The following is a 288358-nucleotide window of genomic DNA, read 5'->3' on the forward strand; positions in this document are numbered from 1 at the left end:
CCCCCCGCGATCGGACCCCCACCCGGGGCTGCTGATCTCTTCCCAGGCCTACGATCACCCCCCACCGTCCCCTTTCTGAGGCCTCTGATCTCCACCCTCTCTTCCCCGCCCCCCCGCCTTCCCTCGAGGCCTCCGATCGCCTTCCCAGACTTCCGCTCCCGATGCTCTTCCGGCCCCTGACATCCCCCCCACATGATCCCTCCATACCTCCTCACTGCGGCCTAGTGCTACAGGCCTACCTGCCCGCAGCCAGCCAGCCTCTCCATCTAGCTGGCTGCGGGCAGGAAACAGAGCTATGAAATGCTTATCAGGCCCTGCCGTTAAATTCAGCAGAGCCTGCTGAAACCTGTTCTCGTGGGTGCCCCGACCGCTTTCTCGTCTCACCACTCCCGACCATCTCCAGATTAAAATTCCAGGCACAAGGCTGGTACTACAGTCTTGTGCAGCTATGGAGAGTTTAGATATTATACACCTAGTTTTTTAGTCATGATCAGACCTCCATGCAAGGGAACACATGGGAAACAGTGACCATAATATTACAAGACTTAACTTGAAGCTTTTGAGGGAGTGAGTTCCAGATTTCCACTACACTTTGTGTGTTAGAACCACTGCACCAAATAATTTTTTTTCAAATTTACTGTCAAGAATGACAACTGACTTGGATGTGCCTTTAGTGAAGGCATGTGAATGGGACATACATGCAGGTGGGGCAGTGTGTGTATGGGACCTGCATATGGGCAAGATATTGACCCACAAATTGGAACTGAATGAGAAGATTCCTGGGCCCCATGAATGAGTCTGGCTGGGTGGTAAATCATCAACTGCTCTTCAAACCCTCTTCCACCCCTATGACCCCTCCAGGCTTGAATCCTCCAACTCATTGAAACCTGTGAGATTTCTAAATCTCTGGCATTAAAGTGACAGCGAGACTGATTATTTTAAAACAATTCGGAATAGTTTATTAAACACACACGCACATCTTATCAGAGAAACAGCAGTCGTCAGCTATCCTACAGATCGACTTAGTTACAACAGATACAATGTTACAATATGATTTATAAAAAGGTATACATCACTTCCCTCCGGCAAAGCACATGGCCCGCTCCTTTGTCCGTAGAGAGGGGTCCTGCCTATTTCTGTATGCTTAAGAAAGAGAGAGAGCGATCTTTGGCTTGAGTTTTTATCCCTCTCAGGAAGCCTTAGGATTGGATCTTGGTTCCAGGGCAGTTCTTTATTGGCTCTCCTCACACAGGTGTCTGTCTGGAGGACCCGGTGCCATCCTTTGATTAGGTTAATGGCTTTCTAATTAAGACAATATACAAACAAAATGCTGGAAGTCTGTGAGCTTCCATTTTGGTCTCTTTCAAAACTGTCTTTTCGTATAAAATCATTTTTTAACCTTTATACATACATAGAATCAATTTTATCATTAATAAACACTTTTATTCTTACAAACTCCCCCACCTTGAGGGGGAAATATCCTTATTGACTCCTCATATGGTTTATCTCCTCAGGGCTCACATATCATAAACATGAGAGGGTTCTGATAACTCTGCTCTTTATGTTTTTGTGAGGTGGATGACCATTGTATAATGGGTTGTAAACTTAGAGAGAGAGAAAAGTGCATGGCCTGACTCAGTCCCCACCTCAAGGTGTATGACTGGGTGTGGGCATCTGTTCATGCGGGTGTATGTCATCACCCTGCAGTTTTATTAAATCATACAGGGGGCCTGGGATAACGTTCCTTTGGTACCCCACCAAACCCAAGAATGATCGTAGGGCTGTTTTGGAAGTGGGTAATGGCAGTCGCTGTATATCTCCATCTTGTGAGAGTTGGAGGATGATCCCTCTGGAGAAATGGGCACTCCTAGAAAGGTGACCCGTTCTTTTACTAATTGAGCCTTTACTAATTCATCTTTAGTCCCACCTGAGCCAACAATGTCAAAAGTTCGTACAAAAGGGACAGATGCTCCTCCATGCTGTCGGTTGCCAGCAGTAGTTCGTCTACGTACTGCAGTAAGCAGGTAGGGCGGGAAAAGTCTTTTAAAATTGCAGCCATTCTTTTGTGGAATATCGTGGGGACATTGTGGAACCCCTGAGGCAGGCATGTCCATGTATAGCTCTGGTTCTCAAATGTGAACGCAAATTTGTACTGGTCTTCTCTCTTAACAGGGATACTCCAGAATACATTGGCAATGTCGAGGGTCGAGAAGTACTTGGAACCAGCAGGAATTTGAGATAATATGGTGGGAGTTTCTCTTACTACCGGTGAGCAGGCTGGTGTTACAGAACTTAACTTTCTGTAATCAATAGTCAGTCACCAGCTGCTATCAGGCTTTTAAACTGGCCATGTGGGTGAATTGGTTGTGAAAGTGCCTATCCTAAGAACACCCTGCTCGACTAGGGATTTTATGGTGTCTCGGATGGAAGGGTGACTCTCCCTTGGGATGAGGTACTGTTTAATGAATGAGTGGGGGGATACCTCAATTGATTCCTTGCCTGCCATTTTTCCACAGTCATGCTTGCATGAGGCAAACACCGCTAGGTGTTCCTGAATTAGTTTTGTCACAGCTTCATTTTCACTCCCCGCAGGGTCATACTCAGATGACTTTTTAATAGCAAAAACCGACTGAGCATCTGAAATTTCTATCATTCCTGCCTTATCTCTCAATTCCATCCAAACACAGTCCTGATTATAATCTATCACCACACCATACTGATCCAACACATCAGTCACTACAATTCCCCTTCCGTCGGGGGTGGTCATCAGCATTGGCGCTGGGACTTTACAGGTGAGGCCTCCCAACTGAAGTTCAGTGGCCTTCCCTGTATACGTGGTGGTTGTATCACCATCGAACCCTTTAAGGGCCATACAACCCTTGCCCGCCACTGCATGGCGTTCAGGGTATGGGGTGTGGATGATGGTAACGGCTGAGCCAGTATCGATAAGCAGAATCTACTGCCTGCCCCCTTTTAAGACAACAAGGACTACTGGTCTCCCGCTACCATCATGTCGGAACACCACTTCCGACCAATCTTTGAGGCCGAACCCTGTCATAGGATCAATCCTTAAATGGGTCTCTCTAATGAGTGTGCATCGGCGATTGGGTGCACCGGTAAATGATTTTGTATCCTCCCCATGGCAATTTGGGTTTGTATGAGGGTTATCAACAGGTCCAATCATTGATCTGTCCCAGAGGGCTTGGATTCATACTTCTTTAGAAGGGTTACTAACTGAGCCAATTGCTGTTCCATCCCAGAGGGTTTGGGTTCGTCCCTCGGGAGGTATCTATGCGTTGCATCATGGTTCAGTGCCAGTCTGGGTCTGCTGCAATCTTTTGCTAGGTGGCCTACCTTTTTACAATTAAAGTACTGTCCCTTAAAGGGGTAGTTTTGAGATCCCTCCACCATTGACACTGGTTTATTTGCAGTGGGTGGTGACTTCACCTTTAACTGGTCTTTTACCACCTCCCAGGCTCTTTGAGCGCTGGTCTCTATCTGTCCACTGATTGGTGGGCCTCATGGCTATGCCCAGGGTGGTTATAACTAAAGGGTGGAGTTGGGTCAGGAACATTGATTTAAATTGTTCCTGATTCTTTCCTACTGTAGCAGTTGTGGGTGTCTGGTTCTGCGTACGTTGATAGATATCGTACAGGCGATTACTGAAGGCTCTAGGGGTCTCTTCTTGGCGTTGCTTGGTCTGATTAAGCAGAGCCACTAAGTTCAGGTTTTGGATTCCTAAATGGTTTAGGATCTCGGTCATGAGTGCATCGGCCGCTGCGCCAGGCTGGAGGACTGCTTCTGGCAGATTATCTTTTAGGGAAGTGGAACAAGCCAAGAGAAGGACTCGTGTTAAGTCTCTCTCTTCCAACTCGGGATGACCCCTCCTGAAATTTGCCCATCTCCTATTAACTTCCAGTGGGTCGTCCCCATCATTAATGGGCCCCAACTCATGGCTACACGCCATGGCGTCAGCACCAGATATGGGCCGTGAGTCGGTATGGTTACTGGTGATGTGACCATGCATGTTACGTCGTAAAGAAGTGGTTACTATGGCTATGATTAGCTCTTGTGTCTCCAAGGTATCCCATCCTATACCACCACCCTGGGGATTATACTGACTGCCTTCCTCTTCCCAATCTGTCTCCCCCTCGTCCCCTTCTGCTGTCTCTGTTATGGCTTCCCGTGTTACTGCGGATACCAGGGCCCGCTGCTCCCCTAACTTACTTTTTAGCCTTGCTATTTCTAGTTGACACTGGGAGTGATCTGCCTCCCTATGTGGCTTCTTAATTACTTCCCTTAATGCTCCCCTAGCATCTTCTATCTCTTGCTGGAGCCCCAAATTTTCCAATTTATATTTTAACTCTAATTTATTTTCATTTGCTTCAACGATGGCTGCTGTGTCATTTAAATTTGAGAGGCTTTGTTGTTGTAGCAATGAAGCTGCCTGTTCAGCTTCTCTTTCTAATTGCCTAATACTGTGGTTTAATTGACCAATTTCTTGTCTTAAATGTTGTATTTCTCCCTCTTTTAACTGCTTCACAAGTTGAAGGCCTTCTTCCTTTTGTTGTTTTATACCTTCATTCTCTCTTTCTTTGAGTTGAATCTCTTTTACTTGCAATTCTTTTAAATCCTGTATCTCTTTTGCCTTTTGTTCTTTTAAATCTTGGATCACTTTGGCATCCTGCCTCATTAATCCCTCATCTCTCCAGGCACATAAAGATGCGCTGAATGCCAAGAGACCATTTGCCCGTTTTGGCCTTAGCTCTCCTTGGCCTACTTTCTCCTGGATAAATGCCATGAGCTCCCCAAAGGACGCATGTTGACCGTTATGGAAGTACGGTCCCCGTGCCTGTAACTCTTCTATGTCCGTTACAGATACCGTTTTGGATAACTTCTCCTGATAAACTATCTGAACATTTATTTTTGTTGGCTTTCTGTTCATGACCCATCCCTTCATCCTGTGTCATTTGAATTTAACTACTGGTGGGTCCCACTTAAACAGTTACAACTATCGAGACGACTACTCCTGAAGACGCAACTCACCCGATCCATTTAACCGTTTATAATTTATACTTCGCAACATAGGTTAGAATTGCAACTCCCAAAATTTCCAATTGTTCAAAAGAATCATCAACGGCTGTCTCACCAGATCCCGGACCAGCCCCAATTTGTAAGGTTTCTAAATCTCGGGCATTAAATTGACAGCGAGGCTGATTCTTTTAAAACAATTGGGAATAGTTTATTAAACACACACACACACATGCACATCTATCAGCAGTCGTCAGCTATCCTATGGATCGACTTACTTACAACAGATACAATGTTACAATAATGATTTATAAAACGGTATACATCACTTCCCTTTGGCAAAGCACACGACCCGCTCCTTTGTCCGTAGAGAGAGGTCCTGCCTTTTGACGTGTGCTTAAGAAAGAGAGAGAGCGATCTTTGGCTTGAGTTTTTATACCTCTTACGGCCATGTTTCTCAAGAAGCCTCAGGATTGGATCTTGTTTCCAGGGCAGTTCCTTATTGGCGCTCCTCTAACAAGTGTGTGTCTGGAGGACCCGGTGCCATCCCTTGATTAGGTTAATGGCTTTCCAAATAAGACAATATACAAACATGCTGGAAGTCTGTGAGCTTCCATTTTGTCTCTTTCAAAACTGTCTTTTCATATAATCTCTTTTTAACATTTATACATACACAGAATCAATTTTATCATTAATAAACACTTTTATTCTTACAAACCACCCCCCCCACCCATGTGCATTCTAACCTGTACTAGTTCCCAATTGTCCTCGCCAACCTTCATTGGCTCTTCATCACCAGCATATTATTTCAAAATCATTGTTCTAATCTACAAATTTCTCAATGGCTTCACTCCACCCTATCTCTGCAACCTTCTCCAGTCCAATAACTCCGCTTGCACCCTCTGCTATTCGCAGTCTCGGCTGCCATATATCTCCCAACTCACCATTGGTGACGTAGCTTTCAGCCATCTAGCCAATGCACACTGGAATTCTCTTCCAAACCCCTCCGCCTTTCTAAATCTCTCTCTTTCAAAAGCCGCCTTAAAGCCGACCATTTTGCCTGCACTACCATTCCCTGCTTCAATGAGTCTGACCCTCACTTTATGAAGTGTTACACTACACTAAAGGTGCTACATGGGTGCAAGTTTTTGTTCTTGAATAGTGTGGACATGCCTGGCTCCACAATCGGGCTACATTTTTAAATCTTTATTAGATCACTTCATTTATCAGAAAATCAGCTCAGTTCCAACCAGCCGTAACGAGGCACATCACCTTGGAGCTGCACCGATTCAAAGGAGACCTGATTTATCTGCCCCTAAGAAGGATAGTTGTTAGCTGGAAGTATTTGGCTTTGCCTCAGCAATGAGGCTGACATTGGTAACTCAGTAAATGGGAGGTTGTGGGAATAAGCCCAATTTTTTTTTAACCACTGCATAGCTTTGTCTAGTGCCACACCAAAGCACTGCTGTTAATGTGTCACCTGATATTTTTATGCACAGATCATGGACTTTGACTTTTTAAAAAAGCATTTAGACTTTGCTAAAAGAAAATTGGCCATCCCTGAAATACCATAACTAGAAAAATGTTTTAAAACATTATCTAGAGTTTATATATCAAATATTTAAAGTTTTAGTGATTTTAATTAAAGTCCATGCATAGTCCTTTTAAAATTAAAAACAATTCTTTCTTGCTTTGACAGACTGAATCCCTTTGATCTGTTACTGCATCATTAAACAGAATAATAGACTATTCCAACCTTGAGTTGTGACTAAAGTCTGAGAAATTTAAAACGTGACTTTTATACTATCATGAAAAAGGCATTTTAACATATTTATTAGATGAACTATGAATGTTGGCAGTCTACCATCCAACAAACAGCAAGTTGAATGTGCAGAAGCTGAAGTGTTGAGGAGCTAAAACTTTTCAATAGTTGTGGAATGTGTAGAGAAGTATGCAGAAGGGAGAAGGGCACAATGGAAGAACAGTACTGAATAGGATTTGGCAGCAAGAAGCACTGACATAGCAGCTGAACTTACAACGTGCACAAGAATAGAGTTTGCCTACAGAGCCTCCCTCACAGGGTGGGAGCAATGACAGAGAAAGAGAGAGAGGAGGAGAGAAGAGAGAATCATTTACTTAAAGCAGCCGCTCATTTTCCAATTACAAATACTGTGCTGTGAATCATTCCGTTTTCTGCATTTAAAAAAAGAAAATTATAACAATGAATGGGTGAAAAACATATAAAGTATAAACAGAGAAAGCCACTTTTAATAGTCATTTCAGATAAAAACCTTACATCTTATTTATCTTCTCAGAATCCAAGGTTTGGAGTAATAGTGGCTGGACAGTGATGGATGCAGTTTCATTTGTGTTCATAATACAATAATTCCATGCTTTTTATTCATTTATGTTCTACTGGAAGTCCACTTTTCAGTTTGGAGCTTCACTGCCAATCTTTAATGAATAGTCCTCATGAAAATTTAAAATGGCAAATCATCTTGGGATGCCTGGAAGCTAAGGATAAAAGTCTGTCAGCCAAAAATCTTCACTACAGCTTGTTTTAATAATTGCAATAAATAAAAATAACAAGGTTCTGTACAGAAAAAAAGTGCTCGATAATCATTTCAAGAGGGCAGATTTGTAGAGACAGGATCTGTCATGCAAATCTTTTAGTTGTGGTTTATTTAGCATATTGATACTTTTTTTTCCAACAGGGAGGCAACCAAACCACTAGCATTTACAATTAAAGGCTTAGGGAAGAGATATTTGACATTTGTTTTCCGACAAGTGCTACTTTTCTAAAATGAAATGATAGAATGTGTGTAATCTGCTGAATAATTAATGAAATGTTCAAATGACCATTAATCCACAAGATTATATCCAACACTGAAGAGAAATTTCAGGAGTGTGGAATACTTAAGCAAGTGGCTTGTCTTGTCTGGAAATACTGTTTGAGGTTTCAACATATTAATTCCTTGGCTGTTGAGGAACTTTCAAGGAGAAACTGAAAACAGAAGTGAGTTGAACAGTGCCATCTAATGATAGCATATCTGCTTCTGAAATGAGCTGGCACAGGCACAACTTTGTTAATAAGGTCTTTTAACACCTGATGCAGTTATATTTCAAAGCTACTCATTTTTGAACCAGTGCAACTTGTGAATTTTATGTAGAAATTTCTTCAAACATTGTACTTGTGCTGGTCCTAATTTTCAACACACTTTTTCTGTGTTTCTTAATTTGACAATAATGGAAATTAATAAGTTATTTATATTACCTGAATAATATATACAGTAATATACTGGCATTGACTGTGGTCAATATTTTATAAGTAACAGACTTATGATAATGAAATTTCTGTTTACAAGGCCTAAGATGACAGAAATGTTTTAGAAATAAAGAATATGTTTGGTGGTAAAAACAGAGAGACAGACTATTATCTGCACGGTGACAGACTAGAAAAAGGGGAGGTGCAACGAGACCTGGGTGTCATGGTACATCAGTCATTGAAGGTTGGCATGCAGGTACAGCAGGCAGTTAAGAAAGCAAATGGCATGTTGGCCTTCATAGCAAGGAGATTTGAGTACAGGGGCAGGGAGGTGTTACTACAGTTGTACAGGGCCTTGGTGAGGCCACACCTGGAGTATTGTGTACAGTTTTGGTCTCCCAACCTGAGGAAGGACATTCTTGCTATTGAGGGAGTGCAGCGAAGGTTCACCAGACTGATTCCCGGGATGGCGGGACTGACATATCAAGAAAGACTGGATCAACTGTGCTTGTATTCACTGGAGTTCAGAAGAATGAGAGGGGATCTCATAGAAACGTTTAAAATTCTGATGGGTTTAGACAGGTTAGATGCAGGAAGAATGTTCCCAATGTTGGGGAAGTCCAGAACCAGGGGCCACAGTCTAAGGATAAAGGGTAAGCCATTTAGGACCGAGATGAGGAGAAACTTCTTCACCCAGAGAGTGGTGAACCTGTGGAATTCTCTACCACAGTAAGTTGTTGAGGCCAATTCACTAAATATATTCAAAAAGGAGTTAGATGTAGTCCTTACTACTAGGGGGATCAAGGGGTATGGTGAGAAAGCAGGAATGGGATACTGAAATTGCATGTTCAGCCATGAACTCATTGAATGGCGGTGCAGGCTCGAAGGGCAGAATGGCCTACTCCTGCACCTATTTTCTATGTTTCTATGTTACTTTAATCAATTACAATAGTCTGTCAATTACAATAGCCTCAATAAGTAGTTCGCCCATTTTAAGAAAATGAATATCTGGCAGAAGCCCTAAGATAAGTCATGGGACGGGGGCGATTGGGGGTGGGGGTGAGAGAGAGACCAATCAGGATGCTGTGGATTGGAGGAGAAGTCCCTTTCCGTCTGGCTGCATAGTAATGAATTTTACTTTTTTTTGAAAAAAAGCTTTGTTATGTATGAATGAAGAATCTGACTGGATACTGTGAGATCAAAGTAAAGTGTGACCGTAGTCTTTTTTTGCAGGTCTCCAGAGTGCCTCTCCAGCCTGTGAGGCCTCCTTAAGTACCTGTGCTCCCAAGGGATTATGGGATCCCCCTCCCCCTCCCCCTCCCCCTCCCCCTCCCCCTCCCCCTCCCCCTCCCCCTCCCCCTCCCCCTCCCCCTCCCCCTCCCCCTCCCCCTCCCCCTCCCCTCCCCCTCCCCCTCTGCCCCAACCCCCTCTCCCTCTCCCCTCCCTTCCCTCCCTTCCTCCCCCCCACTTCCTGCCCCCTCTCTCCCCTCTCCCTCCTCGCCCCAACCCTCCCACGTCCCTCTCTCTTCCCCCCCTCCCTTTCCCCTCCCTTCCTCCCCCACTTCCTGTCTCCCCTCTCCCCCTTCCTCCCCCTCCCTTCTTCCCCTTCCTTCTTCCCCTTCCTCCCCTCCCCTTACCCCCTCCCTTCTCCCCCTTCTCCCTCCCACTTTCTCCCCCCCCTCCCTCCCACTTTCTCCCCCCCTCCCTCCCTCTCCTCCTCCCCTCCTCCCCTTCCCTCTCCCCACTCCCACTCCCCCGCCCCACTCCCTCTTCCCACTCGCCCTCCTCCCCCTCCCTCGCCCTTGTCCCTCTCCCTGCCCTCCTCCCCATCCCCTCCTCCCCATCCCCTCCTCCCCCCTCCCTGCCCTCCTCCCCTCTCCCTGCCCTCCTCCCCATCCCCTCCTCCTCCTCCTCCTCTCCTCCCCTGCCCCTCCTCCCACTCCCCTTCTCCCCCTCCTCTCCTCCCCCCTCCTCCCTTCCCACCCCCTCCTCCTCCTCCTCCTCCTCCTCCCTCCTGCCCCCCTCGCCCCTTCACTCTCCCCTCCCCCTCCTTCACTCTCCCCTCGTCCCCTTCACCCTTCACCCTCCCCCCTCTCCTTCCCTCCCCCCCCTCTCCTTCCCTCCCCCCCCTCCTTCACCCTCCCCCCTCCTTCACCCTCCCCCCTCCCTCACCCTCCCCCTCCCCCCACTCCCTTCCCCTCCCCTCCCCTCTCCCTCCCCTCCCCCTCCCTCTCCCTCCCCTCTCCCCCCTCCCCCTCCCCTTCCCTCTCCCCCCCCTCCCCTCCCCCTCCCCTTCCCTCCCTCCCCTCTCCCCCTCCCCTTCCTCCTCCCCTCTCCCCCTCCCCTTCCTCCCCCTCCTCCCCCCCTTCCACCCCCACTCCCCCCGCCAAGTCAACAGTGTAACTGTTTACAAGGTGTGACGATCTGGGGCCCTTCTTGCCTTGGTTGATCGCAGATGCTGGTATTGATGAACCGTCTGTTGGATCCTCGCTGGGCTGCTGTGCAGCTGGCCTTGCTGGGCTGCCTGGTGTGGTGAGTCCTGCTGGGCTGCTGTGGATGGTGGGTTCTGCTTCATGGCCAACCACGGTGTCGGTAGCCACTGGTATGTGTGTGTTGGGGGTCAAAGAAGCTAGGGTCCAAAGTGGGTTGCTCAGGATAGTCTGTGAATCTGAGTTTGATTTGGTCCAAGTGTTTCCGGTGAATGAGTCCATTTGAAAGTTTGACCCGAAACACCCTGCTCCCCTCTTTGGCCACGACAATACCAGGAAGCCACTTGGGACTTTGTCCATAATTCAATACAAATACAGGATCATTGATTTCAATTTCGCGTGACACATTTGCGCTATCATGATATCTGTTTGTGTAGATCAGGGTGAACTAACGAGAGCCTAGTCTTAAGTGCCCTTTTCATGAGCAGTTCAGCACGTGGAATCCCAGTGAGCGAGTGGGGTCTCATGCGGTAAATAAGCAGGACTCGGGATAGGCGAGTCTGTAGTGAGCCTTCAGTTACCCTCTTCAAGCCCTGCTTGATAGTTTGCACTGCTTTTTCTGCCTGACCATTGGATGCTGGTTTGAACAGGGCAGATGTGACATGTTTGATCCCGTTGCGGGTCATGAATTCTTTGAACTCGGCACTGGTAAAACATGGCCCGTTGTCGCTCACAAGTGTAGTGTATGTAGGCACCTTTAGTAATGACTCCACGAGGCAGGGTATGATACTTAAACTGTGTAGACCTGCAGTCCTTTATTTTGAAGCTCCTGAGTGACGACAACAAGCTGTGAGTTCCCTTTTATACTGGGTTACCTGCAGTATGCAGGCAACCCCTAGGTCTCCAGCAGCAGCACCCTCTGGTGTACCGGTGAGGTGTGTACAGTATAAAGGTACATTCAATGTGGCATAACAGTGTTACAGATATCTCACAGTAAACAGGCAGTAAACAACAACAAGGACATTGGGTAGTCCGTGCGTGGCAAACATGGCCCGCAGACTTTCAGTGGTGTGCTTGCCAACATTATCTCACATTTAATCCATTTGGAGTACGCATCTACAACCACAAGGAACATTTTACCCAAGAACGGGCCTGCATAGTCGACATGGACCCTAGACCACAGTTTGGAGGGCCAAGACCATAAACTTAGTGGCACCTCCCTGGGTGCATTAATTAATTGCGAGCATGTGTTACATCTGTGCATGCAGGACTCTAAGTCCACATCGATACCGGCCACCACACGTGGGATCTGGCTAACACTTTCATCATTACGATGCCTGGGTGGGTAGTGTGGAGGTCCTTGCTGAAGGTGTCTTTATCCTTCTTGGGAACCACTACCCGATTACCCCACAAAAGGCAGTCTGCCTGTATAGACATTGCATCTTTGCGCCGCTGGAACGGCTTTATCTCTTCCTGCATTTCCACTGGGACACTGGACCAGCTCCCGTGAAGCACACAATTTTTAACTAGGGACAGTAAGGGGTCCTGGCTCATCCAGGTTCTAATCTGTCGGGCTGTGATAGGTGATTGCTCACTCTCAAATGCTTCCATAACCATGACTAAATCTGCGGGCTGCGCCATTTCCACTCCCGTGGTGGGCAATGGTAGCCTACTGAGAGCATAGGCACAGTTTTTTGGCGTAGTTGTATGCGGACAACATGAGCACCCATCTCTGGATATGGGCTGATGCATTAGTATTTATCCCCTTACTCTTGGAAAACAGGGATATCAGTGGCTTATGGTCAGTTTCCAATTCAAATTTTAGCCCAACCAGATATTGAGGCATTTTCTTTACCCCATAGACACACGCTAACGCTTCCTTTTCAATCATGTTGTAGGCTCTCAGCCTTAGACAGACTCCTGCATGCATAATCAACCAGTTACAATTTCCCCAAATCATTAGCTTGTTGCAATACACACCCGACACCATACAACGACGCATCACATGCTAGTACCAAACGTTTACATAGATCATACAACACAAGCAGTTTGTTTGAGCATAACAATTTTCTAGCTTTTACAAAGGCATTTTCTTGGCTTTTGCCCCATACCCATTTGTCTCCTTTACGCAGTAAGGCGTGCATTGGTTTTAACAGTGTACTGAGACCCGGGAAGAAGTGTCATGTATTTTATATTATATATAACTGTATCCTAACATGCTATACATGACTGTAATAAGATATGACCTGTAACCACCAGCATACCTTACCACCAGGGGTGCACTTGCAAGAGACAGGTATATAAGGACAGGTCTCAGGCAAGTGCAGCATTCGAGAGCTGTGAAATAAAGGTGCAGGTCCAGAGTGACCTTGACTTCACTACATGCCTCGTGTGAATCTGTACTGAGGGGACAGGACTTTACAAGAAGTTACCAAAATAGTTCAGGAGTCCTAGAAACGACCGCAGCTCCATCACGTTCTGTGGCCTCGGTGCATTCTCGGTTACCTCCGTCTTCTAATCAGTGGGCCCGATGCCGTCCGCTGCGATTCTTCTCCCTAGGAACTCCACTTCAGGAGCCAGGAAAACGCACTTCGAACGTTTTAACCTAAGCCCCACGCGGTTGAGTCGACTAAGAACCTCCTCCAGGTTCTGCAGATGCTCACATGTGTCCCGACCTGTAACCAAGATGTCGTCCTGGAAGACCACAGTGCGCGGGACTGACTTCAGTAAGTTTTCCATGTTTCTCTGGAATATCGGCGCCGCTGATCGAATCCCCAACGGGCGTCTGTTATAAATGAAGAGACCTTTGTGCGTGTTGATGCAGGTGAGGCCCTGCGATGATTCCTCCAGCTCCTGCGCCATGTAGGCCGAGGTCAAGTCCAGCTTCGTGAAAGTCTTTCCTCCCGCCAGCGTAGCAAAAAGGTCGTCGAGCTTTGGTAGTGGCTATTGGTCCTGCAGGGAGAAACGATTGATAGTTACTTTGTAATCACCACAGATTCTGACAGTGCCGTCTCCCTTGAGGACAGGAACGATCGGACTGGCCCACTTGATCAGCGAGATGATGCCCTCCCTTTGCAGCTGGTCTAGCTCAATCTCTACCCTTTCCCTCATCATGTAAGGTACTGCTCTTGCCTTGTGATGGATGGGTCGCATCCCCGGAATTAGGTGGATCTGTACTTTTGCTCCTTGGAACTTCCCGATGCCTGGTTCGAACAGCGAAGGGAACTTGTTTAAGTCCTCGGAAGTGTTGTCAGCGGATGAAAGCGCTCGGATGTCGTCCCAGTTCCAGTGTATCTTTCCCAGCCAGCTCCTGCCGAGCGTGGGACCATCGCCCGGTATCACCCAGAGTGGTAGCTTGTGCACCACTCCATCATAGGAGACTTTTGCAGTAGCACTGCCAATTACGGGAATCAGTTCCTTTGTGTAAGTTCTCAGTTTTATGCGAATTGGAGTCAAGACTGGCCTTGAGGCCTTGCTGCACCACAATTTTTCGAAAGACTTTTGGCTCATGATGGACTGGCTCGCGCCCGTGTCCAGCTCCATTGACACTGGGAGTCCATTTAGTTCAACCTTCAGCATTATCGGGAGACACTTTGTGGTGAATGTGTGCACCCCATATACCTCTGCCTCCTTGGTCTGAGGCTCTGGTTCATCGTGATCCGCCGTGGATCTGACCTCCTCTGCAACATGATGGTTTGCAGGACTAACATGATATGCAGCTCGCCTGCGCATACGTTGGAGATGTCTCATTGTTCCACAGCCCTTGCAAACATACCCTTTGAAGCGGCATAAATGGAAACGATGATCACCCCCGCAGCGCCAACAAGGTGTTAATGGCCTTGCATTCATTACCCTTGATGGTGGACTCAGACCTCTGCGGACGTGTAGCTGCAGGCATGTGGGGCCTGCCCTGTACGTTGTGATTTGAAAACAACACCACTTTGTTCACAGTACTTGTAGCAGCACTCACATACTGAGAGATTTGCTTAGTACTGGTGGCAATGAACGCCTTGGATATTGCTACGGCCTTACTCAAGGTTGGGGTCTCTACAGTCAACAGTTTGCGAAGTATCATTTCATGACCAATGCCAAGTACGAAAAAGTCTCTGAGCATGTGCTCCAAATGTCCTTCAAATTCGCAATGTCCTGCAAGGCGTCTTAGCTCGGCGACATAATTCGCCACTTCCTGGCCTTCAGACCTTTTGTAGGTGTAGAACCAGTACCTCACCATCAGAACGCTTTCCTTCAGGTTCAGATGCTCCTGGACCAGTGTGCACAAATCATTGTACAATTTCTCTGTGGGTTTCGCTGGAGCAAGCAGGTTTTTCATGAGGCCATACGTTGATGCCCCGCAGACGGTGAGGAGAATCGCTCTTCGTTTGGCAGCGTCGCTTCTCCTTCCAGCTCGTTGGCCACGAAGTATTGGTCGAGTCGCTCCACGAAGGTTTCCCAATCATCTCCCTCCGAGAATTTCTCCAGGATGCCCACTGTTCTCTGCATCATTGGTTTCGTCATTTGTATCTCGTCGCCAGTTGTTATGTATGAATGAAGAGTCTGACTAGATACTGTAAGCTCAAAGTAAAGTGTGACCGTAGTCTTTTATTGCAGGTCTCCAGAGTGCCTCTCCAGCCTGTGAGGCCTTCTTAAGTACCTGTGCTCCCAAGTGATTATGGGATCCCTTGGGACTCCAGGGGATGAGCCCTCTGGTGGCTGTACAAAGTATATCCAAGTTTACATATATAACTGGCTTACTACCGCGTAAGAAACCTGAGCAAGTCCGGCTATGGTGAGGCATTGAATGTTGGGCAGATCTGCTTATGCAGACTGATTCAGTGGAGATTAGATGCTTACTGTTAGGAACACTGGCTTGAAAAGTTTTATTTAAAAATACATTTTATGTTCCAGACTCTATTTTGAGGTTAAAAGACAAAGTTTGCAGAATTTGTTGAAACTGCTGATACTTGGAGAATGTCTCTCAAGTTACTCAACTGGAGTATTGTGTCCAATTTTGGGCACCACACTTTAGGAAGGATGTGAAGGCCTTGGAGAGGGTGCAGAAAAGATTTACGAGAATGATTCCAGGAAGGAGGAACTTCAATTATGTTGATAGACTGGAGAAGCTGGGGTTGATCTCCTTGGAGCAGAGAAGATTGAGAGGAGATTTGATCGAGGCGTTCAAAATCATGAGGGGTCTAGACAGAGTAGATAGAGAGAAACAGTTCCCATTGGCAGTAGGGTCGAAAACCAGATTTAAGGTGATTGGCAAAAGAACCAAAGGCGACATGAGGAAAAACATTTTTACGCAGCGAGCAGTTAGAAGCTGGAATGCACTGTCTGACAGGGTGGTGGAGGCAGACTCATAAGAACATAAGGAATAGGAGCAGGAGTAGGCCATATGGCCCCTCGAGCCTGCTCCGCTATTCAATAAGATCATGGCTGGTCTGATCATGGACTCAGCTCCATTTCCCCGCCCGCTCCCCATAACCCCTTATCGCTCAAGAAACTGTCTATTTCTGTCTTAAATTTATTCAATGTCCCAGCTTCCTCAGCTCTCTGAGGCAGTGAATTCCACAGATTTACAACCCTCAGAGAAAAAATTTCTCCTCATCACTGTTTTAAATGGGTGGCCCCTTATTCTAAGATCATGCCCTCTCGTTCTAGTCTCCCTGTCATGTATTCAACTATCATTGTAACCCATGTATAAGCTGATTTAAGTTGTACATCTTGAGAACATTGACCACAAGGGGGTAAACTTGTGGGAGACACTCCTAACCTGGACTTTTAGGTATAAAAGGGGAAGCTCCACCCACCTTCATCACTTGAGGTCTTGGTAATAAAGGTAACTGGTCACAGAGTGACCTTCTCTCAAGTATGGGCCTCGTGTGCATTTATACTGTATAGTAAGGACATATCTTCCCCCAGCAGTGGAAACATCCTCTCTGCATCCACCTTGTCAAGCCCCCTCATAATCTTATACATTTCGAAAGGATCACCTCTCATTCTTCTGAATTCCAATGAGTAGAGGCCCAACCTACTCAACCTTTCCTCATAAGTCAACCCCCTCATCCCCAGAATCAACCTAGTGAACCTTCTCTGAACTGCCTCCAAAGCAAGTATATCCTTTCGTAAATATGGAAACCAAAACTGCACGCAGTATTCCAGGTGTGGCCTCACCAATCCCTTGTATAGCTGTAGCAAGACTTCCCTGCTTTTATACTCCATCCCCTTTGCAATAAAGACCAAGATACCATTGGCCTTTTTGATCACTTGCTTGTACCTGCATACTATTCTTTTGTGTTTCATGCACAAGTACCCCCAGGTCCCGCTGTACTGCAGCACTTTGCAATCTTTCTCCATTTAAATAATTACTTGCTCTTTGATTTTTTTCTGCCAACTTGCATGACCTCACACTTTCCAACATTATACTCCATCTGCCAAATTTTTGCCCACTCACTTAGCTTATCTATATCCTTTTACAGATTTTTTGTGTCCTCCTCACAACTTACTTTCCCACCCATCTTTGTATCATCAACAATCTTGGCAACATTACACTCGGTCTCTTCATCCAAGTCATTAACATAGATTATAAATAGTTGGGGTCCCAGCACTGATCCCTGTGGCACCCCACTAGTTACTGGTTGCCAACCAGACAATGAACCATTTATCCTGACTCTGTTCTCTGTTAGTTAGCCAATCCTCTATCCATGCTAATATATTACCCCCAACCCCGTGAACTTTTATCTTGTGCAATAACCTTTTATGTGACACCTTGTCAAATGCCTTCTGGAAGTCCAAATACACCACATCCACTGGTTCCCCTTTATCCACCCTGTTCGTTACATCCTCAAAGAACTCCAGCAAATTTGTCAAACATGACTTCCCCTTCATAAATCCATGCTGACTCTGCCTGACCGAATTTTGCTTATCCAAATGTCCTGCTACTGCTTCTTTAATAATGGACTCCAACATTTTCCCAACCACAGATGTTAGGCTAACTGGTCTATAGTTTCCTGCTTTTTGCCTGCCTCCTTTTTTAAATACATTTGCAGTTTTCCAATCTGCTGGGACCTCCCCAGAATTCAGGGAATTTTGGTAAATTACAACCAATGCATCCACAATCCCTGTCGCTTCTTCTCTTAAGACCCTAGGATGCAAGTCATCAAGTCCAGGGAATTTATCTGCCTTTAGTCCCATTATCTTACTGAGTACCACCTCCTTAGTGATTGTGATAAGTTCCTCCCCCCCTATAGCCCCTTGACTATCCACTGTTGGAATATTGTTAGTGTCCTCTGCCGTAAAGAGGGATGCAAAATATGTGTTCAGAGTTTCTGCAATCTCCATGTTCTCCATTACTAGTTCCCTGGTCTCGTCCTCTAAGAGACCAACATTTACTTTAGCTACTCTTTTCCTTTTTATATACCTATAGAAATTCTTGCTATCTGATTTTATATTTTGTGCAAGTTTACTTTCATGGTCTATCTTTCCTTTCTTAATCATTTTTATAGTCATTCTTTGCTGGCTTTTAAAAGCTTCCCAGTCTTCTGTCCTCCCAGTAGTTTTGGCCACTTTGTATGCCCTTGTCTTTAATTGGATACCGTCCTTTATTTCTTTAGTTAGCCACGGATGGCTATCTTTTCTCTTACACCCTTTCCTCCTCACTGGAATATATTTTTCTTGAGAGTTGTGAAATATCTCCTTAAATCTATTTTCCCAGTCCACTTTACCCAACTCTGCCCTCATACCTTCATAGTCTCCTTTATTTAAGTTTAGTACGCTGGTTAGTGATTCAACATTCTCACCCTCCATCTGAATTTGAAATTCAATCATGCTATGATCACTCATTCCGAGGGGATCCTTTACTAGGAGATTGTTTATTAATCCTGTCTCATTACACAGGACCAGATCAAAGATAGCCTGCCCCCTGGTTGGTTCCGTTACATACTGCTCAAGGAACCCGTCCCTTATGCATTCTATGAACTCCTCCTCAAGGCTACCCTGACCAATTTGATTTGTCCAATCAATATGGAGGTTATAATCACCCATGATTATTGCTGTTCCCTTTTTACAAGCCCCCACTATTTCCTGGTTTATGCTCCGACCAACTGAGTTGCTACTGTTAGGGGGCATATCGACTACACCCACCAGTGACCTTTTTCCCCTTATTGTTCCTTATCTCCACCCAAACTGTTTCAAAACCCTTATCATTTGAGCTAATATCGTTTCTTACTATTGCAGTATTTCCATCCTTTATCATTAGAGCTACCCCACCTCCTTTTCCTTTCTGTCTGTCCTTCCGGATTGTCAAATACCCCTGAATATTTAATTCCCATTCATAACACCCTGTAACCACGTCTCTGTAATGGCTATCAGATCATACCTGTTTGCTTCAATTTATGCCGTCAACTCATCTATTTTGTTACAAATGCTACATGCATTTAGACAAAGTGCCTTTAAGTTTGTTTTTTTTAACCTTTTTTTCCTGCTTGTTTCCTCTCTCCTTCAAACTCACTTTCTTTATTTTTGCTTGCTAATTTCAGCTTTACGCCCCTCCCTACTGAATCTATTTTCAGGTTCCTATCGCCCTGCCAAGGTAGTTTAAACCTTCCCCAACAGCACTAGCAACCCCCCCACCCCTGGCGTGGATATTGGTCCTGGCTCTGTTGAGGTGCAACCCGTCCGGCTTGTACAGGTTCCACCTCCCCCAGAAGCGGTCCCAATGCCTCAGGAAACTAAAGCCTTCCTGCCTGCACCATCTCTCCAGCCACCTATTCATCTGCCTCCTATTTCTCTACTCACTAGCTCGTAGCACTGGAAGTAATCTGGAGATTATTACCTTTGAGGTCCTGCTTTTTAATCTCTCTCCTAGCTCCCTAAACTCTGCCTGCAGGATCTCATCCCTCTTCCTACCTATGTCATTGGTACTGATGTGGACCACGACCTCTGGCTGTTCACCCTCTTCCCCCCAGAATGCCGCTTGGTGACATCATTGACCTTGGCACCAGGGCGGCAACATACCATCCTGCAGTCACGTCAGCGGCCGCAGAAACGCCTGTCTGCTCCCCTGACTATTGAATCCCCTACCACTATAGGACTTCCATTCTTCTTCCTCCCTCCCCCCCTCCCCCCCCCCCCCCCCCCCGTGGTGCCGTGGACTTGGCTCTGGCTGCATTCCCCAGAGCCATCATCACCCCTACCAGTACTCAGAACAGAGTACCAGTTGGAGAGCGAGATGGACACAGGGGACTCCTGCACTACCTGCCTAGTCCTCCTCTTCTGTCTGGCAGTCACCCACTTCCTCTCTGTCTGCACACTCTTAAGCTGTGGGGTGACCGTCTCTAGAAACGTGCTATCCACGTTGCTCTCAGTCTCACGGAAGTACAGCCTTGACCCCAGCTGCTGCTCAAGCTCCAAAACATGGAGCTCGAGTTGGTGCAGCTGGAGACACCTCCCACACACATGGTCGCCCCGGCTGCGCGAAGCACCAGGGACTTCCCACATGCCACAGGATGTGCAATCCACGGGACTGAGCTGCCCTGCCATCCCTCTAGTTACATTCACAACTATCGAGTAGAACTAAACTCTAAACCTTAGCACAACACACACAGCCGCTACTCAGCAAACAGCCAATTTAATTAACTGGCTCTCCTTAGATAATAAAGATCACATATATTTACTGGCAGATCCTACTTACAACAATGCCACAGGTTTCCTACTGAAAAGAAAAAGAAAAATACCAGTCCACCAGTCAATCACTTACCTGCTTGGTTGTGACATCAATTTTGATTTTTTTTTTCCTTTTTTAAAAAAAAACATTTTGTCCCTGCACCAGCTGGCTCCTGTGGCTCCTCCGACTGTGCTGGCCTTTTTATAAGCCTCGACCTCCCGTTCCCGCTCCTGTGGCTGTCAATTGAGGCTTTCAAAAGGGAATTGGATAAGTACCCGAAGGAAAAAAATGTGCAGGGCTACAAGGAAAGGGCGGGGGAATGGGACTAGCTGAAGTGCTCTTGCAGAGAGCCAGCATGGGCTCGACTGGCCGAATGGCCTCCTTCTGTGCTGTAAACATTCTATGATTCTAAGTTAACTTAAATTGCCAAAGCCCTTTTTGCAAGGCTATAACTGTGTAGTTCTGATCTTCTAATAGATAAATCCATCTGTTTAATGACTATGGGGGTCATTTTAACCCCTAAAATGGGTAAGCTGGGCTCGGGTGAGATGTAAAAAATGTTTAAATCTCAAACCTGACTCCAACCGCCCACCTATGGATTTAATGGGGGCGGGCAGCCAACCCACTCCTGGGAGGCGTGATGGCCATTTAAATATTATAATGAGGTTGCGTGCCTCACATTTAAACTGCCTTCCAGCTTTAACCCTGGCCTTGGGAAACTCGGCATCTGAAGGGAAGCGCCAACAGCTTTGGGGAAAAGGTAAGTGCCTTCACAGCACTGTTTGTGGGACAGGAGGAGCAGGAGTGTTTCCCCTGTGTCCATTGCCCCCCCCCCCCCCCAACCCTGTGATTGGACCCTCCCCTCGAGGGATTGGGGATTGGGCCCCCACTTACCTCAGGGTCAGGGTCGGGGCTCCCCCCACCACATTAACGCAGCAGCAGGTTCCTTACCTGCGGCCTTGCTCCGTGTCGGGAGTGCTCCCCAAAGCCTGTCAATCAGGCTGACTTCTTGGCGGAGTTCCTGTAAGAAAAAAAGGACAAGCACTCCCTCCACCCCCCACGGCTTACAAAACCCACCCACAAGTGGCCTACATGTTCACCTTTTCTGTACGAGTAAGGACAGCTTTTGTTATGAGACCCACTCTCTGAAATGCTGAGCTAATATAAATGAGATAAACCAAGAGAAAACATCCTGGTGGAGGTGTGATGTAATGGCTTTTTAGCTGAGATTAAAAAGTGAGATCTTAAGGAAGTAAGGGAAGACCCGAGTTGGGGGTGGGACAGTCATTAATCGCCTTGTGACTGGACTCTATAACTGTAACAGGTCTCCCGCAGCATTTGCATTATAGTGTGTGTTGTCAGAGTATCATTTCCTCTAATAAATTCTGTAAACTAAGAATACATTTAGAACCTTAATTCCTGGCATAGACAACGGCGGGATTTTTAAACCCCACGAACAAGTGGGCTGGGGGCAGGTGGGTAGTTAAAATAAGTAATTTGTAGTTTGTGACCACAACATGGCTCCAACGCCCCCACCTTTGGGTTTAGTAAAGGTGTGTTTGGAAGCCTGCGAGTAAACTACTGCCGGCAGTTGTGACCTTAATTAGTGCAGGCGGGCGGGAACTTATCGCAGCAATTAATGTCCTTACGAGATATTGATGAGGTCTGTTTGTATTGAATTTTACTTACCTTTAAATTTAACATCTCCAACAAGGGTTTTCCAGGGCTCGGGAAACCTGGCAGCTGAAGGGAGGTGAGAAAGGCTGAATCCAGCAAGTGCCTTTCCGGCACTGTTTGTGGGCAGGAGGAGCAGGAGCGCATCCCCTGGTCCCTCAAGTAAACCTGCTCCCCACCACACGATCGGCCTCTCCCCCTCCCCCCGCCCGTGATTAAAACTCCTTCCACGATCTCTCCCCGACTTTCCATCTATGTTACTTCCCCCCTGACCTTCCCATCCACTATCTCCCCCTCTCTGCACCAGTCGTAGCCTACAAGCTCAGGCCTTCCTGCCTGACAGTATCTCAATCTAGTTGTGGGTCAGGAAACGAGGAAAAAAATTAAATGAGGTGCATTTCACGTGGTGAAAATTAAAAAGTGGAGTGGAATAATGAGTCAATCAAAATATTTTGGAAAAAATGTTCTACTCCTGAATCAGCAGTTTAGATTCGTACTATTACAAAAGCAAAAACTGTGGATGCTGGAATCTGAAATAAAAACAGAAAATGCTGAAAATCGCAGTGTGTCAGGCAGCATCTGTGGAGAGAAACAGTTAATGTTTCGGGTCGATGATCCATACTATACCTGGATAAGATGTAATGCCTCAAAATAAAAACACCCGAAAGCAGTTTTGCCAACAATGGCTTTCGAAGAATCACTCTCCAATTGCCACAATAACACAACTAGCTTGTACTTTGTGTTTCATAATGTCCAGCAAAGTTTAATGAACTTATATAACCCTGAACACACATGTGCAGTAACCTGCACCAACAGAAATATCTCACAGGCAACTACTGTCGCTGCTAGCTGTCGTCAATGTATATCAATTCACAGATTAGGTCAAATTAAGGTCTACATAGCAGGCTCTTTATCTAACTTGTTCAATGTGAAATTTATAGGAAAATTATGATAATTAGGAGTAATAACGCCATGCTATTCTCTCATCTGTCATCACCTCCTCTAAGAAAAGGCCATTGTAACCCATCTCTTACTTTAATATTCTAGCACTTTACATGGAATGAAACCTTCTGTTCTTCTGGTCCGTCTTAAGAAATTACAATGATAAGTTGTAAAACTGTTACGGTTTGTAAAGACATTTTGGGAATTTTTGTGTTTCATCAAATCGTATCTATTTCTTTAAACTGCATTAATGAGTGACTGAGATGCTTGAACAAGAAGTCAGCTTCAAACCATCCAAAACTGCCTTTGTCCTTACCTCACCCCACTGCTGCGGAAACCCTCATCTAAGTGTTTGTCATCTCTGGTCTTGACCTTGCAAAAACTCTCCAAGTTGATCCCTCGAACTTCATCCGTCACAAACTCCAACTCATCCAGAACTGCTCTGCCTGCACTCTATCCTGTTCATCAAACACCCACTGGCTTCCTCATCCTTCAAAGCATTGATTTCAAGATCCTCATCTCTTAATGACTTTGCCTATATCCTGCCTCCCCAACCCATCCAGTTTCATGTCCCAGTTTGTCTCCTTCACCGTTCCAAGTTCAGACTACTGTGTGCCCCTCCCTCCAGTGCGACAACTTCAGCCAGCATGGCCTTGTAGTCTTTAAATCGCTTACCAAACGCATCAGCTTGCTCCATTTCTCTCCATCTTCAAAAGCCTCCTCAAAACTACTTCTTTGACCATCCCTTTGGCCACCCACTGCTTTGTGAAGCACCTTGGGAACGACATAAAAGTGTATGCTATGCTTGTAAGCTACACTATATGGAGAAGGCCTTTTTCTGTTTATGTGCTTGTTGAATTATAAGCTCAGAGCTAGAATATTATTCTTGTTATACGGGTCAGCACTCCTTGGGTCAGTTGGCCATAGCGGCATCAGGCCCAATTTAAAAAAAAAAACCTTTTCACATCATTCACTGTCTTTTCACATGCTTGACTGAGAACAACACTTAAATTATTCTGTTTTTAAAAGATAAAAGGAAATGAGGACATTAAATTCTAAAATTAAAAAAAACAAAATGCACAGCAGAGCTATCAGCATTTAAAAGGTTGGCTAATATTTTGAGTGGGACTTGAGAGCACTTTCTAAGATAAGTAGGTGAAGTGTACAGCACTTTCTCGCTGCTGTATTTGAGATATTAATGAAAGTATTTAGTATTAAACTATCCTTCACCACTACCTGTTGTTTTCTGCTACCCTTTTGACTAGTCCTAAAAGGGGCTCGCATGCCTGACCAGGTCTGATGAAGTTCTACACAAGATACTAACCTATCTTTCTGTTTCAAATACTCTGTTGTACATTTCCAGGATTTTCTGTTTTATTTCAGAGTCCCAGCATTTGCTATAAATGCTACTCGAAAGGCTACTCATCATTGAGAAACTCAAACACTGCCATCATTAATACAACCAGAGAAAATATTTTAAAATTAATCTATTACTTTGAAAAGATTATTGATGTAATTCATAATAGGGATAAGTCCATAGCCTTTGGAATTCAAATATCTTTATTCTATGTGGAAAATAAGTTGCAGTAACTGCAAGCATTTTGAAAACAAATTACAAAATGTGATTAACACAAAATGTTTATAAAACAGACATCTTATGATAATTTAAAGTTATCCATATATCGTTTGGTAACTAGAAATACAATTCTGTGTAGAATCTGGATAATTCTGCTCTGAAATTGACTGAATGAATTGCTGGCACTGATCTCGGCCCCTGGAACTTCCATCAGAGTTCCATCGACTGTGAGCCAGGAGCAGGGACTGTGAAAATGTACCCTATCAATAATCACTATAGTATAAGGGAAACACAATCTCAAACGGCAGTGTTAACTTCCTCTCTAAATATTTAAAATATCATTATAACAATGTCACTTTATTATGGTATATTCTAAAATAAGGTTCAAAGAAAGGTAGAGGGAAGTGTTCATGCCAACATTGTGGTATAATTGGATTCCAGCGTGTTTACAGATGCACTCACTCCGCTATCCTAATCAGGTTCTGTTGGTTCACAGCTTATTGTCATGTTGAATTGAAGATTATGTGGTGGCTTCTTTAACAGGTTATGTCAGTCTTCTGGGTTTTGACAATTTTGCCTTCTCTTGCTTCTTGAAGTGTGTACATAGAAGGGCCAAGCTCCATAATTTTGCCACTGCCGAGACATTCACCATCCTTATAGAGCACGGCAAACTGTAACCAACGTACAAAATATTACATGTTGTTTGACCAGAATCGCCACCATTTAATACCAAGCCTCTAATATACATGATATAATTTCACTAAGACATAACCAGTGGGCATTTTGTTTCTTTGTTGATGGTGAGAGGGGATTCAAATAAACTAAGATGCTGTTTAGCAATGAGAGTTCAAATAAGACTCTGGAATGTGTCCCAACATGGCACTTTGAGCCAGGCATCTGTCAGAGCTAAAGAATCATTTTACAAAGTATATATAAATTGCTCTGGAGCCAGAAGATTTGCACACTGACAGAGAAGCTGTACTAATCTCCAGCAACCTGCAGCTCCATGCCTCAAAATTACTCAACAGTGTAATCCATCAGGTTGAATGACAACAGTGGTTAAATGAAGAGCATAATGATTACAAAATGGAATCAAATTTAATTTGTTACCACATCCTGTTTCACCCTTTGACTAGCGAGGGGCTGATATTGCATCTTGCCTTCGGCAGAATGATTTTGGCCTGTACATATACAGCACTATTGTTTTCAATAGGTGAGCTCACTGACTTTTAGTCACCTCTGACTCAATCATTTACCAATAAAAGAATTCCCTTGAAAGCTTTAACTAAAATTCATAATATTTAGCCATGCAAATTAACCAAGGTTTAGCTAAATTGAAAAAACTTGTACTATATAGCGCCTTTCATGATCTCAGGACATCTCAAAGGACTTTACAGCCAATTAGGTACTTTTGAAGTGTAGTCACTGTTGTAATGCAGCAGCCAATTTTGTGCGCAGCAAGGTCCCACAACCAGCAATTAAATAACGACCAGGTAATTTGTTTTGGTGATGTTGTTTGAGGGATAAATATTGGCCAGGACACCAGCAGAACACCCGCTGCTCTTCAGAACAATCGGAGATAGTCCTGCACTGCAAAATTACACAATTAAACTAGACACGGCACTTTCAAGGTACATGTTGCAGAAGTCGGAGAAGGTGTCCTCATACATAGAAAATAGGTGCAGGAGTAGGCCATTCGGCCCTTCGAGCCTGCACCACCATTCAATATGATCATGGCTGATCATGCAACTTCAGTACCCCATTCCTGCTTTCTCTCCATACCCATTGATCCCTTTAGCCGTTAGGACCACTTCTAACTCCCTTTGAATATATCTAATGAACTGGCCTCAACAACTTTCTGTGGTAGAGAATTCCACAGGTTCACAATTCTGAGTGAAGTAGTTTCTCCTCATCTCGGTCCTAAATGGCTTATCCCTTATCCTTAGACTGTGACCCCTGGTTCTGGACTTCCCCAACATCGGGAACATTCTTCCTGCATTTAACCTGTCCAATCCTGTCAGAATTTTATATGTTTCTATGAGATCTCCTCTCATTCTTCTAAATTCCTGTGAATATAAGTCTAGTCAATCCAGTCTTTCTTCATATGTCAGTTCTGCCATCAATCTGGTGAACCTTCGCTGCATTCCCTCAATAGCAAGAATGTCCTTCCTCAGATACACCTCGATCCTGTATCTACAACATGGACTTTAGCAATTTAAACACATTAAGCTGTAGATTAAACTTCCAATTCAATAATTGCTTTGCTTTTTGAATTAATAAACTTTTTTAAAAACCAAAAATCAGTTCTTTCAAGACACAGGTAGTCCAGAACCTGAAGTCCAGTTTTTGTTGCTTACCACAGAACTGCTGCAGATTAACTGTCACAGCAGTTCACCCATCACTGCAATATAGCAATTTACATGACGGACATGAGGTAAAAATATTGCACACCTTATTGAAAGAAACAGACATCACAGATATAATATTGGTAATACTATTGACCGAGCACTTGATAAAACTAGCTTAAGATGCAAAGTAACTTTGGTCCTGTAATTACACGGATAGATATTAGCATAGGAACACTGAATACACTTGTTGACATTCTGTTATTTCATTGGAGGTATTAAGCAGTTTCAAATGAATGGGTTAACTTGCTTATTCTCTCCAAAAATTCTTCTCGCTTAGTATAACATTCTAAAATTATATTTTGCTTTACCTCTATATTGGTGTTGTTATATTTGTTCAAGATGCAAGCACTTTTTAAGTCATTCTTCCCTTCTGCCATCCTAAATCTTCCTTCTTTTTCTCAGTTATTTATATGATTGTAAAATATATTTTTCTTTCTCTTGCTTCTTACAGTGGATTTGTAATTCCTGCTGAAGCTGTTGATGCAACATTCGATAATGGAATCTTTTTCCATTATTAAGTCTCTTGTGACCAGCACCTTGAACAGGAACATAGGAACTGGAGTAGGCCATTCAGCCCCTCAAGTCTGGATTGATAAAGGAGAGCCAGCACAGAGTTGTTAAGGGAAAATCGTCGACTAACTTGATTGACATTTTTGATGAGGTAATGGGTGGTTGAGAACAGTGCAGTTGATGTTGTGTATATAGACTTTCAAAAGGCATTTGATAAAGTACCATATAACAGGCTTGTTAGCAAAATTAAAGCCCATGGGATAAAAGGGGCAGTAACAGCATGGATACAAAATTGGCTATGGGATAGAAAGAAGGAGTTGAGGTGGATGCTTGTTTTTCAGATTAGTGGGAGATATACAGAGAAGATCCCCAAGGTTCAGTACTAGGAGCACTGCTGGTTTTGATATACGTTAATAACTTGGAGGAAAAATTTTGAAATTTGCAGATGACACAAAACTTGGCAGTGTAGTGAACTCTGAAGAATCATGGGACATAGACAGGCTGGTGCAATAGGTGGACACATGGCAGATGAAATTCAGTGGAGAGAAGTGGGAGATGATACATTTTGGTCGGAAGAATGAGGACACACCATACATACTAAATGGTACAATTTTAAAGGGGGTGCAAGAACAGAGAAATCTGGGGTTGCTTGCACACAAATCTTTGAAGGACAGGTTAACAAAGCAGTTAATAAATCATATGGGATCTTGGGCATTAAAAATAGAGGCATCGAATACAAAAGCCAAGAAGTTATGCTAAACTTATATAAAACACTAGTCCGGTCCCAGCTGAAGTATAGTGTCCAATTCTGGGTACCACACTTTAGGAAGGACATGCTTTGGAGAGGGTACTGAAGTGATTTACTAGAATGGTTCCAGGGATGAGGGATTACAGATATTTGGAGAGAAGGCTGAGAGGAGGTGTTCAAAATCATGAAAGATTTGGATAGAGTAAATAAAGAATTTTTTTTCCCAATGGCTAAAGGGTCAATAATGAGAGGGCACAGATTTAAGATGAGTAGCAAAAGAACCAGAGTGGCCATGAGGAAAATCTTTTTACGCAACGAGTGGTCAGGATTTGGAATGAACTACCTGTTAGGGTGGCGGATAGATTCAACAATAGCCTTCAAAGGGGAATTGGATAAATACTTGAAGGTGAAAAAAATTGCGGGGATATGAGTAGAGAACGGAGGAGTGGGGCAGATTGTATTGCTTTTCGGAGGAGCCGGCACAGACTCGATGGGCTAAATGCCCTCCTTCTGTGCTATACTATTCCATGATTCTATATTCTGCTATTCAGTTGGATCATGGCTGATCTGTATCTAAACTCCATTTGCACGCACCCCCCCCCCATACCCTTACCCTCAAAATTCTCTTAGTTTTGAATTTTTCCATTGACCCCCAGCCTCAACAGCTTTTTGAGGGACAGTATTCCAGATTTCCAGTACTCTTGTGTGAAGAAGTGCTTCCTGACATCACCCCTGAACAACCTAGTTCTAATTTTAAGTTTATGCCACCTTGTTCTGGCTTCCCCACCAGAGGAAACAGTTTCTCTCTATCTACCTTATCAAATCATGTAATCATCTTAAACACCTCAATTAGATCACCCCTTAATCTTCTATATGCAAGGGAATACAAGCCTAGTCTATGCAATCTGTCCTTATGATTTAACCCATTTAACCCCTGTATCATTCTGGTAAATCTGGGCTGTACCCCCTCCAAAGCCAATATATCCTTCCTGAGGGCAGTGCCCAGAGTGTACACAGTTGTCCAGATGCCATCTAACCAGAGCTTTATATAACTAATATAACTTTTTTGTATTCCAGCCCCCTTGAGATAAAGACTAATATTCCATTAGCCTTTTTTAATTATCTTTTGTACCTGTCTATTAGATTTAGTGATTTCTGTACATGGACTTCTAAAATACTTCATTGACTGTAAAGCGCTTTGGGATGACCTGAGGTCATGAAAGTCGCTATATAAATACAAGTCTTTTCTTTTAAAATTCTCTGCTCCTCCACAGTTCCTAGCTTCGCACTATTTAGAAGATACTTCGATCTATCTTTCTCGGGTCCAAAGTGGATGACCTCACACTTCCCATATTGAACAAGTGCTATTTGCCTTACTGACTGTGACAATCATGCTCGAGGTCAGCATCAACATGCTTCATAATCAGTATAGTACTGAGGGTGCACTACTTTTCCAGAAGTGCTGTCTTTCAGATAAGACATTAAACCGAGGCACTGTTTGCCTATCCAGGTAGATGTAAACAATCCCTTGGCACTATTCAAGGAGGAGCAGAAGAATTTTCCCAGTAACTTTGCGAACATTTATTGCTCTACTCCAACACTACTAAAACCGATTTTCATTTTTCATATTTGTGGTTGGGATGTGGGCAACCCTATCAAGGTACCATTTTGCAAGTTACCAAATTTACTGAATTCAATTTTTCAAATTGCCATAGTTGGATTTGAACTTACGGCCTCCAAGTTGCTAGTCCAGTACTTATACCTCTAAGCAAATATTAGTCTCCTTCATTGGGTATGGGGAGTTCCAGCAACTGTTATAGCTGCTATGTAGGAATGGAGGCTGCATGTCAAATGGTACTCTGGGGCACCAAGCAAAATAAAAAGGATAATTACACTAATATCACAGTTGTTTCAGCTTCAATAATAGATGCGTGACCCGAGAGGAGAGGTTTAAAAAAAAATCCACCAATGTTTCTCTCAAAAAGAAATGTGTTCTTGTCACTTCAATAACAAAGAACTATTTTTGTAAAATACTCGAATGTGGCAGATTTATATCCGTAGTCATTCCTTATTCGGTTTATCTGAACTCTATTAGATTCATAGAAGATAGTACTCACTTGCCCTGGTGTTGGGGCTCTGACTGGGTTAGCAAGAGCCACCCAAACTGTATCATCTGGATTTAGGGTTAACTGACACTGCACTGAAATGGAAAAAAAACAGTTGGAAGGAAGAGTATACATAATGTGAAAACTTGATAACCATTGCTGATACTCCACACACAAGGCAAACTCATCATATGAAAAGTATGGGTAAGAATAGCATAATGAAGTGAAACTATAAATAAGATGAAAGAATATGCATTTACTAACGTGAAGATTGTTTCTCTCTGCCCATGCTGCGTTAGTTAGGTCAAGTGTCTCAGATTGCAGTTCTGCATCATTTATACTCTTTAAATTGGTAAAGGGGCAGCATTGGGTTAGAATGAACATTACCTTTCAACCTGGGGTCAAATTCAGTCTGAAAATATAGAAGTAAGTGTTCCCTCTGACAGCGAGTATCAGCCTAATCTTAATGATCATTAGTCCACAGCACAGAGCTGCACACATTCAACAGTAAACTCACCAGCTCATTTACAACAGTTAAAAGGATACTACTGGAAACAGAACAATTCAATTATTGATGACAATTAGAGCAAGAGCAAGCTTTACACCAGGTTACATTGGCCTGAAACTATTTAATCTTTACAGCAAGTACAAAAGGTGAGAATATTTCTATTTGCCATTCAGACAAAAAACAACTCTCTGTTCAATGTTAATCACATTAGTGTCTCCTTGGCAACGGTAACAGTTCTGATTTACAGCCAGGCAGGAAACTGTTCAATACATTCAGGTGTTTTGCTGACACTGGCATCATATCTTAGAACATGTAGGGGAAAAACGGGTACATTAATCATATTGAATAATGTATGATTATATCCACACAAACACTGGCCCAGAAATTCCACGTTCTCCTTCTCGCAGACAATCGACTAGATTTGAGAGAAAAAATACGCACCTACCTGAAGCTGCCTCCCTGCTCGACTTTCCGATGCACAGGCCTCCTCTCGCAGCGCGTGCACGTTGGGACGTACGCCAGCCTGGAGCTGGAGTCATATGGCTCTGGGCAGCCAATCAGGTATAGTATATTCTCATTCATAGTAATAGGAGTTTCGTAAATTCGAAACTCCTATTACTATGAATGAGAAACCCCCCCCAAACACCCAAAACACTAATAAAAAAATAGAAAATATACACTACATATTTAAGATTCATTTAAATTAAAGTTATTAATGTCTTTTTAAAAATAAAATCGGGAAATATTGTTTTAATGTTTTTTTTAATTATGCCTTAAAATAAACTTACCGTTGTGGGGAGGGTTTTTAACAATAAAATATGTTTTCATAACTATTTTTATATGTTTTTGTATGTTTTAAAAAACTTGCGCCTGTAAAAGTAGGCTATGTGCCTGTTTTTTCAGGCGCAAGATTTTTGAGGACATTTGTATGTGTAAGTATCGCAAATTTGCACATACAAATGTCCTCGCTCTCAATATGCACGAGATCTGTCAAGCCAGAAACTTGACAGATCGGAAAAGCCGGCTTTGAGCATGTGCGCATTGCGCGCCGCAAACCAGCTTTTCCGATGCCTTCCCGGGTCCGTAGAAACTTCATATGGGCCCGGGGACGTCGGAATTTCAGCCTCATTATTTACTTTAAAGGTGCCTCAAAATATTCATTTGTTTTCACGTACTGAAGCAATGTCTACTCAGTCTGGATGCACATACAAGCTAAGCCCGATTGTTTCTTACCAAGTGGCATCTGGTGCTGGAAGCGAAAGCTGCACTGCATCACCCTGTCCCTGAGCAGTTCTCGTGGTGCACCCTGAGCAATCCAATGGACTGGGTCAGTTTGGAGTGAATTCCTGTACAAAGCTGAGTGACTGGTGCCTGGTGCCTGACAGACAACAAATATGGTTTTTCATTATGCATATTCCTGCACATGGGAAGACAGAGGACACCTCTCCAACTGGTGGAAGGAAGGGCAGCAGAGGAAGGCTGACTGTCCCTCAAAGGCAAGAGCGTCATGAAATATTTCAACCAACATACTGGCAAACCAATAAAACTCACCATCAAATCCATGTTAAAAGGAAGTCATGTGTTTAAATGCATATAATATTGAATAATTGAATAAGCAACCCCAACCCACCCCACCTAAAAGATTGCATTAAAAGCTGACATTTTTAGTGAAAATAGTTAACTAAACCTGACAGTACGAGGGAGCTGCATTAACAGCTCCTAATGCAACAACAACTTGTATTTATATAGCGCCTTTAACACAATGAAACATCCCAAGGCGCTTCACAGAAGTATTACCGTATGAGATAAAAAATTTGACACTGAGTCTCGTAAGTAGAAATTAACACGTGACCAAAAGCTTTGTCAAAGAGGTATGTTTTAAAGAGCATTTTGAAGGAGGAAAGAGGTAGAGAGGTGGAGAGGTTTAGGCAGGGTGTTCCAGAGCTTGGGGCCTAGGCAACAGAAGGTACGGCCACCAATGGTTGAGCGATTATAATCAGGGATGCTCAAGAGGGCTGAATTAGTTGCCATTGAAGCTTCTTGTTCTTCAAAGAAAAATCTCTTAATTTAAATTTCATTCCAATGGGTTGACCAGAACTGAACACAACACTCCAGATGGAACCTGGCCAATGGCTTATACAGTATTAATAGAACATTTTTTGATTTGTACTTAATTATGAGAATGAGGAACTTAAAGAAATTACTATTAGTAAAGAAATAGCACTGGAGAAATTAATGTGACTAAAAGCTGAAAAATCCCCTGGGCCTGATGGCCTACATTCGAGAGTTTTAAAAGAGGTGGCTGTAGAGATCGTGGATGCGTTGGGTCTCATCTTCCAGAATTCCCGAGATTCTAGAAGGGTCCCCATGGATTGGAAGGTAGCAAATGTAACTCCACTATTCTAGAAAGGAGGGGGAGAGAAAACAGGAAACTATAGACCAGTTAGCATGACATCAATAGTAGGAAAAAAGCTAGATCAATTATTAAGGCCGGGGTAACAGAGCACTTAGAAAATGATAATATGATTGGGCAGAGTCAACACGGTTTTATAAAGGGAAATCATGTTTGACAAATGTAATAGAGTTTTTTGAGATTGTAACTAGCAGGGTAGATAAGGGAAACCAGTGGATGCAGTGTATTTGGATTTTCAAGAAGCATTCGATAAGGTGCCACATGAGAAGTTAGTACACAAAATTAGGGTTCACGGATTCAGGGATAATGTATTAGCAAAGATTGAGGACTGTGTAACGGACAGAAAACAGACAGTGGGAATAAACAAATCTCAGAATAAGGGGTTGACCATTTAGGACTGAGGTGAAGAGAAATTTCTTCACGTATAGAGTTGTGAATCTTTGGAATTCTCTACCTCGGGGCTGTGGAGGCTCAGTATTTTGAGTATATTTAAGATAGAGATAGATAGATGTTTGGATAGTAAGGGAATCAAGGGATATGGGGATAATGGAGTTAAGGTAGCAGATCAACCAAGATCTTATTGAATGGTGGAGCAGGCTTGAAGGGCTGAATGGCCCACTTCTGCTTCTATTTCTTATGTTCGTATGTTCTTAATCCCTATGCTAATACAACTTTATTTGCTTACTTACTGTAGCTTAGCATTGTGCTGACAGTTTCACAGATTTATCAACTATAACCACAGAAGATTTTCCTAATCATCACACTTTGTCACTATTCCAGTTAGCACATAGCCTTTGGGACTTTGCTCCCATTCTAATTATTTTTAAATTACCGACCACATTAAATGCTGCCACTGAAGTATTGGTCACCATACTGAAAATCCCCTCGACAGAGAGGAATGATGTCCAATCGGGCTACATTTAGCTCCAAAATATTACATTTTAAGCATTTGTGAAAGATCTAGTTTATTTTTTTCTTCTTGCTAGAATATGAATGTTTTTTAAAAGTATATGTAAAAGTATAGGCGGGCGAAATTGTTGCTTTTTATAGCCCCGTTAGTGCCTCCAGGGGGCACTTACAGGGTGCAAGACAGCTTTTGCCCAGGGAAGGGGGTGCGCTACCGCCTCCTGGGAAATTGCGGAGTTTATAGAGGTGTTGCCATGGCAGCGCCGCGCCCCGCGGTTAGTGCCCCGGGCTACCGCGCAACCGGCTATGCCGTCTTCACCATGCACGGAGATCCCTCACCGCCCCGTACCGACACCTTCCCAAGGCTGGTGTGAGCGGGTGTCAACTCCAGCTTCACAGGTCGCGAAGCTGGCCGACATCCGCTCTCGGGGCACTCTTTAAAGGGGAGGGCAGAAGCTTCCCGGGTCACCATCTTTTTTTGGCAGCCAACTCTCGGGTCGGCTCGACAATTGTGGCCCTAGCGTGGTTCTGGCCGCCGTCGTGCAGCCCGGCACTCTGTCTTGGATGCCGACTGCTGGCCCAATCATCGCTGCCGCTGGCCTAGTGGAGGCCGTCAGAGGCTGTGTAGAGTGCGCAGCAGCCCTCCCCTTTAATCGAAGGGGAGGGGCGTTGAAGCGCATGCTCGCTACGTGGAGCATCTGCATAGCACTTGACACCCCACCCCAGTAGCGCCTCGGTTACTGCCCCCAAAGGAAGTGGAGTGTGGGAGATAATGGGGCCAAAATTGGTGAAGACCCCCATTGACCAAAGGACCGCCGATGGCCACCGAGTTACCTGACGGTACTTTGTGCGGGGTTTTCATCGAAAAGGTCCTTCAAAGATTGGCAGGCGGCAAAAGAGGGACTTACACCACCAATCTGGGCAGCAGCCGGCAGGAGCTCCCAATCTCAGCGGCAAAGCGTTTGCCGCCCAAGTGCCACGGAGGATGGAGTCGGGCCCACAGAGGGTCGAAGACATGCAAAGGAAATGCATCAAAACAAAAAGATCGGAAGACCTTCAGGGGACCCCATCCAGGTAAGTCACTGTAAAGAAAAAATTATAAAATGTTTACTCACCTTTTTTTCAGGATCTTCATACTTACCATCGGGGCAGACCAGCCTCCAGCCAGCAGTCCACCCCTGTTCTGGCGCCAACTCCCGACCACATCAATATGGGATCTCGGCGGGCAGGAGTCCACTTACGCCACACGGCCGTCCGCTGGCATCAGCGGGTGGTTCCCGGTGCCTCTCTCCTCCCACCCGCTCCAGCCCACTGGACAGAACCCGAGGAGGAATGTGGGCGGCAAGGCCATCAATGTCAGGGTCAGGAGAAGCAGGAGGAGAAATTGGATGCCCTAGTAATGTTGTAGAGATTTGTTTGGAGACTTGCCCCACATGGCAACACTGTGATTACAAGAGCAGATCAGAGGCTGGCTATTTTGCAGCAAGTGCCTCACCTCCTGACTCCCCAAAGCCTCTCCCACCACTTACGAGGCACAAGTCAGGAATTTGATAGAGCGTGGTCCGGGCCGCCATCGTGCAGCCCAGCACTCTGTTTTGAGGGCCGAGCTGCAGGCTCGGTCACATGCTGACCTGGTGGCCTAGTGGAGGCCATCACAGGCCTTAGAGAGTGTGCAGCGACCCTCCCTTTTAATCAAAGAGGAGGGGTGTTGATGCATGTCAGTGCTACGTGGATCGTTCACGTGGCGCTTTCCCCCAGCGTCCGGTTACAGCCCCCAAAGGAGCGAGATTGCGTGGCCCAATTCAGTGACAGGCGCAGAAAGTCCCCGCCCCAGAAGATTCCCGCCCTCAATCGGGACGCAGGGCAATTTCGCCCATCACTGTGTTTCTAACTTTTCCATGGATTTCACAACACTCACCACAAACACAGTCCCTGTATTTATATCTTTATCTACTACGAACCAGGCATCTCGTTGACCACCTATCCTGGCTCGTTGTCCCAAAGTGAACAGAAACCATCCTAAAAGTTAACAAAGAGAGCACAATTGAAGAATGTACATGCACATAGCACCAAATCTTGGGTTTTTCGACAACCATTTTATAATGTATCATAGATTACTAGTTCACAATATATTCTGAGTGTGTTATTTACCTTTAGTCTACTATGGATCATAAACTTTGAGATAATATTACAATTATTTAATGCTTCAGTGTGAAATAATGCAGTCCCATCAATTCCACTGCCCATTATAAAAATGCTAACTTGTGCATGGAAGTGGTTTCTGTGCTGTAATCTCATCTCAAGGTTCATATCACTGTTATAAATCATTTGATCATTACACTCAAAATGTAAGATATCACCTCAATTTCCTCAACAATGTGCAAAGCAGACACCAGCAGAAACCATTAAAAGGTCTACTCTAGAGGGACTTTAAATACTTTTTTTTTCTGGTTTTGATTTTAATGGCTTATCATGATACAAAAGATCACAAAAGAAAATATAAATTTGCAGGATAGCAAACTAACTGCCATGTGTAGAAGCCAACAATTTTACTTGGATGGATGACTGCAAGACAAATTCTGGTAAACAAAGTACAGAACAAAATAAACAATTATTTAGGAATAAAAATGGTTCGTCCTAACACAAAAACTACAAGGAAAGTAGCTGACGCTGATTAAACTGTTTCCCCAGTGGTTTCCACATTAAGCATTACGTTTACAAAATGTACACTCCAATCCACCCACAATTTCACATAGATGTCACTTTCACAACTGTGTAAAACACTACAACATGTCTTGTGGGGAATTTATTGAGAAGACAACTTCTCTATTAAAGGAGCTAAATGCCATATTAAAGCTTCAGTGATTTTAAACAATTTGAGTTCATTTGATATACAGGCCCTGTCTAACGGTATGAGATTTATATCTTAAATTTAATTGAGCTCACCTCTATCTCATTATTGCCAGGGCACTATTTTAGAATAAGATCTACAAATGGCTGCCTGTACCATTGTACCGTAACACCACAGTAGCCTGTACTTTTTTTCCAAATTAAAAGTCATGCTTTTTCAGAGGGTAAGTCCGCTTTCTCGCAGAACACTTCCACTGTTGCCGTTAGGGTGTTTCTCGTGAGCTGAGGTTGACTCCCATCAGATTGTCCCTCTGAGATGGGTGGCCCAAATCTATATATTGCCCCTATGTGGCACACTGCTCATGCTCCAACATACAGCCTTGTAACATCACCATTTATATATATATATATTATACACACTGGGACGGATTGCGCCTGGGTTATTGGGTTGCCTCAGTGCAGTAAACACAGGAAAATTGGGCAGTGTTGAGCACACACCCAAAGGAAACTGACCAATTTTAGGTTGCTGAGAAAAACAGAAGCTGCTGCCAGAAGGTGCAAAGTATCAGCATTTCAGTGATGCCTTTGTTTGACAAGCCTTGGTTAGGCCAAACTGGAGTCATACAGCTGCTCTAAAGTGAGTAACAAAAGATGATCTGAAATGGAAGACAACTAATGATATTAGTAATGATTCTAGATTATCTGCAGTGTTTTCCAGAAACAGAAACAATGTTTCCTATCAACTTCATGAAAATGGTAATTTTAGTACTAATGATCTTAAACATTGTAACTACCTTTGTGTGTTCCCATGATGTTTCCATCTTCTATAGAAACAAAGTTTCCGGGGCGAGGTTCTAGATACTAAAACAAAGTTTTAAGAATGAAATCACTTTGAATGTATAAAATTAAGATCAAGTAATTTCTATACGAATATCTTGTCAAAGCTCAACAGAACAGATGCCTTTCATTTTCTAAAATGTTTATTAAGAGACTGGGCACTGGGTTTGAATCTAGCCCAAACTAATGGAGTTAATGTCTCTTCTCCGATTTACAGGTTCCAAGTAAAATGAGTAGGTATTCTGAACCTTGTTATCAGTAGGCACAAGTCCACAGCACAATACTGTCTTTAATCCAGCACCATGTTAGGAATTTCACTTAGGCTGGTATGAGCAATGGAAATGTCAGAATGCTGCTGTAGGAAATGGTCTTCAATGGTCTAAGTAAAGACACATTAGCCTAGAAATTACTGTTGGTGATATTAATGGGAAAACACAACTGATTTATACGACATTTTTATGTCTGCTAACTTACTTTAAGTATATTAACATCTCCATTAGAATGTCATATGAAGGGATTAAATGTTTACCCACTGATATTGGCAACAGTAAATTCTAGGCTGTAGTACAGGGAGAACCGAACCATGCATCTAATTCATGATCTTGGTATTCTTGGTCCAAACACAGACTGTAGAAAACAATTCTAGTTCCCAACATGGATAATTCCAGTTTTAAAATAGGACTGATATAAGTAAAACATACACACTAACCTCAAGAATAAAGTTTTCAAAATTTCTTTCACCTATAAAACAGATTCCCATACTCTGCAAGAAGCAAAAAAATGAATATATCACCATAAGGAGATATTGAACAATTATTGAAAACCTGAATGGATGATGACAATTACTTTTGGATAAATCAATGTTCAAGGTTCAAGAGAAAAATTACAATAAAGGAGTGTCTTACTTCTTTTCTTTTTACTATATGGTGAAATCCTGCCTCTGCTGCCATTTCCTTTACAACATCTTTCCTCAACTCACCAAGGGGAAAGATAGTGTGGCGCAAGGCATGCTGGGATATCTGACTCAGGAAGAAGGTTTGGTCTTTACTCGGGTCAGCTGCCTGTAAGAGTTTCACAGCTGCAACAGGTAAGGAGACAAATGGGCTGTTAGAGGCAGAATGGCAATAGTTTATGTACACTAAGATTCAAGTTAAAATGCTGTACAATTCAAGACCCATCGATTTCAACACTTCATTTTAGTAACAACTCTCACTAATTTCCCAAATGCGACAGCTGCATAAATGAAATGACTTTAAATCATATCTCAATGCATTAAGACATGGTTCTTCTATCTTTAGTGGTTCTCAATTCTTACTATAACTCAAATAAGGAATACATTTCAAAATCTACACCATAACTACTGCAGTGTACATAGTAACAAAGACAGCTGTTCAGTCATCACAATACATTAGCAAGTAAAGCATGGCCTTTAAGTCATAGGGACTGACAGGAAGCTTTATCCCTGCAACATTTATCAGCACCGTTGCTCTCTCGACACCAATAAGGCTGAGTGTTGATGCTGTAACTCGTATTGTCTTCAAGTTCTATGTCCCCAAATTTGCCCAGTCCTATCTCTGGAGTCTCCTCTGCTCCCAGTCCAACTTTTCTTCTCCTTGAAAATTTGCTCATTTTCATCTTACTCCCAACAAACATTATCTCTCTTACCCTTTAAAATGTCTAACTGTCTTCCATTCCTACTTACTAAAACTATGGAAGCTGCTGTTAACGCTCAGATTACCCATTACCTTGAACGTTCTGGCTAAGAATAGTTTTCAGCATAACTGTTCCGCTGGTGATCTTCTTGACTATGTTACATACTTCTGTTCTTGGACACATAATTTGTCGTCAGACATCTCCAAAGCCTTGGACTGGATCTGGCACAATATACTTTTAAATATGTTATCATTATATGGTCTTTGACTAAAGTTATGTTCATGCCTGCCTAATTTCCCTTCAAATTGCTCTACCTGTACTGTAGTTGACGGCTCATCCTCTAACTCTTTTCAGAGATTCCTGACAATTCTGTTCTACTTCACAAAGTGCTTTCTTCATATTAATGTCCCCTTCCACTCATATGACCTTTTCCACTCTCTTGTCGTTGATTTCACTCTACATTCATCAATTTCCTTCAGACCCCCATCCCCACCACTTGTTTGCCGTCGACAATCCTCTCACAATTCAATGGCCAAACCACTGCACCTTCATCTCCAAATCCTTTGATGAGACAATAAATATATTCTTTCTTTCAATTCTTCAAAGACATGTTTTGCTTTCTTTATATTTCCATTGCTTTCTTATTATTGTCCTACCATTTGGTGCATTTGCGCTACAACTGTAATGTCAGTGCAAAGCAGTTTCATTTTGCAGCAATGTCGACAGTAAATGTAGTCTGTATCCAGAATCAGGGCTCAAGCTGACATGGAATGACGTGTAGTATCATTCCACTTCACTCCAGAGTCAGGTCAGGCCTCAACTCTGGATCTAAACTTCACAAATTTAGCAAAACCTGCTCCACATCAATGCTAAACTTGACATCTAAATGCATCCTAAATCTATTTCCTAGGACTTGCTGATCCATTTTTTTCATAGTTAGTTCCTTATAGAAGTATTATCTAGCTATGTCCAGCCTTACATCTCATCTTAACCAGCAATTGCAGTTCAGTTCTAATCTTCCAATTACATGCCTGCATCAGCATTGGGGAGGAAATAAAGCATTTAATGGAGAGGGAGACAATACAAAAGTAAAGGAGCAATTGGCTTTCAGGAAACAAACTCATTCAACCCACATACAAATGATATCGCTGGTAGAGTAGCATTCCTACCACCCAAGCCATGTGTGTATGTTTAAAAAAGAAAAAAGAAAAGTGAAGTAGCAGTTATAACGTCAGGGTCATTGCAGTTCATATGATTAATGTGTATGGACATCCATATTAAAGGATTGATAACAGTGACACTGAAAATATCAGTTTATTGACTAATGATCCACAGTGGATTATAAAGAAATAATTCTAGTGGTAAATGTATATAGATTTGTTTTTAAATGAGCAAATTGGTGAAAGCTGAATGGAAAACATTGGCAACTGGCTCCGACTGTTGTAGTTTAATTATTTGTACGTGTTGATCCCCAGGAGCACCCCGAGTAGATTAAATGTGGAGAAGTAAAAGAGATTTAGGGGAACTGATGGGGTAGATAGATTGGGGCCAAGTTTCGGCCTGAGTTGCTCCTGTTTTTTTGGAGCAACTGGTTTAGAATGGAGTATCTTAGAAATTTGAATTCTCGGCATTTAGTTTGCTCCAGTTCTAGTCAGTTAGAACAGTTTCACTTTTGAACAGAATTTTATTTTCAAAAGGGGGCATGTCCGGCCACTTACGCCTGTTTTCAAAGTTTCAGCAGTGAAAACTTACTCCAAACTAACTTAGAATGGAGTAAGTGAAGATTTTTGTACGTTCGAAAAAACCTTGTCTGCACTTTAGAAAATCAGGCATAGGTTACAAATTAGGCATAGGGAAAGGGGGGGGGGAGGGGGGTTTAAAGGGAAGTTTACAAACATTAAACACTTCAGTTTTACAAATAAAGAGCCATCATCAATAATAAATGATAAATACATCAATAAATCAACCAATAAATCAATCAAAAAAATTTTATAAAAATTTTTTAAAAAATCAATAAATAAAACATTTTCTACTTACCGACTGCAGCACCGGGAGTCCTCCAACAGTGTGCTGGGACGCCCCTCACCACCCCCCCAGTGTGTCTCTGTCAGTGTCTCTATCTCTCTGTCTGTCTGTGTGTGTGTCTCTCACTCTCTGTCTGTCAGTGACTGTGCTTCTGACAGCGAGGGGAGGGGGAGGGGAGGGGAAGAAGGGGGGTGGGAGGGGAGAAGGGAGCTGGGGGGGGAGAAGGGAGCTGGGGGGGAGAGAAGGGGGGTGGGGGGGGAGAGAAGGGAGCTGTGGGGGAGAGAAGGGGGGTGGGGTGGGGGGGAGGGGGAGAAGAGGGTGAGAGGGGGAGAAGTGGGGGGGGAGGGGGAGAAGAGGGGTGAGGGGAGGGGGAGGGGGAGAAGGGGGAGGGGGAGAAGGGGGAGGGGGAGAAGGGGGAGGGGGAGAAGGGGGGAGGGGGTGGGGGAGAAGGGGGAGGGGAGAAGGGTGGGGGGGAGGGGGAAGGGGAGAGGGGGAGAAGGGGGGGATGTAGGGAGGGAGAGAGGAGGGAGGAGGGAAGGAGAGAGGAGGGAAGGAGAGAGGAGGGAGGGAAGAAGAGAGGAGGGAGGGAGGAAGAGAGGAGGGAGGGAGGAAGAGAGGAGGGAGGGAGGAAGAGAGGAGGGAGGGAGGAGGGAAGGAGAGAGGAGGGAAGGGAAGGAGGGAAGGAGAGAGGAGGGAGGGAGGGAGGAGGGGAGGGAAGGAGGGAGGGAAGGAGAGAGGGAAGGAGGAGGGAAGGAGAGAGGAGGGAGGGAGGGAGGGGAGGAGGGAGGGAGGGAAGGAGAGAGGAGGGAGGGAAGGAGAGAGGGAGGGAAGGAGAGAGGGAGGGAAGGAGAGAGGGAGGGAAGGAGAGAGGGAGGGAAGGAGGGAGGAAGGGAGGGAAGGAGAGAGGCGGGAGGGAGGGAAGGAGAGAGGCGGGAGGGAGGGAAGGAGAGAGGAGGGAGGGAGGGAAGGAGGGAGGAGAGAGGAGGAGGGAGGGAGGGAAGGAGAGAGGAGGGAGGGAGGGAAGGAAGGAGAGAGGAGGGAGGGAGGGAGTGAAGGATGGGGGGAGAGGGAGAGAAGGAGGCTGAACGGCCGGGCCCAAGACCTCGGGCTGGGTTTATAGGTAGGTGGCGTCGGGTCTCGGGGCGATCGCTGAGGTCCGGGGTGGGGTGCGGGAGAGAGTCGCGGAGGTCCGGGGGGGGGGAGAGAAGAGAGTCACGGAGGTCCGGGGGGGCGGGAGAGAGAGTCGTGGAGGTCCGGGGTGGGGGGAGAGAGAGAGTCGCGGAGGTCCGGGGGTGGGGGGGGGCGCGGAGGTCGGGTCGCTGGGGTCGGGTCAGGTTGGGTCCAGTCCGGTCGGGTGGGAGGAGCCTTATTCACGCAGCCCCAGTGAGGCCATTCGGCCAGGGCTAGGGGTTGCGTGCTTCGGGCCCCTCCCACAGTTTTGGGCGCCTGGAGCTACTGCACATGCGCGTCCACTGTAGCGCATGTGCAAAGGTCCCGGCACTGTTTTCAGCGCAGGGACCTGGCTCCGCCCTCTACAGCTTGTGCTGCGCTGCGCCCAGCTGCAGAAGACCTGCAGGGAGCCGGAGAATAGGTAAGTTTTTTTTAGGCGTACTTTCTGGTGCGAAAAACGAGCATCCAGGTCCAGGCTGCGCCGTTTTAGGCGCGGCCCGAAACTTGGGCCCATAGAAACTATTGTCCCTGGTTGGGGATTCTAGGACTAGGGGGACATAGTCTAAAAATTAGAGCCAGGCCTCTCAGGAGTGAAGTTAAGAGACACTTCTACACACAAAGTGTGGTAGAAGTTTGGAACGCTCTTCCACAAATGGCAATTGATGCTAGGTCAATTGTTGATTTTAAACCTGAGACTGATAGATTTTTGTTCACCAAAAGTATTAAGGGATATGGAGTTAGGTCACAGATTAGCCATGATCGCAGTGAAAGGCAGAACAGGCTCAAGGGGCTAAATGGCCATTTCCTGTTCTTGTGGGCCCAAGTTTCCACATGACTTACGCCTGATTTTTAGGAGCAACTGGTGGAGAACGGATTATCTTAGAAATCGCAATTCTCCACATTTTTTTTTCTGCAGTTCTAGTCAGGTAGAACAGTTCTACTTTGGAACAGAATTTTTTCTTCAAAAGGGGGCGTGTCCGGCCACTGACGCCTGATTTCAAAGTTTCCACAGTGAAAACGTACTCCAAACTAAAGTAGAATGGAGCCAGTGAAGATTTTTGTAGAACTGAAAAAACCTGTTCTACACATTAAAAAATCAGGCGCAGGTTACAAATTAGGCGTCCAGAACGAGGGGGGGGGAAGGGAAGTCATTAAATTCTACAATAAGTCCTTATTTATACTTCTACAAATATTATACAAATAAATCCAACCTGAATAAACATTTATAAGCCAAGAAAAGATAAAATAAACCATCTTCCTACCTGTGTGAAAGTGCTTCAGCCAGGGAGAATTCTGCAGCCGTTCGTGCCGCTGAGCGGGAGGGGGAGGGGGGGGGGGGGAGAAGAGAGGGGGGGGGAGAGAGAGGGGGAGGGAGAGAGAGGGGGAGGGAGAGGGGGGGGGAGGGAGAGAGGGAGGGAGGGGGAGGTCAGGTCGGATCGGATCCAGTCCGGGAGCGCGGGTCGGGTTGGGTCCAGTTGGGGGGGGGGGGGGGGGGCGGGAACAGGAGCGCGAGTCGGGTCAGTCGGGGGGGGGGGAGCGGGTCGCGGGTCGGGGCAGGGGGGGGAGCGGGTGTCGGGTCTGGACCGGAGGCAGGGGGGAGCGGGTGTCGGGTCTGGACCGGAGGCAGGGGGGGGGAGCGGGTCTCGGGTCGGGGCTGGGGGGGGAGCGGGTGTCGGGTCGGGGCTGGGGGGGAGCGGGTCTCGGGTCGGGGCTGGGGGGGGGAGCGGGTGTCGGGTCGGGGCTGGGGGGGGAGCGGGTGTCGGGTCGGGGCTGGGGGGGGAGCGGGTGTCGGGTCGGGGCGGGGGGGGGAGCGGGTGTCGGGTCGGGTCTGGACCGGAGGCAGGGGGGGGGAGCGGGTGTCGGGTCGGGGCTGGGGGGGAGCGGGTCTCGGGTCGGGGCTGGGGGGGAGCGGGTGTCGGGTCGGGGCTGGGGGGGGAGCGGGTGTCGGGTCGGGGCTGGGGGGGGAGCGGGTGTCGGGTCGGGGCTGGGGGGGAGCGGGTCTCGGGTCGGGGCTGGGGGGGGAGCGGGTGTCGGGTCGGGGCTGGGGGGGGAGCGGGTGTCGGGTCGGGGCTGGGGGGGGAGCGGGTGTCGGGTCGGGGCTGGGGGGGGAGCGGGTCTCGGGTCGGGGCTGGGGGGGAGCGGGTGTCGGGTCGGGGCTGGGGGGGGAGCGGGTGTCGGGTCGGGGCTGGGGGGGGAGCGGGTGTCGGGTCGGGGCTGGGGGGGGAGCGGGTGTCGGGTCGGGGCTGGGGGGGGAGCGGGTCTCGGGTCGGGGCTGGGGGGGGGAGCGGGTGTCGGGTCGGGGCTGGGGGGGGAGCGGGTGTCGGGTCGGGGCTGGGGGGGGAGCGGGTGTCGGGTCGGGGCTGGGGGGGGAGCGGGTGTCGGGTCGGGGCGGGGGGGGGAGCGGGTGTCGGGTCGGGGCTGGGGGGGGAGCGGGTGTCGGGTCGGGGCGGGGGGGGGAGCGGGTGTCGGGTCGGGGCTGGGGGGGGAGCGGGTGTCGGGTCGGGGCTGGGGGGGGAGCGGGTGTCGGGTCGGGGCTGGGGGGGGAGCGGGTGTCGGGTCGGGGCGGGGGGGGGAGCGGGTGTCGGGTCGGGGCTGGGGGGGGAGCGGGTGTCGGGTCGGGGCTGGGGGGGGAGCGGGTGTCGGGTCGGGGCGGGGGGGGGAGCGGGTGTCGGGTCGGGGCGGGGGGGGGAGCGGGTGTCGGGTCGGGTCTGGACCGGAGGCAGGGGGGAGCGGGTGTCGGGTCTGGTCGGGGGCGGGGGGGGGAGGGAGCAGGAGCTGGCCGTGGGAGGAGCCTTATTCACGCAGCCCCAGTGAGGCCATTCAGCCAGGGCTCGGGGCTTCGTGCTTCGGGCCCCTCCCACACAGTTCGGTGCCTGGAGCTACTGCACTTGCACACTACAGTGGGCACGCATGTGCAGAGGTCCCGGCACTGTTTTCAGCGCAGGAACCTGGCTCCGCCCCCCCACAGCTCGTGCTGGCTGTGCCGAGGGCCAGAGGACCTACAGGTAGGTGGAGAATACTGAGGATTTTTTTAGGCGCCGTTTTAGGTGCGAAAAACGGGCGCCCAGCTCGGAGGGGCGCCCGTTTTTTTTCTTGTGGACACTTGGGCCCTATGTTTCTATTATACCATTTTGACCAAAGAAATACTCCCCATCACTGAACTCTACATTTTAACAAATCAAGGAATACGGAAATGTAATGTCCTTCACTCACCGTCTTTACAGTAGTTCTGAAAAATATCTTCAGAACTTCTAATAGATTTTTGTTGGAAAACTTCTTCATCGTGTTGTGATGATCTGGCATAATGACCAGTTGCCATGGCATCTGCGCCTACCTCAGTATAAAGAAGACAATAGTTATGCAACTGCTACACATTCTATTTTCTTTTCTGATAAACATAGGAATGCACACGTTATCTAATTTAATATTTAAAGTGAGAGTCTCAACATCAGGAACCTTTCTAAAAAAAAAAACAATTGTCAATTTCAGTCAGGCCAGCATCAAGTGTGCGATAATTTGCTTACGTGTCCTTCAGTTAGGGAGATGCAAAATCAAACCGGGGTGGGTCCCCACTCCTGGATACATATTCCATGATCCTTTGCTGAATGTTCATGTATGTGAACTCCGGGTGGTGATGGACTGACTCAGCAGATTCCCCTGCTCCTGTCCCCCCCACCCACCCTCTAATAGAATCATAGAATGGTTACATCATGGAAGAAAGCCATTCGGCCCATCGAGCCTGTGCCAGCTCTCTGCAAGAGCACCTCAGCTAGTCCCACTCTCCCGCCCTTTCCCCTTAGCCCTGCAATTTTTTTCCCTTCAAGTACTTATTCAACTCCTTTTCAAAAGCCATGATTGAGTCTGTCCCCATCACCCTTTCAGGCAACGCATTCCAGATCCCAACCACTCGCTGCGCAAAAACATTTTTTTTTAATGTCAAGATATTGACTGTCGAAGTTTGCGCATGAAGTGAGGCACCAGAGGGCTGAAATCACCCAGGAACCAATCCTCGGGAGAGGAGAAATGATGGAGATAAGATTGGGCAAAAGAAATCTCAAAGGATAATGATTTTTCTTCACAGTACCACAAGTTACCTGGGAAACAGGATCAGGCTGCAGATGAGCATGAACAAGCAATTGAAACATACCCCCAAATATAAATGACAGCTGTGATAGGATTGTACTCCTGCCACCAGGGTCCTGCTTGTACAGTCATTATATATCTATTAGAATTAATGGGAGGGTCAAAATAAACGCAAAACCCAGTCCCGATGACATTTGCCAATTTTTAAACTGTTCCTAAGTACCTGCAGTGTCAGTGAAGCTGTGATCGGCCTTTATAATGATAACAAACCTTCCCTCCTCCCCTTTCCTGCTCTCCCCACTCCTGCTCTCATCTCTCCCCATCCCCCTCTCCCTCTCTCCCTGTCCCTTACACTCCTTTCTTCCCCTCTTCTCGTATCTCCCCCTCCCCTATTATTCCCCTATGCAGTACCTCTGCCTGACCTGACTTGGTTGTGACTCTCAGTGTGAAACACCACAGGAGATCGACTAGTAACTAATTTAAAAAAAAGAACAATGAAGCAGCAGGTGTAAAGTCAAAACTATCACAGTTCATTTGATTAATGTATAAGGGCATCCATATTAAGGAATTCATGATAGTGACACAGTTAATACCAGTTTATTCAGTGATCATTTGCAGTTGATTAGAAAGAAATAACATTAGTAATTTATATGTACATTTTTTTAAAGAAACCGTAACAAATTGGTCGAAGCTGAATTGAAATATTACTGCTTCAACAGTTCCAGGGGGTGTAAGAAGTGCATAAAACCCAGTATGTTATTTGACATTTTCAGAATAAATTATTAATCATTCTTAGACTTTTTGATAAAATGTATAAACTGTCAGGTTTTCAAGCACCCACTGAATACATAAGCACTTACCCAGCATTTCCACAGCAAACTGCAACAGATATTTAAATTTAATGTTTTTATTGCACATTATATCAGGGTTTGGAGTCCTTCCCATTTCATATTCCTTTACTAAATTACTAGAAGAGAACAGACAAAACAACACATTTTAATTCATTCATGTTCTGGCAATGTGCCCTTCTAACATGAAACTTTACACCACAGCATCATCTCAAAGTTTAATTACTTAGATTAGGGCGTTGAGACACCTTCTGGAATACATGACTACATTTGGTTAGGCCATGCTACAATGCAACAGAATTGTCTGAGCTCAGCTCTTTTGTAACCTGAGAAGGAAGGGACGATGAAGATAGTGGAAAGTGGGGTCCCACAAGGATCAGTGCTGGGACCACTGTTGTTCACAATTTATATAAACGATTTAGACTTCGGAATCAAATACACAATTTTTAAATTTGTGGACGACACAAAATTGACGGGGGGGCGGGGGGTCGTCAATACTGAGGAGGACTGCAACAAATTACAAGAAGACATTAATACACTTGGAGAATGGGCATATAATTGGCAAATGAATTTCAACATAGATAAGTGTGAGGTATTACATTTTGGTAAGAAAAATAACTTGGAAAATAAGAATCTAAATAGGGTAGAGGAGCAAAGGGATCACAGAGTACATAAGAACATAAGAAATAGGAACACGAGTAGGCCATACGGCTCCTTGAGCCTGCTCTGCCATTTAATAAAATCATGGCTGATCTGATCATGGACTCAGCTCCACTTCCCCGCCCACTCCCCATGACCCCTTATTTCCTTATCCTTTAAAGAAACTGTCTATTTCTGTCTTAAATTTATTCAATGTCCCAGCTTCCTCAGCTCTCTGAGGCAGCGAATTCCACAGATCCATAACGCTCAGAGAAGAAATTTCTCCTCATCTCAGTATTAAATGGGCGGCCCCTTATTCTAAGATTACGCCCTCTAGTTCTAGTCTCCCCCATCAGTGGATACATCCTCTCTGCATCCACCTTGTCGAGCCCCCTCATAATCTTATACATTTCGATAAGGTCACCTCTCATTCTTCTGAATTCCAATAAGTAGAGGTCCAACCTACTCAACCTTTCCTCATAAGTCAACCCCCTCATCTCCGGAATCAACCTTGTGAACCTTCTCTGAACCGCCTCCAAAGCAAGTATACCCTTTCATAAATATGGAAACCAAAACTGCATGCAGTATTCCAGGTGTGGCCTCACCAATATCCTGTGCAACTGTAGCTAGATTTCCCTGCTTTTATACTCTATCCCCTTTGCAATAAAGGCCAAGATACCATTGGCCTTCCTGATCACTTGCTGTACCTGCATACTAACCTTTTGTGTTTCATGCACAAGTACCCCCAGGTCCCGCCGTTCTGCAGCACTTTGCAATCTTTCTCCATTTAAATAATAACTTGCTCTTTGATTTTTCCTGCCAAAGTGCATGACCTCATACTTTCCAACATTATACTCCATCTGCCAAATTTTTGCCCACTCACTTAGCCTGTCTATGCCCTTTTGCAGATTTTGTGCGTCCTCCTCACACATTGCTTTTCCTTCCATCTTTGTATCGTTGGCAAACTTGGCTACGTTACACTCAGTCCCTTCCTCCAAGTCGTTAATATAGATTGTAAATAGTTGGGATCCCAGCACTGATCCTTGCGGCACCCCACTGGTTACTGATTGCCAACCCGAGATTGAACCATTTTATCCCTACTCTCTGTTCGTTAGCCAATCCTCTATCCATGCTAATATATTACCCCCAACCCCTTTTATCTTGTGCAGTAACCTTTTATGTGGCAGCTTGTCAAATGCCTTCTGGAAGTCCAAATACACTACATCCTCTGGTTCCCCTTTATCCATCCTGTTCATTACAGCCTCAAAGAATTCTAGCAATTTTGTCAAACATGACTACCCCTTCATAAATGCATGCTCACTTTGCCTGACCGAATTTTGCTTTTCCAAATGTCCAAATACACAAATCACTAAAAGTTGTGACGCAGGTCAATAGGCCATAAAAAAGCAAACCAAGCACTAGGGTTTATTTCTAGAGGAGTAGAATTGAAAAGTAGAGAAATTATGCTAAACTTGTATTGAACCTTGGTTAGGCCACACTGTACAATTCTGGTCACACACCATATTATAAAAAGGATATAGAGGGTGCATAAAAGATTTATAAGGATGATACCAGAACTGTCAGGTTATGCATATCATGAAAGGATTAACAGGATGGGTCTATTTAAGGCTGAGAGGTGACCCAATAGAGGTCTTTAAAATTATGAAAAGTTTTGATAGAGTAGACAGAGAGAAAGTGATTCCACCTGAGGGGAAGAACAAAACTAGAGGCTATCAATATAAGATAGTCACCAAGAAATCAAATAGGGAATTCAGAAGAAACTTATTTACCCAGAGTGGTGAGAATGTGGTGAGAGAAGTTGAGGTGAATGGTATAGATGTATTTAAGGACGGTTAGATAAGCATATGAGGGGAAAGGGAATAGAGGGTTATGCTGATAGATTTAGATGAGGAAGGATGGGAGGAGGCTCGAGTGGAGCATAAACGCCAGCGTGGACTGGTTGGACCAAATGGCCTGTTTCTGTGCCATACATTCTGTGTAAGATGTGTCAAGATGATTTGCTAATTGAATATCACAATGCATTAAATACAGCTCCAAAAATATATTACAATTCAAAAAGCAATTACTTGTGCCTGACCCTTAACAATTGCATTTAATATTGAGAACACAGTAAATTCATATATCCATAAATTTTTATACACTTTAAAAAAAACATTTAATTTTCCTCTCCAGCCCCTCTCTGGAATTATAATGTAGCCTACTATTAGGTTGGACTCTGAAAAATATACTCAGGAACAGGAGTTGGTCATTTAGCCCCTTGAGCCTGTTCCACCATTTAATGAGATCATGGCTGATCAGTGACCAAATTCCATATACCCGCCTTTGTCCCATGTCCCTTAATACCTTTGCTTAACAGAAATCTATCAATCTCAGATTTAAAATTAACAATTGACCTAGCATCAACTGCCGTTTGCGGAAGAGAGTTCCAAACTTCAACCACCCCTGATGTGTAGAAGTGTTTCCTAACTTCACTCCTGAAAGGCCTGGCTCTAATTTTTAGTTATACCCTTCGACTTAGATTCCCCAACCAGTGGAAATAGTTTCTCTCTATTGACCCTATCAGTTCCCCTAAATCTCTTTTACTTCTCCCCACCATAAAACCTTCCCATTAAGATATCCATGTGCCAGCAACCATTTCACAACGGAGAATACATCAGAAAGTTCTCGGTTGGTTGAGACTGCTGCTAGGAAGTGTTGAGGGAAGTTCAGGGTTATTCACCAAACTCTTTCCCCTTGGTGGTGCCAAGTGGTTTTTCTTGCAATGCACCTTGGGGTACAAGGCCTGAGCACATTGACAAACATCGCTCTCCCTCTCCAAGTCAATATCGTATTATTTATTTTGTGTACACTGATGGGATCGGGTTTTAATGGGAACTTTCCCTAGAATCATTATGTAAAAACACCATCACCAACTCTAGTAAGTCATACAGAAACTAACAAAAAATATGCTTCAAAATTGTAATTACATACAGGTTTCTTAAAAGCAAAGACAAAATGTGAAAACTTGGGTATTACCTGAAGACCTCGTGCCAATACTCTTTCACGTAGGAAACCTGATGGAAAGGGATGTCAAGCATCCTACAGACCCTGTATGCATCTTCACAGTCCTGATCACCTGTACAAGCTCCGTGTTCATCTAGCATGTCCCAGTTTTTCATAAAGACACCCGTCACTTGGTAGCCTAGTGAAAATAGTTTAGATTCTTCTTTTAATATTGTATAACTTGAGAAGAGTACAACCTCAGAATGCAACATGACCATAAACACAGTGAATAAAGAGAAGTTACTGCAGGAAAGCAATGACGTTCTTCAGCTGAAAACTTCCAGGCAATAGAAGAGTTTCAATGAGATTAATACTTTCCAAAAACACTACGTAAATGTTTTCAATGTAAATATTAAGTTTTTGAGAAGCTGCTAATAGAGTACAAACAATAGATTTTTGTTAAATAAGATGGGGTGTATAACGCCGGCGAATCGCGACTGCCCGCTTTGTCCCCCAGTCCAAGTTGAATTTGACCCCCTCTGTCCAAGACAGTGTGTGACCAAATAAGAATGTTTCCCGTGCTAGAACACTCAGCTAGTCACTAAATAAATTCACAGTTATGGGGGGGGGGGAGGGGGAGGGGAGGCAGCAGTTTAGAGGTATTTTGAACCCAGTTTTGTCCTTTTACAATCTAATAGATTAGGCAATGTACTCATTCTCGACTCCGAGGGAGTGCCTAAGAAGCAGCTTATGCAATGTACATGTGGGAGCAGGGAGTGGTGCTTTTAGGAAACACGACACCGGTTAGCAAGTTCTGGAATGGCTCACTGGCACAATGCCTGATCTGTAATGGAAACTAAATGTGATAGCTATAATACCTCATCCAAAGGACATGGATCAAATATACGATACAGCACTGAACAAGCTCAAAAACTAGAGTCTGGAATACATTTGCTGCCAGTCCAGTCTCAGAAAAGTTTATCAAAGTCTGACTTTTTAAAAAAGGTTTACCACTGATAAATCATTGCTCTATGCCTGAATTTAAACCGATAACCACAGCAGTTTCATACAACTCACTTATTGGTCCAGTTTGTTTTGTCAATCCTTAAATGCATGGTTATAATTTTTCACACAACGGAGAGCTATAGTGGTAAGCTAGAATAGAAATAAAGCTGGGTGAGAGAAAGCTGACGCCTTCATTACACAGGGCAATAGTTTGCTAGTTATAGACTGAAAACCACAGCCAATATTTGTTTTATTAAATCTTTTCAGAGCATTTTTCTTAATGACAACTGCTTTGCACCCATTTTAGAGAGACCATATCTTTGGTTTTCTCAGAACAAGACAAAAGTCAAACCAAATCAGATTTGTCATGTGGGTCCACAGTACGTTTCGAGGGACTGCCTATGATGATGACACACATAGATTTTTATGTGGGGGAGAAAAATGACCAGAATTACACAGATTTTAGTACTTTACTAGTTTCATCAACACTCAGTGACTCATCTTCATAGGCAGTCCCTCGGAATCGAGGAAGACTTGCTTCCACTACTGAAGTGAGTTCTTTGGTGGCTGAACAGTCCAATACGAGAGCCACAGACTCGGTCACAGGTGGAACAGATAGTCATTGAGGAAAGGGGTGGGTGGGACTGGTTTGTTGCATGCTCCTTCCGCTGCCTGCGCTTGATTTCTGCACGCTCTCGGCATTGAGACTCGAGATGCTCAGTGCCCTCCCGGATGCACTTCCTCCACTTAGGGCGGCCTTTGGCCAGGGACTCCCAGGTGTCAGTGGGGATGTTTCACTTTATCAGGGAGGCTTTGAGGGTGTCCTTGTAGCGTTTCCGCTGCCCACCTTTGGCTCGTTTGCCACGAAGGAGCTCCGCGTAGAGCACTTGCTTTGAGAGTCTCGTGTCTGGCATGCAGACTATGTGGCCTGCCCAGCGGAGCTGATCGAGTGTGGTCAGTGCTTCAATGCTGATGTTGGTGTGCCTGTCCTCCCAGGGGATTTGTAGAATCTTGCGGAGACATCGTTGGTGATATTTCTCCAGCGACTTGAGGTGTCTACTGTACATGGTCCATATCTCTGAGCCATACAGGGGGCAGATATTACTACAGCCCTGTAGATCAGTGACTAACAGCTCTACAGCTAAACGCCCTGCTGACTATGTGCTTCAAAGCACTGGGCTGCGTCACCATGGTGGAGAATGTAACTTTTCATTCAGTGCACACTGATGAATAGTGCATTTCAAGAGAGATAACAAACTTGATAAATAATCACAAAAATGTACATCTTTGGGCACTTTCAGCTTCAAGACCCTATAAGGATGTAAACAACGGACAGAAGATAGAATTTCTCCTCCTTCCAAAGCAGTTACCTGAATGTCAGATTCAGACGCAACTTCCAACATGAGCTGAAAGCATACTGTTACTGTTTGAGAGGTCGGAGCCTCCACGCTGCCCATGGCCGCCACTCGCTGCTCCTTTTATGGCCCCGACCTGCCGCTGACGGTTTTTCGCAGGTTGGGCCATAAAAGGAGCGGGGAGGGGTGGCCATGGGCAGCGTGGAGGCGTACCACTACAAGGTACAGCGCAAGCTGGTGCAGGAGGGTAGCGGCAGCGAAGAGTGACGTCAGCAAGGTCCAGGTCGGTGATTGGAGCGTGAGCAGATGCAGCAGGAGCAGCGAGATCAGGGTGAAGGGGCGGCGAGAGACTGTGGAGGGATGTGATCGGGGCCCAGGGGAGGCGTGAGTTAGGGGCCCAGGGGCAGCACGGGCCAGTCCACACTGCAATATGTGTGCGCACTCGGTCCGTGCAGCAGGTCTCCAGTTGTCTTGGGTAATTCTTACCACTGGACCAAGACCTAGCTCTGTCAAGCTCATGAGGTGGCTGGTGTGCAAAGGCCACCACACGTTAAAAAAATCCAAGCACAGGCATCTTCCACCCTTGAGGATGTAGTTCGGGTTCTTCATTCGAAACACCTGTGAACTCATCCTTTTTTTTTGGCGTGGAAGCAAGTCATCCTCGTTTCGAGGGATGGCATATGATGATGACTATTTGAGAATTCATAGCTGCATTCAGAGAAATGTTAAAGTAAACCAGACACCACAATAGCTCCGGAGTTGTTTGGTAGCCTTATTAGAAATGCATTTACATTTGAAAATTTGAACAGGTTACTAAGACCACAAATCTTCGAAAGAGCAAGGAGTTTTAATACTGTGACCAACTGAACTAATGAGCAGAAATACGATTCAGGTCATAAAAGATCAACTAACAGTTCTGTATGTAACAGGAAAGGATACCCAGAACAAAATATAACAAATGCAACAGATAAGGTTCTCCATATCAGCTTAAGTAAAAAGGTATGCTAGCAATGCACCACTTCAATGGCATACTTAAAACATTGTTTCAGACATTTTCTATTCAGTAAGGGGATACATTTGTTGTTCATCAAGATGGAGTAAATGAAAAATTATTTTATCTCTACCTGCAGCCATGTTCAAGTCAGGTATAACAAATAATAAAGTTCCCTCAACACTCCCCCAGCACTGTAACTTAACCTCAACTTCAAAAGACTATTGTGATATTTCCATTTCCCACACCAATTATCCTTCTGATCTCTGTCAGCAACAATGATGATTTAGTGTATATGTGCACTGTTGTATCATGAACTTGCACTTACTGAGAATTGGGTGAATACTGTCCAGTCACCTTACTTAAGAGAAGTACAGAGGAGACCATCATTCCATCAAGTTGAACTGGATAACAGTCCAGACCAAGAGGTGAAAAAAATACAATATTCTAGTCCCCCCCTGAGACAGACTTTTATTCTGCCAAATTCACAGAGGGCCTTACGACTGAATTAAATATGTGGCACATTACAGTAGATTCTAGTCGCCATTATATACCAGATCAATTAGGGAAGAACATCTGCCATCCTTACCCCGGTCTGGTCTATGTGACTCCAGTCTCACACGTGGTTGACTCTTAACTATCTTCTAGCAAGCCGTATCAAACCGCTATAAAGAATAGCACACAGACTGCAGCGGTTCAAGAAGGCAGCCCATCACCTTCTCAGGGCAAGTAAGGATGGGTAATTAATTGCCAGCTTTTCCAGCAATGCCCACATCCCAAGAATGAGTAAAAAAAATGTTTGCAATGTACTCTTCAATCAAACTTGGTAATACTGCAGTTAGTGTCACATGATCAGATATGCTACCGATACAATCAATCCAAAATAGCTGCCAATAGTACAAAGAACCTTTTAAGCACATTAACTTTCCTCTTCAAATATGAAAAGTCTTTACATCAAGCAAGCACACAGCACTGTGTAACTAAAATAAATCTACCACGACCAGCAATTTGAAACAGACACAGAAAATGCTGAAAATACACAGCAGGTATTTGTAAAGAGAAAAAAAACAGGTTACATTTTTGGGTGTAACTTTGGCAGAACTCAGTTTGAAATGCCTGCTCTTGCGACAGTATTATAACATTTTACACTCAGGGTTCCACCTGAAAAGTTAACCTGCCCTTTCTCTTTACAGATGCTGAGGGACCTGTATTTACAGCATTTTCTGTTTTTGTTCCATCAATTAGCTTTATGCTTTATAATTGCCCCAGCAGTGGCCATTATCCAAGCTTTCTGCAGTGCCAGTTGATGGTGACAGTTGTGTAGTTTTGCTCGTAGATCACTCTATATGTTCCACTGCTGTTATGCTCATGGCCTACTCTGTTAAATGCTATTGTGTTGTCACCCCAACACACAGTTCTCCTGAAGCAATTTAAACTGGCAATCAACATTTCAATCCATGTGTCACATTGTTTGTGTTTCACAAGAAGATTTGGCTCTTGGGGATTTCCAGTATCAAATAATCATCAGTTGGACAGCAGTGCTGGAGGCTGTCAGCGCTGAACTGATTGGTTGGCGAGTGGCATCCAATCAGAACAGGACTGGAAACAATGATTATTTTCTCCCTAGATTGGTCATGTACTAACATGAGGTAATATAGTTTTAATGTCAAACAGGGCTGCATCATCGTCCCAACCCTCTTCTCAATCTTTCTCGCCGCCATGCACAACCTCACAGTCAACAAGCTCCCCGCTGGAGTGGAACTAAACTACAGAACCAGTGAGAACCTGATCAACCTGCGCCATCTCCAGGCCAAATCCAAGACCACCCCAACCTCTGCCGTCGAGCTACAGAACGTGGACGACGCCTGTGTCTGCACACAAACAGAGGCTGTACTCCAGGACATAGTCGACGTATTTACTAATGCGTACGAAAGCATGAGCCTTACGCTAAACATCCGTAAGACAAAGGTCCTCCACCAGCCTGTCCTCACCGCACAGCACTGCCCCCCAGTCATCAAGATCCACGGCGCTGCCCTGGACAATGTGGACCACTTCCCATATCTCGGGAGCCTCCTATCAACAAGAGCAGGCATAGATGACAAGATCCAACACCGCCTCCAGTGCGCCAGCACAGCCTTTGGTCGCCTGAGGAAAAGAGTGTTTGAAGACCAGGTCCTCAAAACTGCCACCAAACTCATGGTCTACAGGACCGTAGTAATTCCCGCCCTCCTGTATGGCTCAGAGACATGGACCATGTACAGTAGACACCTCAAGTTGCTGGAGAAATATCACCAACGATGTCTCCGCAAGATCCTACAAATCCCCTGGGAGGACAGGCGCACCAACATCAACGTCCTCATTCAGGCTAACATCCCCAGCATTGAAGCACTGATCACACTCGATCAGCTTCGCTGAGCAGGCCACATAGTCCGCATGCCAGACACGAGACTCCCAAAGCAAGTGCTCTACTCAGAGCTCCTTCACGGCAAACGAGCCAAAGGTGGGCAGCGGAAACGCTACCAGGACACCCTCAAAGCCTCCCTGATAAAGTGCAACAACCTCACCGACACCTGGGAGTCCCTGGCCCAAGACCGCCCTAAGTGGAGGAAGTGCATCTGAGAGGGCGCTGAGCACCTTGAGTCCCAACGCCGAGATCGTGCAGAAAATAAGCGCAGACAGCGGAAAGAGCGTGCGGCAAACCAGTCCCACCCACCTCTTCCCTCAACAAATATCTGTCCCACCTGTGACAGAGTCTGTGGCTCTCGTATTGGACTGTTCAGCCACCAAAGAACTCACTTCAGGAGTGGAAGCAAGTCTTCCTTGATTCCGAGGGACTGCTGATGCTGCTGATGATGATGATGATGAATGTAAGATAGTTTCCGAGAATCAATTACTGGTGTGTTCACTTGGTATTTGTCTCCAAGCTTATAAAAAACAAATAAGCTGCTAAAATACAGCTTTTAAAAACTTTTCATTTTCCAAAAAGCTATTTTTTGGGACACGCCCTGCTGTTGTCTTACATGGAGGTTTATTTTTCTTCAGACTAATTGCAGCCACTTTTGTTGAAAATAAGGAAGGTGCCACTTGTTGCTTTATCTAAGCATTCCTGTCACTGCACTTGCAGATTTGGTAGGGTTAGAAATAAAATCTGAAGTGGGATAGGGGTGTTAATGAGCTTCTTTAAAAATTACACGATAATTCTCATAGTCAGGGTTTTACTGCACTGTACTATTGTGAATTGTGGTGCCCAGTTATGTTCTGAACTTTGAAAGCTGCTTTCCCCGTTTGTTTAATTTTGCTTTTCTGACTCAAGATAATGCCTGATGAATACTGACGGACACACACTTGAGACAGAGGTCCCTTTGTCACCATGCCATTACTGGGGAGCAACTCTGCAATGTCCACTTTAGGGTGGTCAACATTGACAGGAAAATGTGAGGAGTGACATAAATAAGAGTAGAATACTTTACAAACCCCAAGCTGTGGGCAGGCAGGCAGGCTTACCTCAGAGCACAACATTCAGCTCCCATACCCATTGGTGCAGTTTCATTTGTTTTTAAAGCAGCTGCAATAGGTACTTTGGGCTGGGCTGGAAATGTCTGTTGGTAATAACTGACATATTTAATGCATTCCTCTGTCTCATCATCATCATCATAAGCGGTCCCTCGAACAAGGATGACTTGCTTCCACATGAGTTCACAGATGTTTCAATGAAGGAACGGATGTTCCAGTCCTGAACTCCAATTGAGGGGGTGGAAGATGCCTGTGCCTGGATTTTTTTTAACGTGTGGTGACCGTTGCACATCAGCCACCACACGGGCTTGACAAAGCTAGGCTTTTATCCAGTGGCAAGGGTTAACCAGGACGACTGGAGACCTGCTCTGCTGCACAGACCTATTGCGCACATATATCGCAGTGTGGGCTGGCCCATGCTGCCCCTGGGCCCTTGGCTCTTCTGGGCTCCGTACCCTCATTCACCGCACCTCTGCCATGATCTCTCGCTGCTCCTCCGCCACAAACATTCACCACACCTCCGCCATGAACCCTCACCACTCCTCCGCCACAAAAACACTCAGCGCACCTCCACACCAAACATTCGCTGAACCTCCGTCATGATCACCCACAAAATCTCAGCCACGATCCTTCATCACTCTTCCGCCCTGATCACTCGTCGCAAGTCCGCCACGACCTTACCGCTCCTCTGCTGTACCAGGGTCCCGCCGATGCTCCTGCCCACACTCCAAATGGCGACCTGGGTCCTGATGATGTCACCCAGTCGCCCATTTGTGTCAGCTTTCGCTTCTCGGCCTTTTGGCTAAGATCATGCGTAACTGACCTGACAGGGGAGTAACCATGACCCCAAAGTGGTTCTCCCTGGATCAGGAAGGTGGTTCTCCTATGCTTTTTGGAAATAGGAGGTGGGTGGGGTGGATTGACCCATCCACCTCCACGGAGGTGTGTGGGGGGCCTGACCCATCCACCTCCATGGCACGAACCTGGTATTGCAGTACTTCCAGGAACGGTGCAGTGGCTCTAGGCCTTTTGGCTAAGAGCATTGGCGCAGAGTGATCCTTGATGTGTGCAAGGTGACCTCTGGCGTTTGTGATTTGACAAAGAATTGGAAAGATTGGCAACGAAAAATTTAAAAAATAAATAAATAAATAAATAAATAAATAAAATAAAAAAATTTGTGTCAGCTTGCGCTGAAAGCTGCAGTGGCTCGCTCCCGCTCTTCTTATAGCCCTGACTTGTGTCGACGTTTTCTCGCAAGCCGGGGTGGCCCATAGAACCATAGAATATAATTGTCAGTAATTCACCTACCGGCTGTATCCACCTCCCCTTTCTCACATGGACTGGTCTGGGTCATGTCTCTGCTCGCCTTTGCTACCCATAGTCTAGTTCTGGTCTCACTCCTGCTCCACTTTGTGCTCACTCCTGCTCCCACTCCCCTTTGCACTACTCTAATGGAGGCATTAAAATAGTGAAAAAGAGTTTGACACAAAGACATTAAATATTCATCTGCTGTTAGTGCCAACAGCAATTTCTAACCTCATGTTCGAGATGTTTGAAACGCACAGTAGGCTGATCATCATCTGAAGGAGGAAAGGAGAGGTTAATGTTTGAATATGATCCGTCATCAACATTTGGTTCCAACACTGCTGTAAATGGTTTTGATGATATTAACTCACCCTTAACCCCCTGAAATTACTTAAAAATAAAATGAGAAACCCTGGGCTGTCATGGGGTCTGGGACAGTGACAGGTGCAGAGTGAGCCCGTTTGGTCTTGTGCATGTAGAATGCACGGTTGACTGCCGCTATTGAAGGTGTTCTAAAAGGGTTTCAGCTCACAAACCAATATGATAAATCGGGGGTTAGATTCACAGTAAGAGGAATTGAATACAAAGGTTGTATTGAAGTCCATGCAGCTACTATTTTTATATTTAAAATATTCATAATCTTGCCAGGATAAATTATTATTGTTTGGGAAAGAAGGATTACAAATAAAGTGTCAAAAATTCAGTATTTTCTGAGGAGGGGCACATTCTCAGATCCCACTAGAAAATAAATCACACCTTGACTCACACCCCCATCAACACTTCTGTACATGGTCCTTTGTGTACTTTATGTTTTCCTGCAATTAAATTGATGGAATGTTGGGTAGACCTGCAGCTCAAGATTTAATCAGCCAGTGTTCTGAGGAACTTTCAGTCTTAACTCTTCACCTTTACATCATAAAGTCGATGCTCAGGACTGTTTTCAAGCTGTCTGCTTTTTCTGGGGCTATTTGGCAGCTTTAGTGAGTTTTCAGGGTTGGCCGACATGCAGAAGGTAGTCACTCATGTTGGGGTTCTGCTTCACAGGCACCAATAGCCCTGCAGTACCCGCTGTGTATTTCCAGCATTCTCTGTTTTTGTTACCGATTTTGAATATTTGCAGGGTTTTTTTTCTCTTTTTATTCAGCCAGATTAAAGTGGCTGCTCACAATCAGTTTCTTCTGAACTTGGAGCATCACGATCCATGCACCCTGCAAATAACCTGGCCACACATTTTATATCTACCAACCACATTTTATATCAACTACTGGTGTACTGTCCACTGACCAGGAGAATTAAACCCACGATGTGCATTGTGTTCTGCAGTATTAGGCATTTCTAATATAATTAATTGAATTCAATGATAGATGCTCAGTACTACTACCATCTACACTACTCTACAATATAAAGGTTGCATTCTCTCAATTCCTGACAACACAGAGGACCCAACTTATAGTGGGCTCCTACAGAAAGCAAGCACCTCCTTGTACAAGCCTTCTAACAGGTGATCAGCACACAAGTGGAGTGAAAAGCAGAGATTTATATCTCTATTTAAGAAGGGAGATCGAACATGTCCAGGGAACGATGTCAGCTTAACATCAGTTGTAGGAAAAATAATGGAATCCTTGCACCTCCCCTTTTCCTAATCTGTCACCATTCAGATAATAGTCTGTCTCTCTGTTTTTACCACCAAAGTGGATAACCTCACATTTATCCACATTATACTTCATCTGCCATGCATTTGCCCACTCACCTAACCTGTCCAAGTCGCTCTGCAGCCTCATAGCATCCTCCTCGCAGCTCACACTGCCACCCAACTTAGTGTCATCCGCAAATTTGGAGATACTACATTTAATCCCCTCGTCTAAATCATTAATGTACAGTGTAAACAGCTGGAGCCCCAGCACAGAACCTTGCGGTACCCCACTAGTCACTGCCTGCCATTCTGAAAAGTACCCATTTACTCCTACTCTTTGCTTCCTGTCTGACAACCAGTTCTCAATCCATGTCAGCACACTACCCCCAATCCCATGTGCTTTAACTTTGCACATTAATCTCTTGTGTGGGACCTTGTCGAAAGCCTTCTGAAAGTCCAAATATACCACATCAACTGGTTCTCCCTTGTCCACTCTACTGGAAACATCCTCAAAAAATTCCAGAAGATTTGTCAAGCATGATTTCCCTTTCACAAATCCATGCTGACTTGGACCTATCATGTCACCTCTTTCCAAATGCGCTGCTATGACATCCTTAATAATTGATTCCATCATTTTACCCACTACCGATGTCAGGCTGACCGGTCTATAATTCCCTGTTTTCTCTCTCCCTCCTTTTTTAAAAAGTAGGGTTACATTGGCTACCCTCCACTCCATAGGAACTGATCCAGAGCCAATGGAATGTTGGAAAATGACTGTCAATGCATCCGCTATTTCCAAGGCCACCTCCTTAAGTACTCTGGGATGCAGTCCATCAGGCCCTGGGGATTTATCGGCCTTCAATCCCATCAATTTCCCCAACACAATTTCACGACGAATAAGGATTTCCCTCAGTTCCTCCTTCTTGCTAGACCCTCTGACCCCTTTTATATCCGGAAGGTTGTTTGTGTCCTCCTTAGTGAATACCGAACCAAAGTACTTGTTCAATTGGTCCGCCATTTCTTTGTTCCATGTTATGACTTCCCCTGATTCTGACTGCAGGAGACCTACGTTTGTCTTTACTAACCTTTTTCTCTTTACATATCTATAGAAACTTTTGCAATCCGTCTTAATGTTCCCTGCAAGCGTCTTCTCGTACTCCATTTTCCCTGCCCTAATCAAACCCTTTGTCCTCCTCTACTAAGTTCTAAATTTCTCCCAGTCCCCGGGTTCGCTGCTATTTCTGGCCAATTTGTATGCCACTTCCTTGGCTTTAATACTATCCCTGATTTCCCTTGATAGCCACGGTTGAGCCACCTTCCCTTTTTTATTTTTACACCAGACAGGAATGTACAATTGTTGTAGTTCATCCATGCGGTCTCTAAATGTCTGCCATTGCCCATCCACAGTCAACCCCTTAAGTATCATTCGCCAATCTATCCTAGCCAATTCACGCCTCATACCTTCAAAGTTAGCCTTCTTTAAGTTCTGGACCATGGTCTCTGAATTAACTGTTTCATTCTCCATCCTAATGCAGAATTCCACCATATTATGGTCACTCTTCCCCAAGAGGCCTCGCACAATGAGATTGCTAACTAATCCTCTCTCATTACACAACAGCCAGTCTAAGATGGCCTCCCCCCTAGTTGGTTCCTCGACATATTGGTCTAGAAAACCATCCCTTATGCACTCCAGGAAATCCTCCTCCACCGTATTGCTTCAGTTTGGTTAGCCCAATCTATGTGCATATTAAAGTCACCCGTTATAACTGCTGCACCTTTATTGCATGCACCCCTAATTTCCTGTTTGATGCCCTCCCCAACATCACTACTACTGTTTGGAGGTCTGTACACAACTCCCACTAACGTTTTTTGCCCTTTGGTGTTCTGCAGCTCTACCCATATAGATTCCACATCATCCAAGCTAATGTCCTTCCTAACTATTGCATTAATCTCCTCCTTAACCAGCAATGCTACCCCACCTCCTTTTCCTTTTATTCTATCCTTCCCGAATGTTGAATACCCCTGGATGTTGAGTTCCCAGCCCTGATCATCCTGGAGCCATGTCTCTGTAATCCCAATCACATCATATTTGTTAACATCTATTTGCACAGTTAATTCATCCATCTTATTAAGGATACTCCTTGCATTAAGACACAAAGCCTTCAGGCTTGTTTTTTTTTAACACCCTTTGTCCTTTTAGAATTTTGCTGTACAATGGCCTTTTTTGTTCTTTGCCTTGGGTTTCTCTGCCCTCCACTTTTCCTCATCTCCTTTCTGTCTTTTGCTTTTGTCTCCTTTTTGTTTCCCTCTATCTCCCTGCATTGGTTCCCATCCCCCTGCCATATTAGTTTAACTCCTCCCCAACAGCACTAGCAAAACACTCCCCCTAGGACATTGGTTCCGGTCCTGCCCAGGTGCAGACCGTCCGGTTTGTACTGGTCCCACCTCCCCCAGAACCAGTTCCAATGCCCCAGGAATTTGAATCACTCCCTGCTGCACCACTGCTCAAGCCACGTATTCATCTGCGCTATCCTGCGATTCCTACTCTGACTAGCACGTGGCACTGGTAGCAATCCCGAGATTACTACTTTTGAGGTCCTACTTTTTAATTTAGCTCCTAGCTCCTTAAATTCGTTTCGTAGGACCTCATTCCTTTTTTTTACCTATGTCGTTGGTACCAATGTGCACCACGACAACTGGCTGTTCTCCCTCCCTTTTTAGAATGTCCTGCACCCGCTCTGAGACATCCTTGACCCTTGCACCAGGGAGGCAACATACCATCCTGGAGTCTCGGTTGCAGCCGCAGAAACACCTATCTATTCCCCTTACAATTGAATCCCCTATCACTATCGCTCTCCCACTCTTTTTCCTGCCCTCCTGTGCAACAGAGCCAGTCACGGTGCCATGAACTTGGCTGCTGCTGCCCTCCCCTGATGAGTCATCCCCCCCAACAGTACCCTGTTTTGCAGGGGGATGACCACAGGGGACCCCTGCGCTACCTTCCTTGCACTGCTCTTCCTGCTGGTCTTCCATTCCCTATCTGGCTGTGGACCAGGCTAACATCCCCAGTATTGAAGCACTGACCACACTCGATCAGCTTCGCTGGGCAGGCCACATAGTTCGCATGCCAGATACGAGACTCCCTAAGCAAATGCTTTATGCGGAGCTCTTTCATGGTAAACGAGCCAAAGGAGGACAGCAGAAATGTTATAAGGACACCCTCAAAGCCTCCCTGGTAAAGTACGACATCACCACTGACACCTGGGAGACCCTGGCCGAAGACCGCCCGAGGTGGAGAAAGTACATCCGGGAGGGCGTTGAGCTCTTCGACTCTCAACGCAAAGAGCATGAAGAGGCCAAGCGCAGACAGTGGAAGGAGCGCGCGGCAAACCAGCCCCACCGACCCCTTCCCTTGCCGAATGTCTGTCCCACCTGTAACAGGGTCTGTGGCTCTCGTACCGGACTGTTCAGCCACCAAAGAACTCACTTTGGGAGTGGAAGCAAATCCTCCTCGATTCCGAGGGACTGCCTATGATGATGATGACTCCATTTAGGGTGCCAGGCTGCGGCCTCGGCACCATGCCGCCCTGGTGGCCCAGTAGAGGCTATCAGAGGCCCAGCAGAGTGCGCACCGTCCTCCCCTTTAACCGAAGGGGAGGAGCCTTGATCCGTTTCAGTGCTACAGGGAGCAGCCATGCAGCGCTAGTGACCGCGCCCCAGTATCATCCCGGAACCTGCCCCCCAGTATCATCCCGGAGCCTGTCCCATCAGGAAGTGGAGCATGCAAGATTATGTTCCACTTCCTGTGAGGAGCGGTGACCACAATTTCGCGGACGGGGAGGGAGTTCTGCGTCGGATGTAGGAAGTCCCACCCTGAGCCGGTTACCGCCCCCAGAGAATTTCTCCCCCAGAGAGTGTTTCCACTTGTGGGGAAGAGCAAAACTAGAGGCCATCAATATAAGACAGTCACCAAGAAATCAAATAAGGAATTCAGAAGGAACTTCTTTACACAGAGAGTGGTGAGAATGTGGGACTCACTACCACTGGGAGTGATTGAGGTGAATAGTATAGATGCATTTAAGGAGAGGCTAGATAAGCATATGAAGGAGAAGGGAATAGAGGGTTAATCTGATAGTTAGATGAGGAAGGATGGGAGGAGGCTCCCATGAAGCATAAATGCCAAACGTTTCTGTGCTGTATATTCTGCGTAATCCTGTGTAATTCTGTGATTGGTACCTGAAGCTTTGTTTGAATGGCATGTTTCCAGAACCCCAGCAACAATGTAAAAAAAAAGGCCAATTCTGATGTTAACACTAGAGCCATACAATGTTATTCCACCACAGATTACCTACCAGTGTATCTCAGTGAAAGCTGTGCAGTCATAGCAAACTGAGATCTGGCAACATTGTACTGTAACATTGACATCCCATTTACACCTTGAAAGTCGTAAATATCGCACAGAAAATAGCATAACAAGGACATACATTGCTCTAAATTCCATTTTTTGCTGAATGCCTTTCCTCCCTGCTTGAGATAACGATTTCACTGGCCTCCATCATCTATTGGTATCGTAGCGAAGTGGCCAGGCATCATGTGTCAGCTGGACAGTGAATCCTGACTGGTTATTCAATGGTGGAAGACACCAACGCTGAGCTAGATCCTCTCTTTACCCAATATCCACATGTATACCTCATTAACAGGTTGCTGGGTAGCAGTCAGGAATGAGAAGCATAACTGATCTTCCCCTCCAGAACTCCTACTGTCCCCTGGCCAAGATACGCTAACACAGCCAAGCCTCAAACTGGGAGATTCATGGGGCTAGACTTTCCCGAGAGCCCCTCAATGCCCTATTGCCCGCCCAGAAAAACCGCTAACGTTTTGCAACGAATGCTGGGGAGAATTTCCATAATTAAGTTAAAAATAATCGCCCGGCGAGAAAATGGATCTTGCACCAGTATTCTCGACGGTTAAAGGCGAAATTAAGTGAAACGGGCGGTTCTTTTACTCCGAGGCTGCGGTTGGGCCTAGGGAGAGGGGAAACCTGAAAAAAATAATTTTCACCAAAAAAAAGGTTAAAACACACCTCCAAGACAGTTTTAAAGCTAATCGCCATTTTACAATTTAAAATAAATAAATAAAGAACCTTTAACTTACCGTTCTTTGCAGAGTACTCACCTACTGCTCTGTTTAAGCAGCTTTCACCGGGCGGTTTCCTTGGCGATCTGGATGGGCTTCCGTTGAGGCCAAACTTACACCCTCGGCGGTGCACGTGGGCAGCTTGCTCCCGACGGGTGCTTCGAGATTTGGGCGGTAACATTCAAAAGGTAAGGGGGAAACTTTCGCTGGGCGATTTCTCTCCCAAAAACAGTTGTACCCTGAGAAAACCGCCGAAAATGAAGGTGAAAGTCTAGACCCTGGCCTTTAATGTTAATCTACTAACTTAACTGGCTGAGCTGTCAGGGTAGCTGGCTGCTCTAAATTTCACTCCTTCAAGTTCATGTCTAGGTCTTGCAATGTTATTAGGCTATTCTGGAGCGCCCTCTGGTGGTGCTCTAGTTGGTAAAGAACTAGTGCAGCCAGTTTAATTTGGACCCAATGTTTCTCAATGTAACTTTAGTACTGATTGATCTCTAAGTGCAGGATAGAAACAATCAGGCAGCCAAAGTTAATTAAAACATTACAGGAAGGCATCAGTTTGTGAAGTAGTAATGGTGAGTGATGAGTTTCCCCATTCATCATCATCATCATCATAGGCAGTCCCTCGAAATCCAGGAAGACTTGCTTCCACTCCAAAAATGAGTTCTCAGGTGACTGTACAGTCTGATATGGGAATTAATTTTTGAAGGGTAGAAGATGCCTGTGCGTGAGTTCTTTTAATGTAGGGTCATCGTTGCACACCGGCTACCACATGGGCTTAGTGGGTCCAAGACGATTAGAGACCAGGCTCTCCTGTATGGACCTAATTGCCTACGGTGGAGTGTGAGCTGTAAGCTCGGCGCTGAGCAGCGCTTCAGGAGAGGTGGTGGGAGATCTGAGGTGTGATGATTGGAGGGGATGAGAAATGCTGGGGCCCTGCTCCATTTTAATCTTCTCGAAGGGTCGTGGGAGAAGTCAGTGGGGCCGCCGCCAATACCCGCGCCACAGGCTGCCTACAAAATGAACATCTCATTTTTTTTTTAAAAGCTGAGATATATCATTTTATTTTGCCAAGTTAAGAGGGGAAGAGAACAACCAGTTTTCAAATGGCAACATTCTTTACAAGTACTTGTATAAAAACTGTGGTTGGCACTGATACCTGTATTGTTTGAAACATGGCCAATCCGCACTGAGAAATTGTGCATTATAAAAATTGTTATATAGGTTTCCATTCCATTTTAATGCAGTCAGTGTATGCTGATAAAGGAGCCTCACTACAGAACATAAGTAAAGAGTGTTCAAAATTGCTGGACAGGAATGATCAATATGGGAGCAATAACAACTACAACTTGTATTTACAGGCAACTCTCGATTATCTGCACACAACGGGAAACTGTTGTAACAGCATTTAAAATTCCGTGTGTGTGATGTCACTTTGAAACTCTGATGTTCCTTTCGAATGTTGCCTGTTGAGCCTTGCTTTTAAGCGCTCTGCCTTGCCTCAGCTCCCGCTGCTGCTCACACATAGGTCCACTGCCTCTCATAATTCATTAAAATGCTATGAACAGTTACAGGAAGTAATCAACAAGCCTAATGGTCTTTAGACTTAGAGGACTAGAATTCAAGGATTAGAAGATATGCTACAGCTATTGGTTAGAGCACACCTGCAGTACTGTAAGCATTAACCGTAATGTCAACTCGCTCTAACGGAGAAATCGTTTACCCAGCATAGCCCAATCCCCGAGGGACCCGGATAATCGAGAGTTGCCTGTATATAGCACCTTTAATCTAGTCAAACATCCCAAGGTGCTTCAGGTGGGTGGGGTGGCTTGACCCATCCACCTCCACAGAGGTGTGTGGGGGACCTGACCCATCCACCTCCATGGCACGAACCTGGTATTGCAGTACTTCCAGGAACGGTGAAGTGGCTCTAGGCCTTTTGGCTAAGAGCATTGGCGCAGAGTGATCTTTGATGTGTGCAAGGTGACCTCTGGCGTTTGTGATTTGACAAAGAATTGGAACGATTGGCTACGAATTTAATAAAAAAAATTAAAAAAAATCCCAAGGTGCTTCACAGGAGCATTATCAAACAACATTTGACACCAAGCCACATAAGGAGCTATTAGGGGTTCAGAGAAGTAGTGGTGAGGTAGAGCTGGGTATCGTTGTGGAACCTGACGTTGTGTTTTTGGATGATGTCGCCGAGGAGCAGCAGGTAGATAAGAAATAGGAGGGGGCCAAGGATAAATCCTCGGGGGAGACCAGAGGTAACGGTGAGGGATTCTCTGGCTACGACTGGATAGTTAAGAGTAACAGCGCTGGTAATATGCACCCATGTGGTAAGAAAACACAAACCAATTCAAAAGTGGGAATTTAATGAACTGCAAATTCTCCAGCCAGATGTGAGTGATATGGTATATTTTGTTATTGTCAAATTCTGGGTCCAAGCAAGAGTGTATTTAAACTTTAGTCCCACAGCAGCTCAAGCAAATTCCAGGCCTCCTAGGATTTTTCTTTAAAGGATTCAGCTCATTTACTGTGTCACTGAAATAAATCTTACTTCAACAGTAATTCTGCTCAAATACGAGTAATTTTATTAAATATTAACTGCAAATATTTTTAAGATTTTGAATAAGCTATAAAAACGACTTCTGTTCCACTTCTTTTCAGTCTACTTTTTTCTATTTTAACTTTGACTTTATATCATTTCTATTTTTTTTAATCTTTTAAAATAATTTCAGAAAAGGACAACAGTTTCATAGACTAGACTTCCATTTAGGACTTGGTATCACGTCAATAATTTTCAATGCCTGATTGGAGCCTTCAAATCTAACTTTTCACCCAAATGATTCAGCCAATCACAGTTCAACAAAAACAACTTTTATTTCTACAGCACTGCTCATGCAGGAAGATGTCTCAGAGTGCTTTTCAATAAGGAGCAAAAGGATACAGTGACTGGTCTTACAATTTGTGGGAAACCCAGTAGAGTCCTCAGTCTAACCACGCAGACCTTCCTCAAACATTTAAGGAGGCTTATGGCCAGAAACCAATAGCCACAATTATGGAGTTTTTGCTTGTTGTTGAAATCCGGTCAGTAATGTAAATGAAGCCGATCAGGAAGCAAAAGAAATAGACCCTTTTTCTATTTGACATCGTTCTGTGTTATATACGTTAAATATGTAAGGAAAGTGTTAACAAATCTACTTATGCTATACTGCAATTGATTTCTCTTTATATTGTAGTAATATTGACCTTTAGCTATTGCCTGTTAAGCAAGTATAAGTCAATTTTAAACCAGTGACCACTGAACTGTTGAACTAAGGCTGTCCTTAAAGCACGGTCACTTTAATCACTTCAGTAAACCTAATTAAAGACATGTCACAGAATACTGATTCATAAGTTTGAGAGAACTTTAATTATTTGATAACGAGTGTGGGTAAACAGTTAGCTTAACAAAGGAAGACATCTGGTGATACATCATCCTTTTTAATTGGTATCAGTGATACAGAAACAAAGATAGACTTGTACTTAAATGTTTTGCTTGGCAGAATAGCAATTTATGTAACAAGAGTGAATCTATTGATAAGATAACAAAGTAAGGGAAGTACAGCGATCACATTGGCCAAAGAAAAAAGAGTTTGTTAAGTAAAGAAAACTAAAGTTATTGATAAGGGATAAGTAATAAGAAATTCTTCGATGGAGTTGTAAATTAACTTTTATATAATTATGCAATGCAAAAATGTGCAAATTGTCACATAGAGGTGGTGAGATAAATGCATAAAAAGTAGCAGTTTGTAATGAGTATTTGGATTCTTAAAGACCTAAGATTCTGAGCTCAGAACTGTAACGTGTTCGGATCCCCAACCAGACTACCATGTGTGGTTGTAAGTACAACCTTTTAAGTGTATGTTTGTACTATTGCATGTACTATGCTGTGCGGCGAGGACAGGCTGGTGGAGGACCTTTGTCTTACTGATGTTTAGCGTAAGGCCTATGCTTTCATACGCCTCGGTAAACACGTCGACTATGTCAAATTATGTCGACGATGTCTGCCCCCCAGACATCAAGATCCACGGCGAGGCCCTGGACAACGTGGACCACTTCCCTTATCTCGGGAGCCTCCTATCAACAAGAGCAGGCATTGACGACGAGATCCAACACCGCCTCCAGTGCGCCAGTGCAGCTTTTGGCCGCCTGAGGAAAAGAGTGTTTGAAGACCAGGCCCTCAATACTGTCACCAAGCTCATGGTCTACAGGGCCGTAGTAATACCTGCCCTCCTGTATGGCTCAGAGACGTGGGCGATGTACAGTAGACACCTCAAGTCGCTGAAGAAATACCACCAGCGATGTCTCCGCAAGATCCTACAAATCCCCTGGGAGGACAGATGCACCAACATTAGCGTCCTCGTCCAGGGCAACATCCCCAGCAATGAAGCACTGACCACACTTGATCAGCTCCGCTGGGCAGGCCACATAGTTTGCATGCAAGACACGAGACTCCCAAAGCAAGCTCTCGACTCGGAACTCATCCACAGCAAATGAGCCAAAGGCGGGCAGAGGAAACGTTACCAGGACACCCTCAAAGCCTCCCTGATAAAGTGCAACATCCCCACTGATACCTGGGAGTCCCTGGCCAAAGACTGCCCCAAGTGGAGGAAGTGCATCCGGGAGGTCGCTGAGCTCCTCGAGTATCGTTGCCGAGAGCATGCAGAAATCAAGCGCAGGCTCCGGAAGGAGCGTGCGGCAAACCAGTCCCACCCACCCCTTCCCTCAACGACTACCTGTCCCACCTGTGACAGAGATTGTGGTTCTCGTATTGGACTGTTCAGCCACCTATGAACTCATGCTAAGAGTGGAAGCAAGTCTTCCTCGATCCCGCGGGACTGCCTATGATGATGATGATGCATGTACTGTATGCTTAATAAACCTTTGACTTTAATGTTCAAGAAATGTATTGATTGGAGGAGTAAATCATAAGACAGTTCCTCTAACAAGTATATAAGCATTTTTAGTTGCTGATATGTCTGTGGGAGCATTGAGCTTCCCGATTTATTTTTAGTGTACCATCAGTCACTACAGGGCCCAGACTAGAGGACAATAGGGAACAACACGCAGGTTTGCTGCTGCCCCCAACAACAGCTCACTAGAGACCTGAGTAGTCGACCCCGGTCACTGTCAGAGATGCAGAGTTTACTTTCTTTATATTAATGTTGTGCCGTCGACAATGGGAGTACTGCCTGTCTTCAACCGCCTCTAGTGAAGGAAAACACCCCATTCGAAAACATTAGAAAACAGGGAAGAAAAGGCCATTCATGCTTTGGGGTCTGGAGCCCAATCCTTCCACAAACCAACTCTCTACCCCAAATATGTAACCTACTGAACCTCCCTGGTCCTCAAAAGCAATGGAGCAAAACTCTAGATAAAATCTTGTGCTAAATTTCGAATGTCCCTGTCTGACGTCGATGGACAGTAATTTGCATTCTCTTAATGTTCAGACCCGAGTATTCCCACAATCACCTGAAGAATACATTGTGTCACATTTGTGCCATTGTATCAAATCTGTAATATTGTATCACATTGTGCCAGTGTTTCACATTTGACATTGTATCACAGTGTGACACTATTACCCAGTGCCATCATCATCATAGGCGGTCCCTCGAAACGAGGATGACTTGTTTCCACGCCAAAAAAGGATGAGTTCACAGGTGTTTCAATAGGTGGAAGATGCTTGTGCGTGGATTTTTTTAAACGTGTGGTGGCCGTTGCATACCAGCCACCACACGGGCTTGACAGAGCTAGGTCTTGGTCCAGTGGCAAGGATTACCCAAGATGACTGGAGACCAGCTCTGCTGCACGGACGTAGTGCGCACACATATCGCGGTGTGGGCTGGCCCGTGCTGCCCCTGGGCCCCTGACCCCTGAACCCACACCTCTCATGGGCCCCGATCACGTCCCTCTAATCTCTCGCCGCTCCTTCGCCCCGATCTCACCGCTCCTGCTGTACCTGCCCATGCTCCAATCATCCAGTGCCAGTGAATCACTGTGACACTATTACCCATTGCATCACTGTGGCACTATTACCCAGTGCATCACAGTGACACTATTACCCAGTGCATCACTGTGACACTATTATCAAGTGCCAGTGTATCACTGTGACACTATTACCCAGTGCATCACATTGACACTATTATCAAGTGCCAGTGTATCACTGTGACACTATTACCCAGTGCATCACAGTGACACTATTACCCAGTGACAGTGTATCACTGTAACACTATTATCCAGTGCCAGTGTATCATTGTGACACTATTACCCAGTGCATCACAGTGACACTATTATCCAGTGACAGTGTATCACTGTGACACTATTACCCAGTGTCAGTGTATCATTGTGACACTATTACCCAGTGCATCACTGTGACACTATTACCCAGTGCCAGTATATCACTGTGACACTATTACCCAGTGCCAGTGTATCACAGTGTAATGATTTGGTGACAGCTCCTCACCTCTGCGCCGAAGCAGCAGCGCCGCCACAGCACTGTCCACGCCGCCGGACAGGGCGCACACCACCCGCCGCAGCGCCCGGCCCATCCCGCCAGCCCGAGCCGCTCCTCGTCCCTCCGCTAACCCGCCATCCTCAGCCCGCCGCACCGCTCCCCCAGCAAACTCTCTCCGCAAATAGTGTCCGGCCCGGGGCTGCTTGGACCTCCCTCCCCGCCTGTGTTTGACCTGCAAGCGGAGGCTGCCACAGGGCCGGCTGTGAGGGGCGCAGGGCGCGGCAGGGTCGCCACACCCAGGGCGGGCGGGCCGAGCAGATACTTCACCGTTTGGCCCTTTCTACACAGCTCTCTGGAGACCCATTCCGAGACGGGAATAGATTCCCGAGAACATTTCACTGACAATTTAATGCTATACACAGGACGTGAATTGATGTTGACCCGAGGATGTAGTTTAAATAATATTTTATGGGAGTTTGATCTTCAGCCCCGCTGCCCTGTCGCTGCGGAGGCGACTGGCCCGCTGCTGAATGTACGGTGTCATTTAGCAAAACGGCACAACTTTGCAATGTTTGCAGACTTTTGAAAGGCCGTTTTCAGTTTTTGACACAACACCGGAAATGCATGCAGGGAGGTGTTTAATGTCGCACAGGAACATCACAAGAAGAGTCATTACAAGAGTGGACATAGAACTGTAATAAACTTAACTGGCTGGAAAAGTTGTGAGCAAACTTTTTTTTAAAAAGAAATACTTGATCTCATGAAATAATTCACATTAAAATATTGTGTCACGAAAATTAGATCAGATTCCTTTGGCATGGCCATAGTGGAGGCATGGCTCTTCTGATCATTCTTCTCCCTTTACTGATGTTTCCAGACTTGCTAACTTGATCTGTGGTCAAAATGATATGAGAGAGGGAGAGGGAAGGAGAAGAGTCAAAGTGTATTAAAAAGGCAAGCCTGAAGGCTCTGTGCCTCAATGCGAGGAGTATTCGGAATAAGGTGGATGAATTAACTGTGCAGATAGCAGTTAACGGATACAATGTGGTTGGCATTACGGAGACATGGCTCCAGGGTGACCAAAGCTGGGAACTCAACATCCAGGGGTATTCAACATTTAGGAAAGATAGACAGAAAGGAAAAGGAGGTGGCGTGGCATTGCTGGTTAAAGAGGAAATTAATGCAATTGTAAGGAAAGACATTAGCTTCGATGAAGTGGAATCGGTATGGGTGGAGCTACGGAATACCAAAGGGCAGAAAACGGTAGTGGGAGTTGTGTACAGACCTCCAAACAGTAGTAGTGATGTTGAGGAGGGCATCAAACAGGAAATTAGGGGTGCATGCAATAAAGGTGCAGCAGTTATCATGGGTGATTTTAATATGCATATAGATTGGGCTAACCAAACTGGAAACAATACGGTGGAGGAGGATTTCCTGGAGTGCATAAGGGATGGTTTTCTAGACCAATATGTCGAGGAACCAACTAGGAGGGGAGGCCATCTTAGACTGGGTGTTGTGTAATGAGAGGATTAATTAGCAATCTCGTTGTGCGAGGCCCCTTGGGGAAGAGTGACCATAATATAGTCGAATTCTACATTAGGATGGAGAAGGAAACAGTTAATTCAGAGACAATGGTCCAGAACTTAAAGAAGGGTAACTTTGAAGGTATGAGGCGTGAATTGGCTAGGATAGATTGACGAATGATACTTAAGGGGTTGACAGTGGATGGGCAATGGCAGACATTTAGAGACCGCATGGATGAACTACAACAATTGTACATCCCTGTCTGGCGTAAAAATAAAAAAGGGAAGGTGGCTCAACCGTGGCTATCAAGGGAAATCAGGGATAGTATTAAAGCCAAGGAAGTGGCATACAAATTGGCCAGAAATAGCAACGAACCCGGGGACTGGGAGAAATTTAGAACTCAGCAGAGGAGGACAAAGGGTTTGATTAGGGCAGGGAAAATAGAGTACGAGAGGAAGTTTGCAGGGAACATTAAAATGGACTGCAAAAGCTTCGATAGATATGTAAAGAGAAAAAGGTTAGTAAAGACAAACATAGGTCCCCTGCAGTCAGAATCAGGGGAAGTCATAACTGGGAACAAAGAAATGGCAGACCAATTGAACAAGTACTTTGGTTCGGTATTCACTCAGGAGGACACAAACAACCTTCCGGATATAAAAGGGGTCAGAGGGTCCAGTAAGAAGGAGGAACTGAGTTGGGAAATTGTGTTGGGGAAATTGATGGGATTAAAGGCCGATAAATCCCCAGGGCCTGATGGTCTGCATCCCAGAGTATTTAAGGAGGTGGCCTTGGAAATAGCGGATGCATTGACAGTCATTTTCCAACATTCCATAGACTCTGGATCAGTTCCTATGGAGTGGAGGGTAGCCAATGTAACCCCACTTTTAAAAAAAGGAGGGAGAGAGAAAACAGGGAATTATAGACCGGTCAGCCTGACATCGGTAGTGTGTAAAGTGATGGAATCAATTATTAAGAATGTCATAGCAGCGCATTTGGAAAGAGGTGATGTGACATGATAGGTCCAAGTCAGCATGGATTTGTGAAAGGGAAATCATGCTTGACAAATCTTCTGGAATTTTTTGAGGATGTTTCCAGTAGAGTGGACAAGGGAGAACCAGTTGATGTGGTATATTTGGACTTTCAGAAGGCTTTCGACAAGGTCCCACACAAGAGATTAATGTGCAAAGTTAAAGCACATGGGATTGGGGGTAGTGTGCTGACATGCATTGAGAACTGGTTGGCAGACAGGAAGCAAGGAGTAGGAGTAAATGGGTACTTTTCAGAATGGCAGGCAGTGACTAGTGGGGCACCGCAAGGTTCTGTGCTGGGGCCCCAGCTGTTTACGTTGTACATTAATGATTTAGACGAGGGGATTAAATGTAGTATCTCCAAATTTGCAGATGATACTAAGTTGGGTGGCAGTGTGAGCTGCGAGGAGCTGCTATGAAGCTGCAGAGTGACTTGGATAGGTTAGGTGAGTGGGCAAATGCATGGCAGATGAAGTATAATGTGGATAAATGTAACGTTATCCACTTTGGTTGTAAAAAACAGAGAGACAGACTATTATCTGAATGGTGCCGGATTAGGAAAAGGGGAGGTTCATCGAGACCTGGGTGTCATGGTACATCAGTCATTGAAGGTTGGCATGCAGGTACAGCAGGCAGTTAAGAAAGCAAATGGCATGTTGGCCTTCATAGCGAGGGGATTTGAGTACAGGGGCAGGGAGGTGTTGCTACAGTTGTACAGGGCCTTGGTGAGGCCACACCTGGAGTATTGTGTACAGTTTTGGTCTCCTAACTTGAGGAAGGACATTCTTGCTATTGAGGGAGTGCAGCGAAGGTTCACCAGACTGATTCCCGGGATGGCGGGACTGACATATCAAGAAAGACTGGATCAACTGGGCTTGTAATCACTGGAGTTCAGAAGAATCAGAGGGGATCTCATAGAAACGTTTAAAATTCTGATGGGTTGATGCAGGAAGAATGTTCCCAATGTTGGGGAAGTCCAGAACCAGGGGTCACAGTCTAAGGATAAGGGGTAAGCCATTTAGGACTGAGATGAGGAGAAACTTCTTCACCCAGAGAGTGGTGAACCTGTGGAATTCTCTACCACAGAAAGTTGTTGAGGCCAATTCACTAAATATATTCAAAAAGGAGTTAGATGTAGTCCTTTCTACTAGGGGGATCAAGGGGTATGGCGAGAAAGCAGGAATGGGGTACTGAGGTTGCATGTTCAGCCAGGAACTCATTCAATGGCGGTGCAGGCTCGAAGGGCCGAATGGCCTACTCCTGCACCTATTTTCTATGTTTCTATACCCATGAGATTTGTAAAAAAAAACATTTTTGAGAGTACAAGAGAGTGCTCATCAGGTGTATGGCAGACATTTACTTTCAGTGTGGTGGAAGGTTACAAGCTCAGCTTGTAACATGGCAGCCAGCTTGATGTTGTAGACCTTAAAGTCCAATGCTGTATAACAGGCTAACTTGTCACCAAGTGTTTAATCCAGGTCCTTTATATATATGAGCATCTTGACAAAGAGACTTGCTTACAGTAAGGCTGATTGCTGCTCAGCTTGCTCAATAACAAGTTGATGAGGTTTGGCATCCTCCCCTCCTGACTGCATACAAATCCCTATCAAATGATTGTGCCCTGAAATGCCAAATACTTAGGCATTTTAATTTCTTCAGATATAGGAGCTAACAAAGAAGAATTATTGTACATGTATTTGCATTAAGTACCATTAGAAATAAAGTAGAGTTGACAAGGGCTGCCTTTTCCAATCTGGAGGAAGGTAAACAATTTAAACATGAATATAAATCTTCAGATTAATGATGAGATTGCTCCTCTTCTTAGACCAATGACCTCCCCACACCCACTGCTCATGGTACATTTCAACAAATAGTTTAAAGACAAAAGAAAGTTACCACAGAAATCAATACCAAGTGAGCGTACTGGTGAAACTAGATGTCAAAAATATGGAATCAGAAATTAACAACTCAGCAATAAGTGAACTTAGCTGGGGTAGTGGCAAGTGTTCCCTGGGCTAGCAGGATGGGGATGAGGAGGTGGAGGTGGCGAGGGGGGGGGATCATCTAGGATTGCGGCTTATGATTGCTCTCGAACGACTCTGACTGAAAAGTATGTGTGGATGACAGCTGAGAATGGCATAACACAGCTGCACTGTTCCTCACAATCATAAAACTTTCCACCACTTGTCTATGCTCATACATAATGAATGACCATTTGGGTAGGGTAACAAGAGGTTCAGGTAACAACTTGCATTTAGATAACATCCTTAACATAGAAAACACCCGAGGAACATTACAGAGAGGGAGAAGGAAACAAATAAAATAGAGGAATGCCAAGCTATGCCAGGAGATAGAAGAGAGGGCCAAAGGTTCAGTAAAAAAAAAAGAATCTTGAAAGAGAATTGGAGAAGAGGAGGGATCTAACATGTAAGGTCATGGTGCCTGAAAGATTTGCCAACAATGGAGTGAAGGGCAGGTTAGAGGCACAAAGGCTAGAGTTGGAGGCCTGAAGAATAGGGAGAGGGCATTCAACTGGAGAAGGCTGCAGAGATAGGGTGGGACTGAAGTGGTGGAGGAATTTGAAGACGATGCACTCATTGCACATATCCCAACATGATTCAACACATTCAGGAAAGAAAACTGGAAATAAAAAGTTAATTCATCACTTGAGCATGTAATGCACGAGAAGACTTTAAATGGCCATCTGAATCTGAGTTGTAGTAAAACCTAGTCAAAAACTGAGTCCGATTCGTGATAGTGAATTAAAATCTCCTGGTAGAGTTTTGTTGGAGCTTTGAAGATAGGAATGAGGCAGATGCCAATTCACTAAAAAAGTTATAAATACACTTCCATGCTTTTCAATTCACAATAGCACCAGAAATGGAAGAAGCACAAACATTACTGAGCATATAGATGTTGCAGGAAGCCAAGGAGACAGTAAAAAGGAGCACTTTGCAAATTATCAAAACTCCTCTGATTCATCTGCCTCATGGGGCAATTCCAATTGAAATCAACTGTAATCTGTACATGAAGCTCGAAAACATGCAGACAACAGGTCAGTACTGTGGGGGCTTACGATGTGTTGTGCCTGTGTATTCCATGTGCTGCAATACTGTAAAATGACTGAATTTCTCTTTTTTTTTTAAACTAAGGGGTGGGGGGGGAACACATTTATGCATTATTATTACCATTCCAGAGTTACTGATTAAACTGGTAAAAACACAATGGAATATATTTTGAAATTGGTGTTTTTGATCAAATAAAATGAATTTCTGAAACTGAAAAATGACCAAAAAATAAAGTAAGCCAAAAAATTAAACAAGTGGTAAGTGAACCATTTTGAGTGTAATAATTAGCCTTTTATGAAACCAAAATCTGATTAAACTACATAGCTATTCTTAGCCAGTAATTCATTACTAAGTGAAATATAATAAAATATGGAATGGAAATCCCTAATAAATTTATTTACAGATGTATTTTAAACTATTATTGTATAGGAATCTTTTCAACTGTTGAGTTGTAACTGCACTTTAAATGTTCCTGGCTGACTCATTTGTTTGTGGATAAATTGATGAATATAAATTAATTTAATGAGCTTAATACTCCCATCAGAATATTACTGCTTTTAAAGTTGCTCAGAAAAGGAGAGCTGATTTTGAAGCATTCAATGTCACACGTAGTTTTATAGGCCTTTTTGTGCTGATAAAACATACATTCTGAATTCTTTTACAGGTTCATTCAAGATCAGAGGAGTAGCTAATCAGTTTTCTAGAAGAGAAAGTGGGCCTTTCATCACAATGTCAGCAGGAAATTATGGGAAAGCATTTGCTTATGCTTCAAAGCACTTTGGGCATCAAGCAAAAGTACTAATGGCAGACACAGCACCAGCATCAAGGACTGCCATAATTGCTGTAAGCATGAATATACATATTTATTGATGAACTTTAGGAAATGATAACTTTGAAGTGAATCTACACCTTTGGTGTGTCTAAAAACAAGAAAAGGAAAAGGCTGCTTTGCTGGAAGTGAAGGGGGTGACCATTGCTATAGCGACATCAGCTCATGTAGACAATCATATCTTGTCATTGCAAAAGGACAAGGCTCACGGTGTAGAACACTACCATGGTTGAATAGTCAGAGAGTGCAAAGTACATGAAGAAGTAGTGACAGATGACTAAGCCGGAGTTTTAAAAGTCTGAAGAATGCAATAAGGTGGAAAGACAGGAATGTATGGAGCTATGTAGTTGAGGTGTTAGAAAAGAAATCGTTAGAGTAAAAGACAATGGAGCTGGTCTCGATTTTAATAGTGGCAAGGAGGGAGCGATTGTAGGATTTATATTTTCCCAGTGGTATTGATACAGGTCTGTGCCTCTGATTACCTACACAGCAGCCTTGATGTGACTATCATCAGGTGGAGGTACAAATCAGAGGAAACATGGTTCCCTGTACAGTTGGAGAGAGGAAAAAGAGCATATCAGATTGTCCAAGTAGACAGATTAAGAATTTATAGGCAAAAGTCTAAAATGCTATACTTGCATATTTTGATGGGGAATGATGGCAGCAAAGGAAACATACTAAAAATAGGGATAAGTTCCAAAAATGTGACGCGTCACTATTGCGGTTTAGTTTGGTCTTGGTTTCTGCTCCATTGCAGTTTAAAAAGTACAGATTTGGTGGGGAACAATGACATAAAATGTGGTGGTAACTCCAACACTTTCAAAATAATAAAATGCTGTTGATGACCATCTTAGATATATTTAAAGTGGTACAAAAGTATTTTGGTAAGATATATTTTAAGACTCTTCTGGCCAACTTGGATTTTGACTTAGAGTATCTGAACTTGATTTGAGCCAAGGTCATTATATTCAGAACTTCTATGCACAATTTTGTTTTGTCATTAAACGACTTCAAAATTTACACATAAAAAAATGAAATGTACCACCAGCAGCTAGGCTCAACATTTTGAAGAGTGATGCCACGGTATAACACTTCTGTAATTAGGAAACATGCGTCACCAGCTAATTGAGCGTGTAAGAGTTTCTCCACAGGCCTTAATAAATGGGATATTTTTATTGTGGTTACCATAGTGGCATTAGTAATTTTAATTCTGCACATTTTTATATTACAACCTAGAGTTATGGTGTAGAAGTTGAGCAGATGCCATCCAAGTCATTATTGCCAACAGTGGAACAATTTGTTAAGGATCAGAACATGATTTTCATGCACCCATTTGATGACATAGATTTGATTGCTGGCCATGGAAGGTAACAAGTTTCTCAAATTGTTTTTTTAAAATAAATGGTGTAGATACAAAGTATTTTTCTTTATGTGCTGCATCACATCAGGGGACAAGGTGTCTTATTCCAGGCATCCTCACTCCCCCTATAGAATTATTGACTACGATGGATGCAGTACTCCCCAACAGAGAGAATGTCTGACCTTCACATGATCTCTTGAAGCTGTCACAATGGACATACAGGAGAATTATATCCCATCAGTCTATGATACACTTAATGATCATATCCAAGCTGTGCTGAGCAACAATTTATCCTGGCTAGTCTTAGAAGGAAATTATTAATCCATTAAACAATTAGCTAGTGCCAAAGTTACACATGAAGCGTGATTTCTTAAGAGTTTGCTAATTGCATCTATATAGAACAAGTGTTTTGTTAAATGTTTAATAGCAACATACTAACTTCAAGACATACTATACTTATGTCACAGTTCACATGCATAACAAAACCTGTAGAAGTTGAGAATGAAGTCACCAAACTGAGCACATATTTCAGTAAGCAACCCAACTAATCAGTGCAAACATTAAACATTTTACTTCCAAAATATTAAAATGGAAACTAACATAATAGGCAGTCCCTTGAAATCGAGGAAGACTTGCTTCCACTCTAAAAGTGAGTTCCCAGATGACTGTACAGTCTAATACAGTCCAGGCATTACAGTCTCTGTCACAGGTGGGACAGTCTGGTTTGCCGTACGCTCCTGCCGCTGCCTGCGCTTGGCAATGAGACCCGAGGTGCTCAGCACCCTCCCCGATGCTCTTCCTCCACTTAGGGCGGTCTTTGGCCAGGGACTCCCAGGTATCAGTGGGGATGTTGCACTTTATCAAGGAGGCTTTGAGGGGGTCCTTGAAACATTTCCTCTGCGCACCTGGGGCTTGCTTGCCGTGTAGGAGTTCTGAGTAGAACGCTTGCTTTGGGAGTCTTTTGTCAGGTATGCAGACAATGTGGCCTGCCTAACAGAGCTAGTCGAATGTGGTCAGCATTTTGATCCTGGCCTAAATCGAGAACACCGACACTACTGTTCTAAACCTAGAATGTCTCATTTTGCATTTTATTAGCATCGGCCTGGAGATTCTTGAAGAAATTCCAAACCCTGATGTGGTGGTAGTTTGTTGCGGAGGTGGTGGTTTGCTTGCAGGGGTGGCAGCTGCTATCAAACTATCTGGTTGTACAACCACAAGTGTATATGGAGTAGAACCAAAGGAAGGTAACACTCATACTTCAAAACTATAAATCTAATTCCAGCGATCAAGTATTTTGAAAGCACCACTTTCACAAATTATGTTCTCTCATCAGCTTGCACCATGTACAGAAGCTTTAGTGAAAACAAGCCAGTGTTTATGGATGCAAAGAGCATTGCCATAGGACTTGCTCCCCCATTTGCAGGTACGTGAAAGAAAATATACAGCCCTAGCTTCTGATGGTGAGGACTTGAACATCAGGATTGCAAAAAGCAGGTTATTTTAGAGGTTCTGTATATTTGTTAAATTCTAATTTACTGGTCTATGTTTTAAAAATTTAGTAGCTGCACAGCAAGACTCGAGATACATTGCAATGCAAACAATTATAGGCATCAAAACCCAGCATTACAGGAGAAAATAAAATGTTTAACTTAATATTCAGTCATGCAAACTAGTAGAAATATTTTATTTAGCAGTGTTTCTCAAACTTTTCATTGAACAGGTTCAAATGCATTCCAGATTTGCAGACAACACGTGAAGGAAATCCTCTTGGTTTCAGATGATGAAATAAAAGCAGCTGTTTCCATGCTATACAAGTTTGGCTTGGTCGTTGAACCCTCAGGAGCAGCTGCTTTTGCTGCCATTGTAGGAGAGAAAATTAATCTTAAAGGAAAGACTGTTGTGATCATAATAACTGGAGGAAATGTCAGTCCTGAAGAGCTTTGTCACATTATTCATTAGATTAAAAATGAAAAGACACCTTGTAATTAAATAATTGTGTCAGTCTGCAAGAATAAAAGTGTTGAGTAATGATAAAATTGATTCTGTATATAACATGTTAAAAAAAGGTGTAGATTATATGGAAAGGCTGCAGTTTTGAAACAAAAAAAAATGGATAATTTTCCCAAGTTCATGTCTCCTCTGGCTGGGTAGAGCTCAAGGAACAAAGGAAGCATGGCTTTGAAACTCACCAAATTAGAAAAGATGTTAATTGGAAAGCCATTAACCTAATCAAGGAATGGCACCGGGACTCCAGACAGACACATGTATGAGGAGAAGCCAATCAGGAACAACCCTGGAAACCATACCCAATCCTGAGGCTCTGAGAAACAATGGCCTTAAGGGATATAAAAAGTCAAGCCAAAGAGGACACAGAGAGGCTGCAAAGAGATTTAGATAGGTTAAGCGAATGGGCTAAGGTTTGGCAGATGCAATACAATGTCGGAAAATGTGAGGTCATCCATCTTGGGAAAAAAAAAAAACAGTAAACGGGATTATTATTTGACTGGGGAGAAATTACAACATGCTGCGGTGCAGAGGGACCTGGGGGTCCTTGTGCATGAATCCCCAAAAAAGTTAGTTTGCAGGTGCAGCAGATAATCAGGAAGGCGAATGGAATGTTGGCCTTCATTGCGAGAGGAATGGAGTACAAAAGCAGGGAGGTCCTGCTGCAACTGTACAGGGTATTGGTGAGGCCGCACCTGGAGTACTGCGTGCAGTTTGTCACCTTACTTAAGGAAGGATATACTAGCCTTGGAGGGGGTACAGAGACGATTCACTAGGCTGATTCCGGAGATGAGGGGGTTACCATATGATGATAGATTGAGTAGACTGGGTCTTTACTCGTTGGGAGTTCAGAAGGATGAGGGGTGATCTTATAGAAACATTTAAAATAATGAAAGGGATAGACAAGATAGAGGCAGAGAGGTTGTTTCCACTGGTCGGGGAGACTAGAACTAGGGGGCACAGCCTCAAAATACGGGGGAGCCAATTTAAAACAGAGTTGAGAAGGAATTTCTTCTCCCAGAGGGTTGTGAATCTGTGGAATTCTCTGCCCAAGGAAGCAGTTGAGGCTAGCTCGTTGAATGTATTCAAGTCACAGATAGATAGATTTTTAACCAATAAGGGAATTAAGGGTTATGGGGAGCAGAGTCCACAGCCAGATCAGCCATGATCTTTTTGAATGGCGGAACAGGCTCGAGGGGCTAGATGGCCTACTCCCATTTCTAATTCTTATGTTCTTATGTTCTTATTGCTGGTTTTCTTTTCTTAAGCACATGGCAAAAGCAGGACCTTCTTCTACAGATTAAGAAGCAGGCCATGTGCTTTGCCAGAAGGAAGTGACGTATACCTTATCATAGGCAGTCCCTCGGAATCGAGGAAGACTTGCTTCCACTCCTGAAGTGAGTTCTTTGGAAGCTGAACAGTCCAATAAGAGAGCCACAGACTCTGTCACAGGTGCAATAGTCGTTGAGGGAAGGGGTGGGTGGGACTGGTTCGCCACACGCTCTTTCCGCTGTCTGCGCTTGATTTCTACATGCTCTCGGCGTTGAGACTAGAGTTGCTCAGCGCCCTCTTGGATGCACTTCCTCCAATTAGGGCGGTCTTGGGCCAGGGCCACCCAGGTGTCAGTGGGGACGTTGCATTTTATCAGGGAGGCTTTGAGGGTGTACTTGTAGCGTTTCTGCTGCCCACCTTTGGCTCGTTTGCCATGGAGGAGCTCAGAGTAGAGCACTTGCTTTTGGAGTCTCGTGTCTGGCATGCGGCCTGCCCAGCAGAGCTGATAGAGTGTGGTCAGTGCTTCAATGCTGGGGATGTTAGCCTGAATGGAGGACGCTGATGTTGGTGCGCCTGTCCTCCCAGGGGATTTGTAGGATCTTGCGGAGACATCGTTGGTGATATTTCTACAGCAACTTGGTGTCTATGTACATGGCCCATGTCTCGGAGCCATACAGGAGGGCAGGTATTACTACAGCCCTGTAGACCATGACCTTGGTGGCAATTTAGAGGGCCTGGTCTTCAAACACTTTTTCTCATGCGACCGAAGGCTGCACTGGCACACTGGAGGCGGTGTTGGATCTCATCGTCTACACCTGCTCTTATTGATAGGAGGCTCCCGAGATATGGGAAGTGGTCCACGGTATCCAGGGCCATGCCATGGATCTTGATGACTGGGGGACAGTGCTGTGCGGTGAGGACAGGCTGGTGGAGGACCTTTGTCTTATGGATGTTTAGCGCAAGGCCCATGCTTTCGTATGCCATAGTAAATACATCGACGATGTCCTAGAGTGCGGCCTGTATATGTGCGCAGACGCAGGCGTCGTCGGGCTACTGTAGCTCGACGACAGAGGTTCAAAGATCTCCTCAATCGAGACTTGGCCTTTGACTCGAGTGTTCTCGACTCCATCCCGCAGCATGCTACCAGCCACCACCTCAGTGAGACCCCAACACTGCACGAAGTAGGAAAAGCCATAAGACAGCTCAAAAACAAGGCTACGGGTGCGGACGGAATCCCTGCTGAGGCATTAAAGTATGGCGGAGAGGCACTGTTGGCACGAATACATGACATCTCTATCATCTGGGAGGGAGGAGAGCATGCTGGGGATCTCAGAGATGCAATAATCGTGACCATCTTTAAAAAAAAAAAGGGGACAAGTCTGACTGCCGCAACTACAGAGGAATCTCCCTGCTATCAGCCAATGGGAAAGTCGTCGCAAGAGTCCTCCTCAACCGTCTTCTTCCCCTGGCCGAGGAGCTCCTCCTGGAGTCACAGTGCAGATTTCGTCCCCTACCGGGCATAATGGACATGATTTTTGCAGCGCGACAGCTACAGGAAAAATGCAGAGAACAGCGCCAGCCCTTATACATGGCCTTCTTCGACCTTACAAAGGCCTTTGACACTGTCAACCTCGAGGGTCTATGGAGTGTCCTCCTCCATTTCGGATGTCCCCAAAAGTTTGGCACCATCCTCCGCCTGCTCCATGACGACATGCAGGCCGTGATCCTTACCAACTGATCCATCACAAACCCAATTCACGTCCGGACCGGGGTCAAACAGGGCTGAGTCATCACCTCAACCCTCTTCTCAATCTTTCTCACCGCCATGCTCCACCTCACAATCAACAAGCTCCCCGCTGGAGTGGAACTAAACTACAGAACCAGTGGGAACCTGCGCCGTCTTCAGGCCAGATCCAAGACCTTTTTATAAATCATTATTGTAACATCATTGTATCTGTTGTAACTAAGTATATCCGTAGGATAACCGACTATTGCTGATAGATGTGCAACTATTCCAAATTGTTTTAAAATAAAATAATTGGTCTTGCTGTCAATTTAATGCCAGAGATTTAGAAATCTTACAACTGCTACAGGAGAATTAGGTGACCATTAACACAGCCAGCAATATTTTTATAGAATGGAGAATCTCAATACTTACGGTAGTTTATCTAGTCTAGAAAAAGGTTAACTTGGAACCTTTTAGAAGGTTTGCTATATATTAATTGCAGTTGGGAAGAAAATACAAACATTGTACTGCAGCTCGTAATAGAAGTTTAAAGTTTTCTCTCCTTTTAAAAGGCAAGAGCCCAGTTTAGCTTTAGTGTCTTTTATAGTCAACTTGTACATTAAAATGTCCTGCCATACTTATATTTTACGACAGGATCTCAACACAAGATGTAACAAGTGCGTGGTGCTGCACTAAACCCGTGACTGTCTGCAACTTTTCAGTTTACAGAACGTCAACAGGCTAATACCAAGGCCCTGCTTAAAGTTTGCTATAAATACTTTCAATGCAATAGTAAGGGACCCACTTTCTAAAATATTATGTTCTAACTATCTAGTTACAGTAATACAGCTTTGAAATTGTAACCATTTCAACAAGAAAATCCATACACACTAAATTGGAAGGGGCATCAGGACAATAACTTGAAAAAGTACACGTTCACATTTTAATTATTTGATTAGGCTTTTATTCAATTTTAAAACAATTTTTTAAAATCACAAAACAAAATTCACTGACCTACCGAGGAAAAATATGGCAAGTACAACTTTAGGGTTAGGGTTAATTTTAAATATTATAGTCCAAAGATACATTGACAATAATACAAAGAAAAAGACACTGACATATTATTTCAGCCAACCATTGACTTAGAAATAAGGAATTTGTAGGCTTACACTCAAAGTAAATTACATAACACGAGAACAAAGCAGTTTGAAGAACAAGATTGAAGCAATCTTAAGGCAGTAATATGTAAAGTAACTGTAGATCACAAAAGGAGACATTAAAACTTCAGCAAAGGAGAGTTCACATCCACATTTTCCTTGTTTGCAGGGCTCAACATAATCAGAGGAGAGCTGAAATCTATAAGCTAAAATAGAATATGTTTTACTTTTAGGAAAAGTTAAAGTATACAGCCAATATAGAATCTTACAGCACAGGAGGCCATTTGGTCTGTCATGCCTGTGTCAGCTCTTAAGAACTGTCCAAGTTAGTCCCACATCTCCACTTTCTCCCTGTAACCCTGCAAAAGGAGTACTTTAAGTACATGTCCCATTGCCTTTTGAAAGTTGCCATGGTATCTGCTACCACCACCCTTTCAGGTAGTGCATTCCAGATCTCAACAACCCAGTATGAAGAGAATTCTAATTTCCCCTCTAGTTTTTTTGCCAATTATTTTAAATCTATGAGCTCTGGTTACTGACCTAATTACCAGAGGTAACAGTTTCTTCCCACTTGCACGATTAAAGCCCCATATAATTTTGAATACCTCCATTAGGTCTCTCCTTAACCATCTCTGCTCCAAGGAGAACAATCCCAGCTTCTCCAATCTCTCCACATGATCGGTAAACCTACTGTGTGGGACGGCTGATGAGCAGTGGCAGTCATTTGAGATATTTCATAACTCTCAACAAAAATATATTCCAATGAGAAGGAAAGACTAAGAGAAGGGATAACCATCCGTGGCTAACTCAGGAAATAAGTGATGGGATCAAATTGAAAACAATGGCATACAACGTGGCCAAGACTAGTGGGAGGCCTGAGGATTGGGAAACTTTTAAAAGCCACCAAAGAACGACTAAAAAAAAAAAAGGGTAGATAGATTATGAAAGCAAACTAGCACAAAATATAAAAACAAGTAGGAATTTCTACAGGTACATAAAAAGGAAAAAAAAAAAAGTGGCTAAAGTAAATGTTGCTCCCTTGGAGGATGAGACTGGGAAATTAATAATGGGGAACAGAGAAATGGCAGAGACTTTGAACAAATATTTTGCATCAGTCTTCACAATAGAAGACATGAAAAACATCCCAATAGTGGATAATCATGGGGGTATTGGGAGGGAGGAACTTAATACAACCACTATTACTAAAGTAGTCGTACTTCGTAAAATAATGGGACTAAAAGGCAGACAAGTCCCCTGGACCTGATGGCTTGCATCTTCGGGTCTTAAAAGAAGTGGCTGCAGAGATAGTGGATGCATTGGTTGTAATCTACCAAAATTCCCTGGATTCTGGGGCGGTCCCAGCGGCTTGGAAAACCACAAATGTAAAGCCCCTATTTAAAAAAGGAGGGAGGGAGACAGAAAGCAGGAAACCATAGACCAGTTAGCCTAACGTTTGTCCATTATTAAGGAAGCAGTAGCAGGACATTCAGAAAAGCATGATTCAATCAAGCAGAGTCAACACGGTTTAATGAAAGGGAAATCATGTTTGACAAATTTGCTGGAGTTCTTTGAGGATGTAACGAGCAGGGTGGATGAGGGGGAACCAGTGGGTATGGGCTATTTGGATTTCCAGAAGGCATTCGATAAAGTGCCACATTAAAGGTTACTGCACAAGATAAAAGTTCATGGGGTTGGGGGTAATTTATTAACATGGACAGAGGATTGGCTAACTAACAGAAAACAGAGTGTCAGGATAATGGGGTCATTTTCCAGTTGGCAAACAGTAACTAGTGGGGTGCCACAGGGATCAATGTTGGGGCCTCAATTATTTACAATCTATATTAATGACTTGGATGATGGGACCAAGTGTAATGTAACATAGAAAATAGATGCAGGAGTAGGCCATTCAGCCCTTCGAGCCTGCACCACCATTCAATATCATAGCTGAACATGCAACTTCAGTACCCCATTCCTGCTTTCTCGCCATACCCCTTGATCCCCCTAGCAGTAAGGACTACATCGAACTCCTGTTTGAATATATTTAGTGAATTGGCTTCAACAACTTTCTGTGGTAGTGAATTCCACAGGTTCACCACTCTCTGGGTGAAGAAGTTTCTCCTCATCTCGGTCCTAAATGGCTTACCCCTTATCCTTAGACTATGACCCCTGGTTCTGAACTTCCCAAACATTGGGAACATTCTTCCTGCATCTAACCTGTCTAAACCCATCAGAATTTTAAACGTTTCTAGAAGATCCCCTCTCATCCTTCTGAACTCCAGTGAATACAAGCCCAGTTGATCCAGTCTTTCTTGATATGTCAGTCCCGCCATCCCGGAATCAGTCTGGTGAACCTTCGCTGCACTCCCTCAATAGCAAGAATGTCCTTCCTCAAGTTAGGAGACCAAAATTGTACACAATACTCCAGGTGTGGCCTCACCAAGGCCCTGTACAACTGTAGCAACACCTCCCTGCCCCTGTACTCAAATCCCCTCGCTATGAAGGCCAACATGCCATTTGCTTTCTTAACCGCCTGCTGTACCTGCATGCCAACCTTCAATGACTGATGTACCATGACACCCAGGTCTCGTTGCACCTCCCCTTTTCCTAATCTGTCACCATTCAGATAATAGTCTGTCTCAGTACCCCTTTCCAGCATTCTCTCCATACCCCTTGATCCCTTTAGCCATAAGGGCCATATCTAACTCTCTCTTTTATATATCAAACGGAGTGGCAACAACAACTATCTTCGGTAGAGAATTCCACAGGTTAACAACTCTGAGTGAAGAAATTTCTCCTCATCAGTCCTAAATGGCTTATCCCTTATCCTTAGGCTGTGACCCCTGGTTCTGGACTCTCCCAACATCGGGAACATTCTTTCTGCATCTAACCTGTCCAGTCCCTTCAGAATTTTATATGTTTCTAGGAGATCCCCTCTCATTCTTCTAAACTCCAGTGAATACAGGCCCAGTCGATCCAGTCTCTCCACATAAGTGAGTCCTGCCATCCTGCGAATCATTCTGGTGAACCTTCGCTGCACTCCCTCAATAGCTAGAACGTCCTTCCTCAGATTAGGAGACTAGAACTGAACACAATATTCCAGGTGAGGCCTCACCAAGGCCCTGTACAACTGCAGTAAGACCTCCCTGCTCCTATACTCAAATCCCCTCGCTATGAAGGCCAACATACCATTTGTCTTCTTCACTGTCTGCTGCACCTGCATGCCAACCTTCAATGACTGATGTACCATGACACCCAGGTCTCGTTGCACCTCCCCTTTTCCTAATCTGCCGCCATTCAGATAATATTCTGCCTTCATGTTTTTGCCACTAAAGTGGATAATCTAACATTATACTGCATCTGCCATGTGTTTGCCCACTCACCTAACCTGTCCAAGTCACCCTGCAGCCTCTTAGCATGTAGCTAAGTTTGCTGATGAAGATGGGTTGGAGAGCAAATCTGCAAAGGGATATAGACCAGCTAAGTGAGTGGGCAAAAATTTGGCAGATGGAGTATAATGTGGGAAAATGTGAGGTTATCCACTTTGGCAGAAAAAAAATAGAAAAGCAAATAATTTAAATAAAGAAAAATTGCAAAGTGCTACAGTACAGAGTGATCTGGGGGTCCTTATGCATGAAACAAAATGTTAGTATGCAGGTACAGCAAGTAATCAGGAAGGCAAATGGAATGTTGGTCTTTATTGCAAGGGGGATGGAATATAAAAGCTGAGAAATCCTTGGTATTGGTGAGTACTGCGTACAGTTTTGGTCTCCGTATTTAAGGATATACTTGCATTGGAGGCTGTTCAGAGACGGTTCACTAGGTTGATTCTGGAGATGAGGGGGTTGACTTATGAAGATAGGTTGAGTAGGTTGAGCCTATCAGAAGAATGAGGTGATCTTATTGAAACGTACAAGATAATGAGGGGGCTCGACAAGGTGGATGCAAAGAGGATATTTCCACTCTTAGGGGGAAAACTAAGACTAGGGGGCATAGTCTCAGAATAAGGGGCTGCCCATTTAAAACTGATGAGGAGGAATTTCTTCTGTGGGTTGCAAATCTGGGGCAGACTGTGGAGGCTGAATATATTTAAGGTGGAGATACAGATTTTTGAGCGATAAGGGAATAAAGGGTTATGGGGAGCGGGCAGGGAAGTGGAGCTGAGGCCATGATCAGATCAGCCATGATCGTATTAAATGGCAGAGCAGGCTCGAGGGGCCAAATGGCCTACTCCTGCTCCTAGTTCTTTTGTTCTATCCTCTCCAAGGCTTCCTTCCTAAGTGTGGTGCCCAGAATTGCACACAATACTCCAGCTGAGGCCTAACCAGTGATTTGTAAAGATTTAGCAGGACGACCTTGTTTTTGTATTCAATGCCCCTACATACAAAGCCATACACCAACTGCTTTATCAACTTGTCCTGCCACCTTAAAAGATTTGAGAGTATGCACATGCAGATCCTTGTGCCCCACACACACACACACACACACAAATTAATTGTGTCCTTGACTATGGTCTCTAGTAGTTTTCCTACCATGGACGTTTGACTGTAGTTACCAGGTTTATCTCTCTCCCCTTTTTTTGAATTGGGGTGCAACATTTGCAGACTTCCAGCCCTCAGGCACCACTCCCATATCTAACCTTGCTTCCTTCAGCAACCTAGGATGCATCCCATCTGGAACAGGTGATTTGTTAACTTCAATGATGCCAAACTATTTAGCACCTCCTGTATCTATTTTTATCCTATTCAATATCTCAACTCGCTACTTCTCTACGGTGACATTAACTTCATACGCTTCATGAAGACAGACGCATATACGCATTCAGTGCCTTAGCCAAGTCCTCTGCCTCCACAAGAAGATTTCCTTCTTTGTCCTGAATCGGCCCCAACCATTCCTTTCAATACTGTTCTGTTACCCGCTAACTTTTCTCATTCTCTTTGCCCTTATATACTTTTTCAGTTTTCCCTGCACTCTGGTTTTCTACTATATTTTGTACCCGATATTCATCACAAACCTCCTTTTTCTGTTTTATTTTAACTTCCATTTCCTTTGTTATCCAGGGAGTTCTAACTTTGGATGCCCCGTCTTTCCTCCTTATGGGAATATACTTGGTTTGTACTTGTACTATCTCCACCCTAAAGGCCTGCCATTGCTGCTTTACTATTTTCTTTGCCAATCTTTAGTTTCCAGTCCACCTGTTGAAATTGAAATTTGATCCTCAAATTGAAATTGGCCATTTTCACCTTGGATTTTTCTTTGTCCCATTTCATAACTACTAAAGTCATAATTATATTATAAGCGCTATTACCCACATATTCTCGCACTTGCCCTACATCATTCCCTAGAACTAGATCCAGCATGGTTTCTTTCTTTATTGGAGCTAGAAACACACTGAAGAAAGTCTCCTGTACAAATTTTAGAAATTCTTCACCCTCTTTTTCCATTCCATTTCTTCCCCTCCCCCCCAAATCTATTTTAGGGTAGTTGAAGTCCCCTGTTACTGCTCTATTATTTTTACACTTCTCTGAAATTTTACCACAGATTTGCTCCTCTATCTCCTTATCACTATTTGGGTTTCTAGTAAACACCCAGCAATGCAACAGTTCCTTGATCAATACTGCCATTCCACCCTCTTTCATTCTTTTTTCCTTCCCTATCCCTCCTGAATACATTGTAGCCAGGAATGTTTCATTTCCATTCTTGGCCACGTTTAAGCGAGTCTCAGTTATAGCCACTATGTGGTAACTTATCAACTTTATTTGCAACACCTCACATTAATACACATGCATTCCCAACACCATGATAGTCTGCTTTGCTTTTTTCCTCCATGTAACTCCTGCTCCTTCTGCACTATTAGTTATTTTGTTGCCGTTTCTCTCCTAGTTTTCTATGCATTTAGGATTAGGGTTAGGGTCTCTCCTCCTTGCTGCTTCAACCTGGTTCCCCTCTCCCTGCCAAATTAGTTTAAACCCTCCCCCCCCAGTACTAGTTAATCTCCTGCGAGGACACGGATCCCAGCCCTATTCACGTGCAACCTGTCCGACTTGTATAGTAGGTTCCCTCCTGCCTCAGAAATCTGAACCACTTCTCCAGCCACATATTCACCAGCATTATCTTCCTGTTTCTGTATTCACTAACACATGGTACAGAGTAATCCAGAGATTACTCTGTTCTTTAATCTATTTCCTAGCTCCTGAAACTCTTGACTGTAGGACCTTAGCCCTTTTCCTACCCATGCCATTGGTTCCAACATGGACCACAACTTCTGGCTGTCCCACTTCCCATCGCATCTAGGAGAGAAAACATTTAACATTTCAGGTGTGGACCACAAAGGGAATACACCCAAAATATTAACCAGTCTTCTCTTTATACATTTTACTGTATAAATGTCAGTTTATCTAAAGTGATTGATATTATCTCTTATTTTTCTACTGATGACAAGGTTTGGCAATTTGGTGCTCAGTGGCTTGTCTGTAGGCCATTTAGGTGCATACCATGGAGCCACATAAAGCACAAGTCAACATTCTTAATTTGCATACATTGCAAGCTGGGGATACCAACAGATCTTGGTGTTCTGATTTAGAGTTTACCACCAATGAGATCATTCTCTCCAAGCCTGCCAATCCATGAAACTCATGTCAAACCAGAGAGTTAAAAAATAAGCACAAATAGAATTGCATTGCCTGGGATTTGAAGGCCACGGATTGTAGTTTAGAAACCCCTGACATATTAAATTTACAACAGTTTCATGTTCATGCAGCCTGAAACAAGCTAACCAATATGAAAATAACTAACTTACCAGTTCAACAGCCTTCACTGGTGCAACTCTCTTTAGATCAGGAGTGTTTGAGAGATCAATAAGTGGGCGGTCTTCAATTTGCATATTCTTTGTACAAACTTCAACTATAAGATTCTAATGGGGTAAAAATTAATATGGTTGAAAAGGAAGTAAGAAATTGGTCTTATCCAATCAGTGGGCAATTAATTGTTCAAATAGGCCAGGTAAGCAGTTCCAAAAATTGTTTTATTAAATAAAGCAGTGCATCAAATAACAAAAGATAAATACGGTGAACAGAGTTAGCTACCACAATTTTATTAGCTGACTAAGAGAACATACAACTCAGACAGACATTCAAAATTTTAAAATTAAGCCAACTTTCTAAAATCTAGGAGACATACATTGCCAGGAAGAGATAATTCTGAAAATAGAACACTTAAACAGAAAGTTTTCAGTTTGGTTGCTAATTTGAAGAATTAATTGTAAGCAGTTATCTATGCTGAACACCATTCTCTTCCCAAAGATAGGCTTATAAGCCTACTTATTCAGTAGATGGCAAATGTACTAGTTAAGTGTCAAAGTAAATTCAGAAGAGGGAACGCATTAGCCAGTGGGAACGATCGTGTAGTGAGCATGTTACTGATCCAGTAATTCAGAGAATTGAAAATAAAAAAGATAATATTAGTAAAAAGGTCACCATGAAGTGGTTGATTACCATAAATCACCAACTGGTTTACTAATGTCCTTTAGGGAAGGAACCCTGCCGGCCTTACCCAGTCCCACACGAACATGGTTGACTGCTGTCTGAAATGGCCTAGCAAGCCACTCATTTGTATGGAGCACACACACAGGAATGGACTAGTTGGGCCAAACGACCAGTTTGTGCTGTAAATTCTATGCAAAACAACTACAGTACTACAGTTCAAGGCGGCTACCCACCAGCTTTTCAAGGCAACTAGGAATGAGCAATAAATATGTTAGTTTGCTAAAGGCAGCCACATCCTGAGAATTAATTTTTAAAAATCAAAAAGATTTCATGGAGCTGATGGATATCCTTTTTAGGTGAAACAAGGTTCCTACAAGGCTTTAGAATGTTTCATCCAAGTTGATATTGCTTGCCTTGAACACAACAAAATTGTGCCTTTTGAAATTTGTCTTGGAGAATGCCACTAAATTAGAGGGAGAATTTGAAAAATAGACAAACAGCAGAAATAAGTAATCATGCATAATTTGAACACAAATACTGATGTTGCTCCCACTTCCCAAAAGGTGAGACCCAGCAGAAAACAGACAAGAATTTTCTGTTAAAGAAATATAGAATTCTGCAAGTCATATTTGCTAGGAGGGGAAAGAATAGGAAGAGAATGAAGAGATACAACACACGTGTTTAAAACAATTATACTCATAGGGCTACCAGTTAAAAAAGCATCTTTATATTGAAGTAGCTTTATTATTGCAATATTAACATCCCTTGATCTATAGTACATTCATACCTCCTTGATTGGAGTCTTGGATTTCAGCTCTTTGGCTGTCTCTTGGCATGTGGTCTGTGGTTTATCAGGAGAGAAATCCAGAAAGCAAGGAACCAGAGGTGGAGATATTTCCTCGTCAGAGGAATTAGATGAGCAAAGAATCTGTGGCTTCCCTGACAGTTTCCGTTTACGGCTAAAACAAACAAGTTAATGGCAACAGGCTGTAAAATGTCTAAAATTGTAAACATTAAATCTCCCCCCCCCCCCACAAGCAACATCTCAATGACATGCTGCTAGTACGCTCATTAGTTGCGTAGCTACAAACATCCAAAGCTAGTGGAGACTTACTGTGTGTTTGTGTTGAATTCAAAGAAATAATTGTATTGCTGAGCAAAATTAAGACCGTCTCCAGTTATTCATGGTTAACACTTCAAAAGCACCACATTTTCATATATTTAAAACTCATTGCAAAATGGCAGAACTGGCTACCAGTATATCTGGAAAAATATTTATGGCAGTATAACTGCACTCAGTTTGTGAATGGGAGAGGAGGTAGAAAGAAAATGAATAGAGCCCTTCAATACCCAGTTTTTTATTTTTATAAATGCCTTTGAACAGTAGTTCCCACAAGAGCCTGATGCATTCCGTATTGAATAAGATTCACTTGAATGTCCTAATTAAGATACACAAATATCTTTAAAAAAAGACAATTATCTTCTAATTAGCAAAAAAAAAGTAGCCAAAGCTTGCTGGAGGATTTTAAAAACCGCTCAAACTTAATCTCTCCTCACCTTGCCAGAATAGCTCCACTGACTGACATTCTACGGTTTCGATTAGCTGTAGTTTGCTGAGATGACGACCCAAGTCTTGGTTGTGTTCGGGGAGTGAATGCTGGAACACCCGACATGCGATGATTTAATGGAGTGGGTAAAGCAGATAAACGCCTTGTGCTAGGCGTTACCGAAACTGGTCTGTTTGGAACGTTGGGTGTTTGCAGCATTCCTTGAACAGGTGGTTTGTTTGGAGTGCTAGCCACGAGACCACTGATGAAAATATTTAATATGAAATTAGCAAACTATAAACAAAAAAGGACACAAGAAAAACATTGAATCCAGTATTTGGAAGACAACTTAATTTGAAACAAGGAAAACATTTCTACAACCTCACTCCAAGACATTAGAACCTAGAGAACCAGCCACTTAATGGTGACCACATTCCTTCCCCAAATAAGGAGACATTGAGCTGACCAAAGGATGGTCAGTGGTTGGGTTTAAGGGGTCTTAAAAGGATGAGATGGAGGTGGCGAGGTTTAGTGAAATGTTCCAGAGCGTGGGCCCTAGGCAGCTGAACGCACAGCCAACAACTGTGGGGCAAAAGGGGAGGGGGAGGGAGGGAGGGACAGAATGCAGAAGCCAGAATCTACTCAATGGACCATTGGTTTTTGGGGGGAGGGGGCGGGGTAGCGTGAGAAAGAGAAGGGCGGTGGCAATGCTCCCCTTCAGGTCACTCACTAGATGGACATCTAGATAGGAATAGTGCAATCAAGCAGACGCAGCATGGATTCATGAAGGGGAAATCATGTTTAACTAGAGGATATAACGAGCATGGTGGATAGAGGTGGACCGATGGATGTGGTGTATTTAGATTTTCAAAAGGCATTCGATAAGGTGCCACACAAAAGGTTACTGCAGAAGATAAAGATACGCGGGGTCAGTGGAAATGTATTAGCATGGATAGAGAATTGGCTGGCTAACAGAAAGCAGAGAGCCGGGATAAGCGAGTCCTTTTCGGGTTGGAAATCGGTGGTTAGTGGTGTGCCACAGGGATCGGTACTGGGACCACAACTGTTTACAATATACATAGATGACCTGGAAGAGGGGACAGAGTGTAGTGTAACAAAATTTGCAGATGACACAAAGATTAGTGGGAAAGCGGGTTGTGTAGAGGACACAGAGAGGCTGCAAAGGGATTTAGATAGGTTAAGCGAATGGGCTATGGCTTGGCAGATGGAATACAATGTCGGAAAGTGTGAGATCATCCACCTTGGGGAAAAAAAAAGAAAAAGGGAATATTATTTGAATGGGGAGAAATTACAACATGCTGCGGTGCAGAGGGACCTGGGGGTCCTTGTGCATGAAACTCTTTTAGAGTCTACCTGCAAAAACATAAAGCATGAATCCCCAAAAATTAGTTTGCAGGTGCAGCAGATAATCAGGAAGGCGAATGGAATGTTGGCCTTCATTGCGAGAGGGATGGAGTACAAAAGCAGGGAGGTCCTTCTGCAACTGTATAGGGTATTGGTGAGGCCGCACCTGGAGTACTGCGTGCAGTTTTGGTCACCTTACTTAAGGAAGGATATACTAGCTTTGGAGGGGGTACAGAGACGATTCACTAGGCTGATTCCGGAGATGAGGGGGTTACCATATGATGATAGATTGAGTAGACTGGGTCTTTACTCGTTGGAGTTCAGAAGGATGAGGGATGATCTTATAGAAACATTTAAAATAATGAAAGGGATAGACAAGATAGAGGCAGAGAGGTTGTTTCCACTGGTCGGGGAGACTAGAACTAGGGGGCACAGCCTCAAAATACGGGGGAGCCAATTTAAAACAGAGTTGAGAAGGAATTTCTTCTCCCAGAGGGTTGTGAATCTGTGGAATTCTCTGCCCAAGGAAGCAGTTGAGGCTAGCTCATTGAATGTATTCAAGTTACAGATAGATAGATTTTTAACCAATAAGGGAATTAAGGGTTATGGGGAGCGGGCGGGTAAGTGGAGCTGAGTCCACGGCCGGATCAGCCATGATCTTGTTGAATGGCGGAACAGGCTCGAGGGGCTGGATGGCCTACTCCTGTTCCTAATTCTTATGTTCTTATATTGTAGATACCGTGCCCGTGCAAAAATCCGAATGGGCCGTAGATTGGGGGAAGCAAGCCGTGCAGGAAGCAGTGCAGCTTACGGGCGATATTGGGTGGTAGCACCGGATAAAGCAATGTTAAAAAGAATGAAGACTTAAAAAAATGGGGCACTGGCAGTCCAGGAACCAATGTAGGTCAGCAAAGACAGGGGTGATGGGTGCACAGCACTTGGGTATGGAATAGAATAGGGGCAGAGTTTTGCACTTGTTGATGTTTACAGAAAGTGAAGGATGGCAGACTGGCTAGGAGAGCATTGAAATAGTTGAGTATGAAGATGACAGAGGGGGATAGAAAGGGTTTCAGCAGCAGTTGAGCAGAGGCAAGTGCTAAATCGTGAAATGTTCCAGAGATGGAGAAAGGCAGCCTTTGTGATAGAGGACATGCAATTGATAGTTCAAGAGTGCAAACAGCATCCAAAGAGAATGAACACATGGCTAGAGTATGGAGTTTGAGAGAGGCTGGTTTTGATCTTTCCAAGGTTTAATGGGAGCAAATCGACACTCATCCAGGACCGAATGTCAGACAAACAGTCTAACAAGAGAAGGTAGCGCAGATGTCAAAAGCGCTGAGTGTTGTCAGTGTACATGTGGAAGTTGGACCCCATGGATTCAGATGAGGTCACCAACAGTCAGCAGATAAATAAGGTGTGGGCGCCAAGGATAGATCCTTAGGGACATCAGATGCAACAGTGAGGGGGACAGAAAGGCTCTGGCTACAATTTTGAGGGCAGCGCCATGGAGCTGGACAACAGAGGAGAGGCGTTGGAGAAGAATGGTTCAGTTGACTGTATAAAATGCTGCAGAGGTTAAGGAGGGATAATGCAACATGGTCATAATCACAAATGACTGTCATTTGTGAATTTAGTTAGGGCCATTTTGTTGCTATGGCCGGGGCAAAAATCTGATTGGACAGATGAGAAAGATGGCCATAAGCTTGGAGGGCGACAATACAAAGTTTACAGGGACAGAGGGGGTAAGGATGGGCGTTTTGAGGAGGTGGGTGATGGTGATTGTGATTTTTCAAAGTATCAAAAGTAGCAGGGAATCATTTACAATGTCAGCTATCATAGGGACCAGGAAGAAGTCAGGCCTTATGGACAAAATGAATGGGCACATGGAGAATTGAGATGGAGAGAGAGAAAAATAAGTTCAAGGGTAGGGCAGGATGTAGCCAGGGATTATTTTTGGTCTCCAGGAAGAACCTGGAGTAGTGGGCAGTTCTGGCAGCAGAGAGCGCGAGTCTTAACAGCGCTTCATGTGGTCCAGGTAGTGTTGTGGTTAGGTTACTGGATTAGTAAGCTAGAGGCCTGCTCTATTAACCCTGAGAAAGGGAGTTTAAATCTCACCATGGCTGTTTGAAAGTGGAATTCAATTTAATAAAACAAATCTGGAATCAATAAACGTGGCCATGAAGTCATCAATTGTTGTTAAACCCCAACTGGTTCACAATCTCATTTAGGGAAGTAAATGACCATCCTTATTTGCCTTTAGAAGCCTAGCCTAGCAAGTCGCTGAGTTGCATCAAATGATTGCAATGCAGCGATCAAAAAGGCAACTCACCATCACCTTCTCAACGGTGACTAGAGATGGGCAATAAGTGCCAGCATAGCCAGCGACTCCCACATCCTGAGAATGATTTAAAATGACTGAAGTTTGTACCCCTTGGATTTGATGGAGTGAAAATGGGATTACTAGGAGGAACTGGAATTAGAGAATTTAAAGGTTTTTCTGGGGACAAGAGCAAAGGTGGAAGTGTGGTAAATAGATCACACACACACACACACACCACACATACACATATAATCATTACCTTTCAACTGCACTGCAAGACAACAGCTTCTTCGGTTCTGTTATTTTTGACCTTGTAGTTCCAGGTGAAGGTGCTTAATGAGAATCAATAAAACAATGAATAGACAAGCCAATAACTCTTCTGAAAATGTTTGCAATACTGCAATAGTAAACAAGAATTGTACACACAAATCTCTCCCCTCATCCTGCACGTTCCAAACCATCCCCCTCCTCCTTTCTCAAAAAAGCCAGGATATTAAATAAAATCTTTAAAAGCAAGCAGGTCCTCTCTTAGATCTTACACCAATGGCAAGGTAATCTTGAATTGGACAGTATTGATCTAGTATAGTGCTTTGATTACATCGCTCTTACTGTAATCTACTAAAAATATGCAAGACAATTCAAGTATGTCCACCAGAAAGAAACACATTTCCTGCAATATTTAAATGTAATTAGAGAACCAGACAAAAAAAAAAGTCCTGCTTTGGCAGATGTAGATCAGTTAGGAGGGAGATGATGATTTTCCCCACCAGCTCTACACGATATGCATTTTTCCACTTAAGTACCTTCTATTTGCCACTGCAGACAAGGAAAAATCCAACAGTTATTTTCACTTAAGTGACAAACATTTCATGTACTTGATACAGTTTAGTCTAAATTGACATAGTAAATTGTTGAAAACCTTGTATTAAAATTAGACAAGACCAAGATTTGCATATTTCAAACAATAAGTGTTTATATTTACCACTGGATCTTTTTGACGTTTGGCTGAGAACAATTGATGGCTTAGTCTTTGGGCACTGATCCCTCCCAAGTGCACTTTCAGCTTTGTTTGGTTTGATTTTACTATCAACCTTCATATTGGTTGCTGAGCCAATTCTTTGTAAACCTTTATTGGTTTGAGTCTGCATCACGGATCCTTGCTGATTCACCTTTCCAGGAGTGATTAGTTTACAAGTATTTGCTGGTTTCATTAATTGTGTGTTTGGAACGTTGGTTGCACAAGTAGAATTTGACAACTTGCTCTTTGGGGCAGCAATTCTGCTGCCATTTTTGGGGGCTTGCAATTTTGATGAGTTTAAGGGCATGTTCAGGGACATTGCTGCAAGAAAAATTGAAAGTACTTAAAAACTAAGGCAAGAAAACAGGTTATTCTGAATTACACAGTAAGAAATTACTGTAAGCAAATATTGCAGTGCCAGAAGCAGAATTTATCAGTAAATCTTTTTTTAAAAAAAAGCTTAACTCTCCCTTTTACATTAGCACTTGACACTGCATTCTAACTGACATTTTAAAATAAATTATTTTTCAAGCATGACAACCCTGAACACATCAGTTAGTGCACCATATACTTTAGCCCATTATTTCACCTCCCCTCCATTACTCCAAAATGAGACTTTATATAAAAAAGGGACTAAAGGCAGAGTTTAGTGGATTTCAATTGCACTTTATAAAAAAAAACATGTCTTTTTACACAAATAGCCCTTTAACCCATTATAAATTGCACCTTTCCATTCAGTATAGTAGTTTCTCATTTGCACAACAACCTCTTTCCAAAATATATTGCTTGAAAGTGGGTGCGCTCACTCCCCAGTTAACATCACTGAGTTAGACTTTGGGGTAAGCATAAAGTAGATACCCACCACTTCTCAGGAAAATAAAAGAATGTGCAACATTTTTGCGCACTACCCAGTTCCAGAGCACTTCTGGGAGGAGGCATGGAGTATGAAAGTCAAGAATGCAACCTCCATTGTACAAGCCAAGAATGGCAAAGGACTTATTTTGAGTGCAGGGCAATATGTTAAAGTCTGGAACAGAGCTCACACAACTGCCAGTGGGACAAAAAAAAAATAGGCAGTTAGGTGCAGTCTACTTCATTGGATGCAGCTCAGCATTCATATAAAAATAGTCTTGCTGTTGGGTAAAATTCAATGGGACAATGTTCTCTTAGTTTAGTGCCATATTAATGCTACAACATTCATAGATTATTACACACACCCTCCTTGATCTGGAAGCATATTTAATTTCTTCTGAAGAGCACATCACGAGGAGGAGTGCATAAGAAAATCAAAGTTTCATATTAAGTCAAAGAGGGTCAGATAATAAAAGGAGCTTTGTGATTGTATTTCTTTGAATGTAGTCAATCTAACATTTTTCCGTGCAACTTCAAAAATGGAGCCTATACACGGATACAGATGGATCAAATATTGCCATGGCAAATAAGAGTGCCCCAGTGATTCCCTTTTTTGGACTGGGGTATAGTACTAACTTTGCCAGAGAGCATATTTTTCAGTGAATTTGAAGCAGTGCATCACTACAAATAGCAAGACTTGGCGTTTCCTCCAAATTTTACTGCAATGGTGTTAAAACTTTTCAATGGGCAGACAACAGAGCCCTGTAGGGTTATGAAGATAACTCCAATTTACTGATATTCACATTGGGCTGGAAATTCATTTTTTGGTCATAGCATTTTTTTTCCCCCCCGCCAAAAATATCGCTATGACTTCGAGGTCCAACATTCAGGAAAAAATGCGCCCAGCAAGGTGGGGTGGGGGGTAAAGAGGAGGAGAGATATAAGAAAGACAAAATCAGCGTTGCACGAGGATTCACGGCGCAAATTTTCTGCAACTTTTCTCCGAGGCCGATATTGCTGCAAGTTGGGCCTAGGGAGGGGAAAAAAAAAAACAAACAAACATTCTCTTCTTCTCCTCCTCCCCCCCCCCCTTCAAAACAATTAAAAACATTTAGTGAATCGCTGCAAAAGAATTTAAAATAAAAACTTTAACGTACCTTTTTTGCAGGTCTTCATACCGCTGTTCCAAGGGCTGCAACGCAGATTTTTCCCCGCCGTTTTTTTGGGTCCTATCTACGGATCACCGCTAAGCCAAATATCAAGTGAAAGCACTCCCCCCACCCGGCCCCCCGCCCCTCCAGTCTTGCACGCCAGCAGTATTTCAAAAAACCTCCAGCACAAGACTTCAGGGAATTTCCCGCCGCACCTTTGTCCACCCAAATACCGCCGAAAAACCCGGCACAAGGTTGATGAATTTCCAGTGTCCAGTGTCTACATCATGTAATGTCAAAAATTAACAAGGCCCATCAATTTATTTTTAAACCAACATAATTTGGGAGAGATTGCATAGCATGAACTTAAAAGTGGTAGGCATGAAAAACAAAAAAGATATATTCCACCCATTTGAGTTACTGGTTACAAAATGTTTCAAGATTGAAAATCCAACTTACATCTGCCAACAGATGGGGAAGCACGAAGACTAGAATGGAGACTGGATGTAGATAATGAAGTACGATTGGGAGTCCTTACTGCCATACCAGGACCGCTCTTCTTCCCCGAAGCTTTAGACCCAGATACTTTTCTTAGGCCGAGCTACAATAAAACCAAATCTTTTTCTCAGATTGTAACAGTTAAAAAAAAAGAGATTGTTGAATGGTTCTCCTGCTCTGCTTGGTCTTCCAAAACATTATGCTGCCCAGAGGGAAAAGCAGCAGTGCATTTTTAACACTGCTAACCTTTAAATCCCTTCCCCAAAACAAAATCTGTGCAGGGGCTGGAAAGTTGCAACAGCAATTTTGAACAGATTGTAACCTGCCCTGCAGAATGAATGGGGCAGACGATACAACAGACCCATACAATTACCACGCCATTTATAAAAGGGCAGTAAACAACCCAAAATCACATTTGCATTTTATTTTTAAAAATATAAATGACTTTGCATAACACTAGAATTAACAGCTCAGAGATAGAAAGTAGTCCAGTGAACAAAATTCTTGGAACATACTCTGGCCCCATCCCAACCAATTGCACTGTAAAGGATTATTCAGTATAAATTTACAACTAACACAATTAAACATTTTGCACCTAGTGCTCCTCTGTTTGGTGCAGGAAAGTGTCAGCCACACTTGCTAGGCTAAGAAGTGTCCTAATATGATATCTGAACCATTCAAAAAAAAAGTAATCAATCACTTAACTGAACAATGTTGATCCACAAGACCACCCAAATAATCGGAAACCAACGATCACAAAATAAATCACATTTCTTGAATATCTCTATTTTTTGGATTTCACTTGCAGGTATGTGTACACCATTAACATTTGCAAGCTAAAAATTATAGTTTTGTTTACAAAATCTTTACATGGAAACATAGAAAATAGGTGCAGGAGTAGGCCATTCGGCCCTTCGAGCCTGCACCGCCATTCAATAAGATCATGGCTGATCATTCCTTCAGTACCCCTTTCCTGCTTTTTCTCCATACCTCTTGATTCCCTTAGCCATAAGGGCCATATCTAACTCCCTCCTGAATATATCCAATAAACTGGCATCAACACTCTGCAGCAGGGAATTCCATTTCTCCTCATCTCAGTCCTAAATGGCCTACCCCTTATCCTAAGACTATGTCCCCTGGTTCTGGACTTCCCAAACATCGGGAACATTCTTCCCGCATCTAACCTGTCCAGCCCCGTACCGTCAGAATCTTATACGTTTCTATGAGATCCCCTCTCATCCTTCTAAACTCCAGTGAATAAAGGCACAGTTGATCCAGTCTCCTCATATGACAGTCCAGCCATCACTGGAGTCAGTCTGGTGAACCTTCACTGCACGCCCTCAATAGCAAGAACGTCCTTCCTCAGATTAGGAGAACAAAACTGAACACAATATACCAGGTGAGGCCTCACTAAGGCCCTGTACAACTGCAGCAAGATCTCCCTGCTCTTATACTCAAATCCCCTAGCTATGAAGGCCAACATACCATTTGCCTTCTTTAGTGCCTGCTGTACTTTGTGACTGATGAACCATGACACCCAGGTCTCATTGCACCTTCCCTTTTCCTAATCTGCCACCATTCAGATAATATTCTGCCTTTGTGTTTTTGCCCCCAAAATGGATAACCTCACATTAATTCACATTATACTGCATCTTCCATGCATTTGCCCACTCACCTAACCTGTCCAAGTCACCCTGCAGCCTCTTAGCGTCCTCCTCACAGCTCACACTGCCACCCAGTTTAGTGTCATCTGCAAACTTGGAGATATTACACTCAATTCCTTCATCTAAATCGTTAATGTATATTGTAAAGAGCTGGGGTCCCAGCACTGAGCCCTGCGGCACTCCACTAGTCACTGCCTGCCATTCTGAAAAGCAGCTGTTTATCCCGACTCTCTGCTTCCTGTCTGCCAACCAGTTCTCTATCCAGGTTAGTACATTACCCCCAATACCATGCACTTTGATTTTGCACACCAATCTCTTGTGCTGGGACCTTGTCAAAAGCCTTTTGAAAGTCCAAATACACCACATCCACTGGTTCTCCCTTGTCCACTCTGCTAGTTACATCCTCAAAAAAATTCCAGAAGATTCGTCAAGCATGATTTCCTTTTCATAAATCCATGCTGCCTTGGTTCAATCCTGTCACTGCTTTCCAAATGCACTGCTATTTCATCCTTAATGATTGATTGATTCCAACATTTTCCCCACTACTGATGTCAGGCTAACCGGTCTATAATTACCCGCTTTCTCTCTCCCACCTTTTTAAAAAAAAAAGTGGTGTTACATTAGCTACTCTCCAGTCCATAAGAACTGATCCAGAGTCAATAGACTGTTGGAAAATGATCACCAATGCATCCACTATTTCTAGGGCCACTTCCTTAAATATTCTGGGATGCAGACTATCAGGCCCCAGGAATTTATCAGCCTTCAATCCCATCAATTTCCCACCTAATAAGGATATTCTTCAGTCCCTCCTTCTTACTAGACCCTCGGTCCCCTAGTGCCTCCAGAAGGTTATTTGTATCTTCCTTCGTGAAGACAAAACTGAAGTATTTGTTCAGTTGGTGTGCCTTTTTTTGTTCCCCATTATAAATTCACCTGAATCCGACTGCAAGGGACCTACGTTTGTCTTCACTAATCTTGTTCCCTTCACATATCTATAGAAGCTTTTGCGGTCAGTTTTTATGTTCACTGCTAGCTTCCTCTCGTACTCTATTTTCCCCCTCCTAATTAAACCCTTAGTCCTCCTCTGTTGAATTCTAAATTTCTCCCAGTTCAGGTTTGTTGTTTTTTTTAGCCAATTTATATGCCTCTTCCTTGGCTTTAACACTATCCTTAATTTCCCTTGTTAGCCATGGTTGAGCCACCTTCCCTGTTTTATTTTTTACTCCAGACAGGGATGTACAATTGCTGAAGTTCATCCATGTGATCTTCAAATGTTTGCCATTGCTTATCCACCGTCAACACTTTAAGTATCCTTTGCTAGTCTATTCTAGCCAATTCACGCCTCATACCATCGAAGTTACCTTTCCTTAAGTTCAGGATCCTAGTCTCTGAATTAACTGTGTCACTCTCCATCTTAATAAAGAATTCTACCATATTATGGTCACTCTTCCCCAAGGGGCCTCACACAATAAGATTGTTAATTAGTCCTTTCTCATTACACATCACCCAGTCTAGGATGGGCTGCCCTCTAGTTGGTTCCTCGACATATTGGTCTAGAAAACCATTCCGAATACACTCCAGAAAATCCTCCTCCACTGCATTGCTACCAGGTTAGTCCAATCAATATGTAGATTAAAGTCGCCCATGATTACTGCTGTACCTTTATTGCACACCTCCCTTATTTCTTGTCCCCAACCTCACTACTACTATTTGGTGGCCTGTACACAACTCCCACTAGCATTTTCTGCCCTTTGGTATTCCGTAGCTCCACCCATACCGATTCCACATCATCCAAGTGTTAGAAACGTCTGGATAAATGTTCTCCCACGTGACAAACTCTTCAGTTTGGTGCTCAATTGGAAATTTGCTGCTCTGAGGATTTCTAGCTCCCATACACAATTTATATGATGCATCACAGGAATAGTTTTCATCCCACTCCCATGACAATTCCCAGGAGTGTACCATGACGATACTAAAGCAGGAGCAGACAATAGGAATGGCGAATCTATTTAAAACTTTATTAAGACCACAACTGGGGTACAGTTTGTTTTGAGCTCCACACTAGATGAAGCAACAGCACAGATTCACCAGCTTGCTGTCTAGTACAAGGAAATACAAAAAAAAAAAACTTGAAAAAGTGAGCTACTTTAAATTAGAACCAAGGAGATTGAGGTGATTTGACAGATGTTTAGAGTTATAAAAATAGTTGGGACAGTGTAGATATAGGAATAGTTTCCAGTGATTGAGGGGTCTAGAACAAGGGGATATAAAATAAGAGATTAAATGTAAAAGATTTAGGACAGAATAGGAGAAACTTTTTTTAAATAAAAGAAAGGAAAAGAAAGATGGTTTTGATTGCTATGGAATTAGTGATTGAAGAATCTTACAGTAACTTTGTCAGCACTTAATAGATTAGCTAGGTAATTGAAGAAGAGGGAATAAAGGCATTTAGGAACAGGCAAACACTGCTTGCATGAAGGTTAAACATCAACATGGACTGAGGCTTGGGCCAAACAGCCTGTTTCTATGTAATTATGTGCAAACCCTCACCTCAACACCCAGGCAGATTTATAAATAACTGCAGCATAAAGGTGACAATAAACATTTAAGTTTTCTTTAAAAAAAAGACATTATACAATTTAAGCAATTAAATAAAAATTCTAAGCCAGTGTCATTAGGGATTTTTGGCATCACTAAGGGGGCCTCATGTTTGTACTGGGCCAGAGGGCAATTTTTGAGGCACTTTGACGCGGAATTCAACTCCACCAGTGGAAACTCATTTTGGGGGAAGGAGGAACAAACTACTTGCACCTCAAGTAAATGCTACAATTCCAATTTTGGGAGGTAGAACAAAACCCCTCCCAAAAATGTAAAAACAGAGGTAGCTTTGGGGAAGGCCAAATGTATTTTCATCTTCAACGAAGCTTTAAAGTTGATTTAAAGAGTTTGCTCTTATGGTAGCCATGGACAAACCACTGTTGTGTTTATGCTGCAGCAGGATCACAGCAAACAATAAACACTCCAGATCTTGCACTTGCCATAAAACTATGCTACTAAAGATCTACCAGTACATAAATAAAACTCTTGCATCTAACCAGCCCATCACACTTACTCAAATTGTTAACATTAAACAACTTAAGTGCAACAGGTAACATTAATTAACTTCTTCAAAAAACTTCTAATATTCTGATTTGAATTACTTTGCTTTACCAAGCCCAATAAAACTGCTTACCTTTTCAGATGTCGTAAGATTTGGTGGTGCACATATTGGTGGTTCACCTGCTGGAGCTTCCTTGAAAGTTGTGTTCTCAGTACAAGAAGCCATGTCTTTACTGACTAATGACGATGGCGCTCTGAAGTTTCGTAGGGATTGCATAGAAGAGTTGGTTATCTGAACACCAGTTTTCTTAGGTGATTTTAACAGAAAGCCAGGACGAGTGTCTGAAGAACAAACCTGAAGACGCTTCTGGATTGCAGGTGGAAGTAACTTCAGTGAACTATCTTGAACTACAAAGGTGTCTCTTCTTGAACAACCTGGGCTGTTAATACCCTTCAGACGGGTTAATTTTAATTTTGATTCCTCTATAAATTGTTCCACCAGTTGATTGTGAATAATTTTATTTCCTATTTTCTTAATCCCCTCCACATGGTTTTCATACTGTCGTGCTAGTAAGTTGGCTTCTCTGAAAACTTCAACAAAATTGTCTGTGTTCAGAGGACTCCAACTCACAGTTTCTGTTGACTTTAAACTTTTCTCTTCCTCACAATTTAAGTCAATACCAACAGCAACACATTTTTCCACATGACGAACTGGCCCAAGAAAAACTTCTTCATCGTCATCACTTTTTCCACTAGGGGAAAGAAAAACTACTAGTTTAAGATTGAAAAGTTATTATAAATGCATCATTTCTTCAGTTTAAAGCTTAAACATTAAACTCCCCTTAAATTACATGAACATACTGTTAGTCTAAACTTTTAGTTAAACTGAACTCTGCTTCTCAAGGTAGTACATCAACTGCAGCTAACCTGCTCCTAGACAACATCAAGCTGCTGAACCAGTTCTAGAACGTGGCCTGAGGAAGTTATCCTCTAGTCCCCCTCTCCTTCCCACAAAGTGTCTGAGCTCTAGTTTTCACTTGTGCTTAGCAACACATTGAGATTTGGATATATATATATGCAAGTGTGGGCAGGCTATTTGACTTGAAAGCATATGGAATCCTGGTCTTTATAAATAGGGGCATAGAGTACAAAAACCAGGAAGTTATACTATACCTATATATTAAAAAAAACTAGTTTGGCCCCAGCTGGGGTACTGTGTCCAATTCTGGGCACCACACTTTAGAAAGCAAGTGAAGTCTTGAAGGTGAAGAGATTTACTGGAATTGTTCCAGGAATGAGGGAATACGGTTATGTGGCTAGACTAGAGAAGCTGGGGTTGTCCTCCTTAGAGCAAAGGTGGATAAGCTGAGATTTGAGAGGGCTGTTTAAAATCATGAAGGAATTAGAGAAAGTAAATAAAGAGACTATTTCCAATGGCAGAAGGGTCGATAATGAGAGGGCACAAATTTACACGTGTACTTTCCACCAGGCATCACTAGATACCAGCCAAGAATCTGATCCAGATTTCCCCAGAAAGCCTACCCTTTGATTGAGTTCAACCTCATTACCTAGTTTTTCTTCCTTTTTATCATATTCCACAACTATTATCTGGTGGTCTAAAATCTATTAATTGAAAAAAGTTTAACAACACTCTTTTATAGCCACCCTGATAACTTATTCCTTAAACCGATAGCCTTGTGAGAAACAGTTTGCCTAAATTACCCATGAATTATTCCTGAAGTTTTTGAATCAGTCAGCTTGAACAATTTGCAGGTCAGGCAGCACACCTGATGAAAGGTTCAAATCTGCTGGAAACAGTTAACCCGATGTTTCTCTCTCCAGAGATACTGCCTGACAGGCTAAGTGAGCGTTGCCAGTACTTTGTTTTTATTTCAGATTTCCAGTATCTGCTTGCAGCTTGAACAATTTGTTTGGATCACACCATCAATCCCCAACATAACTTTGATAAAAATTACATCTCCAAGTCTCATCTTTCCTAAAAGGTCCAGTATCCTTTACATTTTTATCAACTGAAATTCCTAACATTCAGTATCATCTTAGTTGCCCTATACTGCTACCTCTCAAGGGCAACATCATAATGACCAATGTCAGGACTCCAGACGGGGCCTAACTAGGGCCATATATGGCAACATAGCTATTTTTGGTTTGCATTCTACCCCTCTGCTAACACAAGACCTCATCTTGTTTGCTGAAGCTATGCACTGGACAAATGGCTTTAAAGATTTTTCATAGAAACATAGAAAATAGGTGCAGGAGTAGGCCATTCGGCCCTTCTAGCCTGCACCGCCATTCAATGAGTTCATGGCTGAACATTCAACTTCAGTACCCCATTCCTGCTTTCTCGCCATACCCCTTGATCCCCCTAGTAGTAAGGACCTCATCTAACTCCTTTTTGAATATATTTAGTGAATTGGCCTCAACAACTTTCTGTGGTAGATAATTCCACAGGTTCACCACTCTCTGGGTGAAGAAGTTCCTCCGCATCTCGGTCCTAAATGGCTTACCCCTTATCCTTAGACTGTGACCTCTGGTTCTGGACTTCCCCAACATTGGGAACATTCTTCCTGCATCTAACCTGTCTAACCCCGTCAGAATTTTAAATGTTTCTATGAGGTCCCCTCTCATTCTTCTGAACTCCAGTGAATACAAGCCCAGTTGATCCAGTCTTTCTTGATAGGTCAGTCCCGCCATCCCGGGAATCAGTCTGGTGAACCTTCGCTGCACTCCCTCAATAGCAAGAATGTCCTTCCTCAGGTTAGGAGACCAAAACTGTACACAATACTCCAGGTGTGGCCTCACCAATGCCCTGTACAACTGTAGCAACACCTCCCTGCCCCTGTACTCAAATCCCCTCGCTATGAAGGCCAACATGCCATTTGCTTTCTTAACCGCCTGCTGCACCTGCATGCCAACCTTCAATGACTGATGTACCATGACACCCAGGTCTCTTTGCACCTCCCCTTTTCCTAATCTGTCACCATTCAGATAATAGTCTGTTTCTCTGTTTTTACCACTAAAGTGGATAACCTCACATTTATCCACATTATACTTCATCTGCCATGCATTTGCCCACTCACCTAACCTATCCAAGTCGCTCTGCAGCCTCACAGCATCCTCCTCGCAGCTCACACTGCCACCCAACTTAGTGTCATCCGCAAATTTGGAGATACTACATTTAATCCCCTCATCTAAATCATTAATGTACAGTGTAAACTGCACAAAGTGTGCACTCTACTCATACTCTTGATCCCAAAATATTTTTGTAATCCATAAACTAGATTAAGCACATCCTGGGCCAGTCTCCTAAAACAAAATCAGAATCTTTTAAAATCTGGTTGCATTGTTCATTATTTGCCATACCTTCAATTTTATCTGCACATTTGGAAATCTTGTTCGAGTCCACACGCAACCTCATTCTGGCTCAAAGTTTCCATTTATGACTACCCTCCATTTTTTAGTTGAAACTATTTTCTAACCAGTAGCATTCCCCATCTCTCCAACTAGACCACAATCATTAATGTTAATATGGAACCTTATTAAATGCTTTTTGCAATTGGAATGTGACATTCACTGCATTTTGTTTGTCTGTTACAGTATTAACAAGCTTTAGAAATTAAAATGTTTACCTTCCAGGAGATAACAGAATATCAAAGTCAGAATTCTCTTCAGACAAAAGGTTGAAATCTGAAAATACAAATGACATGCTGCCAAATTCACTGAACAGAGACACGTGGACTATTAATAAGATATTAAAAGAGAACATTTTTGCATCTTTAAAATTTCCCCATTTAAAAAAGGACAACTGTATCCAAATAAATTGTAACATACCCCCAAGGGTAAAAAGGAATAACTATACATTTACCCCTATTTTAGTCTTTTCTTATTCCTAAATGTTATGTTATATTTTCAGACTACTAGTCGGCAGCAGCGTTGGAGCAAACAATCTCTTAAATGAAGTGTGCTCTAAACAACCCATCACAAGATGATCATGAATGAGGAAAAACCCTCAAGTCCCACACTGCAGCATCCAATTGCTTCTTAAAGTCGTCCATGGTCTTTGCCTCTACTTTTCTATCCAAGAGTCCATTCCATGTATGAAGAGTTTCCTGATCTCTCTACTAAATTTGCCTTTTAATGGTTTGAACCCATGACCCCTTGTCTTACAAATTTATTTTGCTGGATTTACTTTTTCTATACCATTAACTTTCTTACATACCTCCAAGATGGTGACTCAGGTGTGTTCTTTCAAGGCTGAAAATCAAGTTTCTACAGGTCTTTCTAAATAACCCAGACCTTGGACACTGGGATTAGACTTGAGGCTGTTCTCTACATTGCATCCAAGACTTGAATCCTTGTGTCCAAGATAGAAGGGATTCAGTAACAACTTGCATTTATGTAGTACCTTTAACATAGCAAAAAGTCCCAAGAAATTCAAAGTGTGGACACAGTAACAATGTTGGTCTGACCAGAGAACTATGCAGCTCGATTATGCCTTTCTTTCCATTTAGCCAAATGCATTAGTTGGGCATGTTGAGCTTCAAAGCTATAGGACTCCAATGTTTCCCTCAACAACTTCTTTAGCTATTTCAACACCATTCACGGAGTATGTGCATTGTCCACTTTTCCTTTGTATGTGCAGTACTTTACTTCAGCTTGCATCGATCAGTCCACTTGTCATTTCTGAGCTACCTCCGCCAATTGCAGTGCCCTTCCTAGTTTGGTATATTTTGCAAATTTGATTTGGCTAATTTACATACAATTTCAGAGTCCAAGTCACTTATGTAAATTAGAAACAGTAGTGGCCCAACAAGGACCAAAGTGGCACCAACATTTATACCACCTCCCTCACCCAGCCACCATCCCCCCCAATCTTGATGTAGCTCCGTTAACAAGTACAACCTTGTTTCCAACCCTTCAGTAAATTTCTTATCCACTCATAAAATGTATCCCAGATTCCTACAGCTTTGGTCTTAACCAATATTCCTTTTTCTGTGGAACCTTGTCAAATGCTTTTTCGAAAGTCTTAATGCAACACATATTAGAGCTTTCCAGAGACCACTTGGGATGACACTTCCTCAAAATCAAGGCGGCTTCTGGGGCACGATCTGCCATTCCCCCAGTGTCCAGCAGTTCCCTTGTAATGATTGGAAATTTCTCCCTAAGAACTCTGGGATCCATATATCATCCATAGCGATTTATTGGTTTGTGTCTTTTTAGCTTATCCAAGGCTTCCACTCATTTATAATCAAAAGTCCTGACTTTTGCCTAGGTTATCAGTTTGTGGAGAGCACATTGTACATGCTTTCCACCAGGAATATTGGTGAAAGTAATCATTCAGGATATGTACTATCTTGTGTTCATTCACTGCTTCAAACTCATTTGCATCCTTTATGGTTCTCAACTCTTGCCCTGACTGCCCTCTTACTATTTTAGTACTGAAAGAGTTTCTTAGGGTTATAATTTTACTGCTGCAGCTTTGCTGTCCCACTACTACCTCTAGTCTCTTTTTGCCCATCTGATCACCATGATCAAGAGGTTTCTACATGTTCCTAAATTCAGGTGAATAACCTCCTTCTCGCTTCAAAAACAGCAATGAGCTAAACTGGTTGAGGGACCAGGGCACCAGAACACCCTGTTCTTTTTCAAATAGTGCCCTAGGATCTTTCAATGTCCACTTGAATAAAAAGACAGGACCTCAATTTAATGTCTCATCTGGATAATGGTACCTTCACACTGCACTAGAACAGATTCTATTGTAGACTTAAATTCCACAACCTTTGGAGCCAAATAATAGAATGCTAACAACTGAGCTAAACTGAGGTTTATGAGATTTGAATCCCATCAACATGGGCTGGTTGGGATGAACCAAGTTCCAAAGGTAAAAGGCTGGTGTCTAACCCCATTGACCACACCCCCCCCGCCCCCGTCCCCCCCTTTACTGCCTTTTGATGAAGGCATGACACTTTTTATTTGGAAAGAAGCACAAGCTAATTAAAGCCATCTGTGTTCCAAGAGATCAAACTCAGCTGAAAGGAAATTTGCCCCATATGGTTGGATTGCTACAAGATATCCCAAATAACTAAACAGTTATACCACCACGGTCAGTTGGCAAATCCATTTCTTGTATTGATCTCTGCAGCTGGTGGAAACAGAAGATTCAGTTTTCAAGCACTATAAAAGAGAACACAAGTAAATACAAAAACAGTAAAGATGAAGAAAAAAGTATATTGTTCAGGAAATTACAATGCTGACTATTCATCTGTGTATACACAAGCAATTTAATACCTGAAACTGCTTATATTTTATTTACACTATTACATCTCCATGCCCCTATTACTCAAGGCAGAGGATATACTGCTTTATCCCATATAATGTACAATATAGATTATGTCACTAATTTATAGTGATTACACTGAGATAGTGCCAAGTGGTGTTTTTGGGTCCCATTTCATGATTTATGGAAATTGTAAAATAAGGGCATATAATGATCAAGGCCAGTTTAAATATGTAGTTCATTTTTATCAGTTAGGATGCAAGCAAATTGGAGCTTGGTGGCAGGTACTGCATGCAGCAGTACTAGTAAGTGGCAAGAGCCAAGTAATTAGGTAGTAATATTGGGAGGGTGGCCCTAGGAGCATTGGGAGGGTGCTGGTGTAGGGTGGCAGGAGCAGAGGGTGCGAGAGCATTGGGGAGGTAGTTATTGGGTATGGCACCAGAAAGTCAATATTTTTGATAGACAGTAACAGTCAGGACATGATTACATTTTCTGAAGCTCAGTATCAGGCTGAGTTGGGATAAGTTTGGCCATAAATCATAGACTCCTGTTTCCTCAACATAAGACAGAAAGATACAGATGTACCGTTACCAAATAGTATCAAATGTACCCTATAAACAAATATGATTTTTTTAAAGCCACATTACAACAGATGACTTTGGTTAAAGTTTAAATATACAGAAAGCCATCATAACCCACATACATTCAAGCCCAACACAAGAATAGGTCATTTGGATTTATTAGGAGATAAGAATTAGCACCAATAGTAGTGATTTATTTAACCAACACATCAAAAGTATTTACTTTTTTCATTCAAATTCTCCTATCTACTACTTTCTCACGATCACCCTAAAGTACCTATCCATACATTTTATCTCTTCATATTGCCACTCTGGTCTTGGCTGCTTAAATCTATTCCTCCATGAGTCATCATCATCATCATCATCATCATCAACAGTCCCTCAAAATGAGGATGACTTGCTTCCACGCCAAAAAAGGGAGGAGTTCACAGGTGTTTCAATGAAGGACCTAATATTCCAGATCCCAAACTAGATCCTGAAGTGTGGAAGATGCCTGTGCGTGGATTTTTTAAAAAAATGTGTGCTGGCCGTTGCACACCATCCACCACACGGGCTTGACAGAGCGATGTCTTGGTCCAGTGGCAAGGACTACCCAAGAATACTGGAGACCAGCTCTGCTGCATGGACCTAGTGTGCACACATATCGCAGTGTGGGCTGGCCTGTGTTGCCCCTGGGCCCCTCGCCTCTTCTGGCCCCGATCACGTCCCTCTACAATCTCTCGCCGCTCCTTTGGCCCGACCTTGCTGCTCCTGCTATACCTGCCCACGCTCCAATCACCGACCTGGTCCTTGATGATGTCCCTCTTTGCTGCCGTTGCTCTCCTGCACCAGCACACGCTGTACCTTGCAGTGGTATGCCACCAAGCTGCCTCCATGAGTAGCATCCTTCTCATTAGTCTATTTTTTTTTCTGTCTTTGGCCCTTAGCCTATCACAATACCGAATTCTGAGTACGTTGATTTTTAAACCTACTTGGAAACTGGACAAACATGTTTTTTTCCACCGCTTCCAACCAACTTCAGGCCCTTATCAGAACACTTTCCTTCTGCATGGAAATTAAAGCAAATGTAAAACCCTTTAAATAGTGATAAACACACACATTAAACTCATTTTGTTTCAATAACAAACCACTCCAAATTCATTCTTATTTAAAAAGTCACCTTGTCCTGAACAATGGTAGGAGTAGGGACATCAATCTGAGGAGTCCCTGCTCCCTCCACCCCAGACCAAGCAGCACACAGCTTTAACGTTTCTCCTCTCCCCAGACATCTGCTCCACATTCAAGGATGGTTCCCACAGTGAAGTGCATCACACACTGCACTGCAGTGCAGTGCTAAACCACGCATACCAGAAGGTGCCAGGCCTGATCCCCGGCCGCAGTGCAGTGACTGGCAAGTGTGCACCAGCAGTGAAAGTACAATTAGCCCTAGGGCGCTGGGATCAGGAGAAACAGCTGCTGAACCCAATCCAGAGGCTGCGGTTGGTCTTGGTCATGGCGAGCAGAGAGCCGGGCCTGGCCGGGATGCCGGGAGCCCGTGGTCCTCCTCCACCCCCCAACCCAACAATGCCCGCCCCCATTCTCACCGGCGCTCGGTCTCGGTCTCTCGGTCTCTCGGTCTCTCTCTCTCTCTCTCTCTCTCTCTCTCGGGTCCTCACTCTCTCGCTCCACTAACGGCAACTTTCTTCTTTTCGCACCCCCCCCAATAGTTTAAATTCGCTCACGTGTCAAAAACGCTCCCTGCTCATTGGTGAATTTAAAGGAGGCCGTTGCGGCTCGGCCTTTGCTGCGCCTGCGATGCGTTCTGGGAGTTGTAGTCCGCCGGTTGGCGCGTGCGCAGTCCCGATCTCCGGTGGGCCGGCTGGCGCAGTCCCGATCTCCGGTGGGCCGGCTGAAACGTTAAATGTTTCTCTCTGCACAGACGCTGCTTGATCCACTCGGTATTTCCAGCATTTTCTACTTTTGTTGCAGGAACCAATGGGGAAGGGTTCGGGGAGCGAGCGGCGTGTGAACAGTATCACCTCCAGGGCAAGGTCAACCTAAAGCCCGAGAAACACGGACTCTGAGGAGCTCGGACAAGGGTGAAATATCTCTCAGTATCAAATTGCAGAATAAAACTTCATGTCCTTTTGATTCGAATCGTATCTACGTAATTATTTCATAGAATAACAGAAGTTTACTGCACAGAAACAGTCCATTCTGCGCAATTGTTCCCTGCCGGCTCCACCTGACATCATCTAACCCTATCAGCACATCCTTCTATTCCATTCTGAGTACAAATTGAATATCAGGCTCGTGGCAAAACTAGGTTGTCTGTATCAGTCACGTTATATCCTCTACTTCCAGATCTCTTCCTGCAACCCATGCACCTCTGTTAGGTTCTTCTTGGATATATTCCATCCCTTTTCCCAACTTCTGTCTAGAGGCTGAACCAGATTGTTCGCAACATTGGTGTCATATTTGACCCTGAAATGAGCTTTCGGCCACATAGCCGCAGCACAACTAAGACTGCCTATTCCCACCTCCATAACATCGCCTGTCTCCGCCCTTACCTCAGCTCATCCGCTACTGAAGCCCTCATCCATGCGTTTGACTTGACTTGACTATTCCAATGCACTCCTAGCTGTGGCCTCCCACATTCTACCCTATGCAAACTAGAGGTGATCCAAAACCCGTATCCTAACTCGCACCAAGTCCCGCTCACCCTGTGCTCGTGATAAATAGTAAACAGGATAGTAGCAGACTTCAGGAGAACATACAGATTGGTGAAACGTATAATAGAACTCATAGAAACGTATAAGATTCTGATGGGACTGGACAGGTTAGATGCGGGAAGAATGTTCCCCATGTTGGGGAAGTCCAGAACCAGGGGACATAGTCTTAAGATAAGGGGTAGGCCATTTAGGACTGAGATGAGGAGAAACTTCTTCAATCAAGAGAGTTGTTAACCTATGGAATTCCCTGCTGCAGAGAGTTGTTAATGCCAGTTCATTGGATATATTCTCAAGAGGGAGTTAGATATGGCCCTTACGGCTAAAGGGATCAAGGGATATGGAGAGAAAGCAGGAAAGGGGTACTGAGGGAATGATCAGCCGTGATCTTATTGAATGGCGGTGCAGGCTCGAAGGGCCGAAAGGCCTACTCCTGCACCTATTTTCTATGTTTCTATGAAATGGACAGACACATGGCAGATTTAATGTAGATAAGTGTGAAATTATGCACTTTGGGAGAAAAAAACATGGAAAGGCAGTATAATCTAAACGGCACTATTTTGATGGGGGTGGGAGAGCAGAGGGACCTGGCGATGCATTTTCACCAATTATTGAAGGTGGCAGGGCACATTGACAAGGCAGTTGGAAAGCATATGGGTTACTTGGGTTGGTAAATAGGGGCATTGAATACAAAAACAAGGAAGTCCTGCTATACCTTTACAAGTCACCGGTTAGACCTCAGCTGGCATATTGTGTGCAATTCTGGGCACCACACTTTAGGAAGGACTCAAGGCCTTGGAGAGAGTACAGAGAAAGTTTACTAGACTTACACCATGGATGAGGGACTTCAGTTATGTGGCGAGATTGGAGAAACTGGGATTATTCTACTTAGAACAGAGAAGAGTAAGGGGAAACTTAATAGAGGCATTCAAAATTATGAGGGGTTTTGATAGAGCAAGTAGGGAGAAGCTGTTTCCTCTGCCAAGTGGGTCAGTAACCAGAGGCCATTGTTTTAAAATAATTTCTAAAGAACTAGAGGTGAGATGAGGAGAAATTATTTCACTCAGAGGGTTGTTATGACCTAGAACGCACTACGTGACAGGTTGGTAGAGTCAGATTCCATAGGAACTTTCAAAAGGCAGTTGAACGTGTATTTGAAGCAAACTAATTTGCAGGGCTATGGGGAAAAAGCTGGGTTGTAGGACTAAATTAGACTGCTTTTTCAAAGTGCCAGCATAGGCACAATGGGCTGAATGGCCTCCTTCTGTGCTGTAAGATTCTATGATTCCAGCTACCTACACACCACTATGTTGACACGCCATAAGTTAAAGTCACAGTTGAAGTTATCAGCCCTTGAAGCACACCTTCAGGTCACCTGTCAATCTGTTCAATCATCCCCTCACATCTGCCTTTGATGCCCTTGTTCCAAGCAAAAATCTTACTCTCACCCCCTTCCCCCGCTCCTCCCCACCCCCTTCCCCCCTCCTCCCCATTCCCCTTGCTCCTTACCCCCTTCCCCCGCTCCTCCCCACCCCCTTCCCCCCTCCTGCTCCTCACTCCCTTCCTCCCCACCCACTCATTCCCTTCCCCCTGCTCCCCCCCTTCCTCCTCTCCCACCCCCCTGCTCCCCACCCCTTCCTCCTCTCCCCTCCCTCCTCCTCTCCCCCCCTGCTCCCCACCCCTTCCTCCTCCTCTCCCCCCTTTCTCCCCCACCCCTTCCCCCCTCCTCCCCCCTCTCCCCACACTCTTCCCCCCTCCTCTCTTCCCCCCCTTCCCCCTCCTCTTCTCCCCCACCCCTCCTCCTCCCTATCCCCCCTCCTCCCTTTCCCCCCAACCCCTCCTTCGCCTCCACCCCTTCCTCCTCTCCCCTCCTCCTCATCCCCCACCCCTTCCCCCCTCCTCTTCCCCCCTTCCCCCACCTCTCTTCCCCCCTTCTCTTCCCCCCTTCTCTCTCCCTCCTCTCTTCCCCCACCCCTTCACCACCTCCTCTCTCCCTCCACCTTCCCCCCTCCTCTCCCTCCACCTTCCCCCCCCTCCTCTCCCTCCCTTCCCCCCTCCTCCTCCCTTTCCCCCCTACCCCCTCCCCTCCCCTCCCCTACCTCTACCCCCTCCTCCCTTTCCCTCCACCCCCTTCCCCACCACCCCCTCCTTCCCCACCACCCCCTCCTTCCCCCACTTCCTCCCTCCTTCTCCACCTCCCCCTTCCTTCTCCACCTCCCCACTTCCCCCCCCCTCCCCTCATCCCTCCCTCTTTTTCCCCCACTCCCTCCCCCTCCCTCCCCCCCTCCCTCCCTCTTCTCCTCCATCCCCTTCTTCCCCCACTCCCTCCCTCCCCCTTCTTCCCCCATTCCTCCCTCCCCCTTCTTCCCCCACTCCGTCCCCCCTTCTTCCCCCACTCCTCCCTCTCTCCCTCCCTCTTCTCCCCCCCTCCCTCTTCTCCCCCCTCCCTCCCCTCCCTCCCTCTTCTCCCCCATCCCCTTCTTCCCCCACTCCCTCCCTCCCCCTTCTTCCCCCACTCCCTCCCCCTTCTTCCCCCACTCCCTCCCTCCCTCCCCCTTCTTCCCCCACTCCCTCCCCCTTCTTCCCCCACTCCCTCCCTCCCCCTTCTTACCCCCCTCCTCCTTCCCCATCTCCCCCCCACCTCCTTTCTTCCCCTCCTCCCCACCTCCTCCCTCCCCCCCCTCCCCTCCCTCCCCCTCCCCCCTCCCCCCCTCCCCTCCCTCCCCCTCCCCCCCCCCCCCCCCCTCCCCTCCCCTCCCCTCCCCCTCCCCTCCCCTCCCCTCCCCTCCCTCCCCTCCCCTCCCCTCCCTCCCCTCCCCTCCCCTCCCCTCCCCTCCCCTCCCCAGGTTAGTGGAAATCTTGAACTCATTCGCACAAAAGGCTATGGACTCTGGGTCAATTGAAATGTTCAAGACTGAGATCAATAAATGTTTGTTGAGTAACGATATAACCACTTACATTTATATAGCACCTTTAATATAGCAAAATGTCCCAAGGCGCTTCACATGAGCGTTATGAAACAAAATTTGACACTGGGGATATTTGGGCAGATGAAAATGGTAGGTTTTAAGGAGCGTCTTAAAAGGAGAGTTGAGGGGCGGATGAATTTGGGGAGGGAATTGCACAGCTTATGGCCTCGGCAGCTGAAGGCATGGTCGCCACTGGCAGAGCGATTAAAATCAGGTTTGTGCAAGAGGCCCGAATTAGAGGCGCACAGATATCTCAGAGGATTGTCGGGCTGGGGATTACAGAAATAGGAGGGACTTCAGGAGTGAAGTTATGAAACACTTCTACACGCAAAGAGTGGCAGATGTTTGGAACTTTCCTCCGCAAACAGCAGTTGATGCTAGATCAATTGTTAATTTTAAATCTGAGATTGATAATATCTTTAGTTAACAAAAATCTAAGGGATACGAGGCTATGGGTATAGGGCACAGATCAGCCATGATCTCATTGAATGGCAGAACAGGCTCGAGGGGCTAAATGGTCTACACCTGTTCCTATAATTGAATAGCAGATTAGGCTTCAGTGACTGAATTACAAACATCTGTTCCAGTGTTCTGGCCAACATTTAGGAAGAACTGCTGTGCTCCTCTTCAAATAGTGGCACAGTAAGTTTTATGTCCACACAAGAGGACAGACAAAACCTCGGTTTAAGATCTCATCTGGCAGGTGCCACCTCCAACAGTGGAAGATTATCATGGATTAGTTGGTTTTTTAGAATACTTGCTTTATTATCTTATCAGTAATGGATTTATAAAAGGCTGTAATCATCAGCTGTATGCAGTGGTAACCTGAATTATATATAACATGTAACCCTTTTGCTTATAATTAAAAGTCTCAAGTAAGCTGTAATCAGACAACCTGGGGTGAGAAAGAGATTGACATGGTCGGATAGACTGCAGTCAGTCTGGGAATTGAGGTTAGATACAGTTACTATTGTGCTGGAATGTTATAACATCCACAGTGAACTATAAGCGCAAAGGCCAACAGCAAGGACTATATCTCAACCTATGGAGACATATTCCTTTTGTATTGCCATAACTATCTCCGATACAAGTCTTGGTGGTCAAAAACAGATGATGCAAGAGTGTCATAAACCAAGATCCTGCGTAAGTCAAGGTGCTATGAATGTGGCATTGTTATGGTTGGATTTTGGGTTTGGGTGTCAGCCAGTGATTGGTTCAGGAGGACTCCATAGGTTTGGAATGAGACTAAGGGATATGAAGGGGGTCTTAACAGCCACATGTTGTAGAAGATTTCAAAAGTAGATGTCAGACACAGATGATTTCAGGAGGAATCAAAGAGGCATCCGGGAGACGAGGAGATGGGAGACAAGAGATACAGGGTGCAGCGTAGTCACGGTTGCAGCTTCTAACCAGAGTATAAGTATAAGTCTCGATTATTCTCTGTAAATTGCTGCTTGAATACTGCAATGTATTAAGTCTTGCTTGTGCTAAATAAAGTTAAATCACTGTCCCCAAAAGTGGTCAACCTCGAATCTTTTAGAACCAAGGGTCCCTCTGGGATCTTATAACAGTGCGGCATCCCTTAATACTGCAATAAGATGGCAGCCTAGATTATGTGCCCAAAAGTCTGGCGTGGGGTTGGAATACACAATCTTCTGACTTAGATGAAAGTGCTACAACTGAGCTAAGATTGACACCCAAGATACAAGTTAAGCTGCGCAACCAAGCCACAAGTGAATATTGTAGCACATCAGAGCCGAGTTATTTCTCACTCCTGTCCTTAAATTTATTAGACCACAAGGAAAAGATTTAAATAGCTGAATTTATTTCTTAAACTGGACATTTCAACTTATGTACATTACAGTAGAAGTAGGTGGCAAACCTTCTCTTCAGAAACATGGAGTATTTTATTCAGAATACATTAGTAATTCACAGGTGTTGCTTGTTTTGCATCCTCCAGTTCAGTATCTAGCCAGCGGTATCTACGATGGCGTCGCAAAACTTCAATTGCTTTCTGCTCAATGGGTGTTGGTGTAATTCCCAAGTCCTCCAGACCAGGAAGGTCAGGGTATGTCATGTCTGTGATGTGCAACTAAAATAAATTCATAAACAATGTTTATGTGACATTTTACAAACTTATTATTTCAATGCCCTGATAATTCCACTGATCACTGGATTTTTATTTACGCAAGTTCTGTGTAAATCTTTCCCCCCCTCCCCCCGAGCAACACTTACATTTTTGATCAAACTTTTAATTTTGAATAGAAAAGCTCTCAATAAAGTCAATTACTATGGAGCCTAAAAATTAAACAAGTCCATATATAATTTGCATTTGTAGAAAGCTGAGCTGCTGCTGAAACCTGTACTGTATACCAGCAATGTTTAATCCTGTTTATGCAATTCAGTAAAATGATTGCCATACAAACCAGTTTAGAACTTGCCTTCTATATCTGCATTTGAAGCCACCTAGAGAGCTTACCACCTATATGTCTACCATTCAAACCAATTTGAATATATAGCTCTCCCCTATATGTCTGCCACAGAAAAGTCAACATTGGCTCAGTAGTAGTACTCTCGTCTCAGACAAGAGATCACAGACTTGAGCATGTAATCTCGGCCGACACTTCAGTGTAGTACTGAGAGAATACTGCACTGTCTGAGGTGCTGTCTTTCAGATGAGATATTAAATGGCAGTTCCAATCATTGGTTGATGGAGAAATGTTAGCTAGATACAGTAGAAATCCCTACTGCATTTCAAAATGTGTCATAGGATCTTTTATGTCCACTAGCAGGCCAAATGTTGCCACACTTTCACTTTTCATTCAAAAGTTGTCACCTTCAACAATGCAGCACTCTCAGTAATGAACTGAAGTATCAGTCTACATTGCATGCTCAAGTCCTAGAACTCAACCCAACATAAATCCCACGGTGAGCTTGGTGCAGAAACTTTAACTCAATTCTACATTATTGCAGTTGTTCATAGGATTTTTATACCCAATCAAGATTGAAGGGTGTAGCACACTGAAAATAACTTACTTTTAATAACTTGGTTATTTTTTGTACAATTTTGATTTTAAAAAGCATCTAGTGCTGACTGATAAAATAATGTACTAACTATGGTAGTAATGCACACTAAAACCAAACACGTACCCTGTCCACTTTGTCTCGAGATGTCCATGGATCAAATGGGCTTATCTCAAAGAACCTCGCCACCAAACTGGTAAGAATATGAAAGCCATTTTAGATTAAAACCAAACACATTGGTCACTGCACATGCACAACATAATTATGTATCAGCCTATTACATCCATCCATGCAATTTACAGTGCATCCTAACAGTTTCATCTGCAAACTTGGATATACAACTCTCTGTTCCTTCATCCAGATCACTAATATATTTGGTGATGGAAGCTGTTTAACTGAATATAAACTAAAGGGGTACAAATTTAAGTGGGTGCAGGAACAGATAGACTTGGCGACATACGTACACGTCTTTGAAGGTGGCAGACAAATAGAGGAGGCTGTTAAAATGGCAAATGGAATTCTTGACTGTGTAAATAGAGCCAAAGGTAGAAAAGCAATAAAGTATGATAAACCTTCATTAAACACTGGTTAGACCCCAGCCAAAGTACTGTGACCAGTACTAGGCACCACATTTTGCGGGGGGAGGGGTAAATAGGGGATGGAGGGGCCTTGGAGAGGGTACAGAGGAGATTTACTAGAATGGTACCAGGGATGAAAGACTTCAGTTACATAGAGAGCCTAGAGAAATTGGGGTTGTTCTCCTTAGAGCAAAGGTCAAGAGGAGATTTGATAGAGGTGTTCAAAATCATGAACGATTTTGATATAGTAAATAATGAGAATCTGTTTCCATTGCCAGAAGAGTCAGTAACCAGAGGACACAGATTTAAAGGTGATTGGCAAAAGAACCAGGGCGACATGAAGAAACATTTTTTTTACACAGCGAGTTGTTGTGCTCTGGAATGCACTGCCAGGAAAAGGGCAGTGGAAGCAGATTCAATAATAACTTTCAAAAAGGAATTGGATAAATACTTGAAGGGAAAAAAATTGTAGGGCTATGGGGAAACAGCAGGGTAGTGGGTCTGATTAGATAACTCTCTCAAAGTGCGACACAGGCATGATGGGTCGAATGGTCTGTGATGCATCATTCTATGATGAGACAGACATGTGCATGCTGATATCAGAGGTATGCTTAAACTCTACAAAGATCTGTCAGTCCAACATTGTCAATGGGCAAGGTTAGATCAGAGTTAAGCACCAAGAACAGGGGAACAACAGCTACCTGTTTAATTAGATCAAGTAGTTTTATCTTTAACTGGCTGTTGGCTGAGGGAGACCCCAGTTGGGCCAGGCAGTGAACAAAGATCAATATAAAAGCAGGTATGAACTGCGAATCAGAAAGCAGACACCACTTCTCAATGCAAACCCCCACTTCTGAAGTCTGGCACAGTTTATGAATACTAAAATATGACATAATTCTATCTTTAGAACCCAACTAAATTTGCTGCTCCAGAAGCTCATTTTAATTAGAACATAAAATTGTGTAGTCATGCAACTTTCATTGACAAAATTTGTAAGTTTTGGAAAGTATCTTGGATAATACACATATTAAATTTTACATTTTAGTATTTTCACATTTTAATTTCAGATTGCAGTAACAACTGCCGTTCACTAGACTGAATCGCCCTCTCTACTGAGTTCCTGTTTTCAGTCATGTCACCGAGAGGAAATAGTAAATGGAGACTATATGTCTCATTTGTTTTTAAAAAGAGGGGAAAGTGAGAATAAGATGGGGGGAATTTAAGTCTTAGCAAAGGATATTCACTTTCAAATTGTTATTTTAAAAAAAAGAATCAAGGCGGCCAGCTGTAAATGGAGGCAGACTGTCAAGTGAGTTTACAATGAAAAAAACATGGTGAATCCGGGCATTCACTGCACAGAGAGAGTGGACTTGAGCTTTGAGAGACAGATTGCAAATCAGGACAACAGCCAGGAAAATGGAGAGAGTATGCAGAAACATACTACAGTAGGCCTTTTCTCTTTAGAGCCACACATGACAATCACAGGCTTCTGAAAGAATTTCAGAATCATTTAGACTGGTTTTAGAGTTGTTCCTGCCCAACAGCTCCCTCGGAGCATCCTCTCAACCACAGGCTAGGAGAAAATTGAGGGTCCTAGGGAGTGAGATTTGATGGTAACATCATTTTACTCTTGGTTGCTGTGTATTCTGACACTTTTGACTTTTTATGACTGGTACTTACTGATAGATAGGCCTTGGCAATGGGTATGAAATAAATGGTCTATGCATCACAGCATAAATATATTCCACAAGGTCATGAAGGAGGTATCGATGGGGCCTGTTAAATAAAAAATGTTTTTCAATGTATGAACACTAAAACAGGAGCAACATATTTACAAGTCTTCAATTCATTACCACATTCAGAAGGCAAACATCCAACATTTGTCTGTCACAGTTTCTACTGATTCTATGATTTCTCATGAATGCTTCATTCACTGATTGCCCAAATGTAAAGTTCTTTGTTTTCACTCTCCCACCCCCAACTGTCACTATAAATCAATTTCAAGATTTTATATTTACTCCAAATCTGGCCGAGTCAATCTTCCGACAAAAATAAACAGACTGATCATTCTCAGAATATCCCAAAATGCGAATTTTTCAAAATGTAATTCTGTGATTCCTTTTCAGCTCCACATGGAAGTAGCATTTGGCATGGCTGGCATGTTTCTTCATCTCCTCTCGACACCATGAAAAGTGCATCACACAGCATGTTTATAATAACATTAACAACACTGGAATGTACAGAACTGCAGTCCATAAGATCTGTCCCAAAGTCAAAAAACAGTGCACTGTAGTTCCATTACAATTCATAACTAGATGTAATGAAGCATAAATATAGATGATCACTTGTGTTCAAACTCCATCCGTATCATTTTCTGTTGTGGGTGCAAAAGGGGTTGCCATACGACAACAGTGCAGCATTCCTGGAGTGAGTGAGGCCTCTGGCTGTGCCTGTGGTGGAGGTTGGCTGGAAGCCAGATTCCAGGATTCCGTGTAGAACGAGCATTTCTGCTGGACATTATGACCTCAAAGAGATGCTATCTTCCTTACAATATTATAATACAGCACAAGTGACAAAGAGTACCACCAACAGAGAGATGGTAGGCAGCTGAAGCTACAGCATAAGAGATTGTTCCCACTCATTTATAGAAGTGGTGCAGTACCTCGGGTTGCCCAAGAACAATGTTTTTGGAGGCCAAAATTCACCAGAAAGGTGCGACTGTTGTGCTGTATCCCGGAATCTGGCTTCCAGCCAACCTCCACCACAGGCATGTCACAGCCAGAGGCCTCACTCACTCCAAGAATGCTGCACTGTTGTCCTATGGCAAATCCTTTTGCACCCACAACAGAAAATGAACATTAACATTGAGGAAACATTACCTCAAGGAAATCTACTTGAAGGATTCAGTACAGGTGGTGGTAAGGTAGAGACTATTTCAGAGATGGAATTAGGTAGCCTTATTGTAGGACTTGAAGCTTAGGATATTGAGGTTGTATACCCTGGGATTCAGGAATGGAAATGGATTCAGCAATGGAGGCACAAGGTTCTTGGCAGGTTGACTTCTGTCTTGATGTTGAGCTGTAGAAAGTTCTGGCTTATAGTGGCAATTGTAGAGAGGTAAAGTTGGATGTCATCAGTATAGAAGTTAACCCCATGTTTATGGATGTCATAGAGGAGCAGCATGTAGATAAGAAGTTGCATGTTCAGCCATGAACTCATTGAATGGCGGTGCAGGCTAGAAGGGTCGAATGGCCTACTCCTGCACCTATTTTCTATGTTTCTATGTTTCTAAAAGGGAAGGACCAAGGCTCGAGTTGTGGGACACAGCCACAGTAATTGTGTGGGGGCAGGGGGAAAATCCATTGAAAGAAATGTACTAGAAATATCGGAACAGTTAGGAATAGAACTAAGGGGGTGTAGCGGACTGCGCAGGGAAATACAATGGAGAAAAACAACAGGAGTAATCGCCTATCAAAAGCTGAGGAAGGACGGGAAGAGCTAATGGGCTGTGGTTCCTTTCACAAAGAATACTGTTGATGACTTTGAGCAGGGTGTTTGTGGTGCTGTGGACAGAACAGAAACCAGACTGAAGGGTTTTAAACGGAGAGTGGTGAGGAAAGGAAGGTTACAGGTGAATCGATAACTAGAAAGATTGAAAGGCCCAGGGATGGACTTTTTGAAGACGAGGTGATAACAGTACTTTTAAAAGAAAGTGACAATGTCTTAAAAAAGGGGTACATTGATGAAAAGATCTGGGTCTGGAAGGGATCAAGTATTGGGTCTCAAGTAGGAAATAATTTTGGCGAGGGCTGGGGGGTTCGGGGTGGGGGGGGGAAAAGAGGGGGAAGAAATGAGGTGAAACTTCACAGCATCAAAAGTCGGGAGGGGGCTAAGAGAGGTCAGAAAATGGCAGAAGTAAATGTTAACATACTAAAAACTTACCCAACTACAACATATGACTTTCCATCAGAGTCAAGGTCTTTAATAGCACTTACAATTGCTTTGGCCACATCTACCACCTATTTATTAAAACAGAAAAAAATATGCTTACACAATTTGTAAAAGAAAATTATCAGTATTATAACTATAGCTGAATAATTTAAACAAATCAGAAACCAATTTCTAATATACATACATATACAGGTTGCTTTACAGTCTTCTTGCCCATAGAAATAAGTGGTGTGGCACGTCCAAACCAGCGCAAGTCTAGAAAAAGAAAATTGCAACACTATCCAATTATATGCTTGAAAATATGAGTAAAATTCTGTACAAAACTTAATTTGATTGTTTTCATAATCAATATCTGCAACAAACATATCTGATGATTCACTCTTCATAGCTTTACTACAAACATTTAATAGTACAATGAAACAAAATTTGAATCACTGATATTTAAATGGAAATTCTTCCTCCATACTCTTGCTGTTGAATGATTTCTCCTCAGTCAGTATCTATCTGACTGGGCTGTGTCCAATCTTTGAAATGGAATGCAAGAAGGTACACAACCCTTCCTTTGCCCCGCATAATGACTCCAACCTCGTGACCTTGTGCCCCATCACATAACTTTTAGTACTCTAATTTGTACAGTTTAGGCCATTATTCTCTGTTAATATTTGCTGATTTTATAGTTTTATAAATTTGTATGTAATGTGTGCAGCACGATTAACTTTTCTCTATTGTTATTAGCTGTTTAGCTGCTGCTGTGTCATGACAGAGTTCCAGAAAGGGTGCCAATACAGATCTTGATATTCTGATCCAGGATTTATCCAACAGTGAGACAGCCTCACTAAAGCAGCCTTTCCAAGCCTACGCAGTTCACTGCAGTGAATAAGGAATTAATATTTTGCATTGAGAAAAAAAGTCAACCGTCATGAACTTTATGGTAATGTGGTCATATCACAACGGAGCTTAGTCTAGCTGCAGGCTATGTACATCTGTGTTGTATATACAACAGCTAATTCTCACTTGGAGAAACATGGGTTAATAAGGATCATCGAGCATGGATATGTTAAAGGCAAGTCGTGTCTGATTAACTGGATTGAGCTCTTTGATGAAGTAACAGAGGGTTGATAAAGGTAGTGAAGTAGATGTTCTATAAATATGGACTTTCAAAAGGCATTTGGTAAAGTACCACAGCAGACTTACTCGGAAAATAGAAGCACATGGTATTAAAGGACAGTGGTATCTTGGATATGTAATTGGCTAAGCGATAGGAGGCAGAGAGTAATGGTGAACGGATGTTTTTTCTGACCGGAAAGAAGCATGCAGTGGGGTCCCCTATAGGTCCATTGCTTTTCTTGGTGTATATAAATGACCTGGACTTTGTTATAGGGAGTACAATTTTGAAGTTTGCGGATGATACAAAACTTAGCAATGTAGTAAATAGTGAACAGGATAGTAGCAAACTTCAAGAGGACATAGAGAGATTGGTGAAATGGGCAGACACATGGCAGATGCAATTTAATGCACATAAGTGTGAAATGATGCATTTTGGGTGGAACAACATGGAGAGGCAGTATGATCCAAATGGTACTATTTTGAGGAGGGTGCAAGAGCAGAGAGAGCTGAGGGTGCATATTCACCAATTATTGAAGGTGGCAGGGTAAATTGATAAGGCAGTTCAGGAAGCATATGGGACACTTGGCTTTGTAAATAGAGGCATTGAATACAAAAACAAGGAAGTCATGCTAATCCTTTAAAAATAAGAACATAAGAACATAACATAAGAATTAGGAACAGGAGTAGGCCATCTAGCCCCTCGAGCCTGCTCCGCCATTCAACAAGATCATGGCTGATCTGGCCGTGGACTCAGCTCCACTTACCCGCCTGCTCCACGTAACCCTTAATTCCCTTATTGGTTAAAAATCTATCTATCTGTGACTTGAATACATTCAATGAGCTAGCCTCAACTGCTTCCTTGGGCAGAGAATTCCACAGATTCACAACCCTCTGGGAGAAGAAATTCCTTCTCAACTCAGTTTTAAATTGGCTCCCCCGTATTTTGAGGCTGTGCCCCCTAGTTCCAGTCTCCCCGACCAGTGGAAACAACCTCTCTGCCTCTATCTTGTCTATCCCTTTCATTATTTTAAATGTTTCTATAAGATCACCCCTCATCCTTCTGAACTCCAACGAGTAAAGACCCAGTCTACTCAATCTATCATCATATGGTAACCCCCTCATCTCCGGAATCAGCCTAGTGAATAGTCTCTGTACCCCCTCCAAAGCTAGTATATCCTTCCTTAAGTAAGGTGACCAAAACTGCACGCAGTACTCCAGGTGCGGCCTCACCAATACCTTGTACAGTTGCAGCAGGACCTCCCTGCTTTTGTACTCCATCCCTCTCGCAATGAAGGCCAACATTCCATTCGCCTTCCTGATTACCTGCTGCACCTGCAAACTAACTTTTGGGGATTTCCAAAAAGAGTTTCATGCTAGTCTGAGCCACAGCGTTTCCGTAGTGTAGTGGTCATCACGTTCGCCTAACTCGCGAAAGGTCCCCGGTTCGAAACCGGGCAGAAACATTACTCTAAAAGAGTTTCATGCTAGTCTGAAAACGCCCGATCTCGTCTGATCTCGGAAGCTAAGCAGAGTCAGGCCTGGTTAGTACTTGGATGGGAGACTGCCTGGGAATACCAGGTGCAGTAGGCCTTTGATTTTACGTTTTAAAGTTTAATTTGTATTAATTGCCGGTGTTTTTAGTGTCCCCTTCCCTTTTATAGGGGGCACTGTGGAAAAATTGTGATTTTAGTGCCCAAAAAAAAACCAAAAAAGGAAACCAAAAAAAAACCAAAAAAAGGAAAAAAAGGGCCTTGTAAATGTCTGGTGTGTCACCCAGGTCGGGTGGCACGGTTTAATGTTTAATGTTTTGCAGATAAACTCCAAAAAGAGTTTCATGCACAAGGACCCCCAGGTCCCTCTGCACCGCAGCATGTTGTAATTTATCCCCATTCAAATAATATTCCCATTTACTGTTTTTTTTCCCCCAAGGTGGATGACCTCACACTTTCCGACATTGTATTCCATCTGCCAAACCTTAGCCCATTCGCTTAACCTATCTAAATCTCTTTGCAGCCTCTCTGTGTCCTCTACACAACCCGCTTTCCCACGAATCTTTGTGTCATCTGCAAATTTTGTTACACTACACTCTGTCCCCTCTTCCAGGTCATCTATGTATATTGTAAACAGTTGTGGTCCCAGCACCGATCCCTGTGGCACACCACTAACCACTTCTGCAGTAACCTTTTGTGTGGCACCTTATCGAATGCCTTTTGGAAATCTAAATACACCACATCCATCGGTACACCTCTATCCACCATGCTCGTTATATCCTCAAAGAATTCCAGTAAATTAGTTGAACATGATTTCCCCTTCATGAATCCATGTTGCGTCTGCTTGATTGCACTATTCCTATCTAGATGTCCCGCTATTTCTTCCTTAATGATAGTTTCAAGCATTTTCCCCATTACAGATGTTAAACTAACTGGCCTATAGTTACCTGCCTTTTGTCTGCCCCCTTTTTTAAACAGAGGCGTTACATTAGCTGCTTTCCAATCCGCTGGTACCTCCCCAGAGTCCACAGAGCACTGGTTAGGCCTCAGTTTGGGCACCACACTTTAGGAAGGATTCAATGCCTTGGAGAGGGTACAGAGGAGGTTTACCAGGCATGATCAGTTATGTGGAGAGATTGGACAAGCAGGGTAGAGATAGTTAAGGAGTGACCTAATAGAGGTATTCATAACTATGAGGGGTTTTGATAGAGCAAGTAGGGAGAAACTGTTTCCTCTGGCAAGTGGGTTGGTAACCAGAGGACATAGATTTAAAATAATTGGCTGATGAACTCGAGGGGAAAACAGGAGAACTGTTTTACACAGTGAATTCTTAAGATCTGGAACACACTACCTGAAAGGTTGGTGGAGTCAGATTCCATACGAACCTTCAAAAGGCAATTGGACATGTTTTTGAAGCAAACTAATTTGCAAGGTTATGGGGGGAGAAAGCTGGGTATGGGATCAAATTGGCAGCTCTTTCAAAGAGCCGGTGCAGGCCCACAGGCCAAATGGCCTCCTACTGTGTTGTAAGATTCTATGATTCTACAGGCGAAGAGGTCTATTCTATACCAGCCTAAATATTTAAAAAATTCAAGACTTGAATTGAGATTCAAAGCTTCATATGCCTCCAAAAAGGTTCTTACGTGCAAAATAATTCAGGAATTTGTCTTCTCTTCCAAAAATTTCAGATGGTTTGATGATGATGGAATCTGGGAATTCTTCTCTCACAACCTTTTCTCCAACAGCCTGACAGAAAAGATTCAACACAAGCTTATTTCCATTTCGCTCTGCGCAGTTTGCTGCCAATACATAAAGCTTTAAACTTTCATAATGTACTACTCTTCCTACCTTTGTTCTTAAGAGCTTTGAAATACTCTTTATGTCAGCATTCAAATGAGAAACATGGACGAATTTTTCAACTCCGGCTTCCCTGGATGCGAGTGCAATATCTTGTGGAATTTTGACATTCACATCCTCAAACTTGAAGTTACTAAAAGAAAGAAAAGGATTTAACCACTAATTCACAACAGCAAAAACAAAACACTCTGGAAAAATGTAGTATATTTGGAAGTCATTGTCATCAAATACTCCAAAGTCATGTTAGCTAAATGCAGAGTAAAGTTCAGCTCAATACATTGCAAACAGTGCAATTCCGGAGATGAGAAGATTACCTTACGATGATAGATTGAGCAGACTGGGTCTTTACTCGTTGGAGTTCAGAAGGATAAGGGGTGATCTTATAGAAACATTTAAAATAATGAAAGGGATAGACAAGATCGAGGCAGAGAGGTTGTTTCCACTGGTCGGGGAGACTAGAACTAAGGGGCACAGCCTCAAAATACGGGGGAGCCAATTTAAAACCGAGTTGAGAAGGAATTTCTTCTCCCAGAGGGTTGTGAATCTGTGGAATTCTCTGCCCAAGGAAACAGTTGAGGCTAGCTCATTGAATGTATTCAAATCACAGATAGCTAGATTCTTAACCAATAAGGGAATTAAGGGTTACGGGGAGCGGGTGGGTAAGTGGAGCTGAGTCCACGGCCAGATCAACCATGATCTTGTTGAATGGCGGAGCAGGCTCGAGGGGCTAAATGGCCTACTCCTGTTCCTAATTCTTATGTTCTTATGTATGTTCAACCCAAGACAGTGGGGAGGGGAGGATAGAAACAGTGGCAATGGTACAGAGTTTGTGATGGGGGCCAAAGACAATGTTCAGCTGGAAGAAATTAATGTCGGACAAGCAATCTAACAACACAAGTCATGGAGGAGTAAAGTTGAGCTGGGTGTCACCAGCATACACATAGAAGCTGGCCCCATGTCGGCAGTTGATGTCTGCAAGAGGCAGCCTTCTGCCTTCATGGGTAAGTTGGTTATTAGTATTATTTTCATAATGCAGGAGCTGAAATTAAACATTAGAGACCGGCAACTCAGCATTTGAGGAAATCAAATGGACACAAGCATCTATCCTACCCCCTATGACACAATGGTGGTATTTTTTCTTTATGCAATAGTGTCTGCTTTATAACCCCGATTTCGGGAAATGTAAAATGGTCGACCAAATCACTATCACTCATTTTGCACTCGACAAAATTAGCCCATTGTGCTCTCCATTTGTTGTCCAACTTTAATAAACTGCTTGAATAACTGCTTTGTAACTTAGAAGTCCAGTTTAAGATAATTTCGTTGAAATCAGTCTGCCCTCCTGAGGGCTCAGTAGGTAACTGCAGTGTGGAGATGGTGCTGGGCTTTATGGACCAGAGGTTTCCCAGGTTAAAAACTGTTCGGTGCAGAGTTCGACAATATCATCCAAGGGTGGGTTGTAAATTGCTGCTATTTATATCAGTGCTCAAGTGTCCTTGTGGAACCGTAGACTAGTTTGAGTTATTGCCTTGGAAAGAGGGTAGATAACTATAAAACAAATTTCACTCTTGCAGTTTGCACCCGATTAGCTGCAAGTTCCCTAGCCCGGAAACAAAAATAGGGATACTAATATAGGTTAGCTGATCTACATTTAAAACAATGAATTCTATACAGCAAAATAAATAATTATTGTTCTTTCTTTGTTAAATCAATGCTTACCTAGTTTCCCATTCCCTACCAACAAGATTAATAACAACATTGGAATGTTCCACAGCTCGTCTGGTGGAATCTTTATCTCTAGGATTCCAGTCCTGATAAAAATCAAATGTAAAAGTATTGATTAATATATTAGAAGACAGATTAAAAATTCAGTCAGCCTTTGTAACATTACGTCTAGAGCATTGGTGTCCAACATGTAGCCTCCTAAACCTGGCAATCCAGCCGTCGAAGGCCAGGTGACTCAGTATGTGTGTGTTTATATTTGTTATCTGGTGGTTTGCCCCATTTGAATTTCTTGTGTGGCTGGAGGCTCGGAAAGGACTATTTTTATTATTACAGCCTCCTTGTGGCTCAAATTGGTCAATAACAGCATCTTGAGATGCATGTGAATTATTGGGAATATGAATTTAAACTTTACACGTGGCCATGGTACGTACGCACCCATTGAGCCCATGAAAACAAAAGGATAAACACTCCTGCTCTAGAGGGTAGCCAGGTATTTCAACCAATTCCTTAGATTGGAACATTTCTACCATGTGGATTGCATACACGTTCCAACCATTCAACTCTGATTTTTTAACAACACACCAATCTATGAATCCTCAGTTCATCATCATTCCCATATATATTAACCCTGTCTCCTACTTTATTTTTAACATTTTACCTTCCAGTAGTTTTCAATCGGACATTAAGTAATCGGAACCCAAAGTGCCACTCCACTAACTGGATAAATTACAGAAAATGTGTGTGAAATTTGCAATCGAAAGTTGATGGCAGGTGACCAATGTTTCCGTTACGCTGCACGGCCGCGCAGTTGTCTGGAAGTCCAATGCAGGATTCCGTCCCGGCTCCTCAGTTCGAGATTTTGCGCATGAGCCGCACAGCCCGTTAAAGGGACTGTGCATTTCAAAAAAAATTAGGGGGAACATTGTGAGTGACCCACTCACACATTTCCACTTCCCCCAATGCAGCTGATTAATTTTCACTCCAGCTATATGGGGAAGCGCTGGACTGCTGCTGGCCTCTTTACAACTTCATTCGTGCCTGGTAATTCAGCACCAGGAGAAATTGCAGAATGACTTGTGTCAATATCACCAACATATTTTTGAAACTCATGGAAGATAGCTATCAGTTAAACATTTCGACTTTTCTTGCAAGAGTACTGAAGACTCACTAGAAAGGTCAGCTGTCCCAGATCACCCATGGGTTTGAGATGGTTAATATCATACTGATCACAGCGATATGGGATCACGACCTGAGAGCCAATCCGTCCTAAAAGCAAGAAAGATTTTAGTATTAAAAAGAATCTTTATATTAGATTGAAACCTTCTTGGTATTGTGCACACTGAAATGAGCACATGAATGCCTGCAACAGGATTTCTTCAAACAAACATCATCAGAATAATTTAATACGCACTTTTAAAATATTCCTTAACGTGCAATATGTTCAATTAAAATGTGGTTTGTTTTTGGTCAACCAGGATTCTGATACCTGCAGAAACTCATCCCAGCACTGTCTTTAAGTCTCCAAACCAAAGGACTGATGTGGAATTTATTTTTACCCAAAACAGAGTGTAGCTGAAAACTATGAAAATGCCATAAAATATCCATTAGGTGTTTCTTCCTATAATAAAAATAGAAAATGCTGGAATCTCAGTGGGTCAGGCAGCATCTGTGGAGAGAGAAACAGAGTTAATGTTTCAGATCGTCAGAACTGGCAATAGTTCGAAATGTAACATTCTTAAGGAAGTGCTGGGGCCCTGAAAGGGGGAAGAGGAGGTGGAAAGAACAAAGGGGAAGGTCTGTGATAGGGTGGAAGGAAGAAGAGATTTGAGATACAAAAGGAATGATGGGCCGAATTAAGATGGTAATGGCACAAGTTAGGAAACAAAAAATGAGTGTAGATAGGGCGTGAATGGCAGACTTTTGGGAGGGTGGAAGCTGCCATGGGAAACAAAATATATATATATTTTTAAAAAGGGGTGGGGAATTTTTGTAAACTCATCCCTTTTGTATCAAATCTCTTCTGCCTTCCACCCTTTCACAGACCTTCCCTTTTATTCTTCCAACCTCCTCTCCCTTTCAGGGCTCCAGCACTTCCTTAAGAATGTTACATTTCGAACCATTGCCAGTTCTGACGAAGGGTCATCGACCTGAAACGTTAACACTGTTTTTCTCTCTTCACAGATACTGCCTGACCTGCTGAGATTTCCAGCATTTTCTGTTTTTATTTCAGATTCCAGTATCTGTAGTGTTTTGCTTTTGTATAGGTGTTCCTACCTGTCTGGGATAAATTTAAATCCACATATCTGGCAATCAGCATGTACAGGAATAATATTAATTTTAAATGGAAAAAGTCATTTCAATTTCTCCTTCCACCCTCCCAAAAGTTTTCCAATTTAGTTCGCCTGCAAAGCAAGCATGTTTACGCGTCGATCTCCTGGGGCACTGCACATGGGAAGTCACTGTCAAATGGTGTTTGGGAGGAGAGGCAAAGTTAATGCAAGGAGAGCAAGGGTTACTATTCTATCATGAAGTTGAAGAGCGAGGGGTCAGGGATTTAGGCCACAATACACAGAGTTGGATTAGCTACTGCAAGATTGAAATTCATTAAATTAATATCGACCAATTCAAAGAAATTGCAGTTGCTTTGGCGATAACATATCTGGTGGTCAGTGTGGAACTGAGTGCAAACTCAAAACACCATCACAGTTATTGCTTTAGCTGGTAACACAATTGGAAATATAGCACTGAAATCATCGATCACAGTGTTATCTGCATAACAGCTGCTGCATAGAAGGCCAAACCTCAACTATTTAATAGACAATAGGTACAGGTATATATTAAGGACAATTCTAAGATCATATGCTCGCTTGCAAAACCTAGTGCTAAATCTGTAAATCCAAACAGGTTTTTCTGACCTGTGAACCTTAGAATGTAACTTACGCAGAGTAATAAGATCTTTAAAAAAAATACTTCAATTACATTTTTTTTAAATTAGATTCAAACATAGGGGACAGCCACTCATCTCTCTGAAGTACTCCTCTATTACACTAACTTTGCCATCAAAGCCAATCCCTCTAGAACATCAACTCTCCCACTGAAGTGCACCCTTCTAATACACAAACTCTCCCACTGCCTCTTCCACGGAGCCTGTCCACTAGTCATCAGGACATCTAATTGTATTTCCTACCATCTCAATGCTTTTGTCTATTATTTTGCTTAGTAGATCATTAAAATAGTTTTTCTGATATCGGTTCTAAATATACTCTTCACTAATTTCCTTTGCTTACTTTCTTGGTATACCATTAAGTAATAACCTGGGTTTCACGAATCGATACTATTTAATATCCCTCCATGACGTTCATTCCTTAATCATTTCCCTCTAGAACTTCTCTAGTCTTTCCTCATAACTTATCTCTTTTACAGTGGGAACAGCTCTTTTTCCATATTCTTTCGAATGCAAGAGAAATGTTTGTGGTGCGATAACCAAAAGAAACATTCTAATTATGACCTGAAACAGTGCATTATAAAGCCATAGAATAACTTATGTAGACTTATATTCTACCATTCTGGCTGTACATGCCACCAATCTATGAACTTAAAAAAAATTCCTTCACCACCTTATTTGAACATTGAAAGTGACCTAGAATAATTGCTTTCACATCAGCAAGAATGGGCACTGGTCGTAAACAGGAGGCAGAGATTCATCCCCCCACCCCTCACCACAAAAATAGGCAAGTTTTAAAAGTTAAAACAAACTAATATACTTTTCACATTTTAATGATTGCAAAATACTAGCTACTTTATCAACTATTTTCTTTCAACAAAAACCACACTGGGACTGCATCCATGCATGGAGCCCTGGCTTCCCTAATCTCAAAGAATTGAGGAGAGAGTGAAAATGTGGTTTTACTTACACTGTTGTGAAAGTAGAACCAAGAATGCATCCTTCAAAACCGTAATCTTTTCCCTCACTCTGCCCCGGTTCTGTTTTTATTTGTTTCACAGTTCTTTCTCTAGTTTCTATTTTCATCTTCTGAGCCTACCTAACTGTGTGTGGGGACAGATTGTACCAAGGGCGACAGGAAAGGCTTGGAAGATAGCATTTCAGCTGCAGACCTTTCAGTGAATACCTTTCAAATAGATAAGTAAGTAAAATAAATGTGAATGTGTTTAAATTCAAACAGGAAACTGATAGATTTGAGATTCAACAGAGAAAGGTGAAAAAGATTTTCTACTAGCCAAATAAGATAACAATGGTCTCTCTGACAGCTCTGTGCACAACATTAGTTAGTGACTACAAAGAATTAGGCTTTTTCAAAAGAATTGTCACAAATGACACTGGGCCTGTACAAAATGTAGCTATCACAATCATGAAGGAAAGAAAATCAACATACTGCCCAATGCTGAGAGGAACTGATGTTATCCTGCTCCTAGGATAATTGTTGTCCAGGCTTCAGATTTCACAAAACAGACAACCTCCATGTCCCAACAGACAGAGTAACAGTCAAAGCAAAGTGCACTCACTCACCTCACTCCTTGAAAACATGGGACCGGTGGGGGGTGGGGACAGGGGAATATTAAACCACGTGCCCTGTCCCTTTCGTGGGTTACATTTACATGTTTTAGATTACTTCTAGCTGCAAAAACTGATCTGTATTTTATTGCTTCCAGCTCTGGGCAAAAGGTGGTCCTCTCGTTTTAAAATCTGCCTGCCTATGTGTCCCTTTGTATGTTTCCAGTGGGAGAGGGCCGAGACACTTACTTCTTCCCTCTAGTGATTCTCCAGTAGGTCTGTCAATAAAACCAGCTATCTTTCCCCCCACTTTGCTGTGCAAGTTTAAAGTTGCCTTCTGCTGTTCTCTACACGAACAGAGGCCATCCTGGTTAACGGTCCTAGGTTGAGGCAACAGACACTCTATGTATTAGTTGTGAATTCCACAAACCAGACCAGGCTTCAATACACACATTCAACACCTGTGATCTGTGGCTTTTCTTCTTAAATTTATGTGAATTCACAATGTTTACAACACAACTCTTAAATATAACTTAATCTTAAAATCCTTTCCGTGAAGAATTATCAAAAGTCCCAAAACATGACAAATGCTAAGGAGTTCAAAGGCTGAAATTAAAGAAAATCTACATAACATAAGAAATATGAACAGGAGTAGGCCATACGGCCCCTCGAGCCTGCTCCGCTATTCAATAAGATCATGGCTGATCTGATCATGGACTCAGTTCCACTTCCCCGCCCGCTCCCCATAATCCCTTATCGATTAAGAAAACGTCTATTTCTGTCTTAACTTTATTCAATGTCCCAGCTTCCACAGCTCTCTGAGGCAGCAAATTCCACAGATTCACAACCCTCAGAAGAAATTTTTCCTCATCTCTGTTTTAAATGGGCGGCCCCTTAGTCTAAGATTATGCCCCCGAGTTCTGGTCTCCCCAATCAGTGGAAACATCCTCTCTGCACCCACCCTGTCAAGCCCCCTCATAATCTTATACATCTCGATAAGATCACCTCTCATTCTTCTGAATTCCAGTGAGTAGAGGCCCAACCTACTCAACCTTTCCTCATAAGTCAACCCCTGGAATCAACCTAGTGAACCTTCTCTAAACTGCCTCCAAAGCAAGGATATCCTTTCGTAAATATGGAACCAAAACTGCACGCAGTATTCCAGGTGTAGCCTCACCAATACCCTGTATAGCTGTAGCAAGACTTCCCTGCTTTTATACTCCATCCCCTTTGCAATAAAGGCCAAGATTCCATTGGCCTTCCTGATCACTTGCTGTACCTGCATACTATCCTTTTGTGTTTCATGCACAAGTACCCCCAGGTCCCGCTGTACTGCGGCACTTTGCAATCTTTCTCCATTTAAATAATAATCTTGCTCTTTGATTTTTTTCTGCCAAAGTGCATGACCTCACACTTTCCAACATTATACTCCATCTGCCAAATTTTTGCTCACTCACTTAGCCTGTCTATGTCCTTTTGCAGATTTTGTGTGCCCTCCTTACACATTGCTTTTCCTCCCACCTTTGTATCGTCAGCAAACTTGGCTACATTACACTCAGCCCCTTCTTGTCACTGCCTCCTGCACCTATTTTCTATGTTTGCAAATCGCTAATGTAGATTGTAAATAGTTGAGATCCCAGCACTGATCCCTGCGGCACCCCATTAGTTACTGGTTGCCAACCAGAAAATGAACCATTTATCCCGACACTCTGTTTTCTGTTAGTTAGCCAATCCTCTATCCATGCTAATATATTACCCCCAACCCAGTGAACCTTTATCTTGTGCAGTAAACTTTTATGTGGCACTTTGTCAAATGCGTTTTGGAATACACCACATCTACTGGTTCCCCTTTATCCACCCTGTTCATTACATCCCATGCCATCCGAATTAGCCCCTCAGCTTTGCTTTAGAAGTGTAATTTCATGCGTTAAATTGTATAAAATGGTGAAAAAAAAATTGATATTTTCAATGCTCTGCTCACAACTGTTATTTGCAAATTTTATCTCAAGTTGTTGTGACACACAGATTTCAGTGCAGTCTGGGTATTACTAGAACCCCTTTGCAATGTACAAAGTTTGAAAATAATGTTTTCTTTATTGCACAAATGTTTAAGAAAGTCTCCATGCAGTAAAAACTGATTTAGAAATATATACTTGTATTCATAATGTCAACTGAAAGTCAATATCAATAATAAGTACTGGACTTTACCTAGCCTGTTAACCACGTATCGTCCGAGAAATCCAGATGCTCCAAAAACTGTAGCCACAATCCCACTAAAAGATGAACGTCCACTTTTACCATGAGGAATGAGAGCATGATGAAGCTTCCTTTTCTGAATCAAAATGGACACCACTGAAGCCAAACCTGGTGATACAGCACCTGAAAGGCAATGCAGGCCTACATTTGGTATGCAACAGGTAAAAACAATTTATATTTACAGGAAGCATTGCCTACACACCAACTCTACATATTCTAATGAAAAAATGATGTTTTATACACAGATCAGCAAGGCAGTTGCTACCTGCAACTTATGCAAAAAATTAGCAGAATTATTCTACAGTAAGAGCTCTTAAAATATTGTCTGAGAACAATACTATACTAAAGTTATACAAGGGCAAGCAAATATTATAAAAGTTTTTTAAAAGACTGTTTCCTCTGAATAGTGGATTAACTTTCATAAAGGCCACAACATTGGGCTCATATCAAAGTACACATTCTACACCCACCACACAATATTTTACATAATGATGTAGTTACTTAAAGTTTAAATGATGTACTGGTTTTAACAGATCTGATTAACAGGGTTAACAAAGGTTGCTGACCTGACTTTCCAATGCATTTTAATTAACTGTGGTTTCCAGTTGCACATGCCCCATATCTTTACATGGTCCATCTCTGACTTGTTCCTCCCTTTCTTCAACATCTCTCTCCACCTCTGGTAATGGGCTTTGAGCAGATATTTATCACAAATCCACAAGATCTTACACTTATTTAGACTATCAGCATTGTATTTGATCTGATGACAATTTTGCACATCAGAGCTGATGAAATGCCCTCATCTATGGTCAAGACCCTTAACCATCTCTGCCCTATCTCTTGCACATTTCTCACCCTTCTCATGACAACAAAATAAAAGTCCTTCTGCTGCATACTTTCTACCCCAGGAGCCATCACATCCAGCTCCAGATTAACTTCAACAACCATTCCCTCAACAACACACAACTGTGGCAAATACACAATTATGTGAGGCCCCAAATATTCTTTCCATGTAAGACACCAATTTGCACACTTTCTTCAATCTATTGTGTTGTATTTGCTGGTCACACTGCAGTATCTACAAATGCAGATTGCAGTTTTAGTGAACATCTCTGTTGTTCCCTCTGTCCCTCATGACTTCCATCCTATTAAAAAAAAAGTTGCCAGAATCATCACCAACATTAATCATGCACAATAACACAAAAGGAAACACTTAAGTTTTTATATCCACCTTAGATGTTTCTTAGACACATCCTCAAAGTGCTACATAAACATGGAATGTTGCTTAAGCCACTTTACACACATCAAGATCCCACAAACAGACTTCGATGAATGTCTTTGGTGGTGTTGGTTGAGGGAAGAATGATGACCAAGAGACAGGGAGAATTCCCTGCTCATTGAGTCGTATAATGGGAATCTGCACATCAACCCATAGCACGGAGGGTCAGCTGCGTTATTACTGCTTCGGTCCTGAATTGGGGCTCGCACCCAAAATGTTCTGAAACAGAAGTGACAATGTCAGCAAATGACACCCGGCAAGGATGATTTGCATCACCACACTAGTATTTGTTACCCCATCAAAATAATTGTCTTTTGTTCATTTCAATATAAAATTGTGTAGATGTTGACGGGACCAGACTTTGACAACAAATACACCCTCCAGATGTGAGAGCACCCCGAGTGCCTGTGACAGGTGGCAAACTACCGACCGTCCAGGGAACTCAAGCGCCGGTGGATGGCCTTGCAATCGGCATTAAGCGGGGAGGCGGGGCCGGGACCCGGGACGGTGGGAGGCTGAAGGTGAGACGAGAAACACTTACTTGACATTGGGAGGACGCGGCCTCGTATTCCGCCGCGGAGCACCGCCGCCATCTTGTCTCAAGTGATTCCCCGCATCCAATCCTTGAGCGAGGCTGTGTGACGTCACCGCGAGCCTAAAGGGGAGGAGCCAAAGTCTACCAATCAGTGTACCGTCCATCTCGGGCCAATAGGGTCAGTGTACCGTACAATGCCGGCCAATAGGGTTAGTGGGGCATACACTGTGGGCCAATAGGATCACTGTACCGTACAATGCCGGCTAATAGGGTTAGTTGCAGCATACACCCCGGGCCAATAGGGTCTGTGTACCGTGCACCGCGGGCCAATAGGATCAGTGCACTGTGCATCACAGGCCAATAGGGTTAGTGCAGCATACACCGCGGGCCAATAAGGTCACTGCACATCGGATGAGTCAGGACATCATGCGAGGGTCGATGGAGCAGCCTGCTCCGTTTCGGATGCCCCCAAAAGTTCATCACCATCCTCCGCCTGCTCCACAACGACATGCAAGCCATAATCCTGACCAACGGATCCACCACAGACAAAATATATGTCCGGACCGCGGTCAAGCATGGCTGTGTCATCGCGCCAACCCTCTTCTCAATCTTCCTTGCTGCAATGCTCCACTTCACACTCAACAAGCTCGCCACTGGAGTGGAACTAAACTCCATCATCACCATCATAGACAGTCCCTCGAAACAAGGATGGCTTGCTTCCACGGCAAAAAAAAGGATGAGTTCACAAGTGTTTCGAATGAAGAACCCGAACTACATCCTGAAGGGTGGAAGATGCCTGTGCGTGGATTTTTTTTAACGTGTGATGGCCGTTGCACACCAGCCACCAGACGGGCTTGACAGAGCTAGGTCTTGGTCCAGTGGGAAGGGCTAGCCAAGACGACTGGAGACCTGCTCTGCTGCATGGACCCAGTGCACACACATATCGCAGTGTGGGCTGGCCCGTGCTACCCCTGGGCCCCTGGCCCCGAACTCACGCCTCCCCTGGGCCCCGATCACATCCCTCCACAGTCTCTCGCCGCTCCTGCTGTACCTACCTACGCTCCAATCACTGACCTGGACCTTGCTGACGTCACTCTTCGCTGCACCAGCGGCAGGTCGGGGCCATAAAAGGAGCGGCGAGCGTCGGCCCTGGGAGCAGCGTGGAGGCAGGCCACTACAAGGAACTAAACTACAAAACCAGTGGGAACCTGTTCAACCTTCGTCGCCTCCAGATCCAAGACCGTCCCATCCTCTGTCATCAAGCTATAGTACACGGACGACGCTTGCGTCTGCGCACATTCAGAGACTGAACTCCAAGTCATAGTCAGCATCTTCACTGAGGCGTACGAAAGCATGGGCTTTACACTTAACATCCGTAAGACAAAGGTCCTCCATCAACCTGACCCCACCACACAGCACTGCCCCCCAGTAAAGATCCATGACGTGGCCCTAGACAACGTGGACCATTTTCCATACCTTGGGAGCCTATTATCAGCAAGGGCACACATCGACGACGAGGTTCAACACTGCCTCCAGTGCGCCAGCGCAGCCTTCGGCCACCTTCGGAAGAGAGTTTTCGAAGATCAGGCCCTCAAATCTGGCACCAAGCTCATGGTCTACAGGGCTGCAGTGATACCAACCTCCTGAATGGCTCAGAGACGTGGATCATATACAGTAGACACCTCAAATTGCTGGAAAAATACCACCAACGATGTCTCTGCAAGATCCTGAAAATTCCCTGGGAGGACAGGTGCACCAACGTTAGTGTCCTCGATCAGGCCAACATCCCTAGCATCGAAGCACTCACCACACTCGACCAGCTCCGTTGGGCGGCCCACATTGTTCGCATGCCTGACACAAGACTCCCAAAGCAAGCGCTCTACTTGGAACTCCTAAACGGCAAGCGAGCCCCAAGTGGGCAGAGGAAACATTTCAAGGACACCCTCAAAGCCTCCTTGAGACACCTGGGAGTCCCTGGCCAAAAACCGCCCTAAGTGGAGGAAGAGCATCCAGGAGGGCACTGAGCACCTTGAGTCTCGTCGCCAAGGACATGCAGAAAGCAAGTGCAGGCAGCGGAAGGAGCATGCGGCAAACCAGACACCCCACCCACCCATTTCTTCAACGACTGTCTGAGCCACCTGTGACAGAAACTCTAATTCTCATATTGAACTGTTCAGTCACCTAAGAACTCACTTTTAGAGTGGAAGCAACTCTTCCACGATTTCGAGGGACTACCCCATTAGCTAACTCCTGACTATAATAAGGACCCCTTTTCAAATGGATGTGTTAGTTTGCAACACCTAAAGCTGTGATTGGGTCCCTTGATTATAAGACCTGATTGCTGATTGGTCTCTTTGAGGATAAGACATACCCAGCAGTTTCTCTGGAATGTGCAATAAGAACCGCCCTGCCTACGTAATCAGTGACTTTGCAAAGTGTAATTTGAGCCATTCTGACTGCCGACTCCAGCCAAATTAGAGCTCGTTTGGAACAGACAGGGCTCACTCTCACGGGTTAAGACCTTTTCCATCTCCTCCTCCCAAACAAGTTCCTGTTCCCACCCCCCAAATACCTGACCTACCCCCACCCCCCCCAGTGCAATTTTCTGACTTTCTTCACCCCTCCCCCTCCCCCGCCCCCAAGTTTTTGACATTCTTCTTCCGCCCAAGTGCCTGATCTCCCTCCCCCCCTCTCCGGCCCAAGTTCCTGACCTTCCCCCACTAACCCCACCCCCCAGGTTCCTGACCTCCTGCTCAAGTTCCTCCCCCATGCATTCATGACCTTCTCCCCTCAACAAGTTCCTGATCTTACCCACCACCCCGCCGCCCTCCCCCCTCCCCCGGATTATTATCGGGTTTATTGGGTATGAAGTGAACAGTTACAGTGTTATGACTTCCAGATTTCATCCAGTCCAATGATGTCACATGCACAAAGCTTTCCGAGAAATCAACCAGGTGTAAGGGAGGAGAGGGAGAACATGGTGTGGGTGTAAAGAGGGTGGGAGTGGGGTTTGAAGAACGCGATCTGTCTTACCATCTGGATCACGTTCTTGCTCTCAATAGCCCCCACCCCCCTTTAGACCAGGATCATGTTCTTCCCCCAGCCCCACTGCTCTCTGTACTCTTTACCCCACCTCCCCATACCGAGTTTCTGACCTCCTCTCCCCAAGTTCTCTCTCTCTCCTCTGATACCCGCTCCCCATCCCCCCTCTCTTTCTCTCTCTGCCTCCTTCCAGTCTCTCTCTGCCCCTCTCCCTAGTCTTTCTCTCTCTGCGTATCTCTCTCTCCCACTCTCTCTCTGTCCCACACTCTCTCTCTCTGCCCCCTCTCACTCTCTCTCTGCTCCCCACTCTCTCTGCCCCACTTTCTCTCCGCCATCTCCGATTTCCCATCGACTCTGGATCAGTTCCTATGGACTGGAGGGTAGCTAATGTAACACCACTTTTTAAAAAAGGAGGGAGAGAAAACGGGTAATTATAGACCGGTTAGCCTGACATCAGTAGTGGGGAAAATGTTGGAATCAATTATGAAAGATGAAATAGCAGCGCATTTGGAAAGCAGTGACAGGATCGGTCCAAGTCAGCATGGATTTATGAAAGGGAAATCATGCTTGACAAATCTTCTGGAATTTTTTGAGTATGTAACTAGCAGAGTGGACAAGGGAGAACAAGTAGCTGTGGTGTATTTGGACTTTCAAAAGGCTTTTGACAAGGTCCCACACAAGAGATTGGTGTGCAAAATTAAAGCACATGGTATTGGGGGTAACGTGGCGAGAGAACTGGTTGGCAGACAGGAAGCAGAGAGTCGGGATAAACGGGTCCTTTTCAGAATGGCAGGCAGTGACTAGTAGGGTGCCGCAGGGCTCAGTGCTGGGACCCCAGCTCTTTACAATAAACATTAACGATTTCGATGAAGGAATTGAGTGTAATATCTCCAAGTTTGCAGATGACACTAAGCTGGGTGGTGGTGTGAGCTGTGAGGAGGATGCTAAGAGGCTGCAGGGTGACTTGGACAGGTTAGGTGAGCGGGCAAATGCATGGCAGATGCAGTATAATGTGGATAAATGTGAGGTTATCCATTTTGGTGGCCAAAACACAAAGGCAGAATATTATCTGAATGGCGGCAGATTAGGAAAAGGGGAGGTGCAATGAGACCTGGGTGTCATGGTACATCAGTCATTGAAAGTTGGCATGCAGGTACAGCAGGCGGTGAAGGCGGCAAATGGTATGTTGGCCTTCATAGGTAGGGGATTTGAGTATAGGAGCAGGGAGGTCTTACTGCAGTTGTACAGGGCCTTGGTGAGGCCTCACCTGGACTATTGTGTTCAGTTTTGGTCTCCTAATCTGAGGAAGGACGTTCTTGCTATTTAGGGAGTGCAGCGAAGGTTCACCAGACTGATTCCCGGGATGGCAGGACTGACATATGAGGAGAAACTGGATCGACTGGGCCTGTATTCACAGGAGTTTAGAAGGATGAGAGGGGATCTCATAGAAACATATAAAATTCTGATGGGACTAGACAGGTTAGATGCAGGAAGAATGTTCCTGATGTTGGGGAAGTCCAGAACCAGGGAACACAGTCTAAGGATAAGGGGTAAGCCATTTAGGACTGAGATGAGGAGAAACTTCTTCACTCAGAGAGTTGTTAACCTGTGGAATTCTCTACCGCAGAGAGTTGTTAATGCCAACTCATCGGATATATTCAAGAGGGAGTTAGATATGGCCCTTACAGCTAAAGGGATCAAGGGGTATGGAGAGAAAGCAGGAAAGGGGTACTGAGGTGAATGATCAGCCATGATCTTATTGAATGGTGGTGCAGGCTCGAAGGGCCGAATGGCCTACTCCTGCACCTATTTTATATGTTTCTATGATTCCTTCCTCTCTCAGAAAGCTGCAAAAATGTTCGTGTAGATAATCACAGCGATATTCTAGGCAAAAGTCCTCGAGATAACCCAAAATCCCCAGTATCAGGCTCAGGCTCGAGCAGCAATGAGCTCCAGGTTTGGCAACATGGTTCGACCCATGTAAACAGTGTTTTAATAATGCTTTTAAGAAAACAGGTATTTACTTGATGGCACACCCGTCAGTGAGATGGGTGTGCCTGCTTCTCATTCCAATTCTGGGTACTCCTCAGCAACTGATGGCCAACATTAGCCACTTAGTGCTGGACAATTTTGAAAGCTGTCAGCGGGCTGGCCAAGGTGAGTGAGATCATGCATGCCCATGCACACGCTGGGATGTTGCTGGAAGCACGACCCACCGCCATACTGTCCCACTGTCATGTTCTGCACTAGCTGCACTGTGGGATTGTATGTGTCCACTTCTACATGTTCAGGCATGTGTTTGAAGGGTCCTGAAGGTGCTCTGATCACATGTCGGGAATATGGCACAGGGTCGCGGCGCCAGGGAGAGGAATTGGCTCGACTGGCAAGGAGTGCTTGTTGCAAAGTGAGTGACAGCTGTGGGCCTCTGTGAGGAAGCGGGCCCAGCCGTTGAGCATAATTTGCAAGAACTGAATCAGTGTCTATTTTATAAAGAAGAGCAGACTTTAAATTATCTCCGGTCGTAGAACCCCTGGAAAGTCTATACAGACCCCCAGGGTCCACCAGTTTGAAAAACCACTGTAATAAGGGCATTAAGTGAGCTTCCAGGGAATCTGATATTCACATAATCGTGTGGTGGTGGTAGGACACTAGCTTTACATTAATGGAGTAAAATCCCTTGTGATACATGAAAGGGAAACTCATCTATGCAGTGTCACATTTGTGCCATCATTTGTCCCCTGTATTTTTGGAAATCTAGCCACATGAAAGAAGCTTAGTACTTGTGCCTGCTCCTCATGGGGCTCCATTAGGAAGATGATATACTGGTTGACTTTAGCAAGTAGTGCATCAGTGACTTGCTAAATGAACAGATGCACCTCCAACTGACAAGTGCTGGCAATGTCACCAAAGACTCCCTAGAAGCTCTCCAGGCATAGACATTCACAGTCATGGTGATGTTTGTTGTCATTGTCAGCACCATGCAGTGTGGCTGCACTTTGTCTGGCAGCAGATCACAAACTTCTGGACTACCCCGTGCTGAACTGAAGCTAGTGAATGCATTGCTCCACCCTGAGTTGTAAATAAAATCCATTATTGCTGATATATTTTGCCCACAGGGTAATGCTGTAGAGGTGCCCTTCTCTTTTGGGGTTGCTTCATTCCTGGATTCCAGGATGGCCTGCTCGTCATCCTTCTCTTCCTGAAAATAACATATCTATAAGAATATACTAAAGTGGCCTCCCATTCTATTGCAGTGGACGGTTCGCTCCCTCAACTCCAAGATATTAATATAATTTGGGGCAGAACTTCAATCCCTCAGCAAAGTCACTTTTTGTTCAAGCAAACAAAGTGATCAACAAAAGCTGTTTCCGTGATTCAGCAATGATAGGCAGTATTTCAGCATTTTAAACGCCGCTTCCCAGTCCATTAGCATCCAGTTTAAATGGGGACAGACAGCACCGGACCCAGGACTGGTAGAAGTATGGGAAAAAAGGTCACGGGTCAGCATGGCATCATTGGGGAAACTTTTGCATGGCATTTAAACAGGAACACCCCCTTGAAGTGCAGCATTTCCTGCACCTATCCAAACTGGAACAGGAAAAATACAAGCAGGGCAATTGGGATGGAGACCAGACATAATGAGTCACAGCCCATTCTTCATTTGAGTTATGCCCTTGAAATGGGTGCATTTGGAAAGCAAATAAGTCTGAAAATGCAGAAAAGCTTATGTAACAACGCTTAAAGACACAAAGCTATCACAACTCCTTATTCCAAGTACACAATGAAAATACGGTACAGAATAATTTTGATAAAGAGCTGTTACCACAACTGTCGGAATACAAACTGCAGGGGTCAGTGTATTCTCAACATACGGTACCAAGGTACAATTGTGAAATAGTCAACATGAGCCCTGATTTTAACTCCCGGCAAAGAGTCTTGCGGATGGACGCCATGGCTGTCTTCCTGGCCCAGAAAAAAACTAAAGAAAAATTGCACTTACATTACCTGGTGGCTCTTGTGGCCTTGGTCAGGTTGGCCTATTGGGGAAACTGCAATGGCTTTCCTACACAGGCCATCAGTCAGGCCTGATCTGCATATTTAAAGAAGAGTGCTAATGCCTTTTGACGGGTGTCCCTCTTGCCTGTTCAGAAGAGCAATTTCAGATTGCAACCTACTGGAAGGCAGTGGGATCAGTGTGGGTAAGTTGTACCGGCCATATTAACTGCCGGCCCGCCCAGTTTTATATTACATAGGATAAACAGCACAGAAACAGACCATTCGTCCCAATCCATAACAGTGTTTATTCTCCACTCAAGTCTCCTGTCTCCTCATCTAACTCTACCAGCATAACCCTCTATTTCCTTCTCCCTCATATGCTTATCTAACCTCCCCTTAAATGCAGCTCTATATTCGCTTCAACCATTCCCTGTGGTAGTGAGTTCCGCATTCCGCCAAATGTGTAGGGTAAAAATCATCCCTGTTGTGTATCTGTAAAGCATGCACTCTCATGTTTCGCCACCAGGGAGCTCATCCCCTGAAGTCCCAAGGGATGCCAGCATCCCTTGGGAGCACTGTATATAAGCCGGCCCCTAAGGCCTGTTCCTCACTCTGGAGTGTCTTATTAAAGACTGAGGTCACTGTTACTTTAACCTCCCTGTGTGCAGCCTCATCTGTGTTAGGAACACAATAACTGGTGATGAGAATACGAATCCAACGCAAAGATGCAACAAACTGCAGGCATCCTGGAGAAGTTCTCGGAGTGTGAGGACTGGGAAGCCTATGTCGAACGTCTAGACCAGTACTTTGTAGCCAACAAGCTGGATGGAGAAGGAAGTGCTGCAAAAAGGAGAGCGGTCCTCCTCACAGTCTGCAGGGCACCGACCTACAGCCTCATGAAGAATCTTCTGGCTCCGGTGAAACCCACAGATAAGTCGTATGAGGAGCTGTGTACACTGGTTCGGGAGCATCTTAACCCGAGGGAGAGCGTGCTGATAGCGAGATATCGGTTTTACACGTGCCAGCGATCTGAAGGTGAGGAAGTTGCGAGCTACGTCGCCGAGCTAAGACGATTTGCAGGACAATGTGAGTTTGATGGCTATCCGGAGCAAATGCTCAGAGACATTTGTGTACTGGGCATTGGCCACGAGACCATCCTACGAAAACTTTTGACTGTAGAGACACCGACCCTCAGTAAGGCCATTGCGATAGCACAGGTGTTTATGTCCACCAGTGATAACACCAAACAAATCTCTCAGCGCACAAGTGCTGGCAATGTTCATAAATTAACTGGAACTGTGTTTGCGAGCAGAAATGTACAGGGCAGAACCCACGAGTCTGCAACTGCCAGGTGACCCAGATGACTCCGAGTCCTCAACAAAGGATGAATGCAAGGCAATTCACACCTTGTTGGCGTTATGGAGGCTTCCATTCAGCCTATTCATGCCACTTCAAAGGGTATGTTTGCAAGAGCTGTGGAACAATGGGGCACCTCCAACGAGCTTGCAAACGAGCTGCAAGCTCTGCAAAACCTGCTAACCACCATGTGGCAGAGGACGATCGGTCCATGGTGGATCAAAGCAATTTCAAGCCTCAGAGAGAGGAAGCAGATGCTGAAGTACACAGGGTGCACACATTTTCGATGAAATGTCCACCTATAATGCTGAACGTAAAATTGAATGGCTTACCCGTAGCCATGGAACTGGACACTGGCGCTAGCCAATCCATCATGAGTAAAAAGATGTTTGAGAGACTGTGGTGCAACAAGGCATTCAGACCAGCCCTGAGCCCCATCCACTTGAAACTGAGAACGTACACCAAAGAGCTTATCATTGTCCTGGGCAGCGCCATGGTCAAGGTCACCTATGAGGGCACGGTGCATGAACTGCCACTCTGGATTGTCCCGGGTGATGGCCTCACACTGCTTGGAAGGAGCTGGCTGGGCAAAATCCGCTGGAACTGGGATGACATCCGAGCGCTATCGCATGTCGATGAGGCCTCATGTACCCAGTTTCTTAACAAATTTCCTTCCCTTTTTGAGCCAGGCATTGGAGACTTTTCCAGGGCGAAGGTGCGGATCCACTTGGTCCCAGAGGCACGACCCATTCACCACAAGGCGTGAGCGGTGCCTCACATGATGAGGGAGAGTGGAAATCGAGCTGGACAGGCTGCAATGTGAGGGCATCATCTCCCCAGTGGAATTCAGCGAGTGGGCCAGCCCGATTGTTCCAGCACTCAAAAATGATGGCACGGTCAGGATTTGCGGCGATTATAAAGTAACTATTAATCGTTTCTCGCTACAGGACCAATACCCACTACCTAAGGCAGATGACCTATTTGCGATGCTGGCAGGAGGCAAGACGTTCACCAAGCTCTTTGGTTCGGTATTCACTAAGGAGGACACAAACAACCTTCCGGATATAAAAGGGGTCAGAGGGTCTAGTAAGAAGGAGGAACTGAGGGAAATCCTTATTAGTCGGGAAATTGTGTTGGGGAAATTGATGGGATTGAAGGCCGATAAATCCCCAGAGTCTGAGGACTGCATCCCAGAGTACTTAAGGAGGTGGCCTTGGAAATAGCGGATGCATTGACAGTCATTTTCCAACATTCCATAGATTCTGGATCAGTTCCTATGGAGTGGAGGGTAGCCAATGTAACCCCACTTTTTAAAAAAGGAGGAAGAGAGAAAACAGGGAATTATAGACCGGTCAGCCTGACATAGGTAGTGTGTAAAATGATGGAATCAATTATTAAGGATGTCATAGCAACGCATTTGGAAAGAGGTGATATGATAGGTCCAAGTCAGCATGGATTTGTGAAAGGGAAATCATGCTTGACAAATCTTCTGGAATTTTTTGAGGATGTTTCCAGTAGAGTGGACAAGAGAGAACCAGTTGATGTGATGTATTTGGACTTTCAGAAGGCTTTCGACAAGGTCCCACACAAGAGATTAATGTGCAAAGTTAAAGCACATGGGATTGGGGGTAGTGTGCTGACGTGGATTGATAACTGGTTGGCAGACAGGAAGCAAAAAGTAGGAGTAAATGGGGACTTTTCAGAATGGCAGGCAGTGACTAGTGGGGTACCGCAAGGTTCTGTGCTGGGGCCCCAGCTGTTTACATTGTACATTAATGATTTAGACGAGGGGATTAAATGTAGTATCTCCAAATTTGCAGATGGCACTAAGTTGGGTGGCAGTGTGAGCTGCGAGGAGGATGCTATAGAGTGATTTGGATAGGTTAGATGAGTGGGAAAATGCATGCAGATGAAGTATAATGTGGATAAATGTGAGGTTATCCACTTCGGTGGTAAAAACAGAGACACAGACTATTTTCTGAATGGTGACAGATTAGGAAAAGGGGAGGTGCAATGAGACCTGGGTGTCATGGTACATCAGTCATTGAAGGTTGGCATGCAGGTACAGCAGGCGGTTAAGAAAGCAAATGGCATGTTGGCCTTCATAGCGCGGGGATTTGAGTACAGGAGCAGGGAGGTGTTACTACAGTTGTACAGGGCCTTGGTGAGGCCACACCTGGAGTATTGTGTACAGTTTTGATCTCCTAACTTGAGGAAGGACATTCTTGCTATTGAGGGAGTGCAGCGAAGGTTCACCAGACTGATTCCTGGGATGGCGGGACTGACATATCAAGAAAGACTGGATCAACTGGGCTTGTATTCACTGGAGTTCAGAAGAATGAGAGGGGGTCTCATAGAAACGTTTAAAATTCTGACTGGTTTAGACAGGTTAGATGCAGGAAGAATGTTCCCAATGTTGGGGAAGTCCAGAACCAGGGGTCACAGTCTAAGCATAAGGGGTAAGCCATTTAGTACCGAGATGAGGAGAAACTTCTTCACCCAGAGAGTGGTGAACCTGTGGAATTCTCTACCACAGAAAGTTGTTGAGGCCAATTCACTAAATATATTCAAAAAGGAGTTAGATGTAGTCCTTACTACTAGGGGGATCAAGGGGTATGGCGAGAAAGCAGGAATGGGGTACTGAAGTTGCATGTTCAGCCATGAACTCATTGAATGGCGGTGCAGGCTCGAAGGGCTGAATGGCCTACTCCTGCACCTATTTTCTATGTTTCTAAGCTCGACCTGACTTTGGCCTACATGACGCAGCAGCTGGAGGAGTCTTCGAAGGGCCGCACCTGCATCAACACGCATGAGGGACTGTTCATCTACAACAGATGCCCGTTTGGAATTCGGTCGGCTGCAGTGATCTTCCAGAGAAACATGAAGAGCCGACTCAAGTTGGTACCATACACGGTGGTCTTTCAGGATGACATATTGGTCAGGGGTCGGGACACCGCCGAACATCTACAAAACCTGGAGGAGGTCCTCCAGCAACTAGATCGTGTAGGGCTGCGCCTGAGAGGTCGAAATGCGTCTTCATGGCAACAGAAGTGGAGTTTTTGGGGAGAAAGATCGCGGCGGACGGCATTCGGCCCACAGACGCCAAGACTGAGGCTATCAGGAATGTGCCCAGACCACAGAACGTCACGGAGCTACGGTCGTTCCTGGGACTCCTCAAATATATTGGTAACTTTCTACCGGGGTTAAGCACCCTTTTAGAGCCCCTAGATGTGTTATTGTGCAAAGGTGAGAACTGGGTATGGGGAAAAAACCAAGTAATTGCTTTTGAGAAAGCCAGAAACATTTTATGCTCCAACAAGCTGCTTGTATTGTATAACCCATGTAAAAGACTTGTGCTAACATGTGACGCGTCGTCGTACTGAGTCGGGTGTGTATTACAACAAGCTAACGTTGCGGGGAAGTTGCAACCTGTCGCCTATGCTTCCAGGACCTTGTTTAAGGCTGAGAGAGCCTACAGCATGATTGAGAAAGAGGCATTAGTGTGTGTGTTCGGGGTAAAGAAAATGCATCAGTACCTGTTTGGCCTCAAATTTGAGCTGGAAACCTATCACAAGCCCCTCACATTCCTGTTCGCTGAAAACACTAATGCCTCAGCCTGCATACAAAGGTGGTCACTCGCGCTATCAGCATATAACTATACCATCCGCCACAGGCCAGGTACCGAGAACTGTGCGGATGCTCTCAGTCGGCTACCATTGCTCACCACGGGGGTGAAAATGGCGCAGCCTGCAAACTTGTTGATGGTGGCGCAGCCCGCAGACTTGTTGATGGTCATGAAAGCATTTGAAAATGATAAATCACCTGTCACGGCCTGCCAGATTAGGACTTGGACCAGCCAAGATCCTCTGCTGTCCCTAGTAAAAAACTGTGTACTGCATGGGAGCTGGGCCAGCATCCCCGTTGAAATGCAAGAGCTAATCAAGCCATTCCAGCGGCGAAAGGATGAGCTGTCCAATCAGGCAGACTGCCTGTTGTGGGGTAACTGCGTAGTGCTACCAAAAAAGGGCAGGGAGACGTTCATCTCGGATCTCCACAGCACACACCCGGGTATAGTAATGATGAAAGCGATAGCCAGATCCCATGTGTGGTGGCCTGGTATCGACTCTGACTTAAGAGTACTGTGTACAGCAATGCAGCGTATGTGCTCAGCTGAGCAACGCGCCCAGAGAGGCACCACTAAGTTTGTGATCTTGGCCTTCCAGACCATGTCGACTATGGGGGCCTGTTTCTCGGTAAAATGTTCCTGGTGGTGGTGGATGCTTTTTCAAAATGGATTGAATGTGAAATAATGTCGGGAAGCACCGCCACCACCACCATTGAAAGCCTGGGGGCCATGTTTGCCACCCACAGCCTGCCTGACATACTGGTCAATGACAACGGGCCATGTTTCACCAGTGTCGAATTTAAAGAATTAATGACCCGCAATGGGATCAAACATGTCACCTCGGCCCTGTTGAAACCAGCCTCCAATGGGCAGGCAGAGCGAGCAGTACAAACCATCAAACAGAGCCTTAAATGAATCACATAAGGCTCACTCCAAACCCGCCTGTCCCTAGTACTGCTCAGCTACCGCTCAAGACCCCACTCGCTCACAGGGGTGCCCCCGGCTGAGCTACTCATGAAAAGGACTTTTAAAACCAGACTCTCGCTGGTTCACCCCAACCTGCATGATCAGGTAGAGAGCAGGCGGCAGCAACAAAATGTAAACGATGGTCGCGCCACGGGAAATTGATCAGAATGACCCTGCGTATGTGCTAAACTATGGACATGGTCCCAAGTGGATTGTGGGCATGGTGATAGCTAAAGAAGGGAATACGAAGTTTGTAGTCAAACTAGACAATGGACAAATTTGCAGAAAGCATCTGGACCAAACGAGGCTGCGGTTCACAGACTGCCCTGAACAACCCACAGCAGACGCCACCTTTTTCGAGCCCACAACACACACCCAAAGGATCAATGACACCACGCCGAACCAGGAAATCGAACCCATCACGCCCAACAGCCCAGCAAGGCCAGGCTCACCTAGCAGCCCTGCAGGGCCAACACATGCCAACCCAGCGAGGGCACAGCCAACACACCAGAACAGACATTTGTACCGAGGCAGTCCACCAAGGAAAGAACGGCTCCCAACTGCCTCACCTTGTAAATAGTTTTCACTTTGACTTTCAGGGGGGAGTAATGTGTATCTGTAAAGCATGCACTCCCATGTTCTGCCACCAGGGAGCTCATCCCCTGAAGTCCCAAGGGATCCCAACATCCCTTGGGAGCATTGTATATAAGCCCGCCCCGAAGGCCTGTTCCTCACTCTGGAGTATCTTATTAAAGACCTAGGTCACTGTTACTGTAACTTCCCTGTGTGCAGCCTCATTTGTGTTAGGAACACAATAATCCCTATGGTGTCCGTTCAAACAATTAAAAAAATATCTCAACCCTCAGTTTTTTAAGTCAGCTTTCAACATTTCACAAGAAATATCAACTATTTCCACCAGAACTTGGGCAGGGGAGAGAGTGAGACTGGGGAGTGGGCCAGTCAATTAGGGCTCGGGCATAGGGGTGAATGTCAGAGGGATTGGGGCTTGGCTGGGGGGAGAGAGGGAGACTGGGGAATGGAGTTGGTGTAACATTTCCTACAGAGACGGTTGCAGCAGCAGCCGCAACATGGCATCAAGGGAGGGGAAGCCAGTAAAAGGTGAGTGAAATCTGGACACTTTACTATGGATAAATAGTGAAAGATTGTTTCCACTGGTGGGCAAATGAGGAACCATGGGTCGGAGATGGAGGAACCTCACTGCAAGAACTAAGGGAGAAGGAAGGGTTTTGACCTGAGTGTTATTCACCATGTGGCCATTGAAGCAGAAATTAGAACATAATTTCAAAGGGAATGGGATAAATATTTGAAAAAGAGTAATTTAAAAGGATCTGCGGGAGTGGAATTACAGGAGAAAGTGTCAGCACTGGCACAGGCATGAGGGCTGAATGGCTTCATGTGCTGTAATGTCTATAATTCTACAAAAACTATTAGTTTTCGCTGCAATTTCAGTGAGTTACTATTAGTTATTCATGGAATCAACATTTCTCCCAAATCTGGTTTCCTCCCTATGTAGCCCCCTTCTCACCACCTTCAGTTTCCCCTCTTTGCCTGTTCACATGTGGCCTACTGCTTTTCTGATCTTGCACAACAGGTGCTGGCACAAAATATTGAGCAAAGATACTCATCTACAGCGGACTCAAGCTTTATAAGATAAATGCAATAACATTTGCAGATATCACATTATCAGATGTCATGTGATTAAACCTCCACAATATCTCTAATCACAGTTGGCAATCCTATTCAGTCCTGCAGCTGTACCCTTGATGCAGATTCCGCCTTCAATATCTACACAAGACCCTGGCAAGAGATGGGCCTGTGCCAGAGATGCAATGATGTTTGTTAATGGTTTGGAACACCAAATTTAGAGTCGTTGTGGCTTGTCAGGAGCATCACACTTCTGATGGTGCCCTTATATTGAATTAGGCGATACATTTTTTCAGCTCCCAATGTTATTTTAAAATAAGAAAGCATTAGAACTGAATAAAATAAAACTTGTAAGGTCACGGTACAGCAAAGGTACAGAAGTGGTGCTTTGTACACAAAATGTATTTGCCTCTTCCAACAGTTTCTGACAATGGTTTTACTATGTATTTAGAACTGGGGTGTTCGATAGATGTGATAATTGTGTACTTATGAGAAAAGGAGGCGATCACATCAAGATAAACAACAGATACAAGAAAGGAAAGATTAGAAGCCTTTTCATGCAAACAGTTAGCAGAATGTGGATTGCTTTCCCATAAGTGATGAACAATACTAAATCAATTACAGGTTTAAAAAAGTACCAATTAATTACTTAATGAGGAATGAACATAAAAGGGGCTGCAGAAGAAAGCAGGATAACAGGATTAATTTAGCACAAAAGCAGGAAAATGGTAAAGTGTAAAACTAACCCCCAAGGCAAATCCTAAATTCAGTGCAACAAGGAGTGAGTGACTTCCTACTGTGCTGAAAGTTCTGCGGCTAAAAATCTTTAGCCCTTCCGATGAACTCATAGCCTAAAGTTAGAGTTACCATTTGGCATTGTATGGGGCAAAGCCCTATCCACCCTTACAAGGCCAATGACATAGAGCAGGGGCTAAATTGGAAGTTTCTACGACCTTGCAAACGGTAAAAGTATATTCTGAGGCCGGTATGCCTAAAGAAAAGAAGCACGTTGGTCTCCTCCTGGGTGTATAGGGACATCCCCAGCATTGAAGCACTGACCACACTCGATCAGCTCCGCTGGGCAGGCCACATAGTTCGCATGCCAGACACAAGACTCCCAAAGCAAGTGCTCTACTCGGAGCTCCTTCACGGCAAAGGTGGGCAGCGGAAACGCTACAAGGACACCCTCAAAGCCTCCCTGATAAAGTGCAACATCCCCACTGACACCTGGGAGTCCCTGGTCCAAGACCGCCCTAAGTGGAGGAAGTGCATCCGAGAGGGCACTGAGCATCTCGAGTCTCAACGCCGAGAGCATGCAGAAATCAAGTACAGGCAGCGGAAAGAGCGTGCGGTAAACCAGTCCCACCCACCCCTTCCCTCAACGACGATCTGTCCCACCTGTGACAGAGTCTGTGGCTCTCGTATTGGACTGTTCAGCCATTAAAGAACTCACTTCAGGAGTGGAAGCAAGTCTTCCTTGATTCCGAGGGACTGCCTATGATGATGATGATGATGATGTATAGGGATCATCTTGGGGGCACATGTAAGGGAACTGAGGGGGCACTGCATACTGCTTTCTGAATTTTGCAGCATCCGAGACACACAGGTGCCTGAGATGGACCCCTGACCCATAGGCAGAGTAGGTGACCTCCCACTGATCTTGCATACTCCAGTGGGGTCAGTAGCGGAGATCACTGGCAAACTTGACCTCAGCCTATTGCCGGGATCGCCTCTATATTTTCAGGTTTAGTTCCAACTCCAAAGCCTCAGAGAATGTAAAGTTAGCAATTTGATGAATTTGTTTATAATGTAACATTTTAGTTACAAAAAGGTAATTGCAAACAAAGAAAGCATTTAAAGATTTAAAAGGTGATATTTGAGATTCTTTTATTGCTTGCATCATTTCCTTTGAAAATATATTGATATTTTTTGATATTATAAATTAGTGAATGAAGAGATCATGTTTGGAAGATAGAAACTATTGCATAAATACACCAAACATGGATAGCCTGCAGCCATTTGCACTTTCCTTGTAATGCCCCAAATGGCACATTGAATTTATCGCAATCTCCATCATAGATTACTTTAAAAATAAAATGACTTTTCTATAGTGTAGTTTTCTCTGATGAAGCAGCAGCCTTACTGGAGGAACTAAATGTAGTGAGATCTAACAGGACCACAAGCGTGACCTACACAATAGGTGGCAGCAACTCAGTGTGCTCCTGACACTTTATTTCTTTTGGTGTTTCTGATTGGACAGCTTGCTGTATATTTATCAATGCTTTGTCTTCCAGTTCTTTTTCAGCAAGCGATTCACATCTGTCTTTAACATTTTCTGTTATATCTTCTTCTGCAGAAGCTCCTAGAGGTCTCAGACGTACAGTGAATGCAGTCTCTTCTTCTACTGCCTTGACACAAATCTTGTCCCTATCGTCGGTTTCATGACAGATCTTTTCTGTTGTAAAATATAAAGTGCAATATGAAACATTGGCAAACTATTTGAATCACAAGTTGACTGCAATAACTGAACTTCAATGTGATTAAAAAGTACAGTTCATCACTAATCCTCACAATGGGGTAGATTTTTATCTGGTGAGAGGATCGCCTGCCCACCCATTGTAGAACCAGCCTGCTTTCATTCTATTGAAATTAATGGAATGAAAATTGGGCAATTTGTATAATGGGTAGGCAATCCATGCCACCAGATTACTAGCCAGACATTGAAAACGAAAATCTACCACAAAATTTTTAAAGTTCCTTTTCATTCAAAATTTGTGAATTGTATCATTGAATAGCTGATGGCTTCATGATTTACACATTATAGGGTTAATGCACCAATGTCACACTCCCACAATCTAACCAGTGTGGGATTGGTGAAGTGACTTTTTACTTCTTCTGGAAAAACTGTGCTTACCAACAAGTTTACTTTTTGGGAGTACTAAATAAATATTAATATCACTGAATAATTACCACATCACTGGCACATTATTGGGTGCGACACACCACAGTGCCCTCCAGATGGACCCCAGTAGCCAACATGACTACCTTACACTGACCTGCCGCTTTCAGGGTATGCTCACAAAATAGAACCCTTTTATGTTATGACACTTGATTGTATTCTTGTGGAGTTGGGTCGGAAACGCCTCGAAAATTCAGCCCATTAAGCTGGCCAGGCCAGCGGGGGCATAATGTCGGCCCGACATGGAAATCAGCTGACAAAAAAAAGAGATGGCGGTTGCGGCAGTGCGCCCTCCCCTTTAATGGCAGCCACACCGCCATTTTGGAAGAACTCCAAGCATAGTGTACTGGCAGAAAAAGCTGTTGGTGGTACTGTGCAGCAGCAGCAAGATTTTCTCGGTGGAATTTCGCGACCGGGGCGGGGGGAGCATTGGTGGTGCACGCATTGATGACGCATTTAGGACGAATCAGCAGCAGTGGAGCGGTAATGGGGGGGAGCGGGTCACCGCTGGGATACCACAGGAGTGGAATTTTTCAAAATGGCAGCAATTCCACAAAACATCGGCAGCCTTTGCACACCGCAGCGTGGCCCTGGCGGTAATAGGCCTTAAGGCAAGGGTCAATTTTGGCCCCTATATGTATTACCAAAATTTGTGAATTGTAAATTTCACTTAATTGCTGCTAATTTCATGATTTCCACATTATTGGGATAATTCACAAATGTCCTTTATTTCTTCTGGAAATTATACTTACCAAAACAGTAAAAATGTTTTCATCCACATTAAAATGGATCTGCCATTCAGCCTATCTACATAAAGGGTCCAAATTTCTTCAAAGGTAATCAATTTCCTTTCTACCACTACCTGTCCAGAGAGCCTCATGTCCATATTATTTATAAAATTGCAGTGTTAGGGTTAAGGCAGTTGCAAGTGTTTTCATCTGTTTAACAGACTCCCTTTGTCACCACTCCATTACTCTTCATCCCCACCTTCGCATGAAACACAAAACCTTCAATTCAGTAACCATCCTCAAACTTCACATCAGACCTATTTGGCCCAACGTGATCAAACAAGTCTCAATCATATGAAAGAATAACTGAGCACAATTTAACCGTACCTTTTCCTGCATGACTCCCATCTCCATGAATAAATGAGCAAATAACTCAAAATTGAACATAAGCCATCCCACTCTTTCCTCACCCCACACTTTCCCATGGTGTCTAAATGTGTCTTTGTTTCTCTTGTTTTCGTGCTTCTCCTGAGGGCAACTCGAGGGCCAGTATCACGAGAGGTGGTTGGCAGCTCCTGTGCTACAATGACAGCTCATGGGACTGAGGTGGCCCACTTCTTATGGCAGCTTGGTCTGGAGAGGGAACCACGAATGGCTGTTTCTCTGCAACTTGTGTCTGGTGTTACCTTCTTATGCCATTTGTGTGGTGCTTTGAGAGGGAAGACTGGATGTTTGACCTGTTCTGAGAAACAGCAGCCCCATGCAGCTGGCACCGTGGGGCTGGGCCTGGATCTGTTTGTCCACTGATCAGCGGGGGCGGCTGGTCTAATGGCAGCTATCAGATCATGAAAGCCTGAGAGACAGCAGCTTGCACCCCAGCCCCCAGGGTCAGAAAGCAGGGTGTTGTCTTTTCTATCCCCTACTGCCACCAGGAAGGCAGTCTGTGCTTCTGTGGAGACAGTCACTGACTGGTCCCAGCCTGCTTCTTCAGTGGGGGGCTGCCACAGATTTCAATGAAAATACCACATGCTTCATTGATGTCTGCAATGAAGAAAAGCTTTCCTGATGCTCCCACAAATAATGTCACAGCTGTCAGGTGCTGCACATCCTCAGAGACCGACCTCAGAGCCTGCATGTAGATGTGATGTTCCTCGAATACCCATTTATTTTAAGGTGAGTAGTCCTGAGTTCTGAATCACATGATTACGAATCATGGGGAGTCTTCTCTTCTGCCTTCACTGGAAAACTCATCCAGCCCCCACTCCTCAAGCTCCCTCGTTCAGTTAATCACCTGGTGCCACATCCTCACTTGTATCTTCCCGGGTGATCGTATCTGAGCTGCTGCGTGGGAGTAACTAAGCAGGTGATGGATGCAGGGGGTGAGATTGATGGGGTTGCGACAAAGGAACGTCGGGCAGGATCTTGCTCGAGGGCCTCTTATGTGGTCTGGTCCTCATCATCATTGTCATCACATAGTCAATGAGGAAGAAATTTCTTCCCTGCTGCTCCTCCTCCTCATGTTCCCCATCTTCCTTATCCTCTGCCTCTGTCGCTGTGATGGATCTGCACTAAAGGAGGTTATAAGCTAACAATGGATGAGCATGACTCCCTTGGGACTAAGGAGACAAAAAATGGTGTAGAAGTTTCTGGCTGTGTGCTCCTTCACAGGGCTGTCATGGCACCTGATTAGGTGTGCATCCACTAACCTGCAGCCTATACTGTTATGACAAGTTTGCCACCTCCCACTGCTTGAGCAGAGTGCCTTCCCATCAGCTCTATGGCTTTCTCCTTGTACAGGGTGAGCTCTCTGAATGGTTTTAAAGCTTCTGCATGCAACTAATTCCTGTTTGGAGAAATGAAAACACTTACTGTAAGATACAGAGTTGGGGAATCCCTTAACCACAGTGCAGTGTGAAGAGTGATTTGTGCGACTATTTATTTTAGAAGGTGAACAGTGTATTGGTACCCAAGGGAAAAAAGAGAGTAGACCATCTTGATTGCAGTCAGTGCCTCCTCACTCTACACTTTTCTGAGGTTTCATCCTGTGGGCATCCAGCGATCTTTCTCCCTTTTAATTCATCCAGAAATGTCTGTAGGTCAGCCTCATTAAAATTTGGTGCTCGTCTTTTCTGCTTCCTTCAAATGCCCCTGTTCATTCCTTCACTTGATTCCATTCATTACAACTGTCTCCAAATGACTGGAGAATCACAAAGGGAGAAAGTCAGAGGGGCCGAAATTGATGGCTGCCCATTTCTCGGCAGCCAGCGGGCGGGAGGTCAGTTTTTGCCGCCTGCTACCGCCGGGTCCCGTCGGGAGCCGCTTTCATCACCGTTGTGTGGGCAGCAGCGGGAGCGGCAGTTGGCGTCAGTCAGCGGGTGGGAGCGGGATTCAACGGCAAACGTCATGAGAGTGCGTCAGGTGGAGGCCTCTCTACTCAGGTATTTTCGAAGGACCTCCACTACGCATGCGCAGGATTTCGGCATTTTTTTTTGTAGTTTTGGGGATGGGACCTGTAGTCCTTTTGTGGCCCTTGAACGCTAATTGAGGAAGTGCTCATGGCCATAAAAGGAGAGCACTCAATTGCACTTGCGAGAGGAGAGAGGAGACAGAAGACAAAGAGAGGAGACAGAAGACAAAGAGAGAAAGAGAGGAGATAGGAGAGAGAGGAGAGACAGAGAGGAGAGAGAAGATACAGAGGAGAGAAAGGAGAGAGGAGAGAGCGGGAGAGAGAGCGAGAGAGAGGACAGAGAGCGAGAGAGAGGAGAGAGCAAGAGAGAGCAGAGAGTTGGAGGTTAGAGAGCAGAGGTGGCATTGTAGAGGGGCCAGTCTGAGTTGCAGAGGGGGCAGTGTGACAAATTTATACTCAGACTCTTGAGTAGCCATTCCTCTCATCATAGAGGATGTGGGCAGAAATCGTCAATGAAGATTGGCAAAACCAGGTCCAGAGCTCCGTGGTGCAATGAGCAGGAGTTGGAGGAGCTAGTGACAGAGGTGGAGTGCAGGTACAGCGAACTCACCCGGGATGGGTGTGGCAAGCCTCCAGCAGCCCAATATCGATGTCTTTGGATGGACATAGATCAGATGGTCAGTGCAACGGGCAATGTGGAGTGGGATGGGGACCAATGCCGCAAACGGTGGAACGATTTGATGGTGGCAGCTAAAGTGAGCACAAATTTATTCGCCCCTCCTGTCCAAGACCAAAAAGGTTGTGCGCGTGATGTGTGTGTGTGGGAATGGGGCATGAGCAAAGGGGGTAAAGGCTGCAATGTTTCTTTGTGCAGAGAAAACTAGCAGCCAAACAAGCAAGCCTGAGTATGACCGGAGGAGGCCCAGAAGATGTGGTCCAATTCACCAGGCTGGAGGAGTGTGCGTTGGCATTGGTGGGTCATCGCTGCATTCCAACCACAAAAGTTTCTGCAGATCCGGTGCTACCACAGGGTAAGGCTACACTCATCTCCGGTGTCAGTGAAGCTCATGGCATGAAAGTACTTGCAATGTTAAGGCACTCGCGGTTCAACGCATACTTTGTCGTCCATTATTGGTGTGGACATGTAGAGATGGAACTCCTTGCTTGCATAATATGAGATGGAACAGCTCACATCTCACTTTCACCACCCCCCCCCCCCCCCCAAAGACTGAAATGTTGTCCTCCACTTGCAGATGCTGAGTGGATACCACCGATCTGGAGAGACCATCGACCTCTGGCCTTCACAGATGCCGTCACACCCCAGCATCTCCCACCCCGACATTCTCCATACCCGAGGACACCAGATCCTTCCTGCAACCCCAGCCCACATCATTCATGTCTACCACTTCCACCTCCGTCACCCAGGGCCAGGAAGAAGGAGAGAGGAGGGAGAAGGGCCCATATTTGTGCCCCTTCACCTGGAGGATCCGGAAGCGGCTGACATGAGCCTCCTGCCAAGTTAGCCAAGTCTCCGCAGAACCTCAGCGTCGGGCTTAGATTTCCTGGGGTTTCCCACAGATTCAACTCAAGCAAGCTCAAGCAAACGCAGAGTCCGTGGCTGAAAGGGAAGCAAGGTCCCACCACACAGCAGCAGCGAGCAACTAGCTGCAGATGCAGCATGGCTCGCTCTATTGAGCCAGATGGTGCAGCTATCAACCACCGGCATGGAGGTATGTGGCGAGATGCAGCAGACCATGGCTGGGGTAGCTGCCAGCATCGCCATGTTCACCCAGCATCACAATCAAAGGATGGAGCAGCTCCTCACAGTGTTGGAGCACACAACAGAAAGCGTTGAGGCCATATGGTAAGAGATGTCTTCTGCACGCCTGCTGCAAGCCCCCTACCCCACACCCTCAAGGCAGACAGATGCGGAAGAGCAAGAGATCCTGGCGCCTTTGGTCCCGCGCTCTACGTTCTCACCGATACGCCACCACCTTAAATATCCACTCCCTCCACCACCGGCGTAGCGTGGCTGCAGTGTGTACCATCTACATGATGGACTGCAGCAACTAACCAAGGCTTCTTCGGCGGCACCTTTCAAATCCGCGACCTCTGCCACCTAGCTGGACAAGAGCAGCAGGCACATGGGAACACCACCACCTCTACACATTCCCCTCCAAGTTACACACCATCTTGACTTGGAAGTATATCGCTGTTCCTTCATCGTCGCTTGGTCAAAATCCTGAAACTCCATCCCTAACAGTACTGTGGGAGTACCTTCACAACATGGTCTGCAGTGGTTCAAGAAGGCGGCTCACCAACATCTTCTCAAGGGCAATTAGGGATAGGCAATAAATGTTGGCCTTGCTGGTGGTGCCCACATCCCATAAATGGAAAAAACCCCATCCTTGCATTGACTTATGTACACTTTCTCTGGCTTGTGACCAGGGAGTGTTTTCTCGGTGGGCATGAGACTGTACCATACTTCAGCATGTTATATCACAGAACAAAGTACTCTGGGTGCCAGGAAACACTAGAGTGTAACTACATGGCAAAAAAAAAAAATTTCACAAGTATGTAAAGGTTCACACTTACTTTCCCCGTCCTAGTGAGGTCAATAAACGTCTTACAGCATTGCATCCACATCCTTAGCACAGTACTGCTGCTGTGGCTGGCCCTGCTGTGGCTAGCCTCAACCACCTCTTGCCATGCTCTGCGTGCCAGTGCCTTCAGCACCTTCCTCCTATGGCAGGGAAACAATGCATCCCTCCTTTGCTTCATTTCATGATGCAGTTGCTCAATTGTCTTATCATCAAAGCAAGGTCCCTTTTTCGGCCTACCATTTTTACTGGCATTCTCAACAATTTGACACTGCTTTTCCCATTTTTTCCTTCTTGGCACTGCCAATTGTAAAATTATCTTTTGGCACAAATGAGTTCGCAGAAGCATTCCAGAATACTGCCTTCCAATTTGCAAGCTTGAAGAAGGTTTACCTGGCTTCAAAAATATTTACCCAGCCTCAGGGTTTGCAGTTTCATCCTCAGGTTCTCCCAAGGTCCCAGGGCTCAACTACCTGTATACATGTGCACAGCTCTTTAAGACCTGCAGCTTTGCTTTTATTTCCTGGGCCATCATCACTGAAACCAATAGGAGGCATCGATGCCCACCACCCATGTAACACCCAGGAAATGCAAATGACATCTGAGACAAAATCTAGGCACAGAGTACTGTGGTATTTTTGTGTGAGGCCCATTTGTAGCACTCATTTCCACAGCCCTCTAGGAGAATCATCCCAACATAGTCCAGAAAGAAGGCTAGTTCAATATATGCCAAGAAAGTAGGCTCAAAGGATATAAATGGAAATTAGTAAAGAGCAAAATTATAATAGATGTCAAGAAAAACATCTTTACCAAAGAGTGGTAAATGTTTGAATAATCTACCAAGCAAGATACTAGAGGAAAAGTACAATTAGAAAATGCATTTTATGAACTAGAAATTCCAATGAAGAGCCTTGATAAGGAGTGCAGACAGGAATTCAGGTGCAAAAGTTCCGCAGAATGTTCTGTCCGTTAATATTAATGAATGTGACATCCTGTGGGCTGGGGGGGTGGGGGAGGGCTGGCTGCTGATTTCTGCGTCTGAATTCCTGATATGGGCTTCTGTAGCAAAATATTCAAACTGGGGGGTGAAAATTCAAAAAAAAAGATGACAAGAGTTAATGTACTGGAAGGATTAGTTTTCCTATCCCTGACTTCTTTTATATTCGTATTACCTGTCTTTAGGAGCTGTGTTTTTTTGCAAACGTGTTTAATGTTACTTTCAGTCAGAGGCATCGTTTTCATTCTAAGATGAGATTTCTGTGCTCTGGATTCCTGAATCCATTTATGTTCCATTGCTTCATCTGGAGTCAGGCGGTGTTCAGGATTCCACCTGAATAAATGTTGAAAATCATAAAACTTAAATCTGAGTTAACATCAGCACCATCGGAACCTTTAATACCATCCTCACAATTATTACCATTTGCATCATTGCCAGCATCAGCACCGTTATTATCATCAGTACCATTAACACCATTGGCACTAACAGCACTATCAGCATCATCAGTACTATCCTTGCTATTAGCGGCATCAGCATGACTAGCATCTAAGCACACATCCTGGTGGATGCAACTAATGGACTTGAGGAGGTAGCACTTGGCAAGTCATAGTGCACAGGTGAGAAGAAACAAATGGTGGTACCAGAGGAGGAGCAGAAATCGGCTGGCCATGTGACCACAAGTTCCATCAATGAGGCGGAGAGGCGGAGCAGGGAGATCAAGGAGGCCTACAAGAGGCCCATCAGTCGGGGAGCAGCATCGGGAGTTCGAGCGTTGTCGGAGAGGCCAGCCGGTGCAGCTGCAGCAGGGAGGCAAAAGAGTAGAAAAAAATCTAAAGGTGACATCACAGCCAAGGGGGTAAGTGATTGGCTGATGATTGGTAAGTAGTTTTTCTTTTTCTTTTCTTTATCAGTAAGTAACCTTTTAGCATTGTTGTTGCCAAATTACGTTTATCTAAGGGTTAAGTCATGGCAGAGCTCAGACACGTGTTATGCTCCTCCTGTACTATGTGGGAAGTCAGGGACGCTTCCGGTGTCCTTGACGACTAAGTGTGCGGGAAGTTTATCCGCCTGCAGCTCCTGATGGACCGCATTGCGGCACTGGAGCTGCGGGTGGATCTACTCTGGAGCATCCACGATGCTGAGAATGACGTGAATAGCATGTTTAGTGAGTTGGTCTTACCGCAGCTAAAGGGAACACAGCCAGATAGGGAATGGGTGACCAACAGGAAGAGCAGTGCAAGAAAGGTAGTGCAGGGGTCCCCTGCGGTCATCCCCCTGCAAAACAGATACACCGCTTTGGGTACTGTTGGAGGGGATGACTCATCAGGGGAGGGCAGCAGCAGCCAAGTTCATGGCACCGTGGGTGGCTCTGCTGCACAGGAGGGCAGGAAAAAGAGTGGGAGAGCGATACTGATAGAGGATTCAATTGTAAGGGGAATAGATAGACGTTTCTGCGGCCGCAACCGAGATTCCAGGATGGTATGTTGCCTCCTGGTACAAGGGTCAAGGATGTCTCGGAGCGGATGCAGGGCATTCTGAACAGGGAGGGTGAACAGCCAGTTGTTGAGGTGCATATAAGTACCAACGATATAGCTAAAAAATGGGATGAGGTCCTACAAGACAAATTTAGAGAGTTAGGAGCTAAATTAAAAAGTAGGACCTCAAAAGTAGTAATCTCAGGATTGCTACCAGTGCCACGTGCTAGTCAGAGTAGGAATCGCAGGATAGCTCAGATGAATATGTGGCTTGAGGAGTGGTGCAGAAGGGAGGGATTCAAATTCCTGGGACATTGGAACCGGTTCTGGGGGAGGTGGGACCAGTACAAACTGGACGGTCTGCAGGACCGAAACAAATGTCCTCGGAGGAGTGTTTGCTGGTGCTGTTGGGGAGGAGTTGAACTAATATGGCGGGGGAATGGGAACCTATGCAGGGAGACAGAGGGAAGTAGAATGGAGGCAGAAGCAAAAGATAGAAAGAAGAAAAGTAAAAGTGGAGGGCAGAGAAACCTAAGGCAAAAAGCAAAAAGGGCCAAATTACAGCAAAATTCTAAAGGGGCAAAGTGTGTTAGAAAGACAAGCCTGAAGGCTCTGTGCCTCAATGCGAGGAGTATTCAGAATAAGGTGGACGAATTAACTGCGCAGATAGCAGTTAACGGGTATGATGTAATTGGCATCACGGAGACATGGCTCCAGGGTGACCAAGGCTGGGAACTCAACGTCCAGGGGTATTCAACATTTAGGAAGGATAGACAGAAAGGAAAAGGAGGCGAGGTGGCATTGCTGGTTAAAGAGGAAATTAATGCAATAGTAAGAAAGGACATTAGCTTGGATGATGTGGAATTGGTATGGGTGGAGCCACGGAATGCCAAGGGGCTGAAAACACTAGTGGGAGTTGTGTACAGACCACCAAACAGTAGTAGTAAGGTTGGGGACAGCATCAAACAAGAAATTAGGGATGCATGCAATAAAGATACAGCAGTTATCATGGGTGACTTTAATCTACATATTGATTGGGCGAACCAAACTGGTAGCAATGCAGTGGAGGAGGATTTCCTGGAGTGTGTTAGGTTTTCTAGACCAATATGTCGAAGAACCAACTAGGGAGCTGGCCATCCTAGACTGGGTGACGTGAAATGAGAAAGGACTAATTAGCAATCTTGTTAACATGGATGAACTTCAACAATTGTACATCCCTCCCTGTCTGGAGTAAAAATAAAACGGGGAAGGTAGCTAAACCGTGGCAAACAAGGGAAATTAAGGATAGTGTTAAATCCAAGGAAGAGGCATATAAATTGGCCAGAAAAAGCAGCAAACCTGAGGACTGGGAGAAATTTAGAATTCAGCAGAGGAGAACGAAGGATTTAATTAAGAGGGGGAAAATAGAGTACGAGAAGAAGCTTGCCGGGAACATAAAAACTGACTGCAAAAGCTTCTATAAATGTGAAGAGAAAAAGATTAGTGAAGACAAACATAGGTCCCTTGCAGTTGGATTCAGGTGAATTTATAACGGAGAACAAAGAAATGGCAGACCAGTTAAACAAATACTTTGGTTCTGTTTTCACGAAGGAAGACAGAAATAACCTTCTGAAGGCACTAGGGGACTGAGGGTCTAGTGAGAAGGAGGGACTGAAGAATATCCTTATTAAGCGGGAAATTGTGTTAGGGAAATTGATGGGATTGAAGGCCGATAAATCCCCGGGGCCTGATAGTCTGCATCCCAGAGTACTTAAGGAAGTGGCCCTCGAAATAATGGATGCATTGGTGGTCATTTTCCAACAGTCTATCGACTCTGGATCAGTTCTTATGAACTGGAGGGTAGCTAATGTAACACACTTTTTAAAAAAGGAGGGAGAGAAAGCAGGTAATTATAGACTGGTTAGCCTGACATCAGTAGTGGGGAAAATGTTGGAATCAATTATTAAGGATGAAATAGCAGCGCATTTGGAAAGCAGTGACAGGATCGGTCCAAGTCAACATGGATTTATGAAGGGGAAATCATGCTTGAAAAATCTTCTGGAATTTTTTGAGGATGTAACTAGTAGAGTGGACAAGGGAGAACCAGTGGATATGGTGTATTTGGACTTTAAAAAGGCTTTTGACAAGGTCCCACAGATTGGTGTGCAAAATCAAAGCACATGGTATTGGGGGTAATATACTGACGTGGATAGAGAACTGGTTGGCAGACAGGAAGCAGAGAGTCGGGATAAACGGGTCCTTTTCAGAATGGCAGGCAGTGACTAGTGGTGTGCTGCAGGGCTTAGTGCTGGGATCCCAGCTCTTTACAATATACATCAATGATTTAGATGAAGGAATTGAGTGTAATATCTCCAAGTTTGCAGATGACACTAAACTGGGTGGCGGTGTGACCTGTGAGGAGGATGCTAAGAGGTTGCAGGGTGAATTGGACAGGTTAGGTAAGTGGGCAAATGCATGGCAGATGCAGTATAATGTGGATAAATGTGAGGTTATCCACTTAGGGGGCAAAACCGCGAAGACAGAATATTATCTGAATGACGGCAGATCAGGAAAAGGGGAGGTGCAACGAGACCTGGGTGTCATCGTTCATCAGTCATTGACAGTTGGCATACAGGTACAGCAGACGGTGAAGTGGGCAAATGGTATGTGTCATGTATCTCACACTACTGTACATAACTGTATCTTACCAAGCTATACATGACTATAACTAGAGATGACCTGTAACCACAAGCTTACCTTACCACCAGGGGTACACTTGGAGAAGACACTGGATACCTGTCCCAGATAGGTATATAAGGACAGGTCTCAGGCAAGTGTGGTATTCGAGAGCTGTGTAATAAAGGTGCAGGTCCTGAGTGACCTTGACTTCAGTATGTGCCTCGTGTGAATCTGTACTGCAGGGACAGGACTTTACAGTGGCGACGAGTTACGGGATTACAGAATCCACAGAATGGCGACCAACGGCTCAGATGAAAAATACAATGCTGGAGATAATTGGGAGGACTTTATAGAAAGGCTCCAGCAAAGCTTTGTAACCAAAGACTGGTTAGGCGACGATAAGGCAGATAAAAGAAGAGCCCATCTCTTGGTCAACTGCAGCTCGAAAACATATGCCTTAATGAAGGACCTGCTGGCACCCGAGAAACCAGCAAGCAAGTCATTTGAACAGTTGAGCACACTGGTAAGAGACCACCTGAAGCCAGCGAGCAGCCTACACATGGCCAGACACAGGTTCTACAACTACAGACGCTGTTTGGGCCAGAGCATACCCGACTTTGTGGAGGAACTTCGGAGGTTGGCTAGCTTATGTGAGTTCTCCGATGAACTAAGGAGAGAAGTACTGAGAGACTTTTTTATTGAAGGAATAGGCCACGCAGGACTATTCCGAAAGCTCATAGAGACCATGAACCTGACCCGAGAGGCAGCAGTACTGGTTGCACAGACATTCTTGGCAGGAGAAGAAAAAACGAGGTTGATCTACACTGCGGGTACGACAACTAACGAAACATCGGAACAAGGGGTTCACAGCATGAAACAAGCCGCTACCCCCCACACACAGACAAAGGCAGTAGAGCAGGCCCTCAACAGCAGGCAGTGGTGTCAGAAGCCATCAAGGGCCACATGAACGGCAGTTCACACCTCATCAACCCACAATGCGAGCAATCAACTACAAACTGAGAGAAGCTCAAGAGAGATCAGCCAGACGCAGCTCATCCTTTGTAAACAATGGAAGCGATCTGTGCTGGAGATGTGGGGGAAGGTGCTCATCAAGGGGATGTCGATTTCAGCATGCTGTTTGCAGAAACTGCGACTATACAGGGCATCTGGCCCGCATGTGCAGAAAAATTTCTCCTCATCTCAGTTTTAAATGGGCAGCCCCTTAGAGAGGTAGAAAGGTTTAGGCAGGGAGTTCCAAAGCTTGGGGCCTAGGCGACAGAAGGCACAGCCACCAATGGTTGAGCAATTATAATCGGGGATGCTCAGGAGGGCAGAATTACAGGAGCACAGACATTTCGGGGTGTTGTGGGGCTGAAGGAGATTACAGAGATTGGGAGGGGTGAGGCCATGGAGGGATTTGAAAATAAGGATGAGAATTTTGGAATCGAGGCGTTGCTCAACTGGAAGGCAATGTAGCTCAGTGATGGGTGAGTGGGAATTGGTGCGAGTTAGGACACGGCCTGCCAAGTTTTCGACACCTCTCGTTAACGTAGGGTAGAATGTGGGAGGCCAGCCAGGAGTGCGTTGGAATAGAGGTAACAAAGGCATGGATGAGGGCTTCAGCAATGGATGAGCGGAGGCAATATAATGGGGCATAATTTGGTCAAACTTAAGTTCCGCCCGTTTTTCGGCAATTCCCGGGCAGTGCGTGAATTTTTACCGGCCACTACCGCTGGGGCCGATTGGGAGCGAGAGTCATCCCAGTTTTGTCGGCAGGAGCGGGAGTGGCAGGCATTGGGAGGCATCGGTAGGTTCAGGCTTTTCAATTCAGGAAAGATCGGAGATCGTGCACCGCGCATGCGTGAGATTTGAAATTGTTTTTTTTGGTAGTTTTTTTGGACTGATGACCTCACTTTTCCCACGATTGGGGCTGAGGGGTCAGCTGCGCATGTCATAAAATCTCGTGAGCGAATTGCACCTGACAATTGAGTGGGGGGGGGGGGGCAGAGGAGCTGCTGGGGCGGGTTCTTGATGAGGTCAAAGTGAATGGTGTTGGTGTTGCACATGACCTTTGTGTGCTAGAGGTGGATGGGATGCCTAAGTCGGTGGTCTCTAATTCATCATCTGAAGTACAAGACAACATTTCAGTGTTGAGCAGCGGAGGGTGGGGGCGGGGGGAAGTCATTGAGAGAGAGAGGGAAGAGAATCATCAGACATCCACCTTGAAAACCCTTCATGAGTGGTAGAAAAGCTGGCAGGAAGATCAATGCAGGGTGACTCAGAGCTCCCTGGTTTACAGATGATGAGCTGGAAGCACTTGTCTCTCAGGTGGAGCGCCGTTATAGAGACCTCACCTGGGATGGTCGTGGCAAGCCAGCCCGCCCCAATATAAACGCATTTGGCAGGAGATTGGTGTCATACAGGGTCAACAACTTATTTGAACAAAGTAGGTTCAGCGCCCGATTGAAAGCCCGTTCCTGACAGTCCCCCCAAAACCAATCGCAACCCTTACGCAGGAGCACATGTAGCGGCTCCAATAACGTGCTTAAGTTCGGCAGAAAGTTCCCAAAATAGTTCAAGAGTTCCAGAAATGAACTCAACTCCGATGTGTTGCAGGGCCTGGGCGCTCGTCAAATCACCTCCATTTTGGATTCGGTGGGCCGAATCCCATCTGCAACAACTCTTCTGCCCAGGAACTCAACCTCAGGAGCCAAAAATACACATTTAGACTTCTTGAGTCGCAGGCCTACCTGGTCCAGTCGGCGTAGCACCTCCTCCAGGTTGTGGAGGTGTTCCTCGGTGTCACGGCCGGTGATGAGGACGTCGTCCTGAAACACAATTGTTCCAGGAATGGATTTGAGCAGGCTTTCTATGTTTCTTTGAAAAATCGCGGCCGCTGATCGAATGCCAAACGGACACCTGTTGTAAATAAACAGTCCCTTGTGCGTGGTGATGGTGGTCAGTAGTTTAGATTCGTCGGCCAGGTCTTGGGTCATGTAGGCTGAAGTGAGGTCCAACTTGGAGAACAGCTTGCCGCCTGCCAGCATGGCAAAAAGGTCCTCCACTCTCGGGAGCGGGTATTGGTCTTGTAGGGACACCGGTTGATAGTGGCCTTGTAGTCGCCACAGATCCTGACCGAGCCATCCACTTTTAGGACGGGAACGATGGAGCTCGCCCAGTCGCTGAATTCAACGGGCGAGATGATGCCCTCTCTCAGCAACCGGTCCTACTCGCTTTCAATTTTCTCCCACATCACATACGGCACAGCTCTGGCTTTGTGGTGCACTGGTCTGGTGTCTGGGGTGATGCGTATCACTACTTTGGTACCTTTGATCGTACCGACGCCAGGTTGAAATAGTGACTCAAATTGCTGTAGGACCTGTGAGCATGAACTTCGCTCCACAGATGACATGGCGTGCACATCCCCCCATTTCCAGTTCATCTCAGCTAACCAGCTCCTCCCCAACAGTGCGGGACCATTGCCCGGGACAACCCAGAGCGGCAGCCGCTTTACCAATCCATTGTGTGTGACCGCCAACATTGCGCTGCCTAGCACTGGAATGATTTATTTGGTGTACATCCGTAATTGCATCTCAATGCGTTCTAGTTTGGGTCTGCTGGCTTTGACTGGCCACAGCTTTTCGAATTGTTGAACACTCATGAGTGACTGGCTGGCCCCCGTGTCCAGCTCCATGCGTACAGGGATGCCATTTAATAGGGCTTTCATCATCATGGGTGACGTTTTGGTATATGAGCTGTGAATGTTTGCCACATGAACCCGCTGAACTTCAGCGTCCATTGATTTGCCCCAAGCGTCATACTGCCTCGCAGACCCCTCATCTGGTTCATCCGCCTCGTATATTAACCTGGTTACAGGCTTTCTGCACATTCTGGCTAAATGGCCACTGAGGTTACAATTTCTGCAGACGAACTGTTGAAACCTGCAAGTCCTGGCAGCATGTCTGCCCCCACACCTCCAGCATGAACTGAGATTTCCATTGTTGTGAACAAAAGAGCTGTTACAAGGCATTCCTCACTGATTGTCCCTTTGACTGCTCTTGGGCACCCTGTTAGTGGGTGTCAATGGCCCTACCCGGGCCGCATTGTCCACTGGGGGGGGGGCGTAAATGTCCGTTCAGCCTGCCATTGTCTCTGCTGGAGACTTACTCCTGGGTCTATTACTGCCTGGGGCGTCTCGAACTGCCCTTGCCTACCTGCGGGGCTCTGTGTCATGTTTATGATATTGACTCCCTGATCCATCGCCACGTTGGAGGCAGAATTGCGTGTGTATATTATCTTGGTTTCCTCCTCCCCCGCCATAAAAGACTGAGCCATCAACGCCGCCGCTTCCAAGGTCAAGTCCTTGGTCTCAATTAGCTTTCTGAAAATCCCAGCATGACCGATGCCCTGAATAAAGAAATCCCTTAGCATCTCCCCCCTGCAGGCGTCTGTGAACTTACAGAGGCTGGCCAAGCGCCGGAGGTCCGCAACGAAATCCGGTATGCTCTGTCCTTCCCGGCGTCGGTGGGTATAGAATCTGTGTCGGGCCATGTGTACGCTGCTCGCCGGTTTGAGGTGCTCACCGATTCGTTTGCTGAGCTCTTCAAAGGTTTTGTCCGCTGGCTTCTCGGGTGCTAGCAGGTCTTTCATGAGCGCGTAAGTCTTAGGTCCACAGCTGGTCAGCAGATGAGCCCTTCGCTTGTCTGCTGCTGCGTCTCCCAGCCCGTCCTTTGTGACAAAACTCTGCTGGAGCCTCTCAATGAAATCGTCCCAGTCCTCACCAACACAGTACCGTTCATCTTTGCTGCCGGTGGCCATTCTCGTGGGTCGTTGATTCCCGTTTCTCATCGCCAATATAAAGTCCTTACACAATACCACAAATCCACATGAGGCACATTCTATGGACAAGGTCACTCCATGACCTGAACCTTTATTCACAGGCCCAAGAAATTGGTTCTGACGTGTGATGCATCGTCCTATGGGATTGGGTGCGTGTTGCAGCAGGGTAACGCTGAGGGCCAACTACAACCTGTGGCTTATGCCTCCAGGTCGCTCTCTCAAGCAGAACGGGGATATGGGATGGTTGAGAAGGAAGCACTCGCATGTGTCTATGGGGTGAAAAAGATGCATCAGTACCTTTTTGGCAGGAGGTTCGAATTAGAAATGGACCACAAGCCGTTAACATCCCTGCTGTCAGACAGCAAGGCTGTCAATGCCAATGCGTCAGCTCGCATACAGCGATGGGCTCTCACGCTCGCTGCGTATGACTACACCATCCTGCACCGGCCCGGCACCGAAAACTGCGCTGACGCGCTCAGCAGGCTTCCACTGGCCACCACTGAGGGGGCAGCGGAGCAAAGCGCTGAGATGGTCATGGCTGTTGATGCCTTTGACAGCGCAGGCTCCCCCATCACAGCCTGCCAGATCAAAATCTGGACCAACAGAGATCCCCTCCTATCCTTGATTAAGAAATGTGTCCTGACTGGAGATTAGGCGCCCGCACACGGAGCATGCCCCGAGGAGGTCAGAACGTTTCACAGACGGATGGATGAGCTCTCTATCCAAGCCGACTGCTTACTATGGGGCAGCTGGGTAGTCATGCCCCAGAGGGACAGGGAAGCATTCATCAGGGAACTCCACAGCGAGCGCCCAGGCATCGTGCTGATGAAGGCCATTGCCCGGTCACATGTGTGGTGGCCGGGAATTGATTCAGACTTGGAACACTGTGTTCGCAGGTGCCCAGCTAGTTAATGCCCCCAGGGAGGCCCCGCTCAGCCCGTGGCCCTGGCCCACCAGGCCATGGTCACGTATCCACGTAGACTACGCGGGCCCGTTCATGGGAAAAATGTTTCTCACTGTGATTGATGCGTACTCAAAATGGATCGAGTGCATCATTTTGAATTCGTGCACGACATCCACCACTGTGGAGAGTCTGCGCGCGGTCTTTGCGACCCACGGCTTGCCGGACATCCTTGTTAGCGATAATGGCCCATGTTTCACAAGCTACGAATTCCGGGAGTTCGCGTCGGGTAATGGCATTAACCATGTCAGGACAGCACCGTTCAAGCCGGCCTCCAATGGTCAGGTGGAACGTGCAGTCCAAATCATAAAACAAGGCATGCTCTGGACTCAAGGACCCTCCCTTCAATGCCGCCTATCGTGCCTCCTGCTGGCCTATAGGTCCCGACCGCACTCGCTCACGGCGGTCCCGCCCACGGAGCTACTCATGAAACGAACACTCAAAACTCGGCTATCCCTCATTCATCCAGTCCTGTCCGACATTGTTGAGGGCAAGCGCCAGTCCCAAAACGAGTACCATGACCGAAATCCAAGGGGGAGATGTATAGAAATTGATAACCCCGTATTTGTTCCCAATCACGCTTTGGGGCCCAAATGGCTTGAGGGTACGTAATAGACAAAGAGGGGAATAGGGTCATAGTGGTTAAACTTAACAATGGGCAGATATGCCGCAAGCATCTGGACCAAGTAAAAAAAAGGTTCAGCATGGACACTGAGGAACCTGAGTAAGATCATGAGATGGTATTCACACCGCCGCCAGTGAAAGAGCAACAAGAACATTCAGCAGCATGCACAGTCCTTGCGGTCAGCCCGGACAGGCCGGAATCACCACAGGTGACAGACATGCATACCAAGGCTCAACAACCAGAGCCCCAACTGCGGCGCTCCACGAGAGAGCACAGACCACCCGAGAGACTTAACCTATGATCCCAATAAGATGTTGAGGGGAGGTGATGTCATGTATGTAACCTTTATGTAACAACACTGCAATACTGTATATACGTAAGAAATGCACACCTTGACCACAGGGGGTGAACTTGTGGGAGACACTCCTCACCTGGTCATCCAGGTATATAAAGGGAGGTCCCACGCAGGGTCATCACTTCTTGGGCCTGTGAATAAAGGTTCAGGTCATGGAGTGACCTTGTCCATAGAATGTGCCTCATGTGGATTTGTGGTATTGTGTAAGGACTTTACAATTGGGGAGGCCGGGTCCGCAGTGGGCACCATGGTTCGTGATGGAGACTAATGCAGGAAGAGCTGGAATGATGTGGTAGCGGCAGCAAGAGTAAGTAAAGATCTTATTGTTGCACTCCCTTACTACTGAAAAAGTATATATGGCCATTGCGTGTGTGTGAGTGTGTGTGCTGCATCTGCAAACCGGTTAAAGTTTGCAACTTTTATTTCTGCAGAGGAAAAGAACAGCGAACACCTCAAAGCAGTGTGACACGGGAGAGGGCTCACCAGAGGTCATCAAAGTGACTTACATCGAGGAGCATGTCTTGGTGTTCGTGGGCGACCACCCCCGTGCCACCACAATTGGTGGGGCCGAACCCATGCTACAGCATGGCAAGTTGATCATAATCTCTGATCTGTGTTACGCTCATGTCATGCAAGGTCATGTAATGTGATGTAAAATGCATTTTAATGTAGTGTGTGTCGGCCATTTGGGGTGTGGTAATGTAACCATGGTAGTCCTTGAAATAAGCCTGCGATAAGTCACGGTACTCATGCCAGCAAATTGGGACTCGAATACTGCATCGGCGGTACAGAACCAGGAGCCACGTCATACGGGAAAAAGCTGCATGCAAGTCCGCGGGCAATCGGGGTGAGCATTGTCCATACCTACACATCCTTAATGTTATGTCTATAGTGTACTTATGAATGATTCCACAAGACAATGTGTTGTACTTGATTCTTAGTGACCTTGGTCCTTTATTCCAAACTCCAGAGTGCTGTGCAAGCATGGTTTGCAGCCTTTTATACAGGGCTCTGCCACCAGAGCAGGAAACCCCTGGTCTCCAACAGTTGTACCCTCTAGTGGTGCCAGCATGTATGCACACGGTGTGAACCTTATTGACAGTACATCAGGTAAACAAGTTTCCATCTTATACAATTACACAGTGACTACAAATAGAGTACATCCATAGTCAGCATATACAACATCACTCTCCCCCAAGTCCTTTGTGCCAATTACCTTTGCACTATGTGCTCTGGCTTAGCTCTCCCCAGACTTAAGTGCCAATAGCCTTTGCACCTTGGCTGTGCTTTGGCTTGGCCCTCTCCCTGTTAACCCCCAAGTCCTTTTGCCACAACGTTGGGTAGTGGTCATCAGATTGGAGGGTTTGATGATGCGGTGGAGGTTCCAGTGGGTTCTGTGTGATCCATGTGTGTGTCCATGGCTACATACATCCATTTGCCCCCCCTCCCCCCCACAGCGAGACCATGCAGCTGGCCCTTTACATTAACATACAGGATCAGATACAGTGCAAGTACAAAGAATGAAGAAAAAAAAAATGTTTTTTTATAGTTTGTATCGTGGCACCTAGGTTCAGTGACTTACATTCGTTACGTTTTATAGTCGTGCGCCAGGATTGGGTAGGTTGCATTCATGGTTTGGTCATGGTCAGTACTGAAGTAGCAGTACAGGTATGCGGGAACGCTAGTTCCAGAGCAACCGGATGGGGTCCTAGTTGTCTGATGGTGGCGCTGCGCCCCCTTGCTAGCAGGGTGGGCTTGGTTCGTTCACCGAGCCAGGACTCAGGGCTTTTGCCGTTGCCTAGTGGTGAGCAGAGCCACAGGTGTGTGTGGCCTCCCTGTCCTCCTTTGAGGGCTGCAGAGTCTTCTGCCTGCTCGCTCACAGTGTTGGGAACCTGGCTGTTCCAGATCCCGTTTGGGGACCTCGTTGGTTCTGACCTTTCGCTCCCGAACATGGCTGAGGTAGCGACTGGGTCCGGGGACTGCGCTGTCTCCACCCAGGTGGTGGGCAACGGCAGCCGACTGCGTGTATTGGTGCCGTTTTTGTTTCCAGGTCCGTGGCGAATGGTGCCATCGGGTGCCTGGGGCAGGGTATCAGGATCAGTGCCCCTACCCTCCCGAATTCGCTGGCTTGCTGCTCTTGGGGACATTCCCAACTTCATGCAACAACATTTGGTTCTTTACATTAGGACTGATACCGATATCTCGCAACAACATTTTGCTCTTTATATTAGGACTGGTACCGACATCTCGCAACAACATTCTGTCTTTACAGTGCCGACATCTCACAATAACATTCTGTTCACAATCTTAATCGGTTCATTACAGTGATTGCCATGCATACAATGTCTCTTTAAGTTCAGTTGGTTGCAGATCTCCTTTAAGAGAACCCTGCTGGCTTTACTCCAATCAGATCCTTTGTTGGACCCCACGTGTTGGTCCCTCAGCATTGCGCCTCGTGATGTTGCCGCAGCCATCTTTCTTTTCAGCCACGCTGCTCCTCGCTGCAGCAGGAACGCCATCTTGCCTCGGTCCTCAAGGTCGACTGCCTTGAGCCTTCTCTCCTACGATTCTGCCACAAACGCTGGAAGGGTACCTGTGAATTCGGTCTTCCTCCCCAGGAGTCCTGCCACTGGAGCCAGGAAGTTATTTTTAGATCGTTTCGGTCGGATCATTGCCACGCAGTAGTGATGGATGGTCTGTGCCTCAGGTGCTGCGCTGGTCTGTTCTCCGGTGCCTGGCGCAAGCGAAGGTGAGGTTTTGCTCTGCCTCTGAGCATGGGGGACATCGACTGCTGGAGTGAAGAGGTCTTCCCATTTCCACTGGATTGTCCCCATCCGCCTTCTTCCGAGTAGCGTTGGGCCATCGCCTGTAACAATTCACAGAGGTAACTTATGCACCACGCCATTATGGATTACACTTACATCTGCACTACCAAGGACTGGAATCAGCTCCTTGGTGTAGGTACACAGCTTTTCCTGTACTGGAACCAGCTCGGGTTGTTTTTTGTTCCACAGCCTCTCGAAGGCATCCTGGCTCATCACTGACTGGCTCGCTCCCATGTCCATTTCCATGAAGACTGGACCGCCGTTTATCTCGACTTCCATCTTCGCTGTAGATGGTGCAGGTATATACTCCATACACTTCTTCTTGGGACTGAGCTGCCTCTCTGGCCAAATCATCATACTCCCCGCTGGATTCAAAGTCATCTATCGACTCCTCTGCTAGATGGTGAGTCGTATTTGTTTTACACATGCGCTGGAGGTGGCCCTTCCTGTTACAGGCTTTGCATATGTACTCCGCAAACCGACACTGGTGAGCCCTATATTTTCCTCCGCAATGCCAGCATGGTGCTATTCAATTAGCACCCCTTGGCGGACTCTGAGTTCTGGAACCCTGAGGTCTGTGCTCCCTGCCCTGGGCAGAGCCACGTTCTACAGTCTTGCCAAGAAATGCACCATTCTGTGTACAGTACTTTCCGGATTTGAGTCCACAGGCTGAATGATTTGCTTGGTGCTGCAGGTCGAGGTCATGAATGCCTGACTGATACCGATGGCTTTCTGCAGGTTGACTGTGGAGTCAGCAGGTAGTAGCTTGTGAAGGAGGCCCTTGTGGGTAATTCCTATAACAAAGATGTCTCGCAATGTTTCGTTGCGGTGCGTGTCAAAATCACATGGTGCCGCAAGTCTCCTGAGGTCGGCAGCATATTTTGCAATCTCCTGGCCCTCAGGTCTGCAGTGCGTGTAGAATCTGTGCCCTGGCCGTGAGGATGCTCTCCTTTGGTTTAAGTTGGTCGCGAATTAGTTCAGTCAGCTCATCATATGTCTTATCCTTGGCCTTTACGGGTGCCAGCAAGTCCCTGATGAGGTGGTAGACCTTGGACCCACAACTGGTCAGCAGTATTGCCTTGCGCTTCTCCACCAATGTATCCGTCTCCCCTGCCAGGTCGTTTGCCACAAAATATTGCTCGAGCCTTTCCGTGAAGGCATCCCAATCATTACCCCCTGCAAAGTCTTTTAGTGTGCCAAAGGTAGCCATGATCGTGTGAAATTCATCCTCGTCGCCAGTTGTTATGTCTATAGTGTACTTATGAATGACTCCACAAGGCAATGTGTTGTACTTGAACTGTAGTATCCTTGGTCCTTTATTCCAAACTCCAGAGTGCTGTGCAAGCATGGTGTGCAGCCTTTTATACAGGGCCCTGTCACCAGGACAGGAAACCCCCGGTCTCCACCAGTTACACCCTCTAGTAGTGCCAACATGTATGTACATGGTGTGAACCTTATTGAAAGTACATCAGGTAAACAAGTCTCCATCTTATACAATCTCACAGTGACTACACATAGAGCACATCCATAGTCAGCATATACAACACTTAAGACCACTTAGCTGTGTGAAGGGACGTTGTATGTCCCAGACAAACCATTTGGGTTTAGTCTGGGAAGATTCTTTTCTTGTGCACTGTATATTATGTGTTAGGCCGTGGTAACTTGACACGGCAGAGGCTTGTTGGACAAGCCAGAGTTGTACTTTTGTACTGTATTACACCCCTGTGTACTGTTTTACTAGTGGTGCGGTTGAACTTTATTAAACACTATATGGTTGAGCCCGAAAAACGTTGTCCATGCCAGATCTGTCCATTGTAATACCTATCGTCCAGAACTTGTAGTCGGAGGTGTTTCGGTACACCCGAGCAAACCACTTACACTCTTGACATGTGTGCCACCTATGCGCCCAACATCGGTATTGGGGTCTGAGTTTTTGGGCTTCAACTCGGAGGAAGCGGGACCAAGCGTTGTGAAGCGCTGCACCTGTGTCGTTAAAGCCACCTCCATCCAGGTTGATGCAGCAAGGAGACGATGATGCAAGATAGGTGGAAGCAATGCAGGAAATGAATCAATGTCAAGGACAAGTGTCGATCTAGGTTGAGACCTCCTCCAGTCCATGGCTGGGATAGCTGCCAACATCGCCATGTTTGCAGAGCAGCATACAAACAATATGTCACTGCTGATCACTGCAGTGCAGTGAACCGTCGACTCTGTCGATGCCATGCGGGAACCCCATGCCATATCAACCAGGCTGACAGAACCGGAGGATCCGGAGATGCTAGCATTTTCCATCTCACCGCCTCCATTCTCTCCCCAACGAACACAACAGCAGCGCTCCTGGTGTGCACTCCAGCACAATGTGCTGGTACCGACACAGTGAGGGGCAGGGTGCATGTCGGCGTGGGGATGGCCAACCCATCAAGAGGAGAATGGGGCTCACTTGGAGGTGGGGTGGGGGGTGGAAGAGAGGTGGTGGGAGTGGGTAGAGGGTTGTGTGTTGGTGATGTTTGTATATATTGTCCATGTTATTGTTGTTGGTGGTGTTTAAGATGTTGCCTTTTGATGCTAAATGTACTGTTTTTTAAAAAAATACTGTTAAATATTTTGCTTGACATGTTTGAATATTCTGTCACTTTTGAACGCTGTACAATTCAATACAGACACATTTTTTACCACTCTTGGTCGGTGTCTAACTTTTAGATAATGAGGGTTATGTGCTGAGCAACATACAAATGTCCTTTAAATGTAGTGCCGTGTGATAACAATTTTGCCCTACAGTTATGATGCGACTTTTTAATGGGTCCTGACATTACGTCATTTAGCTAAGCAAGTAAGGGACACCAATCCAGGACGGGTGATTTTGAATGACGGATAGTTCTGAAACGTGGAGGCCAGACATTATGTTTGCCATTTGAGTGTACAGTTTTTGAGCTAACAGATCGCCGAACCCCACCCCTAACATTACATGTTACTCAATCAAATTATTATAGTTAGATACACAGGTGCAGCGTCCAGAATCTGGAGTTCCGGAATCCGGAATGTTCCAGAATCCAGACTCCGGACCGATCGGTGGCAGGGTTGTCCGGAATCCGTAAAATGTTCCGGAATTCGGACCTGACGACCCTGCCGATCTCGGGGCCCCGCTGCTGCCCGACCTCGGGCCTCGCCTCCGCTCTTCTTGCCCCACCGTTGCTGCCCTTATCTCGAGGCATCCTCGCCAACCCACCTGACAACCTCCTTGGCAGGGCCGGCCTGCCCGAACACCTCCTCGGCGGGGCCCGCCCGACAACCTTCTCGGCGGGGTCCAGCCCTGTCATGTATTTCATCATCTTGCAATGACAATAGTTATGTAACTGTATCTCATGCACATTGTACCTGTGTCCTAGAAATGCACACCCTGACCACAGGGGGTGAGCTTGCGGGAGACACTCCTCACCTGGGTATCCAGGTATAAAAGGAGAGGTCCCACCCAGGGTCAGCACTCTTTGGCCCTGGGAATAAAGTGAAGGTCACAGAGTGACCGTGTCTGATATATACATGCCTCGTGTGAGTTTGTAACAAGGTGCAGAGACACTACATCTGCCGACGAGAAACGGGAATCACTGAATCACGAGGATGACCACCGGTGGCACACAGGAACGCTACTGTGTGGGTGAGGACTGGGACGACTTTGTGGAAAGACTCCAGCAGAGCTTTGTCACAAAGGACTGGCTGGAAGAGGCAGCGGCTGACAAGCGGAGGGCGCATCTACTGATCAGCAGTGGTCCACAGATGAAAGACCTGTTCGCACCCCAAAAGCCAGCGGACAAGTCCTTCGAAGAGCTCAGCCAGCTGATCAGTGAGCATCTCAAGCCGGCAAGTAGTGTACACATGGCCCGGCACCGGTTCTATTCTCACCGGCGTCGGGAGGGTCAAAACGTCTCGGACTTCGTGGCGGAACTGCGGCGTTTGGTCAGTCTCTGTAAGTTCTCTGATGCCTGCAGGGGAGAGATATTAAGGGACTTTTTCATCGAGGGCATTAATCATGCTGGCATTATAAAGACCAAGGACCTGACTTTAGAAGGGGCGGCTTTGATAGCTCAGACCTTCATAGCAAGGGAAGAGGAGACCAAGCTAATTTATGCATGCAGCTCTGGTTTTAACATTGCGATGAACCAGGGAGTTAATGTAAAAGTGATACAGAACCCCCCAGGCAGGCAAGGGCAATTCGACACCGCCCAGGCAGGCAGGCAAGGACAATTCGACACCACCCAGGCAGCAACAAGCTCCAGGGTGGGCCCGCAACAGGGACAATGGAAAGGGGTTCGGCAATTCACGCCATCACGAGGAGCAATGCATTCCGTAATGGCACCATTAACACCCTCCAACAGAGTGCTTAGAGACAGCCAAACGAGCTATCAGAGAGGAATGCCTGGGAATAGTCCCTTTGTTAACAGCAATCTCAGCTCATGCTGGAGGTGTGGGGGTAGACACACTGCCAAAAGCTGCAGGTTCCAGCTTTATACTTGTAGGATTTGTAAAGTCAGTGGACACTTGGCCAGGATGTGCAAAAAGGCAGTAGCGAGGCTAGTCTGCGAGACACAGGAACCAGACGAGGGGTCTGCAATGCAGGATGAGGCCTGGGGAACAACCATGGATGCTGAAGTTCAGAGAGTTCATGTGGCTGACGTCCACAGCTCATACACTAAAACGCCACCCATGATGATGAAAGTCTTACTGAATGGCATCCCGGTGCACATGGAGCTGGATATGGGAGCTAGCCAGTCACTCATGAGCGCCCAACAGTTTGAGAGACTATGGCCACACAGAGCTAGCAGGCCCAAACTGGAACGCATTGAGACGCAGCTACATACGTACACCAAAGAGATCATCCCAGTGCTAGGCAGTGCAAACTTGGTGGTAACGCATAATGGATTACAGAACCGGCTGCCACTCTGGATTGTTCCGGGAAATGGCCCCACGCTTTTGGGGAGGAGTTGGCTAGCTGAGATGAATTGGAAATGGGGGGGATGTGCACGCCATTTCATCCGTGGAGCGAAGTTCATGCTTGCAGGTCTTGCAAAAATTCGAGTCACTGTTTCAACCCGGTGTCAGTACATTCAAGGGCACTAAAGTAGTGATACGCATCACTCCGGACGCCAGACCAGTGCACCACAAAGCCAAAGCGGTGCTGTACATGATGCATGAGAAAATTGAAAGTGAACTGGACAGGCTGCTCAGAGAGGGCATAATTTTGGCCATTGAATTCAGTGACTGGGCAAGTCCCATTGTTCCCATCCTCAAAGCAGATGGCTCGGTTAGGATTTGTGGTGACTACAAAGCCACCATTGGTCGCTGCAAGACCAATACCCGCTTCCGAGAGCGGAGGAACTCTTTGCCACACTGGCAGGTGGAAAGCTGTTCACGAAGCTGGACCTCACTTCGGCCTACATGACTCAGGAACTGGTGGAAAATTCCAAGCTTCTGACCACCATCACGACGCACAAAGGATTATTTGTCTTCAACAGGTGTCCGTTTGGCATTCGTTCGGCAGCAGCTATCTTTCAGCGAAACATGGAAAGCTTGCTCAAGTCCATCCCTGGAACGATCGTATTCTAAGACAACATCCTTATAACAGGTCGAGACACCGAGGAACACCTCCGCAACCTGGAGGAGGTGCTACGCCGATTGGATCGGGTAGGCTTGCGGCTGAAAAAGGCCAAGTGCGTGTTTTTGGCCCCAGAGGTCAAGTTCCTGGGCAGGAGGGTTGCCGCAGATGGGATCCGGCGCACTGAATCAAAAACTAAGGCGATTCGCCGGGAGCCCAGGCCCAGCAACTCGTCGGAGTTGCGGTCATTCCTGGGACTTTTGAACTATTTTGGGAACTTTCTGCTGAACTTAAGCACATTGTTGGAGCCGTTACACATGCTCCTCCGTAAAGGTTGTGAATAGTTTTGGGGGGATTGTCAAGAACAGGCTTTCAATAAGGCTAGGAATCTGCAGTGTTCCGACAAACTGTTGACTTTGTATGACCCCTATAAAAAACTGGTTTTAACATGCGACGAGTCATCCTACGGGGTTGGGTGTGTGTTGCAGCAGGGTAACGATGATGGCCGACTCCAACCGGTGGCTTACGCCTCCAGGTCGCTCTCCCAGGCAGAGCGTGGATACGGCATGGTCGAGAAGGAGGTACTCGCGTGTGTGTACGGTGTGAAAAAGATGCACCAGTATCTTTTCGGTGGACAGTTCGAGCTAGAGACAGACCACAAGCCGTTAACATCCTTGTTGTCCGACAGCAAGGCTGTCAACGCTAATGCGTTAGCTCGCATACAGCGATGGGCCCTCACGCTGGCTGCGTATGACTACACCATATGGCACCGGCCAGGCACCGAAAATTGCGCTGACGCACTCAGCAGACTCCCACTGGCCACCACCGAGGGGGCGTCAGAGCAGAGCGCCGAGATGGTCATGGCCGTTGAGGCTTTTGACACTGCGGGCTCCCCCATCACAGCCCGACAGATCAAACTCTGGACCAACAGGGACCCCCTCCTATCCATGATAAAGAAATGTGTCCTGACTGGGAACTGGGCACCCGCACACAGGGCATGCCCCGAGGAAGTCAGGCTGTTTCAGAGATGGGTGGATGAACTCTCCATCCAAGCCGACTGCCTGTTATGGGGCAGCCGGGTAGTCATGCCCCAGAAAGGAAGGGAAGCGTTCATCAGGGAACTCCACAGTGAGCACCCTGGCATCGTGTTAATGAAGGCCATTGCCCGATCACATGTATGGTGGCCGGGGATTGACTCAGACCTGGAACACTGGGTTCGCAGGTGCACGACGTGTGCCCAGCTGGGCAATGCCCCCAGGGAGACCCCACTCAACCCGTGGCCCTGGCCCACCAGGCCATGGTCACGTATTCATGTAGACTATGTGGGCCCGTTCATGGGAAAAATGTTCCTGATTGTTGTCGATGCATACTCGAAGTGGAGCGAGTGCATCATATTGAACTCGTGCACGACATCCATCACTGTGGAGAGTCTGCGTACGGTTTTCGCGACCCACGGCTTGCCGGACATCCTGGTCAGCGACAATGGCCCGTGTTTTACCAGCCATGAATTCCAGGAGTTTATGTCGGGCAATGGGATCAAGCATGTCTGGACAGCGCTGTTCAAGCCGGCTTCCAATGGCCAGACAGAACGGGCGGTCCAAATCATAAAGCAGGGCATGCTACGCATCCAAGGACCCTCCCTTCAGTACCGCCTATCGCGCCTCCTGCTGGCCTACAGGTCCCGGCCGCACTCGCTCACGGGAGTCCAGTGGAACTCCTCATGAAACGCACGCTCAAGATGCGGCTGTCCCTCATTCACCCAGCCCTGGCAGACATTGTTGAGGGCAAGCGCCAGTCCCAAATCGAGCTCCATGATCGAGGCTCAAGGGGGAGGTGTATAGAAATAGATGACCCCGTATTTGTTCTTAACCATGCTTTGGGACCCAAATGGCTTGAGGGCACCGTAATTGGCAAAGAAGGAAACAGGGTCACGGTGGTCAGACTAAACAATGGGCAGATATGCCGCAAACACTTGGACCAAGACAAGGTTCAGCACAGACACGGAGGAACCGTAAGAAGAGCATGATGAGATAGCACCCACACCACTGCCAGCGTACGAGCAACAATGACAGCCCTCAGCATGCACAGTCCCTGCGGCCAACCCGGACAGGCCGGAATCACCTCAAGTGACAGAGACACATGCTGAGGCTCAGCCACCAGAGCCACAACTGCGGCGCTCCACGAGAGAGCGTCGACCACCCGATAGACTTAACCTTTGAAAGTAAAAGACTTAAGGGGGGAGGTCATGTCATGTATTTCACCATCCTGCAATGATAATAGTTATGTAACTGTAACTCATGCACACTGTACCTGTACCCTAGAAATGCACACCCTGACCACAGGGGGTGAGCTTGCGGGAGACACTCCTCACCTGGGTTTCCAGGTATAAAAGGGGAGGTCCCACCCAGGGTCAGCACTCTTTGGTCCTGGGAATAAAGTGAAGGTCACAAAGTGACCGTGTCGGATATATACATGCCTCGTGTGAGTTTGTAACAAGGTGCAGAGACACTACAAGCCCGATGCAAACACCTCCTCGACGGGCCCCGGTGGCCCTCCCGACAACATCCTTGGCGGGACTGGCTCCACGACGATCTCCTCGGCGGAGACCTGCCCGACGACCTCCTCGGCGGGCCCCGGACAGCCCAAACAGCTCCTCGGCAGGTACCCGCCCCCCCCCACTTCTGACTTTCCAAAATCCGGAAATACCCGAACCTGGGCTCGGTTGTTTCTGGATTCGTGACTTCAGAAAGATGTTCCAAAGTCCGTAAAAACGCGGAATCCAGAATGGCCTCGGTCCCAAGGGTTCCGGATTCGGGACGCTGCACCTGTATATATATATATATATATATATTTACAACTTCTGTATTTGAGCAAATGTTCTTGTCAAGATCTCATCCTGGCACCTAAGAGAAAGTTACAGGATTTTATTATTGACTATATACTTTCACATGAGCTCATTACCTCTAGAGACTCACTGGGTGTGACTAGATCTCTTTTGTATGCAGTTGTGTCAAAACCCTTATACCACAAGTCCATGCAGCCTTTACTGTAATTGGGAGCTCATGTCCGCTTTCTACCCTACACATGCCCTTCAACGGAGCATTTTAACTTCAATCTTTTTCTGAGGGAAAAATATTGCTGCAGCGATTTAAATCTGACCTGGGATCTAATGTCCTGGACGGATTAGCGCCATTGTCCGTACCATCCGCTCAAGATCCAGATAAGATCGCCTTTTTCACAACTGTCCTTCTGGCGGGCGGTAACAAGATCTTACAGGATATCCTAAGGATGAAACTTGTGTGTTTGCCGATTTTTCCATGGGCAGGCAGTATGGACTACTACCACCGGCGGTACTTCTCCGATGAAGTTCCCGCCGGGCGGTAGTTGGGCGGTAGCTCGGCGGTTGTGGGCGGTAGTTTGATGAAACTCGGGCCCAATATCACTAATACAATATTACTGCTATATATATATGTTAAAATACTAAAACTCACGTGAGACATCCTTTCAGGAAGTCTAGGAAAAGGTTATCAGTTGTTTTTAGTACACTGGCAAGCTCCTTGGAATTTGGACGCCTCTTCTTCCCTTTACTGTTTGTGATGTTTCTAGGGAATCCTTTAGAATCTTCAAGAGAAAAATACTTGTAAACTAAAATAAGATGTTTGAAATTTAAAGATAAGCAGTGAGAGCATCGTTAAAAACTAGCCACAAACAATCCTAAAGTCTTCATAGTACGTGCATTATAGTACAACTTGCATTATAGCAATCATTAGATATAGCAAACCACCTATTAAATTGAATCACAAGTTACATATTTTAATCCTACTTGTCAATTCAGTTATAAGAAAACACACACGCGCATAATATTAGTGATGCATGTTAAAACAACACGATGTAAATGCTGCTATAAAATATGCTTGAAAAAGGAGTTGAAGAAAATTTACAGCACAGCAGAAAGTTCACCAACAGGCTTATTTTCCAAAATTGCGTGCAGTATCATAAACGCCATCTCCTATTACAATACTGTCTGGAGGTCAGTAACAGAATAAATGTACCCCCATTATATCTACACTTTTAAGCTCAGTTCTCTCTCATTGTTATTGCTGGGGAGGGAGGAAGACTAAGTTTACCATGTTGCAGGAAAGCCAGACCATGTTTTGTTGGATATGAGACATCAACCTGGATAGTCTGCTCTTTATTTCAATAAATGTCAGGTGTTCAAATGGAGTGAGGATGCGTAAGGGCACATACCAGCCAACGGAAATAATGACAATAATTTTCCAGTAGAAGTTGCATCAATGGGAGAAAGTATGCACCCATATCTGGCCTTGACCACTCCTGGCAAAATTGCTGTTCATTTCGGAAGCTTTTTTCATAGATGTTTTCACCATTTAGAAGCTCAGCACTGCAGAATTAACATTCGTCTTACTGTCGACTTGGCAGTTTTTCTCCTGGAACCAGTTACCCCAGTTACCAAGACTTTTCCTTTGGGAATATGTTATTATGAAGACAAGGGCCCAGTTATTTTGGAGGGAGGGAATGAGGATACAGAGCGCAATCAATTGCCTGCTGCAAGAGACATTTATAGCAATTTTACTTAAAATGCTTTCTAATGGCAACATCTGCTCATAGCATTAACATTCCTGCCCCGTCTTCCTATTCCCACCCTAGAAATGTGTTCATCCATACACACGACAAACACACTCCAAAGTTACATGTCTCCCAATCATACCACCAACCGAACCATTTACACACCTAAATAAAACCAATGTCTGAAGACTTAACTATCCTGATCAAGTATTTTTTATTTTTCACCCATGTTGTGCCCTTGCAATCCTAATCCAGGCTTCTCCGTGGTATACCCTTAGTAAGCAGAAGTGTGTGAGGTTTGTTCACTGCTGCATTCCTCCATGAGACCTTTGAGACTGAGCTTGTGGAAGGTGGGAAAGAGAGAGGACTGGGTCTTCCTCAACTGCTTGTTGCTGCAGGATATCTAAGAGAGGACCAAAAGAGGAGGTGAATAGCTGGGCAACACTATACCTTTATGACTTTCACTACAAGGAATGCCATGCTAATTGGCTAACAGATTTGGATGCTTCAGTAGCATAAGAAAGGACATGATGAATGTAATGACCAACCTGCAGCTGGCATCTGCCCTCCTACTTCCACATCGCCTACTGCTTCCCCTGTACATCTGCCCAATAGTTGTAGGATATCTTCATGAAGGTAAAAGGATAGATATTGGAGAGAGTCTATCAACTGTGGCTTTGAGGTGTCATTGAATATTATTCAAAGATTTCTCCTTTAATAAAAAAAATCCAATGACATCTAATCCCATTCTACTGTCAGAAAGCAAACCATTATGAGGATGGTAATAGGCGCATGCAACAAACAAGTGCTTAATCCAGTAAGGCTTTTGGGGTATCAAATCATGTTAGGAGTTGATTGAAGAAACAGTTGAAGGTACATGGCATGAAGAGCCTTGCAGTGCCTCCAGTACATTACGGATAATCTAGTGAGCACTTCAAAACAGTGATGGGAAAGCGGTTGTATGGGAACGCATGTTACAATGCAGTCTTAGCGGGTCCTCCTCTGACCTTAGTGAGGTCATTACATTGTTTCTTGTACTGGAGTGCTGTGTGGGAAGTCATAGTTGCGCCAGTGACAAGCAGGTAATCTCCCTCCATTGCAACTGCACTGCCTTTTCGGTTGGTCTCTTGCAGTTAATTAAGTGCTCTTTCATCTCACAATTCTTCTACCGAGGAGTCTGAGTTCATAGGGGCTCTGACCAGAAGAGGGTCAATGAGGCAGTGGAAGTCCCGTTCCACCACCAACAGTGCATTCTTTTATATGTCAAAAACCATCACTGTCTTGTTTTTGGGTGCATGGCCCAATCAAAATACCATGCATAGGCGTTTTTTCCCATTTAAGAGCTGGTGAGCCGACTATTGGTAAAAGAAATGGTACTGGAGAAATTAATGGGAATGAAAGCCAATAAATCCCCTGGACCTGATGGCCTACATACTAGCGTTTTGAAAGAGCTGGTTGTACAAATAGTGGTTGCATTGGTTGTGGATTGAGGATTGATTAACGCAGAGAGTAGGAATAAATGGGTCATTTTCGGGTTGGCAGGTTGTAACTAGTGGGGCACCGCAAGGATCAGTGCTTGGGCCTCAGCTATTCACAATATATATCAATGATTTGTATTGAGGGGACAAAATGCAATATATCCAAGTTTGCTGATGATACAAAGCTAGATGGGAATGTTAGTGATGAGGAGGAAGCAAAGAGGTTTCAAGGGGATATAGACAGGCTAAGTGAGTGGGCAAGAATATGGCAAATGGAATATAATGTGGATAAATGTGAAGTTATCCACTTTAGTAGGAAAAATAGAAAAGCAGAGTATTTTTTAAATGGTAAGAGATTATGAAATGTTAGTGTTCAGAGGGATCTGGGTGTCATTATACATGAATCACTGAAAGTTAACATGCAGGTACAGCAAGCAATTAAGAAAGCAAATGATATGTTGGCCTTTATAACAAGAGCATTCGAGTATAAGAGTAAAACATCTTACTACAATTATATAGGGCCCTGGTGAGACCACACCTGGAGTATTATGTATAGTTTTGGTTTCCTTACCTAAGGAAGGATATATTTGCCATAGAGGGAGTGCAACGAAGGTTCACCAGACTAATTCCTGGGATGGGGGGATTGTCCTATGAGGAGCGATTGAGTAGACTAGGCCTATATTCTCTAGTGTTTAGAAGAATGAGAGGTGATCTCATTGAAACATACAACATTCTTACAGGGCTTGACAAGGTAGATGCAGGAAGGATGTTTCCCCTGGCTGGAGAGTATAGAACCAGGGGTCACTAACTCAGAATAAGGGGTTGATCATTTAGGACTGAGATAAGGAGAAATTTCTTCACTCAGAGGGTTGTGAATCTTTGGAATTCTCTATCCCAGATGGTTGTGGCAGCTCAGTCGTTGAGTACATTCAAAACAGAGATCGATAGATTTTTGGATATTAAGGAATCAAGGGATATGGGGATAGTGCCAGCAAGTTGAGGTAGAAGATCAGCCATGATCTCACTGAAGGGCGGAGCAAGCTCAAGGGGCCAAATGGCCTACTCCTGCTCCTATTTTTTATGTTCTTATTTTCTGACCTTGACAACTCGTGTGAGATCATTAAACTTCTTCCTTCACTGCATCTGGGTCCTTGGGCATTGACCTCCGCTGCTATCTCTTGCCACTGTCTTCTGAGCGTGTATCTGGATGCCTCCGGTCCCCCTGAGAATGCAGGACATTGCTCCTTCTTTCCACCTCTTCCACCAAGACGTCCAAGTGCAGCATCCGAAAACCTTGGAGCATGATCTCTTCCATGGTCAGCTTTTGTTAATTCTTCCACAGCACAATATTCAGAATGATCTCAGCACCACCGCCAGCCACAATGCACCTCCACTTTAAGAGGTGCAGGCTAGCTTTAAGTAGTGCTAGGTACTAACAATATTGGGGACCCTGCTGATGCATGCAACCAATGAACAGCATGGGGAGCACTGGCTGCACGCAGAAATCATGGAAATGTGTGGGTAACATGAAGTTGGCATCCTGCCTGCAGTGCAATGGGCGCAGGTTAATCGCGGGGTTATCCAATTTAAACCCCAGAGTGCGTTTCATGTTATAGCGAAGGCTAGTACAACAGGAATAATGTTATGAAAACATAATCCTGGTAGAAAGTTGTAGGAAGTACCTGTCTGCATTTCTGATATGCACTGCTGACAGGCGAGACTCCCCAATTAAAGTGCAATTCTATAAATTTATTTGTAGTGCATCCCACCCAGCAGTCTTTCTGTCTCACTCACCCTCACAATCACATACACATTCAGCTGTGCCAATGATTATTATTATAACTTTTATTTATATAGTGCCTTTAAAGTAGTAAAACATCCCAAGGCGCTTCACAACAGTGTTACAGACAAACTGATACATTTGATACTGAGTCACAGAAGAAATTAAGGCAGATGATTAAAAGCTTGTTTAAAGAGGTAGGTTTTAACGAGCGTCTTAAAGGAGGAAAGAGAGATAGAGAGGAGTAGAGGTTTAGGGAGGGAGTTCCAGAGCTTAGGGCCCAGGCAGCAGAAGGCACGGCCACCAAAGATTGAGCAGTTATATGGGTCAAGTTTCAGGCCGCGCCTAGAACGGCGCAGCCCCGACATGGACGCCCATTTTTCGCGCCTAAAAGTGCGACAAAAATGTACCTTGCAATTCTCGGGCTCCCTGCAGGTCCCTCGGAGCTCGGCGCGACGCGCAGGCATCAGCAGGAGGCAGAGCCACAGAGTCGCGCCGATTCTGTAAGTGCAGTGGGGAGCTAAGTCAAATAAGAGAACGTCGTGCCGGCAGCCTTGCGCGCGCGCGCAGTAGCCCATAAACATTGGCACTCGGCCATTTTTAAAGTGCTGATTTGTCTTGTGGACATCTGGAAAGGCTTGGAATTGAATTTTGGTGATTGTTTGGTGTCTGAAGGAGTGCTTTTAGCAGCACTGTTGAAGAAATCACCTGCTGAAATCAGTGAGTGCTGCTTTTCACTGCTAAACTTCCAGAACAGGTGCTGCTTAGGTGCATGCAAAATAAGGACTGTGTGTTTTGAAAAATAAGAGTGTCAATGGAACAACGTCCACCAAGAACAAAGAATTTCTTGCATGAGGAAGTGGAGATATTAGTCAATGTCATTGAGCAGAGTTGGCAGGAGCTAGATACCAGCAACAGAGGTCACATAAAAGTGCCACCTAAAGAAATTAAGAAACACTGGAACCAAGTTGCAGAAGATTACTGCGAAGTGCTGCATACCATGAGATCTGGAAGCTAGTGTAAAAAGAAATGGCACGACCTTGGTAAAGTAGTTAGTGTAAATAATTATTTTCATTTTTTAATGTAATCGTAATTGTAATGTGATTATATGTATGTCCCACCCTGCAGAAAGACACACTCAGTAAAAAGTTATATTTTACTCTTTGCAGAAGAAATTGGCCCACAACAAAAGGGAAGCAACTCGAACAGGAGGAGGCACGCCCAATCTGCATACACTGACACTCTTGCAACAGAGGGTAGCTGCCATGCTGAGTCGTACATGGAGAAAAGCAATCAGTACAGCACAAGCTGGGCCCGCACGCGATGAAGAGGGTAAGTCCTGAAAATGCATCGTGGCCCTTCAAATCAACCTGCTGCTTGGCCTGCTATGTGTGAGAGTACTCATGCCACCCATCCTGCCCCCTCCCTTGCTGTTAAACATTTGACTGTTCTGATGTATTTTGCAGAACATGATGATGATGATGATGCTGCCAACCCTGAGGATCCTGAAGATACAGAACAAGAACCAGTACAACCAGATGAGGAAAATTCAGACTGGATGATGGCGGCGATGACTGAAATGTCTACAGGGGACAGCTTCCAAATTAATGTTTATGAGCCCCCATTAAGGGGCATCAGAGTATCAACCCCTTGCATAGGTTCTGGTTCCACCGTCCATGGTTTTGATTCCGATGTTGCGGGTCCCAGTGGTACTGGTGATATAATGGAGCAGTTTACACCCATTCACCCACCATCCCAGCCCACGGCTCTCACTCGAGCGCTGCCGTCTGGAACACCAAGCGCCCCACCATCCCTGCCCGCGCCTCTCAGTGTAGTGGTGCCGAGAGGCAGACCCAGGCAGAGGAGAAGGAGATTGGAGACATGCTCTCCTGAGATGCAGCGTGCAACAGATGCATCTCAGGTTGTGGCATTGGTTATGGAGACCAATGAGCTTACCCGATCACTCATCGGTAGCGTCAGTGCAGTGGGTGAAGAGGTGACGGTCCTAACGGGAGAAATAGCAGTAATGACACGGGAACTTAGGGAGGGAATGTCCGAGGGAGTGCAATCGACGGCACAGGCCGTCAGGGAGGGCATGCAATCGACGGCACAGGCCCTCATGGAGGTAGCTGCTGCAATAAGGGCACACAGCCTCGCCAATCAAATGACACCCCCAGGAAGAAGTGAACATTCACTGAGATGTGGATGAGAGATAGTTGCAGCCTTTCTTTGCTGCTTTTGTTCTTGTTCTTGATGTAGCTGTAGTAGCGTTTTTCAAATTGAAATTGTTTTATAAGTTTTGTAACTTTACAACTTATAAGTGATCGTAGGGTTTTTAAGTGATCTTATAGTGTAAATGCTCTCACTTTTTGTAACTTATTTAATTTTGCACCTAAAAAGTGATCTTGAAGTTTAAGTGATCTTAAGAGTGTAAGATTTTTCACATTGAAATTGTTTTGTAACTTTACAAGTTTATAAGTGATCTTACATTTTTTAAGTGACCTTCAAGAGTCATATTAAAAAGTAAAGTTTGATACAACAAATATTTTATTACAGTGATGTTAACTTTTCAATAAAATATTTTTTCATTAAAACGGAATCATCTTCCATTAACACAACACAACGTAGGAACAGCTCCAAAGAATAAACATGTCCATGCGCAACAGTGGTCGCAGAGCCCTCAGGCATCAGTAGTTGAAGCATTCACGGATGAGCTGTTGCCGCAGGGCTCGAGCAATCATTAAAGGAGCACAATGGACGGCCCTCCTCCGACCTCGTGCTCCGGCATTAGGCACTTGAATGCTTTCCTGATCGCCGTCATCATCCTCATCCTGCTCTTCCAAAATATTATCATCAGGCACTGTTCCCTCACGTGGGTCTTTTGGTTCCATACCAGCTCCTGCTGCCTCATGATGGCTAAGTTATGGAGCATGCAGCACACAACAGTGAAGTGACCGACAATCTGAGGAGAGTATTGCAAGTGGCCTCCGGAATGGTCCAGGCATCGGAAACACTGTTTCAATATGCCAATGGTCCTCTCAATGATACTGGGCATCGCAATGTGCGCCATGTTGTATTGACGGTCAGCTTCCGTCCGTGTCACGCGTAGGGGCGTCATGAGCCAGATGGTCAGGCCGTACCCTTTGTCTCCCAGTAGCCAGCTCTGCCCTTCTCGCTGTTGCTCAAACATGTCAGATATAATGCTGTTGCGTAGGATGAACGCATCATGGGTACTGCCAGGGTATCTCGCATCGACTGACATGATGCGCTGCTTGTCATCACACACGAGCTGCACATTGATGGAGTGGAAGCCTTTTCTATTCCTGTACTGCTCGGAATCTTCCACGGGTGCTCGCAAGGCTATGTGGGTACATCAATGCAGTCCTGTACCTTTGGGAAGCCAGCAATCCTGAAGAAGCCCACAGCCCTCTCCTGGATCGCTTGTGCGGTCATTGGGAAATTGATGAAGTCATTCCTCTGCGCATACAGTGCAGCCGTGACCTGGTAAACGTAGGCATGTAGTGTACGTTGAGAGATGGCGCACACATCTCCAGCTGTAGCCTGAAACGATCCCGAGGCATAGAAGGCAAGTGCAGCTGTTACCTTCACTTCAACAGTCATGGCAGTTGGCGTTCTGCTTCTGGGCTGCAAATCTGCTCTCAGCATATCACAGATCTCAACGACAACTTCTCTGCCAAAACGCAGCTTTTTGACACAATCAGCCTTGCTCATGTCCAGGTACGAGCGCCCTGGCCCGATATTGCCGACGTGGGTAAGGTCTCCTGCTCATCAGCTATAGGCTATGACGTTCCTGGTGCGGTGAATTGCTGGCGAACCATTGCATAATCCGTGGTGTTGACAATGCAGCACCCATTCTGCAATTACAAATTAAATTTTCAAACTGGCTATCTGGCTGCCTCTCCCTGTCCCCTGGCCGAATAGCCTCAGCCTCCCTCACAGCTCGAAGGCTGCTTCCTGTTTCTTCGTCCACCGTCAGCCATTGCCGCTGCCCCTATCCCGTGGCCGAATAGCCTCAGCCTCCCTCGCAGCTCGAAGGCTGCTTGCTGTTTCTTCGGCTGTCGTCGTGCCACTGACACCGCCCCTGTCTCCTACATGGAAGGAAGGCCTGCCTGAAGCACTGCAGCTCGAAGGCTGCTTGCTGCCATTGTTGTTGGGCTGCCGTCGAGTCACTGACGTCGCCCCTGTTAAATACATGGAAGGCCTGCCTGAAGCACCGCAGCGCGAAGGCTGCTGCTGCTTCACACAGGTAGGAATATTCAATATTTTGTCTTTGCTTTGTTTATAATTTTTTATTCAGGAAGGCTCTTTATTTGTATAAGTAAGACTGTTGAAAGCTTGTAGAATTTAATTACTTCCCTTCACCCCCCCCCACTTCCCCCCCACCCTGTCCTGTTCCCTTTGCCTGATTTGTAACCTACGCCTGATTTCTAAAGTGTAGGCAAGGTTTTTCTGAGCGTAGAAAAATCTAGACTTGCTCCATTCTAAGTTAGTTTGGAGTGAGTTTTCACTGCCTAAACTTTCAAAACAGGCGTAAGTGGCCGGACACGCCCCCTTTTGAAAAAAAAAATCTGTTCCAAAATGAAACTGTTCGAACTGACTGGAACTGGAGCAAACTAAATGCCGATAATTGCAATTTCTAAGATACTCCATTCTAAACCAGTTGCTCCAAAAAAATAGGAGCAACTCAGGCCGAAACTTGACCCCATAATGAGGGATAGTCAAGAGGCATATTCAATTAAGGAATACATTCAGTGCACCCCTAGATGGCACTGCAATAGGATACATTTGAATCTTGGAATATAATTGAAAAATATAGTCACAATGATTGATTATTCATTCAGAAATGTAAAGCTCACAAAGCAGCTATCCTACTAAAAACTAATCTTTACATAGGCGAGATATAAATTTACATTTCTATTTTACAATTTGTAGGCAAGTTATCTTCAACTCGTCTATAACATAAAGAGAACCAGGTCATTTGGCCCAACTTGTCTATCCTGGTTTTTATACTCCACATGAGTCTCCTCCTGCTCTCTTTACCTCTTCCCATTTAGTTCTTATGGCCCCAAGTTTCCACACGCGACGAAAAAGGCGCACCTCAGAGCTGGGCGCCTGTTTTTCGCGCCGAAAACGGCGCCGGAAAAAAAGTGCGGTATTCTCGAGCTCTTTGGAGCTCGATGTCTGCTTGGCGCAGTGCACAGGGGGCGGAGCCTACCACTCGCGCCGATTTTGTAAGTAGGAGGGGGCGGGTACAATTGAAATGAGGCTTCTTGGTGCCGGCAACCCTGCGCGTGCGCGTTGGAGCGTTCGCGCACGCGCAGTCTGAAGTAAACATTGGCACTCGGCCATTTTTAAAAGTGCTGCAGAAAAAGTGAAGATTTGTTTCTTGGACCCTGCAAAGGCTTGTATTTTAATTTTCTTGATATTTCTGTGTGTGAGGGAGTGCTTTTAACAGCACTGCTGAATAAATCACCTGCTGAAATCAGTGAGTTCAGCTTTTCACTGCTAAACTTGCAGAACCGGTGCCTGTAAATTAAGGACTGTGTGTTTGGAGAAATAAAAGTGCCAATTCAACTTTGCAATGGATCAACTTCCACCAAGAACAAAGAATTTCTTGCATGAGGAAGCAAACCATTGCATAATATGTGGTGCACCCATTCTGCAAATTTAAATATAAAGATGTCGATGTGGCTGCCTCTCCCTGTCCCTCAGTCAGTCCCCCTCACAGCTCGAAGGCTGCTGCTGTTCTTTCTTCGGCTCCCGACCAGCCACTGACGCTGCTGCAATCCCATGGCCGAATGGCCTCACGTCCGCTCCTGATTCTTCGGCTGCCTTCGAGCCACTGACGCCACCCCATAAGCGTGGCCGAACGGCCTAAAGAATTTAAAATCTGCAGCTGCGTGTGTCCTGTGTTCATTCTTCGGCTCCCGGCCAGCCACTGACGCCGCTGCAATCCCATGGCCGAATGGCCTCAAGTTCGCCCGGGTGCTGCATCTTCGCGGGGAATGAAGGCCTGCCTCAAGCACTGCAGCTCAGCTCGAAGGCTGCTTGCTGCCTGCCGCTGCCGTCGAGACGAGACACTGACACCACACCCCTGCCTCAAGCACTGCAGCTCAGCTCGAAGGCTGCTTGCTGCTGCTGCCGTCGACACACTGACACCACACCGCTGCCTGAAAGGCCTGCCTGAAGCACTTTCACACAGGTAGGAACATGGTTTATTTAATCTTTTCTTTGCTTATAAATTTTTATTCAGGTTGGATTTATTTGTATAATATTTGTATAAGTACAACTAAGCATTGATTGTAGAATTTAATGACTTCCCTTCCCCCCCCCCACCTCGTTCCCGACGCCTAATTTGTAACCTGTGCCTGATTTTTTAAAGTGTAGACAAGGTTTTTTCAAGCGTACAAAAATCTTCACTTACTCCATTCTAAGTTAGTTTGGAGTAAGTTTTCACTGTGGAAACTATGAAATCAGGCGTCAGTGGCCGGACACGCCCCCTTTTGAAAAAAAAATTCTGTTCCAAAGTGAAACTGTTCTACCTGACTAGAACTGCAGAAAACTAAATGTGGAGAATTCCGATTTCTAAGATACTCCGTTCTACACCAGTTGCTCCTAAAAATCAGGAGCAAATCATGTGGAAACTTGGGGCCTATATCCTTCTATTCCCTTCTCCCTCAGGTATGCATCAAGCCTCCCTTAAATGTGTCAATGCAACCTACTTTAACCACTCCATGTGGCAGCATGTTCTATATTCTCACCACTTTCTGTGTAAAGAAATTCCTCCTAAATTCTTTATTTGATCGTGTAGTAATGACCCCTTGTTCCGAACTCACTCAAGTACGAACATTTTCACCACGTCCTCCCCATTCATAATTCTAAAGACCTCTATCAGGTCTCCTGTTAGTCTTGTCTTTTCCCGTCTTCCCTGAAAGCTGCATCCTCTCAATTCTGGTTATATCCTTGTAAATCTTTTCTGTACTTTCTCCAGTGATTCAGTATTCTTTTTGTAGTATGGAGCCCAAAAATGTCCACTGTATTCCAACTGATCTAACCGAGGTTCAATATAAATTTAACATTACCTCCCTGCTTTTGTATTCTATTCATTTAGAAATGAACCCAAGTATTTTTATTTGCACTCTTTTTGGTATAATCAACTGGTGTTGCTGGTTTTCACAATTCATGTATCTGTATTCCCAGATCTTCTTGCTCCTCTACCTTATTTAAATTCTTACCTTCCAAAGAATAAGTGGCTTCCTTATTCCTCCTACCAAAATGAACCACCTCACACTTTGCGCCCAACTCCCACCGTCTCCAATTTAACTCCATTCACCGCAGGCAGTCGAGGACCTCATACATATTTAAAGGTGGTCATTCGGACCCCAACATGATTTTAACCTCGAGTCGCGCACAGTGCAGAATATGCTGAGGAAAGCAGATGGATCCAGGACCAGAAGAGCTCTGGCAAGTTACGTTTTTCTTACAGTTTTAATGGTTTCCTTCAGGAGGAACAGGAATGCTCCTCAAGGCCTCCCAAGTAAAGCTTAGCACTCCTCACCCCATGCGTCCATCCCTCACTTGACTACAACTGCCTCCCGACCCCCTGGTTGATGACTTACCTTTGTGACGGAGACCATTCCCTTAGGTCCACTGTTGTTCTACCTCTTTGCCAATATTTTTCTCCAATTTACATCGCATAGCTCCACCCCATTCCCTTACAGGCTTTTTTCCCCCAATCTTATACTTTTGTCCATGATCTTTCTATCTATTTCTCTCAATTATCATGTTAATTGTTATTATATGGTGAGTATTAATCATTAAATGTTCTCCCATGCTTACTTCTCTTATCGGCTCAAGTTCATTTCCCATTACTAGGTACAGCAGTGCTTCTTTCCTCATTGGACTTCCTACATTTTGGACCAAAAAAGACTCTTGTACACACTGTAAAACTACAACCCTTTCTCCCCTTTTACTCCCTTTCCCTGTCACTTTATTTGAGTGTACAATCCCCACCACTTACATCGTCCACACTTGTCACGGACAGCCATCTGTATTGTGTAAATGGTGCTAGCCAAAGGCAATTACCATAGGCATCAATTACAACGGTACCACTTATAACCTATTAACCTATTAACCTATTAGCGAGTCGACTATTCTACCCAGTTCAGTACTTACCGATTTAAAAGCTCTGCTGATTTCAGGCAGTCAGGTTTTCAAGGATATTCAATCAGGGGTTTGAAGCTGCCTAAAGCCTGCACTTTCTAACTGCCTCCAGTAGTTGCTAACAGTGGGAACAGATGATTGAAGTTACTTGAAGTCTCCATCAGCTGTTCACAATTATAGGTGGCAGTTAGAAAGTGGAGGCTTCAAGCAGCTTTGGGTTTTAGTTAATTGCATTTGTTTTACCCTCCACTGTGTATAGCGGGCAAATCGCATTACCACGTTCGCGACTGCGGTCTCCAATGCTTATATCGGTCGCATTGGTGTTCACGCGATTTACCCCTATTAGCGAGGGACGTTACAATTGGTATTTCTATAAATAAAGAGATAAATAAGCTGGAAAAAATGACCCAAGCAGGAAATTAAGGTATCTATGAATTGTGGCTAGATGCAACAGAAAAGTTTGTTTTAAAGGAAACAGCACCAAAATGATCTTATTGTATGAGTTCCTTGTTCAACCGGTTAAATACATTTTTAGGTTTGCAATAACCTCTTCAAAAGAGTTTTAAAGCCTGTGGCTTTGCAAAGCTTTTAAAACGGTAAGTATAGAGGATTAAGTAATTACGGTTGATACGTCCTTACTATACAGTATAAATGCACACGAGGCCCATGCTTGAGAGAAGGTCAGTCTGTGACCTGTCCTTTATTCCTTAGCATTCAACTGATGAAGGTGGGTGGAGCTTCTCCTTTTATACCTGAAGGTCCAGGTTAGGAGTGTCTCCCACCTAGTGGTCATTGTTCTCACAGTGTACAACTTAGGTCAGATTATACATGGGTTACAATGCTGGTTGAATACATGACATCATCTCCCCCCCAAAGTCTTAGTGGGATCACAGGTTAAGTCTCTCTGGTGGTTTACGCTCTCTTGTAGAGCGCCTGAGTTGGGGCTCCGGTTGTTGGGCGCTGGCCTGAGTGTCTGCTGTTTGCGGTGCCTCAGGCCTATCCAGACTGCCCACAGTGATTGGGCTCTCCTCCCTTTGGTTCCGGTGTTCGGTTACCTGTGGTGGAGTGAACTCTACATCGTGTTGTTCCTCTGCTTCTTCTATGGGGTTGCTGAACCTCCTTTTTGTTTGATCCACGTGTTTGCAGCAGATTTGTCCATTGGTAAGTTTAACTACCAGAATCCTATTTCCCTCTTTGGCAATCACAGTGCCCGCGAGCCATTTGGGCCCTGCAGCGTAGTTGAGGACAAAAACATGATAATTTACATCAATACATCACGCCCTCGCATTCCTGTCATGGTAGTCATATTGTGGCTGGCGCCTGCTCTCGACAATTTCTTTCATGGTGGGGTGTATAAGGGATAGCCGGGTTTTGAGCGTCCTTTTCATTAGCAGCTCTGCGGGTGGAACCCCTGTGGTCGGGATCTATAGGCCAACAGGAGGCGTGATAAGTGGGTTTGTAGGGAACCCCCTTGGATCCTGAGCATTACCTGTTTGATTATCTGCACTGCTCGTTCTGCCTGGCCATTTGTGGCCGGCTTGAACGCCGCCGTTCTGACATGGTTAATTCCATTGCCTGCCATGAAGTCCTGGAATTCAGTGCTTGTGAAGCACGGGCCATTGTCGCTGACCAAGACGTCCGGTAGACCGTGGGCGGCGAACATTGCCCATAGACTTTCTACTGTGGCAGAAGCTGTGCTTGAATTTAAAATGACACACTCGATCCATTTGGAGTAGGCGTCTACTACAACCAAAAACATTTTTCCCATGAAAGGACCTGCGTAGTCCACATGGATGCGTGACCAAGGCTTGGCGGGCCATGGCCAGGGGCCATTGCCCAGCTGGGCACACGTGTTGCACTTGCGAACACAAAGTTCCAGATCTGCGTCTATCCTTGGCCACCAAACGTGTGACCTGGCAATTGTCTTCATCATGACAATGCCCGGGTGCTCATTGTGGAGTTCTCTGATGAACACCTCTCTGCCCATCTGGGGCATGACTTCGCGGTTTCCCCACAGTAGGCAATCGGCCTGAATCGAGAGTTCATCCCTGCGCCTGTGAAATGGTTTAAATTCCTCAGGGCATGCCCTGTACGTGACTGCCCAGTCCCCATTCAGGACACATTTCTTGACTAGAGACAATAGCGTGTCTCTATTTGTCCAGACTTTAATCTGACGGGCTGTCACGGGTGAGCCTTCGCTTCCGAAAGCTTCAACAGCCATGACCATCTCAGCAGCATGCTCGGTAGCCCCCACAGTGGTGGCTAGTGGGAGCCTGCTGAGTGCATCGGCGCAGTTTTCGGTGCCCGGTCTGTGGCGAATTGTATAGTCATAGGCGGCTAACGTGAATGCCCACCTCTGTATGCGGGCCGATGCGTTTGCATTTATGGCCTTGTTGTTGGCCAAAAGGGGTTTATGGTTAGGGGTTTATGATCTGTCTCCAGCTCAAATTTCCTGCCGAACAGGTACTGGTGCATTTTCTTTACAGCATATACACATGCGAGCGCCTCCTTTTCTACCATCCCGTAACCCCTTTCTGCCTGGGACAGACTCCTAGAGGCATAAGCTACCGGCTGTAACTGACCCTTGACATTGACATGCTGCAACACACACCCGACACCATAGGACGACGCATCGCACGTTAACACAAGTTTCTTACATGGGTCGTATAGTGTTATCAGAGTGTTGGAACATAACAAATTGCGTGCTCTATTAAAAGCCCTTTCCTGGCTGTCCCCCCAGACCCATTCGCGACCTTTGCGTAGGAGCACGTGTAGCGGCTCTAGCAGCGTGCTCAATTTGGGAAGAAAGTTACCAAAATAATTCAGGAGCCCAGGAACGAACGCAGCTCTGTCGTGTTACGGGGTCTGGGTGCTCTCTGGAGCGCTTCCGCCTTGAACCCAGTAGGGCTGATCCCGTCTGCTGCTACCCTCATCCCCAGGAATTCTACCTCTGGAGCTAGGAAGACGCAGTTCGCCTTTTTCAGTCGCAGCCCTACCCGGTCCAGTCTGCATAGCACCTCCTCCAGGTTGTGGACGTGTTCTTCAGTATCGTAACCAGTGATGAGGAAGTCGTCCTGAAAAACCACCGTCCCTGGAATCGACTTGAGGAGGCTTTCCATATTTCGTTGGAAGATCACGGCGGTCGAGCGAATCCCGAACAGACATCTGTTGTACTCAAACAACCCCTTGTGTGTTGTGTTGGTGGTCAGCTTCTTTGACTCACTCGCCAGCTCCTGGTTCATGTAAGCTGAGGTCAGGTCCAATTTTGAAAAAGGTTTGCCACCGGATAGCGTCGCAAAGAGGTCCTCCGCTCTCGGTAGCGGGTACTGGTCTTGGAGTGACACCCGATTGACGGTGGCCTTGTAATCACCACATATCCTGACCGACCCATCCGCCTTGAGCACCGGCACGATCGGGCTCGCCCAGTCACTGAATTCGGCTGGCGAGATGATGCCTTCCCTCAGCAGGCGGTCCAATTCGCCTTCTATCTTTTCCCGCATCACGTACGGCACTGCTCTGGCCTTGTGGTGTGCTGGCCTGGCGTCCAGGTTTATGTGAATCACTACCTTGGCCCCCATGAAAGTGCCGATGTCGGGATGAAATAATGAGTCAAATTTGTCCAGGACCTGTGAGCATGATACTCGCTCCACAGAGGAAATTGCATTGACATCGCCCCATTTCCAGTTCATGACAGCAAGCCAACTCCTCCCCAGTAGTGCGGGACCGTCCCCTGGGACAATCCAGAGTGGCAATCTGTTCTCCGAATCTTTGTGGGTCACGACTACCGTGGCGCTGCCTAGCACCAGAATGATCTGCTTTGTGTAAGTTCGTAGCTGTGCGTCAATCGGCGATAATTTTGGCCTCCTGGCCTTGGACGCCCACAACTTTTCAAACTGTTTGGTACCCATCAGGGACTGGCTGGCCCCCGTGTCTAGCTCCATTGATACTGGGATGCCATTGAGGAGCACTTTCATCATTATCAGTGGCGTCCTGGTGTATGAACTGTATACGTGCTCCACATGAACTCGCTGAACTTCAGCTTCCAGTGATTTCCCCCAACGTTCACTTCTGCAATTTCTGCAGGTATTTTGCTCATCTCTGCAAACTCCGGCTGAGTGTGTGCCTCCACGCCTCCAACATGAGCTGTTGTTTGAAACAAAAGGCCCCTTGCCAGTCGATCGTCCCTGACTGCCCCTGTGACTGTCCTTGAATGTGCCATTAACAGGTGTTGATGGCCCCATTACTGACCGCATTGTCCCTTGCAATGGCGTGAATCGCTGTTCAGCTTGCCATTGTCTCTGTCGAACTCCCCCTCTGGGTTTGACTACATGTTGGGGCATGCCCGATTGCCCTTGTCTGCCTGGAGAACTGTGTGCTGCTTTAACAATGTTGAATCTCTGTCCCAACCATTCCTTAACACAGTACCTCTCGTCTGTTCTGCTAGTGGCCATGCTCACGTGGTTTAAATCCCAGTTTCTCATCGCCATTGATACGTCCTTACTATACAGTATAAATGCACATGAGGCCCATGCTTGCGAGGTCAGTCTGATGAAGGTGGGTGGAGCTTCCCCTTTTATACCTGAAGGTCCAGGTTAGGAGTGTCTCCCACCTAGTGGTCATTGTTCTCACAGTGTACAACTTAGGTCAAATTATACATGGGTTACAATGCTGGTTGAATACATGACAAAGGTAATCACACTTTAACAAGTTGCAAGGAGCTTATTGAACAGCTGAGTCTGCCCGAAATAGCTGGCGCACTTAATACGTTGTAAGTGTCGCCTTTGTAATTGACTTCTATGGTGACGGAAATGGTTATCGTTAATAGAAGCTTGGTACAAGTGGTGGGGCCCGTCACTAAAATCCCCCATGATTTACTCGTTTTATTTAATAGATTTGCCTACATATATCGCTCTCCTCTCCTTCCAGTATTTGGTGATCTGTAATTTACCCTTAATAGTGTCACCAATCCCTACCCAACCTTTATCTCAATCCAATGGATTTTGTTTCTATTTCTTTGTTGGTTATGTCCTTTCTTGCTACGACTATCATAATATTTCTGATTAACACAACTACGCTACCACCACTTGATTCCTTCCCTATCTTTTCTAAATACATTATAGCCTGAAATATTTGATTCTTTCTTGTCTGCAGCCATATTTCTGTTATCCCTATTACATCTGTTTCCTCATTACTGATTACTATCTCCAATTATCCTGTTCTGGTGCTGATGATCTGTACATTGCTGTACTGGCAATTTAATATAGACCTTTTTCATTACCCCGGCTTGATTTTTAACAGGTATATTATTACATCTTATAGCCTTTTCTGTTTCCTGAGTATTTAAATCCCTTTATCTCTTTTTGTACTCCGACCTTTGCTCTCATCACTTACTTTTCTTAGCTTTAGGTCACTATTATTTCCACCCAAACCCGTAACTGTCAATAAGTTGCTAAAAACAAATTATTATCCAAATAATTAAAAAAATATTTTTAAATATTTTGCATCATTATTGAATTGAACATAAAAATAAAACTTTTTCTCAATTCAATTCCAGCTCTTACCAAAAAACAAACGTTTTCTTTGCGAAGTTTGAATGATTTCTGCTGGTGGAATCCCAAATACCTTAAGGAAAAATGTATAAACCCAGTAAGAGATAATCCAAAAAGAAATTTGTAATTAAAAACATGCACACCTAATTTATTCATACCTCCATGATACAAGCCAACTGTTCCACTTCATTTTCCCCAGGGAAGAGTGGGTAACCAGTGTAGAGCTCAGCTAAGATGCAGCCAAAGCTCCACATGTCAATTGCCAATCCGTATTGGTTGCCCAGAATTACTTCAGGTGAGCGGTAGAATCTGCTCTGGATGTATGTGTAAACTGTTGTACAAACATAATAGATTTCAAATATTAAAATGAAATAAAATGAATAATAAAGAATGTGCACATCCGAAGATTCAACCCATCCTATCTCTTTACAGATGTTAACAAATGTCTGGCAATTTCTGCTTTTAACCTATAACATATAACAGGTCTCCCATGACATTGCTCATGGCGAGTCAGAGGTTTTATAAGAACAAGGTGTTATGCCAAGTATTACCAAGGACACTGACTTCTGGGCATTGAGGGTGGCCTGGGAGCACACGGGGGCTGGCAAAATTTTAATGGAGTCTCATGGTCTGGCAGTAGTTTGAGGGGTATCCCAGAATTTGGAAGCACTGGAGGGAGTCCCAAGGTTCCACGAACAGTGGACAGGAAGGTTATTGACTTCTCTTTCCACAGTCCTCGTAACTGCTGCCACAACCCTCTCCTGAAACCTTGCAAACCCAGCACCCTCCCCAAATAACATTTCTATTCACTAAATGTGAGAAACACCACAGAAGGTCTATTTTCTTATAAAACACTAGGGTATATTTCTCGCTACCCTCTGCCTGGAGAAATCGTCATCCCCCAGGCAGAGAGAGGAAGGAAAATGGGGTGTAGACCAATGTTCCCTCTAAACTGCGCGGCCGCACAGCAATCTGCAAGGTCCCACGCAGGCCACTCACCAGCTTTTCCATTGGAAATACCGTGCATGCGCAGACATTTAAAGGGACCACACATTAAAAGAAACAGGCCACGCAGAACAAAGCGCAGCTTACAGGGAACATTGATGTAGACCCATTATGTCAGCTCTCTGCCTACAATGCATTGCCCCAGGATTTTCTAGGGCTGTGTGAGTGGTTGTAACTGGACTTGTGCCTGTAGTAGGTGGAAACCCAACATAGCTACGACAATGAGGTTGGAAAGGGTATTCCTGCATCACGCCCCCCCCCCCACCCCCTGATTTTTTCTCTCTCAATGCTTATTTTGGCACCCCAGTGGAGCAGTGCTTATGAAGAACTGGCACAAGGGACGCTGCCAAATTGCCACAGAACAGAAGGTCTGCAGGGGTCCTGGAGTAGGCTGACTACATTACAGGCAAGTCTCAAAATTCTTACTGAACCTTTACTCCTAGGATGATCAATAGGCCTCACGCAAACCTCTCAGGCCTACAACTGCACGCAGTTCCTTGTGCTTTTTAGGCAGAAGGCCCAAGAGGAAGTGGGCCTGGGTGTGGACTTTGCTTCGGCATGAGGAAGGAAGAACAGGGACAAGCTCTGCTGCTTCCCCTCAGCTTTACAACTGCCCTCATATTTCCTCATGGCTTTTCAGGTGCACAGCAATAAAGTAAAATCTCCCCTAGTATATCTCTTTACCTTGGCGGGGTTAAGGGGTGATGTGTGTGTCTCTCCAATCACCATTACTAGTGTTCTCTTTTCACATACTGGGATGTTGAAACAAGCACTTATATTGCAGTAATAACACTATTCAAATGTCAGGAGGAATACTTTACTGTCATTTTAACCCATTTGAGTAAGGACTTCTAAACACAAATAAAAGGCACTAAACATTTTATTCTGCTCACTCCATTTCTATTTTTCCATTTTTCTCCTTCTGTATTCTTTCTCTTCTTTAAACTTAATTTTTATTTCTAATATACCCTATTCCACCCATTTGATCTCTTGAAACAGGCAAAACAAAAGCGAATCTTTGAAAATAAATACTTTACTGACCTTCTTTGTCTCGTAGGAGCCACTGTCTATTTTGGAAGTGTGTCCTATGTAGTAAACAACTGAACTCTGACTGGTGAAAACCAACTTCAAAGAATGTTTCCACCACCCCTCCTCCTCCATCTAGCCAGTTGAGGCCAGAAATTGTGAAGAGGAATGCAGTCACATTATTGATGTGACCAGCTCTCTCTTTACCATGATCTTCTTACATTAAAGGAAGTGCTGCTCCTGGTATACTAGCTGTTTTGCTCACAGTATAGGCTGCCAGATGGCTCCCAAATGACAGCTAGTCCGTCCACACCAAGGAGATAAATATTGGTTTCTTTTGAAAGTACTGTACAAGAATGTATACATTAAAATATATTATCTGTACAACCTTTTTGATTCTCAAAGCAGCTTGATCCAAAGTCAATTACTTTGATTAATCCTTGTCCTTTAGGGCAAAGTAATATGTTCTCCTAGCAAAAAGAATAAACAAATGGTTATATTACATAATAATATGTGCTTCTGGTAAATAATACAATAATATACATTCAAAAAGGTTGACTGCTGCAGTGTAATTGACAAGCAATTACCAGGGAAGTAGTTACAATTGTAGATGTAAATATGTTTTTATGTTAAACATTTTCATTTGACAGGTATTTGTACTATACTGACTGTGTATCAAAGACTGAATGGGTGGGAGGGTGGGGATGTAATAATCCTGGGGAGTGGGCTGTGGGAAATTTAAGTTGTGGCTCCTTCCACCCCTGCCAAAAGGAGGGGATTGTTTGAGATCGATGGCAAAATCCAAAAGGTTCTGTGAAGAGTCTGTTGTAGTTGTGAACTTGAATTCACAAGGAGAAGCTATGAAAGCTGCAAATCTGTCCAAGTGCGATCTTAGTCAACAGGTAACATTTTGCGACATTGACAATCTACTTGGTATCGGGAAATGATGGTTAGCAATATCATGGCAGATTTCCTTAAGCTAGCAAGCAGCCCCCAGTTCCTCTGAATGCTTGATACCACATTTGCCCACTCTGCTACTTCTCCCACATACTCTTCATCGCTGTCTTCCAGGGAGGACAGCTTGGAGTGTGGAACAGAGCATTTCCTGAAGCAGCAGTTCTATAGCTGCATCATGAAGTGTGGAACGCTCTGGTAAAATTTTGGCTGCCAAAAATAAACCTCCCCTTTAAATGGCTATTGTAATCCTTTTAAAAGCTGTAGCAACACCAGAATTTCTGCCCTGATTAAGTGAGCTCCCAGCATGAGGTCCAATCCTGACTCGGAGTTTGACATGAATCTGTAATTAGCACCAACTCTGGAAAATCAGGTGGAGTTGGCTGTGAGATGTTTGTGTAAAGCTTCTGCATACCACTGTAAAATCTATCCCATAATAACAGCTATCAAATATCATCTAATTTTATTTGATCGCCACTAGATGGCAGCCCGGCACGAATATATGTGATAACTGCCAAGTACAGGATTCTCTGGTAAAGCCTTTGCCATAAAACATTTGCGAAACGGCATATACCAAATCTCTGCTAATTTTCTGTAATTTAGAATGTTTCTTCAAAACTTTTATTGTAGAGTTCCACCTTATGGTAAAAAATAAAAGGATAATCACAAAAATGTTGCAAATAATGACAAATTGAATCAATTCAAAACATTGTTTATGCCTCTACTATTACATTTGGAAACACAATGCTCTATAATGCTTCCATGTGCTATATAATGCTGCCAGTGTGCTATATAATGCTGCGAGTGTGTATAACCTCTCCATTCTGGTATCATTCTAATAAATAATTTTGCACCTTCTCCAGTGCCTTTATGTCCTTTTTATAAATGGAGGCTAGAACTGTTCACCAAGGTTTTAAGCAAGTTTAACATAACTTCTCTGCTTTTCAGTTCTATCCCTCTAGAAATGAACCCCAGTACTTATGGCCTTATTAACCTGTGTTGCTACTTTTAGTGATCTGTACCCCCAGATACCTCTGTTACTCGACCCCATTGAGACACTTATTTTCCAGGGAGTATATGGCTTTCTTATTCTTCCTACCAAAATGTATTAACTCGCACTTAACTATATTGAAGTTAATTTGACAATTCCATACCCATTCTGCAGATTTATTAATGTCTTCCTGTATTTTGTCACAGTCCTCCTCTGTATTATCTACAGCCATTCGCAAATTTTGAAACTGTTCTTCTGATTCCCAAGTCTAAATCATTTATGTAAATAGTGAACAGAGGTCCCAGCACCAATCGTTGTGGAACAGCACTTCCCACCATTTGCAAATCTGAGTCATTACCTTTAACCCGCATCACTGTCCCTTTAACCCGTATCACAGCCCCTTTAACCCATATCACAGCCCCTTTAACCTGTATTACTGTCCCTTCGAAGTTGCACGGCCGCGCACGGATCCCTGAGCTCCCGCGCACTTCAATTCAGATGCCGCGCAGACAGCTGGAGCGGGGGAGAGGTCCATTACACTATAGCCCGGGAATCCAAACGAACAGTCCTTTGCGAGTCTTGCGACCTCAGAGCCAATCCCAATTGGAGGGACTTGTAACTCAATGATTGGCATTGCAGCTCATGAAGTGTCTGTTCCGGTCGATGGGTTCCTGTGTAATGCCTGGAGAGGTTTGATTTTCTCCCTTAAACTTTGACCTTTCAGTTCATTCTCTGTGATCAGCTGTTTTTGGTGGGGTTACTGAGTCAGAAGTGTTGGCAGGACGGCTGTTGAAGTTCCTGCGCTTCTTTCAATAGTGATAAAAAAATCTTGAACATCCACTGACAGGGCCTCATTTAATCATTTCTTCTAAAACCTGCAGGCAGTTATCGTTCAGGATTACACTGAGCTGGGACACCAAGGATATTCAATTAATGAAATCAGTATTTTAAACAGAAAGCATTAGTCCCTCACATATCCTGATGCATTCAGGTTTCTGTACTCTAATTCTTGGTACATTCTTTGGTTTGATTTCTCGCTTCTGAACCGACACTGATTCTCTGCTTCTCTTTTTGCTCTGCAAAGAGAGACAGTGGAACAAAGAGAAAGCCGGAATTTACCAGGAGGTCAGCGGGTGGTGGGTCGGTCGGGTGGGCAATTGGGTATTTTTGACAGCATGTCAGGAACCCGCTGTCAACTAGCTCCCATGTGCCTTTCCTGATGGCGGGTCTGTCAGCGCTGAGCAGAACCGACAGGCAGCGGTGGGCAACCCAATTCAATTAATTAATGGCTTGTTTAGAGCCATTTAAAAATGATTTTCAGCTTACATTTGACAACTTTCCCATGGGGTCCACACTGGCCGAGGACCACATCTGTCAAGCTGACATGGGAGTTCAGTGGCCATTGATTCAGCTGAGTTGACAGCTTCAAATGTAAACTAAAAGCTCCGACCTTATCTTCCTTCAGCCACAAGCTGTTCCTCACCACAGTTCCACAACAGATTCAGTCTGCTGCTTATTTACATGTCTCCATCCAGTATGACTTCATTACCTCTCTCGCCATTAACAGATCGTTTCTGTCATCTCTACTTCACCTGCCATCTATTCCAGCAGCATGGGTGTCCTTTATACTCTCTCACCTTGGTGCTTAGAATCGCACCATGATCAGCACCAATACCAGCAGCAGCAGGCACAACAATAACACCTTCTTTGCAATCAACTGATGCTGCACAGGACAGAGGGCATCAGCACTACATTGCTGCCTGGAAGCCAAGGAATGGCCTCACCAAGGCAAGATTGCCCCAGCTGGGCACACGTGTTGCACCTGCGAACACAAAGTTCCAGGTCTGCATCTATCCCTGGCCACCAAACGTGTGACCTGGCAATTACCGTCATCATGACAATTCCCGGGTGCTCATTGTGGAGTTCTCGGATGAATGCCTCTCTGCCTATCTGGGGCATGACTACTCGGTTTCCCCATAGTAGGCAATCGGCCTGAATCGAGAGTTCATCCTTGCGCCTGGGAAATGGTTTAAATTCCTCAGGGCATGCCCCGTACATGGCTGCCCAGTCCCCATTCAGGACACATTTCTTGACTAAAGACAGTAGCGGGTCTCTATTTGTCCAGACTTTGATCTGATGGGCTGTCACGGGTGAGCCTTCACTTTCGAAAGCTTCAACAGCCATGACCATCTCAGCAGCATGCTCGGTAGCCCCCTCAGTGGTGGCTAGTGGGAGCCTGCTGAGTGCATCGGCGCAGTTTTCAGTGCCCGGTCTGTGCCGAATTGTCTAGTCATAGGCGGCTAACGTGAGTGCCCACCTCTGTATGCGGGCCGACGCATTTGCATTTATGGCCTTGTTGTCGGCCAAAAGGGACGTTAGTGGTTTGTGATCTGTCTCCAGCTTAAATTTCCTGCCAAACAGGTACTGGTGCATTTTTTTTACTGCATATACACATGTAAGCGCTTCCTTTTCTCCCATCCCGTAGTCCCTTTCTGCCTGGGACAGACACCTGGAGGCATAAGCTACCGGCTGTAACTGACCCTTGGCATTGACATGCTGCAACACACACCCGACCCCATGGGAAGACGCATCGCAGGTTAAAACAAGTTTCTTACATGGGTCATATATCGATAACAGATTGTTGGAGCATAACAAATTGCGTGCTCTGTCAAAAGCCCTTTCCTGGCTGTCCCCCCAGACCCATTCACGACATTTGCGTAGGAGCACGTGTAACGGCTCTAACAGCGTGCTCAATTTGGGAAGAAAGTTACCAAAATAGTTCAGGAGCCCCAGGAAGAACACAGCTTCGTCGTGTTACGGGGTCTGGGTGCTCTCTGGATCGCTTCCGTTTTGGTCTGATCCTGTCTGCTGCTACCTCTTCCCCAGGAATTCTACCTCTGGAGCTAGGAAAGTGCACTTCGCCTTTTTCAGTCGCAGACCTACCCGGTCCAGTCTGCGTAGCACCTCCTCCAGGTTGTGGAGGTGTTCTTCAGTATGGCAACCCGTGATGAGGGTGTCGTCTTGAAAAAACCACCGTCCTTAGAATCGACTTGAGGAGGCTTTCCATATTTCGTTGGAAGATCGCGGCGGCCGAACAAATCCCGAACAGACATCTGTTGTACTCAAACAACCCCCTGTGTGTCGTGATGGTGGTCAGCTTCTTTGACTCACTCACCAGCTCTGGGTCATGTAAGCTGAGGTCAGGTCCAATTTTGAAAAAGGTCTGCCAGCGGATAGCGTCGCAAAGAGGTCCTCCGCTCTCGGTAGCGGGTACTGGTCTTGGAGTGACACCTGATTGATGGTGGCCTTGTAATCACCACATATCCTGACTGACTCATCCGCCTTGAGCACCGGCACAATCGGGCTCGCCCAGTCACTGAATTCGACTGGCGAGATGATGCCTTCCCTCAGCAGGCGGTCCAATTCGCCTTCTATCTTTTCCCGCATCACGTACAGCACTGCTCTGGCCTTGTGGTGTACAGGCCCGGCGTCCGGGTTTATGTGAATCACTACCTTGGTCCCCATGAAAGTGCCAATGCCAGGTTGAAATAGTGAGTCAAATTTGTCCAGGACCTGTGAGCATGATATTTGCTCCACAGAAGAAATTGCATTGACATCGCCCCATTTCCAGTTCATGACAGCAAGCCAACTCCTCCCCAGTAGTGCGTGACCGTCCCCCGGGACGATCCAGAGTGGCAACCTGTTCTCCGAATCTTTGTGGGTCACGACTACCGTGGCGCTGCCTAGCACCGGAATGATCTGCTTTGTATATGTCCGTAGCTATGCGTCAATCGGCAATAATTTTGGCCTCCTGGCCTTGGACGCCCACAAATTGTCGAACTGTTTGATAGTCATCAGAGACTGGCTAGCCCCTATGTCTAGCTCCATTGATACTGGGATGCCATTGAGGAGCACTTTCATCATTATCGGTGGCATCCTGGTGTATGAACTGTATTTGTGCTCCGCATGAACTCGCTGAACTTCAGCTTCCAGCGATTTCCCCCTCGTAGGTCTTACATTGGGCCCGTCCTCCTCGGACATCAACCTGGCTGCAGGCTTCCTGCACATACGCGCCAAGTGACCTGTGACGTTGCAATTTCTGCAGGTACGTGCAAGCTCTGGCTGTGTGTTTGCCTCCACACTTCCAACATGAGCCGTTGTTGGAAACAAAAAGTCCATTACCAGTCGATCATCTCTGACTGTCTCTGTAACTGTCCTTAAACGCACCATTGACAGGTGTTGATGGCCCCATTACTGGCCGCATTGTCTCTTGCGATGGCATGAATCACCGTTCAGCTAGCCATTGTCTTTATTGAATTCCCCCTTTGGGTTCGACTACATGCTCGGGCATGTCCGATTGCCCCTGTCTGCCTGGAGAACTGTGTGCCGTGTTAACAATGTTGACTTCCTGTCCATTTGCTGCATTTAAACCAAGATTTTTGTCAAACATCATTCTGGTCTCTTCCTCCCCTGAGATAAATGTCTGGGCCATCAAAGCCGCCGTTTCCAGGGTCAAGTCTTTGGTCTCAATCAGTTTCCTGAAAACCCCAGCGTGCCCGATGCCCTCAATAAAAAAGTCTCGCAGCATCTCCACTCTGCATGCATCTGGGAACTTACATAGGCTCGCCAGTCGCCGGAGGTCTGCCACAAAGTCTGGAACGCTTTGCCCTTCTCGCCGCCGGTGCGTCTAAAACCGGTGTCTCGCCATGTGCATGCTGCTCGCCGGTTTAAAGCGTTCCCTGATCAACTTACTGAGCTCTTCAAAAGTCTTGTCCGCCGGCTTCTCTGGTGCTAGAAGGTCCTTCATCAGGGAGCACGTCCTGGAGCCACAAACCGTCAGGAGATGAGCCCTGCGTTTGTCGGCCGAATCCTGTCCCAGCCATTCCTTAGTGACAAAACTTTGCTGTAGTCTCTCAATAAAATCGTCCCAATCATCACGAACAAAGTACCTCTCTCGTCTGTGCTGCTAGTGGCCATGCTCACGTGATTTAAATCCCAGTTTCTCATCGCCAATAATATGTCCTTGCTATACAGTACAAATGCACAAGAGGCCCATACTAGAGAGGTCACTCTGTGACCAGTAACCTTTATTTGCCAGCACTCAAGTGGAGAAGATGGGTGGAGCTTCCCCTTTTATACCTGAAAGTCCAGGTTAGGAGTGTCTCCCACATGTTCACCACCTAGTGGTCAGTGTTCTCACGATGTACAACTTAGGTCAGTTTATACATGGATTACAATGACGGTAGAATACATGACAGTGCCCTCCTCTGCAATGAGCAACCAGGCTGTGTTGATCTCCTGGGAAGGACACTTCCGCCCATGGGAAGGGAAGGGGACCTCCCTGCGTGCTCTGACTCCTTCCATAAGCACATGGAAAGTGTCACAGGAGAGCCTGGATGCAAAAGTGCACCTTTGTCCTGTGCCTGTCAGTGTTTGCTGCACCTCATTGCTGTACAACACTGATGGCACAACTGTCAAAATCAATTTGGCCATGTTCCCTTTAAGGAAACCGACTGATGACGCTTCATCAAATGACATCACCCGCTTTCTCTAATTGACCTGGGAAACGCACCGAGTGAGCTTAACAAGCCCTATTAATGGAAATTCATTTCACAGAGCGGGATGGAGCTGGCAGCGGGGCCGTGACCACAGACCTGCCGAGGTGAGCAAAGTCCTGGCCATAGAGTCAGAGAGAAAGAGAGACATAAGAAATAGGAGTAGGAGTAGGCTATTTGGCCCCTTGAGTCTGCTCTGCTATTCAATGAGATCATGGCTGATCTTCTACCTCAATTCCACTTGCCTGCACTATCCCCATATACCTTGATTCTCTCAATATCCAAAAATCTATCGATCTCTGTCTTGAATATACTCAACATAGAGAAAGACAGAAACAGAAAGAGACAGATATATATACATTTCTACAGATAGAGAGAGAGAGAGAGAGAGAGATTTAGAGAGAGAGACAGGGAGTTAGAGAAAGAGACAGGGTCAGAGAGAGATTTAGAGATTTAGAGAGAGAGAGAGACAGAGACAGAGAGAGTTAGAGAGAGAAACAGAGGGAAAGAGGAACAGAGAGCGAGACAGCGAAAGAGAGAGAAAGAAGGGTGAGGGTCCAGACGCATGTAGTCCGCACTTTGGAACAACACAGGGGGAGGTGCAGCACATGTACAATGACTGCTGGAAAGAGGCTAAAGCAAACAATTTTTAGGCCCAATATGGGAATTTATTTTTTTTAATTCAGAAAATTGTTTAAAGCCGTAAACAAATATGGGAAAGTGATGTTGAATGTACCGTGTTAAGTTCCAGTTAAATTTTTGCCAGGTGTTGTCCCCTTTTTGAAAGAATCTATCGGGGTTAATGAAATCATGTTATGAGGGGAAAAGTTTGTACCCCTTTTTTCACCTCAGAGTCTGTGAGAGACGGAGGGAATGGCAGCAGAAAAAGAGGAAACGACTTTTCCAAAACTGATCCCAACACATTGCCAAGGCTGGGGGTAGATAACCTCACTGCTTTCTTAGGAAGTTTAACGGCTTTATTCACTTTTATTTGAGCTCCGTTTGGAATTAGAGTTTATTTTATTATTTTTTGTTGTATGTTTAACGATAGCGTTGAAGAGGGAAAGAGAAACTTGGAGCGACTTCTTCTGTCAATGTTGCAATGAGACTTGAAAGAAATGAAAGACTTTTAAAGAACTTTTCACAAAAAATGAGTGTTAAAAACACTTTTTCCCCCTAAGTTTCAAATATGATTTTGAAATGAAAACCAATTTTCCCCTCATCTGCACAATTTTCAACCAGTTCTTGAAGTCCAAACACTTTTAAAGAGACTCTGAATTGCTTAAAATGTTTTAAAATTGAAATTTCTCAATATTTGATTTTGAACGATCAACTGAAGTGAGTAGCTTTATACAAACATGCAGCCATGCTGCTGAGAAGGGGGGAGTTGTAGGAGTTACACATTACTTTTTATTGACTTTAAAAAATATATATCATTAAGACATTTAGGAAGCGAACCAAAAGGGGAAAAACACAATCTATTTCATTTTGTCTGTCGTTCTATAGTCCGAACAAGTCCCAGGAATAATGTAAATACCCCTGTATAGATTTCCTCCTAAACGTTTAGTGGAGGTTAATGATGTACCTGTATACAAATTACAGGAAGTTACTTTAGAAGAAACCACTATTTGAGGGACTAATATTGTGGAGCATGATTGAGAGACAAACATTAGAAGCAAAATTTGTAAATTAACATCTTTATGTCAATATATTAGTAAATATTTCCAAGTCAGTCTGATTGGTTCTCCTGTCCAGGAAGAAAGATGAATGTTTATTTCTGTTAAATCAGAGCTTTTTTTGCTTTTTGTTTTTAATTCAGTGACACAAATTGTGTATGTGTTTTTCTGCATTTGTGATTAAGTGCTGCATTTCTGACATGTTACATGGGGTGTGTGGTGGTTCAAGAAGATAATGTTTATTAATGGTAGTGATTGAAGTTGAAAATACAGATACCGTTTTTGTTCAATTCTTTTTAATACTATAAACAACTACAGGAGTTTCTATAGGCCCAAGTTTCCACAAGAAAAAAAACGGGCGCCCCTCCAAGCTGGGCGCCCGTTTTTCGCGCCTAAAAAAATCCTCGGTATTCTCCACCTACTTACAGGTCCTGTGGCTCTCGGCGCAGCCAGCACGAGCTGTGGGGGGGCGAAGCCAGGTCCCGGCGCTGAAAACAGTGCCGGGACCTCTGCACATGCGCGCTACAGTCGGCACGCAAGTGCAGTAACTCCAGGCGCCGAACTGTGTGGGAGGGGCTCGAAGCACGCAGCCCCTAGCCCTGGCTGAATGGCCTCGCTGGGGCTGCGTTAATGAGGCTCCTCCCACGGCCAGCTCCTGCTCCCCCCCCCGCCCCGACCCGACACCCGCTCCACCACCCCCCCGCCCCGACCCGACACCCGCTCCCGCCCCGAGACCCGCTTCCCCCCCCCCACCCCGCCCCGACCCGACCCGACACCCGCTCCACCACCCCGCCCCCGCCCCGACCCGAGACCCGCTCCCCCCCGCCCCGACCCGAGACCCGCTCCCCCACCGCCCCGACCCGAGACCCGCTCCCGACCCGACCCGAGGCCCGCTCCCCCGCCCCGACCCGAGGCCCGCTCCCCCCCCCACTCCCCGACCCGAGACCCGCTCCCCCCCCCCCCCGCCCCGACCCGACCCGACACCCGCTCCTATTCCCCGACCCCCCCCTCTCTCTTCGCCCCCCCCTCTCTCTTCCCCCCCTCTCTCTCTCCCCCCCCCCTCTCTTCTCCCTCCCTCTCTCTCTCTCTCCCCCTCCCGCTCAGTGGCACGAACGGCTGCAGAATTCTCCCTGGCTGAAGCACTTTCACACAGGTAGGAAGATGGTTTATTTAATCTTTTCTTGGCTTATAAATGTTTATTCAGGTTGGATTTATTTGTATAATATTTGTAGAAGTATAAATAAGGATTTATTGTCGAATTTAATGAGTTCCCTTCCCCTCTCCCCCCTCCCCCCCACCTTGTTCTGGACGCCTAATTTGTAACCTGCGCCTGATTTTTTAATGTGTAGAACAGGTTTTTTCAGTTCTACAAAAATCTTCACTGGTTCCATTCTACTTTAGTTTAGAGTACATTTTCACTGTGGAAACTTTCAAATCAGGCGTCAGTGGCCGGACATGCCCCCTTTTGAAGAAAAAATTCTGTTCTAAACTAGAACTGTTCTTCCTGACTAGAACTGCAGAAAAAAAAATGTGGAGAATTGCGATTTCTAAAATAGTCCGTTCTCCACCAGTTGCTCCTAAAAATCAGGCGCGAATCATGTGGAAACTTGGGCCCTATTTGTTGGTTTTCTGGCTGCATTGAGATTAATATTCTAATTACTCATGTGGACGTACAGCACGTCAGCGCCATGGGAAAGCCGCTGCTCCTGCTGCTTGTGCAGCCCTTGATAAAGTGTCATGAGGGATAGATGAATACATTGAAACCTTTAAAATTAATTCAAATTGCACGAATAGATATGCCTCTTTCAGCTCACTTGGGCTTTTGGATTGTTTGCCGACGCATAACTGTGTAACTGAGTGACGTTTCTGAAGTGTTAATGCATTATTATGCAGTTCTTTTACATCCCAGTCATTTCCGACAAGTAATTTTTGTTTTTAAATAGAGTTTGTACATGCCGATATAAAAGCTTTTAATTAACTTGACTGTAAACAAATTTTCAGAATGGACTGTAAATGACAAATGAATTTCAATATAGGTAACTGTGAGGTGGTGCATTTTGGTAGGAGGAATAAGGAGGCCACCTACTCCTTGGAAAATAAGAGTCTAAATGGGGTACAGGTGCAAAGGGATCTGGGGTATCAGTTCATAAATCATCACACAGGTTAAAAAAGCGCACTCTGGTTCATTTCTAGAGGAATAAAATTCAAAAACAGAGAAGTTATCAAACTTGTATAAAACTTATCTGATTGTCTCATGATTTGAGACGGTGGGAGTGGCTACATGGCATTACTGTATATATGCTTTTAAGTGGTTGCAGTTGTTGTTGTAAAATTTGCCCATGGCTGAAAATAGTGACTTTAATGGTATATGACGCTATAACATTACATTACTTACAGGTTTCAGGTCACAGTGAATTATTTTTTCCCTGCAGAGCATCTGTAAACTCTTTAGTAAAGTGAATGCAAATCGGCAAATAAGCGATATGGTAAAACCGTGGAAGTTGTTCTTCTTGATGAGTTCATACAGATTCATTCTGTGAAAAGAGTAGACTCCAATTATTATCTATCATCCTCCATGAGTTTAAAGGGCTGATTTTAAACTTGTTCACTACTGGGAAGTCCTGCTGACTGGAACAAATATCGGAAAATTGTGCTCATGCTGCCCACACTTTTCTACCGTGAATATATTTGACAGCCCATGTGCAATCTCCTGATGTTTTCCCACCAGGTTAGTGCCTGTGGCAGAAGGTACACTCGTAAAATTTACTCTTACGTTCCACCAGCATAAAATACTGAATATTCTATTTTTAACAGTGCAGTAACTATTAGCCGTAAGAATTTGTTTACAGTCTAGCTCAGTCCTTACATGCGCACCCTTGGCTGCAGCACTATTGGCCGATTTTAAGAATCTGCGGAACTGGTGGGGAGTCTCGCCTGCTGGGAGCAGATATGTATTGAAATCGTGAGCAGCGGATATACATGGCTGACGGGTGATGCGCCCCACTCTTAGTGCACATGCGTAAAATCAGGTCTTAATACATCTCACCTGCCACTAGTGGACTGGAAAGCTTATCAAGGCAATTGTCACATATAAAGCTTCAAGTCTTTGGCCAAGCCATTTAAACCTAACAAGTTCACAATAAGTACACTTGCAACCTTTCCATTGTATTGATATTGTAATGTTAGATTTTGGGAGGTAGATTTTGTGATGTTAGCAGGTTCCTGAGCAGACCTCCACTCGATAGGATCAATTAACACTATGGTCTGTTTCAGTGACCAGCTCTCGTATGCACTAGAGAAACATAGCTGATTCTGGGTTTAGAAGTTTGCACTTTTATGGGTCAAACTTGACAAATTTTGAAACAAGAGTTAATTTTCCAAATGTGTGCTCCCAGCACAGAGTCTCACTTCCCAGGAGCACATGTTGAGAAACTGGGCACGCACAACCATGATGTAATGCCCGTGGGGGCTGCTTCATGTGAGATTTCCCAATAGTTGCTCCCAGTGGGTGAGACTCTGCTCCAAGGGCACATAATTAGAAAACTGACCCTGTTGTTCTGTTTCATCATTTTAAAAAGAAAGTTACAAATAAAATAAGTTTTGGATCCGTATCTTTTACTTGTTTTTTAACATTAGGACATAATTAGCAGTACGTACTCTGCCAAATGAAAATGATTTGAAAATTCAGGTAAGGGGAATGTGGAATATAAAAGCCACTTCTGAGCAATTCAGACCAAGGGCTAGAATTTCCAAACAATCCGCCAGCATTGGATTTCTGCCCAAAATATCGCTAAGATTCCCAAAATTATCACTGGCGAAAAATTACATAAAAAAAAGAAAAAATGTGCCCAGTGACAAGAAATGGTCCTTACACCTCGATTCTCGGCGAAAAAATTGAATCGTGGGCCGATTGGGTGGTTCTTTAAAAAAATTGGGTGATAATTACTAAAATTTACACCGTTGCTGGTTGGGCCTAGGAGGAGAAAAACACAAGAAATATTGTTAAAAAAAACGTAAAATAAAAAAATCAGAAAAACATTCTCAGGACCCTTTTCACTTAAATCACTGCAAGAAAATTTTTAATTAATTAGTTAAAAACCTGTCATGTATGTAACCAGTATACTACTGTAACCCTTATACAACTGTAACCCTCATGTAACCACTACATACTGTACATACTTATTAGAAATGCACACCTTGACCACAGCGGGTGTACTTGTGGGAGACACTCCTTAAAAGAGATGGCAGAAGTTATAGCAGATGCATTCGTTATAATCTACCAAAATTCTCTGGAATCTGGGGAGGTACCAGCGGATTGGAAAGCAGCTAATGTAACGCCTCTGTTTAAAAAAGGAGGCAGGCAAAAGGTAGGTAATTATAGGCCGGTTAGTTTAACATCTATAGTGGGGAAAATGCTTAAAACTATCATTAAGGAAGAAATAGCGGGACATCTAGTGCAATCAAGCAGACGCAGCATGGATTCATGAAGGGGAAATCATGTTTAACTAATTTACTGGAATTCTTTGAGGATATAACAAGCATGGTGGATAGAGGTGTACCGATGGATGTGGTGTATTTAGATTTCCAAAAGGCATTCGATAAGGTGCCACACAAAAGGTTACTGCAGAAGATAGAGGTACGCGGCGTCAGAGGAAATGTATTAGCATGGATAGAGAATTGGCTGGCGAACAGAAAGCAGAGAGTCGGGATAAATGGTTCCTTTTCGGGTTGGAAATCGGTGGTTAGTGGTGTGCCACAGGGATCGGTGCTGGGACCACAACTGTTTACAATATACATAGATGACCTGGAAGAGGGGACAGAGTGTAGTGCAACAAAATTTGCAGATGACACTAAGATTAGTGGGAAAGCGGGTTGTGTAGAGGACTCAGAGAGGCTGCAAGGAGATTTGGATAGGTTAAGCGAATGGGCTAAGGTTTGGCAGATGGAATACAATGTCGGAAAGTGTGAGGTCATCCACCTTGGGAAAAAAAACAGTAAAAGGGAATATTATTTGAATGGGGAGAAATTACAACATGCTGAGGTGCAGAGGGACCTGGGGGTCCTTGTGCATGAATCCCAAAAGGTTAGTTTGCAGGTGCAGCAGGTAATCAGGAAGGCAAATGGATTGTTGGCCTTCATTGCGAGAGGGATGGAGTACAAAAGCAGGGAGGTCCTGCTGCAACTGTACAGGGTATTGGTAAGGCCGCACCTGGAGTACTGCGTGCAGTTTTGGTCACCTTACTTAAGGAAGGATATACTAGCTTTGGAAGGGGTACAGAGACGATTCACTAGGCTGATTCTGGAGATGAGGGGGTTACCTTATGATGATAGATTGAGTAGACTGGGTCTTTACTCGTTGGAGTTCAGAAAGATGAGGGGTGATCTTATAGAAACATTTAAAATCATGAAAGGGATAGACGATAGAGGCAGAGAGGTTGTTTCCACTGGTAGGGGAGACTAGAACTCGGGGGCACAGCCTCAAAATACGGGGGAGCCAATTTAAAACCGAGTTGAGAAGGAATTTCTTCTCCCAGAGGGTTGTGAATCTGTGGAATTCTCTGCCCAAGGAAGCAGTTGAGGCTAGCTCATTGAATGTGTTCAAGCCACAGATAGATAGATTTTTAACCAATAAGGGAATTAAGGGTTACGGGGAGAGGGCGGGTAAGTGGAGCTGAGTCCACGGCCAGATCAGCCATGATCTTATTGAATGGTGGAACAGGCTTGAGGGGCTAGATGGCCTACTCCTGTTCCTAATTCTTATGTTCTTATGTTCTTACCTGGAGAGTCAGGTATATAAGGGGAGGTCCCTCGCAGGGCCAGCACGCCTTGGTCCCGGTAATAAAGGTGAAGGTCACAGAGTGACTGTGTCTGCAGTACGTGCCTCATGTGATTATGTTTAAGAGTTAAGGACTCAACAAAACCCATTTACTTACCTTTCTTTGCAGGACTACTTTACCTACCTCCAAGCACCTCCCAGCTCTGCTGCTTCTCGTGGGCGTTTTTTTTTCAACTTACCTACAGGTCACCGCTGAGCCACAAATTGGGAAATGGTGGTCTTTGGACGGTGCACGCCGGCGGTCCGCTCCCCAGCGATACTTCGAACTCAGCTGTGGTATTTTTCGCCGACCCGGTTCTCGCCGAAAACAAACAATACCACCAAGAAACTGGGTGGCAAAGCAATGGAAATTCTAGCCCTGAAAATTTCCTATGCAGCCAAAAAAGTCTGTACGTGTATTTCTGAACTAGTGTTGAACGGAATTTTCTGTGGGAATATTTTCAAATAACCTTTAGGGGTCAAAAATTTCAAAAATCAGTGACATAAATCATGTAGCCCAATCACAAGGCAGTGCTATTTCATTTCAGTACTGTAACTGCTGAAAGATAACGTGAATTATGGAGATCTTACTGCAAAGAGAGCACGCGCTGCCAGGCTTGAGAGAGCTGCTATATGATCCTTTTCCCTTTTGTGTCATTCAAAGTTCGCATAATCTAATGCTTTGGCTTCCACCGCTCTCCTGAGACTGTCTTTTTACATCATATTAGTCAGCAAATGCAACAGAGTGCACGTTCTCACAATCACCATTAAACTTTCCTTCTTGTCGGCATATGTTTGTCAAATGGCTCAGAACCAGTGTGATATATCTTACGATACCTGTGTAATGATAAAATGCTCTTGAAGAGTGCTACAGCCCAACGAAGACACTCTGAGGGTGAATATTTGTGGGGGTTCACCCGCTTTCCGTTGTATCTAACTACTGTGGAAGAAAAGACCGATATTTATATAGTGCCTTATCACATCTCTGAGAAACTTCTCAAAGCATTTCACATAAACTATGTTGGCCAGGATAACAGATGGGTTAAATTTTTGCCTTCACTGCCTGGGTGGTAATCTGGTGGAGTGGATTGCCCCCCGCCCACCCACCTTGAAATCAATGGGATGAAAATCTGACAGGTTCTACAACTGGTGGCTGATCTGCTCTGACAAATTACTGCCCAGGCGGCCAAGATAAAAATTGACTCCTAGGAGAACTCACGGCTCTTTTTCAAATACCGCCATGGGATATTTTACATTAACGTGATAAATCAGCGTAAATATCTCATTTGACGGACAGCACTGCCTAAAGTGGAGTCCTCCCTCAGTCTTAGAATCATAGAATGGATACAGCATAGAAGGAGTCCACTTGGCCCGTTGAGTCCGTGCTGGCTCTTTGCAAGAGCACTTTAGCTAGTCCCACTCTCACACCCTTTCCCCGTAGCCCTGCAATTTTCTTTCCTTCAGGTACTTATCCAATTCCCTTTTGAAAGCGACGATTGAATCTGCCTCCACCACTCTTTCAGGCAGTGCATTCCAGATCCTAACCACTCGCTGCGTAAAAAGATTTTCCCTTCCTGTCGCCTTTGGTTCTTTTGCCAATCACCTTAAATCTGTGTCCTCTGGTTCTCGACCCTTCTGCCAAAGGGAACAGTTTCTCTCTATCTACTTTGTCTTGACCCCTCATGATTTTTAATACCTTTATCAAATCTCCTCTCAAATTTCTCTGCTCTAAGGAAAATAACCCCAGCTTCTCTAGTCTATCCACATTACTGAAGTCCCTCATACCTGGAATCATTATCGGAAATCTTTTCTGCACCTTCTCTAAGGTCTTCACATCCTTCCTAAAGTGCGGTGCCCAGAATTGGACACAAAACTCCAGTTGAGGCCAAAATAGTGTTTTATAAAGGTTCATCATAACCTCGTTTTTGTATTCTATGGGGGCAAAATTGCCCTGCACCCCAATTGGGGGCAGAAAGCTTCCGGGGGCGGGACTTTAAGCACCCGGCTTGACTTCCGCCCACGCCAGCCTCCTGGCCCGCGGGGCAATTTCCGCGGGACATTGCCTTGTGCCCTGCGAGGCTGCAACCCGCGATGTCAGTGACAGTCTCGCGGGTCGCGAACCGAGCCAACCTCTGCTCGCGGGGCAGAAGTTAAGGGGGAGGTGGGGACCGCCCCACGCTACCATGCTGCCAGTTTGGCCGACTCACCGGTCGGCCCGACTTCTGCCTCCCTACCGTGGTCCGTGCCGCCATCGTGCAACCCAACACTCCATTTTGGGTGTCGGGCTACAGCCTCGGCACCACGCTGCCCTGGTGGTCCAGTGGAGGTCATCAGAGGCCCGGCAGAGTACATAGTGGCCCACCCCTTTAACCGAAGTGGAGAGGCATTGAAATGTGCCAGCGCTACCAGGAACCCGCCCCTACAGGAAGTGGAGCACGCGAGATTGCGCTCCATTTCCTGTGAGGGGCGGCAACCACAATTTCACGGCTGGGGAGGGACATCCATGCCGGGTGCAGGAAGTCCCGCCCTGAGCCGGTTACCGCACCCAATCGGGGCGCTGGGAAATTTCTCCCCCTATCAATCAAGTTAATGTTATCTAGATTATTTACTCAAAACCTGGAGTGGGGCTTGATCCATACACTTCTGACTCAGAGGCAAAGAGTGCTATTAACTAACACTTAGTACAGATTCATTCATAATAACAAGGTAAAAGTAAATAACTAATTCCTTGAACTTGTGGTCGGAGGCTTCCCGCGGGCAAATGCCTCCGATCTGCAAGAAAAGTACGCACCAACCTGGTGCCTCTGTATCTTCGGACTCTTGCAGTCCTGGGCCTGCATACATAGGCCTGTGTAAAGGCCCACATATCACAGGGGTGCATGCAGTTCGCAAGCATCCCTGGGATCACGTGGGCCGGCCCAACTAATCAAAAAGGGGATTCCCATTATGCTTATGGGGATTCCATTTACGTACGGAATCCCTAAGCATAATAGAAATGACATAAAAAATACATTTTCACACAACCTAAATAAAAATAAATCACCATGTGTTTAAAATTAATTAAAATACAATTTAATTAAACATTTGAAACAAAAAATTAATTTTTTGAAAAATAAATGTAAACATTTTTAAAGGGGCCAAAAATACCAAAACTCATTTTAAAGGTTTTAGAATGTTTAAATGATTTTTAAAAAATTATTTTAATATTTATTGAAACCCTTACCGTGGTAAAAGACAACCCTACACTTGCTATTACCAGGCCTAAGAGTTTCATGGGCATTCGCTGGGCAAATAGCCCAACTCTCCGCCAGTGAATGTCCATTTTCTGTGCATGTGGATGATTTGTGAATCTGAAACTTGACAGATTGCAAGTTCTGGGTTTTCGCGCATATACAGCTCATGCGGAAACCCGGAACTTGTGGGGTACTTACGGTTGCGTATGCAGTCGTAGGCCCTGTAAAATCTGGGCCTATGCCTCTTAGGTAATTAAAGATGGGTTAGTACAGTTCAGTTATACAAAGAAACATATTTATATAGCAACTTTCACAACCTCAGGATGTCCCAAAGCTCTTTACATCCAATGAAATACTTTTAAAGTGTTATAATGTACGAAATGTGGCAGCCAATTTGCGCAAAGCAAGCTCCCACGAACAGCAATGTGATAATGCTTATATAATCTGTTTTTTCAGTGATGTTGATTGAGGGATAAATATTAACCAGGACACTGGGGATAACTCCCCTGCTCTTCTTTGAAATAATGCCATGGGATCTTTTACGTCTACTGAGAGAGCAGACGGGGCCTCAGTTTAACGTCTCATCAAAAAGACGGCACTTCTGACAGTGAAGCACTCCCTCAGTGCTGCACTGGAGTATCAGCCTAGATATTTGTGCTCAAGTCTCTGGAGTGGGACTTTAATCTGCAACCACCTGACTCAGAGGCGAGAGTGCTACCCACTGAGCCATGGCTGAGTCATAGTAAATATATATATATGGCAGTTATATGGTAGGAATGCTATTCATACATTTGAAATATAACAGTTTTGGTACAATTACATTTTAGGAAATTGATTTGCACGATAGCAGATTTGGGATGAAGCAGATAGATCACATTCGCCTTATTTGTACATTGAAACTTGTACAAATGTTAAACTCATTCGGCACAATGTTAATAATGTTCCATTTACTTTGGTTCTGTATTGGACATATAATGATGAGACTGTCTCGGTTTAAGGTCCAGTGGGAGTCTCTACACTGTTTATCTTGTATTTATATATTATAGAGAATGGGTTATCATTGCCAAACACTACAGCACTGACGCTTTCCTGTCCTAATGAATTGTGGCCTGTTCATGGACTATGGTTTATATTAGTCATCACATACAGAATACAACCAGTAGAGGGCAAAGTGAGATAAACTTAAATGTCTGCTAAAACCTCTAAACTGCTGATCATTTTGGAGGCAAAATTCCTTCATTCAACAATTTATTGAAAAAAAGTGGATTTGGTAAAAAGTAGCAGAGTGTGGAGAGAAAATGATGACAAGTAATTCATCCATGTGTGAGAATTCCTCCAAAATAGATGAATTAATTTTACTGAAAATATACTTAAAATGCCAATTATTGATGCTAAGGCTTTGTTACAGGCCAATCATAAAAGTCACACAGAACTATGCAACATTTGAGGATCGATTAAATTTGAGATTTGTAATGCCCTATTAGACCAGTTAGTGTGGTTAACTAACCACCCCTTTCCAACATGGCCCTGTTTTATTTCTTCCTTATCACTTCTTATTGCTAAAATGCTAAAATGGAAATGTGAGTATCTTTGGACTGAAGCGTGCACTGCAGAGAAGCTATGTCTGGGAATTGCAAGGTTGCAAACAGACCTCGAAGCATCAAAGAACACAAATATGTACATTAATAACTCCTGTGATGTTTTCCCAACCCCCGCCACCATCTTTCCTTACCGTAATTCAGACACAGGAGGGTTGCCAGCCCTGGCAGGGGTGGGTCTACTTTACACTGAAAACAGGCGCAACGAGGAGTAATTTCTCTCCCAATATAGTTCAATATAGATGATTCATATTTTACAGAACCTTAAGATTTGTACTTAAAATATAAAGGGAGAGGTTTGGAAGGATCTTTTTCATGGGAAAGATTTTTGGGATATGGACTATTTTACCAGAAGGTGCAACTGGAGCCAAGTCAATTGTTACGTTTAGAAGACAATGTGCAATATATGGTGTGTGGGAGGTCCCAGGCTGAGAGCTGGTGTGAGTTCTGCTGAGGCCTCAAATCTGTAAGGTAAAATGGTTCTACTGGGAATTTAAGGCATCTTTCATTTTTTTTTGATCAACCCAGAAGGGTAGTTTGGAACAGGCTCAGCTTAGGTAACCTTAAATAATGGCCCACGCAGACATGCAAATGACCCTATCCCTCATATTTGGTATAGGATCTGCTCTTGTGCTTCTTTTTCAAGCAACTATCTTATTTCCTTTTAAAAGAACTATGGACTTTGCTTGAACATTGGTTTATGGCAGAGATTCCACAGTATAAAGATCCTCTGTGCAAATATTTGTTTTCATAATAGAATCATAGAAATTTACAGAACAGAAGGAGGCCATTTGGTCCGTCGTGTCATGCAGGTCGACAAAGAACTGTCCAGCCTTATTCCACTTTCCAGCTCTTGGTCCGTGGCCTTGTAGGTTACAGTACTTCAAGTGCATATTAAATGTGGTGAGAGTTTCTACCTCTACCACCCTTTCAGGCAGTGAGTTCCAAACCCCCACCACCCTCTGGGTGAAAAAGTTTCTCCTCAAATACCCTCTAAACCTCCTACCACTTACTTTAAATCTATGCCCCCTGGTTATTGACCGCTCAGCTAAGGGAAATAGATCCTTCCTATCCACTCTATCTAGGTCCCTCATAATTTTATACACCTCAATTTGGTCTCCCCTCAACCTCCTCAGTTCCAAAGAAAACAACCCCAGCCTATCCAATCTTTCCTCATCGTTAAAATTTTCCAGTCCAGGCAATATCCTCGGAAATCTCATTGCACCCTCTCTAGTGAAATCACATCTTTCCTGCAATGTGGTGACCAGAACTGCACGCATAACCTCCCTGCTCTTATATTCTATGCCTCGGCTAATAAAGGCAAGTATCCCGTATGCCCCCTTAACCACCTTATCTACCTATCCTGCAGAGATATGTGGATATGCACTCCAAGGTCCCTCTGTTCCTCTATACTTCTCAGTGTCCTACTATTTATTATGCATTCCCTTTCCTTGTTAGCCCTCCCCAAATGCATTACCTCACACTTCTCCGGTTGAATTCCATTTGCCACTGTTCTGCCCACCTGACCAGTCCATTGATATCTTCCTGTAGTCTTCAGCTTTCCTCTTCATTATCAACCACACGGCCAATTTTTGTATCGTCTGCAAACTTCTTAATCATACCCCCTACATTCAAGTCCAATGATACCACATCCACGGGTTCCCCTTATCCACCCTGCTCATTACATCCTCAGAGTACATCAGGACCTGGGGGTACAAAAGGATAGTGTGCAGGAACAGCAAGTGATCAGGAAGGCCAATGGTATCTTGGCCTTTATTGCAAAGGGGATGGAGTATAAAAGCAGGGAGGTCTTACTACAGCTATATAAGGTATTGGTGAGGCCACACCTGGAATACTGCATGCAGTTTTGGTTTCCGAAAGGATATACTTGCTTTGGAGGCAGTTCAGAGAAGGTTCACTAGGTTGATTCCGGGGGTGAGGGGGTTGACTTATGAGGAAAGGTTGAGTAGGTTGGGCCTCTATTCATTGGAATTCAGAAGAATGAGAGGTGATCTTATCGAAACGTATAAGATTATGAGGGGGCTTGACAAGGTGGATGCAGAGAGGATGTTTCCACTGATGGGGGAGACTAGAACTAGAGGGCACGATCTTAGAATAAGGGGCCGCCCATTTAAAACAGAGATGAGGAGAAATTTCTTCTCTCAGAGGGTTGTGAATCTGTGGAATTCGCTGCCTCAGAGAGGTGTGGAAGCTGGAACATTGAATAAATTTAAGACAGAAATAGACAGTTTCTTAAACGATAAGGGGATAAGGGGTTATGGGGAGCAGGCAGGGAAGTGGAGCTGAGTCCATGATCAGATCAGCCATGATCTTATTGAATGGTGGAGCAGGCTTGAGGGGCCTTATGGCCTACTCCTCCGGGATGGCCTCATCTCTCTCATCTGGAGAGAGGAGAGCATGCTGGGAGATCTCAGAGATGCAGTGATTGTGACCATTTTTTAAAAAGGGGACAAGTCCGACTGTGGCAACTATAGGGGAATCTCCCTGTTATCAGCCACTGGGAAAGTTGTCACTAGAGTTCTCCTCAATTGTCTTCCCCCTGTGGGCGAGGAGCTCCTCCCGGAATCACAGTGCGGATTTCGTCCCCTACCGGGCACAATGGACATGATCTTTGCAGCGCGACAACTGCAGGAAAAATGTAGGGAGCAGCGCCAGCCCTTATACATGGCCTTTTTCGATTTTACAAAGGCCTTTGACACTGTCAACCGTGAGGGTCTATGGAGCGTCCTCCTCCGTTTCGGATGCCCCCAAAAGTTTGTCAACATCCTTCGCCTGCTTCACGATGACATGCAGGCCGTGATCCTTACCAACGGATCCATTGCAGACCCAATTCACGTCCGGACCGGGGTCAAACAGCGTCATCGCTCCAACCCTCTTCTCAATCTTCCTCAATCTTAAATCTTCAACAAGCTCCCCGCTGGAGTGGAACTAAACTACAGAACCAGTGGGAAGCTGTTTAACCAATGTCCCCTCCAGGCCAGGTCCAAGATCACCCCAACCTCTGTCATTAAGCTGCAGTATGCGAACGACGCCTGCGTCTGCGCACATTTTGAGGCTGAACTCCAGCATATATTCAATGTAGTCCCTGAGGCATATGAAAGCATGGGCCTTACACTTAACATCTGTAAGACAAAGGTCCTCCACCAGCCTGTCCCCGCCGCACAGCACTGCCCTCCAATCATCAAGATTCACGGCGCGGCCCTTGACAACGTGGACCATTTCCCATATCTCAGGAGCCTCTTATCAACAAAGGCAGACATTGATGCGGAGATTCAACATCGCCTCCAGTGCACCAGTGCAGCCTTCGGCCGTCTGAGGAAAAGAGTGTTTGAAGACCAGGCCCTCAAATCTACCACCAAGCTCATGGTCTACAGGGCTGTAGTAATACCCGCCCTCCTGTATGAATCTGAGGCATGGACGATGTATAGAAGACACCTCAAGTCGCTGGAGATATATCACCAACGATGTCTCCGCAAGATCCTGAAAATCCCGAGAGGACAGGCGCACCAACATCAGCGTCCTCGTCCAGGCTAACATCCCTAGTATTGAAGCACCGACCACACTTGAACAGCTCCGCTGGGCAGGCCACACAGTTCGCATGTCAGATACGAGACTCCCCAAGCAAATGCTTTATGCAGAGCTCTTTCGTGGCAAACGAGCCAAAGGTGGGCAGCGGAAACGTTATAAGGACACCCTCAAAGCCTCCCTGGTAAAGTGCGACATCACCACTGACACCTGGGAGACCCTGGCCGAAGACCGCCTGAGGTGGACAAAATGCATCTGGATAGGCGTTGAGCTCTTCGAGTCTCAACGCAAAGAGCGTGAAGAGGTCAAGCGCAGGCAGCGGAAGGAGTGCACGGCAAACCACCCACCCCTTCCCTCGACGAATGTCTGTCCCACTTGTAACAGGGTCTGTGGTTCTCGTAACGGACTGTTCAGCCACCAAAGAACTCACTTTGGGAGTGGAAGCAAGTCTTCCTCGATTCCGAGGAACTGCCAATGATGATGATGGCCTACTCCTGTTCCTATTTCTTATGTTCTTATGCCACAAAAAGCAAGGGACCTAGTACTGGGTCTTGCAGAACCCATTGGAAATAGCCTTCCAGTCACAAAAACACCCATCGACCATTACTCTTTGCTTCCTGCCTCTGAGCCAATTTTAGATCCAACTTGCCACTTTCCCTTGGATCCCATGGGCTTTTACCTTTGTGACCAGTCTTACTTCTCCTTTAATTATTTTTAACAGTCTCCTAAATTTGTACCATCTCATTGCCATCTAATCAAATTTAACTCTCAAAGAGTTGAAATCTGAAGACACTGTTACCAAAGGTACATTGAGAGTAATAATTCAGTTTGTAACGAAAGCCTTGGGCTGAGATAATAGGAGTGATACAGATACCTGGCTAATTGAAGCATTAACTAAGGTATGACTGTAACAATAGAAACTGAATGAGTAAGGTGTTTGTATCAGCCTGTTTCATTTGATAGCTTATCTTTTGAACTCATTTCATTAGGTCATTTGCTGTAGTGGAGGTTGATTGCAGTGACAAAGTAGCTTACCCTAAAAGTTCAAAGGAAATGCACAGATGGTTTCGGAAGTAAAAATATTCTTTCATATGAATAACATTGTTACTGCCATCTTTGTCCTTCTTATTCAGAATATCTAAAATCTTCAGTTCCACAAAAGCTTGATGCTGAAACCTATTTTTAAAAATACAAATAAGTACACAACAGTTCATCTATACTATTAAATAATTTCTGTATTTTATTAAGCAACGGTTATTATACACAATTCACAAATGTGCTTTTTTGAGATTTACACAGTTAAAATTTTATCTACAGTGTTTAAATTTAATTTGTAATGACAGAATGCAATCTACAATTATATAATTTGCTGCAATGCAAAACTTCCTATTTGCACAGTTTTGTTGCAGGTTCTTTGAATAGATTAGTAACAAATATACAATTAAAGAAATACAATATGATTTACACCTCTAGACCCATCTTTTGTTTCTTTCCTTGTCCCATTACCATCTAATTTTGCCTTGCACCATCCCTTTTTCCATTTAATCTCTCCTGCCTTCCACCCTTTTGCTCTGCCCTCCCCACCCCTCTTTCCCTGCCTCGGTACTTAGTTAAAACTTGTTACATCTCTAACTTTATCCAGTTCTGACGAAGGGTCATCGACCTGAAATGTTAACTCTATTTCTCTCTCCACCGATGCTACCTGACCTGCTGAGTATTTTCAACGTTTTCTGATTTTATCTCAGTAAAAATTATAAACTGTTTTGAGCAAATTAACTTGGAAACATGTTATATTTTATTAATTGCTGCTGTAAGACTTTATTTATAATTATATTTTATAGACGAGTAGGTTTAGGATTGGAAATCGATTTAAAAGGCTGGTCAGAAAGCAAAATAAATCTTCAGTATCATTTACACACGATCGTGCTTGTGCCACAGAAGATCAAATTCAAGTGCCAGTGCTGCTTAAATTTGAGCAATTAGCCAGACTGATCCTCCAGTCAAAAGTGGGGAACAAACCAAAAGAATTACATACGCTTCCAAATAAGTCCTTTCATCTGTTGAAGAATGAAAAGAGGCAACATATTTGGACATTACAAAAATCTATATGGGAAAGCGAAGAAAATGGTACTGATCATAGCATGGAAATTTAAAGATCTTTTCTTTCTTGTAGATTTGCCTTGTTCTACTCATCTCCTTTGCCTGAAGGTGGTTGCTCTTTGCCGGGGCACAGTTCCAGAGGATACTGTCCACCTTCCAGTCAGTCAAAGTGCAGTCTTCAGGTTTAAGCGGGCTTAAATGGTGGGCTGATGCAGGACAGCAACACTGAATGGCAGAAGAGGCCAGGGGTAGGTGCAGCAGAGCGAGTGGGAGAGGGCGACAGGTCGATTGGGGTTAGAGGTTGGGAGGGGGAAGGTGAAGGAGGATTAGAGGCTATGGAGGACAGAGGGGTAGATAGAGCAGGGTTAGAGGTGGAAGTAACGGAAAAGTAGAGCAAGTGTGGAGGCTAGGGAGTGGTAAGGGGAAGACGGAGCGGGTGGAGGTAAGTATAGGGAAGAGGACAGAGGGGAAGAGGAGGGAAGAGGGAATGGAAGGGAGTGAGGAGAAAAGGGAGGAGAGGGAAGCAGTACGAGGAGGAGGAGGGAAGGAAGGGAAAATAATTATACTCTGACAAGTTGGCGTAGCTAGTTTCCATTATAATTGTGGATAGAGGAATTTATAATGGAAAAAATTGGCAGGAAGTGTGTGCAGACCTAAGCTTTTAAATATCTGACTAGTCGATATCCTATAGCATTGCACATGATAAGTTGGAGAATAGAAACATAAAAAAATAGGAGCAGTAGTAGGCCACTCGGCCCTTCGAATCTGCACTACCATTCAATATGATCATGACTGATCTTCTATCTCCACCATATTCCCGCTTTTTCCCCATACCCCTTGATGCCTTTTGTTTCTAGAAATCTATCAATCTCCCTCTTAAATATGTTCAGTGACTTGGCCTCCACAGCCTTCTGTGGTAGAGAATTCCACAGGTTCACCACCCTCTGAGTGAAAATTTTCTCCTCATCTCGGTCCTAAATTTCCTACCCCATATCTTGAGACTGTGACCCCTTGTTCTAGATGTTCCAGCCAGGGGAAACATCCTCCCTGCATCTAGTCTATCTAACCCAGTTAGAATTTTATACGATTCAATGAGATCTCCTCTCATTCTTCTAAACTCTAATGAATACAGGCCCAGTCGACCCAATCTCTCCTCATACGGCAGTCCTGCCATCCCAGGAATCAATCTGATGAACCTTCGCTGCACTCCCTCTATGGCAAGTATATCCTTTCTTAGGTAAGGAGACCAAAACTGTATACAATACTCCAGGTGCAGTCTCACCAAGGCCCTGTGTAACTGTAGCAAGATATCCTTGCTCCTGTACTCAAATCCTCTTGCAATGAAGGCCAACATACCATTTGCCTTCCTAACTGCTTGCTGCACCTGCATGTTTGCTTTCAATGGCTGGTGTACAAGGACACCCAGATCTCTCTGTACATCGACACTTCCCAAGCCATCACCATTTAAATAATACTTTGTCCTTATGGTTTTCCTACCAAAGTGGATAACTTCACATTTATCCATGTTATACTGCATCTGCCATGTGTTTGCCCACTCACTCAACCTATCTAAATCGCCTTGTAGCGTCTCTGCATCCTCCTCACAACTCACAATCCCACCTAGTTTTGTGTCATCAGCAAATTTGGAAATATTACATTTGGTTCCCTTATCCAAATCATTTATATATATATATATTGTGAATAGCTGGGGCCCAAGCACTGATCCCTGTGGTACCCCACTAGTCACTGCCTGTCACCCCGAAAAAGACCCGTTTATTCCTACTCTCTGTTTCCTGTCAGTTAACCAATTTTCAATCCATGCCAATACATTACTCCCAATCCTATGTGCTTTCATTTTGCACACTAATCTCTTATGTGGGACTTTATCAAAGGCCTTCTGAAAATCCAAATACACTACATCCACTGGTTCTCCCTTATCTATTTTGTCAATTACATCCTCAAAAAACTCCAGTAGGTTTGTCAAACACATCCTCAAAAAACTCCAGTAGGTTTGTCAAACATGATTTTCCTTTCATAAATCTATGTTGACTTTGTTTAATCCTGTTGATATTATCTAAGTGTGCCGTTATCACATCCTTTATAATAGATTCCAGCATTTTCCCTACTACTAATATCAGGCGAACTGGCCTGTAGTTCCCCATTTTATCTCTCCCTCCTTTTTTAAATAGTGGGGTTACATTTGCCATCCTCCAATCTGCAGGAACTGATCCATAATCTATAAAATTTTGGAAGATGACAACCAATGCATCTACTATTTCTATGGCTACCTCTTTTAGTACTCTGGGATGCAGATCATCAGGCTCTGGGGATTTATCTGCCTTCAGTCCTATTAGTTTTTCCAGCACTATTTTCTTACTAATTATCATTTCCTTTAATTCCTTTTGCTCACTAGACCCTTGGTTCCCTAGCATTCCTGGAACGTTATTTGTGTCCTCTTCCGTGAAGACAGAATCAAAGTAGTTATTTAATTGTTCTGCCATTTCCTTGTTCCCCATTACAAATTCTCCCGCTTCTGTCTGCAAAGGACCTACTTTTGTCTTCACTAATCTTTTTCTTTTTATGTACTTGTAGAAACTTTTGCAGTCTGTTTTTATGTTCCTTGCATGTTTATACTCATACTCTATTTTTCCCCTCTTAATCAATCTCTTGGTCATTTTTTGCTTAATTCTAAACTGCTCCCAATCCTCAGACTTGCTACTTTTTCTGGCAACTTTGTATAACTCCTCTTTGGATCTAATACTATCCTTAATTTCTTTTGTTAGCCATGGTTGGACCACTTTTCCTTTTGTGTTTTTACGCCAGAAAGGAATGTATAACTGTTGCAATTCATGCATTCGTTCCTTAAATATTAGCCATTGCCTATCCGCCGACATGCCTTTTAATGAATCTTTCCAATCTATCATAGCCAATTCATTCCTCATACCTTCGTAGTTTCCTTTGTTTAAATTTAGGACACTAGTTTTGGATTGGACTATTTCACTTTCCATCTTAATAAGAAATTCAATCATGTTATGGTCATTCTTCCCTAAAGGACCATGCACACCAAGACTGTTAATTAACCCCTTCTCATTGCACAATACCCAACCTAGGATAGCCTGTTCCCTAATAGGCTCCTCAACATACTGGTCTAAAAATACATCTTGTACACACTCTAGTAATTCATCTGTCACAGTATTATTACTAATTTGCTTTGGCCAGTCTATATGTAGATTAAAGTCACCTACGATTACTGTAGTACCCTTGCTACATGCATCTCAAATTTCCTGTTTGATGCCGACCCCTACACTACCACTATTGTTTGGAGGCCTATAGACAACTCCCACCAATGCTTCTCTTAGAAAGAAAATATTTATCTTACTTGACTGCTATCTTTGTGTTGTTTTTCTTTCTCTGTCTCTCCTCCTCTGGTTCTCTGTCTCTGTTTCTGTCTCTTCTACTTTACTATCCTGAACTTTTTTGATTTTCTCTGTTTTTCTCTTTTATTTCCTTTCCTTTCGGCTGAGAGGTGGTGGGTTTATAGTGTGGTACAGTGTGGCAGGGAAAGGAGCCACCACTGACTGCTGGCTGGCAGTTTTCAGGGAGGATATGGGCCATAGCAGCTCCCTTCCCGTCCATTCCTCCCCCATTACCTTGCACCTATCATGTCCCTAACCCCTTCACCTTCCCCCTACTCATTCTCCGGCCTACCACATCCACACTCCTATCATTATCCCTACCTCCTCCCTTTGAACTACCTGCTCAACCCCTTTACCCCCCCCCCCCTTCCCTTGTTCTGTTGTCACTCATCTCAACCCTCCATTCACTAACCCACTCTCACTCTCAACCAAAGGAGGGAGGATAACTTGGTGAGAAATTCAGGATGGGACTTGGGGGAGTTGATTTTAAAGGAGAAGCAAGAGAGGTGGAATATGGTGAGGTGCTCAAGGGAGGAGAAGGTACCAGAGTAGTGTAGAGACCAAAGAATGATTTATTGATTAGGACCACACTGCCACCATGGTAGGCGTGGCACTTGGTGGAAAGTATAGCTAGACAGGGTAACTTCAGTAAGGGCCAAGTGTTGCCAACTTGAACCAAATCTCTATTAAAGCCAAGATGTCAATGCAATTATCAACAGTAAGGTCATGGATGGCATGGGCCTTATTTGTAAGTGAATGGATTTCTGGAGGGTAACATTGATTGTTGATCCACTGTCAGAGTCTAAGAGACAGTGATGGATGTGGTAAGTAGAACAGGAGGGAGGTCTGCGAGATTAGCCTCCAGTGGCACATTGGGTGGGAAGGCTAGTTAGCGAGGAGGATGGAGCAATTGAGGTGAGCAGATAACATTAGTTGCAACAATGTGCCCTTCGGAGAAGGCAGAAAGGCTCAGGGGGTATTCAAGCCTGGGACAGCAGCAAGAGTAGGAAAACGGAAGATTAGTGATAGTTTGGGGTAAGGATTGGTTCAGAGTGGTGGCCAAAATACGCACATGAATAAACATAGAAGGAATTCAGGCTACATAGGCATGGCAAAGATTAGGAGAACCAGGAGCTCTGGTCATCAACACAGGACAGGGAATAGATGATGTGAGAGTCCAAAGTTAAATTCTCAGGTACTGTCTGTGGTGTTGGATGAAGGTGACCTGTAGACAGGGTGAAGTCAGCTTGTGTTTAATAATATCATGAATTATTGTTGTGGGTTGCCTGGATACATTGTGATGACGTCACAATTCGCTGGATAAATATCAGCATAAGACTTATCCCAGTCCAGCAAAACCAGCTGATATCGTCTAACCATCAACTAACTCCAACCTACAATACAAACCATCTGATCTAAGCCCAGGAACACCAGCAGTCATATCCTGGTCTGGCAACATCAACAACCTGATAGTGGACCAGCAACAAGTCTGACTTCATCACAGTAACTCCAGCAGCCTGATCATGGTAACACTAGAAGCCTAATCCCAGCCAAAAACATGAGCTATCTAATCCCAGCCCAGCAACATCAGCAGTCGGAACCCAGCAACAGCAACCCAAATACACTGGGGAAGCAACACCAGTAGGTACATCCGGATCACAGCAGCTGTCTGATCTTAATCCAGAAACAGCAGCAGTCTGATCCCAGCACAGGAGCAATACCAGCAGTCTGATCTCAGTCCAGCAACTGCAAAGTACTATCCCAATTAAAGGTCATCAACCTGCAATGTTAACCTTACCTTCCTCTCTCTACCAATGATGACTGACCTGGTGAATGTTTCCAGCATTTTCTCTTTAATTTTGAAAATAAAGGAAGGTAGAAGTAATGCAGCAGACTAAAAGTGTACGTGAATGGACCACATAGCCTAGCAGCAACACAATGACAGGATCCTGCCCACTAACAATAGCTGATCCCAGCTCATCTCAGCAGCAGGCTAATTATGGCTCAGTGGTTGTGAAAGGCGCTATATAAATGCAAATCTTTCTTTCTTTCTTTCAGTAGCATAAGCACAGAGTGATCATGGACAAGCAACCCAAGCAGTCTAATCCCAGATCATAAATGCCCTAGCAGTTGGCCCACCCTCAACGACATCAGCAACTGGAGGATCTCATAACCCTTAGACTAAGTGGCAGCATTAGGCTGATCTCAGGCCAACAATACCAGAGACTGATCATAGGCCACCATTAAGACTAACAAGCTGATCCTGGGCATCATCAGCAGTCTTATGCCAGCCTAACACCAGCAGCCTGATCTCAGTGCAGCATCCACACCACTGGCTTAATGTCAGACACCAAAACCAGCTGTGTGGTTCCAACTCAGCACTAGCCTAGGAGGAAGAACAGAAGGCTGATCGCAGCTCAGCAACAAAAGGCTGATCCCAGCCTGGCGTGAATACCATTAGGTCCATGACTACGACAGTCACATTCTCATCATCATAGGCAGTCCCTCGGAATCGAGGAAAACTTGCTTCCACTCCCTAAGTGAGTTCTTTGATGGCTGAACAGTCCGATACGAGAGCCACAGACCCTGTCACAGGTGGGACAGGCATTAGTCGAGGGAAGGGGTCGGTGGGGCTGGTTTGTCGCCCACTCCTTCCACTGCCTGCACCTGGCCTCTTCACGTTCTGTGTGTTGAGACTCGAAGAGCTCAATGCCCTCCCGGATGCACTTTCTCCACCTCGGCTGGTCTTCGGCCATGGTCTCCCAGGTGTCAGTGGTGATGTTGCACTTTACCAGGGAGGCTTTGAGGGTGTCCTTATAACATTTTCGCTGTCCTCCTTTGGCTCATTTACCACGAAGGAGCTCCGCATAAAACATTTGCTTAGGGAGTCTCGTATCTGGCATGTGAACTATGTGGCCTGCCCAGCGAAGCTGATCGAGTGTGGTCAGTGCTTCAATACTGGGGATGTTAGCCTGGTCGAGGACACTACATTCTAGCTCACCAGCAGCAGCAGCAGTAGTCTGATCCTAGTCCTGTAACTCCAGCAGCCACATACCAGACCAGAATCAACATCACCAGCAATCTGATCCCAAGTAATATCAACAAGATTATCCCAGCCCAGCACACTCCAGAACCCTGATCTTGGCCCAGCGATAACAGTAGCTAGACCTCAACCTCTTAACCATGTGATCCTTGCACAGCATCAGCAGCGGACTGATCCCAACCAGCAGTAACAACCAAAGGTTGACCAAAACCCTACATGAACACCACCAGGGTGCTTGGCCAGCTAAACCCTACCATGTAACACCAGGAGCCAGATACCAGCTCAGCAACACCAGTAGTCCGATACTCACTCACAAACAGGTGCTGTCAAATCCAGGCCAGCAACATCAGCATCTGAAACTCAGCCCATCTACAACATCTGTAGTCAGAATCCAGCCCAGCAACAGCAGCAGTCTGCTCTCAGCCCACAAGACCAGCAGTTTGATCGCAGCACAGCAGCCTGATCCCAGACAAGTAGCAACAGTACAGCCCAACGCATTAATGTCAGAAATATGATTACTACCCAGCAATAGGAGCAACCTCTCAGCCAAAGATAAACACAGTAAGCTGGTCCCAGAACACAATGCCAACAGCTGATCCTAACCCAGCTACATAGAATCATAGAATGGTTACAGCACAGAAGGAGGCCATTCGGCCCGTCGAGCCCTTGCCGGCTCTCTGCAAGAGCACTTCAGCTAGTCCGACTGGCCTGTCATTGCTAGGTTTATCCTTACACCCTTTTTTGAACAAGGGTGTAATATTTGCAATTCTCCAGTCCTCTGGCACCAGCCCAGTATCCAAGGAGGATTGGAAAATTATGGCCAGTGCCTCTGCAATTTTCACCTTTACATTCCTCAATATCCTAGGATGCATCCCTTCTGGTCCTGCTGACTTATCTACTTTAAGTATAGCCAGCCTTTCTATTTCAATTTTTATCCCATCCAGTATCTCAACTACCTCCTCTTTCACTATGATTTTGGCAGTATCATCTTCCTTGATTAAGACAGATGTAAAGTACTCATTTAGTACCTCAGCCATGCCCTCTTCCTCCATGTGCAGGTCTCCATTTTGTTCCCTACCAGCGCCATCCCTCCTCTTACTACCCGTTTACTATTTATATGCCTACAGAAGATCTTTGGATTTCCTTTTATGTTAGCTGCCAATCTATTCTCCTACTCTCTATTTGCCCCTCTTATTTCCTTTTTCACTTCCCCTCTGAACTTTCTATATTCAGCCTAGTTCTCACTTGTACTCTCAAACTTACATCTGCTTCATCCTATTTTCTATCTCTTTCGTCACCCAGAGAGCACTGGCTTTGGTTGCCCTTCCTTTCCCCCTCGTGGGAATGTATTTCGACTACCCGAACCATCTCCTCTTTAAAAGCAGCCATTGTTTGATTACAGTTTTGCCCGTCAATCGTTAATTCCAATTTACCCGGACCAGATCCATTCTCAACTCAGTGAAATTGGCTCTCCTCCAATTAAGTATTTTTACTCTAGACTGCTCCCATTCTTTTTCCATAGTTAGTCTAAACATTATGATACTGTGATCACTTTTCCCTAAATGTTCCCCTACTGACACTTCCTCTACTTGACCCACCTCATTCCCCAGAACCAGAACCAGCAATGCCTCCTTCCTCATTCGGGTGGAAACATACTGATCAAGAAAGTTCTTCTGAGCATACTTCAGAAATTCTTCCCCCTCTCTGCCCTTTACACTATTACTATCCCAGTCAATGGGCTCAATTTGGTCATTTGCGCTGTTTTTTTGGCGTGCGCCGCTTTTTTTGCCATAACTATTTAAATCAAAGTTTCCCCCAGGAATCTGCGCCGGCGTAACTGAGTCAGTTACGATTTTTTTACATTAGGCTTTTTTAACCTCATGTCTGCGGCAGTTTTGATCATTTTTCAGTTTGCCCCCCCAAAAATTCCTGCTTGATCGGCGTATCTGGCCACTCCCGAAAAATCTTCTGGTGAGTTAACAGAAAGCAGCACACGTTGAGAAATCAGCGCAGAAAGAAGCCATTGTTTTTCATCAAAGTTTTTGGAGGGAGTCAAGAACACTTTAAATATCCATAATAAAAATGATATTTTTTTACCTTTCAAAGGAATACATGGAAGTTTGATGAAATTCTGAAGTTTTCATTTTTTTAAACTCTCACGCCACCACCAAATGTCTTCAAACAGGGCTGGAGGGTCGCAGCGCGGCCTGCAGAATCAGCCCCGCGCCCGGACACAGTGGCTTGGAACTCGGCTGCAAAACAAGCCCGGGCGGGGGTCGGAGGTGGCGATCGGAAGACTGCACTAGGCAGCAAATGAGCCCAGGGGAGGAGAAGTCACAAGACTGCAATGAGCCCGGCGGCTGGGGGGGGGGGGGGGGGGGGAAAGAGAAATCTCAAGATTGCAATGAGCCTGAGGGGGGGGGGGGCCGGGGAGAAGTTACAAGACTGCTGACAACTGGGCGTGGTCCATACAGACCGTGGGGAGAAACAACAAAGAATCTGTCCTGCCTGCCTTACTGCCGTTTTGAGCTTCTTGCAAAGGTAACATTTAACCATGGGGGCAATACTGATAATGCCATACCTTGTGCCTTGTGCGAGCCTTCTGTATCATGGTGCTTCGGAGGAGACAAATGATTTGACGTCATCGCATGAGGAACCTCAGAGCTCGTAGGGTGCTGGGCAGGAGGCCATATCCACCTCAGGTATATCGAGACAGGCGTTCATACCTGCACCTGAGTGATGCAGACTGTGTCAGAAGGCTGCATTTCCGCAAAGAAGTTGTAACTGAGATCTGTGAGTTGGTGAAAGCAGAACTGCAACCTAGAAGTGTCGGGGGACTGCTTTGTCAGTTGAAGTGAAGGTTACAGCTGCACTTTCATTCTATGCCTCCGGATCGTTTCAAGCTACAACTGGGGATGTGTGTGCTATTTCTCAACATGCAACACATGTCTGCATTCGGCAAGTGACAGCTGCATTATATGCCTGGAGGAATGACTATATAAAGTTCCCCATGACCGCCCATGCAAGTACCCGAGCCTGGAGCACGCAGGATTGCTGGCTTCCCAAAGCTACAGGGCTGCATTGATTGTAACCACCTCGCCTTGCGAGCACCTTTTGAGGATTCTGAGATGTACAGAAACAGAAAAGGCTTCCACTCCATTAATGTACAGCTCGTGTGTGACAACATGCATCGCATCGTGTCAGTCGATGCAAGAAACCCTGGGAGCACCCATGCTGCATTCATCCTACGCAAGAGCGTTATATCTGCCATGTTTCAGCAGCAGCCAGAAGGGCAGAACTGGCTACTGGGAGACAAAGGATACAGCCTCGCCACCTGGCTCATGATGCCCCTACGTGTAACCCGGACGGAAGCTGACCGGGAATACAACCAATGTATGTAATGTTGTGTTGTGTTAATAGAACAAATGATGGAAATGATTCTTGTTTACTTTAAAAGTTGTGTTAATAATTGAATAAATAATGGAAATGATTCAGCATTAGCATCTTGAAACAGCGTTTCCGATGCCTGGACCATTCCGGAGGCTACTTGCCATACTCCCCTGAGATTTCTGTCAATTCACTGTTGTGTGCTGCATGCTGCCTAACTTAGCCATCATGAGGTAGCAGCAGCGGGTAGTAGAAGACCCACCTGAGGTGAGAGTGGCTGATGATAATGATGAGGAAGATACAGATGAAGAGCAGGAGGACGATGACGAGAATGAGGAAGCCATGCAAGTACCTGAGCCTGGAGCACGCAGCGGAGGAGGGCGGGCCGTCGTGCCCCTTTAACGATTGCTCGAGCCTTGCGCCAGCAGTTCATCCAGGAATGCTTTGCTACCTCAAGGCTTAGCGAAAACTATTCCACATGGACCATGTTTACTGTTTGGACCTGTTCCGTAATGTTGTGTTGTGTTAATGGAATAAATGATGGAAATTATTCTTGTTTATTTTAAAAGTTCTGTTAATAATGGAACAAATAATGTAAATGATTCAGTTTTAATGTAAAATATATTTTATTCAAAAGTTTAACAAACAGTTCTTTGTACTTAACTTAAATTTAATAAAATGATTCTTGTATCAAACTTTAAAGTTTTCAGTTATGATCACTTACAAACTCTAAGATCACTTAAAAACTTTAAGATCACTTACTAACTTTTAAACTTGTAAATTTACATAACTTACAAAAAACTTTTAATTTGAGAACAACAGTAACAATAATATCATCATCATAGGCAGTCCCTCGAAACGAGGATGACTTGCTTCCACGCCAAAAAGGAATGAGTTCACAGGTGTTTCAATGAAGGACCTAATATTCCAGGTCCTGAACTACATCTTGAACTACACCTGTGCGTGGATTTTTTTTAACGTGTGGTGGCCGTTGCACACCAGCGAGCACATGGGCTTGTCAGAGCTAGATCTTGGTTCAGTGGCTCATTAACCAAGACGACTGGAGACCAGCTCTGCTGCACGGACCTAGTGCGCGCACATATTACAGTGTGGGCTGGCCCATGCTGCCCCTAGGCCCTTGCCTCTTCTGGGCCCTGATCACATCCCTCTACAAACTTTTGCCACTCCTTCGCCCCTGTCCGCAATGCAAATAACAGCAGCAGCATCAAAGAAAGGCTGCACCCATCTCTCCTCCATCTTATTCTAAGACCGCCCGCCGCGCTTGTTCTTGGTGACTCCACCACCCCTGCCCGCAGGTGGTGGCGCAGTGTTTCTGGATTTGGTACCAAGCTTATTCTTTCTAAGATGTCAGGCGGCAATGTGGAGGGCCCGGCAGCAATGTGGAGGGCCCAGGCAGTAATGTGGAGGGCCCGGCTTTGGGCCTCTTCAGAGGCTGGTGTGGGGATTGGAGTGGGAGTGGCAGTTGATTCTGTCAATGGGTGCGGGGTCTTGGCTTGTTCCCTTATTGCAGCAGCTAACTCCAACATGCCGTCCCTCATGCGCCCTGACAAGTGTCTCAATGACCTGCAACATTCCTTCCCTCATGTTCACTGATAATGTTTGCACTATCTGTGACATTCCCTCCCTCATGTTCACTGACAGCACATCAGCTACCTGTGACATTCCCTCCCTCATGGTCACTGACATGGTTTCAGCTGACTGAGATATTCCCTCGCTCATGGTCCCGGATATCGTTCCCATTTCTCGTGAAATTGCTGTTACTTCTTTCGACAGTCCAGCTACCTCATCACCACCCCACTGATGGTGTCCAGGAGTGATCGCGTAAGGTTAATGCTCTCCACACTCATTGCCATCATCTGAACCACATCTGTTACATCCTGCACCTCAGGAGAGCGTTGTAGAGCTCTCCTTCCCCTCCTCACCCTGGGTGTGCCTCGCTGCACCCCACCACTGGGACCCGCAGCCTCGGATGGTAGGAAACCATGGAACGTCCCACCAACACTCAAACCACTAGTCACAGAAGGGGCTGGCACCTGCACCTCCTCCAAATTCAGTAAAACAGTGGGGGCTTCCTCCATCTTCATCCCCTCCCCCTCACCACCATGCTCTTGGTCTGGAGGGTAGGATTGGAAGATGTTCTCCTCTTCAGGCTCATCCTCGTCTGAATCTTCTTCTGCATCGTAGGGGTTGACCTCAAGTTCTGCAAAATATCACAGAACACAGACAAATGGTTAGCAGCAGAGGGGGCAGGGTGGGTGGCATGAGTAGGCTCACACAGCGCAGGTGGCAGGCTCATTTGAAGGACCACGATGAATGATAGCACATTGCATCAACCGAAGCGTAGCTGACGGAGACATCCCCATGAACCAAAGCATGGCTAGCCCACGCAGTACTTAACATTTAGCAAAGCCAGACTGTGGAATTTTAAGGACTTACCCTCTTCCTCACGTGTAGGCCCAGTTTGTGCAGTGGTGGTTGCTTTGCTCCAGGCAGGACACATCAAAGCAGCGACCCTCTCTTCCAAGGGTGTCAGTGGCTGAAGATTTGCCGGGCCCCTCCTGTTTGAGTTCTTTCCCTTTTGTTATGTGCCACCTTCCTCTGCAAAGATGAAAACGCAACTTTTTAGTGAGGGTGTCTTCCTTCTGTGTGGGACATATACAGCTGGTCACATTTACAATTGCAATTCCATTGAATAAATGAAAATATTACTTACACTAACTACTTGACCAAGGTCCTGCCACTTCTTTTTGCACTGGCCTCCAGATCTCGTGGTGGTCACCATTGCACAGTAATCTTCTGCAACTTGGTTCCAGCGTTTCTTCATTTCTTTGGTGGAACTTTTATGTGACCTCTGCTGGTGTCCAGCTCCTGCCATCTGGCCTCAATCACAGTAACCATTGCCTCCACTTCACCCTGTAAGAAATTCTTGGTACTTGCACCGCGTTGCAATTTGTATTGCAGCTCTGATTTTCATACAGCACTCAACGTTCTCACACACACAACTGGCTCTTTAAAAATGGCCGATTGCAGACTCGGAGCTGTACTGCGCATGCACGCCCATTGGGATCACGTCAAAAATGTCCTTTTTTTCCCGCGCATGCGCAGAAGGTACGGCATCGTTTTTTCGGCGCAGACAGCGGGCTCCACCCGCCGAGGCAACAGGACAGGCTGCACAGCGACAAATTTGAAAAATACAGCAGGGAAACTTTGGACAAATATTTTTGGTGCATTTCTGGCCTGGAAAAATGGGCGTAACTCTGGCAATACCCAAAAAAACGTGCTTGGGCAAATTTGAGCCCAATATTAGGATAGTTGAAGTCCCCCATTATTACTACTCTATAGTTCTTGCACCTCTCTGTAATTTCACAATAAATGTGCTCCTCTATATCCTTCCCATTAGTTGCCGGCCTATAGAATACACCTAGTAGTATAATGGCACCTCTAATGGTTCTCAACTCTAACCAAATAGATTCTGTCCTTGACCCCTCCAGGACATTCTCTTTCTCCAGCACTGTAATATTCTATTAATCAAGAATGCCACCCCACCTCCTTTCTTTCCTTCCCCATCTTTCCTGAACACCTTATATCCAGGAATATTTAGTACCCAATCCTGGTTAGAGTTGAGAACCATTAGAGGTGCCATTATACTACTAGGTGTATTCTATAGGCCGGCAACTAATGGGAAGGATATAGAGGAGCACATTTATTGTGAAATTACAGAGAGGTGCAAGAACTATAGAGGCAGATCTCTGTTATTGCCACAACATCATATTCCCATGTGGCTATTTGCGGCTGCAGCTCACCAACCTTAGTTGCCACAATTTGTGCATTCACGCACATGCACTATAAACCTAGCTTAGACTTTCTTGTATTCTCTCTTAGTCTGACCCCACCTAATGCCATACTATTTCTTACTCTAGTGCTATATGTCTCTCAAAATCCTTTATGCACCTTGTTTCTCCTTTCGAATGCTACATCCTGGTACCCACCCCTCTGCCAAATTAGTTTAAACCCTCCCCAACACTACTAGCAACGCCCCGCGCTGCACCACCACTCCCACCACCCCTCCCCCCCCACCTCGCGAGGACATTGGTCCCAGCTCATTTGAGGTGCAAACCGTCCTGCCTGTAGAAATCACACCTCCCTCAGAACCGATCCCAATGTCCCATGTATCTAAAGCCCTCCCTCCTGTACCATCTCTCTAGCCATGCATTCATCTGCTCTATCCTCTTATTTCTATACTCACTAGCGTGTGGCACCGGGATTACTACCTTTGAGGTCCTGCTTTTTAACTCTTTTCTAGCTCCCTAAAATCTGTCTGCAGAACCTCAACCCTCTGTCTACCTATATTGTTGATACTGATATGGACCACGACCTCTGGCTGTTTACTTACCTTCCCCCCCCTCAGAATGTTCTGCAGCTACTCAATTAGATCAGCACCCTGATCCGAGCACAATAATATACAGAACAATGCTTAAAGATTGACAGGTATATGTTGTAGCAGAACGATGCTAATTCTTACACCCTGGGTGTCCTATAGGGTCAGTGCCTCATCAGGTCAGTCCCTCCGGAGCTGCAGCAAAATGATGGCCAATGTTGGCATGTGCGTTTATCTATCTCCTATCCCACACTTTTGTGTAACACTTTCTGTAACTTCTAAGTCATGCTTAATCATAGTAAAATTTATTGTAATTATTATAGTAATTCCTAGATGTACATATAGGCAAATTTATTTTACTCACTTTTAAATCATTCATTCTTCCTATGTTTCACTCCCAACCGTAACTCTGGAGCACGAACTGCCGCTTTCTCAGTAACCACTCAGTATGACTCCCTCATTGCTCCATCAGCAGACTTTACAGATAAAACTTATATTTGTACTATATTTAATTTATATCATTACCAAAGCACACTTTCTCTTTTGTTTAAATTTCATTCTAAATTTGTCCACATTTCCTACACTTGCAACAAACTTCAAAGCGATTTATTTCCATTCTTTACATTCTCGGCACTATTGGCCCTCGCTGTCCACCTCAGCTTTCCTCCTGTCTGCAGTCAAGTTCTCCACACTGATACTTCATTTATATCACTACTAAAATTACCCATGTCATTTCTCACACTGTCTAACACTCCAGCCACCATCTCATCCTTCCACCCCTTCAATGAACGCCTCCCTTACACTCGCCTGTCTTCTTGCCTTCCACCCAACCTTTACAGTGCACATTCTTCACGTCCTGTTACCCTCATCAATCTCTAGCCCATTCCATTTTAAAATTAAATAATGAGTAATAGAGTTGGGTAAGCTACAGATTTATCTGAATAATTAGGTTGGGTGACTGCCAAATTCTTTTCATGTAACTGCACATTTTTAATCTAACTGGGCGGATTAAAAGGCACAGATATAGGTCAAGTTTCGGCCAGAGTTGCTCCTATTTTTTTTCTAGTTTAGAATGGAGTATCTTAGAAATTGCAATTCTCGGCCTTTAGTTTGCTTCAGTTCTAGTGAGTTAGAATAGTTTCATTTTAGAACAGATTTTTTTTTTCACAAGGGGGCATGTCCAACCACTTACGCCTGTTTTGCAAGTTTAGGCAGCAAAAACTTACTCCAAACTAACTTAGAATGGAGTAAGTGTAGATTTTTGTACGCTCAGAAAAACCTTGCCTACACTTAGAAAATCAGGCGTAGGTTACAAATCAGGCATAGGGAACAAGAGATGGGGGAGGGGGGGGCGAGAGGGGTTTACAAACATTAAACAATTCACTTTTACAAATAAAGAGCCACCATCAATAATAAATGATAAATAAATCAATAAATAAACAAATAAATCAATCCAAATAAATTAAAAAATTAAAAAAAAATTAAAAATCACTCAATAAATAAAAAATTATTTCTACTCACCTACTGCAGCACCAGGGAGAAGGGGCGGGGGGGAGAAGAGAAGATGGGTGGGAAGAGAAGAATTTGGGGGGGGGAAGAGAAGAAGATGGGGGGGGGAAAAGAGAAGAGAAGATGGGGGGGAAGAGAAGAAGATTGGGGGGAGGAGGAGAGAGGAAGATAGGGGGGGGAAGAGAAGAATATTGGGGGGGGAGGAGAGAGGAAGATAGGGGGGGGGAAGAGAAGAAGATTGGGGGGGGGGAGGAGAGAGGAAGATAGGGGGGGGAAGAGAAGAAGATTGGGGGGGGGAGGAGAGAGGAAGATGGGGGGGGAAGAGAAGAAGATTGGGGGGGGGAGGAGAGAAGAGAAGATGGGGGGGAAGAGAAGAAGATTGGGGGGGGGAGGAGAGAGGAAGATGGGGGGGGAAGAGAAGAAGATTGGGGGGGGGGAGGAGAGAGGAAGATGGGGGGGGAAGAGAAGAAGATTGGGGGGGGGAGGAGAGAGGAAGATAGGGGGGGGAAGAGAGAAGACGACGAAGAAGCCGCGCACGCAGCCAATGCCGGGCTGCTGCCGACGCCACCAACTCTTCGGGCGGGGCCTGCCCCAGCGAGATGTGGGCGGGCGGGCCCTACCGACGTCGAGGAAGCCGGACCCCGCCGAGGACTTCGGGTGGGGCCCGTATGCAGCCGATGCCGGGCTGCCGACGTCTCTTCGGGCGGGGCCCAGCCCAGCGAGAGGCCAGGCGGGCGGGCTCCGCCGCTGAGGTAAGATGCGCAGGCCACTCGGCCGGGGATAGGGTCATCGCCCTGGAGACAGGACGCCAGCAGCTACTGCGCACGTTGAGAAGCTGCCGGCACTGTTTTCGGTGCAGGGCTGTAGCTCCGCCCCCAGCAGCTCCTGCTGCGCAGCACCGAGGTGGGATTGGGCCTACAGCTATCGGAGAATCGCGAGGTAAGTATTCGGCGCAATTTTTGTTCTATAAATTAGGCGGGCCTCTCCAATGTGCGCCGTTCTAGCGGGCAGCCGAAACTTGACCCCCTATTATCTAGGTAGGCAAATCTGGGGTAGATATTTATATGTAATTAATTATTCCGTTTAATCTATTAGAAATATATTTTAAATGGAATGATAGTGTGCGTTTTGGCTCAAATAATTAAAAAAAATCGAACTCTTTGAGAAAATATACCAATAAAAGAAAGAAATTGAACCAAACAAATCATTGAAAATGTTATTTACAAAAAGGACTACCATCTGCCATTCTTCAAAACATAAAAATTACTTATTTCGCAATAACATGATTAAACTTCTAAAAACATCTCTTTGTCTTAGCAGCAGCGGTGGGCCAATCTTAGCTTCTGAAAGCAAGCATGCTGATGCTGATCCGAGTTCAGAAACACAATGTTGATCCTAGTGCTGCAACACCAGCATCCTGATTCCAGCCCTGTAACACTAGCAGTGGGATCAAAGCCCGGTAACATCAACAACCGGAATCCAGGCCAGCAACATCAGCACCCAGATGCCAGCCCAGTAACATCACCAAGGCACCCCAGCCTAACATATTAGATAGCATAATCTGCCTGATACGAAATTCAAGAACAAGGGTTTGTAGTTACAAATTAAAGATGCTAAAAGAAAATAGGACATTCAAGCAAAATAAAAATGTCAGTAAAAAGGGGCTAAGCATTTCAAACAGACTTCCAGCAAGAATGATGAAGCAAGAATCTATTATGGGGTTCAAAAACTCCCATCTGCAATTGGAGTCAGAAATAATTGGAAATGCATCAAGGTAATTGTGACAATCATGAATAATTTCTGACTTGTTTTGGTCTGGTAGCTGTGTCTTCAAATGAGAGGTCAGCTACACAGCCTCAGAGCTATGTCATTACATATGTTGCAAAGTTTATTGTTACAGCCACCCTATAAAAGGTTTGAAAGATAAAGTAACACATGACTTTCAAATATTCACAGACTTTGGGATCAGTTCAGTTACGAATATAATGGTCTGTTATTTTTTGAATGAGACTGGCAGTTACGAGCCTATAACAAGCAATAGCTCACAATCTACGAAAAAGAGCTAATGGATAAGTATCTCGGAATATAAATCAATCAAACAAACCGAGATCTTCAAAAGAGTATTTCAGCTAGTGCCCATAGCTCATAGGAAGACAAGGAGTGGGAGGTTTATATATAGCATTTGTTTACAGAGGTAAAAGTTTAGTATTTAGATTTGTGATCTTTTGTTATTTTCCCCTTTGAAGAGGATAGAATTTCTACATAAAAATGTTATATGATTGAAAATTATTCGCTTTTTATTTAATAAAAATGTGCTTAAATGTTTAAAAGTAGTACAAGATCTAATGTTATGCTATATTGCTTATCAAGGACTGGACAGAGATCTAGTGGAGGCGTGAGATTAATTCTCGTAGTTTAAAAATAATTAACAGACCTGAATATTTTACCTAGAATGTAAGGCGAGTAAAGATATTCTCAAAGGCCTATGGAGTTGAGACCCACTTAGGATAGTGATTGAAGAAATAATAGCCAAAAAATCTAGATTAATGAAGGGTAGAGAAGACCCCAAAAACGAACAGTAATCTTGTGGTAGATTGGATGGGAAGGCTCGTTAGACCATGGTTTATCTTGCCTAAAAATTGCTGTGGTGTTACATTAATTATTGTGTCTGCAAATATCTGTCAATCAACAGTGTTCAATTATATTATTGTTGAGAGTTGCCTAGATGCACTGATGATCTCACAATCCTCAGCATTAGGCAGGTCTCAGTAACAACAGCAAACAGGCTGATCCAAACCTAGTAATAGCAGGGGGCTAATCTTAGCCCAGTATCTACACTGTCAAGTTCCTAGCCCAGTAGTACCATTGGCCGGGCTTTTGCTCACCTCGGCTGGTCCGGAGTGGGCGATGTCAGTAGTGGGTCGCTGCCCCGCTGCCAGCTCCATCCCGCTGCCTAAAATGAATTTACGTTCAATAGGGCTTGTTAAGCCCGCCCAGCATATTTCCCGGTCCAATTAGAGGAAACGGGTCTGGTGATGTCATTTATGACACGTCATCAGCCGGTTTTCTTAAAGGGACCATGGCCAATTTTCTTTTGGCATTTGTGCTGTCAGTGTTCTACAGCATTGAAGTGTTGCAAACACTGACAATTACAGCAGGGCTGCACCCAGGTTCTCCCATGACTCTGTCCAAATGTTCACAGAATGCAGAGAGATCCTCTACCCTTCCCATGGGCAGAAGAGACCTCCCCAGGAGATCAACACAGCCTGGTTGCACATTGCAGATGAGGTCACAAGCAGGGATATCGTCAGGAGAACCTGGGTGCAATGGTGCAAATATTTAAATGATCACATTAGATCACGAAACATTAATACAAAGCCACACTCACCTGTGTCTCTCATCACATCCCCATCACTCTGCCTTCCCTACCCTATTCCTGCACATTCTTACTCACACCAACCTACCTTGCACCTCCACCCATACCTCTCTTTCTATTTACATTATCACCTCCCCATCTTTCACTAGCCACCCCTCACCCTCATCCTACTGCAAACATATTAACTACCAACACACAAGGGTGGCCACTTGAATGTTTTATCCACTGTTCATGTAAAGTTTCTGTTAATGTGTGGTCAAATATTGAAACCTTTATTTTCAACACTTTCCGTTCTTGGACAGATTTGTATGCACCTTTGGAACGGGCTTAGTAAGTTGCAGTAAATGATGAGACCTAACGGTACCCCCATAATGGTGGTGAGTGTGAAAGGAATGGCCTGGATAAGGTAGGGATGTTTTATGGTGTTAGTGTGGGGTGGTGCCAACCTGGCGAATCATGTGGCAGCCAAGGTGTACTGTGTCAAATTAAGTAAATCTGGCCATGGTGAGGCCATCCTGGCCTCTCGGACAGCAATGTGGTCAGGTGCTGATGCCCTGTGTCCCGTGCAGCATCAGGTGATTGCGGAGAAGGTTGGTGTTGTTGTTGATGCTGCTGGTGCGCCTGGTGCTGCTGGTGTTGGGGCTGGTCGTGGTGGGATTCTGAGGACCAAAGTGAGACAGTATAAAGGGCACGCATGATGATGGAATAGATGGCAGGTGAAGTAGAGACGACAGAAGCATTAGATCAATGGTAACAGAGTTCTTCCAATGAGGTGAGAGTGGAAAGGAGAAAGCTTGCAGAATCTGTGCTGGAAATGGACTGAGAAACAGCTTATGACTGAGAAAAGTGATGATCTGTCAGGTGGGAGCGTTTACTGTACATTTGAAGCTGTCAAGTAATCAGCTGGAGCAATGGCCATTCAACTCCCGCCTCAGGTCCACAGATGTGGTCCTCGAGCAGCATAGTCCCCGTGGGCGAGCAGTTAAAGTTAAAAGGTAAGGTTAAAAGCATTATAAGGGTCCGTCAATAACCCAATAATTGGTTTAATTGGGTCGCTGCCTCTGTGGGTCGGGTCGGATTGGACACCTGCTATTGGGAAAGGCGACTTGACAGCAGGTTTCCAACTCGCTGTCAAAAAAAAATCAAATTTCCCACCCGACCCGCCACCGATCCCGCCCGCTAACCCTCTGGAAAGTTCCGGCCATTGTGTTTCCTTGGAGGCCTCAGCCTCTCCCAAAACCCTGGGCTTGTAGCTGATACTTTTCCCACAGCTATAGCTCTGTCAACTGAAGGGATTTACCAACTACACCTGTGCCTGTAATTCCCAGGATGTTGCAATCTGACAATGTGCTGTGCACAGATTTCCCAGCATGATTCTCTCAGTGTATACACTTAAACCCATGTCTCTCCTCATGCTGTAACAGGATTTGTGAGTTTTCTTTTTTTTTCCAATGATTTGAAAACATGCTGGCAAATGGATGTTAATAACTTTTATCAGATAAAGTTTCAGATTTAAGCTATTTTCAAATACTTATTTTTTTAGAAATAGCCTATCTTAGAGCAGAGAGAGAAGAGGTATCACACCACTTGTGCTTTCTTTTGTTTATACTTAAAATGTAATTACAATTATGCTTGCATAAACTAAGTAAAAAGGTATTTTTCTAACGGAATTTAAACTGTAATGTATATATTAATGCATAGAGTCTGAGAAACAAAATTGGAGAACTAGTCAATGATTAAAATAAGAAATCATTATATATCAATAACTGCAACATGGCTGCAGTTGGGTCAGGATTAGGAATTAAATATACCGAGGTATAAAATATTCAGGGATGCATGAAGAATGAAGGAAGGTAGTGACATCAATTAGAGACATCATACAATACAGCATAAGGATTTAATTAGGTAAGTGATCCAAACAGAATCCCTATGGATTGATGAGGAATAGGAAGGGATTGGGAGTATATTATTGAATGCCAAACAGTAGAAAGAAAATTATGTTCAGACATATTAAAGAGGTTTGACTTATAAACATAGATATCATTGATTTAATTATACTAAAACAGACAGGGATAGGGAAAATGCTTGTGAGGAAGGAGAGTTTTTTTGCAACCTTTCCCTGCCCCTACACCTGCGTAAAAACCTGCTACACCTCTAACTTTCGCAGTTCTGATGAAGGGTCATTGACCTGAAACGTTAACTCTGTTTCTCTCCCCATAGATACTGCCTAACCTGCTGAGTATTTCCAGCATTTTCGGTTGTTATCTATTGTTGAGGATTAATGTCTGGAGTTGCAAACGGGGCATTCCTGAATTTCCCCCCCTAGGTCTCTTCACATATAAAATTGAACAAGTATCTTGAAGAAAAATACATTATCAGTAAAAGGATAGTCAAAGGGGTGACTGATTAGGGACCAAAAAGGACATTTTCTTGTGGAGGCAGAGGGCATGGCTGAGGTACTAAATGAGTACTTTACATCTGTCTTTACTAGAGAAGAGGATGCTGCCAATGTAGCAGTAAATGAGGAGGTAGTAGTGATATTGAATAGGATAAAATTGGATAAAGAGGAAGATCTTAAAACATTGGCAGTCCTCAGAGTAGAAAAGTCACCCGGTCCAGATGAGATGCATCCGAGCTTACTGGGGGAAGGGTTGAAATTGCGGAAGCTTTGGTCACAATCTTCCAATCCTCCTTAGATATGTAGGTGGTGCCAGAGGACTGGAGGATTGCAAATGTTACACACGGACTTAAAAAAAATAGGATAAAATGGGCAACTATAGGCCAGTCAGCTTGATTTCAATAGTGGGGAAACGGTTAGAGATAATAATCCAGGACAAAATTAATTCGCATTTGGAAAAGTATGAGCTAATAAATGAAAAAGTTAGTTAAAGGCAAATTGTGTTGGATTGACTTGATTAAGTTCTTTGATGAAGTAACAGAGTGGGTTGATGTTATGTATATGGACTTTGAAAAGACGTTTGATAAAGTACCACATAATAGACTTGTTAGCAAATTAAAGCCCATGGGAGTGGCAGCATGGATATAAAATTGCTAAGGGATACAAATCAGAGATTAGAGGTGAATGGTTGCTTTTCAGACTAGAGGGAAATATACAGTGGTGTTTCCTAGGGGTTGGTATTGGGACCACTGCTCTTTTTGCTAAATATTAATGACCTGGACTTGGGTATACAGGGCATAATTTCAAAGTTTGCAGATGACACAAAACTCGGCAATGTACTAAACAATGAGGAGGACAGTAACAGACTTCAGAAGATCATAGACAGAGTGATGAAATGGGCATACACATGGCAGATTAAATTTAACACAGACAAGTGTGAAGTGATCTATTTTAGTAGGAAGAATGAGGAGAGGCAATATGAACTAAATGGTGCAATTTTAAAGATGGCGCAGGAACAGAGAGAACTTGGGGGTTTGTGTACACAAATCTTTTATGGTAGCAAGACAAATTGATAAGGCTGTTAAAAAAGCATATGGGATCTTTGGCTTTATTACTATAGGCATAGAATACAAAAGTAAGGAAGCCATGCTAAATCTTTATAAAACACTGGTTAGACCCCAGCTGGAGTATTGTGTTCAATTCTGGGCACCGCAATTTAGAAAGGATGTCAGGGCTTTAGAGAGGATGTAGAAGAGATTTACTAAAATGGTACCAAGGATAAGGGACTTCAGTTATATGGAGTGACTGGAGAAACTGGGGTTGTTCTCCTTAGAATAGAGAAGATTAAGAGGAGATTTAATCGAGATGTTCAAAATCATGATTGGTTTTGATAGATAAGGAGAAACTGTTTCCAGTGGTAGAAGGGTTAGTAACCAGAAGACCCAAATTTAAGGTGATAAGCAAAATAACCAGAAGTGAAATGGGGAAAGATTTTTTTTACACAGCAAGTTGTGATCTGGAATACACTGCCTGAAAGGGTGGTGGAATCAGATTCAATATCAACTTTCAAAGGGAATTAAATAAATACTTGAAGGGAACAAATTTGCAGAGCTATGCGGAAAAAGAGCAGGGGAGTGGATGAATTGGATTGCTCTACCAAAGAACCGGCACAGGCACGATAGAGCAAATAGTCTTCTGTGCTGTATCATTGTATGATTCTATGATAAGATACAGCCACAGGGGAAGTGGACAGATTTTCCTCTTATGTGCATGGGGCATGTTCGATTCCAAGGTATTAGGGAGAGGGAAAAAAGACAGAGACTCGTGACATGGAAATTGGATTGTGCTCAAATTCAAAATTGAGAAATTGGTCCACCAGCTTCAGTTGTATATCCAAGCTGCGGCTCCAGAGGCAGTGCGCTGTCGCCGGGGTGTGGGTGGGGAGCTAGATCAGCCAGCAGGGTCACGGCTAAGGGTAGCAGGTAGGTCTTGGGCGGGGGGGGGGGGGGGGCGGGAAGGGCAATCAGGACTGTGGAGAGCAGATGCCAGCTCCTCCTGGCTCCACATTCAGGTATTTGTGATGATCAATTTTCACTGTTTGGGTTAGTAAGCATTTTGGGGTGTATTTTTGTTAAAGGTAGTTGGATAGCTACTTATAAGTATGATTAAAAGTATTGTAGACAATATCTTTGTTTACTTTTTTGGTGACAGCATCTGCTGGTTTGGCTGCAGTGTGCCCGCGAAAACGGGCTATAGCATGCACAGTGCACGTCGCGCTCAATCGCAACCAGATTCATCAAAGGGGGCTGAAGCAGCCATTGCGCCCCTGATTTGCATTGTTTAATGCCTGTTTTATATAACCAATGTGGCGTGCTGCGCACTTCGGGTGTGGACTGAGTGCGCACACACCACAAACCATATAATGGGCCTTTGGGTCTCACCCTTGACCGAGAAATAGGCGCTGCGCAATTGAATTTTTAGGACCAGCTTTTTGTCCCCTTTATATGCTGGGGATCCCCAAGAGGGGGATGGCGAGCTTGTGGCTGAAGTAGGGGCAAGCAAGGGGCAATTATATTAAATGAGGTGCGAGGGCTGGTTTCCTTCCTTTTTTGTCAGTTGGGCACTCATTTGCGGAGATTCCCAGAGGAAGTTAGCAGTAGCTTTTGCACCAGCCTCAGTCAGATCAGAGGATCAAAGTGAGCCTGAGTGCCACTGGAATTCCAACAGAAAATTAAACGTTTTCTTTCAACAAGGCCAGCAAGAAGAGTTAGGACTAGCTGCATTGGGACGAGACATCAGAATGAAGGGACATAAGCATAAGTTATGAAGAGGTAGATTCAGGCAAGATGTAAGGAAACATCACTTTATTTAGAGCATGGTCAATTGTGCAAAAGCGTGTGCAACAGCTTACCAAGGGAGGGTGAAAAGGCAAGTAGCTTAGATCTCTTCAGGGTAAAACTAGACAAATATCTTGAAGAGAAACACACACCAGCTGGAAGAGTTTTAGGCTTGGATGCCTTCCAGTTGGACAGCTGATAAAAGGCCCTGCAGCTGATGGCCATTGCCGTGAAAGCAGGCTTCTGAAGCCTGTAGTAGCAGCTGGATTTCCACCCCCAGTTCTGGACACAGGCACCTCTCTGAGGAATATCGAGCCAATCCTAATGACCTGAACCCGGAAATACAGAAAGGTCCCGACCACGTGCAACCAAGTACACTTTGGGAGTGCTCCATCTAAAAGGAGCTCAGGTAGAGGGGAAATAAGAGGAATGTTACCACATAGAAGGAGAGATAGTGGGAAAGCAGAGGGCAAAGGAGTAAAATAAAGTCTCTTGGACTGTAAAGACAAAATAAAGCAAGCATTCCAAGTTTTACTGATGTAAAAACAATGTAGGTTATTATATGCAAGGAGCTATTTATTCAGCAAATGCAGAATGTTACATGTGTAACAAATTTAAAAAAAAATCATTTTGTAATTTGTCATTTTTTAATCATTATATTTTGTGATATGAGCTAAATTGTTTTACCAACTCTATTTCTTTTATTTATAGTCAACTCAGAACTCAAAAACAAGCAAAACCAAATCATTATATAAAATAGTGGTAATTCTGAAGGATTGTACTTTTATTCAAGGTTGGTGGGAGATTCTAAATTGTAACATGCTTATTTAAGCAGAACATTTTAGTAGCATTAAGTACTGTTGCAGAGATATTTAATAAAGGAGGAATCATACAAATAAATTAAAGCTTTTAAGTTTAATGTTTCCTTATCGTCACTATAAAATCAATCGGTGTTCTGCAATCAACTACTGAAATTTCTGCGGTTTAAAACATAATAATGAAGTAGAGAATTATGTCACAATGAAATTATTAAACTTAATGATAAAACTGCCATTTGTGTACCTTCACTGACTTTTTTTTAACTTCAAGGCTTCGGTTTCTTTCAAAAACCTGCACTTGCACTTAATATTCTTTCTTTGGGGTATCACTCTGCCAATTATGGGGAGCTGCTGTAATCTAAGTCTGTGCCCCAGTTTCCAGCATGCATTAGTAGGATTAACCAAGCACAAGCTGAAAGGTATCTCTCCACATCAAACGCATATATATGGAATGTAACTCACCTCTTCTTATTCCTTATCATCTTGATAGCCACAAGCTCATTTGCTTTATGGTCCATACATTTTACCACTTGTCCAAAGGACCCTTTACCTATCACTTCAAGAATTTCATACCGGTATGCAATATGGTCATGTAACACCTAAACATAAAAGCAAGAGTGTTTTTGTCAAAATCACTGTTTCTACCCACGCTGCTAATTGTTAATAAGACAAATAGATGCAAAGAAATGAAAGGCAGTGAAGGCTGAGACCTGCATTTATTGTTCCATTTAATAAAATAAGATTTAAGCAGCCAATTCGATTGTTATTCTGTGTGGGCAAATTTGGAGCTTCATCTGTAATAAGTGTCCTTTGGCCACTTTCTGCTAATCTCTCCTTTTCAAATCATCATTTCCGGAACCTGGAGATTCATGGGCCCTGAAATTCCAGCCCCTCACTCTGATCCCGGAAGTATGGTGAAGAAAACTCTCATCCTCTCATGGAGATAAAAACTCATCCAGTCACAAGTCCTAGGGTCAACTGATTTGAATATTATTGGATGGAACCAGGATGTGAGTGCCACAAGCAATTGGTTAACGATGTGCAGGAAGGCCTAGAAAACTCGGGTGGGGGAACAGAGGAAGGCTGAGTCTCAGTCCTCAAGCACAATTTAAATGTCTGGATCAGATTTTATTTTCATTCATGGGAGGTGGGTGTTGCTGACAAAGCCACCATTTATTGTCCAATCCTAATTGCCCTTGAGAAGGTGATGGAGAGCCGCCTTCGTGAACCGCTGCAGTCCATGTGGTGACTGTACTCCCACAGTGCTGCTAGTGTAGGGAGTTCAGGATTTTGACTCAGTGACGATGAAGGTATGGCGATATATTTCCAAGTCAGGATGGTGTGTGACCTGGAGGGGAACTTGGAGGTGATGGTATTCCCGTGTGCCTGCTGCCTTTGTCCTTCTAGATGGTAGAGGTCTCTGCTTTGGAAGTGAAAAACCTGCCAATGCAGCTGCCTGCGTGATGTGGAAGGAGGTGGCAGTGGCAGTCAATGCTATGTCCATAACCCCAATGACGCCCTAAAATGTTGGAAAAAGTTTAATGAATCAACATGTGCTGAAAGGTAACGCTAACCAAGTGCCACGACCACATGGTGAGACTTTCAGAGAGAAGCCATCAATCCCTGGCATTAATGTTTAGTCACTTCACTATGGGGTTTCACAGAACACATTTTGCTCCATGAATCAGACTGTTTTCTGGGCCTCATTACAGGAATGACAGCATCATCCTTCCTGTGGCTGAGCACCTTTGTCTGATGAGTCAGCTTTGGTTTGGTAATCATCGATTTTTGTTAAGATTTCGACCTTCTGTCTCTTGCAGCCATGAAGAAGTTGGAAGCTATGCAAGTACATGACTAAATCTTGGATTTTATCCAGGATGTGTACTCCAGCTCCAAGATCCATGTAAAGGTGAATGAGAAACCTTTGGAACTCTCTTTCCAAAGAGGATTAGGTCCTACTTGATGCTTTCATCAATGATATGTTGGATGACATTGAGAAATCGACTTGAAGTCTCTGTTCCAGACATTTCCAGAAAAATTGCTGCATTTTTCAGATACTGTATTGCTGGCAGTATTATTTGGGGATGTAGTACATTGAACTCATCGTCTCGGACATTGGGTGAACCAGTCGAATAGGTTGGTGGGTGTACTCAAGTGCAGTATTATCATTTTCACAGTTCAAGAGGGGACCCAAAAGGTATTGGTTGGAAGAATGAAGCAGTATCTATCCCTTGACCTTGACACCAGGGAGGCAACATACCATCCTGGAGTCAAGTCTGCAGCCGCAGAAATGCCTGTCTGCTCCCCTGACTAGCGAATCCCCTACCACTATATCTCTTCCATTCTTTTTCCTCCCCCCGCCGTGCAGCTGAGCCACCCGTGGTGCCATGGACTTGGCTCTGGCTGCACTCTCCTGAGTCACCATCGCCCCCACTGGTACTCAGAACAGAGTACCGGTTGGAGAGTGAAATGGACTCAGGGGACTACTGCACTACCTGCCTAGTCCTCCTTTTCTGTCTGGCGGTCACCCACTCCCTCTCTTAAGATTACGGCGGTGGATGGAGTGCTAATCATGTGGGCTGCTTTGTCCTGGATGGTGTCGAGCTTCTTGAGTGTTGTTGGAGCTGCACTGATCCAGGCAAGTGGAGAGCATTCCATCACATTCCTGATTTGTGCCTTGTAGATGGTGGAAAGTGTCATGTATCTTACATTATTATATATAACTGTATCCTAAAATGCTATACATGACTGTAATAAGATATGACCTGTAACCACCAGCATACCTTACCACCAGGGATGCACTTGCAAGAGACAGGTATAATAAGGACAGGTCTCAGGCAAGCGCAGCATTCCAGAGCTGTGAAATAAAGGTGCAGGTCCAGAGTGACCTTGACTTCACTACATGCCTCGTGTGAATCTGTACTGAGGGGATAGGACTTTACAGTGGCGACGAGTTACGGGATTACAGAATCCACAGAATGGTGAACAATGGATCAGATGAAAAGTACAATGCGGGAGACAATTGGGAGGACTTTATAGAAAGGCTCCAGCAAAGCTTTGTAACCAAAGACTGGTTAGGCGACGATAAGGCAGACAAGAGAAGAGCCCATCTCTTGACCAGCTGTGGCTCGAAAATATACGCTTTAATGAAGGATCTGTTGGCACCCGAGAAACCAGCAAGCAAGTCATTTGAAGAATTGAGCACACTGGTAAGAGACCACCTGAAGCCAGCGAGCAGCCAACACATGGCCAGACACAGATTCTACAACTACAGACACTGTGTGGGCCAGAGCATACCCGACTTTATGGCGAAACTTCGGAGGTTTGCTAGTTTACGTGAGTTCTCCGATGAACTGAGGAGAGAAATGCTGAGAGACTTTTTCATTGAAGGAATAGGCCACGCAGGCATATTCCAAAAGCTCATAGAGACCAAGAACCTGACCTTAGAGGCAGCAGCACTGGTTGCACAGACATTCTTGGTAGGGGAAGAAGAAACGAGGTTGATTTACAATGCAGGTTAACAGACAGGAAGCAAAGAGTAGGAGTAAATGGGTACTTTTCAGAATGGCAGGCAGTGACTAGTGGGGTACCGCAAGGTTCTGTGCTGGGGGCCCAGCTGTTTACATTGTACATTAATGATTTAGACGAGGGGATTAAATGTAGTATCTCCATTTTTGCGGATGACACTAAGTTGGGTGGCAGTGTGAGCTGCGAGGAGGATGCTATGAGGCTGCAGAGTGACTTGGATAGGTTAGGTGAGTGGGCAAATGCATGGCAGATGAAGTATAATGTGGATAAATGTGAGGTTATCCATTTTGGTGGTAAAAACAGAGAGACACACTATTATCTGAATGGTGACAGATTAGGAAAAGGGGAGGTGCAACGAGACCTGGGTGTCATGGTACATCAGTCATTGAAGGTTGGCATGCAGGTACAGCAGGTGGTTAAGAAAGCAAATGGCATGTTGGCCTTCATAGCGAGGGGATTTGAGTACAGGGGCAGGGAGGTGTTACTACAGTTGTACAGGGCCTTGGTGAGGCCACACCTGGAGTATTGTGTACAGTTTTGGTCTCCTAACTTGAGGAAGGACATTCTTGCTATTGAGGGAGTGCAGCGAAGGTTCACCAGACTGATTCCCGGGATGGCGGGACTGACATAGCAAGAAAGACTGGATCAACTGGGCTTGTAATCACTGGAGTTCAGAAGAATCAGAGGGGATCTCATAGAAACATTTAAAATTCTGACGGGTTTAGACCGGTTAGAATCAGGAAGCATGTTCCCAATGTTGGGGAAGTCCAGAACCAGGGGTCACAGTCTAAGGATAAGGGGTAAGCCATTTAGGACCGAGATGAGGAGAAACTTCTTTACCCAGAGAGTGGTGAACCTGTGGAATTCTCTACCACAGAAAGTTGTTGAGGCCAATTCACTAAATATATTCAAAAAGGAGTTAGAAGTAGTCCTTACTACTAGGGGGATCAAGGGGTATGGCGAGAAAGCAGGAATGGGGTACTGAAGTTGCATGTTCAGCCATGAACTCATTGAATGGCGGTGCAGGCTCGAAGGGCCAAATGGCCTACTCCTGCACCTATTTTCTATGTTTCTATGATGGAATCCGCCCAACAGAGTCCAAAACAGAAGCAATTTGCCTGGCATCCAGGCCCCGGAATGTCTCAGAACTGCGCGCCTTTCTCGGGCTACTCAATTACTTTGGGAACTTTATGCAGAACTTAAGCACGCTGCTGGAGCCTCTCCACGTGCTTCTCAGGAAGGGGTGCAATTGGTTTTGGCGGGACGCCCAGGAATGCGCCTTCAATAAGGCACGCAAACTTCTGCGTTCCAACAGTATTTTGACTTTCTTTGACCCAGGTAAAAAGCTAGTTCTCACATGCGATGCGTCAGCGTATGGGGTCGGGTGCATTTTGCAACATGTCATTAGTGCGGGCAAATTACAACCCATAGCTTATACCTTCAGGTCACTTTCGTGGGCGGAGCGCGGGTACGGAATGGTAGAGAAGGAGGCGCTCGCGTGCGTGTACGGTGTCAAAAAGATGCACCAATACCTTTTCGGGGCCAAGTTCACGTTAGAAACCGACCACAAGCCCCTCACATCTCTCCTATCCGAGAGCAAGGCAATAAATGCCAACGCCTCGGCGCGAATTCAACGGTGGGCACTCATGCTGGCGTCCTATGACTACACAATAAGGCACAGACCAGGCACAGACAACTGTGCCGACGCGCTCAGCAGGCTACCCCTGGTGACCACGGAAGGGTCTGACGAACAGGATTGTGAGATAGTCATGGCAATCAATGCCTTTGAGTCCACAGGTTCGCCCATGACGGCTCGCCAAATCAGAGCCTGGACGGCCAGCGACCCCACGTTATCCTTAATAAAAAGATGTGTCCTAATCGGTGACTGGGCAGAGGCTCACGATGCCTGCCCCGAGGAATTAAAACCCTTTCACAGGCGCATGCATGAGCTATCACTACAAGCAGACTGCCTGATGTGGGGCAGCCGAGTAGTCATGACTCTGCGAGGCAGAGAGGCATTTGTCCGGGAGCTCCACCGCGAGCACCCGGGGATCGTTTTCATGAAGGCCATAGCCAGATCCCACGTCTGGTGGCCTGGTATTGACACGGACTTGGAGCTCTGCGTCCGAAGGTGCACCATTTGTGCCCAACTCAGCAATGCCCCCAGGGAGGCTCCACTGAGCCCCTGGCCTACCAAACCTTGGTCGCGGGTGCACGTAGACTATGCGGACCCATTCATGGGCAAAATGTTCCTCGTAGTTGTCGATGCATTTTCAAAATGGATCGAATGCACCATTTTAAACTCGAGCACAACCTCCACCACTGTGGAGAGCCTCGCAACCATGTTTGCAACGCACGGAATCCCTGACATATTGGTCAGTGACAATGGTCCGTGCTTCACCAACGCAGAATTCCAAGACTTTATAATTAACCACAGCATAAATCACGTCAAGACGGCACCGTTCAAGCAGGCCTCCAACGGCCAGGCGGAGAGAGCAGTGCAAATCATTAAACAAGGCATGTTTAAAATCCAAGGTCCCCCGCTGCAGCGTCGCCTGTCGCGACTGCTGCTGGCATACAGATCTCGTCCGCACTCACTGACTGGGATCCCCCCCCGCGCAACTGTTGATGAAAAGGACTTTAAAAACAAGGCTCTCATTAATCCTCCCAGACATGCACGAAATCGTTGAGGCAAAGCGCCATAAGCTGACTGAGTACTATGACAGAAATTTGAGGGGGAGATGGAATGAGATAGGGGACAAAGTGTTTGTACTAAACCATTTGGGGTCCCAAATGGCTTGCAGGGACAGTAACGGGCAAGGAAGGAAACAGGCTACTGGTAGTACAAGTGGACAATGGCAAAACCTGCCGGAGGCATGTAGACCAAGTCAAAAGCAGATTTACCAACAACACTGCAGAACCAGAGGCAGACTACAATGTGGAACTCGCACCACACCTGGTGGACAGCCAGAGAGAACAACCTGAGGAAAGGGCAATCCCAACAGACAGCCCAGGCGAGTCAACAACAATCACACCAATCGAAACAGACAGCCCAGGCGAGATACCAGCAACCACACCCAAAGCAAAACAGACACCAAGACAAACAACTGAACCACAACTCAGACGCTCCACGCGAGAGCGTAGACCACCTGAGAGACTGAACCTATAAAGACAATAAGACCTTGAGGGAGGGTGATGTCATGTCATATAATAATCTTACATTATTATATATAACTGTATCCTAACATGCTATACATGACTGTAATAAGATATGACTTGTAACCACCAGCATACCTTACCACCAGGGGTGCACTTGCAAGAGACAGGTATATAAGGAGAGGTCTCAGGCAAGTGCAGCATTCCAGAGCTGTGAAATAAAGGTGCAGGTCCAGAGTGACCTTGACTTCACTACATGCCTCGTGTGAATCTGTACTGAGGGGACAGGACTTTACAGAAAGGCTTTGGGGAGTCAGGAGGTGAGACACTCACCGCAGAATACCCAGCCTCTGACCTGCCTTTGTTGCCACGGTATTTATGTGGCTAGTCCAGTTAAGTTTCTGGTCAATGTTGACCCCCAGGATGTTGATGGTGGTAATGCCGTTGAATATCAAGGGGAGGTGGTTAGATTCTCACTTGTTAGAGATGGTCATTGCCTGGCACTTGTGTGGCGCAAATGTTACTTGCCACTTATCAGCCCAAGCCTGAATGTCGTCCAGGTCTTGCTGCATGTGGGCATGGACTGCTTCATTTTCTGAGGAGCTGCGAATGGAACTGAACACTGTAATCATCAGCGAACACCCCCACTTCTGACCTTATGATGGAGGGAAGGTCATTGATGAAGCAGCTAGTTGGGCCTAGGATACTGCCCTGAGGAACTCTGCAGTGATATCCTGGGGCTGAGATGATTGACCTCCAACAATCACACACAATCTTCCTTTGTGCTATGTATGACTCCAGCCAGTGGAGAGTTTGCCCCGATTCAATTTTACTAGGGCTCCTTGATGCCACACTCGGTCAAATGCTGGTTTGATGTCAAGAGCGGTCACTCCACCTCACCTCTGGAATTCAGTTCTTTTGTCCATGTTTGGACCAAGGCTGTAATGAGGTCTGGAGCTGAGTGGTTCTGGCGGAACCCAAAATGAGCATCGGTGAGCAGGTTATTGGTAAGTAAGTGCCGCTTGATAGTACTGTCGACGACACCTTCCATCACTTTGCTGATAATTGAGAGCAGACTGATGGGGCAGCAATTGGCCAGATTGGATTTGTCCTGCTTTTTGTGAACAAAACATACCTGGGCAGTTTTCCACATAGTCGGGTAGATGTCAGTGTTATAGTTGTACTGGATCAGCTTGGCTAGAGGCGCAGCCAGTTCTGGAGCACATGGCTTCAGCACGACAGCCAGGATGTTGTCAGGACCCATAGCCTTTGCTGTATCCAGTGTGCTTAGCCCTTTCTTGATATCACGTGGAGTGAATAAAATTGGCTGAAGACTGGCTTCTGTGATGGTGGGGACCTCAAGAGGAGGCCAACATGGATCATCCACTCGGCACTTCTGGTTGAAGATGCTTGCAAACGCTTCAGCCTTGTCTTTTGCACTTGCATGCTGGGCATCATTGAAAATGGGGATATTCATGGAGCCTCCCCCTCCCGTTAGTTGTTTAATGGTCCACCACCATTCACGACTGGATGTGGCAGGATTGCAGAGCTTTGATCTGATCTGAATGGACATCAGGCAAGGTGGTGCTGGCGAGTCCTTTAGTAGGGTGAGTGGACAATTATCTTGTTCATATAGGTCAAGTCTTTCAGCATTGTATTGCTGATCTGGAAGTGGTGATTCATGACCTCAGCATCCTTTCTCCACTGTGCTCTTGCTATGGCACAGAATGGTCTCTTCCTTTGGATGCTAAGCAATCCTGCCATCTTGGCCCTCCTCTTTCAACAATCATGCACCTTAGAGAAATTGGTGGCTCTTATTCCGGCAAGTCTGCTTGCAGCCATGACCATCAGTTGATGTCCCCTTCATAATGCAAAAACTCATCCCCTTTAAATTGCTGCAGGACTTTAAATCCTGCAGCAATCAGCGTTCCCTATAAGCTGCGCGGGCACGCTCTCTGTTGGTGCTGCCCAGCCCAGGACCAACTTTTTCAATGTGTGAAAGGGGCCACGCACCCAATAGAAAATAGGAGGGAATGCAGCTAATCCCTGGTAGTTCGGGAACTTGCTGAAAATGCTACTGACCCCAGGCTGACCCCACAAAATCTTCCAGGATCAGCAGCGTAGATGTGGTCGGATGGACGTGCACTTCTGCCAATAGAATGGCAATGTGGAATGTCCAGGTTGTGTGTCCCACGAATATCCCTATTCATGAGTTTATTTCTGTCGCATGTGAAGGATGATTACATACAAAAATAAACTACAATCTCAATCATACTTTTTAACAGCAAGAAAAATGTAAAAAAGAGCATTTGTGAAAGTTACACAAATACTTATATAAATATGTAGTATTACCTTAATATAAGTGCCATGTTCATCATCATAGCCATTGTTGTGCTGTTTTTCAGAAGAACCTTCCATCTTTTGGGGGTTCAATCCAAGAAACCAGACTTCTTCAGTATTTAGGATTTCCTTGTGTTCATAATTTGTCAGTCTACTTTTAAAATGTATCAGTGCTTCTATTCAAATGAAGAAAACATAACATCAATAAGTTTTACAAATGAGTTTTCTCCAACTGAATTTCAAATCAGAGCATTTCTCATTATTGTTTAGAATGTTTAACAACAAAATTGTTTGACCATCTTACACCCATCCACAATCATTAAAAATCAATTTTAGACATGTGTAGACTTAAAACAAGCAAAATATAAAAATAGCTTCAGGTTAAAAGCATTTAAACCACTTACAAACTACCAAATAACATTGTTTTATTCTGTTATGAAACCAGAGTTTCATAGAAATTGTCAGCAGACATGCAGCTATCTTACTGTAACTTAGTCCACAGAAATGAATGGTTACAATCTATATTAACGACTTGGAAGGGGGGACTGTGTGTAAAGTAGCCAAGTTTGCTGCTGATACAAAGATGGGAGGAAAAACAATATGTGAGGAGGACACAAAAAATCTGCAAAAGGACATAGACAGGTTAAGTGAGTGGACAAAAATTTGGCAGATGGAGTATAATGTCGGAAAGTGTGAGGTCATGCACTTTGGTAGAAAAAAAATCAAAGAGCAAGTTATTATTTAAATGGAGAAAGATTGCAAAGTGCCACAGTACAGCGGGACCTGGGGGTACTTGTGCATGAAACACAAAAGGATAGTATGTAGGTACAGCAAGTGATCAGGAAGGCAAATGATATCTTGGCCTTTATTGCAAAGGGGATGGAGTATAAAAGCAGGGAAGTCTTGCTACAGCTATACAAGGTATTGGTGAGGCCACACCTGGAATACTACATGCAGTTTTCATTTCCATATTTACGAAAGGATATACTTGCTTTGGAGGCAGTTTAGAGAAGGTTCACTAGGTTGATTCCGGGGTTGAGGGGATTGACTAATGAGGAAAGATTGAGTAGGTTGGGCCTCTACTCATTGGAATTCAGAAGAATGAGAGGTGATCTTATCGAAACGTATAAGATTATGAGGGGACTTGACAAGGTGGATGCAGAGAGGAGACCAGAACTAGACATGATATTAGAATAAGGGGCTGCCCATTTAAAACAGAGATGAGGAGAAATTTCTTCTCTCAGAGGGTTATAAATCTGTGGAATTCGCTGCCTCAGAGAGCTGTGAAAGCAGCGACATTGAATAAATTTAAGACAGAAATAGACAGTTTCTTAAACGATAAGGGGATAAGGGGTTATGGGGAGCGGGCGGGGAAGTGGAGCTGAGTCCATGATCAGATCAGCCATGATCTTATTGAATGGCGGAGCAGGCTCGTGGGGCCGTATGGCCTACTCCTGTTGCTATTTCTTATGTTCTTATGTTGTTATTATCTCTGACAGGAAAATTAAATGTTGCATAAAAAATACCAGTTTGGAACTCTGGTTCTTAGCTTAAAAGGTAAGATTTATAGAAGTTTTTTTTTTAAATAGAAAAGTTCTTTTTTGACTATAAATAAATCTCCATGATATATCTACATGATATATAGATACATGATAGAAATTTTAGATCAGAGAGAACAATAAATCCTAAGCAGAACGGGTCTACATGCTGGACAGGGAAGTGTTTGTGGATGTTGTATATATGAATTTACAAAAGGTATTTGATGAGATTCCTCACAAGAAATTATGAGCAGAATGGAAGCACCTGAAAATGGAGGTAATCTTGGGACATGGGTTGATAATTGGTTGGGAGGCGGGAGACAGACTGTAGGGTTAAAGGGAATGCACTCTGATTGGAGGACCGTGACAAGTGGTGTTCCCCAGGGATCTGTACTGGGGGTCTCAGTTTTTCACCATATATACCAATGTCTTGGATGAAGGAATAGAGAGTTGTATATCCACGTTTGCAGGTGACATTAAGTTAGGTGTAACAGTAAATTGTGTAGATGGGAGCAGGAAGTTACAAAGGAACATAGACAGATTAAGTGAGAGACAAAACTGTGGCAATTGGAGTTCAATATGGGGAATCCATTTTGGATCCAACAAAGGCAAATCAGAATTTTTTCATAATGGCGAGAGACTAGAAACTGTGGAGGAACAAAGAGATTTGCATGTCCAGGTACATAAATCACTAAAAGCTAGTGCACAGGTACAAAAAGAAATAAAAAAGGCTAATAGATAGAATGTTGGCCTTTATCTCAAGAGGCTGGAATACAAAAGGGCTCAGTTGTACAGAACCTTAGTTAGACCCCCACCTGGAGTACTGAGTTCAGTTCTGGGCACCACACCTCAGGAAGGATATATTGGCCAGAATGATACCGGGGCTTAAAGTGTTAAATTATGAGGACAGCTTGTATCAACCTGGGGTGATCTACTCGAGTTGTTTAAAATGATAAAAGGATTTATCCAGAAAAGTTATTTCCTCTGGTGGGGAATCCAGAACAAGGGGACATAATCTTAAAATTCAAGCTAAGCCATTCAGGAGTGCACTTTTTCACACAAAGGGCAGTGGAAATGTGGAATTCTCGCCCCAAAAAGGCTGTGGGGATTCTGGGTCAATTGAAATTTTCAAGACTGAGATTAACAGATTTTTATTAGGTAAGGCTATCAAGGGATATGCATCAGAGGCGGGTAAATGGAGTTAAGGTACAGATCAATAATGATCTAAATGAAAGGCGGCAGAACAGGCTCGAGGGGCTGAATGGCCTACTGCTGTTGCTATGTTCCAATGGAAATAGAAATTAAACTGACCCACTAATAGCCAACCAATAAATATTTTTTTATGTCCAGTTTGGGACAAAGTAAATTTCAGGTCAGGTGGTGCAATTAATGCCAAGATACGACAGTTAAAAAAATAAAATATATTAGCCTAGACTTGACTTGGTAGCTAAACCTTTAAAGATAGTCAAACATATAAGAGGGCCAATTTTAATATCAGATAGATAATGGACGGGCAGCAGGCAGATCACAATCGTCGCCAGCTTATTATTGGTGACGTGAGGCCCAAGCCAAATTAAAAGCGAACACATGATTTGTCATAAACTTGTAATTATGGCTGTTCTGATTCAGTTTGTGTGTGTGAAAATTTGCTCAAAATGAGAACTAAGTTCCACTATAAAATAAAGCAAACACTTAATAAGCACACACACGTAAAACACAGGAGTCTCCCCTCATCTCTCTCCACTTCCCATGCAACGATTGCTGTGATACCAAGACCTTGCTGGTCAATATAATACCTTCAGGTGTCAGTGGCAGCTGGAAACCTTCAAAAATTTTCCCCTTTTCAGATTTCTCTGTGAAGACTTTACAGGTGACCTCGGGCTGATTCTCCTTTGAGCCAAATTGGAATATATGCTGCGAATTAATGGCACCAGAGCTCTCATCCTGGCAATAAAAAAATGTATTTATTTTGCTCCCTGGTCTTAATATTCTAGTTGATTGCTACATTTTCAGCATTGACAATGGAGACACTTTCGTGTTTGACATTAGCCATGTAAGTGTAAGAAGTACATTAATGGCTTAACATATATGGGGGCATTTTTCGTTTCCACCATATATCCGGTGGGCAGTAGGCATGGCGTCTACTCTGCCTGCCTAATGCAGTCGGCGGGAGGTTCGATCAATCAATGGTCATGCCTCATTTATATTAAATAGATGAGCTGCTGCCGCTAATCGCACTGCTTCCAGGCAGTTTGCTATTAGGAATCCGGCAAGCCAGCCACTGCTGAAAAGGCAGGCGGCAGCCAACGCTCCTGTTAAGTTACGTGGCTGCTCAGGCTGCTCACCTGATTTTCAATGGGAATAACCGCACATGCAGGACTATTTGAATGGGCCACGCAGGGAAAAAAAAATTATAGGGAACACTGCCTGCAGCCCCTGAAAGGGGAGGTGCACTTTTCAAACATGGTCAATGGAAAGTTATTGAAGTGGCAGACAACATGATGTCATTCAGGGCCTATCCAATTCTCGGAGGTGTGCTTATACAGCAAGAGAGTAAGAGGATGGAGGTCCTCTTCCTGTCTGATGGGTGATGGGTGACCGATCAAATTAGCCCGTCGTAATGCAGAGAGGTGGCAGAGCATGTCAACTGTTCCAAAGACCTGGCTGTTCTGCAGGAAAAAATTTAGTGATCTTACCTCAAGTGCCAAGGTAAGACTCCTCTTCACATCCCTATTACTTTCTATATAACCCTGCACCATCCCATTTCAGAATGGCAGGCTGTGACGAGTGGGGTACCGCAAGGTTCAGTGCTGGGACCACAGCTATTTACAATATACATTCATGATTTGGCCGAAGGAATTGAATGTAATATCTCCAAGTTTGCAGATGACACTAAGCTGGGTGGCAGTGTGAGCTGTGAGGAGGATGCTAAAAGGCTGCAGGATGACTTGGACAGGTTAGGTGAGTGGGCAAATGCATAGCAGATGCAGTATAATGTAGATAAATGTGAGGTTATCCACTTTGGTGGCAAAAACGGGAAGGCAGAATATTATCTGAATGGTGACAGATTAGGAAAAGGGGAGGTGCAACGAGACCTGGGTGTCATGGTACATCAGTCATTGAAAGTTGGCATACAGGTACAGTAGGCGGTGAAGAAGGCAAATGGCATATTGGCCTTCATAGCGAGAGGATTTGAGTATAGGAGCAGGCAGGTATTGATACGCTCATAATAAAGGATGAAACTGAGTACTGTGAATAATGAGTAAGTGTGACCTTAGCTCCTTTAATAAGACTCCAGAGTGTAGGTACCTCGTGGGTGGCCTGCTTATATACAGTGCTCCCAAGGGATGCTGGGATCCATTGGGACTCCAACAGGTAGGCCCTCTGGTGGTGATGTGATACAGGTTGCCAAATACATAACATCACTCCCTCGTAAAGTTAATAGTACACTTATTTACAGGGTGAGACAATCTGGGGCTTTTCGCTCCCTTGTCGATCGTCTCGGTACAAATGCGGGTGTGGGTGAGTTGGTTAGTTCTTCACTGGGCTGCTGGGCAGCCGGCCTTGCCTGGCTGCTGGGGATGGTGAGTTTGGCTTCGTGGTCAACCATGATGTCGGTTGCCACTTGTGTGTGTGTTGGAGGGTCAAAGTTGGTGGTATCTTCTTCGGGTTGTTCGTAGCTGTTGGTGAACCGCAATTTGATTTGGTCCAAATGTTTTCTGCACGTTAATCCATTGGCCAATTTGAACTGAAACACCCTACTCCCCTCTTTGGCTATGACCATGCCAGCGAGCCATTTGGGACTATGTCCATAATTGAGTACAAGCACAGGATCATTGACCTCAATATCGCGTGACAAATTTGCACGGTCATGGTACATACTTTGTTGATGTCGCCTACCCTCCACATGATTGTGGAGATCAGGGTGGACAAGAGAGAGCCTTGTTTTGAGTGCCCTTTTCATGAGCAGCTTGGCAGGGGGAACCCCGTTGAGCGAGTGGAGTCTGGTGCGTTAGCTGAGCAGGATTCGGGACAGGCGGGTCTGCAGGGAGCCTTCCGACACACGTTTCAAGCTTTGCTTGATAGTCTGAACTGCCCGTTCTGCCTGGCCGTTGGATGCGGGCTTGAACGGGGCAGATGTGACATGTTTGATCCTATTGTGGGTCATGAATTCTTTGAATTCAGCACTGGTGAAACATGGCCCATTGTCGCTGACTAGGAAATTAGGCAGGCCGTGTGTGGCAAACATGGCTCGTAGGCTTTCGATGGTGGCCGTGAACGTGCTTACAGACATTATTACACATTCAATCCATTTTGAATAAGCATCCACGACAACCAAGAACATTTTGCCTAGAAATGAGCCCGCATAGTCCATGTGGATCCTTGACCACGATTTGGAGGGCCACGACCACAAACTTAGCGGTGCCTCTCTGAGTATATTGCTCAGCTGAGAGCAAGTCTTGCACTGGCGCATGCATGACTCTAAATCTGAGTCGATGCCGGGCCACCACACATGGGATCTGGCTATGGCTTTCATCATTACAATGCCTGGGTGGGTGCTGTGTAGGTCACAAATGAATGTTTCTCTGCCTTTCTTGGGCAAGACCACACGATTACCCCACAACAGACAGTCCGCCTGCAAGGACATTTCGTCTTTGCATCTGTGGCAGCTTAATTGACTCCTGCTTCTCCGCTGGGACGCTGGACCAGCTCCCAAGGAGGACACAGTTTTTTACCAAGGACAGTAAAGGATCCTGGCTTGTCCAGGTCCTGATCTGGCAGGCCGTAACGGGTGACTTTTCATTTTCGAATGCATGCATTACCATGAGCAAGTCCACAGGCTGTGCCATTTCCACCCCAGTGATGGGCAATGGTAGCCGACTGAGAGCATCAGCGCAGTTCTCTGTGCCCGGTCTGTGGCGGATTACATAGTTGTATGCCGACAGCGTGAGCGCCCATCTTTGGATGCGGGCAGAGGCATTGGTGTTAATCCCTTTGCTCTCAGAGAATAGCGATATAGAAACATAGAAACATAGAAAATAGGTGCAGGAGTAGGCCATTCGGCCCTTCTAGCCTGCACCACCATTCAATGAGTTCATGGCTGAACATGCAACTTCAGTACCCCATTCCTGCTTTCTCGCCATACCCCTTGATCCCCCTAATAGTAAGGACTTCATCTAACTCCTTTTTGAATATATTTAGTGAATTGGCCTCAACAACTTTCTGTGGTAGAAAATTCCACAGGTTCACCACTCTCTGGGTGAAGAAGTTTCTCCTCATCTCGGTCCTAAATGGCTTACCCCTTATCCTTAGACTGTGACCCCTGGTTCTGGACTTCCCCAACATTGGGAACATTCTTCCTGCATCTAACCTGTCTGAACCCATCAGAATTTTAAACGTTTCTATGAGGTCCCCTCTCATTCTTCTGAATTCCAGTGAATACAAGCCCAGTTGATCCAGTCTTTCTTGATAGGTCAGTCCCGCCATCCTGGAAATCAGTCTGGTGAACCTTCGCTGCACTCCCTCAATAGCAAGAATGTCCTTCCTCAAGTTAGAAGACCAAAACTGTACACAATACTCCAGGTGTGGCCTCACCAAGGCCCTATACAACTGTAGCAGCACCTCCCTGCCCCTGTACTCAAATCCCCTTGCTATGAAGGCCAACATGTCATTTGCTTTCTTAACCGCCTGCTGTACCTGCATGCCAACCTTCAATGACTGATGTACCATGACACCCAGGTCTCGTTGCACCTCCCCTTTTCCTAATCTGTCACCATTCAGATAATAGTGTGTCTCTCTGTTTTTACCACCAAAGTGGATAACCTCACATTTATCCACATTATACTTCATCTGCCATGCATTTGCCCACTCACCTAACCTATCCAAGTCACTCTGCAGCCTCATAGCATCCTCATCGCAGCTCACACTGCCACCCAACTTAGTGTCATCCGCAAATTTGGAGATACTACATTTAATCCCCTCGTCTAAATCATTAATGTACAGTGTAAACAGCTGGGGCCCCAGCACAGAACCTTGCGGTACCCCACTAGTCACTGCCTGCCATTCTGAAAAGTACCCATTTACTCCTACTCTTTGCTTCCTGTCCGACAACCAGTTCTCAATCCATGTCAGCACACTACCCCCAATCGCATGTGCTTTAACTTTGCACATTAATCTCTTGTGTGGGACCTTGTCGAAAGCCTTCTGAAAGTCCAAATACACCACATCAACTTGTTCTCACTTGTCCACTTTACTGGAAACATACTCAAAAAATTCCAGAAGATTTGTCAAGCATGATTTCCCTTTCACAAATCCATGCTGACTTGGACCTATCATGTCACCTCTTTCCAAATGCACTGCTATGACATCCTTAATAATTGATTCCATCATTTTACCCACTACTGAGGTCAGGCTGACCGGTCTATAATTCCCTGTTTTCTCTCTCCCTCCTTTTTTAAAAAGTGGGGTTACATTGGCTACCCTCCACTCCATAGGAACTGATCCAGAGTCTATGGAATGTTGGAAAATGACTGTCAATGCATCCGCTATTTCCAAGGCCACCTCCTTAAGTACTCTGGGATGCAGTCCATCAGGCCCTGGGGATTTATCGGCCTTCAATCCCATCAATTTCCCCAACACAATTTCCCGACTAATAAGGATTTCCTTCAGTTCCTCCTTCTTACTAGACCCTCTGACCCCTTTTATATCCGGAAGGTTGTTTGTGTCCTCCTTAGTGAATACCGAACCAAAGTACTTGTTCAATTGGTCTGCCATTTCTTTGTTCCCCGTTATGACTTCCCCTGATTCTGACTGCAGGAGACCTACGTTTGTCTTTACTAACCTTTTTCTCTTTACATATCTATAGAAACTTTTGCAATCCGTCTGAATGTTCCCTGCAAGCTTCTTCTCGTACTCCATTTTCCCTGCCCTAATCAAACCCTTTGTCCTCTTCTGCCGAGTTCTAAATTTCTCCCAGTCCCCGGGTTCGCTGCTATTTCTGGCCAATTTGTATGCCACTTCCTTGGCTTTAATACTATCCCTGATTTCCCTTGATAGCCACGGTTGAGCCACCTTCCCTTTTTTATTTTTACGCCAGACAGGAATATACAATTGTTGTAGTTCATCCATGCGGTCTCTAAATGTCTGCCATTGCCCATCCACAGTCAACCCCTTAAGTATTATTCGCCAATCTATCCTAGCCAATTCACGCCTCATACCTTCAAAGTTACCCTTCTTTAAGTTCTGGACCATGGTCTCTGAATTAACTGTTTCATTCTCCATCCTAATGCAGAATTCCACCATATTATGGTCACTCTTCCCCAAGGGGCCTCACACAACGAAATTGCTAATTAATCCTCTCTCATTACACAACACCCAGTCTAAGATGGCCTCCCCCCTAGTTGGTTCCTCGACATATTGGTCTAGAAAACCATCCCTTATGCACTCCAGGAAATCCTCCTCCACCGTATTGCTTCCAGTTTGGTTAGCTCAATCTATGTGCATATTAAAGTCACCCATTATAACTGCTGCACCTTTATTGCATGCATCCCTAATTTCCTGTTTGATGCCCTCCCCAACATCACTACTACTGTTTGGAGGTCTGTACACAACTCCCACTAATGTTTTTTGCCCTTTGGTGTTCTGCAGCTCTACCCATATAGATTCCACATCATCCAAGCTAATGTCCTTCCTAACTATTGCATTAATCTCCTCTTTAACCAGCAATGCTACCCCACCTCCTTTTCCTTTTATTCTATCCTTCAAGCGGCTTGTGGTCAGTTTCAAACTTGAGGCAAAACAAGTACTGGTGGATTTTTTTCACCCCGTAAATGCACTCCAGAGCCTCTTTTTCAATCATGCTGTCGGCCCTTTCAGCTTTGGACAGACTCCTGGACGCATAAGCGACCAGTTGCAAAATCCCCGATTTATTAGCCTGTTGTAACACACACCCGACCCCGTATGACGACGCATCACAAGCTAGCACTAATCATTTACATGGGTTATACAGGAGAAGCAGTTTGTTTGAACACAACAGATTTCCGGCTTTCTCAAAGGCAGCTTCTTGTGAATTCTCCCATGCCCAGTTGTCTCCCTTGCGCAGTAGCACATGTAGGCGTTCTAGCAGGGTGATTAACCCAGGTAGGAAATTACCGAAATAGTTGAGGAGTCCCAGGGACGACCGCAGCTCCGTCACGTTCTGTGGTCTCGCCGTGTTCTTGATGGCCTCCGTCTTGGCCTCAGTGGGTCTGACGCCATCTGCGATTCTTCTTCCCAAGAACTCGACCTCCGGTGCCAGGAAAACACACTTCGAGCGTTTCAACCTGAGTCCCACACGATCCAACCGATTAAGAACCTATTCCAGATTCTTCAAGTGCTCAATAGTGTCCCAACCTGTACCCAGTATGTCATGCTGGAAAACCACGGTGCGAGGGACTGACTTTAGCAGGCTCTCCATGTTCCATTGGAAGATCGCCGCGGCCGACCGAATCCCGAACGGGCATGTGTTATAGATGAACAGATATTTGTGCGTGTTGATGCAGATGAGGCCTTTCGAAGATTCCCCCAGCTCCTGCGTCATGTAGGCCGAGGTCAGGTCCAATTTGGTGAACGTCTTCCCTCCAGCCAGGGTCGCAAATAGGTCGTCAGCCTTAGGTAGTGGTTACTGGTCCTGTAGCGAAAAACGGTCAATCATTATTTTATAGTTCCCACAAATTCTGACCGTGCCGTCAACTTTAAGTACCGGGACAATCGGACTGGTCCACTCGTTGAATTCCACCGGCGCGATGATGCCTTCTCGCTGCAGCCTGCCCAGTTCAATTTCCACTTTCTCATGCATCATATATGGTACCGCCCATGCTTTGTAGTGGATGGGTCGCATAGCGGGAACCAAATGGATCTGCACTTTCGCCCCCGAAAAGCTTCCAATGCCTGGCTCGAACAACGATGGAAATCTGCTCAGAACCTGGGCACATGGAGACGTCGTCGACAGACGAAAGCGCTCGGATGTCGTCCCAGTTCCAGCGGATTTTTCTCAGACAGCTTCTGTCAGTGTGGGGCCATCCCCTGGCACGATCCACAGTGGGAGTTTGTGCACTGCTCCATCATAGGAGACTTTGACTACTGCACTGCCAATTACAGGGATCAGTTCCTTGGCATAAGTTCTTAGCTTGGTGTGAATGGGGCTAAGCTTGGGCCTGTGTGCCTTGTTGCACCACAGCCCGTCGAAGGCCTTTTTGCTCATTATGGACTGACTCGCACCCGTGTCCAGTTCCATGGATACTGGAATTCCGTTCAGTTCAACTTTCAACATTATTGGTGGACATTTCGTGGTGTAGGTGTATCCCGTACACTTCTGGCTCCTCGGTTCGAGTCTCCAATTCAGCCTGATCCACAGTGGATCAACCTTCCTCTGCAATGTGGTGGTTTGCAGGGTTTGTAGCTCACCTGCACATTCGCTGGAGGTGTCCCATTGTTCTTCAGCCGTTGCACGCATAGTGCTTGAAGCAGCATCGATGGGCCCGATGATCACCTCCACATTGCCAACAGGGTGTTAACTACCTCGCATTAACGATTGATGGCGAACTCTGGGTCATCTGAGGTCGTGCAGCAGCTGGCGTATACATTCTGCCATGTATATTCCTGCTCGAATACGACGTTACTTTGTGCACAGTACTGGCCGAAACCTCCTTATGCTGCGAAATTTGTTTGGTGTTGTCATTATGGCTTTTCTCAGATTCGGAGTTTCAACAGTCAACAGTTTGTGAAGGATTACCTCATGGCCAATGCCAAGCACAAAAAAGTCTCTCGGCATTTGTTCTAGGAATCCATCAAATTCGCAATGTCCTGCGAGCCTTAGTTCGGCGACATCGCTCGCCACTTCCTGGCTCACCGACCGTTGACACGTGTAGAACCTATACCTCGCCATCAGAACGCTTTCTTTAGGATTTAGGTGCTCCAGGACCAGCGTACATAATTCTTCATAGGATTTAGTTGTCGGTTTTACTGGAGTTAGAAGATTCTTCATGAGGCCATAGGTTGTCGCCCCACAGACAGTAAGGAGGATCGTCCTTCGTTTGGCAGTGTTCTCTTTCCCTTCCAGCTTGTTGGCCACGAAGTATTGGTCGAGTCTCTCCATGAAGGCCTCCCAATCGTCCCCTTCTGATAACTTCTCCAGGATACCAACTGTTCTTTGCATTTTCGCGCGGTTATCTCGTCGCCAATTGATACGCTCATAATAAAGGATGAAACTGAGCACTGTGAACAATGAGTAAGTGTGACCTTAGCTCCTTTAATTAGACTCCAGAGTGTAGGTACCTCGTGGGTAGCTGGGATCACTTGGGACTCCAACAGGTAGGCCCTCTGGTGGTGGTGTGATACAGGTTGCCAAGGGTTAAATACATAACAGGTCTTACTGCAGTTGCACAGGGCCTTGGTGAGGCCACGCCTTGAATATTGTGTACAGTTTTGGTCTCCTAATCTGATGAAGGACATTCTTGCTATTGAGGGAGTGCAAGGAAGGTTCACTAGACCGATTCCCGGGATGGCAGGACTGACATATGAAGAAAGACTGGATCGACTAGGCTTATATTCACTGGAATTTAGAAGAGGAGACCTCATAGAAACATATAAAATTCTGACGGGATTGGATAGGTTAGATGCAGGAAGAATGTTTCCGATGTTGAGGAAGTCCAGAACCAGGGGTCACAGTCTAAGGATAAGGGGTAAGCCATTTAGGACCGAGATGAGGAAAAACTTTTTCACTCAGAGAATTGTGAACCTGTGGCATTCTCTACCACAGAAAGTTGTTGAGGCCAGTTTGTTAAGATATATTCAAAAGGGAGTTAGATGTGGCTAAAGGGATCAAGGGGTATGGAAAGAAAGCAGGAATGGGGTACTGAAGTTGCATGATCAGCCATGATCATATTGAATGGTGGTGCAGGCTCGAAGGGCTGAATGGCCTACTCCTGCATCTATTTTCTTTGTTTCTATATTTAGGCTCAGCACTATCAATCCTTTCCCCTTCCCCACTTTCCTTGCATCTCCACCAAGTTAGCATGGAACACCTCCATTCTGCTGGCATTCACACCCTCAAAATCTGCTACTGCCCCCATAACTGTTTCTCCCTCTTGCTGCTTCTTCTCATCATGTACACTATGCTAAACTTCCTCACACATCTTCAAAACCATTCAACAGGGCAGAAACTAAACCACTGTCACTGTTCTTGCAGGAGAAGTTGCCACACAATCGAAAGGAGACTTCAAGAGTAAGAGGAAGTCCCGCTGCACTGCAAACTCTGACACCAATGGAGGAGGCAGCCACAGATTATCATAGGCAGAGAGAAAGCACACAGCATTGGAGACTGCCAGGCTGAAGGCCAGGCACTATGGGGTATTTGGGCATCTTCCCTTCCTTTTTTTTTCTATTTAACTCACACACACAAAATCACACACACTTAGCACCCCAACCTGATGCTGCATTGAGCTGGCACTCATCTGCTTTTGGCATACTCTTGCTAACGCTTGTCCTTCTGCTGTTTTTTCTGCCCCATCAAATGACTTGGGGCCCTGCAGCAGCACAGACTAAGGGGTAGAATCCTCCCTAAGATGCCCCATCACCAACACAGAAACAAGCATCTTGCCTGGTAGTGAGTTGGAGAGGTCTGCATTGGGTGATTCACTGAGCACTTAAGACAGGCACTAGGGGCACAGACGAGGTGATAATTAGTGTGTAGCCATTTGTGTAAGCCAGTTAAATGATAACCTATTTTGAAATATTTGTGTGCAGAGAATGTTTCTTTAGGAATCGGACCTTGCAATGTTAATTGACGTGAATATCAATGTTGGTCTTGAGGTGGATTCAGTTTATTGGCGAGCAGGCTAGAGGCTAGAAGAGATGTTGGACCTGACTGTTAATGCAAGGAAGCAAGGAATGTTCAAGCTCAAGTGTTATTCAATGAGCTGCTGTCAAAGATCTCTGGCTGCAGGTAGGTTTTAGAACCATCCTGCTTCTCGCCATCCTCCATATCATCAGTGGCTTCTCCCTCATTGTGCTGAAGGTCCTCATTCAATGGTGGCTCTATGTGTTGTCCCTCATTGCACAGCAAAGTTATGCAAAATATAGCCACCCACTACCACCAACAATCTCAGGATTTGAAGGACAAAACACAGGTGTCCTCATGCCTCTCTTATAACCGCGTCGTGCTCCCTCTCCCCGCCCCCCAGTTTAGGAACTCCTGACCATAGAGAATTAATGAGAAACATATTTTAGAATGCTGGCAGTTAGATATCCCTTGAGAAAGAACTTACATTGTGCTGCATTATATACTTGTGTGTGAGGGAATAGGGAAATAAAAAAGTAACGGATGGTATGAGCTTGGATGGAGGGTTTGGACCTTCCCTCTCCGATAGTCTGTCTTGTCTTCATGTCTGGGAATCTGGAGTGCCTTTACTTCATAAGCAGTCAAAGGTCTCAAATGTTCTCCTCTGGTCTATGTGCAGTACTGCCTGCTATGCATAGCCTTCTGCTGGTAGATAGAGCAAGGACATATGATGGAATGAGGTCAATGAGAAATGATCAGCATCATGTAAGTGCTTAGCTCGCCAACCATCTTCGGTGAATCCATGAACATATAGCATTCAGCTCAATTGTGGTGGCAGTGTGGTTGATGTTCATAGCTTGCAAGATGTAAAGAGACAGCACATGGGCATTAGTATGGCAGCAATAGAGTGTCCCGTGAAAACATAGGAATGCCTGTGCATTTGGAAATCAGGTGAACAGTTGCCAGAGTGTTAGGCATATTTTCCTCTGTGATGCTGCACCAAGCTTAGAGCTAAGGCAAGATTGTAAAAGCCACAAAATGCGAGCACACTTACCTTGGCAAGCTATCAAAATCGGCAAATATTTTCCTTATACACTCCACACATCAAGCTCATTCGTCCTTCCTGCAATCTCTGTCCAGGCTGTTCTGGCACTGCTTTTAGTGGGATGACAACCTTATCCTATAAATAGGAACAACCTTCTTTAGAGGGTCTCCTCCAAAGCTGCAACTTTAAAAGGTACAGTGCTTCATTCCATTCCTGGTGCCATTTCTTCATTCTCAGTAGCAGGACAGCTTTATGGGTGAGGTCAAAAGCCTGTACGAGCTGCTGGTGTCAGATATCCCTCCCCTTGACCCCCGGTGCTCCGAGTAGATTATGGGCTATGCATCAGAAGTGCCACTAAATGATGTTAAGTAGTTGGCTTCACTTTATAATGAAAGGCCAGCTAACAGATGTTATATATGCAGGCTATAGATATACTCTCTGTGTAGTCACTGTAGAGTTGCACAAGATGGAGACTTGATTATCCGATGTACTATCTATAAGGTTTACACTCTGTATATACTATGCTGGCACCACTAGAGGGTGCAACTGGTGGAGACCGGGGTTTCCTGCCCTGGTGGCAGGGTCTCTATAAAAGGGGAGCCACCATGCAGCTGCCTCACTCTGGAGTTACGAGTAAAGGACCAAGGTCACTACAGTTTGAGTACAACACATTGCCTCGTGGAGTCATTCATAAGTACATTACAAACATAATAACTGGCAACGAGAATACGGACTTTCACGCGATTATGGCTTCCTTTGGCACACTAAAAGACATCGCAGAGGGTGATGATTGGGATGCTTTCATGGAAAGGCTCAAGCTGTATTTCGTGCAAACGACCTGGCAGGGGAGACGGAGAAGCGCAAGGCTATACTGCTTACCAGTTGTGGGTCCGAGGACTACCGCCTCGTCAGAGACTTGCTGGCACTCATGAAGGCCAAGGATAAGACATATGATGAGCTGAATGAACTAATTCGCAACCAACTAAAACCAAAAGAAAGCATCCTCACGGCCAGGCACAGATTCTACATTCACTGCAGTCCTGGGGCCAGGAGATTGAAAATATGCTGCCGACCTCAGGAGACTTGCGATACCCGTGTGATTTTGACACGCACCTCAACGAAGCATTGCGAGACATCTTCATTATAGGAATTGGCCACGAGGGCCTCCTTCACAAGCTATTATCTGCTGACACCACAGTCAACCTGCAGAAGGCCATCAGCATCAGTCAGGCATTCATGACCTCGACCTGCAGCACCAAGCAAATTATTCATCCTGGACTCAAACCCGGAAAGTACTGTACACAGAATGGTGCCTTTCACAGGCAAGACTGTAGAATGTGGCTCTGCCCAGGGCAGCGAACACAGACTTCAAGGTTCCAGAACTCAGAGTCCGCCAAGTGGTGCTAATCGAGTAACACCTTGCTGGCGCTGCGGAGGAAATCATAGTGCTCACCAGTGTCGGTTTGCTGAGTACGTATGCAAAGCCTGTAACACGAACGGCCACCTCCAGCATATGTGTAAAAGAAATACGACTCACTGTCGAACAGAGGAGTCGGTAGATGACTTTGAATCCAGCGGGGAGTATGATGATTTGGCCAGAGAGGCAGCTCAGCCCCAAGAAGAAGTGCATGGAGTGTATACCTGCACCACCGATTGTCCTCCAGTGAAGATGGAAGTCGAGATAAATGATGTTCCAGCCTTCATGGAAGTGGACATGGGAGCGAGCTAGTCAGTGATGAGCCAGGATGCCTTTGAGAGGCTATGGAACGAAAAACGACCCGAGCTGGTTCCAGTGCAGGAAAAGTTGCACAACTACACCAAGGAGTTGATCTCAGTCCTTGGTAGTGCGGATATAAGTCTAATCCATAATGGCATAGTGCACAAGTTAGCTCTGTGGATTGTTGCAGATGATGGTCCAACGCTACTTGGAAGGGGGTGGATGGGGAAGATCCAGTGGAAATGGGAAGACCATTTCACTCCAGCAATCAATGTCCCCTGTGCTCAGAGGCAGAGCAAAACCTCACCTTCGCTCGGGCCAGGCACCAGAGAACAGACCAGCACAGCACCTGAGGCACAAACCGTCTATCACGACTGCGTGGCAATGATCGGACCGGAACGACCTAAAGGTACCTTCCCGGCTCCAGTGGCAGGACTCCTGGGGAGGAAGATCGAATTCACAGGCACTCTTCCAGCTTTTGTGGCAGAATCGCGGGAGAGAAGGAGCAAGGCAGTCGACCTCGAGGACAGAGGCAAGATGGCATCCCTGCTGCAGCGAGGTGCAGCGTGGCGTGGCAGGGTTCTCTTAAAGGAGACCTGCAACCAACTGAACTTAAAGAGACATTGTATTCATGGCAATCAATGTAACGAACCGATTAAGAATGTAAAGAACAAAATGTTGTTGCGAGATGTCGGGAATAGAGTGTCCCCAAAAGTAGCAAGCGAGCGAATTCGGGAGGGTGAAGGCACTGATTCTGGTACCCTGCCCCAGGTCTATCCCACTCTGCAGGCACCCGATGGCACTATTCGCCACGGACCTGGAAACGAAAACGGCGTCAATACGCGCAGTCGGCTGCCGTTGCCTACCACCCGGGTGGGAGACGGCGCAGCCCCCAGATCCAGTCGCTACCTCGGCCATATCCGGGAGCGAAAGGTCAGAACCAAGTTGCCCAAACGGGACCTGGAACAGCCAGGTTCCCAACACCGTTAGAGAGCAAGCAGAAGATTCCGCAGCCCTCAAAGGAGGACAGGGAGGCCACACACATCTGTGGCTCTGCCCACCACTAGGCAACAGCAAAGGCCCTGAGTCATTGGCAAGGTAAGCAAACCAAGCCCACCCCATTGGCAGGGGGCGCAGCGCCGCCATCAGACGACTAGGACCCCATCCGGTTGCTCTGGAGCTAGCGTCCTCGCATACCTGTACTGCTACCTCAGTACTGACCATGAATGCAATCTACCCAATCCTGGCTCATGACTGTAAAACGTAACGAATGTAAGTCACTGAACCAAGGTGTCACGATACAAACTGTAAAAAAATTGTTTTTTTCCTTCTTTTCTTTGTACTTGCACTGTGTCTGATCCTGTATGTTAATGTAACGGGCCAGCTGCATGATCTTGCTGTGGGGGTGGGGGGTGGAAATGGATGTATGTTGCCATGGACACACACATGGATCACACCCAGAACCCACTGGAACCTCCACTGCATCATCGAACCATCCAAACTGATAACCACTACCCAACGTTGTGGCAAAAGGACTTGGGGGTTAACAGGGAGAGAGCCAAACCAAAGCACAGCCAAGGTGCAAGGGCCATTGGCACTTAAGTCTGGGGAGAGCTAAGCCAGAGCACATAGTGCAAAGGTAATTGGCACAAAGGGCTTGGGGGAGAGTGATATTATATTTGCAGACTATAGATATACTCTCTGTGTAGTCACTGTATAGTTGCATCAGATGGAGCCTTGTTTACCTGATGTACTTTCAATAAGGTTTACACTATGTATATATTAGAGGGTGCAATTGGTGGAGACCGGGATTTCCTGCCCTGGTGGCAGGGGCTGTATAAAAGGGGAGCCACCATGCGGCTGCCTCACTCTGGAGTTACGAGTAAAGGACCAAGGTCACTACAGTTTGAGTACAACACATTGCCTCGTGGAGTCATTCATAAGTACACTACAGACATAATGAGCACTGCAGATACGCACGCACTGAGAGCAGCAACCCACCAGCATTGCGATGGGATCATATAATCAGCCCCATTTTGCATTTTCCACAATATTTAAACATAAAAACACAGCTTGAACAACGACATTAACACACCTTGATTTCAATAATATTATACTCATTGGCAAAACTGATACAGGTACTTCATTGTTTAAAATATATTTAAAATGAAAACTTTTAGGCTATTGATTTTATAAATAACATTCTATCACAAAACACTTCATAACTGAATTTGAGTAGGTTTTTTGTTACCTGGTGCAGGGTATGCCGATTTGACAAGGTTTTGATGGGTATTTGAGGTAAGATACTGTCATGTTGGTGTAGTCTCAAACTGTTGACGATAGAGTGCTTGGCAGGGTGTTCCAACTGGGGGAGGGGACCAACAATGGAGGAAAATCTCTAATAGAAAGATATATCAAACCTGTAAGTCGTAATGTAGTCAGTCAACTTAATCAACCTTCTTATCAGAGGCATGGATGAAAATACAGACCATTCTACCAGCCAACAATGTGAAGTATTCTGAGCTGGCAACTGTTATTACTTTAAACTATGGGGATTTCAGGAAGAAACAATTACTCACATCAATTGATTAAATGCAGAGTCTGCCTGATTCATTCTACAATACAATACAATACATTATCTAGTTAATTATTAATACCATCAGTCATCTTTGTCATCAAAGGCACAGGCTTCAATGAAACAAATATATTTAAAAGCGATGTTGACACTTCCTGGT

The 288358-nt window shown here is 45.1% G+C and overlaps 5 protein-coding genes, 1 non-coding gene and 2 pseudogenes across 15 annotated transcripts in view; 4 read left to right on the forward strand and 4 right to left on the reverse strand.

Annotated features, from left to right (window-relative positions):
• Nucleotides 1–24569: 24569 nt before the first annotated feature.
• Nucleotides 24570–73071, reverse strand: trmu (tRNA 5-methylaminomethyl-2-thiouridylate methyltransferase). 5 transcript variants are annotated; one of them, XM_070896645.1, is made up of 11 exons: nucleotides 73052–73071; nucleotides 51321–51486; nucleotides 47658–47764; nucleotides 45928–46044; nucleotides 38772–38944; nucleotides 38576–38629; nucleotides 37824–37890; nucleotides 36098–36198; nucleotides 32094–32238; nucleotides 30365–30447; nucleotides 24570–25252 (listed from the first exon to the last, which is right to left on the reverse strand). In XM_070896645.1, the coding sequence occupies exons 2-11, from the start codon at nucleotides 51461–51463 to the stop codon at nucleotides 25118–25120; spliced, it is 1125 nt and encodes a 374-aa protein (XP_070752746.1). In that variant the 5' UTR covers nucleotides 51464–51486; nucleotides 73052–73071; the 3' UTR covers nucleotides 24570–25117. The 5 variants fall into 5 exon arrangements, with proteins under 5 accessions (XP_070752746.1, XP_070752744.1, XP_070752743.1 ...); XM_070896643.1 differs by lacking the exon at nucleotides 73052–73071 and adding an exon at nucleotides 72734–72864; XM_070896642.1 differs by lacking the exon at nucleotides 73052–73071 and adding an exon at nucleotides 66265–66448.
• Nucleotides 58934–59171, forward strand: LOC139279136 (U2 spliceosomal RNA; annotated as a pseudogene).
• Nucleotides 73072–73240: 169 nt separating the features above from the next.
• Nucleotides 73241–116693, forward strand: srr (serine racemase). Of its 2 annotated transcripts, none has more exons than XM_070897417.1 (7): nucleotides 73241–73446; nucleotides 78149–78331; nucleotides 79009–79187; nucleotides 80410–80540; nucleotides 81629–81777; nucleotides 81867–81956; nucleotides 116532–116693. In XM_070897417.1, the coding sequence occupies exons 2-7, from the start codon at nucleotides 78190–78192 to the stop codon at nucleotides 116624–116626; spliced, it is 786 nt and encodes a 261-aa protein (XP_070753518.1). In that variant the 5' UTR covers nucleotides 73241–73446; nucleotides 78149–78189; the 3' UTR covers nucleotides 116627–116693. The 2 variants fall into 2 exon arrangements, with proteins under 2 accessions (XP_070753518.1, XP_070753517.1); XM_070897416.1 differs by lacking the exon at nucleotides 116532–116693 and adding an exon at nucleotides 82254–82500.
• gtse1 (G-2 and S-phase expressed 1) lies at nucleotides 86492–116356 on the reverse strand. 4 transcript variants are annotated; one of them, XM_070897413.1, is made up of 11 exons: nucleotides 116285–116356; nucleotides 113802–113879; nucleotides 111335–111392; nucleotides 107821–108439; nucleotides 102886–103027; nucleotides 100388–100744; nucleotides 99665–99737; nucleotides 95731–95982; nucleotides 94961–95132; nucleotides 93489–93602; nucleotides 86492–86898 (listed from the first exon to the last, which is right to left on the reverse strand). In XM_070897413.1, exons 2-11 carry the CDS (start codon nucleotides 113824–113826, stop codon nucleotides 86812–86814), a joined length of 1899 nt encoding a protein of 632 aa, XP_070753514.1. In that variant the 5' UTR covers nucleotides 113827–113879; nucleotides 116285–116356; the 3' UTR covers nucleotides 86492–86811. The 4 variants fall into 4 exon arrangements, with proteins under 4 accessions (XP_070753514.1, XP_070753516.1, XP_070753513.1 ...); XM_070897415.1 differs by lacking the exon at nucleotides 116285–116356 and adding an exon at nucleotides 116147–116276 and having other exon boundaries at nucleotides 113808–113879; XM_070897412.1 differs by lacking the exon at nucleotides 116285–116356 and adding an exon at nucleotides 116147–116276.
• A 5355-nt stretch (nucleotides 116694–122048) lies between the features above and the next one.
• Nucleotides 122049–142669, reverse strand: ndufa9a (NADH:ubiquinone oxidoreductase subunit A9a). The gene is made up of 11 exons (XM_070896648.1): nucleotides 142562–142669; nucleotides 140694–140864; nucleotides 135141–135238; nucleotides 133967–134058; nucleotides 132239–132380; nucleotides 132034–132136; nucleotides 127978–128048; nucleotides 127785–127861; nucleotides 125523–125618; nucleotides 123391–123457; nucleotides 122049–122332 (listed from the first exon to the last, which is right to left on the reverse strand). Exons 1-11 carry the CDS (start codon nucleotides 142611–142613, stop codon nucleotides 122162–122164), a joined length of 1140 nt encoding a protein of 379 aa, XP_070752749.1. The 5' UTR covers nucleotides 142614–142669; the 3' UTR covers nucleotides 122049–122161.
• Nucleotides 130291–130363, forward strand: trnav-aac (transfer RNA valine (anticodon AAC)). Its single transcript has one exon. It is a non-coding gene; the product is annotated as a tRNA-Val (tRNA).
• Nucleotides 130372–130490, forward strand: LOC139279140 (5S ribosomal RNA; annotated as a pseudogene).
• Nucleotides 142670–159311: 16642 nt separating the features above from the next.
• Nucleotides 159312–288358, reverse strand: part of dyrk4 (dual-specificity tyrosine-(Y)-phosphorylation regulated kinase 4) — a 183286-nt gene continuing 54239 nt past the window's right edge. Inside the window, exons 3-14 of one of the 2 annotated variants that reach the window (XM_070896650.1) lie at nucleotides 287875–288021; nucleotides 272840–272987; nucleotides 269518–269681; nucleotides 260944–261080; nucleotides 234234–234374; nucleotides 221402–221540; nucleotides 210219–210300; nucleotides 207958–208130; nucleotides 207812–207872; nucleotides 189713–189842; nucleotides 167072–167229; nucleotides 159312–159660 (exon numbers count right to left, since the gene is read on the reverse strand). In XM_070896650.1, coding sequence (XP_070752751.1) covers nucleotides 159395–159660; nucleotides 167072–167229; nucleotides 189713–189842; nucleotides 207812–207872; nucleotides 207958–208130; nucleotides 210219–210300; nucleotides 221402–221540; nucleotides 234234–234374; nucleotides 260944–261080; nucleotides 269518–269681; nucleotides 272840–272987; nucleotides 287875–288021 — 1746 coding nt within the window. In that variant the 3' untranslated portion in view covers nucleotides 159312–159394. The remainder of the gene's footprint in view (nucleotides 159661–167071; nucleotides 167230–189712; nucleotides 189843–207811; nucleotides 207873–207957; nucleotides 208131–210218; nucleotides 210301–221401; nucleotides 221541–234233; nucleotides 234375–260943; nucleotides 261081–269517; nucleotides 269682–272839; nucleotides 272988–287874; nucleotides 288022–288358) is intronic. The other variant, XM_070896649.1, reaches the window with a different exon arrangement.

Source organism: Pristiophorus japonicus, chromosome 13 (assembly GCF_044704955.1).
Source record: "Pristiophorus japonicus isolate sPriJap1 chromosome 13, sPriJap1.hap1, whole genome shotgun sequence".
Classification (NCBI taxonomy): domain Eukaryota; kingdom Metazoa; phylum Chordata; class Chondrichthyes; family Pristiophoridae; genus Pristiophorus; species Pristiophorus japonicus.

Bases quoted from the DNA above. Each gene is read 5' to 3' on its own strand.
- trmu (XM_070896642.1), bottom strand. From the start codon at position 66,406: ATGTTACCGCCCAAATCTCGAAGCACCCGTCGGGAGCAAGCTGCCCAC. The intron at 46,045-47,657 runs GTAAGTGCTTAT...ATACTGAGGTAG, and splicing joins GTTTGCTGTGGAAATGCTGG to GCGCAGATGCCATGGCAACT. The intron at 36,199-37,823 runs GTAGTTACAATG...GTTAACTTTTAG, and splicing joins CATCATGGGAACACACAAAG to GATGGTTTCTGTTCACTTTG.
- srr (XM_070897416.1), top strand. From the start codon at position 78,190: ATGTTGCAGGAAGCCAAGGAGACAGTAAAAAGGAGCACTTTGCAAATT. The intron at 79,188-80,409 runs GTAAGCATGAAT...ATTACAACCTAG, and splicing joins CAAGGACTGCCATAATTGCT to AGTTATGGTGTAGAAGTTGA. The intron at 81,957-82,253 runs GTACGTGAAAGA...TTCATTGAACAG, and splicing joins ACTTGCTCCCCCATTTGCAG to GTTCAAATGCATTCCAGATT.
- gtse1 (XM_070897413.1), bottom strand. From the start codon at position 113,826: ATGGATTTGCCAACTGACCGTGGTG. The intron at 103,028-107,820 runs GTAAGCAGTTTT...GTTTTATTGTAG, and splicing joins ATCTTACGACATCTGAAAAG to CTCGGCCTAAGAAAAGTATC. The intron at 99,738-100,387 runs GTAAATATAAAC...ATTCTCATTAAG, and splicing joins AACGTCAAAAAGATCCAGTG to CACCTTCACCTGGAACTACA.
- ndufa9a (XM_070896648.1), bottom strand. From the start codon at position 142,613: ATGGCGGCGGTGCTCCGCGGCGGAATACGAGGCCGCGTCCTCCCAATG. The intron at 123,458-125,522 runs GTAAGTACCAGT...TATTCTTACCAG, and splicing joins TTGCCAAGGCCTATCTATCA to TTTGGTGGCGAGGTTCTTTG. The intron at 122,333-123,390 runs GTACGTGTTTGG...AATTTATTTTAG, and splicing joins CTCGAGACAAAGTGGACAGG to TTGCACATCACAGACATGAC.